We start from the raw sequence: 243,793 nt of genomic DNA, 5'->3' as shown, positions 1-243,793 counted from the left end.
AATAATAGCTGGGTGACTGGATATGATGGTCAGCCACTATATTGTATTGATTATGACCCAGGGAGGGTATAAATAACTTTAACGTGGCCATGAAGTGTACAAAGTGTCATTGAACCTATAATCTTCGGGGTATGGGTCAAAGGTGACGGGTATTGTATAGTCATAAAGTGTTAAAGTGTAAGGTAATACTAGCTAAATTATTATATATATGAATTATTCATATGTTCATGAATAGTGCGAATATTAATAAGGCCAATATTCAATGATTCATATTCATATTCGCGAACATTCATGGATATTCAGGAATATCAATATTACTTACGGAGCTCCTGATTCTTCTGGGCACAATGAGTCTTAAATTACAAGACCTGTGAAAATACCTACAGTAAAGTAGCCTACTTGAACCTGACTGACGGATGCGTCATTAATGTTGAGGCTTCTCTGAGTCTAGACTACTCGACCAAAAACTATGCATACATTTGGCAGACTTTTCTTAGAATTATATCTTAACAATTAATATCAAATATATGCTATGGCAAATACAAACAGCAGATAAGATACCTAGCCTATACCTCTTACTACCTCCTATTTTGCAGGCTCGCCCATGATAATACTAAACTGTCCCCCAGCAGCTGCTGAAACCAATTTCTTTCCATCTATATGTTTGCTCTTAACAGGCGTAGGCGGCTTGATCTCGTCCGCATCAGGATGTCCTGCCTGACCTTCGACATTGAAGCCCCAGCTATATGCCTGACCTTGCGCCGTGAGAGCAAAGGAAGTATCAGTCCCTGCGGTTGCAAAAACCACGTTCTCTAAAGAGGGAATGACCTGCGGCTCTAATAGAATCCGTGGTCTACCACGTATATCGGAGATAGTAACCCACGAGGGAAGACTCTGAGGATCATCGAAACCAAGTGCGAGATTTTCAATACGACCCCAGGTTAAACACTGGCCTTGTTGACTGACCGCAATGCTGTGATCTTTCCCGCCTTGGATAGCGGTGATCTGCGGATGTTTTCGAAACCCTAAAATCTGAGTAGGATAGACCACGACGGCATCGCTCTCGCCGGCGTTTGTTGGGATACCTGTTTGGCCGAAGTTATTTGAGCCCCATCCATACACGTCACCATTTTTGTGAATCGCAAAGGAATGATACAACCCGGCTCCAATGGCGGTAATACCGCGAGGGATCGCACTTTGATCGGGGAGAAGAGGATGGACCCCGCGTGAGCGACTTGCTCGTCGTCGTCCAAGCTGGTACTGCTCATTGTTACCCCAGCTGAAGACACTGCCTGTGGATGTTAGCGCGAGGACGTGTTGCGCGCCAGCGGCAAGTTTGGTAACGTTATTAAGGCCGGGAATTAATATCGGTGTTTTTTGGATTTTCTTTTCAGTATCAGGGAAGAATTTAATCGATCCAGAGGTGCCCTTATCATTAGTTAATATGTGGTTAGTCAAGCAGGTGAGCTAATGGAGAAACATGTACCCTGAAGGTCCCCCAGCCGTACACCCGTCCGTCCTTTGTAAGAGCAAATGTAGCACTGTCCGTAGCTACCAGTTGAGTGAAGACCGTCCCGTGGGGGAATAACGAGGATTCTATAGGTAAAGGAGTCGCTTCTTTTATATTGAGCGTGACCTCGTCATCGTCATCATCATCATCATCATCATCCTCGCTATTAGAGTCTGGTTTTACTTCGTCGACATTGTTATCATCAGTAATCTGATAGTCGCTACTCGGAGCATCGCTCTCCTTCCTGTCTTGCTTGGTATCTCTTGCGAGAGTTCCCTCATCATTGACACCCCAGGTCAAGATCCGATTATCATGCGTAAGAGCGGCTGAATGAACCCCTCCCGCAGCAACCTGGACCACTCCCACCGTTCCCGCCGGCAGATGCGTGTTCAAGATGGGGCGTGAGAATCCCGATTTCCTCGTTGAGTTTCCCAGACCCAGCTCACCGTAGGAGTTGGTCCCACACACGTAGACATCTAAGCGCTGGGTCGGGACATTGTTTTCAGCTAACGTAATCGGTAAGCGAGCGCCGCATGAAAGCGAGCGCCGCACCTTTGTATTCCATATAAAATGACACTTTTTGAGAGTCTAATATCTCAACAATAAAGCACCTAGGGGACATAAAATTAAATATACAGTATAATATAATACAGTGTATATATATATTAAGCAGAGAAATTTCCAGAATGAATATTTCTCCAGGTAAGATAAATTACAGCTGTATTTTTTATACTTTCAGTTGTCCTAGTATTTAAAGCCAAGAAAACTACCTAAAAACATGAAAATATAAAAACACCCTTTTAGAGTTCATATATATGTTACTATCTTATCAAGATGTTTCTATATCTACTGGTGGTTGAGATATTAAGGTTTCAAAGAGTGCCATTTTATATGGAGTACAGAAGTGCGGCGCTCGCCTTCAATGCGGCGCTCGCTTACCGATTACGTTATTGACGATCTCTCTCTTAGTTACATAATCACGAAAATAAAATAAATAAATAAAAGGGTGGTATCACCACTCACTACATTTCTGCCATTTAAGACCCTTTGTAGTTGTGTCTGACGTTCGTGCAGCCTTTCTTTTCCGCCCCGTGGATGCGCTTGTAGACTTGGGATTGGACAGCTTGGCATGCAAAACCTGTTGCTGCTGACCACGATCTGTGGTTCTAGAACAACGTTTGGGAGTCATCTGGTTGAAACCACTTTGCTGAGAATAAATAATCAAGTTAGTGGTAAAATACAAGAGAGAGTCAGCTTTGTGTTGGATTGGAATTAATTCAAGTCCCTGTATGGACGCAGATGGTGGGGAGAATATACAACATACGGCTGAAGTGGGTTTGTCTGCTTCCTTTATACCGTTACAAATCCCACATTCAACAAAGTTTTTCTTTTTTGTTTGGTGGCTTATGTATGCTCCTTCCTAGCTGTACCTAAAACTTCGATCCTCTATCTATCCAGATAGATCCATATTTTACCATATCATATAAATTTTCATTTTGTCCAGGCAATTTGGCAATTGAGATTTTAACTAGAAGATAGAAAGCCGCCGGAAGGATCTAAGCAGGAAATCTAGTAATATATAAATAAGAGACAAGTGTGACAAGTGAGTTCTAAGATACAAGAGAATAATAAATAATTTAGGAATAGCGCCATTGAGTTTGTCAGTGATTAGAAAATCCTCAACTGGTCCTTTCTGACGACGGCAGTGTATTAGTCTTAGCGGGCAAAGAGCACACAATGCCCTGATTGTAGGTCCTCCCCGAAATGCGCTGCTTCTTGACGCTTGCGTTCACTCTCTTATTCTCCTAATCTTTGGCAAGGTATCACTACCTGCAGTTGTGGACCCTGGTGAGCCCAAATGGGTCGATTCATCATTAACAAGCAACGAGAAGGAGTGGTCGTCTTGCGCAGCAGAGATAAAGTGAAGTAAGACCCTGGTGAAAATAAGGAGTAATTAGTAGTCAGATGTGTTATTACAAGGCCGAAACAAGAAAGTGATAAGCTGTTCTGAATTATTTTTAAAGATCACTTGCCTTAGGAAACGCAACAAACTGAATGAAATGAAGGACCTATCTAACAAATTTAAATGAAGATCATCCGCATATCCGAGGATTTCCCGGCGGTCATCACAAATACGTGCGTACTCCAGGAGCAGTCGGTACATGTACACTTGCATATCCTCCTTCCGTAGAACTTTCTCTGCCCAATGTTTGCCATCCATCGCGACCTTCTTAGCTACAGCGTCGTGCCCGGCATGATTGCCGTATCCGAGGAGATATTCCATAATACCATATATAATGAATGTTGTGTCCATGGGGATGAAATGCGCCCATGGGATTAGGTGCGAGTCGTGCCATTCGTTGTAGATTGTGGCCTTGATAGGAAGCGAGGTCGACTGGAGAAAAGCACGATACCGGCCACTGAATGAGTTACCATCGATATCCGGAAGGTACTTGTTCTGGTATTGGAGCTTCATTGGTACCATAGGGAAAGCTTCAAAATATGGGTCACTGTATGAACAGTGAGAATCCCGGAGTTGGGGTAGCATTGCAACCCAGTGAAGCCGACATCGGTGTATTTGGCGAGTAATTTGGGAAGCTTGCCACTGCGGCCGGATGCCAAATCATAGTACTCAAAATCAGGAAGCCGGAAATCGACAAAATCTAAATTAGCCCTTTCCTGAGCTGTCCAGACCGACGTCGCATTCATCATTGAAAGGAAGCGGTGTTGCTGGAATCCAGTCCAGGATTTTTCTCTGTTCCTCCCCTGATGCTACTCCGCGCCAGAAGAAGATGTCCTACTTATTGGCCCAGTCGCCCCCATGATTATCTTTTCCACCAGAGTACAACTCCTCATCTGCCCAGTACATTGCAGAGGGATGAGGATATCGTTATTAATTGGAAGTTTCGATCCCCAAATAGAGGAAATAGCTTATGAGTCGTCCTAATAGTGGTCGGCTTAATAAAAGAGCCATGCAAAGCCTGGAGCTCAGGCCGGATACAAGGGTCTTTTGACAGTGTCCAGTTCTTGATATATCCATCTTGTGATAAACGAACATAGTTATAGAACTCCGGTGCGGGATTGGCGAAGTCCACGCTTGCAATATCGCTATTGCGAGAAGGGCTGTCAGACGGACACGCGACTTTTACCGAATGCCAGTAAGGCTCCCTGTCTCCATTCGTGAACCCAGGGTCATATGGCTCCTGATCTTCCGTATTCAGGTCGGGAAGGGTCATATATTCCGATACAACACGTTTCGGATTTAGGACGCGTCGGGACGTGTGGTCCTACCTAACGTGTTGGGCAAGATCCTCCCACGGGACAATTATGCGAGCTCATCCATCCCGTTAAGAGGCATATCCAAATCAGGAAGATACTTCTCAATAGTTCTTAAGAGATCAAGCCAAGCTTCCATCCATCCCGCCGGGGTGCCTCCTATTGGCATAGCCGTATGGTTTCGTACTATAATGCGAGGGGTAAAGCCACTGGCTTGTCGGCGGAACTCCCATGGCTCGATCCCCAATATGGACTGACATCATGATAGATCTGATCGAAGAGTTCCTCTATCATTAAAGCTCCTCTGTCTTTTGCGAACCGGTGCCATTCCGCGAATCCAGGCGGAGGGTGTCGACCGCGGCGGCGACGGTACAGCTCGGCCGCATTCTCAAGCGAGTCGGCTTCTCGGCCAAGTAGAGTCCGCCATTGCCTGTCGGCCGCGACAATCAAGTGATCGATCGGATGTACGGGGCAGGATTACGATGAAATCCCCATGCTGGCGGTGAGGGGTCCCTAGACATGTAGAGGTAGATGGCACTGAGAGTGATGTATAGAATGACGAGCAGTCTAGTCAGGACGTTGAGTCGAGATTTGACAGCCGTCAAATGAAACTTCCGAGGCCGCAAAGGCAACATCTTTCGGCGAGCGGCGTGGCAGAAAGGCCAGAAGACCGCGATATTGATTAGTTAGCGTCAATTTACATTAGATAATTCGTAGCCGTTCTATCAGAAGAACAAAGGAAATATAAAGCAAAAAACTAAAAAAAAATAAAAATAAAAAAAACTGAGCAGAAAATATTTAGAAGAAATCTGTAAGTGGGTTGTTTTGTAGAGATGCGCACTTAACAGAGAATAAACGCAGAGGATGGGATGGGGTGAGATATCAAGGGAACAAATCTTTCGCAGCAGATTAATACATAGCAGGAATTGGTTCACAACCTCGTGGGCCTGCCACTGTGGATCTCCCAGGGTCCCATATCCTGTAGTACCTGGCAGGCTACCAGGGCTCCCTAGGTACGTACGCTGTACCAGTACCAACCGGGATGAGATAAATAGGAGTGAAGTGGGCCACTCACCCTAAGTGAACGTGCTCCGCGCCAATCTAATTTTATTGCCTACCTACCAGTCACCTGCTATATGTACCTAATATTACGAAAGACACCAACTAGGTACTAGGTACCTAGGGAGTAGACAGCTTAAAGCCGCCTAGATCCCAGTCACATTCTTACCCATATGAACTTTTACTACAGAAAAGGGGAGCGAAATAATAATATTCAACCGATATCTTGAGGTAACCGTTGTAGAAGGAGATTCCATATCTTGTTTGGACTTCGCAACGCAAGTGCATGGATCGATAGACTAAGATCTCGGGAGGAAAATGGAAGCACCATGATAAATAATACGGCGTACTGGTCCGTAAGCGTGGGTGTTATTAGGTGGAAAATCACTGGGAAGGCAATCAGAGATTTTCAAGCTACAAGGCTAGCGTCCATAAGTGAATACTATCTTACCCACGCTAAACTACCAAACTAATATGTAGTTAGTGACTTATTTATTGCTTCAAGCCCGTCCATCATCAAGGTTAGCTAGCAGCGTCACCTTCGCGATACATACCTAAACTTTGCTGGGGTTGCATAACATTACAATCTAGAAGATCCACCGTGAACTGGACAGGACCGACGTGTAGGCCACGACGTTCGGTGGACCCAGTTGGTTTTACTGTAGTGATGTCATATGCTTTGTGCAATATGGAGTATGTCTTCGGAGAAATGCCACACCAGAAAATGTACAATACTATGTATACAGGCATGTGTACTTTGGCTGGGCAACTGTACATACTTTTCTGCACCTATTCTTGGCTGGTTGTCTCTCTACAAATTGCTTCCTTTTATTAACTTCCCCAGAAAACACCACTACTATTTCACATAAAAGATCCAAAAGAAAAGAGAGATAAAGGAAATATAACAGACCCTTAATTAGCTTTCCCATCCAGATGGTTAATATTGGCCACAGCTTTTGTATTTGGTAGAAACGGCATATGTGTCCCAAGAGTCGACGGATCAGGATTCTTCACAGACAACGGCGTTGATATAGGTGTGAATAATGTAGGGTCTATGTTCGCTAGACCTGTCAGCATTGACACTATCAAGAAATCATGAAATAAGCCGTATGTCTGAAAGCATACCAAAAGACTTAAAGGGAATGTTCTGGTATAGAGGCATCACGCTAAGTGCAGGCGGATGCGCTCTTCTAGGTGCGTGATGAGCCATTGAAGTTTTTCCTTTCCTCAGCCATATATGCTCCGTGCCTTTTTTGTCGGAGGCAATGTCCTGGTGCGCTTTGTCGAGGCTAGCCTGAATCTTGGAGACTGCTCTGACCAGCGCAGAGGTCATCTTCTGGGTCTCCTGAGTTGTGTCTTGGAGTTGATTCTGGGTCTTATAAAGGTCCCTGGTCCCAGAATCACCTTTCTGCTTCATGTCTTGAATGTCTGCGCCGAGAGACCATATCATGTCCTTCAGGTCCTCCAGTGTCTCCTTTTGCCGGGCACGGGGTTGACGCTGGGACTGCTTGTTGTCTTCTGTCTGCCGATCTATTGCCTATATTAGGGCATCCACCGATTAGATTACTTATTAGCAGACTATGGGTACTGTATCCTTACAGTATCTTTTGGAGACATCTTCTCTGGGTCTGGTGATGGGGAGCTAATTCAAGTCAATGCTTGTTTCACTCCTGCCGTACGATATGGATGGAAGACTCACAGCTCCAGATTCGGAAGCTCCATTGCCAATCAAAAGGCGCCTCAACGTTCAAAATGGTGTGTAAAATTAAGTGGCTTGTTCTTGCTCTCTGGGGGATCTAAGTTGGTAATTAAACAAACATATCATATTAAGACGGCAGTACTGTAATGTGTAGCGCAGAAATTAATCTTTCTTCTGCACATTGACGGAATACCTGGGTGCAATGGTCAATTTATACGTAAGAAAGACACCCAGGAAAGTGGCTCAGGAAACTATTTCCCAACCGCATTTACTGTACCATACCAAGCTTATGATTGCACATTGAGATCAACAATCAGTTGCTAACCACATTTTCTAAGATGGCTGGCTTTGTCCATTGCAGGGTGATGCGTCAACATCCTCGAGGCAATACTCCAACTGAGGGATGTGTATTTTTGTAAAAACTTGCAGTCACAAAATAATACAGAAAGTAGCAAAGCGCATTCACCGGCCATAAATATTGCAATAGTATGATTGTATGTACTCTACAGTTTCATTTTCCAGTTTCCTTCTTCGTTCCTTAATTTTATTCAATACTGTTGAATAACACGGTCACACAGTACGTCCAAAGGATGCCATTTTCCTACCATGCTGTAAATTGAAGATCCAACCCGATGCCCACCTTTTGCTCCATGTCCCATCTTAAAGTTGAGCAAACTGCTGCTGGATTTGTAAGGTGCGTTTACTGTAACTTTTTGTTTTACGGCAATTCTGCTGGTGCTGCACAGCCGTGTTCGTGTAAAGCCGTCCGGTAAGTCTCCATTTGCCATTCTAGTTTGGCAATATCGTAACGACATTTTCGAAGTTCTTCTGGCAACCACCTGTTCATTGGATACACGCAGTTAGTCCAATTCTGCCCTAGGTCAGGACCTCCCTTGTGGGCGTCTACTTCCAATGTAAAATGAGTGACTTCATGGAGCTCAAGCAACCGTTCTGTGGATAGTAGTAATAGAAGGTGTGATGTAGGTCGTTGCAGCTGTGGGATTGTCTTTGTTGATGTCTTTGGATACATAGGCCGGTCCGATTGGGTAGGACAGAAATTTTTCGGTAAGCGCCCAGAGGCGGCATTCGCAGGATTCAGTAGGGCAAACTTATTCATATAGGACAATTAAACCACATAATAATAGTCGGGGTAGTTAGGACAACACGCAGGCTTGGGCTATATTTTTTCTCTCCTTGAAGATGCTGACCGTCTCCTAAAAGACTGTCGTTATCTCATTTGCCTGCATATTGCTTTCTAGATATATATATTTCCAACATGGGCGAGCTCCTAATCCTCCAGTCGGCCAGGTTCTCTCTAACAGAGAATTGGCAAGCCCGTGTAATAAAAGGAAAAGCTAAAAAAGCTGATGTCCAACTCTAGGTCTATTTTAACACTATGAAGCCTACAGTAATCATACACATAGACTGCGGTACAAAATATCGTGATTCAGTTCTCCAAGATTATGTTTTAGGAGCCAAGAATATGATAATAGTGGGTGTATGTAGTAAAAGGGTGTCTGTTCACGCAGCTTCCAGTGACCGGTAAGCGCAATGGCGTGGATGGAATTACCTTGGGGTATCCTAATCCCGCGGCCATCTGATATATCACATTCAGGGGCTAAGGAACACGTAGACATAAGGAAGCGTTTGTCTACGTTCTGTCTCCTGGATAGAAGAATATACTCACCAAGCGATCGCACGATAGTTTCAATATACTATCCAGTCACCGCTATCCTAGCACCTCACGACATAGCTTCTTCCCCGAGATTCTCAACAGTTTCATTCAATTTAGGTTTAGGACCGTGACACCTGCTGGCATTTTTCTTTTTTTTTTTCTTTTTTTTTTTTTTTTTTTTTTTTTTTTTTTTTTTTTTTTTTTTTTTTTTTTTTTTTTTTTTTTTTTTTTTTTTTTTTTTTTTTTTTTTTTTTTTTTTCTTTTTTTTTTTTTTTTTTTTTTTTTTTTTTTTCTTTTTTTTTTTTTTTTTTTTTTTTTTTCTTTTCTTTCTTTCTTTCTTTCTTTCTTTCTTTCTTTTTTTTTTTTTTTTTTGGTTGCCCTCCGTTTCACTAGAGGGACAGAGAGATTGTCCCACAGTAAGGGAGCGTCTCATCCATTTAAACAATTGCAGGCAAAAAGGGGTAGCGTTTTTCGTCCCTATCGAAGTGAACTCCTATAGTACTTCAGAATGAGATAGGCTATGTTCTGGAGAAGAGCGAAAAGGAATTAAGAAAAACTGAGGGAGGTAAAGTGACACGTTTGGAAGGATCAAGCTTGATATTTCTCCCATCCACTATGAGCCCTGTGTAAGTAATACGTAAACGTTGCATATACATGCAGTTATGACTTTCGACAAACCACTTCATACTTCATTCCATTAATTTATACATAATGTTGGAAGTCAGGATGCCTAAGGCACCTTCGGATATCCTGTGATCTGACACTCAGGGGCTAACGGACACGTAGACATAAGGAAGCGTTTTGTCTACGCTCTCTCTCGAAGATTGAATATACTTACCATGTGATACATACTACTGTAGATGGCACGATAGTTCCAATATAGTATCCAGTCTCCGCAATCCTAGCACCTCACATAATACCTATATTGTGATTCCCAACCTGCACCTGTATCCTAAATTAAAATTCACTGCTTACTGTAACCCGTAGAACACATGATGGAACGCTAATTTAGGGAGGAGGTATTACTTTACTGTAAATCACTTTGTTCCTGTTCGTTTCGGGACTTGTTATCGTCGACAAACTAATCCTACGATACGAGGGTCACCTGCAAATTCTAGTGAGGACTGTACATCTACTTTGTCAAGAATAGGTCCGTAGCCTTTTCGCCCGCCATGGGCCCGACCTTAAATGTTTATACCACAGTACAAAAATTCGTATTCAATGCGAATTGTTGTGGAATTCAGGGGAAGTGATGCGCAGGGAGCTATTCTATCAGCTACAGGCCAACTAGCCTAACTAGGAAGTAGATGTCATTGAGTGGAAACACTGGGAATCGCAGTATCTCAACCAACTGAGTCTCTTGCATTCCTATCTGGGTGCTCAACTATCTAAGTTAAAGGATTCAGAGGTTGAATCAGCGTCAGATACTCCGCACCGCCAAGTCGGGCGGATTATAGTGTTTCCGTAACAGGAATATATTCGTCACCTTTACCAACCCCCAACGCGCTAAAAGATTTGATTTAATACTCCATATCGAAGTCATCCAGTTCCCTACCATCTCCACTATACCCGATATTGTCCCGATTGTCATCTATGATTCGCCCGTACTCGATCAGTAGAAGGAGTATGTAGATTTCAATATCTTCGTCGCGCAGCACTGGTCGCGGCTCTCCGACGCGATCATCTTTGCTTCAAAGTCATGGCTGCGGATGTATGGCTCTTGCTGATCATTATGCATGCCCTTCCCTACAGGTGAACCCATGCCAATGAAGTAGGTCATAAGGGAGTAGAGTTCGTCGTATCGATTGTCCAGCGGAACGAAATGCCGCCATGCAAAGAGCCGCGAATCATGCCACTCTCTGAAGATTGTCGCTTTGAGGCTCAACGACTTACTAAAATGGAATGCACGCCATCGACCTGAGAAGCTATGACCATCCACATTGACCAGATACTTCGACTTGAACTGCTCACTCAGTTGGGTAGAATTTCTCACCCCTAACACCCAGTTGTAAAATGGACATTCTTCGGGGATGCAGCCCCAAAATTCCGTGAAACCAACATCAAAGTGCTTCTGCGTGAAATCAGAAGAATTGAAGTAACGATTTGTTTCGTAGGCGTGTTGTGCGTTCTCGGACAAGATCGAGACTTGTCCATTGTGGTTTAAAGTTCCGTTGGAGAGAAGAACCAATCGCTGGCGGTGCAGACGGTGCCAACTATCTGCCGCTGCAATCCCCCCCCCCCCGGAAGAAGCTCCGCGCCAGAGGAGAGAATCTGCCTTGTCTTCCCACTCGAAGTCGAATTTTGGGTCATAAAGATACCGTGGGTCTGTCATGGTGTACACGTTCGCAGGGAAAAGAATGTCATTATTGACGCTGACCTTACATTCGCTGAACACTGGCAATAGTTTCTGAGAAACAACTAGAGTTGTCGGTGAGAAGAGAAAGCTATGCTGGTCCTCGATCGCTGGTCCCACGGTGCAAAGGTCGGTGGAAAGATTGAAGTTGCTCACAAAGGCCCCAAACTGCGTTTCGTATAATCGTGAATTGTCATGCCTGAGGCACCACCCGGGGATTCGGGCGGACAAGCCGTTTTGGCGATCTCCATGAACTTGTGATCTGGGGGCGAGAACTACTGGAGGTCCGTCTGCTCATCCCAACTGTCCTGCACCAGCGTGAATTTAAGCACATGGTCCATACCTTCCGTAAAACGATCCGCAGCGGCAGGAATCATCTGCCTCGACTTCTGCTCCGCCTCAGGATGTTTTTGGATGATTCCAAAAGGAACCACGATCCGGGGTTGGTCATGGATGTTCACTACAATATCCATGTCGGGCAAATATTCGACAGATTTGGAAATCAAGGCTGCTAGCTGGAGGCGGATGCCGTCCATATCGTTGCCCGTATTTAGCGACAGTCTTGCGGAAGGTTTTGGAGCGATCGTCTTCGTACTGTTCCCACCGTTTATTTGCATCCCGTACTAAATCAGAAATAGGGTGCGTATCGTACGCATAGAAGCCAGGAAGCTATGGGCGGTTGAGAATCAGCAAGACACCATGGCGTGATGGCAGCGGCAAAAACAGACCGTGGCTTGGATTGGAAATATAGCTATTGTAGAGCTATTAACATTGTAAAAGAGGAGTGCACCAATGCAAACGGCAACAATGATCAGATAGAACGCTAAAAGTATGGCGGAGCTCTGGTATTGACAGATTTCAGGCAGCCTATTAAAGGCACAAGAATTCATGGTAGTATCACAAGATATGAGGAGTAACAGTGGTCCTAGACACACTACTCAAGGAAATAGTGAGAAGTCCCTTGATATATAGCGACACTGGTAGGGGTTGGCCATAGCTCAGTGAATCGCAGCTCAATGATGAACAATTTTTCGATACTCACCAGAAATTTATGAAATCGAATATTACTTAATAAATACATCTTATCTATCTATATATATAATTAATAATTACCTTTTAGCATACAGGTATTTCGCACGGCAACATGAAAAAGTAGATTTTTATGTAGCAATAAACTTTGTGCTTATTAGGGCTTTATAAATACTACTATATAGTGATTTGTTCCACATTAAAATTCTTATTTTGTATGGAAGAATGGTTTACCATTGAATCCCTCCTTGGGAGACTGTCTGCCTACACAGTGATTTGATTTCAGAGTGATCCCCTCCTCCCCGAACCAAAAAAAAAAAAAAAAGGTTAGCGGCCTAAGCATTTCGCAAGGGAGGGAGAAAAGAATAAATTTCAAGCACTAGATCTATTGCTGAACATCAGTTCTTAATCACATGGGGAAAAGAGCTGCCAGATTTTAAAGGAAGTAAGTAGGCTTCTTATTCCGTGGTCACCAGAATTTTGCCGAAGTGTAGCAATTTGTAGTGGGACTAGCGAACAAACCACACTCAATTCATGCCTTCCACAGTTACTCCAGTATCTTCTGGGGGATATCGTCCCGGAGACACCGATCTCAAGCTAATAGCTGATAACTAAGTGAAGTTGGCCCTACATTAAACGGGAGATTGGGCCAATGGCACAGCTCACTTGAGGGACGGGAGGATATAATTACACTGACTGCGGGTAGATCGCGGTTAGGCAGCTGGGCGTTACGACAATTAACACTGATGTGATTCCTTGGTCACACAGCTATCCACTGTGCCGTTTGCGGACTCAGCTTTTTTCTTTTTCTTTTTCTTTTTTATTCTTGCTAGCAAATCCACGCGCTAGCCTGGGTGTTAAGATGGATGCGGCGGCAATACAATAAGCATCGTATGTTCGTTAGGTGGCAGGTTGTAGATCCATTATTTCATCCCCGAAAATTATCTGCTGTGCTTTGTATTCAAATAACCTCGGTTTCCCTAAAAAAGGAAAAAGAAGCGGACAGGCAGAATATTCCTTGTTTTAAATTTCTCATTTCGAGGTTGACTATGTTAGGCTAAGAACTCTGTCGGACACGGAATACAGAAAAATTGCCATCTCGATATAGCTGGGCAATAAGCTAATAGTAGGAGGGCCAACAACTACCAGCTCACATAAAAACTTTTTATCGGTCGTTTCTCTTGAAGTTTAGAGGGCGCTAAACACCCCTTTAATGTCCTTAACAACTATATAGGAGAGGCTGTATAGAAGACACCTGTAGAGATGTGTCTAGCATACCGTGCAAAAATCCTGTTGTTTTCGTATACGTATAATATGGTACATAAGACGGGTGCCAGCTCGGCGTGGGCTAAAAAAACCTCGGCGTGGGCTAAAATTCTGCCACCTCCGCCACCGCCTTTTTAGACCACGGTGAGCCTTTTCTTGGCGTATGCTCAGCGTGGTCTACTCCGTAAAAACAGCGGTGAGTCTCGGGGCAGAATTTTAGCCCACGCCGAGCTAATACGTACAAGCCCTATGGTAAGAGTCGGTCATTCTTTGGGCAAGTTATTATTGATATCTAAGCCCCACCAAACCAACGCGAGTAGGGTGGCTGTGGAGAATTGGTATTGAACTTAGGCAATCAGCTAACTTGGTTTAGCATCTCGGTATCAGGAGTGCGGCTACATGGCATAATATAGCATCTTTCTATAGACAGCACGTATCCCGCGAGACCATGGTTAAGGGCATGTAGTGTATCAGCAAGCTTACCATGCATATAGGAGAAAATAGAAGACATTATTAAAGCGAACTTAGACTGTGAACCTGTGCATCCAGAACCCAATGCACTAGGCCTGTTCATCATTCGTTATTATTAGACAAATAAGCCACGGAGGCAATACATAGCTGTTAGAGGGACATACTCCTATATCATCGACCCATCTTTCGCCTGATATATTAGTTGATCACGACTTAAAAGGTTACAACGCTAACAAAATTTCTGCCAGTACAAATATATCTGAGAATGTTGGATGGATTGCGATTAGCGATAGTAGGAAATCAGCCTGACATATACCTGCACCATACAGCATTTTGCTCAACACATGTATATACTGTAAAAACGAGATAATTAGGTATATGTTTTCAGCACCGCCAACCGCCACTAAGGACCTAAGCAGCCAGTACTACTTTACGGCTGTGCCTTTGTGCCGAGGCTAATCTAGACTTTAGAGTTACACCAACTATCCTCAATCGAGCTTGTTCCATTCAACAGAGTGATGTAACAATGAGCAGCTAAGGCAAATAAGTTACCAATTGGCTTAACGAAATGGAGGCCCTCCGTGGTTCTTTTTTTTTTTTTTTTTTTTTTGTTATGTTTTTGTCCTTCTCTGGCTGGGAGTTTACGTTGAAGTAGACCAGTTCTCTAAACGTACTTAATTATAATGCGGGTTAATATAGAGAGCCTTAGTGTGAATAGGTCATTTTCGCTATAGATTTACAGTATACATCATAACATTTAAGTATTGTACATGTATGGTGATCTCTCATCGGCTTAAACATTCACTCACATCGGATGTAAACTAGGAAATAAAGCAAGTACCTTTCAATATAAGCTCTCGATCTCGCTCTCTTTCTCGCTGTTCTCGCTGAAATTGCCGCTGCTCAATTCGATCCTCTCGTCGCTCCTGTTTTTGCTTTATTAGCTCTCTGTTCCATTATACGCCTCTGTATTAAATATTCCTGCACCTGGTGCTACATCTCAATCATTCGGTCCATACTCGTACGGTTCTCCTGCGCCGCCGAATGTTTAATTAGTGTAGTGGAGGAACTAGAGGGATTGGCAGGTGACATCTGTATGGATAACTATTACCCTAAGTCCTGGTTCGAAGAGATAATAGACAATCAACAACCTTCTTGCAGACCATGGAGCGCAGTTGAGTGCAGGGAATGTTGTCTTCTCTCCTGCCAGGAACTCGTGGGCTCAGGGCCCACAACTTTCTAATTGTCTAAGAGTGTCGCCTTGACCTACTCCTTAGGAGTCTACCATTTTCCTCTCATTCATTAGTTGTCGAGATAACCACAATATCGCGCCTTGCTGGCTGTGAAAATATAATATTAATGAAGGTGGGGTGCTTAGTAGTGTTGCCTCTCCTCGTGATATCGCGTTGGCCCAAGTCTCATGTTGAGCGTGAGTACATAATATTAAAATGCTTCGTCCGATCCGCTGGGATAATCCAGCAGTAATTATTTCGGTTCGTACAGTTCTCCTCGTGGCACCGCCATCTCTCTATAAGCTCCAATTGAAAATGTCCTGCAGTGCGAATACCTTCAACTTGGTGCTTTATTGCTCCTGCAACCAAACTGTACGCAAGCTCTGAGGCGTCTGGGCGGCTGTTTTGGTGTAGAAGGCGTACTCTGCGGCGGGGCTTAACGGTATAAATCCTTCTTTTCTTTTGTGTGTTGAACTCGCTGTTAGCGCTTGCCTAGACAGCAATTTAAGAGTTATCTCAAATAAAAGAACCATCTGACCCTTGCGAAAATTGGTCCGCTGCCTCTCTAGCAGTATCATCACCTCCGCTGCGGCTGCAATTGAGAAGTTTCAAAATTATGTTGTTTCGATCCTCCCCGGCCACCATCATGCTTTATAACAGCCATACGCGTGACGACTTCAAATTCCAAGCCATTAACAGCTTTATCGATCTGCTCCATCAAATGCTCTTCAAAATTCCTAATATCAAAAGTTCTACGTGAAGTGACGTGCAGGATCTTCCTTAGTGCAAGCTTACCGTTAATATGGACTGTAACCCAAAACTGTATGTAAAAATCCCCGTTTACCACGGCGTCACCAATCTCCTCTCCCAGCTCTGGGGTTGTAATAGAATCGCCGTAGTGAGCCTTCGCCTCTGCGTATGGACGAGGGGTTAGTAGGGACGGTTCACGAGAAACTAGGCGGGATCCTGAGCGAGATTAGTTACCCACTATAGGGTTTGATGATCCTGGCCCTGCATCGCGTGGAGGGGGTCCTGGTTTCCTCCTTTCGATGGGATGGCCCCTTTTCCAGGATTTATTTCTAATCCTAGCGATCTCTGCAGCTGCACTGTCGGGTGTATACTTATCATACAGTATCGAGCGAGTTGTCAGCCCCTCGCCAGTATTGGAGTGTTTAGGAGGCATTTCCGACGTTTGAATAGCCTCAATTCCGACGAATTTGGCATTTAAAATGCGTATTCCATGGTCAACAGGTATGAATTTCGAATATCAAAGCTCGGGGGGAGTTGTTCCGAACTTGCGCGAATCTAAGCGTTCGCGCTACAGTAACTGTAACTCGACTTTCCCAACTTGTGAATACGGCAAATAGTTTAAACTCCAGACAGGAGGGCGAACCAGCCGCTTCTGAATATTACTGTTGTAACACAGTCGAGATGGAGCACAAGCGAGCCGCAGCCCACACATCCTCAGTTCGTTATCTACGCCCTTCAATTACAAAGAGCAATTTATAAATCGACCATACTATTGTACCAAAGTCATTCCAAAATGTCGAATCTTCATCGCGCAAAGAGGATCTTATTGGCAATATAACCACATAATAATTTTCAGTTTTACGAATGGTGCACTTACTATATTTTGTGCATCATGGACTTGTGACCGAGGATCGTGGGAAGATTGTCTAGCTAGCACAGACATGTATTTCAACCTATGATGACACTAATGAGAGAGCTATATTAATGAAAAATATACAACTAAAGCGAGATACAGTACCCAGCTTCAGAAGAAGTGGATTCCGTTATCTTCATACTATAGCAACAACCACCAACTACATAGTTCCTACCACGTAGAGCGACAGGACCAAGAACATCACGATGGCTAGGCAGAGTATTGTATTAATCACATTGAATAAAGCAGTATGGTTTTTCTGTTGCATAAAATACACAAATTTGATAAAGACACTCACGGAAGGAGTACTGCTAGACGACAAGAAATTAAGCTCTTTATGCAGCAACATATATATCCCTTTAGTGTCACCCCCACGGACTACAGCTTAGTATGCTCTCTCCCAAAATCATAAGAACAGACATCCCCCAGATTGTCCAAACCATTATTTACTCTGAAATTGTTTCGCGAGTATATCGCCAGTATGGTATTAAATCACTACCCTTGTTTTAAAGTCATGTAAGCTAACCTTGAGCTTCAATAGTCCCAAGCGAAAATGATTAAGAACCAATTTTACATAGACTGGGACACCCCGATCAAGCAGGGCGGTTCAAGTGAGATCTTCCAAGGTAAATCTACCAGAACGGCTGCTGGAAGTTCTTTGCTGAGAGCAAACCAAAAAGGCACGGACATATTCACGGACAAACCCGTCCTCATCAAACGGGAGAGGCCGAAGCAAGGCTATACACAAGAATGCAATTCACCCCTGACAAGAGAGTTCCACGTTTATCAGTCATTGCGGAATCGACATGGCTTCCCACGGGTATACTGGTTCCTGGAGATTACCGGCTACCGGCTTCTGGCTATGGAGCGTCTGGGGCCTAACTTGGAGGATTTTCTAAACAAACATGGGCGCCGACTGAGCCCAATAATTGTCTCCTGGATCGCATGTAAACTTTTGAGGAGGGTTGAATGCCTCCATGAGCAGTCATTTGTCCACTGCGACGTCAAGCCCCAAAATTTTGTTTTGGATTCCATTGACAGTCCCCGGCAGATCTACATGATTGACTTGGGTCTGGCAAGACGGTATCGTGACTCTAAGATGCTTTACGCCTTCTGGCCCACACAGAGTCCGCTTGGGACCCCCCAGTTTATGAGTGTTCGCAGCCACTATGGTTATCCGCCCTCCCGTCGGGACGATTTGGAGTCTCTGGGATATCTCCTGGTGTACCTTTTCCGAGGGACCTTGCCATGGCAGGCTCTCGATGCCTTGACTGAGGAGGAAAGGTTAGGGCAGATACTCGAGTAAAAACCAGGACCACGCCTTGGCAACTTTGTCAAGGCCTTCCTGAGGAGCTCCGGCGATTCTTCAAACATGTCAACGGTTTGGGATTGGATGATAATCCGGACTATGATGGGCTTTGGCAGATGTTCCGAGGCTTGTATAGCCGTTTTCTCCAGCTGTAATCTGCTGTCTAATGATGGCTCTGCCTACACGATAGTGTGACGACCTTGTCACCTGGGTCATGTGAACTGCTGGTTTTCCCGCAACAATGTTGTCATTCAGATCCATTCCTTCTTTAATATTCTCGTTGGAAAGCTACCTAGTTAGTGGGAATAGATTTGTTTGTTATATGACGATATCCTGTCCTAGATTGAGCCGTGACAGACAGAGCCACTGGCTGAGAATTGCGTGGTGTGCGGCTGGATCTTTCTACCCTACAATCCTTTCGGATGTACGTTGGAATAACGCTTCTACAGTACCTGAGCTGTACTCCGTATGCTTATAGCAAAATTTAGGGCCCCGGCTGAACTTGTCACCATTATTCCTACTGTTGTCAGCCGCCCTTAGAAACTAGTCAATATTTACGTGATCTCTAGAGCACATAGGAGTGCTTATTATGCCATCTCTCTCAGGTACACAACAGTTGCATGACGAAAGCTTATTGTACGTAAGGAGTAACCTCATATTGTTAAGAAGAGAATCTACTAGGGATGGTAGCCAAAAAAACATGTGCATACATGGAAGCATGCGATTATACAAAGAGTCGCAAAATCTTCCAGAGATAATCGTTATGCGCATACAGTATGCTACCTTGTAGGGTAATGATCATCTCTCGTTTTCGGGGTCAAACGGGTCGCCCGCTTCTCAGATCTTTCCCTTCCCGTTTCTACAACCACTTCGCGCTGTTGTTGTCCACTGAATAACGTAACCGGACACCCAATGGCAAAGTTTTTCACGTCTCCTCCCAAACTCCATTATCTCAATTTTCCAAGCCTTTTTTCATTATTATTAAAATGAAAGAATCAAAATGGCTATCGAAGCATGGAATACTGTAGTAATTGTCAGAGCTTATAGATATGAGCGATATTCGGCTTCATGGATCCTCGATCAAATTAATTGACTTTCTTGACTAATTTACATGAAGTCATCCGTGTGAGAGGGTCGCTTACTAGGGCGTTAGGCCTATTTGATAGCCTAAGGCATTTTTGTACCTCCACTGGCTTTCTATCATCGACTTCAAGAGTTGACTGCACACAAAGAAATACTTGCTAATGGCCGAAAATTATCTATTCTTGAAGATGACCCCTTAAAGAAACGAAGTATTAATATGGCTGAGTGCGGTTGTGCCTCTACAAATCTTCCAAGTTTGATATCTTGCTGGTCTTTTAATATCTGTTCGTCAAAAGTCTTCGTCTTCATCCCAGGCCTCCATCTTAAATCTAGTCAGTGATAAATGGGTTACTCGATTTATTTCACGCCACGATGATATTAAATCAAGATAGAATCGTTGAGGCTAAGTGTGAAGATCCACAGATTATTCAGGGCTAGCTTCAAATTAGTTCGAAATACTATACAAAATTATGATATCTTAGGACAAGATACCTACAACATGGATGAAACTGGCTTCCAAATGGGTGTGATATCAACTAAAGCTGTCTGCGGTGCGGAAACATGCAATTCTGATATTAAATCAAACCAACCAAGCAAATAGATGGATTGCATCAATTGTGGCTGTTGGAGCTGTTACGGCTCTGTACAGCCTGTGTAACGACCGACCCAGCGTTGGTTTGCGATGTCGGTTTCCGAAGCTCGTTGTTTGTTCTATCTACTATGCCTGGTCGAAGGGGAACAATGGAGCGTTGTAGAGTAGTATATAGCCGGTGCGGTAGCGTAGTGGTAACGCACCGAGGCAACCTTTGAAGAGCAGGATTGGTCTCCCTCGCCTTTTAGAGGTGATGGGTTCGATTCCCGTCGCCGGCACCACAATTACCACCTCAGCGTCTCTATGGAGAGACACCATAACACGGGGTAATGGAGTACCTCAGCCTTTTCACAGGTTAAAGTGGAAACAATCACAGGCCCATCAGGCGAGGCACAAAGTTCGCCCTCAGGAAGTTTGGAACATCATAATGGAACTACCATCATGTATCTAGAATAGTCACCTGCATATCGCCCAAGGCGAGGGGTCAGCGTATGAATACTACTACCACTGTAGTATATAAGGATATCCACCCCACTGCTCACGTCGATCCTCTTCCTTTCCTCTCTCCATGCTTTAGTATTCTCGTTGCAGGTACCGAATAAGTCGACTTGGTTTTATTTCCATCTCTGTTTCGTAGGTCATAATAACCTGGCTATATAAAGCGAGGCCGTGACATATACCCAGGTTTTCGAAAATGTGATCTGGCTCATGATGTCCCATGCGACTTGGAAACATTCAACATCATCAAGAAACCCCGGATGAGAGTTTCTGGAAACCGCTTACAGTACTTGATATAGTCACTCATCTCGCAGCTTATCCAATGAGGCAGGTCTGTCTTGCATCTCATCCAGGAATCGAAGCCCCTGGACTTCTACCCACCAAAAACAAAGCCACGCCATCAGTTCTGACAAACTCTGTTTTCACCAAAGTCAATAATAGTCTGCGAACATATTTCCAATCTGGGCAGCCAGAACACACTATACAGAATGGGTGTCCTGCGCTACAGGAGAGATGCAGAGGTCCAAGCCAAATCCCAGACTCTAAAAACATAAGCATCGGCAATGCATTCGCACGCAGCAGGTCAGCCCAAGTGATTCCATCTGGTGTACGTGCTTTTCCTCTAGGGATAGATGGTACGTGCTATAACTAGTGTTGTTATACGTTTCTGGTGAACTTGGAGCCTGCTATATTTGCCAGAATTAGCTCCATGTATAGTACCTTTTATCGGCTTCAGATACAGACAGCGGGACACGGATACATTATGCTTGTTATGGTGATGAAAATTATCCGTTTGGTCGTATTTACCGCTCGGCCGTGGAATACGTTAATTGTCGACAAAAAAAAACTTCCGTGCAGAATCAATTTTTGAAAGCACATCCCCAAACACGTTCAAAAGCTCTCAAATTTAGGCAAGTTTCTCTTTGCGTCGGCGACTATCGTTTGATACCAATCTCTTTGGTATCGCGATGTCGTTGCGAGCAGGTGGAAACCTGCGTGGCGGGCCCCTTGGGGTTGCGAGAACACGTCACGTCACGTCAGCACCACGAAAGCGCTCTGTCTCTATACTATAACGGCTTGCGCCTTTGGAATATGCAAAAGAGCAGAATGTGAGGGTCCGGAGCCCCATTATCTATCACTTCTGGGTTGCCGTTTCGGTGGGCAATGACATGCTGCAACAACTCAAGGACGACTGGCGCAGGGCCAGGGAGACCCTGCAGGAAAGTGTCCTTGCCACGCAAAAAGACTTACACGCCATGCACACGGCGACGCAATCATTTACCATGCCAAATACACAGTCTGCTGCACGTGTCTGGCCCATATCGCCGTCGGGGCACCGCCAACGACGCAAATGCAATGGACCACGGCTCGACAACCAGTCCGGCGGCCACCGCGATGGACCTCTCCAAGGACCATGAAGTTGGCCTGAAACTAGGTGAGCCAGCTGCCGTGCAGAGTTTCCGCCGCTGCACCACCATAGAGATCAAAAACCGCGCCGAAAAGGCACAGATTAAGGCAGTGCGCCTTCCCTCGATTCCCAAGCTTGCCTCGATCAAAATTCGTTGCCGCTCGGCAGTGTTTGGGACCTACCGTATTCCGTATGATCACATGGCCTCTCTCAGTCACCCTTCTAGATAACCAGTCAGCTCGCCTGAGCCCCCTCTTGAATTGAAGAGAATTGTGCCTCGCGAACAGGCAGCTCAAGTCAGGTGATCTCTGAGCCTGCGGTCCGCCAAGGAAGCCGAACTTGCGCGATGTCATCGCGACCGGGTAATAGACCTCTGGAAGACAGCTACTCTGCGCGTCCCGACGTTGGGGGTGGTGGTCCACGAGGTCCCCGTCAAGGCCATGGGTGACCTGACCATGACCCCTGACCGGGATCGCGTGGCCAAACAACTGCTATCTGAAAACGCGTTCAGCTGGAGCAACGAGGCGGAGGTTAACAGCATCGGCTGGCTCACCAACCCCCAGATTGGCAAGAAACACTCCGCCATCATGACGTTCACCTCGCCACACGCGGCCAACCGAGAGATCGGCACCAACACGATCTGGACTAGACGGTGCTTACAACGGTCCTGTACGACCGATCTGCACGCATACATCAATGCTACAACTGCCAACAATATGGTCACATAAGAAGCGTCTGTTCCAACAAGATGGCCTGCGCACACTGCGCGGACAACCACTAGACCTACGAACCAAGCAACAACCAGTATGCCAAGGGGGGGCACACATGCCGCGTGGTCCAAACGCTGTCCCGAACACCCCGAGCAAGTCGAAATGGTGCAGCCGATGGTCGCGGTACCCCAGCGATACCACCGGATCTCCCCGTGGCTGAGTATGGAGAAATCATCCCAGGCGGGGTCCCAGGATGTCTCCTGAATGACGGAGAGCCCCGGGAGTAACGGCCTGGAGCCCATCACCAATGGAGCAGCAAGCCCCGTAGCGAACATCCTCGCTCGTCTTTAAGAAGCACCAGCCCTGCCACAACCACCAGATTAGTGGCAGGTTTATCCAACTTTCAGGGGGTTAAGGCGACTACCGGAGAAGCTGCACAAAGAGAGGGACAGGCCACGACCCAGCCCCCAGAGGAGACAGAGATAGAAATAGATAACACCCGGTGAGCCACGCAGACTTGCGGGGGGCCACACAAAACGCCGTATGTAACGCTTATTTTTAATCTCCCACAAGAAACAGGCCCAACGCCGATACAGTACGCCACGGAGCCAGAAATTGGTGTAAAAACACCAGTTGCCTTTACTAGCCAAAGCAGTAAAGCCAGCGACGTTACAGCAAGCACAATTACCAAACGACGATCTGCACGACTCACGAAACAAATACTGGAGAGCACCGATGATAACCGGCCCTCTAAGCAACCACGAAACGACTTCAACTCCAGAACCCGTAGGATTCAAACTCCAAGGAAGTGGGAGTCAAGACAATCATATGTCTTAATGCCTTGGGAAGGCACTACTGCACTGCGTGATCGAGCCGCACGAGACAGCTCTTCAGGGCCACGAAACCATTTGCTGCACAAGCCCACACGATCACTACATTGCATACACCGACTGCAGCGGCCACAGTGCCCAGGGAGGTGCCGCGGCAGTCACTCTGAGAGGCAATGAGGTGCGAGGACGCTACCTGGGCACCAAGAAAGATAACACTGTGTACGCAGCCGAACTAGGTGGTATTCGAATGGCCTTGTCTGCACTGCCGAACCGACTCATTACATCGGTGACTGTATTTGCTGACAGTCAGGCCGCGATTCAGGCGGTGGCCAACCCGGGACGCCTCGGCCGAGGCCATCTATAGCCACGTCCGCACGATCCGCCAACGGGACTATGTCCCGAGGGTGATCATCCGGTGGATCCCCGCGCACGTTGGCGTGCCGGGCAATGAGGCAGCGGACGAGGCAGCGAAAGATGTAGCTATAGAGGTCAATACAAGGTTCGGAGGCACTATTACCCGACTCGCTGCCGCCACCAAACGCGCGGTTCGCCAACGGATCCGAGCCCGGTGGGAGAAGCAGTGGGAGAGAGAAAGGGGTGGCGAAGCCGACACGGCGGCTGATCAAGTCTCCAAAAAGGAGACCATTGAGCTCCATAAAGGGCCCCCAATGGTATATTCCCCATAATTGTGCAGATGCGCACCATGCGGATTGGACTAGCGCACTTTCTGTATAGGATCAGGGCATCCAAAGGCGAGCGGTGTGGCTCCGGGGAGGGCTCGCAGACCCCAAAGCTCGACCCCCGGCTGGAAACGACCCAGAAGACCATGACCGGATAGGCCTCGTGGCCATGGAATTAGACGCTGAAGACGATGGGTAGGAGGTCCCAAACAAACCGCGTAGGAGTCAACCCGGCAAAATATCAGAAACAGGAAGCAACACAACAGCATGGTGAAGCAGGGGACGAGAGGTCATAACGCAGAGCTACGACGCATTGTGGCAGGATGGGAAATGGAGACATTCCTTTTCGCTTAGTTGCCTTTTTTTACATTTAGCGATCTGCCGACTTTCCGTTGTACGCGTTTAGGCAAGCGCTCGCTACTGTCTTTCTTATGTGGGATTTTTATATGGCGTTTAGGACCTCAGGTTCTTGCTTCAAAGCAGCTGCATAGCTAGACGCTTCAATAGTCGGGCTGCAACAGGTTAATACTGTAGAACTTTGAATTGGATTGAATTGAATTGAACCTTAGCAGAAGCCCATCAGACATACCAAATGAGCCCACTATTGCACCTGATATGTTACGTACACAACAAGGAGATTGAGTAGCAAATTATTATTCAGGCAGAAATTTACGCTATTGTAAGGCAAGTTCAGGCTCAATTTGAATTCGTACTCTTTGGTCATACTGGATAGAAGGCTGGCTTGGCAACATAGTATCATATTATCTCGTACAACAAGTAGTTGAAAGAAAAAAAGGAAAGGAAAGAAGAAAACAGAATAAGGCGCACAGTACAGAATAAAGGCCATTTCCGTCAATTTGCACTTTCCTTGTCGTCCGGCCAATGGCAGATGTAGTCTATGGAGGCAACCGCCAGTGGAAGGATAGAAAGTCATGTCCGGAGCCAACACTGAGAAATCCTAGGTGGCGAAAATTCCCATGGGGACTGGGCATCCGTAGTTTTTTTTTATAACTCAACCGAAATGGCCCAAATGTACTATACATATTTAGTAAATCTCCATCTCGATAACTCTGCAAATTCAACCAGGCATGTGCCGTCACTGTACACCTACTCAATAGCATAAAATCCCCAGTCTACTCTGGTCCCTTATACCCTTATGTGCCAATACACGAAAAAATCTGTCAAAAGCACTCCGGGACGCGACCGCCGAGTATTCCACCCAAGTCTATTACTATATCGCCAGTGCGCCTAGCCAAGCTGAACGGGCACAACAGGCAGCAACACTGGCCAGGGCTGAATTCATCTACGTGTCACAAGCTGAACCTGTAACATACTATATAGGGCGCTAGATGCGACTGATCGAAGATCAGTCGTCTTGTACCTTTTTATATGGTCAAGTGGTTTTATCTCTACTAGCGCAGAGACAACCAAACCATCACACTAAGCTCGGGATCATTCGTGATATTGAGCAGGACCTGGCGGTCCAGCAAGTAGGTTCGCCTCGGTGGCAGCACTTGGCATGCTTCCTGATCCAGACTAGGAGCCATTGTTAGCATGTTCTGGGATAAATTATCTCTACGCATGTTCAATTAATCTATCTGATCTAGACAAAACTTATAACGGCTGTCTAATTTGGGAAGACATTTATATCCGGCCATCGAGATTTATTCCGGAAGGACAGTAAAGGGTCAGCAATAAGCGAAATAGAATTCATCTTAATAATAATTGCTCCATATCACAACTATGTTTAGATATTCTGGAAACACGTGAATCAGCGATGGGACTCAAGGCTGTCGACGATTGCTCTGCTGAAATACATAGGCTTCCGAAAATATCCTAATTTTAGATAGATTAGAACAAAACCAAAAATAGATTGCCATAGCCCAAGCAAATTATATATTTCCGTACATTCACAAAATTAAAGCAGTCTTACACTTTTCTAATGGTCAGTTTCAGTCCCAGTGCTAGTGGCCGGGATAAGTTCATTGATACGTATATCCAAAATATGAAAGAAAAAATAGAATGTGAACTACGAAATGGAATGGATCTAATCTTGCAAAACCTGACAAATTTTGCAAATGATGAACTCTCAAAACTCGCCAGGAGAATAGAGAACGAATTTCTAGGTACAAAAGCGGTTGAGAGGAGGGCCAACATGGACAGTATCATTGGTGCTCAAGAAAACCAAAGTGCCCCTAAGAAGGGATCAAAGCGCCAGCCTCCCAATGGGGGGCAAGTAACATTGAGAGATGCATCTTACCAAGCTCATAACCAATCACCCCCGACAGTGTCTCCCGTTCGAAAGCCTGCTGACAAGTATTTAGAACCCGCTGGAACCCACAGTAGCATTGAACCCCACGAGTCCGGAACAAAAAAAGGGCAACTACCCACAGGCAAAGGAACCAGAAAGGGCGGGCCGCCTAGGGGGGCTTTGACTCGGACCAAGGATACAAGTCCGCCCAACAGCCGGGGAGGGTATCAAGGTGAAGCTCATGAAGGTCTTTCCCGCTCGCTTCTCAGAGTTTTCATTAGCATCTTAAAGACTGAGGGGAAGCGGCCGGATGGGCACAGCAACACAATACATAAGTATATACTTGTGGTGCTGCCTAAAGTTTTATCGAAGTGCAAAACCAAGAAAGAGGAATCGGAACAGATGCAAAAGTTTATAGCAGAAAAGTTACCGGAAGACCGCAGTTCGAATCAATTGTCGCAGATACGGGACGATAAATCTGTGCAAGAGGTCCTTCAGTGTTGCATCAGTATGATTGACGAGTTGGCTACTACTGAGAAAAATTGGTACATTAGAAACAGCTGCGTGGTCATTGGTAAATGGCTAAACAAATTGTGATACATGTATAAGTACTGTCTAGTTTAGTGTGTTGTTTTTTTTAACAATCGTCATAAATCCAACTGCTTTATTTGCTCTAAGGTAGCAACACGCTCCACTAAGCTACTATTCTGGAAAGCTCCATGACGGTGTTTTCCCGCATGTTTGCAAACTGCTGCAACCCAGCAGCACTGTAGTAATATTAATTATTCAGCACCTTTCTGGGTTATTAAGTTAAATGTTATTGATGATATAACATCATCGAATGACTTATATTTCCTATATTAGTTAGTTTACATTCTTCATTTGTTTACCTCGCCTTTATAAACGCGAGTTGTATTGGTAGTTTCGTTGAATCAGATATTTCTATGGAGGATCGAAATTTTATGGTTGACAGAGCTAAACTTGGTGTGATGTATTTCCCATCACCAATCGTGTTTGGCTGGTCAAAACAGACGGGCGGAAAAATATATGAAGGGCTGCCTGCATACGTAAGTACCGATTTTGCATTGTCAGCTTCACACCACCCAATAATCGTACCTGTTTAAATTTCTGAGCAGCGGGAGCCAAAGCTGTTACTAATCAAAATTTCATCAAATGAAGCTAGCCTCGCTTAGTTTAGTGTGAAAATTGAGAAAATCAATGAACGAGCTGTTTGTGAATCTGATACTGCAAACTTCTATACCTGATCCGAGGGGTCTGTTTCAGGCCGTGAAGCGATCGTTGCAGACGGCAGACGTATGTATATATCCTTCTGTCGACTAAAGTGGGCCAATATACTGTACCCAATCACTCACCGCCCGATATCACTCAACGCCCAATTTTCAGGTCAACCAGGAGAGTAGAAATGAAGCTATACTGCCACAACGAAACGATCAAATGATTAGATATTTTGGCGGAGCAGAATGTAATATACACAGAAGTATATAGCTAATTTTTGGTGTTGCGGAATCGCTGGGGAAGCCGTGTTTGCCTTCCACTTCTTCCACATTTTTATTAATTAATATCTTCCTTTTCCTTTGCTGTAGCAGGTCCTGTAGCCTTCTTCTGATCTTTACTGGCCTGTTTGATGTCATTTTGAAGTTGTATATCAGCTTGTTTTGCGGCCTTCTCCTCTTCTTTCCGGCTTCTCTTTTCCTCTGCTTCCCGTATCTACGCACTTTTATTAAAAGCCCTTATTCTCTTCGTTCTTCAATCAAGCGTTGTTTCTCTTCCTTCTCCTGCTGCCGACGTATCTTATCCTCCTCTTTAGCAGCTTTAGCGAGCCGTGTATCTTCTTCCTTCTCAGCTTGAAGGTTGCGTGCCTGTTGAATCTTTTTTGGGCTATAAACGACTGCATTACCATCTTCTGGAGCCTGAAGTTGAAGCTGTAAAGGCTTTCCACGCTGTCGCTTCTTCTGCTCATTCTATAGAGCTTTTTTCAGCCCTAAATTCTGCAATTTGAGAAGAATATTCTCTGTAGAAAGATGCAGTATTGAATCATTTAGTTTCTGGACATCTTTGGGGTAAATATCAGAAACAAACTTTCTTAAGAAGCTTCTCAACGCGACGCCAGTCTTCTGCCTTTAAAATAGATTGTGAGGACTCGCTAGAAGAAGGTATTTCTTCTTCTTTCCTGGTAAAGCGTGTCAAAACAATCTCCGGATCTCAAGGATGTAAACCAACGATTTCCATGCACTGTTGATATTTTTGATTGAAAAAGCCTTATTCCAGCTTGACCAAAACAGTCTGAAGAAATCCCGCTTTGTAATATGGCTTAATCCTTGACATTCGTGCATAAATTGCTCCAGTTCATCATTATATGCATAAGAAAGAGGACTAAAAAGGCTGACATCAAGAGGCCGCAAACTGTGTGTTGAATGAGGTGGGTAAATAGCTAGAAGGATCCTATTTGCATCACAGAAGTTAATAAACTTCATGGAAATATGGGAGCCGTGGCCATCAAGAATTAGAAGTCATCAACGCCTTCGTGGCTTTACTTTTGTTTCGCGATCAAATAAAGTAGTAAGTCATGCATATCCCAGCCCATCACTTGTCCAGCGACTAGGTGATGATGTGAAGAAGCAGTGGTGGTTATTAGGATTAAAATCCTGCAGCGATGTACAGTATCTTGGATTTTCCCGATCCGCACAAATACAAGCAATTGTAGTAATCCACTCTCTATTTCCATCCTGCAGGCGTTGTTTGAGCACTCCCTGCTCATATAATTGTCGTGAAAAATTCTTTTTACCTTTTGATAGTACACCGATAAGAAATCCTTTCTCATCCATATTGTACATATCTTCAGGTTGAATCTTATATTCCTCAATCTTTCTGACCATAAGTTCGAAATATAGTGCATATTTATATGCAGAATCAGCCCGCTTGTGTGAAGAATCAATCCCAGTAGTGTAGCAAGAAATAAGCTGATCTTTATATCTTTTAAGAAGCGGTTTGGCCAGCATACTCCAGGCTTATTTCCAGTGATTTCCTTGGCAAAGTTTTGCAACATTGATGAAGATGGTGGTAGGCACACTCAGCGAGAGTATTAATCGATTTAATAAGCTCTTTGGCTGCTGGTTGTTGAGAACTTGCCGATTTTCACACTCTACTTTGCGAGAGCTCTGTATACCGCGGTGATGTCTTGATAGAGTTGACCGGTCAACAACATGCTTTTTCGCAAATTTTGTATAATTGATCTTCTGGGCCCAGGGATTCTATATATGCAATTGCTTCTTCAATTGAGCCTATTTTGAAGGTGTTGTGGTCTATCTAAAACGTCGGTGTGTAGATGAATATTGGGCATTGAGACCAAGGCCGAAGCAGGCAGGCGCTGGAGGATTCTAATCTTAGATGGCTACGGTTCTCATGTTACCATGAAGTTCTTGAACTATTGTGAAGCTAGTATGACTCTTGTGGCCACTTATCCGCCTTATTCTGCTCATTCCTTGCAACCACTAGATGTTGGTATCTTGGGCCGCTTGTAACTGCTTATAGCAAGATTTTGGAGGCTTATCTGAAAGAATGCCAGGGCCTAAGCTCTATTACGAAGTGGGACTTCTTTAGGCTATTCTCGCCTGCCTGGAAGAAGGCCTTATCTGCAAGAAATATTGAAAATGCATGGAGATCGGTTGGCTTATGGGGTTTTAATCCTGAAGTTGTATCTACCCGTTTTAAAAAAAGTAGAGGACCAACGGCCCTCTTCCAGTGGCTCTTCTAGGTCTTTTTACATGCAGAAGATTGGAGAAAGATCGAGCGGCTTATTAGAGAGATTTTGCAGATATTAGAGATGAAAACACTAAGCTGTTAAGCTGTACCATGCACCACCTCTCTACAGAGAATATCTTTCTTAAAATGGAGAATGCAGGCCTCAGAAAGACATGTGAGTGTGAGAAGAAGCGCCGCCAGCATGGAAGACCTGCAATTTGAAATCCAGGCCCCTGAGGGTGGTGGTACAGTCTTTTACTCTCCAGGGAAGGTCCATCAGGTTCGGCAGCTTCACCAGGAGAAGGCTCTACAAATACAGCTTGCTAAGGCCTCAAAAAAAAGGAAGTGAAGCTACGCCATCAACAGGCAAAGGAAGGGAAACAACGAAAGTTGCAAGAACGGAAGGATATAAGGGCCTCTGCACGAGAAGCCCGCCTCCGGAGGCAAAGGAAAAAAAGCGCCAAAAGGAGGAGTGCCTGGCCAAGGAAGCATCTGTACAGCTTCAAAATGACTTCAAAACGACCAGAATAGGCAAGAAGAAGTCCCCAGTAACATCAAAATCGAAGAACCAAGAAGTTGTTGCTGCCCCAGCGCCTGAAGTTGTTGATGAGGCCCCTCCTACTAGAAACTGTCGAGGTGAGCAGATCCGGCTACTACAGCGCTTTCGGAACTAAATAAATAGTTGTATAGGCATATTAGGTGTTCAATTTTATTACTTTAAAAGATCTCTGTATAATTCTAATTGTATGTGGCTCTAAATCTTCATTTTCAACGTGGTATTTCGGGTGGAAGGTGTATTGGGTGGTAGGCGGCAAAGTACGTTTGTACGTTATTATTCAGCATCCGCTTGGTCCGACTACAGATAGAGACCTGTTAGATTTTCTGGGGAATCTGAAGTCGTTCTATTCAGAAGGATTGTCCGCCCAACCCCTCTATGAGGAGTATTGGGTATATATGTTCACATGATGTCCCAATCTGGACTAGTTATTCTGACAAGACCTTAAGAGATCTTATTCTTTTCAATCCAGATCCATATTCTTATATGATCGGTGATACTAGCTTATACGCGTATTCAGCTGACCGATACTTCCCTACTTCTTGTCTGTATTCGAAAAGCTGGACGGAGGTGTAAAATTGGCGCCGAACAGAACACTAAGCGCTTTCTGCTGCTCACCCGTGAGGAGCTAAATTTGTCGACGGTCACCGTGAGCTACAGTGCAGCTGTCAGCGTTCAAAGTATCGCAGTTTGTCATCTGAGCTTCGTAACCGGGGTTTTGAAGAAGAGCTCCGGCCACCGGTCGTTCCAGTTACCGAGCTTGCAGCCGTTTGCTTCGCCACCGAAAGTGCAGATCCGGTGCGTCTCGTCCGTGAGCGACACTATGAACTGATCCACCTTGATACTGATCGTGGCGAACTTGCCCCTATACTCCTGAGGGTAGACGTGGTGTAGCTGCGTGCGCTCCCAGGTAACGGCCAACAGGTTGCGCATTGTCGTTTCGCCTTCGGCGGCGCCGCCTCCGTAGCTGGGATAGGCGGCGTTCCAGCCAAGTCGGCTCGGATGTTTTTGATCCTGGTATGGCGGAGCTTCATCCGGTGCTCACTCTGTTCCTTCAGCGTCTTCTGGATCGTCTTGGTGACCCCAAGCCTGCTGTTTTGTCCACATATCCCATTTGGTTCTTGACTTTCACGAGACCAGATGGATCGGAATACCCTGTGGGTTTGCAGCTCATCCAGCTACCGAGCCAGGGCGCGTAATATCGTGCACCCAAGTAATAAAGCCCGCCCTCTTTGTCTCGCTCTTGCTTGCCCAGCGGAACCGCTTTGGCCTCTGCGGGTCCTGCATCTGAAAGGTGTGCTGCCGTAGGGAGAGTATTCCTCGTACGAGACCAAGACTCCGTCCTTGTCCACTTCGACAGCGACCGCATCGAGGTGGGTCGCTAATCTGATACCGGGCAGGCCGGTAGAGATGATCACCACCAGTCCAATCTTTAACTAGTGCGATCCGGCCGTTTGACCCGTGAACGTGGAATGTCTCTCTTTGTGAAGATATCGCCACTCTGTCGCCGGCGTACTTGCGGAACAGTTCGTAGTCCCCCAGATAGACCCACTCCTTGAACTTCCTCGGGGACGTTGCCGTAGCGCCTTCGCTCTCCTGTCGCTCGGTTATCTTACGAATCCTCGTCCCGCGGCTATCGTAGACGCACCACGTACGCTCCGGCGTCGCGCCGACGTCATCCCTCACGACTTGCCGGCTGGTTGTCTGGAGCTGCTGCAGCGCGTTCCAGTCCATGCGCGCGAGGTGCGGCATCGACGTCAGACCTAAACTCGCCGCCCTCCCAGTCGTAGCCGTAGTTTTCAGTCAAGGAACCCACCCGGGCGCTGTTGAGCTCACACAGTACGCCCTGGTCCAGGATTGGCCCCGTCGTCGGCGGTGCGGTTCTGGACGGAGAGAAAGTTGTGGGCGGAGTCGTACTTTTAAGTCTCGACGTAGCGGCTTACGGCGATACCCTCCCTCGGCGCATCTGATGCAGCTTTAAACATCTGGAAGGCTCCTAAAGCGTTCGGACCGCTGCTCCCGCCCTGCAGATCGTTTCCCTTGCCTAGCTGTTCGCGGCCTGAAGATTCGATGAGGCGGTACGTGGGATTGTAGGTATACTCGACATCCGGGTTGACCACGCTGTTGCGAAGAAGACGTTCTGTTGCCGGATGGGTCGTATGCATACTCGGGACGCTGGACTTTAGAAGAGGCCCTTTGGTTTGGTGAGACAGAGTCCGGCGGATTGTCAACTGCAGTGTAACAGCATCGAATTCGTTTATCGTACGGTGGCCGTTGCCGAAGTAGACTGTCGTTGCATACGAGAGCTCGTTATAGTCTACGCCGGCGACATACGTTTCCCACAAGAGATCTCCGGCTGCCCTCTTCTCGCCTCTGACATTTGCCTCGATCGTCTCCGGAAGTCCGGCGTCGTTGTAAGTATAGCGCAAGATATACTTCTGTCCGGACTCCGGGAGCAGGTGACCTGGCCGAGAGCATTTTTGCGTCCCCTCAGTGTCTAATGTCCGGGTCCAGCACGATGCGTCCCGCGTCGTTCCAGTCCAGAGTTGAACTGTACGCGAACGCAAGCTGCCTCTGTGGGTGACTAGGGCACTTGTGAAGTCGTAGTCGAAATTCGTTTCAGTACCTGCCTGGTCGTATATTTGGAAGAGCTGACCTCTCCAGTTCCACTTCTCCGGCTCTGATTCGCTCTCTCCGTAGGTCCGCAACTCGAACAAAACCTCGCTCTTTGTACCCTCGAGCAAGAACTTCTTCGTCTCTCGACCTAAAGCGTCGTACTCCTTTCGCCACTGCTGTCCTGGCTATGCTAAAATAGCACCAAGCTACCCGTGATATCGTAAAGCGTCCAAGAGCTCGAGGTGTTCATAGTCTCCTCTAGAGCGTCATTGCCGCTTTGTCGTACCTTTTCCGCTCAACTAGGCGACCCTTTGCGCCTCGCGTCTCTCGTGATAGCCCTTTCGCATCCATCGAACACGCGGTACGCGGTAAACTCTTCATCACCATCCTTGGTCAAGAGGAACACATTCCCATCGCTCTGCCGCTTCTCTAATCGTTCTATGGGTAGATATTCGCTGTCTGCCAGCCTCGAAAAGTAGCCGCCCACATCCGTGTCATGCTTCGGGTCCATGAGCATTGTATCGTTGGCGTCAAATGTTTTCGTCGCCCATGAACTGTACATCACTTTGGACCACGTGTTGTTCGGCATCGCTGACGCCGGCTCTATGGTCGACCTGGAAAGCGTGCGTGCCGTCGAAAAAGGGGTTGAAGACGAGCAGGGCATTTTGCCCTTGTTGTTGAGCACTTTTCAAGCGCTACCGACCCAACGGGGGTCAGCGGCGTCTCCGGTTACACTCAGCGATGGCCTTGGTTTGGATGGCACGGCCAAGACCGTCAAAGTGGCTGAAGAAGATTATAATCTTTGTCTTGGACCCCTCGGCGATTTTGTGCACGTGTGTGACCCTGCTGAGTGATGTAGCGTAGATCGGTGTGATGCCCCTTTTCCCTTGGAATACTACTCTAGATCGTAGATGTAACGGACCGTAGCGCCCTTGAGCAGATCTGCAGAGTGTTCTAGGGGTCCACGGCAAAATCTGCTCTTTCGTGCTCTGCCAGCTCTGGTGGATGTCTTGTAGTGAGTCGCTAATTTGCTCGTTCGCTTTTTCCGTGACTGAGCTGGCGATCAGTCGCTTGAGACAGCCGTACTTGTAAGCCGAGCGGTTCCCATTCGGGTCCGTCTCGAGCACCAGCTTCATGATGTGGTAGCTGTGCACATAACTTGGGACATTCCCAAGCGCATCGGTGCTGCTCTTGAAGGTCAGGAGGTGACTGTCGAGCTCAATTCGTGCAAACGAGAACCCATAAGGATCGGTGATCCGGAGCGGTGTGAGGAAGTGGCTTGGGCAGATCCGGGTGCGGCGGACGGCGTCGCAGTTGGGTCGGCATAGAAGTGTATCTGTTGCTAAACAGCTCCCTGTAGCTCTACAGAAGCTGTATTGCCTTTGTAATCGATCTTTCCCCAGTCAATAGAAAGACACTGGCGTTGGAAAAATTGCAACTCGTCCAGGCTCGACTTGAAGCCAGTAGATAGATTGATAGTCTAGGAGAGCAATCGCAGGGCATTCTGCGCAAGGACAATGGTACCGTGCGCAAGCAAAGCGCTGAGTGGGAAAAGTTGGCAGGGACTCTGTTGAGTCGAATAGGAGCGCTCTGCTAACCCGCCGCTGTCGGAGCGCGCAAGCTGTACACCTGTCCGTTCTGGAGACGGAGCTGGTTTGACGTCCAGCCACCTGCGCCTTTGTCGAAAATGAGGGCGCTGCGTCTAAGGTCACCTTGGTGCTGAATGCCAAGGCCGTGTCTGGCAGTAGAAGCGGTACAAGTCTGCAGACGTGAGACTGAAGAATACATCTGACGAGTCTTTCCCGAGAGCAATCTCGTTGGAAGCTGCGAGGACCCTCAGGATATCCAGTAGATATCCAGTATGGGCTTTCGGGTTGGAGACTTGTCCTGCGACTCAGGTCCACGGACGGTCCTCAGCAAGGGCTCAGCACAGCAATATTCAAGTCTGGGAAAAGGGGCGTGAGGGATTCTAGAACAGTATCACTGGCTAGCCGAGTTTGAAGTGGCCCTATGATGTGTTGCAAGAAGAACACGCGCCGGGCATTCAGCGTCTCTTCGTGTGCACTATCCCTCTCCTTGTTCTGGTACACGGTTGAGTCCTCGGTCAAGGGTGTCCCGGGAAGCACGAAGGATATAAGTTCAGAAAGGCGTGAGCAACTTCGTCATTGCGTGAAGGCTGCAATCTGGTAAACTTCCTCTCGATAAATGCTGTGGTTAGCCGTGCGGCCAGAGGATCGAATAGTTCAGCCAAAGCGGCTGCGGCGTCAGATGGCGAAGGCGTTGTATTGTCCTTATCGACTGCTGGCAACGCCTCCTTGCTGCTTTGATGTTGACCATGATTTCCGACGCGGCGCATGCCGCTTGCTGGGGCGAGAGCTCCGAGTCTACATCCTCGCACGCAAGGCTTCTTCGTTGCCGGTGAGGAAACGCAAGCTAGTCTAAGCTTAGGGCGGCATACGCACACTGCTGGAACCGTTTGATGATGTCGAGTGCAGTCTGGGGGCTCACAAAAGCGGAATTGTTCGGATCCACAACGCCTGGAACGCTTCAAAGTGGGCCAATTCCATCGCGGGTATGTGACAGAAGACGGATATGTGGTACATAGCAGTCACCTTGGCCAGGTCAAGCTTGTTGTTGTCAATCTTCACAGCAGCGACCGTCGCCGAGAAGCCCTCCTCAGTCGGCCTGCATATCATTAGCAGTGGTGTATGGTTCGCCTTCAGGCTTGCGTCGGCGCCGGTTTTGCCTTTCAGGAAGAGCCGTGCGCAGCGCGACTTGTCCCTATTCGTGTCCATGAGGCCCTAGAGCGGCATCAGCTTGAGGATCTCAATGCCCGTGAGAGTCGATATGCACTGCACTGCCGCCATTGTAGTGACGGTCTGCGCTACGACACTCATGCCGTTCATTGCGTCGCCAGCGCCAAAGAATGACAATGCAGTCGAGATCTTGCAACGTCCCACCAGGTCTTGCGCCAGAGCCGGATGCACGACTGCAAAAGCCTATAATCCGGCTCCGTCAGCGGAGCGCCTACTTTGTCCTTAGTCAGGTAACGCAGTCTCAGGTCCTCGAGCTTTCCAGAAAAGGTGGGCGACCAGTCCGGGCCTCGAGCACGAGCCGGCCCTGGAGAGTCTCGCCCCCTGAGAAGCTCCAGTGCTCGACCGTCATGCACGCCTGGCGGAGCAACTGGGCCTTTACGAACGGCCGCCTCTCCTCTTTCTCCTTGGACAGCATAAGCTGGTCTGCCGTCTGTCCGTCAGCCGTCTCGTAGCACCAGTACTGCCCCGTGCCTAACCGTTCTATCTTTTGTATGTACGCCTCGTCTTACATGCTCAGGTCGTATATCGCCTTAAAGAAATTGGGAGGGACGATGGAGGAGCTTGGGGTTGTACGTAAGTTGCGGGGACAGCCTAAAATACTCTGCCGCACACGCGCTCTCCAACACGCTTTTGGCTATTCTGAGAAAATAAGGGTCAGGAGGTGTGACTCTATCCTTTGCTGCCAGAAACAGCCGAGACTCTGAATCAAACAGCGCCCACCACCTCTGAGAGCCATGTGTTGAGAGGTGCGAAGAAGAGGCACTGGAGATCGAGCGCCTGGCTGTAAGGAACACGGTGAGAGGAAACGTCTGGGCGGCAATCTGATCATGGTAGATGCCTTGGTCTGTCATACTGAACCCCTGGATCGGTACTGGCGATGGCGGGACAAGGCTGCCGACGTTTTTGACGAAGGACTCCATCACCCCATTGGCGAGGTCGATGTACGGGATCAAGGACAGCTGCAGAGTCCACAGGCCCGGTCGTGCAGCAAGCTTGTCAAAGAGACTTGGAGAGGTTGGCTTGGTGGAATTTCTAGGGGTGTTTTAAGCATCCGGAGGTCAACGTAATAGGCCGCCGGACTGGTGACAGAGTTGCTGTCGTCACAGGCTTCAATCGTGACATCGCCAAAGATCTTCGAGTAGCTCGTCACCTGCTTCGAGGGAGCTACAGCCGGTGCCGCCAAAGAAGTTGACGGAGCTGGATCTCAAGGCGTCGAGCGAGACGTCGTTTCTAGACGCCAGGAGCGCCGTCCATCCTGCTTGCTCGTTGCGCATGTCCACGAGCGTGGCGTGCTCGTGGACGAAGGCCTTGAGCGCTCGATGTCGGTGTTCTCCCCAGCACTCGGTACTTCAGCCATGGCGAGCAACTGTCTGTCGAGTCCTGACCTATGTTGAACCCTTTCGGAACGGCCGTATCGAGCAGCTTGACCACCGCCGTCTTGATTTCCGCCGGTGTTACGCTGACCTGTCCAGCCGACACCAAGCTGTGTAGATGGTCGCTGTCGGCTACTCGGCAAACAGCCTTACCTGGAACTCCTGAACGCCGGCTCCAGCGCGACTGAGAAGAATGCTGTAACACCGTGCAACATGTGAGATGGACAAGACCTCTTTCTGTTCCCAGAACAGGCTGGCTAGCTCAACATGACCAGCAGTAGCTCTGTCCAATGCTGCGATGAGGGCGAGTCAGCTTTGCGACTTGGAGGAGTTGCCGGCACTTGTGCCAATAGCATCAATGGCCTGAGAAATACTTCTGGTGCCGTAGAGAGCGGCGAAGAGTCTGATGTCGTCCTGTACGAGACCTTGCAGGAGCTTCTTGGCCTCCTTCGGCTGTTGTGGGACTATTGTCTGTGACCGAGTCATCAGAGGCTGTGAGCACCGTCGAGGCGAGAGACGCTTCTAGGGCTCTCAAGGGCTCTTTTACGCGAGGAGGAGTATGCCACGGACGGCACTGCCGCCACTCACCGTGCATATTAGATCAAAGATTATGGTGTCAGCGTCAAGATTCTCCAACAGCATGGCATCAGCGACGTCGCCTTATGCCAGATGTACCAGCGAGAGCAGATTGCGTACCTCTCGGAGGGGCCTCTGGATGACCAGCGTATCCAGCAGACATCACCCTCAAGATGGATGACTACGACAACATTCTCAGTTCGGTTCAAATATACGGGCGATCGGCGGGGAAGTCACCGCTCGATGGAGAGCCTGAGAAATTGCAGGAGACCATGCGCATAGCGCTTGACATGTTGTACACCAGCGCTGTGGAGGACAGTCTTGAGTACCATACGCCGCTGCAAAATTCTGCGGCCAAGTTTGAGCTTTTGGTATCGCCATCAAGGACGGCCAAGTGATGTACCAGCCCGACGATTTCATTCTTCGCCAGTTCAGCGAGGTGCCTTCCGAAGGTCCAATCGCCGACGATGCCCTTACAAAGCGCGTCATGGCCAAAAGCCTCGCCTTGTTCCCGCAAGAACGATCCGACCGGCATGTTGGACCAAGACGAGCTAGACTTCAGGGCATTGGAGGGCATATCGTACACGCTCTCTCTGACGCCGGAACTCCTTGCAAAGTATCAGCGCGCTGGCAAAGCCTTGATCCCAGACAAAGCAAATATCCTGGGCAAAACTTACAAGTACGAGAACCTGCATGGTGACGGGAGCCGGTGGCTACCGACAGCCTGCATTTATGCTGGGCTTCCTGAAATGGCGCGTTGCGCTGGTGAACTACCTCCTATAGGGTCGATACATTTCGGGCAGAGGCATCACAGACGCGGACGGGATATTCGAGTTCCTCCTCATCGACGTGCAGATTGGGGTGTGTCTGCAGGAGTCACGCATCAGGCAGGCCGTCTCCACGGTGCAGCTCTACTTGCGAAGGTGCACCCTCAGGCTGGGGAAGGTGGAGCAGGTCGCGAGAAATACGGTCAACATGGACCGTTACAGGCTGTGGGAGGTGAACCGCAGGGTCTTCCTCCACCTGACTGGCACAACCATGCGCGACGACAAGACCGAGGTGTTCAGGCTGCTCTCGTCAGACATCCTGCAGAACGACCTCAACAGCGCCAAAGTGGTCGGTTTAGTCAAAGGCTACGTGTATGGCATCGACACGATAACCGACCTTGACGTGCAGGTCTACCTGTGGAAGAATGTCGAGAACTGGAGCGGCATGTTCCACTTCTTCACCCGTACGAGGGCCGCACCGTACATCGACTACTATCACACGCTCGACATTGTGCCGAGTCCCATGGGCAGGGGATCAAGATGTACTGGCAGCCCTGGACCAAGATTGATGTCGAGCTCCCGGTGCACGAGGTCGGCGCCGACGACAACCCCCGCCCAAGTCGGGATCGCACCTGATTCCCGCGTTATACAGAGAATGTGTGTTTCTCTTCTTCACCCAGATCACCCTCAAGACAGCTCCCAACGGCGCAACCAAGGACAAGGCGATCAATGATATTAGCAACGAGAAGCCAGACGCCTCCATGGCGTCAAAGTACTGGCAAGTTCAGATCGGCTAGACCGAGCACCGCAATGGCCACCAAAGCAGATATTGCAGACCACTCTAGATGTCAGAAGTGCCCAGAGCACCGACTTCCTAATTCAGGGGCACGCTTCCGGCGAAGGCTGTCTAGGTCGAGACAGAGAATCTCCCAGACGTATTCTCGCTCAAATTCTGGATCCGGTCTACGCCAAGCTCCTCGCCCCTCCTGCTGGATCAAGCAGGGCGGCGGCGCCTTCGCCATTGCCAAGCAATGTTCCCGCACCGAGTACCAGTATTTTTGTCATCGATGTGGAGCGCTGGATCAATGCAGGGGAAGGCCAGCAGCCTCGGTACCTCAACTATCCGCTAGGAGGTGGTAAGTCTGTCTGCCTAGTGGACAAAAATACAGTACTACGTCGTAACAATACATCGGTCATGTTCGACACGACAATTAAATAAGAAACTGATTGGTATTCCGTCCCCCGTTTACCACCAGGGGAGGCCTACGACAAATAATTATATGCAGCATAAACAACGAGGACTAAAATCGAGTAAACCAATTTACCGGTCCATTATATTCGTTTACAAACCCCTATTCTGTCGCATGCACAAATCCTATAATGACCAAGAGCTAAGAAGCTGCGTCTCGCCTGCAGGAGTTGTCCAGGAATCTTCAAAATCGCATATTTTTTCCCCTCCACAACAATCCCATACCCTAGTAAAGCCTGACAACAGTTTGATACCAGTGTTTGACTAATCATTATGGAGCTTGTCTAGAGCTGGTCGTATCACTTGTCCTCTCGCAGAACATTTAAGGAGAGCCTAGCATGCATTATGGTCATTTTGATCCAATCATGGAGAGGGATTGCCGCAATTCTGACTACGACTGTGAGTGTCGCTCATACCGTGAATTTACGTGTCTCACACGCATATATAGGAGCTAGGGTCTCCCATGCGTTTCAAATAGATTCGAATGCTTTAGGGAGAGCTACTCTGTAATTCGAGAAAGAGATCCAGCACGGGTATATTATCCTGCTAAAAACACCTACTTCCTGTTTTGAGGTTCTTACTTGCACTAAAATCATGAAATATAACGATATCATGAAGATTAATACGAAAATAGTATTTTGGGTGGCATGCGAGGGCATAGGCTAGCTTCCAACTTCTCACTCACCGTAGCCTTTCTCCAAAATTGAATTATCATCACACGCTAGCCACAACCTAACTGGAGATCAAAGTTGGTGACGACAATGTCACGTAATGATGGGAACAGATTAATGTAAGATACACTCGTAGTAGTAGTAGTAGTATTCATACGCTAAACCCTCGCCTTCGGCGTTATGCAGGTAAACTAACTATAGTTATCTCTGTACTGTATGTATCTAGTTATAGGACTATTACTTAACACGAACTTAGCCTCAAGGCCTGTGGTGGCCCTTTTGCCTTGGTGTTATGCTATGCGGCCCCTCTAGACCGCGGCTTCACAATTCCCTTTAAAGAAACAAAGAGAAACAGAACAAAACCAAACCAAAACACAAAAGAAGGAAAAATAGGAAAGCCTCAGAGGCATTTCCAGCAACCTTTTTGGCCCCATTCCTAGGGAGTAATTCGTAATTGCTATTGAAATAAGACACATTATAGTGACTGGTTTAGCTGTAGGTCACTCAAGACCTAGTGTAGATGTCGCGATAGACCCAGACAGCGGAGGTCTAGTCATCTCCCACTAACGATTATAGTGATAATCATTGAGTTGATCTTAGCGAGATAAGGCAACCAGGTAAGCCTTAGTTATTCTTCATTGTCGCTGGTACGGTTGGGTGGAGGCAAAAGCGCATCCGTTAAATTCAAGCCTGTGGACTATCGGCAACAGGGTAAGCCACAGAACAGATCTATTCGCCGTATAGGCAAAAGACCAGCAGACTTCTTCAGTTCACCAATTGTAGCGAGGCAAGATGGGAACACAGCATCTTGGCTATTCATCTTTGTTTGTTGTTGGCTGCTTGTCAGGACTTTCACGAACGCGTCGGGTTCGCGTTCAGCCATCTCAGACCACCACTTGGTTTCCTCAAGCGGCACCACCATGAATTGCTTGAGTACTGTACTCGTCCCCAGCACCACAAAGAGGTGTTTGCCCATCGCTGGGGCTGTACATACATAGTAATAGTCTGCTCCCCCAGTCTTAACTTCTCCCACTCACTCAGCTAAAATCATTTTCCTGCGCAATCCGATTTCCGTACCTATTCATGTTCCATCTTTAAATGCCAGTTGCTACACCTTCGTTTGTTTCCACGACACCGGAGTTAAGATCGTATTTTGAAAATGAGAATTATCTCACAAAGGGGAAGTCGAAACCTAACAGTCGCTCACAGACTTTGATCTACCATAAATGGTGGATTAAAGTGACATTCAATGGCGCAGTTTTCCATGTGAGTAATTCCCAAGTCAAAACGCGAACGACGCGAAGAATACCAAGGTTTTACCAGATGAAAGATTTTAAATCACTCCCTCTACTCGATGATACCGTGACAGAATGAATTTTGGAAGAATCTCCGGAGTTAGTGGGCCTTATCAAGGCGAAGAGTGAACCAACGAATGCAACAACAGGTTTATAATAATCGCCAGCAAGATGCGATACACGATTCAGGAAGACCCACCAATGGTCATGTATGCATTATGCCTCGACTTTCATTCCTTCCGGGCAGTCCACTCGGAACTGATGTGTACGATGTAGAGATTACTGATGGAGTGTTCAAAGTTTCCCTTGACAGCGAAAAGATTCCATACATACTAAAGGTCATTAATCGACCTCGTTATCAACCTCAGGACATGGACTTCATACGAAAGGAGCTGGAAAATTTCGAACCTTTCAGGGTATTCCCAGCATTGTACAGTACAAGCCTGCAATCGATGGCTAATAATAGGAAACGCCGAGTGAGGTTGTATTTAGCGGACAGCACACTTCACTTATGACCATGGGGGGTCTCTTTTATTATCAACTTTATCCGGGACCAGTATACTTAAACCCGCGTTAATAATGCCCGCATCAAACTCACAATGTCTAAACCTCTGCGGCTTCGATGCCAGCAAGAAAGTCGCACTATCTTCTCTTCCTGCCGAGATTCTCCTCATGTTCATCAGGCTGCTATCCCCACGGGATATTCGCAGCCTATCATTGTGCAGTAAGAGGTGGCGGATTTTCACTCTACCAAGTGTATATTGCCATATTACGCTGTACTTCTCGAGTAAAAGTCTGAACAATTTTCAGTCACTAATAGCTTCGTCGCACGGGCAACACATTCGGCATATCACCTACGTCGCCCCCTTCCTCACCAAGCCAAAAACTAGCGTGAACTCAATTTTTCCGCATCCACGTGAGTGGAATTTCAACTTGTAGATAGTTGCCCGCTAATATTTCTAGGGACGTTATGGTCCCAATGCCCAAGTTATCTTCACCTCACAGAGCAGCACCAAGCCCAACTGTCTGCTGGTATTGAGGTTGCTTTACAAAAGGCGGCTCTGTCATTCCCCAGCATAGACTCATTTTCAATGAGGCTGGAGCTATTGTATATCCCGTTTTGCCGTCGGTTTGACACTGATATCTTGTTTTCAGAATCCATCGCGCAGCATCTACGGTCGGTCCTGCCTATGCTGAGTAGTCGCAATCCCCCATTTGGAGAACTTGATTTGGACGTATTCCTCTCCGATAATACCAAGATTGACTCAGTCGATCCTTATGACACAATATTTCAAGGATTGGAAAATATTTTCAACCAAACTAAAACACTTCGACTGCGGGGCCAAAGTCGATTTTGGGAACCCATACTGGATCGTGTCAGCTTGCGGTCGGTGACTTTGCTTGAATTGAATGATTGCACATTTACCTTTCGAGCACTGATAGACTTCCTAAACCGTATCAAGCAGCGGCCGATGACAGTCAAGCTAGACGCAGTTCATGTTCTTTCAATTGTAAACCTGGGCAGTGAGAAGATATTGGGTTCACCATCTGAGGTTCACAGAAAATTGCATCTAGATCTTCAACAAGTACTAATGTCGAAAAATCAGAAAGAAGAGTACGTCTCACTCTAACTAGCATACGCACTAAGTTACAGGTGATACAGATATCTTTGTTGTCCCCCCAGGTCCCAGGCCGTGTCCAATATTGTCCGACGTATTCTTGTGTAAGACAGGGCATCGAAATGATATGTTTTTACGCACATGTACCGTATGTATAGACTGATTCCGGCTCTCTGCATGAAGAGTTCATATTTTCCCCGTGTGTGAATAGTCAAAAATAGGCCCATTGATCTTGAGAATTATGTGGTCCTTACTCTCTTGGGTGTAGCATCACACGCAGTACAATGTCGTGTGACAGAATCACAGAATATATAGAGAGTTGCCGTGGGGGGGATTCTGAAAACAATGCATTCTTATATGTTGTAACCAGATGAAGATTGCACTATTGTTATTCTGATCTGAAAATTTCATAGTCTGTACACAAGTTAATCATGTTGGCTTCGAGTCATTCTGATCCTATACGGAATTTATTCTGTGCACGTGTTAGCTCAGGATCTGAATTATACCAGTAGACCATAAAGGCCGCTATGTATGTCTGATCCCCATGGGGTCAGACGGTCCTGAGCGACTTATATAGTAGCACACTGCAACGTTAGGCCGCACCCACACGCACCTAACAGTACGATACTCTACGGTGGTTGGTTGGTTTGTTGTTTCATTTACCCTGATCTTCGAAATTAAATAATATGCAGGCTTCCACAGCAAAAACTATCCATTTATTACGGGCGAACTTCATGCCTCGCCTAGGGTCCTGTGGTGGCCATTGTTTTTGATTGTGGTGTTGCGGTCTCCTTCGGTCCAGGGTTTTTACTTTAATTTACCTCCAGAAATTAGCAAAGAGTGGCCGATAACGCCCTCGAATTCTTGCTGTGAGTCCATGCGGATAAACAAGTGACGGCTAGCTTCACATTTAATATCTGGCAAAATCCCCATAAACACTGGTAGTGCCGAGAGTAGAGATTTGATAGCGTGATTCTTGCTGCGGGGGTTAGTGGATGCTGTGGTGTAATCAGGAATTGATTAGGATTATTGCCTCAAACGGAGAGGGTTTGCTATGAAAATGACTGTTTGTCTATAATGAGAGTGCGTGGTGCAATAGGAGGGTCACAGCGTGCTGCACAGCCGGTGTTTTGGTACGGGTGGTGAGGATGATTTTGATCCTAGTCACAGCTGAGTTCGGGGAGGAGTCTTTACAGTAGAACCGTGGTGTACGATGATTTGGTTGGGAGGCAGTCACGTTTGATGTCTCGGGGGGGGGTTGTCCGGGTTAAGGGCCTTCCCTGGTCTCAGTGCTCCAGAAAGTGTCTTCGAGAAATTAAGCGTCTCGAAGCATGTCCTCCCATAGACAGTCCCCTTTGTGGTACTCAAGAAGTTCTTGGGCGGAGAAAGACTCCACTGGTCAAGCTTAGACACCTCAACTCTGCTGGCAAAACAGTGTATATTGTCATAATCTTCATTAGCTGGGTCGTGGTAGAATCCACACTTTCTCAGTTGCTGCAGTAATTTAGAACGTATCGGAAACGAAGCCAGGTATCAAGCACCCACCATTCAGTGATATGCGCCGCGTCACGCAGCCAGATTAGGACATCCTCCCCATAGTCCTTCTCAGGTGCTATGGTCAGTTTATCCAAGCCTAAGAGCTGTTACGCCGCCATCATGGGAAGGGACAAACCACTACTAGAAGGTGCCGAGTAAATTCCGTGCTTATGTTAATCATTTAATACACAAACATGGATCACACACTGGTCTCTCGACAACAAGCATTGTTTTATTCGAGCTGATCGTAGCGGTTGGTCACGGATGGCATTTAGACGGAATTCCAGGTGGTGAGGCCAGTGGTGTCGTTGGTGTCGTACACATGGCTCAGAGCTTTGGAGAAATGTGGCAAGCGGGGCTGACAAATCAGGTTTTCATGCTCGCAGTTGAAATCTACCATAAGGGGACACGCCGCACAAGGTGCCGACTATGCTTTTCCACGAGTAAGAGTACCGGTGGACAATTGCTTCCTTCGCTGTGATCCCGTCATATGACTTCTGCGATTTGCTACCAGTAGAACTCTCGAATCCAAAGAATGAGCCAGTTAAAATCTCCGCAGTACGAGTCAAGTTCGCTGTCTGTTCCTCGACGCTGTCAGTGATCTGTTGGATATAGTGTAACGCGGCACTGGATAACGGAGTCCTTCTGCAGCGAGAACACGTTTGTCTGTGTTCTCTCGAGTTTCATCAGAACAACATGCTTGATATTGACGCTACAACTTGCTATAATCTGGCGAGTCGAGTCAAGAAGGGACATTCTGAAGGTTGGATATATGTAATATGTCTATGTTCGGTCGAAACTAGAAAATCGCAGGAGGAGGAAGTGCGGGACAAAGCGCTGGAGTATTCTATCTGACTATTTCTCAGTAGCAGCATGTACTGTAGCATCGGGGCTCTGGTAGAACAGTAGACTCCCTATCCTCGCTTGTATTTTCTGAGTATTTTCTGAGTAGTATTCAAAGCCTATTCGCTCGTACGGCAGGGGCTTCCACGGTATTTTATAGTATACGTAGAGAATAGAGCCGCATTATTGCTACTCTATATGTGCATCTGTTTATAGTAAACTATTATTTGGCCGATGCCTGGTGTTCTGTTCTGCGGAAATGGTGGCGCGCGACTTCGAAATCTCTCACATACCTCTGCAAATTCCAGCACTTAAGATGCTACTATCTACACAACATCTTTTAATCTACCCACTTTACCTTACCCTACTCCTCCCAGCATAAAATATTATTAAACACTTTTCCAATATTTCCCCGTAGTTCTTGTTGCAGCCCACTAGCCGCGGGCAATCAATCAGTACTGTAGATCACTACCTTCCCCCAATTTCAACATACCCCGACCGTGTCAAAAGTGAAGCTTTTGAACCACATACAATTTGAATTATACAGAGATCTTTTCAGACACTGAAACTGAGGTCCTAAAAAAGTTATGCACGAATTTTAATCACTCCGAAAGCGATGTGGTGACCGGATCTGCCTTCCTCGGCGATTTACCGTGGCACAAGCCTCTCCAGCACCTGAAGTTGCTGGAACAACAATATTTTCCTAATTCTTTGCTTCTGGGGTTGCTGGAGGATTCTTCTTGCATTTTTTGGACTGTCTGAAGTTATTTTGGAGCTATATATTGGCCTCTTTGGCCAACCGATCCTCTTTCTTCAGGCGTGTCTTTTCCTCAGTTGCTTGGGCACATATCTCTTGACTAGATGCTCTGACTCTCTTCCTTTCTTCAATTAATTGTAGCTTCTCTTCCTTTCTTTTAAAGCCTTTGAAAGCTGTGTCTACTTCTCTTTTTTCTGAATGAAGATCCCGAGCTTGCTGGATTTTATTAGGAGAATAGAATACTGCATTGCCATCTTCAGGAGACCGTAATTCAAACCGTAAAGGCTTTGCACGTTGGCGTTTCTTTTAATCATTCTGGAGAGCCTTCTGCAGGCCCCTATTCTGCAGCTTAAGCAGGATATCCTCTGTGGAAAGATAATGCATCATTCGGCTCAACATTTAATGTTTTGTTCCCGGAAGTCTGCAAAAAGTTCTCTAAGAAGCTGTTCAATATTTCTCCAATCCTCTGCCTGTATAATAGGTCGAGAGAAACTGCTAGAGTAAGGTCTTTCGTCCTCTATCTTGCTAAATCATGCCAATACAACTTCAGGATTAGAAGGCCATAAACCAACAGTTCTCCACACGCTTTCAATATTTCTTGCAGATAAGGTCTTAGTCCAGCTTGTCCAGCATAGCCTAAAAAAATCCCGTTTGGTAACACAGCTTAGGCCTTGGGATTCATGAAAAAAATGCTTCCAGTTGACCTAAATAGGCTGCTGAAAGGGTCCAAAGTCACTAACATCAAGCGGCTGCAAGGAGTGCGTAGAATGAGGTGGGCAGGTACCCACAAAAGTTTTATTAGCTTTACAGTAACTTAAAAGCTTCATGGTAACGTGGGATCCGCAGCCATCAAGAATTAAAACCCTCCAACACCTTCTAGCTTTGGCCTTTGTTCCCCGGTCAAATATCTGCTGAAGCCATGCAAATCCTCGCTCATGGTTGGTCCAGTCAGAAAGTAAAGATGCAAAGAATCATTGCTGGATTGTAGCATCAAAATCTTAAATCCAGGAGTCTTGTAGTTTACCAGATACCTTTGATATATCAAACCAGGAGAAACTAAGGTCTGGTCTGCACAAATACATGCAAGTGTAGTAATCCGCTGATTACTGTCCTGTAGGCATTGTTTGAGACCTCCTTGCTCATATAATTGCCTAGAAAAGATTCTCTTACCCTTAGGAAGCAACCCAGTAAGAACTCCCTTCTCATCCATATTATATATATCCTCGTGCAGTCGTGCTGTATATTGGTTCCATGATTTTTCGGCCCAGATACTTAAAGTATAAGCATATTTAAATTTAGAATTAGCCCTCTTGTGTGCAGAATCAATACCAGTTGTATAGCAAGATATAAGGTCCTTTTTATGCCTTTCTAACGAGCGGCCAGGCCAGTTCTTTCTTGGCTTCGTTCCAGCAATTTCCTTTGCAAAATTCTGTAGCATCTCATGCGTATAAATAAAGGTCTCGCTCCTATTGCTTATCTGTAAAGACACAAACTTTGTGGCCTGCTGGTTGTTGAGGAATCACTGGTCTTCATATTGCTCCTCCCTCGACTGCTGAACTCCGCGGTGAGTCGGTGACACCTTGATAGCGTTGATCAATCAACACCTAACCGTTTTGCAATTTAAGTATAGTTAATCCGTTCTCCTGGTCCCAACTAATTGACTGCAGCTAACGTAGCTTCCATTAAAGCCATATTAAATAAGATATGGTGAATTAAACATCTGCGTTTGTAAAGTCGGTGAGTAAAGATTTTAGGCGGCAGGCGGTTCCGGGCGGCAGTTGGTGATCCACAGTAAGTCAACCACAACCACAATGACGTCAGCCTAAGGTACTGTCAAGGTATCAATCCTCAAAATGCCATGACACCTAGAGTCCTGGGAGTGCCGTGCGTAGTAGAAAGTTTACCACATCGCAAATTGCGAGGTGCGTAGATGATGCTCTGTGTTGTGAATCTACAGTAGGTCAGAGGAATTGGCATTGAATAGAGTGAACTAAGCCATTGAATTGGATGAGCGAACTTAGTATACAGGAATTTCGTCTGTGGGAAGACATACTATATAAGCGAGTACTTCGCCGATCGTGCGGGTAATCCGATCCCATATTCATAACACTCTGTGACAACTATCTGCAAGAAACCTCAGTTCCCGGATCCCCTCCAAGCCTTGTCTACATTGTCTAGTAGCATATAGAGAGATAAACTAGTGAAACAACATCGAGAGCATTCCAACATAATATTGTCAATCAGATCTATACTACACTTCTTCAGCTGAAGCAAACAACAAAGACATGGGCAGCCATATGACGAAGACTAAGTCCAAGAGCGTGATATGCCGGCTCCATTCGTTTCTCCAATTCCAGCAGGTCTCCATATCGGCTTGGTTTCTCTTCGCACCATGGGTGGTTGGTCCCATGCCGTTACAGGCGTCCGGATATTGTCATCTTTATTATGCATCACTGTAGTGGATGGCAGCTCGACGATATCAATCGAAGACGGTGGGTATCCCGCGTCTTTCAGTTGACGCATTAGGGAACGTAAACTCTCCGGGCTGTCCGGATGGATATGGATGTGGTAGTTATAATTGCAGATTTTAGTTGATTGCCTCTTTCGGTGTCGTCTGCAGGTGCCGTCCGGACCTAGATGCCGACTCCTGTGGCCGCATCGGCTGCAATTTGGGATCAGGTCCGATGGCAATGGCTTGTGAGACTTGAAAAGCATTATCTAAAACAGATTGGAAAGCCGCGGGTTTCTAGAGTCATACCCGGACACCGGTGTGTGGTATGGTACGGACAATTATATCTTCGCAGACTGCCTACGTGTGTATAAGATCGGCAGACTCTTACTTTAACAGCCGGCTTTTGGCTGCAGCTTATCACATCATAGATGAATTAAGCCATGCCATAAGCCTTGAAAACGTGTACAATAAAGTGTATTACATACATACAGTACACAGAGGGAGGGCGAGGATGCCTGCAGCAGCACTGAGTTACTCAGGACTCTATCCTTGAAACACTTTCCCGTACATAGCAATGATTTCCCCTAAGGTATGGAATATGCGTGAGCGAGCAAGCGGTGAGAGACAGAAAAAAGGAGAACCTATTGACTACAATTTCTTTCTTGGCTGTGAGGCGATATTCTTCGGCGATTCATTCGATGACCAATGTATCCGCGACCACTTCATGCGCACGCTGGAAGTCTAAAACAAGACAGTTTAACGCCCTTCGCCGTCGAAGAGCCTACAACGAAGGGCCTCCAGTTAGTAACCGAGCCCTTTACTGTGCCCTTGAACAGCGCTGCATTTCGGTTATTCTAGTGCATATTGATCAATTTTCTCACCCTAGCCCCGAGGAGTGGGAAGCTTTCATATCCAAGAACATGTGAATATCCTCCGAAGAATCGGGGTCATCATACTGTATCGTCTGGTTATATAAACAGAAAAGAGATTTACGCCCCACGAATCCGATCAGCCGCTACCAGGGTCGGCTGGCTACTCTGTGAGGCGGCTTGTACTGTCGGTAGGATCCGGTCAGATACCCAACATTGTTACAGATTCTGCGGTCCGGAGGGTAAGTCACGAGGAATTTTCAATAGATCTGGGACCTTATCATGAACACCTCATAGTAATGATGCTGATTTCTTCATTCACCTTGCCCAAAGTGCCTCCGGCTCTTTCTTTCCAACGCCACGCTTTCTCTCATGATTCATTGATACCTGATGAAGTAGTACAAGAAACGACGAATTGTTTCCCTCTAATTGTGTGAAAGCAACAAAATCATTGGAACAATATGGTGCTCAGCAAAGACAAAGGCTAGTTACTTGCATTAATTTTTGAGAACACACTGACCCTCGGAAAAACATGTGGATATGTATATTTCTCTTTCTGTATATATCCGCCATAAATTAAGCTAGAATATGGGCTGTTGAGAGCGTTCCAACACTAGACATCAATAAAATTGCCGAACGAAAATACACTAGGGACCCTTGTGGGGGAAATTTCCGTCTTCAGGATAATTTTCACCTACTGTACAAACCCTCCCGGAAGAACCTTCTTTCAGGTCTGTAATGTATCGCCTGTCGTACCCAAATATGCTACACAACCCATGGCTTTCCAGCACGCCAGCTCCGGCCCCGCAAGTGGATTGATAAGCTGACTAGCCAGTAATTATAATGGTTCGCCTTATAATCTAGGAGAATAAAGGTACGGCATACATGCAGTACCCCAGCGGACCCTTTACATAACGGTGCTGCGCCTGATGCCTCCACCCCGACAAAGCAGACTCCCGTGTGTTTGATGAACGGGTAGAACGCGCTCACCCCTCCGCCTCCCGTTCCAACCGTCGCCACGACTGCATTTTGTAGGATACTCCGGTTGATTCGGCAAATTAGGTCATCGTCTCCCTCCCTAGAATAGACTGAAACGTGCAGGTAATCATCAATACGGGGTGTGGACAGATCAGCCAGCACATAACGTGGTAAACTGACTCGACCCGGGAGATGGCGTATCTCGTGTCTTCACTAATAACATCCCTCAAAGTGCCACGGCCAGCACCAGTTTCGGCGAGAATTACGGATGTTCCTAGTAATTGTATCTTTCGGATGCCCGCGGGTTAGCAAGATGCGTCTCTAGCTCCCATGAAGACCATTTTCAGCAATTAGCACAGCTCCGCGCATACCACCCCATGACTCGCAGATCAACACTCTACCTATTGCAGATTCGGACTTTCCTGCTTGTTGGGCGAAGAAAATTTGACCAACGATGCACCATGCATTAATGCTGCCATAAGTCTCCATCTCTTCCCGCTTTAGCCAGATTTTAATTAGCGCCTCCAGCAATGCGAGCCGGGCCCCAAGCTAGCTGGAGTGGGCTCGCTCGTAGCTTAACGTAGATTACTAGCTGCCGCCGGACCCCAAACGATAAAATTGAAAATGAAGCTTTTCGACCACACACAATTCGAATTAGATAAATTATTTTTGGCGGAATAATATGAAGCTGCTAAACATGCTATATACAAATTTTAAGCATCCCGGAAGCGTTGTGGGAGGCGGATTTGCCTGCCTCGACGACTTGTGGTGGGAGGGACCTCATCAACTACATTAAGAGGTCTGTACAACCGCAACCTTATTATTTTGAGCTGTACAAGGCGTAGACGTCTTCTTGCCTTTCTTGCCCGATTTGAAGTCATTTTGAAGCTGCAGAGAGGCGGCCTTTGCTAGCTGCTCTTCCTCCTTTTGGCGGTTCTTTGCCGCTGCTTCCTGACGGCATATTTCTTTATTATATTCTTTTATTTTTCGTCTCTTTTCAAGCTTCCGTTGCTTTTCCTCCATCTATTGCTGCTGAAGAAGCTTTTCCTCTAGCTTTAAGGTCTTAGCAAGCTGTAGTTCTTCATCCTTTTGTGCTGAATATCCCGCGCTTGCTGTACACGCGCAGGAGAAAAGAATATTGCATCACCATGTTCTAGCTCGCGGAAATCAACTACAAGAGCCTTCCCACGTTGTCGCCTTCTCTTCTCATTCTGGAGGGCGAAGTCTAGATCTTCGCACTTGATTTTTGGCAAGATATTCTCTATAGAGAGTGCATACATCGTTTCATTCAACTTTCTGACCTTTTAATCAAGAATGTCATCAACAACATAGTTTACAAGCGCTCTAACCCTTTACCATTGTTCTACGCGTAGAACAGAGTGAGCTGAACCGCCTGAGGTAGGTCTTTTCTCCTCTTTCTTTATAAAACGCGCCAGAAAAATGTCAGGATTAAAAGGATATAAACCAACTGCTTTCCAAGCGCCTGTAATGAAGGACTAAAAGCCTGTACATATCCCCGCCCCGCTTTAGCCTTCGTCCTTTTATCAAAAATATCCCGAAGCCATGCAAATCCTAGCTCATCGTTGGTCCAGCCAGAAGAGGAGGTAATATAAGCGTCATGCATTGCTAGATTAAAGTGTTGCAGCCAGGTATCTTGTACTTTGCCAGATACTGCTTAATATATTAAACCTGGTGGTAGAGCAGTTCCGTCGGCGCAGACACAGGCAATTGTAGTTATCCACTCTTTATTACCATCTTGCAGGCGGTGCCTGAAGCCTTCTTTCTCATATACTTGCTTTGAAAAGATTCTTTTGCCTTTAGAGAGTATTCCAATAAGAAATCCCTTCTCATCCATATTGTATATATTCTCCGGCTGTACATCCCATTTCTCCAGCTTAAGACGTAGATAGTCAAAGTATAAGGCATACTTTGATAAGGAATCAGCTCGTTTGAGTGCAGCATCAATGGCAGTTGTATAGCGAGAAAGAAGGCTATCAGGATGACTCTGTATAAAGCGGCCAGGCCACTGAATTCCTGGCTTTTTCCCAGTAATCTCTTTGGCAAAATTCCGAAGCATTTCATGTGTAGGATACAGGCCTCTCTCTGTTAACTTATTTATGTACTTTATAAGCTCTGTAGCCTAGGCGGTTGTTAAGTACTCGCTGGTTCTCATATTGCTGTGTCCTGGAGCCTTGAATGCCACGGTGATGCCGTGATAATGTCCTGGGTCAACACCAAACTCTTTCGCAGTTTTGCATAGCTAGATGATGCATCTGGGACCGCTGATTCGATTGCTACTAACGCTGGTTCAAGAGGATTCATATTGAATGAGATATGAAGTCGTGGCTTGGTGGATGCAAATTGCGGTGAGGGCCCAAATCCGGCGGCAGCTGGTAATCTACGTTATGGCAGTGTGCACAGGGCTCCAAGAATATCTCACTCCGGATAACGCTTCTGAATGCGACTGCGAGATCTTGAATAACATCCATGTAGGGCTGGACACGAACAGAGATTTTGTTTATACGTACTCACGTCCAGCCCTACATAGTCACCAAAGTGCAGGCAAGGATTGGACGAGAAACAAGCTTTCCGCGTACAAATCTTGGAATATTTCGGGAGGTGTCTCTAGTGTTGGTAGCCTAATAGGCTCCCTGACAATATGTCTTATATAATTGACGACTGCAGGTCCAGAAGGTGCTGACGGTACTGATGCGAGGCTTGTTCAGATCTAGATCTCCTTGCGCACTATATTTTGTCAGCACTGGCATTGGGAGCACGCTATCCGATTGTGTCTGCCTCACGTTAGTAAGAAAGTGGGTGGTTTCCTAAAGCTATACAGTTCGCTCTACCTCCCTTCCCTATTTCTCTTTCAGGTGTTTTTTTCTTTTTCTCCCTTTTTTTCGTCCTTTACAGGGAATTCTCAATAGCAGGTGTTACGGAAACACTATAATCCGCCCGACTTGGCGGTGCGGAGTATTTGACGACCGATTCTGTTGTGGAACTCAGGGGAAATGGGCGTAGGGAGCTATTCCATCAGCTACAGGCCAACTAGCCACATTAGGAAGTAGATGTCATTCAGTGGAAACACCGGGAATCACAGTATCTCAACCAACTGAGTCTCTTGCATTCCTATCTAGGTGCTCAACTATCTAAAGGATTCAGGGGTTGAATCGATCGCCAGATACTCCGCACCGCCAAGTCGGGCGGATTATAGTGTTTCCGTAACAGATTCAACCTGAATCCTTTAGATAGTTGAGCACCTAGATAGGAATGCAAGAGACTCAGTTGGTTGAGATACTGTGATTCCCGGTGTTTCCACTGAATGACATCTACTTCCTAGTTAGGCTAGTTGACCTGTAGCTGATAGAATAGCTCCCTGCGCATCACTTCTCCTGAATTCCACAAAAGTAGAAACCAGTTAATGTAATGCACCGAAACGAAACAAGTGGACTCGAAAGTCGGCTGTAGTTTGATGGGTGAAGTTAGCGAGTTACATGCCCTGACCAGTTGCACAAAACATAATCAACTACCAAAATGGACCTCTGTAAATAATGATTCCCAATGTTTCTGCACCCCCTCACATATTCCCGACTTGCCTTTCCATGTCTCAAACGCATGCTCCAGAGTGCACGCCACTGTCTTTGCTTCCTCCCATACCACCTTCTCTGCATCATATCCTATTCTTTGCAATGCGTTAATACTAGCTGTCCAGAGCCGACTTGGCTGTCCTTTCGCATCTTGCGCCTTCTCTCCCAGGAGATCTCCTCCCGGATTAAACTTTGGATTATATGAGTGGATAAAGAATCCCCGGGCCGCCTCCGCCACCGATGGATCCTTTACACGCCATTTCCCCCGGCTGGTAAGCGCATAGTCTTCCATGGGATCTGCCTGCAACATTGCGGCACCGAGGACCCCTTTGCCGGAACTATCTGGGTGGCCCAGATCGGCTACAGCCTCACTGACAGCGTAGTATTCTTCACCGACGGCTGTCGCCGCCTGGAGGAAGGTGTCCTTGTCACCTTCGCCGGGGGCGCCTTGTCCCAGAAGCCGGTAATAGAACGAGGGCCCGTAGTAGTTGTAGTAGGCGGCCAGGAGCAAAGTCATCCAATGGCTTTTCTTAGAGATCAGCAACATACCAGCCTCGGTTGCTTGGCGTGCAGTGGTGGGCGGCTCAGGTTGACGAGATATCTGGAAGTACAGCGGCGAGGCCGTATTAGTCCAGAAATCCGGCCAGGTAACCAGACCAGTTGAGATAAAAGGCTCCGAAGATAGCAACGGAGAGGGGTTGTACAGTGGAATGCAGTCCGCATCCATCCACAGAACACTTTCAAACGATGAAAAGAGTATTGCAAATGATTTAATCTGATAATGCTCGATGGTGTAACGGGGATCGCCGAACCCGCCCAGCACAATCTCCGAGAGAATAATGCATTGGGCCTGGAGAGGCGGGAGAACTACCTCGCAAATATATGGCTCATACTCAAGATAATCCCGCATAAAGAGTTCCACGGGTAAAGTGGATCCAGTTCGTCGCAGCATCCGTAGGGTAACCACAAAGGCAGGCAGGTAGGGTCCTCCAGCTGCGGATACAATCCCCTTAGATCCAGCGTAATAAGCTCGTTCGCTGTCAAGTGTACGCATGTCCTGAGTAAAGCCGTCATGTGCAACCCGTAGGGGCTCTCGGATCTCGTCGGCATTGTTAATATAGTTTAGCCGATGAGACTTCTTAATAGCATTAAATCGCGGCAGTCCCACAGAGTCCCGCAGGGTTGGCGAAGGGCAGTGTGGTTCATGTTCCGTAAAAAGTGCATGTAGCTGATGCCAGAGCCGAACCTGGCAATTAGGCAGGGGATCTGGAGACGTCCTCAAGACCCCAATTAGGCAGACACAAAGAATGTACGAGCTGACAAGAAACACAGTAGCCACCAGGGTCACAGGAATTTTCCGGCGTGAGCGATATTGTATTTTTGACATGGTGAGGTATTAGAAAGTGGTATCGATATGCTTGTGGTTTTCTGTAAATAAGATATCTTTGCATGATAGCTCTGGAATATCAGGATCTATAAGGTCAAGAGGATGCTCTAATCTTAAGTATCTATTAGAGTAACCCGGTCTATGGCTGAGAGGTAAAATTTTGGGGGGATAATGGAAAGGCTCTTGGTCCAATTGGAGGGGCTCTTGGGAGTCCATGTAGCCGTCAAACTCATGTCAGAGTGCTGAAGAGTCAGCCCTCTATTTCCCCACCGCTCCTGGAAACAAAGGTAGGGCCAAGGAGGGGGCACTTGTAAATGAAGATGATAGTATAATCATATAGGAAATATTTGACATATTAATATTTTTTTTTCTTGTGGAATTAAAACACAGTCATTTCTCTTCACTCCTATATATTTTGACATTTTTTAAATGGAGAGTATCTAGATTGAAGTAGGAATGAAAATTTCAACAATTATTGACATACTCTGGAGCAGTACGTGCTTACCCTGTCTAGAAAAATTTCCGTGTCTATTCCTCCAACCTTCGGTTTTTCCCCCATGGCGGGCTGGTCTTTCAAAGAAATTGATTGTGTTGATACCCACATCTATAGGATCTTGTCAAAATAAATATTCGACGCTTTACTATTTACTATACACAGTAATGTATAGGTACGTATACTGTAGCCACGCTTCCCCTATTCTTTTTTTTTTTTATTTTTTGAGGTCGCAGGTCGGATAAGCATTCGGGCAACCCAAACATGGAGAACGAAAATGACTGTATCGTTCTATCATACCATGCTAATAGAGTACACCGATCTAGTGCTCTTGAAATCCTGAAAAACATTTAACACTAAATATTATGTATACATAGTATGACTGAGAGAAATACTGAGGCCTTTGGCCTGTACCCTTATTTTCTTGCAGACTATGTCAATTCCATCGAAAGCTATTTCGAAGGGAACAATCACACACCTTCAATAGTGCAAATCCATCTAAATACTAGTCCGCGAACTAATTTCAAGACTACAGGTATGGTACAGTACATATTAATCTAGGAGATTGCCGATTTTGTATGCATATGGTTTTACCCTGGTATCTAGATTAGGTAGTTAATCCGTAGAATCTAGTTATTACTAGTTGGATATGTTCGAAGCTTAATATTCTTGGAAACCCTATCATTGTTGCACGTCACCAATGGTGATACATTATCGTATGATGGCATGCCGTGTCTGGGAGACGTCTGGATTCCAGAACCTGTTTTTAGGGACCGTGATCTGACGTTAGCTCTAGCAGTAGCATAACATCTCCAGTTAGTTATGTAAAATCTAACCTTGCCCAGGTCCAAGTCACTCTCTGAGTATGGTTGGATTGGACAATTATATTAACATCCATCTTATAAATGCAACCATCATGTTTGTGTTGCTTCATCTCATGTAATGTTAGTTACGAATGCTAAAATTAGCTACATGACTGCTTCCCCCATCCCCGTCAACCTTATCTACCTTCCTCGCCTTCCTCGCCTTCCACAGCTTTGCTCCCCAGTCTCGTTATGACACAATCCAAACCTAGAACGTGGTCCCAAATCTACAGACTGAGGGAGGAAATAACTGTCAGTCAGAGAATCGTTGCAGATGGTGAAGATTTGGACATCATTGGACAGCGCTTGTCTGTCACATGCGTACCGTTACCCGAACGCGTCACTCACGATCCGACAAACATTAAAAAAAGGACAAAACAAAGAAAAGCTCACATGACCTATCAAAGAGTGCTATATTCAGATCCTTATATATTTATTCCGTTTATTCGTGCCATCTCAGAAAATGCCTGCCAGAGGTTCAAAGTAGGTGAATTTCTCGAAAAGCATACCGAAAATAGGCGCGGATTTAGGCTTTCAGACAAAGCCCAAGTAGATCTCGAGAATTTAGCCAACAGACATAACATCCTTCAGACTGTAAATTATCAATTCCTGAAGGGTGAAATATTCTCACCCCAACTGTCAGACGAACCCCAACTGCCAGACGAACCCCAACTGCTAGACGAACCCCTACTGCCAGACGAACCCCTACTGCCAGACGAACCCCAACTGCCAGACGAAAGGGTCGGTTACTTCACATACAATGCAGCTCACTTAGATGCTGTGCATGAGTTATTTAGCGACACCATTGTTAAAGCCATTGAAAATGCCCCCAACTACAGTCACCATCCAATAACAGAATGCGTCAAAATGGAAGTTCCGAAAGAAAGTTTTGAGGACGTTAATATTATACTGCAGGTTGGCCTGGATCATAAACTAATAAAAGAATTGTTCCCACGAGCCAGTGAGAGACTAAAATCACTCCTTCAAGAGCAGTATTCAGATGGTTCAAAGCGGTCGCACGCAGATACAATTTCAGAGTCTCTAGGTGAGTAGGGGCCTATTCCCAGAGCCCGAAATAAAAGCTCATATATGCTAAAGACAATGCGGTCTTTACCCTTCGAGGGGCATGTAATTCGGTTGTATCCTCATTATTTGGTCACAGAATTAGTGGCGCTATAGATAGGAGTGAATTAAGAGTATTGGAGAAGGGCTATTTCCTTTTAGAGACAACGGATTGTGTTACTATGAGGATTTCTCGCAGTCGTCCTCATGAATGCACTATCTGCCTGACAATAGGATTTTTCCAATGCTTCGACATTCTCAACGAGCTGTTTGCCAAGGCTGAAATTGTGGCTCATGGCGACAGAAGTACTCTGCAGCTTCACTCTCCTCCCTTCCTCCCTCCACCTTCGGGGATAATTTATCAGTTAAATCCTGCCAGTGCCAGTAGCCAATGTATGCATGTCTTGTGGTAGCTGAAATTAGCTGCAGGCACGCTGCAGCTGCATCTTCTTCACTTTCTTCCCCCAGTGTAGTCTCGGATCGCATGATTTAACATGAAACGTCGATATTACAGTCTGGATTGCAAAAATGATAAGTTCAGTAGGTATTCTTTAATATTGTGGGTCCGCTAGTACAAGAATGGTTAAATACAATTCGCGAATAAGGTGTTGTCAGATATACGGCTAATCCCGAAGAGGAAATAGAGTACGATTGGTGAAAAGGTCTTATTTGAATGAATTGAGCTGGTTGGGCTCTTCTTGATTATTCTTCTTGGTTATTCTTGATTGATTATTTTGTTGTGTGCTCCGCGGGGGTTTTACCCCGATTCAGTCACATGATTCTGGTCCACCAACGGCCATATTATTTGACAGGTGTTAATTTACTATAGCCAATCCTAACTACTTGTGACCCGCAAAAATAAAAGATAGGAGTACAGAACCCAGCCACCGTTTTTGCAATCCATGTATGTATCCTGGTTCTATCCCCCAGAAAGCTGATAAATGACTACAGTACATATTGTTGTGAATCAAGGCTCGACTGACTCATGCCGTACAATACGATAATGGATAGTTTCTAGCGAGAGCCTCTGGGATTGTACGCAGACAGTCCCAGAGTTTTTGTTTAGAGACAGTTGAGAGGGGCAGTGTCAGGGCCTAGGTCTAACGCTGCCTGAGGCACCAAGTCTGCTTATTCACTGTTGATCCGACAATGTAGAGATTTCCCACATTTCCTGTACGATAGAATTCTTTTTCCTTCCTTCCTTCTCTCCAATTGATGTTTCGTTAGATCGCCACCTCAGATAGAATCATCCATTTTACCAAGGTGTATAGGATCATCACAGACGGATGTAACGCGGAATCTCCCTTTTCTTATTATACCGATCGGGTTAACCTCAGCATCTCCTGTTTACAATAAAGACTAAATGCGCTAGCTAGCGTTTCGATTTTAATTTAGTATTTCCCCCATATAAAATCTTAAAAAAAAATTCATCATCGTCACAATTGATTTTTTATGGTCTATAGGTGCCGTTCCTATTTTTTCTATTTTCACCCCCGCATAGCACGAATGAGAACTCAGAGAGGTCTTGAAATGACTATCAGCCACCTGCCCTACCTATCTCATATATGGTTCGCTTGTAGTCTACTTAATATCTATCTTAGGCGTCATCTTCCTATATTTTCTTATCTTTCTCTGTCTCTTTCCTTTATCCGATTAGAAAAATCATAATACCTATTTCTCTTCCGGCACCTACATCATGGATCTCGCGAAACTCATCAACCCGGAACCGGATCCCCTCCTTCCTTGCAAGTCAAGAGTATCATACCGCCCTTCTCCCGCCGGCTCATACTCCCCTTCGGCCGCAGTATCATACCCGCATGTGCCACAGCCTCCTCTTTCTCACCCTGTGGAGCTTCCGTCTATTCGCTCGCTTCTAGAAGGTGCAAATAGTGCATCGGTGCTCGCAGAAGGTATGGATTTCAAACCCACAGAACTCAACTATTGCAATTGAATATCTACTAACGATATCTCCCCTTCAGAGTGCCAAAGCCCTATCCAACCAGTCCATAGGAAGGTAGGGATCCCAACTCAATCCAAGATCCGGGAGGGGGTCATGCCAACCAGATATCAGGCCAATATGCTGCCGACGCAACCACTGCGTCCTGGTTCGGCATTCCGTAGCAAAGGTCACTCTTCCTCAACTTCCCCGACCTTCACCGTTACCAACAGCATTGCGGTCAACGTTAAACTATATGCACGGCCACAAACGATGTTTCCTATTCTTAGGGGTAGGTTTGTCTGTCAGGCCTTCTTCCAACGTGTACCCAGTTCTCCTTACCTGCCCCTTGCCCCAAGTGTCTCCTCATATTCCTTTCCTGCCGACCCACCAAGCACTTTCGCTATGTATTGTGAAACGTCCGACACCCCCTACCAGAACACGGGAAATATGCCCGCGCATGCGGCTCCCCGGTCGCCGCCTTCCTCCACTCCGAAATTGATCACCACCCCCATTACCATCTCCCGGCAGCATCACCATTCCTTCCCCCCTTCCAGCGCAACACCGTTCCAACAGAACCATGATTGCAACGTTTGTGACAAGTGTCACAAGGCCTTTTCTCGCCCTTCAAGCCTCCGCATCCATTCCCGCAGCCACACGGGCGAGAAGCCATTCCGCTGCAGTCAGATAGGATGCCGCAAAGCATTTAGTGTGAGAAGTAACTTGAAGCGTCATGAACGATGTTGCCACACTGGCCGAGCGGTTGCCACAGTTATGGTATAACTAGTGGCCTATTACTCCAGTTCTTCATATAGAATATTGTATAGATGGAAGGGAACAAGGATGTACTTTGCTGATGGAGTCTGATCTTTTCCTGTCTTCGGAGGTCGGTACAGTATAACCATCGGTCAATGAAAATAGGGATTGACCACGGGTGGAGAAATACAGAGACACAAAGAAAAGGACAAGAGTTACAGGCATGATCTATAGCGGTACATACAGAAAGGGCATATGGTTGAGAGGAGAATAACCCTAGAGTGTTTGTATTCCAATGCCGATTTCCACTATTATTCGCTCAAGACAATGCCCTCACACTGGCGATAGTCTAGAGGACTACTAGAGATCCCCATTTCAAGTTATTTATGGAAGGGACGAACAGAAAGGGTCTCCATGTATTACAGTTTCTGCTAGGAAGAAGGTACGGGTCATAAATTCAACCAACGTTCTCGAACAGCCCCACTAGCAGTAAAGCTGTGACCCCTAACGCTCTGGCTTGCAAACCGATTTTTCCCATCCATTACCACATCATGTTGGCCAGAACAGCGGATACACGTACTGTATAAGGAGAGGGATCCCTTTTCCTCCCCTAATGTGTGGAGACCCCACAAGAACACTCTAGATGGTAGCAGGCATTAGCTAAACAAATATAAGACAAATTTCTATCATATCTCTAATGGACTATGGTGGAATGTTGCCGACGGCACGGGGGTATTTCGAGCTGATTCTGAGGATGAACTCATCATCGCCTCTGGAAACCCCGGCCGGATGCAGGGAGACCGTATGCTTCACAAGCATCGATTATTGTGTTTCGATGGAAGCTGCGTAGGAAAGTTGGGAGCTATCTTGGGGAGCGGCGCCCTCGGGGGTGAGACGGAGCTATGGTTGGTATGCTTACTCTCTGGGCTGCGTGGATGGATGGATAGTAGGTGAGATTTGTAACACCTTTGTTGATAAAGTAGGTGGACACCGAGCGGCGCGCCGCTCACCGCTCTTCCTGGAAATATTCAAACATCTCAGTATTCGAAGCCTTTTTATCTTGACTTTCATCAATATTTTATTAATATACCAAAATGAGTGCCATACCAATGGATGAGAGAATGAAAATGGCTGTTGATGCATGGGAATAATAACCAATTTTCATCCAAAGCTGCCTGTGCCAAGGGCTGGCCGTTGGGAGGGATTCGGGATCCCGAGGGAGGTCTGGTCCCGTCCCATATTCCCATAAGGATCCCGGGGGTGGTCCCGAATCCCGTCTCAAGAAAATGGGAAGGGATTCCCATCCCATGCCAAGAAATATGGGAGGGAAATCCCATCCCTAAATTATAAAAATACTCTTCCCATTTCCTGTCCCATTTCCTAATTAGGTTTAGTATATTTTTAAAGTAGCAGTTTTTAGTACATAGTAACTATGCAGTATATACAGTAATTATTAATTATGTGATTTAGTATAGGAAGTTCCCATCTAATCCCAAGGGAATTTCCCAAATTCCCATTCCCTTCCCATTAGTAAGTGTGATCCCATTTCTTACCCCAGTAGCCCCGAGCCGGCTGGGTCCCGGTGAGCTAATTTTGGGTCTCGCTCAGCTGGAACCCGAGCGGCGCGCCGCTCGGTGTCCAACTACTTTAACTTACTGCCGAAGGGCGGTGTACGTCGTCTCTGCTACGGATAAGAGCTAGCTTACATAGATGATGACTAAGCGAGGTCGAAACCGGGGGCAGGCGCCCATGCTTGGCGATATGCTCCAACTATCCGATATTCGGCTAGTACCGAATAGGAAAGTAGACACTATTCTTGAAAAGGTGCTTAAATGATTGCTTTAGATGGTTTCTTGACTATATTGATCAACATATGATCATTCTTGTGATTATTATTATGGATCATTAGGTTGCTTCTTCTGCTAGATGTAGGGGAGTTCGTTTTACCCCTCTTTTATGACCTTGTTTACGTCACTATTACCACCAACTTATTTGACACCAACAGTGACAAGGTCACATGGTTTAAAGCTGTGCGTAGTTTATTGGGGATAGTATTGGTAGCGCTGTTGAAAGTTCCACCAGCCACAAGTATGAAATTCACCATCGAACAATCAAAACGTCAAATTGGAGGTTCCAAAGAAAATTTTCAAGACCTTAATATTACGCTGCAAGTTGGCCTGAATCGGGCTTATCAGACAGTTGTTCCCACGAACCAGTGAGAAATTATTATCATTCGCCTAGGAGCAGAATTATTATACGCTGCTGCGGTTTCGGAGTCTCCAGGTGAGTGGGGTTCCATTCCCAAAGCCCGAAAACAAGCTCGCGAAAAAAAAGCTCACCTATGCTATAGACAATGTAGTCTTTACCCTCCGAGAGTGCCTTCAGTTCCCAACTTGTGATATATTAAGAACAGGAGAGAATGATTATTTCCTTTTGGAGGCAACGAATTGTGTTTTATGAGTACTTCCGGAAGTTGCTTTTATGAATGTACTATCTGCCTGACAACAGGATTTTCCCAAAGCTTCGACATAGGGAACAAATTGTTTGCCGAGCTTAAATAGTTTTCATCATGAAGCGCCCTTTGTGAATATAGACGCCGACGTAAGCCGGAATGTCTATCTCTCCTTGTTCGCCCTTAAAATCACATATTTTTTCACCCGTTTTGCCATTTTTAAACATGACTAGCTCACATTCACCGCAACAAAGCGTCCACTTCTTGTCTAAACAAATGTATTCGGCTTCGACATATTTGAGTTGATCCTTCGGTACCATACATATGCGCCAGTGCCAGTTTGATGCCTGCGTTCTTAGGCTATAAGTCTGTGCTAGGGTATTCTGTTGGAGACGGTAAAACAAACCGATTTATTTGTGTCATTCATATCGAACGGGGTGCGTGTTTGCGGCGCGATACTGACAAAATGGTAAAAGGGGTTCAATAATGATATTCCATGCAGTTTTATACGTCGCGCAGCTTGGTAGAGTATAAAGGTGTTTGAGGCACACAGGGTTGTGGCAGGGTTGGCTCTCGATCCACAAATGTTGCTGTCTGAGCTGGATGTTTATAGCCGTAGCACACCTACCCACAACATCTGAGGATTCTCAATGTTGTGGGTAGGTGTGCTACGGCTATTCCTACTGTCTTCGGCCCCTTACAATGCTAGGTAATATTTGCAAAATAATTCCAAAAGCTGCGTTTGCCTACAGGACTAATTGTGTGATTTCCAGAGTACATATGAGTGCTTAATGCGCATACTCAAGCGCTCATTGTACCATGTGTTGATCCTTATGTCAGAACCTCCCATTTGTGCCATCACGACAGTACACATCACCGAAACTTATTGTACGTAAGACGTGACCTTATACTCTATTGCCAAGGATAGAATCTACTATGGACGGCAATCAAAAAAAACATGTATACACATCAAAGCATGCGTTCCTACAAAGAGTGGCAAAAGTGGGCCCACAGATACTCCGTAATGGTTACATGTACAGCGTCGTACCTTGTAGGGCAATGATCATCCCTCATTTTCGGGGTGAAACGGGTCACCCATCAAATCTTTTCTTCCCATTTTTACAACCACTTCGCAGTATCTAAGTTTGCAGTGTAATGAACTGAGCATTAAGATTATAAATAATATATATATACTGTACGTCCCGTTTTGGTCCTATAAGATAGGGAATATTTCCTCTCTGAATATCAGGATGCGCAGTAAGTGGCTTTTCGACAATTATTAACTATATGGTTCTATTTTGCAAAAATTACTTTTAGCACGAAGTCTTCGCAGTCCTAGGAGTGTACCCACCCTAGTCAGGAAATTTATACAGGTTGCAGTGACCGAAGGCTAGAGCGCGTTAGGCTCTCGCGGACGGAACGGGCTGTTCCGAGGTTTAGCCTCAGGCTGACAGCTTTTACAGTAACGATGGTATAACGGGACATTACCACTTGGACATTTCAACAACCTGCCCATCCTTAGGGCATCTAGTGTATCATCTAGAGTATTATTAGTATGTCCTTTGTTGCCACCAAGGATCTAATAGATGTTCCATTGGGTAGGAAAGCACCCGGCAAAGTCTAAAGTAATTAGTTTTCGTACAGAAGACGGCAGGTAAAGCTGGCTCTCTTCCAGGCCGGTACAGTGTCCACACGTGGTGTTTCCTTGCACGACATGCTAGGTGTCCAAAACGTTGGCACCGGAAGCATCTCTTTTTCTTTATTTCCGGCGTTCCACACTGTCAATGTACCTCTGGCCGACTAGGAGGCCATTATTCAAGATATATTCGGCTCCTTCAGCAGGTCGAACCAGATACCGAGTGATGCAAATTTCCCTAACCTTATCCTTCGTTAAGCCATGCCACTCTCGATCTGGAAGCCTGTTCCACCAGATTGTTTTCTTCTATAATTTTCTCAATGCCCGAGCGTTTGCTTCTCAAGTCGAAGTCCTCTGTCGAGTGCGGTGACAACAACGCCGAACCGTGGTTCCACTATTTTCGTGCTGTTCCCTAGTTCGTTCAGCCATCCCGTATTGTTGCGGGCCGCTTCAGCCGATTCTGGGTCTTTGAAGCGAATAACATAGCCTGTTTTGGTCGTCCCAATGCCGGCGACCTCGGCGTCTTGCTTGGCGGCGGTGTTTAGCAGAGCAGTGCGGATGTGGGTGTTAGCAGCATCAGTGGGGAGGTATCGCCCGAAGGTGTTTCCGTCACTATTATCGTTGTCTCTTGGGTCTACAAAGGATCTTTGGGTGCTGATTCGGACGCAATTCTGTTCTTTCTCGGGTCGTTGATGGCTTGGCTGGAGAGAGCCATTGTTGGTGGTGGCCGCCACCTCAGCCCATGACCTAGTTAGGGCCACCGGTGTCAAGGTTTCGATTCGCTCTCTCAGAGTTCTGATTTTGTCGTGGAGCTTTCCATTTTGATCGAGGAGAATGTTCTGGTCGTGCTTGACTTCTAGGATCTCTGCCTTGGTGGATTCAATGAGTCTGGATTGGTGATTGATAATATCTTTCAAGGTGCTGACGAGCCTCCACACCTCTCAGGTAGTAACCCGACCCGTGCTTTCAGATGGTGTGAAGGCCTCCCCGCTCCGCGTTCTTTTGCGGGACTCAGGAAGTGGTTCGATTGGGACTCGAGGCTGGAAGTCCTCGACTGAGAAGCTGGCGTTGGAATCTTGGGTGTTTGTGGGATGGGGTTCGGGCCCTCCCGTGGGTAGGTCCGCCATCGGTCCGGGGTTGGTCCCGCTCGGTACACAACCTCGTCAATTTTATATCGCAGGGAATATCGATAGCCACCAGAGTCAATGACAGAGAGTCCCACCCGAATTTTTTGTCGATACAGTACTGTATACTATTTTGACGCACACTCGATTCTATCTGCCGTAACTAATGGTTCATAATGTCCATTACGGAAGAAAGCGCCGCTTGAGCCAAAATCCTTTGGAAGTTCACGTCATAGAAAGCTACAGTATATCTACTTTAGCATGTGTCTCATGGATAATGTGGCATTTTTGACACTAAGGAAGTAAACTATTCTCCCATATACATATACGTATCGATTTTCTCAGCAACTTTGCCCGAGCACTGAGGTATGCCAGCCACAGCAAAGATATTAAGGAGGCCAAGGTGAGATCGGATCATGTTGCGTTTTGCCTTTCCATATTTACAGAGACAGTGCTAAGTTGTTCTTCCAGAGTCCACAAAATGCCTCCCTATGTAGGTACTCCCAACTCGATTCCGATTGCTGAGGGCAACAGCGTTCAGGGAACTTCGGCCGAAGGTACAGACACTTTGCTGGTTAAATACTTCTGTACTGTCTTCCTTCTAATCTGTTAGACATAGCATCGAAGTCTTCCCGGGACTGTCAGCGGACACCATCCCTCACTCTACCAGAAAACGAGCAGAATGGAATGCCGTCAGGGCAACTTCTTAGATCTTCGCCTGACAGTTTTACGGCTGGAGCCAACAAAACCAATTTGGGTTTTGGCGCATATCAAAATGAACCAACCCATAGAAAGTCAAGGTTGGGGAAGTTTAATCCAACAGATATGACAAGAGCAGAGATCGAAAACTGGCTTCGTGCTTCTCTTTCGGCTTCCCCCTTAGAAAAGAAGAGCGAAAAATGGGATTGAAAATGGGGGTGGAATACTGTACATCCTCACAGACCTTAAATAATACTTTACTACAATATACATTCAGCACATTTTTGTTGATATTGTGTCAGGAAAAATGGCCCGCCTTATACCACTTCCTAAGGTCCCCCAATCACGAAGCCACAGCCTACATTACAGTAAAGCATATTTGGAGTAATAAAAACTTTGAATTTGTTAATATAGGCAGGGGTGCTCTATGGTGCTAGTGGCTTTGGGTTAATTACCTCCAGTCAATTCGGTCGCTCCACGTTATAAGCTTCATTGTCTCAGCCAGCGGAAAACGTGATTGCATTCCTGCAATGTGTTGTGTGAGCAACTATGCTAGCTGCATAGTGCAAGGTATATGCAATGTTGATATCCATTCCGACACTCTCAAAGATACTTGTACAGGATTGCATAAATGCAGGTACCGGTGGCCAATGAAATCCTTTTTTTTTTTTTTTTTTTTGCCATCGCTGGCCTGGACTTTGCATTGAAGTAGGTCTAATAGACCAGTTTTCTAAACATTCTTATACTGTAATTTGGAAGTGTGCACCGGCCATTGTCACTACAGGCTTATAGAGCGTCACAACTTGTAAGTACCGGACATGTACATAAATAAGGCAATCTCTTATTGACGTAAACATGACCCACACCAGACGTAAACCAGAAATAGAGCAAGCACTTTGCAGCTGAGGGCATTGGGGAAAAAAACCACCGCGACAATTCAAAGTGTATTTATTCGGCCGTCCCAATAAATAGTTTCGTAAAATATCCCATTTAGTTATTCTACATATCACTGCTGTTAAAAGTAGGTTCATCAAGTCTCACACCGTAGTATGGAATCCCAACCCCGTTATAAGCTATTAAGGAATATGTACCTGATCGATGCCTTATATGCACTGGTCCTTACTTTAGTACTCTTGCTACTGCGCACTATTGTATGTCGTTGAGCTTTCGTTAGCAAGTAGGAGTTGCACTTACAGTGAAAATTGCTTCGCACACGGCTGGCCTGAAATAAAAGCTTATCTGAACTTGTTCTACTTCGGGTACTAGATACTTGATGTCTGGGGGATATGGTGCAGTTGTTGACGGAACTTCCCAGGGCATGTACAGTATGGCTGGGCCGACTGAAGAATGTTGCAACTGTTCATCCCACAAATGTTACAGTACTGAGCATTGGTGTGATAGAAATGGTAGTAGAGATAATACTGTACACGTAAGGTTGGTACGATGATTGTTCAAGGGTACTGGACCGAGAAGATCAAAACAGGCAGATCCTGCGAGACTTGGCACATAGACTCCCCCTTCCTGAAATCTGGCATTCTCTAGGCAAAGATCGCGATCCAGAGCCGGTCTCTGTTCAATATATCCGCCCATTGCCAGCGTCTGTATCAAATGTGCCATGGTGGGAGTGTCTCCCCCTGGTTGAAGTATTGACCATCTACTAAGACTGGTCGAAAAGCCGTTCCTACTGCGGCATCGTATTGCTCTCCACTAAGGCGGGTGGTTAGTACTGCAGTGCATACCAGCATTTGAGCCGTCCGTACAGCCTCTGTTACACTTGTTTGCAAAACCTATGTCGGTCGTCTTATGCTCTTTTACTTGTTTTTCAACATATGCTAGGCCAGAACCGGTTAGGTTCCTTAAGTTTTACCAATCAATCATAATTTGCCAAGCCGGAATCATCTGAAGCGTAACCATATTTGGATACGTTTAAGGTTCAGGAAAGCATAAAAGAGGATGAGATACCGGCATAGGTTTTGCAAACAACTGTAACCCAGCACCAGGGTCGTCTGTCTTCCGTGAGTCGTTGGCTAAATGACCTGTTCACCTTCTCCGCGCCATTAGCTCCACCGGCCAATTCGTTCATTTCCAAGGTCAGGCGAATAGGGTCATGGAGGGCCGCATCTACCATCGTTTGCTCGATGTGGCAGAACCTAGCAATAGCATGCATTTATCCCTATGTATAAGTTGCGGTGGCGTATCTGTTCTTCCTACTGTTCTTTTGTCCTATCTCTATGAACAAAAAGAACTGAAAGATATTAAAATATAGAGAGTTTTGGGATCACTTTTGGGGCAAGTCTGTCCGAGGAAGAACTACAGTTAGAGACACCAGCTACACCTATATTTGGTCTCTTGGGGTGCGAGAATTTTAGAGCATTGGACCGAGAATTGCCCTCTTTTTTTTTTTTTTTTTTTTTTTTTTTTTTTTTTTTTTTCCTTTTTTGCTTTTTGCTGTAGATTTACATATTTAGGTCCATCAGCAAATATTGCCCCCAAAGTTAGGTCTACATCTCAAATAGATCATTGCCGACCACCTATGCCAGCGGCCATTTGAAAGGAAAGCTGCTCAAACTTCTAGTCACAGTGCAATACTTTACAGTACTGCACATAATTCTCTTTTGTTCCACAGTCATGCTTCCACTACTTTTTACAGCGACCGTACTCGGTGTCTTCATGACATCTGCCGCCTTAAGAACCCCTATGCATCCCTCTAGTTCTGCCTCCGGTGGCAAGCTTGTTATTTATAATAAATGTAATGTTGATGTATTCCTTTGGTCTGTGGCTGACATTCAAGGTCCGATGCATTCGATCGCCCCGGAAAAATCATATATCGAAAACTACCGCGCAAAGCAAAACGGTGGTGGGATCTCTATTAAACTGTCAACCAAGCCAAGCCTCCGCAACGTGACGCAGATCGAATATACTAAAAACATTACAACTAAACAAATCTACTATGACCTCTCCTTTATCGATGAATTGGATGATTATACCCCTTTTCAACAATGGGGTATAGCCATCCACCCTTTTCTTAAACGATCGAATCAGCAGCCAATTGGTTGCCTCGACAACTGTTGTTCCGTTGTCTGTCCTCCTGGGGTGAACATCTGTCACGCTGCGTATAATAAGCCTGATGACGACTATGCCACTCATGCCTGCCCTTTAGACACAGATTTGAAAGCATACCTCTGTAGTTCATCTTTTTAACCCAGATCCTCGTTGGCAAATTGAAATATATTTTAGATTTGTTAGTTAGCGTCCATTTCATCTATTCTACTGTACCTCAATGTGATAGACTATATTTTTCTAGGGACTAGAGCCTGTATCTAAAATTTTAGTACTCATGAGACGGGCTGTTTATATATATATACAGTGATGGTGGTGGTGAATTCATTTACACTGGCCCCTCGCCATAAGCGATATGCAGGCTATCACAAACTCTATCTTTATCAAATATATTATGGCGGAGAGCTTCATTTATCCAACATGTCTACTTGAGTAGCAAATCATCCAGGCTGTCGACCATCATACCCGCACGTGGTGGTCGTAGTGGTGGGTAACGACTCGAATGAGTCTCTACGGAGCGGTCCGAGTAGTCGTCTGCCTAATAGCAATATGCCGTTGTCCTCGACGCCAGTGGTCATACAGAATTTTGCATTTTCAGCTTCACACCCAATGAACAATCGAACCAGTTTAAATTTCTTAGCAGCGGGCGCCAAAGCAGTTACTAATCAGAATATTCGCATGTTAATGGTTCTCATATAAATGTCAGATATACGGCTAATCCCGAAGAGGAAATAGAGTACGATTGGTAAAAAGGTCTTATTTTGAATGAATTGAGCTGGTTGGGCTCTCCTTGATTATTCTTCTTGGTTATTCTTGATTGATTATTTTGTTGTGTGCTCCACGGGGGTTTTACCCCGATCCAGTCACATGATTCTGGTCCACCAACGGCCATATTATTTGACAATAAATAAACTAGCCTTGTTTAGTTTAATGTGGAAATTGAGAAAATTAAATGAGCCAAGACGTTTGTGAATCTAATACTGCAAACTTCTGTATAATTCTGCCGGTTCCCACACTAACACACAGTCGCCACCTCGGCGATGATATTCAAGCAGACGAGGATATCTGCGGTGAGAAAATTAGCCGACTGTCTTATGCTAGAGGTATCGAGCTAGCGTGACGCTGCGTCCATAAAATGCACTAGCTCTTGCCTGGCTCACGGACAGTTGTCCAGTGACGGTAGCCCCTTCCTCAGCAATAAGTTCGAACGAATCTTGGTAGATGAGGACAATAGCACGTTGTTAGCAGCGCGCTTAGCCATGATATCGTAGAACTATAAAGTATCGGTACAGTGAAGCTTTGCACTTGACTCTCGGTGCTTACCTTAACGGCCTTCTTGTAATATTTGATGTTGTCACGATTTTGATGAGAATGGATTGGGTTCCTTCAATTCGGGTCTGACGTGGCCCGGCCCCTCAGTGGCACAAAAGCGGACCAATATAAAAGCCAGCGACTGCTCTCCAACAAGCAGGCCAAAGAGCTTATAAAATATATCAATAAACTGTCAGAACGTGGCCTTTATCTTACGCATGAGATGCTTCGTAATTTTACAGAGGAGATCTGTGGAACAAGGCCAGGATACTAGTGGCCTGGCCGCTTTATTCACGCTTATGAGAAAGAGCTTACCTGTCGCTATACAGTACAACCGGTATCGACCGCGACTGCAAGGCAGCAGATTCGGCATGGAAATACACGCTGTACTTCCAAAAATTGGCCAGAAATATGGAGGAATACAAGATCCAACCAGAAAATATGTATAATATGGATGAGAAAGGATTTCTTATTATAATTGTTTCTAAAAGCAAGAGAATCTTTTCAAAGCTAAAATATAAAAGAGATCGCTCCGTACAACATATCCAGGATGGGAACAGGGACTAGATTACCGTGATCGCCTGTATTTGCGCTGATCAGACCTCGCTGCCTCCAGGTCTAATATATCAAGCCGTTTCGGGAGATTTACAGGACTCATGGCTTCAAGATTATAATCCTCGCAAGCAGGATTGTTTTTTTACCTCTTCACCAACCGGTTGACTAATAACGACGTGGGTTTTGCATGGCTTCGAGATATCTTTAATCCTAAAACCAAGGCTAAAGCAGGGAGGTCTTGGAGGCTTCTCCTGCTTAATGGCCACGGATCTCATGTCACAAGGAGGTTTCTTAATTTTTGTGAAGCTAATAAAATCCTTGTGGTAATATATCCTCTTTATTTAACGTATTCTCTACAGCCGCTTGACATTAGTATCTTTAGACCGTTGGCCAAGGCATATAGCAACAAACTGGACGAGTATTTGTTTACCGCGCAGGGCCTGACCTCTATTACGAAGAGGGTATTTTTTCCGCTTTTTTTTGGAATGCCTGGGGGACCACTTTATCCAAGCAAAATATCGAATCGGCATGGAGGAGTGTTGGTATATGGCCATGGGATCTAGCACAGGTTTTAAAGCGCTTTACGTGCGGGGTTAGCTCTAGGCCTTTATCTAGTGGCTCTACGCACTCTATACTGACGCCTAGAGATTGGCAACGGATAGAGAGGCTTTTTAAAACTATAGTTGCTGATATTTATGACAGGAGAACCAGAATTATTCTTGGATACCTTCAGCAGCTCACCACGAGAACTCCTTGCTTAAAATCCATGCCCAGGGCCTTGAAGATACCTTGGTAAATGAGAAAAGGAAGCGCCAGCATGGAAAAGGCATGCAATTAAACAACTTATTTTTTTTAAAGGATGGTGGTGCTATATTCTACTCTCCAACAAACATCCAGAGGTCTCGAGACCTCCAGGCAGAGAAGGAGGCAGCTGAGGCAGCTAATAAAGCTTCAAAAGAGCAGGCAAAACTTCTTCGACAACAGGCCAAAGAAGAGAAACAGCGCCAGAAGGAAGAGAACAAGAGAATAAAGGTATTCGAGAGGCAACAGCGCCTGGAGAAGGAGGAGCGGAAAAAGCGTGAGAAAAAAGAGGCTTGCCTGGCCAAGAAGGCGGAGCAGCAGCTTTAAAATAATATTAAAAATGTTAAGAAGGGTCGGAAGAAGCGAAATACCGCTTTAAATCCTTAAATCCAGGAAGATACTAGTGGTAAGGCTGCTAAAGTTGTTGAAGAGGCCTCTACAGTAACAAGCTGTAGTGGGAGGTTGGTACGCCTCCCACACCGCTTCCGGGATGCTTTAATTTTGTATATAGCTTTACCAGGACCTCACCTTTAATACACCAAAAAAGCTAAGTATGATTTTATTTGTACGTGGTGTTGTGGCTTCGTTTCTGTGGTGGATTTCGATCGAAAACTGGATCGTCAGGCGGTAAAGTACGTTAACAGTCTTGGCACGTTCTCCTTGCTGTCTCCCGGTCCGACTCGACCTCAATTTCCGCGAGAGGTTCGGCTCGCCACGGTGGCAGCGGTGTTGGGTCGATCGTCTTTAACTCGTTAAGTCTTTCTAGGTTCGTGGTCTTCAGCGCTTCTGCTAGTGGGAAGCGAGCGTATTACCCGGTGTTATTCCTGCGTTTCTGGGCCCGGGATATCGCGCTCCAAATAGGGTGGTCGCGTGGTAGAGTGTGAAGTCTTGCGATAGTGTTCTGGGCTCGTTGGCGCAGACAGAGGTGCGTGGGAAGGACGTGTGCTTCCACCTCTAAAGTTGTGGTGGCCACCGTCCTGAATGCTAACAGGGTGCGGATCAATGAGGTCATCTGGGCTGTGCTCAGGTGTCGAAGGTGGGTTTTGTCCCGGAGTGGGTCATGCCAGACTGTCGACGCAAGTTCACGGCCGGCGTGAGACAAACTTGGTAGACCTGTCGCATCTGCTCTGGGCGCAGATGCCGTAGCCCGCTTAACGCGATGTCACTTTGGTTGCCCGTTTGATAGCTTGCTGGACGTGTTCATTCCACCGTAGCTCCTGGTCGAAGATCACGCCTAGCAGCTTAGCTTTGGGTGAGGGTTGAATAACTTTCCCACTCATGACTACCTGTCCCTGGAGCTGTTCGCCTCTTTTCCTAGTGAGGTGGATCAGTTCGGTCTTCTCAGCTGCGAAGCAGGACCCAGTTCGTCGGGCCCATGTTTCAATGCGGGGGGGGGTTGTCTTCCGACTGGATCTTGGCTAGGTTCTCTTCGGCTGTGTGGCCTACTCGTCAGCGGAAGTAATCGTCAATAAAGGCTGATGCACCATCGTGGAATGTGACGGGTCGGTCATTCACGTCGTTTTTGTTGCATCCCTTGAAAGAGGGTCGCTGAGCGTGCATGTTCTCGCCCGAGCTCTGCACAGCTCTCTTGCCACTTCCGGCGTAACTGATTAATCTTTGTCTGTTGGATTTTGAGATCTGGCGTGAACCAGCGCTTGGAATATGGTGTTGGTCGTAGGTTAGGAGTGTGTCTGTCCACTGCCGCTGGAGTTGCTTCCTTGAAGCTTTCCACTACCTTGACTAGCGCCGGTCTGGCTTTCACCTCTTTCCACGGTCCCATCTATTGAAGCACCTCTCTAGCGATACTGTCCCAGTCTGCGCGGTCAAAGGCCTTCTTCACCTTTACAGTAGGCTTACGCTGGGCTCTCAGGTTCCATTCCGAATACGTGGCACGGTGATCTGATCCGTAATTGTAGTGGTAGAGATGGCACTTGATGAGTAGATCTGGGCGGTTTGTTACAGTCTGGTCGATGGTGGAGTTCCTCTCTGTGTCGCTGAGAGACCAGAGGGTTGCCGTTCCTCGGGGGGGGGAGGCAGCCGTGTAGGCTATTCGCCTGGAAGAAATTGATCAACTCGCTTGCGTCCTCAATAAGGCTATTGCACTACAGTAGGCTTACACCCTGGTTACTTTCTATTCTAAGATCTTTGCCGGTAAAATTTGCAGTGGATGAAGCTTTGATATAATTTAGGGTAGATTTTGATTTAGCCCGGATTTTATAATGAGAAAGGTAGGAAAGTGGTTATAGTTATATATTTCTGTGTTACAGTACTTCCAAGATACCGTGTAAGCTCATATTTGTTTTCGGCTGTAGAAATGCGGCAGGCACTACAAGCATATCAATATCAGAGATGTCGTTCTTGTACATAGAGCAACACACAAGCTTTATTTTTGTGTACACAATAAGCAGGAACCTTTTGCGGGAGCAAAAAACAATCCAACGCCATCAACTTCCCTTTCAGTCTCCTCAATCACCTGCTCCTAGCACTTACTGAGATTGTTGTACCGCATTTGACGTGCTGTACCAATATACTGTACAAAATGGAGAAGCAATGTAACGAAAGAGAGGGCTGGGTTTTTTACCGCTACGCTAACTGGCCAAAATGGCACAATGTTTGGACGAGAATATGTAAGTGTCATATTCTTTTGTCCGCTCATATCTACCCATTAGATATGCACTGCTCCAGAGTTCTTCAAGTCTCGAACTGACTTCTTCTTGTTGAACATTTTTCTTGATGTACTGTAAAATAGGCTTAGTCCCGAAATTATAATGAGTTACCAAACGTACATATGGCATCCGTGGCTCAACGTTTCCCAGGCCAGCGTTTGCCCCTATCCGGGCAACATCCATCAAGACCTTACTTTTATTCGCCAAAAGAGTTCTGGGGTCGCAGTAGGCTCACCTGAGGATGCTAATAGCTTGGATAGCCTGGGCGTAGTTAGGGTGCTTGACAACATTTTGGAAGAGGGAATTGGTGGAGCTCAGGTCCGAGTGCTCGATTTCCCGTCTCAAGTTGCGTTGAACGATGAAAAATTGATTTTTGAGAAATTTCAGACTTTTATGACGTATATAACGATAAAGCCGATGTCTAGCCGTAACCGTATGTCGTGATAAGTACATGTTCTTTGACTGGACTAGCTGAAGTAAGTGTTGTTGTGTTATCCACAGAGCCGTTCGACTCAGGCTCGTGCAAATACTAGCTCCTTGGCAGACGTTTGGCCTGAGAAAGTAGGAGAAGTAACTCGATGCCAAACTGATCCACTCCTACCTCCGCTAGTGATACTTCTTCTCGCCACCCAATTAACTTAGTTCCGTGCGTTGAATCACTGGACATTTGATTCTGCAGCTCGCGGAGCATTTGGAATACTTTCAGCTCATCTGCTCCACAATTAGCGCTGCAATACCAATACAGTTGCAAGAGTCCAACCTAGATCTGTGGGGACAAGTGCCTCTATCATAGCCGTAGGTAAAATTAGGCCGTAGTTTAAACAGCAGTTATCTTATTTATCCCAGTAATTCTAAAGAAACAAGGCATGATCTATACTAGTAAAGAATAGAGTTCTAGGAATCAAATTTTCTCTCGCTTTCAGAACGCTTGCGTTGAATATGGAGTGGTCTAATTTTGTGGTATAGAAATTGGCTTTGGCGGAAGGAGAATTTGGGAGAAGTATTTATGTGCAACCATATGCTATAAATGGATAAAGGCAGGATGACTTTATGTGGAGCAGACAAATTGCTGCCTTCGTTTCTTGGTTGAATTACTCTATATGCCAACATTTTACCCTGTTGCTTCAGCGACTATACAGGGGCACCCGAAATTGCCTTCCACCATAAATACAAAGAAACTGTTTCGATCCCCAACGCCAAGAACAACTTTGTATATAATCAACTTGTCTCTTGATAAAGACGACCAATTATACCATAATATACTAAAACTAGCCTTCTATAGACTAGCGTTCGTCTTAGCATTAGGGATCGAAAACAGTCTCCCCTTGTTTCTTATGGAAGGAAATTTCGGGTGCCCCTGTAAAATGCAGGCTGAATTGTTCTGACTGCTATACATATACAATCTAGGCTGAGTTTAGAAGAAGATGGTGCAACTTTGTGATGCATAAAATTTATGCGCGTGCGCTTGCCAGTGGATGCAGATTTTCCTGTAGAATTACTGGGATGAAGAAGATTGGTTGATCAATGTTCTTGTCGACATTAAAAAGGCCCATGGCGTTTCTCCGTTTCCCCCCTTTACAAGCCAGGTTGAGCGCGGCCATGAAGTCCCGATTTTCAATTTCATGGTGTGAGGCCAGTTTCTCTGCGGCGCGCCACAGCCGAGAACTCTTTCCACACATTGAGGAAACTCATGCTTGCATTTCGAGAACACCGGCGCAAAAATGGAGCCATGGAGTGGCCTTCGCCAATTGAGACGCCCATTTCAATGACCACTGGCGCCCAGAATCCAAATCCATACAACATGCATGTCTACATGTCACTGAAGGGCACTACATTCTCGGTGACCTTATCATTCAGTTGCATCAACGGGATTTTGATCCCCATGAAGTGTCTGACCTTACTAAACACAATGGACTGAAGCCATTCCATCCTGGCCAGGCTGAAATCGATTTGCAGTCGGGCCAACGCAGCCTATCATTGTAGGGGAGCGAACGTTCCTGCTCAACCTTATAAGGCGCTGTGCCTTCTGGATAAATTGCTGCAGAGGATGATTTTGCGGAAGTAACTCGGCGATCTACGTACCGACCCTTCCTTGCGTGGGAACAATTCAGAGCCCTATGGTTTGATAGCGACGTGGTATCACCCCCCCCCAAATCTAACCTTCTCTTTCACCTAAATTACATGTCTTTACAGCAAATTTTCTTACAGTATCTTGTCATTACGTCAACAGTGTTTAAAGTCTCTCTACCGAGACCTTTGCGATATTCACTAACCAGAGAAAATTCGCTTCTTATCGTTGGTCTTCTCGAGTTTACCTACGAGCATATACAGGACGAAGTTAGCTGGGCAGAAGATCCCCACTTTGAAACTTAGTCATCCATTATATTACTTATGAAGTACGGTCTTTGGCGGACGATACAGTAGATCTGTTGCAGTAATTAATATTGGATTTCGTACAATTGCAGACCTTCTCGAAGTTGGTTTCACCAACTCGACATACTTATTTAACCCACACTAATTATTCGAAGGCAATTTAAGGCCCTGCATTGTAATATTTACTTGATAAGACCAAATTTTGAGAAAGCCCATGTTATGTTAAATACGTTACAGTAGATAGAAGCACCGCCCCTGAATTTCCGAGGAATATTATTTCGATGGATCTCCTCACGTCTACTGTAACCCTGGCGCCAATGATACCGCATCTGACCAAAGTACGAGTAGCACAGGCAGACACAATGTTTTTGACTCAGTGATTCGTATAGGACATACTAATTTTGTAAAACCGCCCTGCTTAGTACAGTACCTTCTAGGTAGAAATATATTTATTTTGTATGTATGTCTTTCCCTTGAGTTACTGTAGCAAGGCACTGAAATCCAAGATGAGACTCTTATTAATGGTCATCTTTTTAGATGGAATTTTAGCTAAGAGGAATTACGGAATTGAGAGCAAAGGCTATACTAGTGTCAGTAACTGGACATATACACCCTAAAATCTCTTATTTAGTGACTGACACATAACAGAGTCCATACGGTCGGATAGGACTGGAAGCATGGAACGAAGCAAATTGTCAAGGACGCACAGCCTTTACAGACTTTGATACGATTAGCTTCGGAGGAAATATCTCAAATGGATTCCCCTCACTGAGCTTTAGACTCTCTCGTCCGCTTCGAGGGCAAGAACAGCTGGGCATTTCTGTTACAAGAAATTTTGACACATGGTACCCGAACAAAAGACCAGCTGTTGCCAAACAGCTCATCATGCAATCATTTCATACAAAGATATATTATGATCAATGGGAGTACAGACTGCCACAACACTCCTCTGTTTACTTGCCACAGATTATGGGTAAATAGTGGCCTATCTGAGAGCTAGGTCTTATAGGTGGAGGATAAAGAGTTGTTAATATCCACATGTTGCTGTCTCTTTCTCAATATCTAAAATTATACAGTACACATCATTCCATAGCTTGTCACATTAGCGGTACCGATGAGGCGAAGCAATAGCCCAAGCTAAACAATGAATAATTAGCTACATACATATCGGGAACGTTCCATTAAATTTGATTGTATCCCCTGGGTTTACATAGTCAATCACGGTCGGAGTAATAAAGTGTTTCTTGGTCATAGGGCAAATTCACGGTATAAATTGCACCAGATGTAAAAAAGGCCAGGATCTGATTTGGCTGCAATGGTATATACAAATAATTGTGACTACTGAGAACTCCAGAGTAGTTCTGAGACATGCTCTATGAAAACCTGGCATTGTGGAATCCGCAAAAGCGAACGTTGCTACCTTTAACATAACAGAATTAAACAGATTAACTCCACATGGGTTTCTGTATGTATGAGAGATTGCTTGTTAACAAAAGTTGTCATAAACTGGCCTTTTATATTATATTGTGGAGGCATGTTACTCTTGTAAATTATATAAAAACACCATGTGCAGAAGAATAGTATAGATGTTGTATCTGTCCGATATTGATCTGTAGTTCAAAATACAGGTGATTTTATAAATCGGCTTTACGTATCTAATTTAAGAATAACTCTTGCGTTCTCGGAACCCGAGAACTTTCTTTGGGCCTAGCCCATTGATAGTCCAGTCTTCTATGCGCATAACAGATTAATTCCCCCGTTTTGGGACACCCATAAAATATTCCACTGACCCGCTCAATCCCACTCTTTTCAAACCTCATAATTCTAATAATCTGCTCTTCACGCTAAGGAGACGTATCTTAGGACAAGCTTCCATACATTTTTCTCTTTTCAAGCCCAAAAATTCCCGAATCTTCATTCTCTCCATAAAGATGCCCTTGGTTAATTTGCCTACAGAATTGCTGCTCTCGGTGGCAAATTGTCTGTCTCCAGGCTCCATTAACATGCTGACACAAACAAACCTACAGCTCTACTATCTCCTAAATTCATATCTATATCAACATAATTCGCGAAACTTCAAAAGTTCTGCTCTAGTGTGGGCCGCTGAAAGAGGAAGTATAGCGACGGCTCAAATTAGCATTTCAAATGGTGCTGATGTTGAGGTGGTCGACCTCAAGGGTGCCACACCACTTTCAACAGCAGCGTTAAATGGCCACGAGGGTGTGGTGAAGCTTTTGCTCGATATTGGACGTGTGAACGTGAACGCAGATGATAACTTCGGTGCCACCCCACTGTTGAAAGCTGCACAATATGGCCACGAGGGTGTGGTGAAGCTACTTCTCCGAACTAAAAAGGTAAATGTGGACTCAAAGGATAGAAACGGTGCCACTCCACTGTCCAAGGCTGCGTTTAATGGCCACGAGGCTGTGGTGAAACTGTTACTCGAGACTGGACAGGTTGACGTAGACTCAAGGAATTACTCCGGTGCCACCCCACTTTCAAATGCTGCGCTCTATGGCCACGAGGCTGTGGTGAAATTGTTGCTCGAGACAGGACAGGTGGACGTGGACTCAAAGAATAATGTCGATGCCACGCCATTATCGAAGGCTGCATGTAGTGGCCACGAGGCTGTGGTGAAACTGTTACTCGACACTAGACGGGTGGACGTGAACTCAAAGGATAGCTCCGGTGCCACACCACTGTCGACAGCTGCATGGTATGGTCATGAGGCCGTGGTAAAACTGTTGCTCAGCATTAAAGAGGTAGACGTGGACTCAAGGGATAAAGTTGGTGCCACTCCATTGTCAAAAGCAGCATTGTTTGGCCACAAGACAGTTGTGAAGCTATTTCTCGGGACAAAACAGGTGAACGTGGACTCAGAGGATAAATTCGGTGCCACACCACTATCGAAGGCAGCGTTGTGTGATCATGAGGCAGTTTCGAAGCTATTACTCGGAGCTAAACAGATGAACAGGGACTCAGACGATAACATCGGCACCACAGCATCCAAGGCAGCGTTGTGTGGCAATGAGAACATAGTAAATCTGTTTAGGGGGCGGACGTGGTTTAGATTTCTTTGAAGAAATGGAAGAAGCAGCGCTTCACTCTAGGATATGAGCTCTTGCAAAACAAAAAAAAGCATTAGAGGTACTTGATACAGTATAATGTAGAACTAGATAAAGAAATAACACACCATCAAATGTACCCTTATAGTTCTACTGCGAAAGTATTCTTTCAATATAAAGTATATAATTATATGTAAATATCTGTCTGACTTGTAGTTATATATGATGGTCATATTGCGATAGGCGTAGCTTGGAACCCACTAAAAGTTGATAGACTTGAGTAGAGTTTTGGTCGCTTAGACTCGAAATTTTGGTTGATTACGCTTATCACTAGATTTTTATTCTCAATTAGAGACTCTGACTTAGCTATGCTTGTCTTAGGGGAAGAAAGATTACATATTGCAAGAAGACTTTCCACGATGAAATACATGCCAACGTGATTTTGAGTAGAATAAGAAATAGTGCATATATATACCCAATACTCCTCATAGAGGGGTCGGGCAGACAATCCTTCTGAATACAATCACTTCAGACCCCCCAGAAAATCTAACAATTTCCAACATTGTTCTTATTTCTTTGCGAGGCTTCTAATTACTTGCAGCGCGGACATGTTATTACGGAGAGTACTTACTTATCCCTAATACTTATCTCGGTTCTAGTTTAATACACCAGGCTGATGGCATAAAATATGTAACTAGGTTTCACATGGACGTATGCCCCACACAGTACAATCTTCATTCCGTACATAAGTTACACCCGCTTTCCATGCAACATCATTGGGTTTGGGGTTTGAAGTATCGCCTGTTCAAAGTCTTGGTTAACAACCGTCCAACCAGACTAGCGCTAGGGAGTGTTATTCCTCACATTTGGTATCAATAAATTGATAAAAAAAGTTCATACACTCATACGTCTTTGCCATTGGACTATATCCGTAGTCTGGTGGGTTTTCTGTGCATCCAGCAAACATGACACTCGCGCACATCTTCGGCTCCCCTGGCCACTCAGAAGAGGTCTTCAGTTCCTTATTCCGTTCTTTGCTCCAATCGACTATACCACTGGCAAGAAACGCGCAGTGATTGCGCCATGTTTCTTCCATATGTGCGCGACTAACAAAGTGCTTGGGGTCATTGGGTTTTAATTTGTAAGTGTCTGAGTCGCATAGAACAGTATCTCCACCAGCCTCTTTGCTTTTCTCCGGCTGTGCAGTACTGGCTGCACTGTGAACTGGTGTTACATGAACGGAGCTAGAGACAACACTTTGCCCTGTACCACTTGTATCTTAGCTGCACCATAGATACAAGGTTGTGTAATAGAAGTTCAGTTAAATGAATATCCTTACCAGCAAGAGCAGCGCATAACATGGATAGCAAATACGTAAATATAAAACAATACTGACTTGTTCGCATCTTTCGAAGTACAATCATGTGAGACGGCATCTGGTGGAGTGTAGATAGAGTCAGGTCTATATACTGCAGGAGACAGTATCCAGTCTGGGAGGCGATGTTTCCTCTACCATGCTATTCATAGCAATCCCGGGAGTCTGCCTATGGAGGCGATAATAAGCCTAGAGACATTCTGTTCCATATATACTCCGCCTATTTTAAGTCGGCTTTGTATTTAACGCTCAAGTGTCGGACTACTTATAGTATTTCGCCACCAAGCAGGACACCCCACCAAACCAAACACCTCTGCATAGACCTCACCAAGACCCACAAAATGATTCTAAATCAAGGACCAAAAACCCAAATATAGAGAGAGAAAGAGAGAGAGAGAGCGAGATTGCATTATATCCTATGTAGCTACTGTCCAGATGCTCTTCAAGAGTCACCAACGGTTGAACGGTCAGGTAAATAGTAAAAGACTTAAGGCTTTGCGCCATGGGGAATTGGCACTGGCATGTTAACCTTTGTATCCTCTTGTCGAGAATTGTCGATTTGACAGTGGTGGTCTTGCTTACATCATATCCAGGTCCACCAACGGCCCCCCTCAAGTCGAAGCTTTCCTTTTCGCTCTTCATGAAGCTATTCAGGTGGCTTTTCATCATTCCTTTTATCCCAGAAATATCCCGGAGGCCTAACTGATCCACAAATGGCTTAAATTTCTGCTGTGGAAGCGCTTTGGTGAGTCCGTCTGCCAGCATCTTATTTGTTGGCGTGCAGATGACATGAATCCTTCCTTCTAGAACTTCCTGCATGAGTCAGTGATTATGGATATGCACATGTCAAAGCCGTGTTTAAAGTTGGTTTATATCTTTCTGCACCAGCCTGATTGTTTGAAGATTATCGCAGAATATTTGAATCCGCTAGCGCTGATCCTTCTTTCTCTTATCCAGCTGAATTCCAAGCTCTTTAAACAGTCTGCTGAAGAATATTCCTTCTCCAGCAGCATGAGATAATGCTAAAAGCTCTGCCTCAGTCATTAAGATAGTCACCGTTGCGTTCCTATCAGCTCTCCATCCTATTACTTCAAACAACTATAGTATAGACCCCTGCGAGCTTTTCCGATCCTCTGTTATCCGCAAACGAGGCATCGCTGTACAGGATGAAGTAGTCTCCACCCCCCAGCTGGGTTTTTCGTTCGTTTAAAGTATAAAAGGACCTCGGTCAGCGGCAATATGGTGTTTAGCGCTTGGATTGGTGAGGAAGCGGGATAATCTGGACACTGCAAAGGCTATCTCTGGTCGCGTGATGATGCTGCGTACATTAATGAGCCATTCTTCATCTGATATGTCCGAATGCTTTGGCGTGTTACTTGTCTGGAATAAGCAAGTAGCTTATATCTGGCCGTTGGTCATCTAATGCTACTGTAGCCAAGTTCAAAGAGTTTATTATAAAGAAACATTCGCACCAACAATCCGCATTGACTCCCTGCGAATTATGCTAGCAATTATCGCACTTGAAGACCTTGAAGCGCATCAGGTTGATATTACCAATGCTTTTACCGAAGCAACGCAGCAAGAGTGAATATATATGCGTCCGCCAGCTGGCGCTGAGCTGTCCGATGGACGCATACTCGAGTTAAAACAGAGCTTGTAGTTTGTGTGAAATTGGTTATATTCAAAAAACACTTAAATGGAATTCGAACAGATTCCAAGTGACCCATGTGTATTTCGCAACCACACCACAGGTGTCCTTATCGGAATATACGTGGACGACCGGCTCATTGCTGCGAAGAACGTGCTAGAAATTCACAAGCTTAAAGCGAAATTCGCGGAATACTTCAATATCAAGGATCCGGGGGGTTCAAAAATCCTCGGTATCCGTATAACCCGCGAACTCTCAAACCGCACGATCTACCTGCACCAGTCAGCATATAATAAGCAAATGTTGCCACAGTACGATATGGATCATGAAGCGATTGCACCAACCCGCGCACCGATGGCAAGTTACAATGTTCGCAATGGTCTATTCGCGACCTGAATTGTGTATGTAGCAAGCAAGCTCGCTCAGTTCATGGACAAGCCAACCAAAGAGCATGCTCAGTGCACTAAGACCCGCCTATGCTACCTGCGATCAACAATTAATCTGAAGATTCGCTACGTGTAAAGGGGGCGGAATGCCTTGCTATCTAAGGACTAGATATACACAAAGAGGAATCGCCGGGAGGAAGGAAGTAAAAAGTAAAGAGGAAGACCCCTATTTTAGCCGTAACTTATGTTGTTGTTAAGATATTATGATGATAAAAAGTATACTTTATATGCTATACAGGTACGCAGCTGGTTTACCGGTTACGTTACAGGTAACCCAGTCTCGATTGCCTGGCTGTACAAGAAATGGCTTTTCATGCATATTATCCGATATTCGGCTAATACCGAATAGGAAAGTAGACACTATTCTTGAAAGGTGCTTAAATGATTGTTTTAGATGGGTTCTTGATTATATTGATCAACATATGATCATTCTTGTGATTATTATTATGGATCATTAGGTTGCTTCTTCTGCTAGATGTAGGGGAGTTCGTTTTACCCCTCTTTTATGACCTTGTTTACGTCACTATTACCACCAACTTATTTGACACATATTAGTGGCGGACCACCTGACCACCCACCGCCTTTTAATACTAGCTCTTTAACTACTTTAGCAGTAATACCAAGCCCATTGCAAACCAGTTTCGTCAAATTATAGATATCTTGTGCAATTCCATGTTGCATTATAGTGATTTGTACGGGATCAAACCACTCTCTAAGAATTTTAGGATCCTCACATTTAGCACACTAATCATTATAGCATCTGGAATATCTTGATTTAAGCTCATCACGCCGTTTAATAAAGTTGTATACACATTTATCACGAACAATTTGAATAGCCTTGACAAGAAGAATATTGGCCATTTCTTGCACATGGGATGGCCATTGAGCAGCTCCACGTCGATCCAATGAAAATATCCACCTTACAAGCGATCCTCTTCATTTTGAGTCATTTTATGACTATTGGCGCGTAATTCATGGCGAAGTACACTGCCTTTGAATCGGTCATAAAATATTGAGTGCGGAACGTTATACACCCCAGCAGCTTCGCGAATATTGCAGATTTCTTTCTTTTTCAAAGCTGATAATGCTAATAAGATCCTACCTCCTGCTCAACTAAATTTATTGAATTTTGACGAGCTTTTGGAGGCATAGTAGGTGTTTGAATTGATTGATTATTTTGAAGACAGCCGAAACGGAAGACGTGTCCGGGTCGCTTAACTAGTTACCGGTTACGTTAGCAGGCAAGGCCCGCAAAGTGCTCAAGCCCACACCAAATTCTTGCCAATCCTTCTCTCCACGCTCTCCAAGCTCTCCTCTGATTGCTGTACAAATGTTTCCTTCTTAGGTTTAGTATTTATTGTTATCTGGCCTATCTTTATGGAATATTCATGGAATACTGGTACTATGATTCCTTAGTGCTTTTGAAGGCCAGAAGGCCAAATTTACGTAATAAACGGAAGTAATTTTTAAGTGGACATCGCATTGCACGAGTCGCAGGGGAGGGGCGGTGATTGGCCCACGTAGGTGGGTTGAAAGGATTGAGGGAGGGATAGAAAAATATAAGATAGGGATTTTTCCGGGGGAGTGGGAGGGGCAAAAGGATTTGACTCTCCGGTACCCCTACGGGATCTCAAAAGGTACAGTATGTGGCGTGGAAGGCCAGTGGATTTATGGAATATAGTAGTCGCTAATAATGTATGGAGTAGTTGGTGAAATATTTTTGTTAATTTTTTAGCGTGAAACATTATACGGAGGAATTAATTGAACGAACGGAGGTGAGTATTGTATTTGCTGGAAAATATATTGGGAGAAGGCTAAGAATTGTTAGTGGGATTTAAAGGTTGCGATGATGTTAATGGTTGAAAAAATTGGGTTTATAGTATCGAAGATGGGGGATGAGGAGCGGGGAAGGTTATTAGAAGAGTTTCAAGGATACTTAAAGGAGTGTGTTGATATGAAGAGGAGAGTGTTTTTGCCGACGATTTGCATGAGGAGTTGGGCTAAGAGTGGCATTGGAAGAATGGTGAATCAGATTTGGAGTACAACGGAGGTGCTTGATGTTTTGGATAGACTGGTTGAGAAAGGCAGGGACGGTGGGGACAAGATGTATGAAGTTAGTGTTGAGCCGTTGGAGGAGGCGGTTATTATAGGGGAGAAGGTTGAGATTGTGAAGAGCATGGGAGTGACAAATGTGATAGAGTGGAGTGGATATCAAGTGGCGGAGTATTATGGAAAAGTGTTTTTAATGTTGGGGAGTAGTTTGAGAGGGGAATTGGATAGGTTGAAAGGAGAGTTGTAGAGATGTTGTTGGTTGTGGCTGTTATTGATTGTTATTGTTTGTATAGTGTGGTGAAAATATACAGTACAGTATATATTTATGGAAGTATGTTGTAAGGTGGATTTTGTGGAGTATGAGACTAGAGGGTTACGTTATGGAAAGGGGAAGTGATTTTGAAATTTGGAGGGTTTAATTTTATGTCAATCTTTCAATTTTAGCACACCTGAAAATATGCTATCTCCCCTAATAATAGATATGCAAGATATATACAAGCATCAGTGTCCTATGCCTGATGTATAGCCCTGGTAGAGCACTATCTACCATGTTTCACCGCTTCCCCTGCATTTTTAATGTCCTCTGGGGCGTACTTATTTTCCTACTATGGTGTGTATGGCTTAGTGTATCTGATTGGTTGAAAAGGCGTCATAGGATAAGATGGGCTAAGTCATCTCCCCTACCGAATACTGACTGTGATTTCTAGACGCTCTAGGTTTATAGGAGGAATCTCTGACCGATATTCGATTGCATAGCTAGTTCCTATTGGAGGGTAGTGTATCTAATGTAGCGGAATTATTTTTTGCTGGCTATATTACGACGTGCGTAGTGCAGTGTTTTTGTAGATATAATAACAGCACGAAAACTTCCTGCGGCAGGTGCAATCCCTAGGCAATTTCACACTTTTTCGTAAAAATTTTTTCCTGATAATATACTGTACAATATACAGGCTGCCGCTAAATCAGTCTGACACTCTTTGCTTTTGTTCCAATAAATGCCAAGTGAATCCGCGGCGATGGACCTGACAATCTATAATAGAGGCGCTGAGTAGTGCAGTGGGACATTGGACGAAGCAATGGGAGAGGGTAAGCAACGGCTACATACGTCTAAGGACGTCTAATATCCATGGCCGCACAGGGCCGGGCCCGTTATAAAGGCCTTCAAACCTCATGCCTTGTGCTTCGGGCTAAAACTCCCATGACCGGGCGATACATGCTTGTGCGTCCTCTGGGCTGGTATGCAGCCAGTTTCGCTCGCGTCCGCCGGTGGAAACGGCCATCATATTCTGATGGGGCCGTTCCCGAAGCTCGTTCAGAAAATCTGAGACGTACCGGCCGCCGCCATATCCATCTAGATCCGCACCTACTCCGCAAGCGAGCTTGAGTAGGGCTCGTCGCGGTGGACCGAAGTGCCTCGGTAACGGGTGGTAATAACGACACTGCGGCTGCATGTCGGCCTGGAAGGGTAGAGACTCCAGCGGGTTCCAGCTGAGCGTGGTTCGACATCGGAACCGGAAAAATAGTCATCGTGGTCCAACTCCACCCACCTGTCTAAAAGTCATCTGCACATTTACATCTACCACTCCTACCACCACTACCCCTACCACTTCCTGGTAGTCGCCATACCAGCCCTAGTGTTTATGTATTCAAGCGCCCTCGAGCGCAGAGGGGTCGGGTCCCCTCGATTTCCCCGAAGGGGATTGAGAAGCGAGTGGAACGAGCGGGGGTACCCCCCAGAGCGACGGGCAAGATGATCTATGTAGTAGTATACGTACTTGGTATTGGTTTATAGTTAGTGGCCACTGTATTACTAAATGTTGAAAATATTGCGCTGGAAAAACCTCATCGTGGTTCGGGAGCGCTGGAGGAATTTTAGCGTATTTTTCGAACCACGCTGAGCTGTACGCCCCGAATCTATCTAAAGTCGGACCGAGCGGATGCTGAACAATAGGTAATGTATTGGCCCACTTTGGTCGACACTAAGGAAGTGTTACGGAAACGCTAATTATAATCCGCCCGACTTTGGCGGCGCGGAAATATCTAACGATCCATTCTACCCCTCAATCCTTTAGATAGATGAGCACCCAGATAGGAATGCAAGAGACTCAGTTGGTTGAGATACTGTGATTCCTGGTGTTTCTACTGAATGACATCTACTTCCTAATTAAGCTAGTTGGCCTGTAGCTGATAGAATAGCTCCCTGCGCATCACTTCCCCTGAATTCCACAACAAGAAGCTATATAGCCTTTTTAATCGTCCCAAATCGTTGTGGAAGCCGAATCTACCTGTCTCGGCGATTTACTCTTGTAGAGGGCTGACGAACTTCACTGTAGGTCACCACGTGACGATCGGCTCCATCTGGCGACCGATTTCTAGGTACACCGACATTTGAACCGTGGGTTTTAAACCACCATAGCTCAGTCAATATGGATCCTATCAAGGCAGCTTTAGCTGAGATAGAATCCTTAAAGCCAAGGGAATCGATTAACTACACCAAAATTGCGAAAACTCACAATGTGAGCCGAATAATACTGTTAAGATATCACCGCGGTGCACAGCGCTCTAGAGAAGAACAGTATGAAAACCAACAAAATCTCAACTACCAACAGACAAAAGAGCTTATAAAATGGATAAATAAACCATCCAGCCGTGGCCTATATCCACTGGCCCACCGACCTTGATTTCTGGAAAGCCAGCCTTGGCCAGAAGATTGCGGGCGGACTGGACTTTTTGAGACGCTTTACTAAGGAGTAGTACCAAAGGCCCTCCTCTAGCGAATCCTCACACTCAATTCTACAAACAGAAGACTGGCGGGAGATTGAAAGGCTTCTTAGATGTGTTGTTTCTGATATTTATAATAAAAAAACCAAAAAATTGAGTTCTACAATGTACCGCCTCTTTACAGAGAGTATTTTGCTTAAACTGCGCTGTGAAGGCCTCGAAAATGCCCTCCAGAATAAGCAAAGCGTGGAAAGCCTCTTATATTTAATCTACATACCCCAGAAGATAGCTATGCAGTATTCTATTCTCTAGAAAAATCCAGCAAGCTCGGGATGTTCAAACAGAAAAGGAGAAGGGAATACAGCTTACTAAGGCTTATAAAGGGGAAGAAAAGCTCCGCAGGCAGCAGGAAAAGGAAGAGAAACAACGCTTAGTGAAGAGAGGAAGAGAATCAGGGCATCTACAGTAATAGGGAATTGCGTATCCAGGAGCAGAGCAAAAGAGACGTCAAATGGCAGAAGCACCTGGCTAAATAGGCAGATTTACAGCCTCAAATTACTTCAAACGGGTTAAAAAAGGCAAGAAGAAACTGTCCAGGCCCTTACAGATAAATATCAGGAGGATGTTGTTGAACCAGTTGTTGATGTTACAGTATTAAAGAGGCCCATCCTACAGTAAATCGTCGAGGAAGGCAAATCCGGCTACCACAACCCCTTTGGGACGATTAAAAACATTTTGATAGCTTCTTTAAGGCCCCAATTTCAATACCTTAATATATCTCTGTGTAATTTGAATTGTATGTGGCCCTAACGATTCAATTCTTGACATGGTCGTTGGTGTGAAATCGGCGCCAATGCCGATCGTCACGTGGTGACCTACGTAACGCTCAGCCAAAAAGTGTCGACTCCAATTCAAACTGATGGCTATGTTGTGGAATTCAGGGGAAGTGATGCACAGGGAACTATTCTATCAGCTACAGGCCAACTAGCCTAACTGGGAAGTAGATGTCCTTCAGAGACCTTACCTTCAATATAGATGGATCCCTATCCATAGATCAGTGATACTAGCTCATACGCGTATTCAGCTGGCCGACATCTACTCTACCTGACTACATACTCCGTATGTAGGTGGCAAGGGCAACAGAAGTGGGTCTGCATCGACTGATTCATGACATTTGCTAGTATTTATGTACCAAGAATATACTGCATAGTACATATCTAAGGAAACCATTCACTAATAAAGTCGACAGTCCTACCACAATAACACTCTCACTTTGCTTTCTTCATCGCTGCAGGCTCTTCGAATGTCTGATGTTGTGGAGCTGGTCCATCAACTTGAAGGGAGTCTGGAGGCCAGATCTTGAGGGCCACGACATCCGGGTGGTTGCAGTGTATTTGTCGATGCGACAATGTAGAGATCCTCCTGATCACAGAGAGGAGGCTGCGCAGCCGAGTTGATCCATCGGCGTCGGTAATGTATTAGTTGAAACCATTACGAAAACCGCGCCTAAGGTTAATAACCCAACTCCGATCCCTCGTACGTACGAAGAGGCCATTAACAACCCTGTCTACGACCTAAGTGGAAGAAGGCTATTTCGGTCGCTTATAGGCAGGCGATCGGCTATCACGGGCTGTACTAGGCTTTTTAGACAAGAAGCTCGGCGTGTGGACTCCGTCTGCGGATCTCCCTACATCATCCCGCCTAGCATAGTGAGCAGAGCAATACGTCTGCCACCTTCTCCACTACTGTAACTTGTCTCATCTAGCTCCCAGCCCACAGAAATGTGGAAACTAGTAAGTCCGCTGAAATCGGACCAGCCGACAAATGCCTTATTAAATTGGGCCTTGGTCGGATGTAAACTAAATTAGGAGCCTAGATTTTGGGTTTGGGGGTTACGGGCCTGTATCGGGTACGACTGGATCTGATGGTAATGGCTTGTCGGCTTGAACACATGATTTAAGAGAGGTAGAAAGCTGTGAATTTCTGTAGTCATACTTGGGCACTGGTGTGTGACACTGACATTATAACTTTGCGGACTGCCTACGTGTGTATAAGCTTGGTGGGCTCTCGACAGTGGGCTTATGGGCTTTTCTAATTGCTGACTATCATCTAAATACACCAAGCCCCAAACTCTGCACCATAAAATCGTGCACAAGAAGGGAACAAAAGAAAATGAAAATAAAAAAGAAAAGAGAAAGTAAGAGAAATGATATATACATACTGTAGGCAGAAGAGCTATTGCTACCAAGCTTAACACCGTTGCTAGCATAACTACATATAAAGCCTGTTTCTTGTGCATATTCAAAGTTATATCCGGCGCTTCAAAGGTACAGTATCACCGTGGATAGCAAGCTCCCCTGAAGCCTCTATTCCTCCATCAGGGGCGAACTCCTCCAACTAACAACTTTGCCACCGTAGTTACATAGACTGTGTCCAGACCCTATAAACCATAACCGCGTAATTACGTCACTAGTGATAGGAACATGTTTTAGTTGATACATAGCACGGGCTTATATAACTGGTTTGTGGATCAGGACGATTCAACAACGCTGTCGACCAAAGTCGGAGTAGACTGGATGTATTCTTGGATGACAATGGAGTGATTTGGCATGAGATTTACCTTATTACTCACCAGTGATCTTAACAATGTTGTCATTATTGCAGAACCCTCCAGTGTTTGCAGCGTCTGTATCTTTCGTTTGGCTGAATGCGCAGTGTGTAAGGTGTTGTCAATCTGCCTACGAAGGTGCTGTGGCAAAGTGGGGAGATCGCGCTGTTTATTGAAATGGCTCCGCAAACGGTCTCTATGCCGCAGAATAAACGACTTGCGATTCTTGTAGCAGATACTAGTTCTCCGGTAGTTTGACACTAGGACCAGAGAAATGATCTCCAAGATCCGATTGATGTCTCCTTCGGGCAGTCGATTGTGCAAATGCGGGATTAACGGAGGTTTGCGTTGGATGGACATCGGCTTGGTATTGATACCCTGGGACAGCTGCTTAGTGGGAACGCCCAGAATGTGATTCCTTTCACTGTCAGCTGTTCTTTCTTGCTCCTTTGCACATGTATAGGCTCCTTCGCCTGTCACCCAGGGATGCCGTAGCGCCTCGTGGGCCGTGATACGTCTGTTTGGATCGAATACAAAGATCTGTTGAAGGAGGTCAAGAAATAGCTGGTCAAACATGGTCTCATTTGGAATGAGATGCTGTGGAGCAAGAGACCTGAGTCAGCAAAACTCGAAACCGGAAATAATCGGGTTGGAGTCTTACACCGAGCATCTCTGTTTTTGTCACACGGCTCATCGCTGTGGGTGGGATAGGCATGTAGCCCCGGATATACCTGAAGATGCTTGTCAGGGTCCAGAAATGCGTTGGTTAGATGGTAGTCTCCCACCTACCGAGAGAGATTATCCGGTAAATTCGATGACTGTTTTGCCTTTTCGATGAGATGGGAATCGATGGGACGGCCGAGCACATGCTCCATCGCCACGAGGTGCTCTATGCTGCTTCGTGGATTAAAGGCGGGCTTTCCGGTACAGAGCTCAAAGAGTATACAGCCAATGCTCCAAATGTCACAGGGAAAGCTCCACCCTAGATGCAAGACAACCTCAGGAGCGCGGAATGCTGGAGTTGTGACCTCTGGGTGATGGTATTCATCGCCGAATGTCGCCATGCCAAAATCAACTAGGCGGATTTGGGTGTCGCACAATTCTCGCCGTCGACCCCTGACATGGTAGGGAACCCCATCTGTGGACAGCACGCGATGCTGAAAGAACTGGACGCGGAAAGCCGGGTTCACCAGAAGGATGTTCTCCAACTTGAGGTCGGCGTGTGTGAGATTTAAGCTATGGATGTCTTTGGGAGTCAGAGGCAAAATACAGTATTCTTGAGGGGCAGAAAGGGGCATTACAGGCGATGTTCTGAAAAAGCTGCTGTGCAATATTCTGAACGTGGCTGCCGGGGAAGGGCTTGAAGCTATTCTGTTCTAAGAAGTCAAACAGGCTTTCTCCCAACAAGTCTGTGACAAGGCAGACATAATCTCGAAAGATAAATTTATCATGTAGACGGACATATTGGCCGCAATCAGCTCCTGCATTAGATAGTTTTGACAGTGCCCGGAATTCACGGCCCGCTACATGTCGAGAGTGAAAGATTTTGACCGCACGTCTACACCCTTCTTCACGATCTTCAACCTCGACCACTCTGCCAGAAGCTCCGCTTCCTAGGTTTCTGATTACGACATCTAGCACTAACGGTCAATGATGATGATTAGAAAGAGGAGAATGATAGAAAACTTACATCGGCTGGATAGCGCTGTCTGAGCTCCAATAGGCCTGGACCAATCATCTTTGTCGCTCATGTTTCAAACACTTCTCACGGCGAGGATCTGGTCAGCAAAGGCCAACGCCTCTGGAAGGATTAGTTATATATCCCCAAAATTCTGTGGGGCTGGGAAATATCGGCATAGTGACGTGAAGCCTCTAGTATTTCCCTCCATCTTGGGCCTAATGGTTATGCATATGATCTCTCTCCGACATGCATACTGCAGGTGGGATTTGAGGACCTATGGTAACTTACTTTGTGGAGGAAGCAATACATCTGGCTAATTTGGGCATGTCCAGCTCGTGCGAGACATAAACATAACTTGCTGACTTCTTTTCTTGGTCCTCGGGGATAAGAAGGGTTGGCTGTAAGAATAGAGTGGTGCTGACATACGTATAGTATAGAAAAGTGTAGATAACATGAATATGTTTGGTAAGCCTTGGATTTACCAGATTATCCTCAATATCACGTATTGACTGTGCTATGCAATCTCATTTTTTAGGGCTGTATCTGGCTCCATCGTTCTGCCCGCCTTGTTGGATGTGAAAATACGGTAGATAGTAAATTCACTAGTCTATACTGTGGCATTCCTATTGCTGTCCTTCATAAAACAAGGTTGTCCCTTTGTTTTGGGTACAGTAAGCGGTTTGGGTTATGGATGAATGATTGACTTTGGCTCCCTTTTGCGACAACTTACTTTTGTAGACGCCGTCGGATGTTCCTTACGGTGCTCATTATCTGATGTATTTAACTCGCTCGAATACACAAGGGCCCGACGCTGTTGGTCAAGAATCCATATCAACATCCTTAGCTTCTCTTGATAACTGTCCATATCCATTTTGGCGCACGGCAGGAACAAAGTCAAACAGAATAAATACGAGAAGGAATCTAAAGAAATTTGACCAAAGTCACTGGCGCACTCGTCAGAGTCAAGGGAGATGGGGAGATTTTACTATTAGCAAGTTACGTCACAGGACAGACTGAGGAGGAGTGGTTTATGTCAGGCTATTTGCGTTCTGCGATGGGTTGGAACGTGTGGACAACGGGCGGTAATTACCTCAGATTAATGGGACCGTTTCTTGTTTTCTCTAATATCGGTGAAGAATGTATAAATATCCGGTGATCACCATCCACAAGTGAGTCACTATTTTAAGGTTTCGTTTGACGACCATCCTCATTACTGATGGTGCTAATAGATTCGTTAAAGCAACCACGTATAGGTATAGCACGACTGCACTTGGATTAATTTTACAAGGGTTAACTACAATGTGGCGAGATACATCGCTCGACGTCCACCCCAGAAAATCTACTCTTTACTACTTGTGTGTCAATTCCTGCGCTTTTCCGTCGTGGCGGAACTATCGGGTTGTACTGGACGGCAAACCACACGTTGACTCATTTTTGCCGGATGAAGATATACTAGAAGCCTGTGATAATCCTGGCAAACCCAAGGGAGAATCCAAAACGCCTCGGGCACAATGCAGGCCCCTTAAAGTACGGTCCCGACAGCGACAGAGGGCCGGTACTCGCGTGAAGTTCCGGATGCCGAATCTCAGCGGCCATAGTGTGGCGGCTCGCACCATTGAAATACACACACATATGGGACAAGGCATTTCTGGTTAAAAAGGTTGATTCGTTCTGGGTGAAGGGTGTGGTGCGTTTTTCCAAAACTCGATCGACCTTCATTAAGGACTGATGTGAATATGGCTCGGACCTCGGTACAGGATAACCCCGTTAATAGCGCGGGGATTCACTTGGTTACTGTATCTATGTAGACAACTGAGTCGCTCATTCAATTTCAACTTACTCAGTTCCTCTATTCTAATGCCAATTCCTCTGACCTACTATAGACTCGCTACAAGTACCATCAGTCAGCACACAGAAGCTGTGATCCTGCAGGGACAATTTGCCTTTCACGATCAGCTTAGTGGGTGCAAGTTAATTGGAGATTTGTCGTTTTGGTAATGTACAGTATATTGTGTCACCAATTCTGAGTTATGTCAGATGCCCTCCTACAGTAAATCTACTCTTTGGACTTGCACAGATTTTTTTTTTTTTTTTTTTTTTTTTTTTTTTTTGGATAATGACAAAGCAGCGAGCAAAGCTTTGAGTTTGACGTAATGCAAGCTTCTCAGTAGCCATCACACCCTCACTAAAGCCTCGAAACACGCTTCAAATTTCATATACATACCGTATCTGTTTACATAACTGCCACTCTCCTTGCTTAAAGAACTAATATTCCTGCTGTAAGTGGCCATTGAGCTTGTAATATAACCTAAGCATACACCCAGATAAACAAGATCGTGAGCTGACAGCAAGAATGTTGGCTTCCAATTCCTAATATACCCAGTCCTGGAGCTAACTACACATTAATTATGTAGTAAATCCTGACTTAGCAGACCAAATGGTACAGTCAGAAGTGTCGGTTAGTCTGGACAGAGCTAAGGTTGCTGGGTCTGTAACACGCATGGAAGGATTCGGTGTCACTGCCCAAGGTTGTTTTCCAAACACTCCAAGATGGAAACACGACCCTGAACGGAGAAGCCAGCAATGTTATTTTGGATCGGAAAAATTGTATTTCCGAGATGAGAGCTGGGTGCCATATTTGGATTTGGTGGATCAAAGCATCTCCGACAATGTGGTATTGTACCGTACAGTCTCAGTCCATGTCAGTACTATGACCTCTTACATAACTCGTAAAATAAATTGCAATAAGTACCGGCAGATTTCCAGAGATTTTTATATAGTAAACTATTACTTCCTGATGAACTTGGAGCCTTGTCAAGGCCTGTGCTTGCCGATGCCTGGTGTTCTGTTCTGGCCCTCATGACGTGTGACTTTGAGATCTCTTAGATGCGTCTGCAAAGGTAGAATGTGATATGCTCTCTTTGGCCTGGACTATATAACTTGTCCAGGCCGTAGGTTCCGTTCCGAGTACGTCCCGCGGTGGTCCGATCCATAGTAGTGGTCATGGTAAGTTGGCATTTGCTGAGCAAGCGTGAGGTTTGGACAGATGTCTTTTGGGATCATTGAGGGACCAAAACGTGAGCAAGCCTCGAGACAATCACCGTTGTAGTTCATGGGCGTGAACGAAATTAATCAGCTCTTCTGCATGTTTCGCGAAACGGTGATGCACCGGGCAATGACTCCATGCCGGATGGTGACGGTGAAGTCACCCGCTAAGTGCTTTACTTTGGAAGGGCCGCCTCTCTCCCTGCAGTTGGGGAAGAGAGGATGCTTCTATGGTTCCACCCCGCCCATGGCGTCCACCCTTCCAGGGCAGAGGCTTTGCTCTAGTTGTGCACGTCCCTGGCAGTCCTCTCACTGACGAACTTCCGATCGGTGCTGCGACAACAACCGTGCTAGCCGGATCATATCGCTGCCATCGCTACCCGCGATGGTTCCTCCCCGAGAACCGGCAGCAATATCTCCCCCTCGCCCTACTGTATTAGGAATAGTGCCGTAGTCTGGCTAACGCATCCTCTGCTCCAACTGCGCGCGGCCCTGGCAGTCTACTCAGCACACGACCTGCGACAGTTGCCGCGAAAAAGAACCGGGGGTAGCACCGGCGATTGCACCTGCGGGGCGTCTCTACTGTATCCGTCTACTTTGACAAGCACAGATCGTCGCACGCTTCCTTATATTGGAATATAGCTGCTTGCTCTAACCAGTTGGGATTGAGAAAGCCTTGAGGCCAAGAGCTCGGAGGATAGCGCGCAGCGCGAAACTGGTCGCTGCACGGTTTTGGTCATGGAGAGATTAATGCACTATCGGTCAGCTGAATACGCGTATGAGCTAGTGTCACCGATCATATAATAATATGGATCTGCATGGAAAAGGATAAAGTCCCTTAGGTCTCTAACTATCTGAATCTATCTGGGAGAATCGAATAAAAAGGTGACAACGAAGGAACAAAGTCGGACCGAGCGTATGCTGAATAATGCGTAATATAGGCTCACTTTGGTTGACATAAATATCAACCGGGTTTCTGTGGAGTAGAGATGCACAAGACTTTGTAGTATAACTAACCAAGAGCCACTCGAAATGCTTCTTGGATGATTTGCTGCAGGTGTTTTTGGATATGTCTCCAGTGTATGTTGCATCCACCGACTTGTCAGCATCAAGTTTTTTAGGTAGATGGAGGGGAGGGTGGTTTAAAAATCTTGATCAAGATAACAAGCGTATCATGAAATTAAGCCCCTGAGTCGTTGCTGAATATTTTTTGTAAGACCTTGGCACGAACAATGGTCTCGCGTCAAAGTTCTGGTTGCGTTTGTCATTAACAACTGCTTTGGCCGAGACAAGGAGCGGGCCTTGAGGTACAATCGTAGATCTGGTGGTTATACTGCATAGAGCGGGGGCCTCTGATATACAATTAAACCGTTACATATTGAATGATAAAGTATCAAATAACCCAGCTAGAGCTTTTATTGTGCAGTGAATCTTTATAGGTAGCCGGGTGATTAGCGTATACTAAGCACAATTAGTCTGCCAATATCTTGGTATATACTGTATAAGAGTTAGCTCTACCATATGAAGTTAAATAGTCAAAATTGACAAGAATCAGCTTCCATCATGTCAGAAGAGTACATGTAATAATTTCTCTGTGTCCTGTACGTGTTTCTTTTCAGTGGCATTTGCCTCTATTGTCAGTTTATTAACCAGGCTTGGCAAGAATAAATTTTAATTCGAATTAGCGGATGAATAATCACTATTCGAATAATTGGCAGAACCTCACCGCCTATAATGACTTAGCACACAAGCTATTTTATTTATGTTTTTACCCCACTGTTTTGCCCCGCTATTGCACAAATATGGATTCCGAGGCAAATTCATCCTATCTCCTCCCTTTACCTACCACTGATTCGGTTGAAACTGAGTCAAAAAGGGGAAGGACACCATCAGCTTAAATGACATGGGCTCATACCCGTCCTGCTCAAGATAATGAAGCTCAATTTTATAAAGATCGATCAATCCAGTACTGTGTACATTGTGAAGAATCACCGTACGGCACCTCTATTACAACAAATATGCGAAATCATTTAAAGTCAAAGCATAAATTTATATTGATCTTGCTCCAAGCACTCTGCAACAAGCAACCATAGCTCAATTACAGCAACTGTATGTCAAGGCGGAGTCTGCAGGTAAACTCAAGAAATCGACAGCCGAGCATTTCAAAGAATTTTAAACCAGGATCTTATTGATGAGGCATTAGTCTTATTAATTGCTGTACGAAATCTTATTCTTTTTGTTAATGGCCTGAGTTTCATACTTTTTGCCGGCTTCTTAATCCGAATAGAGACGTATATTATTACAGCACACAATTCAGTCCCTAAAAAAATCGAACAATCATGGCAGACTCAGAAGGATATTGTACGAAAAAAAGTTTAGTTATTATTATCAAGTATCCATTTTTCGCTTGGTATCTGGACCTCTCCAAATCGGCTTCTTTTTCTCGGAATCTGTGCTCATTTTGTTGATCAAAACCAAGAAAAACTATCCAAGGCTCTTCTTGCTCTTCGCACTGTGGGAAATCACAGTGGTGATGAACAGTTTACTACACTTCTTCCTGTTTTAAAAGACTTTGGGATTGGACACAAACTTGGGGCTGTGGTTAGCGATAATCATACAGCAAATGACAAGCTTTGTCGTACAATTGCTAAGTATCTTAAGGAAGAAAAAGGGATTGAGTGGGATTCTACATATCGACGAATCTTTTATATTGGCCATGTTATTAACTTGGCTGTACAAGCCTTCCTATTTTAGAATGTTGTTGATATTGAGCAACTTACTGTACTGGAAGTTTGAACCTTGCTTATGACTCTTTAGAAGTCGAAAGGCACGGAAAGTCCCAAGTGGAATGACTTTGCTATTACATATGGGAAATGTAAACTGGTTTTCGGGGGGTCAAATGATCTGCACGTTTTATTGTTGCCTAGGGTGGGGTTCGCTCTCCCAGTACTTAACCCCTTTCCCGTAGCTAGAAGTGTTGGCAACGCAGCAAGAAGAGGAAGGTGTGGTAGTTACAGTATCGTGGTCTAGGATATCAATAATATATCGTTCGCTATCTTACAGTAGAACAACTGGTTGTGTGTAGCTCCTCGATGAGCTTAATCTTCCCCCGAGTCGCATCAGAATAAAGGGCATTACGGTCAGCCGCCATCTATATTTGGAACCGCGGATCAGTATCTCCGAAATAGCTGTACTGTCAGATACCCAACAGACTTTACCTGAAATACTGTACTCCCAATGCAAAAGAGATTACACCGATGTACCTTTGGCAAGGTGAAGAACGTACATTTCCACATAAATATTATAGTATTTTTTTTTTTTGGACTAGGGAAGCTTATACTGCCACTATTATATATCATATGAGCGGATAGTAATCAGATGTCTACAGTTTGAACTTGACTGGGTTTGGCTCAGTCGTGATATATCGGTGCGAGATTTCAACCTTGTGGCATCTACCATAATTATTCGTTGTATTTGGGGTCGACATTTTACTCCGCCACGGAATGAAATGTAAAAAAAAACTGGTAAACCTGCTAAAGTGTTAGTGTGGTGAGTATCTCGACATCGTGCACAGTACTACCTTGTTGATATTTCAGCACGGTTCTTTTATCGCTACGGTGTGTGTACGTTACAGTTACTGCGACATTTTAACACACCCTCTCAGATTCGAACCTTTCCTTCCATTTTCAGCAGTCTTGGAGCTATTCAGGGTCGAATCTGACATTCAGCTGTATCCATTCAGTGTTTCTATCAGTCCCTTTGATTCCAGAGATGTCCCGAAGACCTAGCTGGTCCACAAACGGCTCAGGTCTCTGCCGTGGGAGCGCTTTGGTGAGTCCGTCTGCATCTTCTCCGTTGGTGTGTAGCTGACTTGGATTCTTCCTTCCAGAGCTTCCTGCCTGAGCCAATGAATTGTATATCCACGTGTCGAAAAGCCGTGTCTGGAGTCGACTTATATTCTTATGCACAAGCCGGATTGTTTGGAGATTATCGCAAAAGATTTGAATCCGTTGGTCCTTCTTTCTCTCATCCAGTTGAATTACAAACAAGTGCATCCCGAGATCTTGCAAGAAGATGTCTTTCAGATGCCACCAAGATACCGAAAGCCAGGTAGAATCCTGAAGCTTAAAAGGGCCTTGTTTGGACTGAAGCGATCACCAAAGCACAATTAGAACGATTACTTCGACGACCTGGAAAGAATATACACCGCAGAGATTTGCCACCTGAGCCTGTCTGCCACAGAGACCTTACTAACCATCCTCGTGGCGAACAGTTCAAGCAGGCTGAAAAAGATCATCTTAGGGGACATAAGGATATATGTGTACATGGCAAGAAATAAGCCGGTATAATCCTAAATGCAAAGGCAGGCAAATCCTGGATTGCAATTCGACTAGGCCAACCTCCAAGCAATACAGGGTCCAGGCACTGAGACAAATTTAGCTATTCATCGCCTCTGCTCCTCTTGGAGTGAGACTGTGAAACTAGGTTGGTGCGGCAGGGCAGTTCCAGCCATAGATTAATCACTACAGTAACAGGGAGGGTTACTGGTAAATCCGGTTCGATACAAAGCCACGTGCCGAAATACCTCGGCTCACTTAATTAGCAAGGAGCCCTTGAGGCATGTCACAGTACCCCAACCTCACAGTAGGTCCGTTTTAAATTAATACTACAAACTCCTAGACCGATCAGCAGCTGGGCAGAAAATTAGAACGTACACTATGAAGAAATGGAATTATGGAAGTGGAAAAAATTATAGGGCTCAAGGGTTTGTTAAACCAAAAGCCACCCACAGAATCTTGAGACCCACTCGTACCCTGAGAATGCCATGTTGTCAAATTATCTTCTATTCTGTTAAGGTGGCCACTTCTTTCTCCGTTTGTATGTATTCTAATTGCGAGGTGTTGTTTATCAGATAATGTACTGCTAGATTGCAAGACAATCTTCCAAACAATCTTACCCTTAGGTATTTAACATGTTATTAGGTCCCCATTGATAGATGGAGTCGCTGGTTGAAAATCCCTAATTATCAAATTGAATTTGGATACTAGTGATTTAGGTCATGGTAGTTAACCTCGTTATTAAAGTTCCAGTTTGTCAATCCATGCAAGTAAACCTAACAGCTGAACTAAGGTCATCCAGGTTCCAAATGACGAGGCGACGCCACTTATCTGACTAGAAGATGAGAAGGTATGGTGTTATTATATTTGTCCTTAGTTTTGGACTGATCAGTTTTTTTTTTTTTTTTTTTTTTTTTTTCTAGTTTGCACGTGAGCTAGTGAAAAAATGCTACATGACTATCTGAGCTTCCTCATGTTCAATGTGATGTTCCTCATGGACTTGCTGGCTATGTATTCTTTATCCACCCCGCTAAATTTTACAGATTGTGCAGAGCAGTCGCCTCTAGTCTTCTCAGCAGCCCACAGAGCAATATTTGCCAACGCCACGTAGCAACGACTATAGACGTTCTGACACACCTTCCTAGGATAACTTTCAGGATATTTCTAACTTGCTTATTTCAATATAGAGAAGGTCCTGATGCATCTCCCCAGACCAATTCTTCCGTACCAAGGTTTCGCACTACATCGCTTAACGCGGAAAGCTAAGAAGCCCGCAGTAATGAGGTGTTAGATATACGGCTGGTCCCGAAGAGGAAATAGAGTACAATTGGTACGGAGTAAAAGGGTCTTATTTGGATGAATTGAGCTGGTTGGGCTCTTCTTGATTATTTTTGGTTATTCTTTGGTTATTCTTTTGTGTGCTCCGCCGGGGGGGTTACCCCGTTCTAGTCACATGATTCTGGTCCACCAATAAAGGTGTAGTAGATCCCGGATTCATTCCTCATTTAAAATACCACGAATAAAGCTAGTCAGATCATCATCGGAAACCACGGGAAGAGAGGACAAAAGACACTAGACTCCTCCGGTTCCTCTTTTATTTTCTCGCATCTAGCTGCAATGAACCCCAAATCGATCTGGCCAACCATTCTGTGAACCTGAGTCCTTTACGACATATTACCAGGATACCCTCACTGAAGTACCGAGCCAACTCACGCCTTGTACCAACCTTCTTCTCGGGTCGACAATACTGACGTTTTAGTTTTTCGTTCGCAATTCCACGATCTTCAAAGAAATACTCAAGAAAGTAATTAATTGCCTTAGTCCGTATATCAATTCCGCGTTCAAGTTCTGTAGACAATGAAATTTCCCATAGTTTTATCTTTGCTTCTTCGTAGAAATAATATAATTTTATTCATCTAATTCGGAGCTGCATGGCTTTGGCTTCTGGATCAGGTTCATCTTCCATCATACCTATAGAACATTTCTCTCTAATATCATTTTGCCCACTGGTTGGTTGGTGGGTTAATCACCTAAAATCCTTGTTGGGCCCACTTGAAAAGGCGAAGTTTGCTAGATCTGGTCCAAAGCACTGCATTACCAGCTCTGATGGCGACAGAGATATTGTTATACTCAATCGGTGCCCCGTCTAATCTTTACATTTAGTTCATAGGATTTCCATGCTTTCGTGATATTTAGGATCTGTGGCTTTCTTTGCCTCTTCCAAGCACTGGCGATCCTGGGCCGCACCGTCGAGAGAGACCACCTCATCAAGGCAATGCTGACCGCCCTCATGTGAAATAATATGGCCGTTGGTGTCAAATAAGTTGGTGGTAATAGTGACGTAAACAATGTCATAAAAGAGGGGTAAAACGAACTCCCCTACACCTAGCAGAAGAAGCAACCTAATAATCCATAATAATAATCACAAGAATGATCATATGTTGATCAATATAATCAAAAAACCATCTAAAACAATCATTTTAAGCACCTTTCAAAAATAGCGTCTACTTTCCTATTCGGTATTAGCCGAATATTGAACAGAGCTACCCAAATTGCCTGCCCATTCACCACTATCATTGACAGGGACTATGGTTTCCACATAATAGGCCTCCATCCCTCGGTAACTGGATCAACCCAGGCTGACAGGCCTTCCCAGCTAGTAAGGGACTGATGAAGAGACGTTCCATCAAACATCCCACCAGCCAGTTCTCCATTGAATGGATTGTGGTTGACAAAATGCCACCTCTCAAGGTCATGTCTGCGGATATCCATCTCCGGCGGAGAAACTAATAGAACTGTTTCTGGCTCTCCAATATTTCCTATCACATGTGAAAGTGCGCAGGACGACATTTCCGCCGGAGGAAACGGATCGTGGAGATGTTCTTCCGCAATAAAAAGAGAATTACTACTCGATATCGCCAGTGCCCGATGAGTTCAGGTACATCCGCATCTATGGTCCCCGACTCAAGTTGAAACGGAACCTTTTCTCCCCTACAGTGTATAACGTCTTGCCTGCGCACATGTGATCACCGTCATAAAGAGAACAGAAATTTAATGAACAATGCAGGAAGAAGGGCAAAAATTTGGGTTCGTAGGCCAGCAGCTTGAAAATGAATGCTTAACGCGGGTGCATACTGCCTCCAAGACTAGGTATTAAGTGTTGCAGAGTGGGATAAATTTGGCTTCTACATGATGTACGATACATAGTTTCTTAATTTCCACTCTGTATACTGTAACTATGAACACATCTTTGTAAAGTAAACTAAATTCGCTGATAGTAAAGATCAATCCACCGTACCAGCTATCACACCACCCGGATGGGGGAACTTAAGATCAGTTAAGAAATTGACAAGTTTCAGGGCGTCTTCCTGAGATTCCCCACGGCCTCTGAACTCAATCTTTGGCCACCCTCCATCATCATAGAATCGTACGGTGCTGACCCCGTCAAGGTGGAGAAATTCTATGTCCCAAGGCTTAGAGCCACCAATCAATAGTTGCACGTAGATGGCAACGCGGTAGAAAAGAAGCTGTGAAGATATATAGTCGTCGAATAAATGTAAAGGTAGAGGGTCTTCTTCATTAGGGGGGGCATGCCAACACTCTTCACAAAGCTCAAACTGGGACTTGTCATTCAGGTGAAGTTTGCCATCATCCCAACTTTCCTCTCCAGATGGCCGTGCGCGTCCTGAGCCTCGATCTTTCGGTAATTTCCATTTCTGTTGCAAATCTTTCCGTTGAAGCTCGGCCTCTCGCTCCTCATCTTTAGTTAGAAGATTCCCTCCTTGACCATCAGGAAGTTGACAAATCTTCAAGTCAAGATAAGAACATCTCTGGGGGTAAGTCTCCAAAGCTTTCACCATATCATTATAGTATCTCTCCCGCTCTGCACTGTCGAGTGTACTAAATTCATTATATGTACGGAATCGGGGGGTGGGGTCTTCAGAATCTGCAGACTTCGATTGAGTATGGTCAATCAGTGTTTGAATGTAATCATAGCCCGGTGGGAGACGTCGGACATTAGACGGCTGGGGGTCGGTAGAGTCAGAAGGGTGGCTCTTGGTGGCCATATTGTGGTCCTTTGCTTGTTATAATAATATTGGAAAAGTGAAGTTGTTAGGTTTCAGCTTGGGACCGGTACATGCCTTCGTTTATATACACCAGTTCCCCGAGGTGCCTCAGGCTCCAACTATTTGCGCTTCCTGCCGGTGGATCTTCATTTCGAATTGGAATATCTTGTTTGACGATCATCGTGCACGCCATGCAAAGAAGTGTACACGTAGTCTTCCCGTTTGCTGTTTATTTTAGCTACACAACTGCCGCACCTTCCACACTTACTTTGCTCACTTTCTCCACACATCCCTCACCTTCTTCACCTGCTTACTCATTTGGAAATCTATCAAGTCAGATTGTTTCCGGGTGATATCCCGAAGTGGTTACTCCTGTTCGTCTGGCAAATCATTTTCTGCCCCTGGGCCGCCTGCATGGAATGGAGGCTGTGGAGGTTATCGTTTGCCCAACTAAAGTGCTAGTTTGGCATCTGATAGGCTTAGACATTAGAGGAAAATGAGGAAGGTGAGGAAAGTGGGGAAAGTAAGGAAGCGCCCTGAGCCAGTCCACTCCAAATTGTTATCCTTGGTCAGATATAGCGTAGCAGGGGCCTATAGCGATATTTTTTGTACATATAATGGGAGCCCTCGCAGTGAATATTGTCACAGAAAGCAGCGCGACAAAATTAAGGCTTGCATTTAACCATGTCTAATACTATCACTCCGAGCACTACTACTATTACTGTGGAAACGACTGGAACATTTTCGATGCAAGGTTTGTTAGGAAATTTCTGCTATACGGACCTCTTGTTAATTATTTCAGTCTACAAGGATGACGAAGGAGCGAAGATTGTTGTTCTTATAGATAAAGAAAAGTCAGACGTCTACGTCAATTGTACCGAAGACGGGTCGACCCTGACGGAGCGCGACAATTGGGGTATGTGGTCAAAGTGTGTCATGGTTATTTGCTTATTTATTTTAGATCTCCTAAATCAAACGTTTTACGGGGAGCCACCTAAGTTGAATACAATGGCTAGGGGGCGAACAACTGAAGGGAGAATGAAAACATATTGTTCCATCATGCTGTGCCAATAGAGAACACCGATCTGCAGCAGTTTCCTAAGCGCTGATGTACATCTTCCAAAATCTGCCTCCGCAAAGTCTATCCTCTTCTGATCCCATGTGGTGACGCCTTATTGCCGGTGTATATAAACATAGCAGATATTCCGTCTAACAATGGCTTCCATTCTAGCCTACCACATAGCTGTTATGTATTCTCGAGTCTTAGCGATATATCAAACGTAGAGAAGAAAGGAAGGAAGAAAGAATTCTATCGTACAAGAAATGTGGGAGAATCTCTACGTTGTAGTCAACCGTAAATAAAGCAGTCTTGGTTCCTCAGGCAGGGTTCGACCTAGGCCCTGGCAGAGAGAAACAAAAAAGATACAGGGAAAGATTGGTCGAAGGGAGATCCTCCTCCCTCCAAATTACGTCACGGCTTTTGGTGTGTGCAAGAAGTTCACAGATGCAATCGAGGAACTTCCGTCGGAGCACTTCGTTGTTAGTTGTCCAGGGCTCAGCATCTATGCTTGTGGGATCTTGGTCTGAGTCGTCGTCAAAGTCCGCTTTGTCATCATCATTGACTTCCTGGTTGGGTTGCAAAGGCTCGTCTGGTGCGGTAATGATGTAGGGATTCAGGAGCGATAGGATATGTGATGCCCGGACAACGTGGACCAACTCATCTGAGGCTTTGAGGCTTGAGGCCATGGCTATACATCAATAAAGAGGGTACTGTAAAGGAATAACTGCGATTGTTTAAACAACTTGTGACAGTTCCATCTCATGTAGGCGTTACGAGATTCAAAGCTCATGGAACCGGGAAAAAGGGCACGGTGAAGACTATCCCGGCTACACGGACGTAGCCTACTAGTCGCAGGAGGCGTCATTGGTTGCCGTACATCTCGTGTTTTTGAATAGAATATAAAAAAGGGTGTAGCCATATTGCTTGCTTGGCTGCTTCCGCAGCTGCGATATATTCCACTTTAGATGATGTCGCAGTAATTGGCTGTTTGCGACTTGACCAACTAACTGGTCCTCCAGCTACAATGGGCATGCAGATAGGAATAATATTATTCGCACGACATATCCGGTAAATCGAGGAGTTAAATGACTTCCATGGCCGTTAAGAATCAGCGGGCGATATTGTCCAGTTGTACGATTAGTTGTTGCAGGAATAAAGAGCTTTTCAAGCCAGCGTAGTCCAATCTTATCTGTTGTCCGGTCATTCTCACTAAGTTCAATTCCATGCAGGTGGTAAGTCCTTAAACCGCTCCATATAACGTTTTCCCCCGAAGATAATACAAGGTGGAAGTGTCCATCCGGTAGAGTTAACACGCTCAACAGAGGTAACCCATTCTCGATTACCTGGCTGTAAGAATGGTTTTCTATACATATCAGCCCTAGTAGCTACTTTAGTAGTAGCTATCAGGCCCGTTGCAAAGCCAGTTTCATCAAAATTATAAATATTTTCTTGTGTAATTCCATGCTGCATTATAGTGATTTGTATGCGATCAATCCACTCCCTAGGAAGCTTTCGATCACATTTGGTATGCATAAAATAGTATTGTCAAGATATTTTTCCGTTTGACAAAGTTGTGTGCCCATTTCTCACCAACGGTTTGAATAGGTGTAGTACCACGCTTAGCTGCTTCACACTATTGTGGTCTGGGGATTTTCAGTGGTAATACATAGTATGCCGTAAGAAAATGTCGGAGCTCATAGAAATGAGTGATATTCAGCTTCACGGATTCTTGATCTTATTGATTGGCTCTCTTTACTTTATCTGTGTGGGAGGTCGCTTACGAGGGCGCCTAGGCCTGTTTGGCAAGCGGTGGCTTCGACAGAAAATATACGAAAAAAGAGTTGCAGATGGCCCTACATCTACTGGTATAGTATTTTCAGCTTCTTGGACCTCATTCCGAAGCCATATACACTCGTGGGCCTCTTCTGTAGAAAGCCCTCTGCAGTAGCTATTTGTCGCTTAGACTGCTTATCCTTTTGGTTCTTGCTTCATTTGCAGCTCATGTTCCCCCACTTCTTGACGTGCAAGAATAGCTCTTTTAGAGCCATTTCATGCCCTTTGATGATCTTGTTTAATCGCGTTTTTAAAGAAGCTTGGGGGCTTTGTATACGTGCTTTAAGCCGCCTTTTTATTGCAGATGCTTGCTTCTTCAATTTCTGAGAATTATATGGTGTTTTGGGTGCTGAATTGGTTGATTGACTGCCTGGTGGTGTAGGAGTTTTCAGTTGAATATTAAGCCGTTTTTAAAGCTCTTTCTGGGTTAAATGGAACCAAGCCAGTTCCTGAAAAGCCACTTTTAATATTCTCCTCGTTTAAAGCCTCTGTACGGGCTTTGGATAGGCGTCAAGAAAGTCAAGTTTGTTAATATGGTTAAAGCCAAGCCGTGCCTTGTTCTCAACCAGACGTCCGTACGCGCGTTTTAATGGCCCAAAGCAACAATCATCAAGTGGTTGAAGAAGATGTGATGAATGTGCTGGCATACAGATTGGTATAATATTATTTCACTGCAGATCTGATCAAACTGAGGAGTTAAACGACTTCCATGGCTATCAAGAACCGGCAAGGGATATCGTCCAGTTGTAGCAGGAATAAAAAGCTTCTGAAGCCAGCGCAGTCCAATTTTATCAGTAGTCCATCCATTCTCAATTCTCCAGTTACTTGGTAAGTTCTTACTGTATGCCAACCCTCTAACGTAATCGGTAAGCGAGCGCCGCACGTAAGCGAGCGCCGCACTTCTCCCGATCAGTGAAAAGGAAGCCATTCAAAACACCCAAAAATCTGCATTTCTATATAAAACCTAATTACTATTGCGATTAGGACATGTATTGATTTTATGACCCCGAATACCACAGCCAGAACACTGTGGTGGCGCTCGTACATGTCGCTGAACTGTAGATGGCTCTCCTTCTACTGGTATAGTATCTTGAGCTTTTTGGACCTTATTCCGCTGCTGTACATACTCCTGGGCCTCTTCTGTAGAAAAGCCCTCTGCACCAGGTATCTGTCGCTTAGATTCCTTTTTCTTTTGACGGTCCGTTTCATTTGCAGCTCGCAGATCCCCCGCTTCTTGACGTGCAAGAATAGCTTCATTTAGAGCCATTTCATGCCCTTTGATAAGCTTGTCTAATCGTGCTTCCAAAGAAGATTGGGGGCTTTGTGTACGCGCTTTCAGCCGTCTTTTTATTGCAGATGCTTGCTTTTTTAATTGCCGAGAATTATAAGGTGTTTTAGGCGCTGAATTGGTTGAACGACTGCCTGGAGGTGTAGGAGTTTTTAGTTGAATATTAAGCTTCATAAGAGCTCTTTCCGGGTTGAATGGAACCAAGCCAGTTCCTGAAAAGCCACTTTTAATATTCTCCTCCTTTAAAGCCTCTGTACGGGCTCTGGGATAGGCTTCAAGAAAATCAAGCTTATCAATATGGTTAAAGCCAAGCCGTGCCTTGTTCTCAACCAGATGTCCATACGCGCGTTTCAGTGGTCCAAAGCAACCAACATCAAGCGGTTAAGATATGTGATGAGTGTGCGGGCATGCAAATTGTATAATATTATTCTACTGCAGCCTATAAATTAGGAGTCAAATGGCTTCCATACCATCAAGAACCAGCAGGCGATATTGTCCAGTTGTACGGCCAGTTGTAGCTAGAATAAATTGCTTTTTAAGCCAGCGTAGTCTAATCTTATCTGTTGTCTATCCATTCTTACTAACTTCAATCCTCCAGCGATCTGGCAGTCTCCTATACCAACTTTCCATATGGACCTTTCCCTTGAAGATAATAGAAGGAGGAAGTGCCCAACCAGTAGAATTAACACACTCAATAGTGGTAACCCATTCTCGATTACCTGGCTGCACTAGAAATGGCTTTCCCTGTATATTAGCTCTAGTAACTACTTTAGCAGTAGCTACCAGGCCCATTGCAAAGCCAGTTTCATAGAGATATCTTCTTGTGCAATTCCATGTTGCATTATATAATTTGTACACGATAAACCACTCCCTAATAAGCTTAGGATCCTCACATTTAGCACGCTGGTGATTGATCTCGAAAATATCTTGATTTAAGCTCATCACGCCGTTTGACAAGTTGTATACCCATTTATCACCAACGTTTAATAGGTGTGGTGCCACGCTTTGCAAGAAGAATATTGGCCATTTCTTGCACATGAGACGGTCGGGGAGGAGCTCCACGTCGGTCCAATGATAATATCCATTGTGCAAGCGATTCCTCCTCATTTGATGTTAATTTATGACTGTTGGCGCGCTTTTTAGACCGTGGAGTTACTCCATGAAGCCGTCGTCGCAGTGTTCTTTCAGATATTTGAAACACCTGTGCTGCTTGTCGTACAGACCGAATTTGTGATTTTTCAAATGCAGAAATAGCTAGAGTAATTCTTTCTTCTTGATCCTCCGAATCTTTTGTCTTCGGAGGCCTTTTTGGTGGCATGGTGGTGGTTAAATCACTTGATTAAAAAGGGACGCGTAGATATACAGGAGGTGCGGCGCTCGCTTACGTGCGGCGCTCGCTTACCGATTACGTTATATGGACCTTTTCCTTGAAGATAATACAAGGTGGAAGTGCCCATCCGGCAGATTTAACACACTTATAGAGGTAGCTCATTCTCGATTACCTGGCTGTAAGAAATGGTTTTCTATACATATCAGCTCTAGTAACTACCTTAGTAGTAGCTATCAGGCCCATTGCAAAGCCAGTTTCATTAAAATTGTAGATATCTTCTTGTGCAATTCCATGTTGCATTATAGTGATTTGTACACGATTAAACCACTCCCTAATAAGCTTAGGATCCTCACATTGGCACGCTAGTAATTGTATTGTCGAGAATATCTTGACTTAAGCTTATCACGCCGTTTAATAAAGTTGTATACCCACTTATTGCCAACAGTCTGAATAGGTGTGGTACCACGCTTACCGTAGCAAAAAGAATATTGACCTTTTCTTAAACTCCACGTCGCTCCATAAATAGTATCCATTGCGCAGGTGATTCCTCTTCATTTTCTGTCAATTTTCGAGTGTTTGCGTGTGATTCTTTACGGTAAGTTTTACACCGTTGTCGGTCTTGTAGAGTAGAACGAGGCACATTATAACAACAAGCTACTTCACGAACATTGGAGATTTGCTTGTTTTTTTAAAGAGATAATGCAGGTATGGTCCTATCCTCCTGCTCCGCTGACTTATTTGATTTTTTACGCGTTCTTGGTGGCATGGTGGTGGTTTGAAATGTGTCAATATAATAAAACGCCGTGAGGCGGAAGAGAGGGCCGACTTGTATCCTTGACCACGATAACTACCTTACTTCCTTGGATGGTTGACTCGCGCCCTTCTAGAATACAGGAAAGGGGTTAAGTACTTGGGGTGCGAACCCCGCAGCGCACATTAGGCAACCACTCAAGATGCAGATCATTACTTTATCAGTTTCCTTATTACTTGTCTTGTGCGTTGTAAACTGTCTCATAAAGTACGCTACGCCGCATTTGGAGAATTTTACTTCAATATCATCTAGCCAATAATAAATAGAATGAATAATACACCCAGCCTCAGATCTTTATTGCTAGCCTCAATTGTTCCCCTTGTTAGTTCCAAAATATTAACATAGATATGGGATGTGAGCTAACTGATGCTCTCCTAGCTGACACAGATAGTCATAGCTGTCGTTTTGAAGCTGTAAGAATGCGTACTTATATCTCCAGGTGGTACATCGAGGCAGTGGAGAAGGCGCACTGATAATGCTCCATTTCCGCATAGTGGCCGGAGCAATCTGGAATCTACTGCCGATATCCAGCCCTCCCCATCGGATTGTGTATCTACATTCAGTTGTCCTCTTGTCATGCATCTTCACCTGCACATTGTAGATCCAGAAGAAGAGAGTGTCCTTTGATTCCCATCTGTAAATACTCGACATGTTGTCTTGTTTGGTACATGTCCTTGTCTCGATACCCTGGCCCAGAAGCCTGTGGGATAAGTATATCAAGACCTTGGAGTTCTCTTTTGTTGTATGTTCCAATTTCGGAAGTGCTACCTGGATCTTTCCAATCCACTCATACGTGCGTGTTTCACAGTCGTAAAGAATGTTTATAAACTCTACCCATGGTCCTGCATAAGATGGCCTAACAGCATCCAGGCCAGCACCACACCAGTTGACCACTTTTTGATTTGGAAGCGAGTTCTCGAATTGTTCGACCGGACTAAGGTTCGTGCTTTGATCTTCATCGGCCTTCATTAAACACGCAAACAGTTCGCTGCAGCATTCCTGCCAAAATATTTCAGCTAAGGAAGCAGGGTCATACTCATGCAAGGCCATATCCCGACGGTTAGACACTCGGAGGATTTGCATTCGGATTAATCTAATAGAATAATTAACGTGTGGCACTATTTTTGTATCAATCCGTTTACATTCGACTATCCATGATGTATTATTAGCTACCATGCGCCCCAGGATGCACTCTAGGGAGACCAATACGTGAGTCTTATAGTTTCAATGCTCATAGTGACATTTTGAGAAACAGCTTTGGTTTTTTTAATTCTATTTTGATTTATTTATTAAATACGTTAATCTTAGCCACACTCTTCTGCTTCGTCGTAGATATTATTTGCGATACCATTAACCTATTGCTTGCAGCGTCGAACATTTGCCCTGTTCGTCCACTGACCCACCATCTCCGCCCACCATTCTGGTACCTGCGCGAAAAAAAAAAATATACCAGAGTGATATTCTCAGTTATCCTTGTTATGGAAACATTATAATCCGCGTGAGTATCTGACGATCGATTCAACCCCTGAATCCTTTACATAGTTGAACACCTCAATGAGAACATAGTGCACCGCTTAGTAGGCTCAGTTGGTTGAGATACTGTGATTCCTGGTGTTTCCACTGAATGACATCTACTTTCCTAGTTAGGCTAGTTGGTCTGCCTGTGCATCACTTCCCCTGAATTCCACAACAATCCTGAAGCTGAAACTACCCGCTTTTGTTTTGTCAGAAGTAAGTAACCTCCTGTGCAATTTTCAAAAGAGCTGCGAAAGGTACTTGCCCGTGAGTAATGCTTGTCATGTTTTTATTTTTCTAATTTTTGTCAGATAAGTTGGTGGTAATAGTGACGTAAACAAGGTCATAAAAGAGGGGTAAAAAACGAACTCCCCTACACCTAGCAGAAGAAGCAACCTAATAATCAATAATAATCACAAGAATGATCATATGTTGATCAATATAATCAAGAAACCATCTAAAACAATCATTTTAAGCACCTTTCAAGAATAGTGTCTACTTTCCTATTCGGTATTAGCCGAATATCGGATAATTTTAGAGAACTATGGTCACGTGCATTCCACCGTCCTGGCCGTCGCCCACCCGGAAGAACTTTTATTTTCCCTCTCAGAACCGGTAACAAACCCCCATAACTGAGTATACTGACTTCGCTTCTTCTGTCCTTGCTAAAAATAGGTAGTCCGAACAGCCCGAAAACTATGCAGCTTCGTCAAAATCTAGTGGTGTCCCACCCTCCACCTTACGCGTCCGTGATCCCGGCTGCTTTCGCGAAAGAAGTTCGCTGACCCCAAACAGTACCTGAGCCCACAGGAAGAAATAGTCCTCGCGAAACGGTTGTTGCGATTGTCCAAGAATGGTGTCCCGGCTCCAATCAAGTTTCTGCGCCCTCTCTCGCATGGGAAATCGTTCGTCGGTGCTTATCGACCTCTGCAAGACCTGCCCCTTGATGACACTCCGCCTTCCGGGTAAGAATTGGCCTCAATAGTTCCACAAACGCCACCCGGAGATGAAAGCGAGGAAGCTGAAAGCGATCAACTGGAAGAGGCTGATTATAGTATCTATGGTACGGTTGAGGAGTGGCTTGCGGTTATCAAATCGGAACTGGATAACCTAACCATCCCCGCTGAGAATGTCTACAACATGGATGAGATAGGCGTTCTCCTAAGCGCTCTCACCTCTCTCAAAGTGCTAGTGGGCAAAGATGAACTTAGTAAACATCGAGAAACAGCCGTAAAGCGTACGGTAATCACCGCACTGGAATGCATCTCTGCCCGGTTGGTCTCTTGAATCCCCTCATCATCTGGCCGGCCGCCACCCATCGTAATGACTGGACAGCCCACGCCACTCCTGGTTGGCTTTTGCCTGCTCAAAAAGGGATATACCAACATGTCAGTCAGCCTGTATTGGATTCAGACGGTATTCGACCCGCAAACTAGGGACCGTGCCGGTAGCAGGCCACACGTTTTGATCAACGACGGGCTCGATTGTAAACTCTTGCTTGGAGAATAATATTACTCTCTGCCGCCTCCCGTCGCATACATCTCGCAAGCCTCAACCCTGCGATGTAGTTGTTTATATAAACCACCATACACTAGATTAGGTACGGATTCGTATTTTGGCCTAGCCGTGCCTTAGTCAGCGCACCAAGGGAGTTTCCCCTTTGTCGCTGGATTCAAGCAAGTCCCTCTCGCAGCTCTTTTGAAAAATGCACAGGAAGTTAATTGTCGCTAATAAAAGCAAAAGGAGGCCATTTTAGCTTCGAGATGACTCGGGATCGTCGGCAGAATGGCGAAAACCATGGAACGAGACGGGCCATTCCATGGACATTAAACAGGTAATTCTGGAGGATCTACTTCAAATCCGATTCAAAAAGGCCTATAGAATGAACCTTCAAACAGATAACCAAAATTAATGAAGCATTGGTAGATTCAGGCTGGCGCAAGCTTGGAGTACAAGCATGGTGGGCGGAGATGGTGGTCAAACGGATGAGCAGAGAGAGAGATGTAGTAAATCATCAAATTTACATGTTATGACTTTTTCTATATCCGGTCGTTGAGTATATCCACACTGCCTTCGAGAAGCGAAAATCGGCTATGGAGCAGGTACACATGGAAGTTCTGTAAATAGAACGCATGCTACTGTCTTCAATACAGCACTGAAGTTGGCTTTTGCCTTTACTATTTTCGAAAAAAGCCATACCTGTTGGAAATCTAGATATAGCACAGTAACAGGTCGTACATAGTGACAAGAATATCTGCTTCTACAGTATAATTTATAGAGCTCCCAATTTTCGTTTTCAAAGTGCTTATTTTTAGACCGTCGTAGATTAGTCAGAACTCACTAAGGGTATAAAAAAGGTATCGATGAACCGAGTTAAAATCTAAAATATTGTTCAGTTTATAATGGTACAACAGGGTGAGACATTACAATATATCTTCAATCTACTTAGCCCCATTGAGCTGGAAAATGGCAGCTTTGTATCCGAAAAGATCTGGGTACCAGAACCCTTCACCCCAGAGAAGGTACAAGAGCAAATAGAAAAATTGAGTAAGTGCTGCTTGCGTTGTCTATACATGGTCTAACCCTGCCAAATAGAAAAGGACTGGGACACAGAAAAAATTTCTAAGCAATTGGTCGACCTCGACCTCCAGAAGCTCGACTTGCCTGAAGCAAGTCCACTGGCCATTCTTCTTCACAGTAGTAATAAACATACCCTACAAGAAAAACAGCACCTGGCAAAACAAATGTGTACCAACTGGCATACAGAGGCTAAACTAGCCCGAGCTAATCTCAGAAACGAGAAAGATTGCAAGGACTTTTTAGAAAAGGCCAGCCGAAAGGGAGTCGAACTAATTATGACAAAGGACAGGATTATCGGTGAACTAATCAAACATCCCGAGGATGGGCCATTGGAGCAGGTATCGACAACTCAGGAGTCTAGTCCAAGAAAACCAAGGAAATGTGGCATCTGTGGCATGAACGGTCATAATCAAAGGACTTGTAGTAGTGCTAATCTGTGAGCCGTTGGGAGAATAATATACGTTCTCGATAAATTAATTATAGTGATGCTATCTACGTATACAATCTAGTGTTCTCTTAAATTTCATTGGTTTTAAATAAGAAACTTCGATCCCGCTAGGCAGCTCTAAGATATCTTGGATTTTATCCATAAAGCGCCGGATGGCAGTATAAGTGTAGTAGAGATTGGGAATTTTAGCCTGCATGCTGTGGCAGGATATACCATCTGAAAGGGACAGCTGTCGAATGGCAGTGCTCAAGGAATCAGCTGTCGAAGCTTCTCCAGAATAGAGCGAGATTCCTGGCCCACGTATTCATATAGACCAATGCATGAGGTATTTGAATCATATAGGCATGGCATGTACACATAATCTGGTACCTGCAGAAAGCGCAAGCTCTTTACCTTATTCCTCAGACCCAATAACTTCTCACCGTGCAAAACACCAACGAGTAGGTCCTTACTCTGCTTTTGGGTTTCAATATTTAGCAACCCATTTATCTTCTTTAGATCTCTTTTTGACAGACAATGTACAGGCACCCGACAGAATGTCAGTCCCAACCAAAGCTCATGAGCTCGATTCCATAATAGGGACCTGCGGATAATAAATGGATATAGAAAGCTTTCGTTTTCTTCTCCATTTCTAATGAGATGATCGAGGACAATAAAGCGTAGCGTTAGGAGCTCGGAGTGTCTTCTATCTGTTAGGTTTAGCGGATGCTGTAAGCGAAGACGTGCTTTCTCTAATACTTGACGCGAGAGGTGAAGGTCAGAATCTATGTCTTCCAGGGCCTTGTTATATCTTCTTATTAGCTTAGAACGCCCCACCTCTTCTGATTCCATGTCTGAGGTCGCTGGGCGAGAGTTATTTTCAAGCCATTTCACACCATGTCCTTTTCCCGGCCACAAAAGGGCCCAAATGAGAGCAATGGTACATTCTCTATCCAAGGCGTGGATAAGAATATTGGTATAGTCTTTTTCCTTTAACCTTTCATCTGTTTCACAGACAATGAGCCTCTGGAGAAGCATCCACTCTTGTCCCCCTTGGGAAAATTTGTTGATGAGATCGCGAATGTACTCGCCACTCGTGAATCCCAGTGGTACAATATTCTTTCGAAAATAGGCATCATAGGCTACATTAAATCGACCCGCCCCATCCTTGAAGCTCACGAACGCAGTTTCTACGTCCTTTTCCGGCAAAGCGCTTAGATCGATAGGACAGATCTTCCAGGTCGGTCCTTTTAGATTTGACTCCCCTTCACGGACAAGTTCGCTGATCCGCTTTTTAATAGTGTCCGTAATGTAGGGAATATTCGAATACTCTGCCTCCAGCTCATCGTATCGTCTCACGACCACGTCAGTTCGAGCAAGTAGCTGTTCGATGGCTATAATGTTTCCATCTTTGATCAATCTTTGAAGTAGGCTTCCTTGCCAGAACTGGCCGTCACCACTGTATTGTATCCAAACGTTTACGTTGTCAATAGTTTTTATGAGGTCAAAGAATTCTATCCCGAGATATTTAAATGACAGTGTGCCCTCTGGGTGAGGCATTGTATTTTGTTTCGCTCAAAAACACTCGCAGTAACAGGTGAGCTCGCATAATAATGCTGGGCATTGTTATACGCGTCATTATTCAACCAAAGGGTGTAAATAGGATTAGCTTTCTATAATTAGCACCCAAAAAAATAGCCTACAGGTATGAGTAACGGTGGGTGACGACGGAAAGGCCACAGTTGTGCGTGGCCTTTGGATGGAAGAAGCGCTGGTTCTCTGGAAATTCAGGAGGGTACGACCTATAGTCCCATCCTTATTAATAGTGTCAGTCTACGAGCCCACACCGGTGACACCATTCCGGAGACATTGTCCAATCCCTCACAGAGCCCCGTCTCTGCCGTCACGTATGTAGGGCAGGAGTTTTGTCACGGTCTTACGGAAGATCAGCATCACACCAACCAAACCCGCGGCCTTTCACCTTGGGAGACATCTAAGAGCCCTGCACAGAATATACATCCAGGCAAGTAATTCCGAAAGCTTTATTTATAATGCGATGTGCTAACTGCTGTTAGGTTGCACTACCAAGGGTTGTACGCAAGCCTCCACTGTACATGTCCATGAGGTCTGAGCGGCATCACTAAGCAAAAGTCCAGAGTTGCAGTGTGCTCGTATGTACTGTATCTGGAACGTAGGCTTCCCATAAGATTTTCCACTTTTCGAAGCAGAGCGCAGAGTATGATATGAACTGACCAGGAGGCTACAGCTTGTGTGTGTGTGTGTGTATTCATACGCTGACCCCTCGCCGTCGGCGATATGCAGGACCCCCTCACCTATCTCGCTATATATTTCCTTATATACATACTTGCCAGACGAATTTGGAGCCTCGTCGAGGCCTATGTTGGCCTACTTGCCTGGTGTTCTGTTCTGCGGCCCCGTGGCGCGACTTCGAAATCCCTGGGACGCGTCCGCAAAGTCCAGTACAGCCCCTAGGATGCTGCTGTCTTGTCGGCGTCCTGTGCCTTACCTTCCTTACCTTGATATCCTCCTAGCATGCTTGAAATGTTGCTGAATGCAGCTCCGATCTTCCTCCGTAATTGTTGTCCCAAGTCTCTGAGTTTCGGGCAGTCCACCAGTACGTGGACTACCGTCTCCCGAGCTCCACAGACACATCTGTCATCGTCGCGGAACCCGTGTTGTTTCTTGTACGTTGCCAACCAAGAGTGGCCCGTCCAAAGTTGCGTGAGTACTGTACACACACACACACACACACACACAAAATTCATTTACGCCCGGCGGCTAAGCCGAAAGGGCAACTATTACTCAATACAGGTCCTAATGTGCATATGCCGTGTCTCCTTCGAGCCCATACATAGAACCTTGCAGTATATGTCCTCTCAGCTGTCAATTTCGTAGGAATCCTTGTGGGTTAGTAATTTGGTTAGTAGACTGGCTTGAAGGCGCTTCTTCAAGTGCTCAACATCCTATCCTCGGCAGTTGAAGCGCGTCCACCATTTTTGGCACAAGGCGGTTGGTGTCGGTTAGTTAGCGGAAGGGTGTCATTGTGTTAGACGATATGGTTAGGCGGCGTCGAGTCGACCCGTGGCGATTGCGAATCGTATTGAGGCTCGCACGGCTTCTAAGTTCGTCGTCCAACTCTGGTCGTCCGAGGGCGATTTTCCGCCCAGGAAAAAGGATATGTTGCCTCGGTGAATATGGGTACATTGCAGCATTTCCGTCCGGTGTGTGGTCCACTTCCAACATCGAAAGACGAAGTGTTCCACAGTCTCTCTTGCTTGTCCACATGCACACTGATCCGTCTCTGCAACTTTGATCCGATAGAGATAGCCATTGAGTCTAACCATGCCAGTCCGGAGTTGGGCCAGCACGCTCGCTTCTTTCCACGATAGTCGATCATATAGCTGTCGTGTGTGTTTCCCTGGAAGTGCTGCATCCACCCGCTTCACGTGTCTCCCTACGTTCTCTGGCAAGTCATTGCTGGCAACTGCTTGGGACCGAGCGATATTCAGTGTTGTTGACTTCATCCTGGAAACCGATTCTTGCTGGGTAGAGTCTTCTTGGGTCGCGGCCCTGGCCTGCTCTTTCGCCAGGCCCAGTAGTTGATTATCCTCGCTGCTTGGGGCCCACCGAAGGTTGATTTCGTTCCCGTGTCTCCGTAGTCTCTTGATCAGCTTGTATATCTGGCAGATGTATTCTTGGCCATACTGGGATGCGAAAGCACAATTCTGTGGCATATTCCATACGAGAAATACAGCGGCCCCCTGTTTAAAACGGGCACCCCAATAATAAATTTACGCTGTGGACTTGGTAGTGGGTCCTGAAAATAATAATCAAATGTTTGTTGGTCAAGCCGATTTCGAGAACGTCTGTATATGCATAGCACGCAGTGGTTCAACCTCGAATCGTCTGTGGGTCGGAGATCTGCATTGTGTCATATCCTGGCACTTGTCTCGTGGCATTATGAGCAGAATGCGATGGATTCGGACGATTAATTTGATTCTGAGGATGACGACGATCTCATGAATGAGAGTGGATAGCGCTTCGTGTAGATAAGTCAGCGTACATATGAAAACTATCATTATCATCCCTGTATGCTAGTCATTTATATTGCCATTGCTACCTGCATTTCCGATTAGGCATGACCTGTGTAAGTGAATATACTAAAGGTACAGTATCCGGCCTTAAGCACTCATGCGTTGTCCATGCTCACAGGTCGTCGAACATAAAATCATCGGCGAGCACCACTCAGAACGTAACTGTTCCCAGTTCATTTTGAATAGTCTTGTTGACCCAGCCATAGGTATAAAGATCATTCCGCCGGCAGGCGTCCGATATGTCTTGAGCAGGCTGTATAAGATCACCGCATTTTGTGTGTATAGAATGAGCGTCCTGTTATATACACTGTATTAGATTCTCATATCCAGATATATTCAATCGGATTCACTTACAAAATTGCAGGAAATGATTGACGATCTGCCGTCGTGGGATACACGCGCACATGAGGCAGCTGGTACGTTGCAGGCGTCGTTTTTAACATCGGAAAGATGGCCAATGTTGTTCGCCGTCTCCGTTAGACTTGCCCTTCCATACTTGTCAGAGCACACAGGTCCAGGAGCCCGTTAGCTCATCAGCGGGAGCTTTGTACATAAGATTTTGTGAGTTACAACCTCTCTTCTTAGCAGGCGTTTGTTAAACCCGTGAGGTATGGCAGGAAAGGTGGATGTATTGAGGACCTCCAATGGTGTTATTGATCTCTGCGATGCATTCGTCGGCATTGCCTCTTGCTTACCAGATCTCCAATAGTTGGGTCAAAGTGAATTTTCTCTCCCATCTGGTCTGCCGCAACCTGATCCAGTATTAGTTATCAAGAATTAATAAAATAATATGATAGTTGTCTTCATAATGCTGTAGGTGGCAAGGTCCATCTTCTGCTGCCTAGATTGAGGAGATTGCAAGATTTAAATATAGAAGAACTTTTTGAACGTACGTACAGTATCTTGGGCACCTAGATCTTCTTTCACACGGGCCATTGGGTGCATTATACACGAGCACGTCTCGAATGTATAACTGCCAGAATACAGGTGCGGTACCGCTATGCACCACCCGCGTTTCCACCTTCCTGCTCCGTGAAATACAGCGATAGGTTCCCGCACCCAAGACGATAAGGCTGACCGTCTGGTCCAACCTCGTCCAACAGGACGCTCAATCCGTGTTTAACGTACGCCGGTTTGTCTGATAGATGCATAGCTGCCGCGATAGTCAACGAATCTAGCCAAGTGCCGGGGCGCAGTTGCTGAAACATGTCACAGGTGATTTCCACACTTCCATTTACCGAGATACTCTCGTTGCCCCTTATTGTTGTTTGTTGAAATACATTCTCCTTAACACTTCGGATCAAATCGTCCAAAGCGGCGTCAAGTGTACCTTCGGGCAGTGCTTTCTAGAGTGGCGTCAATCACTGTTAAAGCAACTCTAAGAGAGCTAACTACTTCGTCCACGGGATAGAGGACTTCCAACTCACGAATCTCGTTCTCGGGAAGTAAACTGTCGTTTTTCAGATCCTCGTAGAATTCAGACATCCGAGGTCTATCATGGACTAGATATTCCAATTGTTGATTAAGGATCCGAAGAAGTCGCATATGCGTAGGTTCAGCTTCGATCGCCTCGACAACCTTGCTTAGCCGTTCAATGCTCATTTTTGTATAGTCCCTACTATGGTTAGCTTGGGAGAATTGGGTGGTCGGGACTAAGCTACCAGATACTTGGACTGAATAAGATGTCTAGCCCCAGCTTGCCCACAAGCATGAGACTCAGCTTTCGGTATCTGCTAAACTGCATGTTCAGCTGTCCTCTCCAATTTCGCTGTCGGAGAGATTGGTATGCGCCGGACTAGTTATCTCATCCTGTTCGGGGATGACTCTTCCGATTCCACTTATCCACTTTCCCCGCGGTGTTATACGGTCTAGCACCTTGATCGCTGCACCTCGACGGCCTGCGGGCTGGCCCTGTGCGGTAGCTTGGGCATTTTGCATAGATCTTACCTGGGCATCGTACCATTCCCAGGCTCCCATGTACTCCAGCATATTGAGGATAGTCACCCTGCTCCTGTGGGAATAACCCCTCATAAGGATTTGCACCCACATTGAGCCATCAGACCACTGATCGCAGGGCAATGAGGCTAGCGCCTCCGGGTTCTCACCCTGTAAAGTAAGAACGATCCTCTTGTGAATGTTCGCTGGCACTCCATCTTGATATTTGGCAAGCCTATGGAGGGTCCGGGTTGTATGGAGGATCAGGTCTCGCACGGAGGGGATCGCCATGAATAAATGGTCCGGTGCCGATAACTGGGCAGCAAGGTCTTGGCCCCGAACTTCATGTTGGGTCGATTGCATCGGGTCCGTAGAGGCCTCCGCCGGGGATCCAATGGGCGCTGGAGTCCCTGTTGGTGAGTTGGCAAGTCCCTCGTCGGCGGAGGAGTCGGAAGACTTGACATTCTCGCTCCTTGGGTTCTCGTCCACACTTTCTGCATCTAGACTATCTGGCTCGGCGTCACACACGGCTGATTCGCGTTTAACAAACTTGGATGGACGGTACGACGGGTCTTGATTTCGGAGTGGCCTCCGTTTCGATAACGGCGAGTCCGGGCAGGTTCTTGATCTTACTCTCTCCTGGATGACTCTAGCAATGGCCTCCGCAACGCTGGGTGCCTTGTCACAGAGGTCATGGATTACCGCACAGAACTAGAAAGCTATTAGTGTACGGTTTTCTTAGCTGCATACGGCTTTTTAGCATTCCTCTGGTTCTTCACGCAGAACTATGTTAGGGTAGCAAGCGACCTTGTCGACAAATTGCCGTAAGGATGCAAGTATTTCTGTTCGTGGTGTGAGGCTGTCGGCTGAGCCCAATCGGCTGGGTAACATGGTATCACCTGATAAGAAGGCTTCAATATCCTGGGAAACTGGTGAGTACCCAAGGTCTGTCTTGGGAATGCGGCATTTTTAAAGCTTCCATCTTCTAACCAGGCTGCACGATGGACAGGACAGAGGCAATACGTCTGTGCGCAATCGCCTTGTTCGACCGCCTGCTCCTGGCTCAGTATGTGGATGGGTCATTCAAATGATATGGTTATTCTTTCGGGCATGCCATCGTGGCTGCGGCGGAGAAATGACTCTTTGGTAAAGAGCCACTGTGTTCCGGGCGTTCTTGTAGCATACACTATATAACCTTACGAACGGTGCAGCTGACCAACATGCGACTTCTGCAATACTGCAGCATAGTCTCCCAAAGAGCCACTTTGCTGTGCATACTATTTTGAAGCACTCGGGACTATTGCTACGCTGTTTCTCGGCACTATTGAACATGCACGGCATGGAATGTACAGAAATGTGGCTATATCGCCCCGAAGTATATTTATACTGGTGTATTGAGGCATCCATTATTTGTAGGTATTTGGGGCTGTGGAGCTTTGGAAGCAATTGTGCGTTGTAAAGCTTTTCGGCTTCTTCAATGTCTCCGGTTTCGTTAAATGGACAGTTTCCTGTGTATCTCATATACCAAGCAGCCCTGAAGTTAGGGTTCAGGACGGCAACATGTCCAAAATCGTGCTTCGATCTTCCCGAAGCCTTACGTTCGGTAGAGATGTCAGTCGGGCAAGGGCACCTGAATCTTGTCTATCTAATATTATTGGCCAATCGGTATCGAAAAAGATATCATCATGCATAAGGTTGAGGGTGATCGGAAGCTTCCGTAATACTGAAATCGGCGACGATAAATGGCGTGGGAGATCGTAACGAAAGTCCCAGGGCCCAGATTAAGGTTGATCTGGGACAAGACCGGCAATCCGATATCGAAAAGAGCAAGACAGCCCAGGGAGTTTTCCAGTTCGAGGGTCTTTAAACGTGGGAAATTCAGCTCTGTGGCCGGACGGTTACTTTCCGTTGAAGTTCGAAGTCGTATTTCTTCAAGGCTCTCATTCATACATTTCCAAGTATCCCACAATATCCAGTCGACCATGAATTTTGTGCGTAACGATTTAGTGACACCACGAAAAATTAGACGGTCGCGAAGGCCTTCATCAATGACCCCTTCAATTTCGAGGGCTGAGAGACTGGGCAGACGAGACAAATCCACGAAGACATGGAATTCTTTATGGCTTGGCAATGCGGTTTCTCTGCCAAAGGCCGTTCTAAGGTCTAAAAGAGCTGGAAAGCTTGGAAGATTCAAAGTTCCTCGCTCACACCCAAGGCCTTTAATCGCCAGATAACGAAGGTTCTGAAAGTTCCAATCGTTTCTCCAGACAACGGGTTGACTACACCACACTTTCAACCCTTGGAGAGCTGGGCGGTCTGTGGCCTTTTGAAGGACTTGACGGAGGCTTTCCTTGTCGAGAGGGTTTCCAATACTATTCACTGTTAGACTGGACGGTCGATTGCCGTGCGTCCTGGCCGAAAGAAAGACGTTAAAGCTCTTAGCGTACTTGAAGTACTTCATGTTCACCAAAGGGGCAACAGTTCGATCATTTGCAACGTGACGTCAAATTTGTACTTTAGAATCTGTACACTTGAGGCCCATGCCGTCAAAATATCATGTGCGACAACCAGATGCAACGCCCTTCCATTCAGAGATACCCTGTCAGATAATTCCGATCTTTGCTTTCCGAAACAGCGTCGGGCCAACGCAGAAACGAAGGCTCTTGGATGTCCCGAAGAGACACCATAGGCTGGTTTTATATCTCTGGATATGCGCGCCTGAAGAACGACTCCATGTGACTTCCAGATGGGTGTCATCTCTCAACACCTATCGCACCCCATCGCACCATCGCACCTGTTCGCACCCATAGGACCATTTAACCCTCAGTCTGGTACATTGTGCGCTTCTTTCACGTTCGATTCTGATAAATCCCAGGTATCCACTCGATCCGGAGTCCGCAGTGAAAGAATCTGGATTGTATACAATGGCAGAGGAACAAAGACCATCCGCACACGCCACTCCAAGAGCCTCGAGTTGATACGCCAAAAACAGGCTCGCCGAAGGAACAGTCTCCTCTGGAAGTCTTTCGAGTACTGTCGAGAATGCGATGCCCACGTCTTCATGATGACAAGACTCAGGCACAACGGGCAGGTTGTATTTTCCAATTCCAATGCCCAATGGCCTCTATCACGGAGCAGCTTGTAAGTGTTAGTCACCAGCTGGTAGCAATCTGCTGACCGATACAGGCCTCACCCAACGCCGAGGGAAATAACATGGCACGATATGGCTACCAAATTCGCCGGTGGAGGCGGAGTCTCCGCTGGGGAGCCAACTGCGTAATGGCAAGAAGGGAGATGGGCCCCACACATGGAGAGTTTATGAACATAACCCTCGTATCGTCTTATCGGCGGTGGTCAAGACTTGCTAGTTAATGGATGCGTCAAGAGAAATGAGCGTTCATGTATAGTTCGTCTCAACTACCGCAGAGAAACTGTCATTGGGTCATGGGTAGGCCATCCGTAGCGCCTGTTGACTCTCTGCGTTGTCATAGGACACCAGTTCCGGCTCCGCTGACATCCGCTCACACCACACGCAATCTTTTAGATTCACATTCCTTGGGTCCACACCGTAATCGTTTGAGAGCACCAGGTCGTTTGTGCAGCGGTCGACGGTCCAAGGTGCACAGATGGAAGTCGATGATCAGGGCTCGCTGGAGCTCAGCATTCCATAAGATGTTTTCCGGACGCAGGTCATTGTGGAAAATGCCGAGACAACGGATCTCCTTCACCGACCGAGATATCGCGCGCTGGATGGTCTTGTTCAAAGTAGTATGGCCCACGCTCTCGCCACCCCAGCCGATAAGAAGCATATGACGGATCCTCCCCGCGCCGTGAAGGAAGTAGATTTGGGCCAAACTGATCGCCCCGAGAAAGACGGGAACGGCCGATCCTTGGGCACGCTGAAGGACCCCGTAGACCTCAGCTTCGCGTGAGACCTTAGGCCAGCGTTTCGAAGTCGTCCCTTTCCCGACAACAGTATATCCGAAGGTGGAACATGTGATCTTGAACGGTGCGCCAGAGGACCCACAAGACCCACAAGGGCCCATGGGAGTGCAGTTATGATCTAGATCTTGATCGAGCTGCGCGTTAAGCTTCTTCACCAAGTCGGCTGCGCTGATCGGATGGCGGTCCTCCCTTCTGCCAAGTATATGTAGGTCCGTGTTGGGGCACGCAGGGTCAAGCGCGCCGCCTTGCTGTAGCCCGAGAAGGCACCTTTGTGTGCAAAATGGAGCATCATGGGAGCGAGATTGCCCGCTTTGGTTTCCTTGGCGATCTGCTCGCCGTGCAGACCGTTGGGTTGGAGGGGACGATGTGACCTGGCTAAACCCCCGCTTCCGTCTTGCAGATACGGTTGGGTCGGTCTCGGAATCCGAAGAACTCTCGTGATGATACGGATCGGATGGTGGCGCACAGCTAGCGGCCGCTCGTGTGGTCACTCGAGGCCCGGAGGTGACGGGAGACGATGATGTGAGGTATTCAGAGGTCGTCTGCTCAGGACTAGCGAAATCGGAGCTAGCATCGTCCGGTAGTAAATCTATCACAACGATCTGGGAGCGATCGCTATCAAGGATGGAATGCCATTTCGGTAGCTCGTCGTTGGCAGCATTCCGCCACGCCTGATCACGAAGAGGAGCGCGAAAACTCATCAAACAGAGGCATAGCGACCTCTCAATTCGAGTCCTGGGAATTACAGGCCCTCCGACACCCGCCATCCCGTATATACCGGGATCACCCAGGTGGTAATAAAGGGCACGTGGGTTGTCGTACGGCACCCAGAGCTGCACATCCATGAGGCCGTTCGTTAAATATGAATACTCCAGACCCTCTTGAATCATTACGTGAAATTCTTGGACGATGGCGGATCCGACCAGCCACGCTGCATTATATCTTGATTTCTCCGGCTCTTCCGTTGGCACACGATCAGATTTGACGACTTCTTGCCAGAAATCCATCGGTCGGAGTCCCTCCCGCAGGCTCGCAACAGAGAGCTTGTGTGGGGGTTTATATTCGACCGTGGTGAGCAAGGTACTCCTGTTACCGTCCATTCGATGGATGCAAAATTGATCTGGCTTCGAAGGGTTTGTGGTTGATGGCTCGCTAGCATCGACTTCATCGTCTTCGTCCAGAGCATTGGCGTGATTATCGAACCACACTCCGTTGCCTAACCGGAACTCCTCGCGAGCCTCTGGTATTTTGCACAACTCGGCGACGATGTCGTGCACATGGTCTTCGACGGCGAGTCGCTCGTAGGTCTCGAGATCTTGTTCGCTGCTAATCGGTCGACGTGCGAATCGTCGACCATGGTCTTCCAACGCAACAAGTGACGTGAATAACTGCGGTGCATCTTCTCCTGCTGGCTGCAGGTAACGGCAAACAGATTCGTAAATTTCCCGCTGTCTAGCCTCACAGTCAGTCCACGGAAGCAGTTGTATGGGACAGTGTTTTCCGATAGGGGCCGGAATTTTGCCTGTCGTGGAGCGAGACGGTGTTTGCGCTCGGAGTGGCCTCCAAAGGAGATCGTGGCAATGTCGGATGAACTCCGGAAAAGTCGTCGGTCGGTTGCGTTCCATCTGTTGCCTCTCCCGTTCCTCTGCCTGCCTTTCCCGTTCCTCTGCCTGCCTCTCCCGTTCCTCTGCCTGCCGTCTCAGCTCGGCTTCTTGCCTTTCGCGTTCCTCTGCCTGTCTCTCCCTTTCCACGGCCCGCTTCCTTTCCTCCTCTGCCTTGAGGAAAAGCGCCTTGTAGTCTGGGGAGCTGTTCCCACTCATTTGTATCGTAAATAAGGGAAGATACAGGTGGGAAACCCCATGGCGATGTTGTTGGTTAGACTCCCTGTCATCAAAGCGGAAGGGGCATACTCGGTAAAAGTATTTTTCCGCTGATACGTGATCCGTGGAGAGCCCCTTTCCACTTAGTCAGCCCCGAATGTGTCAATAGGTTATATAACTTACACACCACTAGAGCCCCTCAGTCAGATGGCGCAGGATAGCATTGGCCCTTCACATCTGCTACATTAATAGACCCTGCTCCTAATGTCCTCCCTCCCTCGCTCGATGGTGATATCCTTTGCTTCTTTTTGCTGTTTGGACGAATTTTCTGGTCCCTTTTTGTTTAGGTCCCAATTGTCGAAAGGGTAAATAGTTACAGAGAGAACTGAAGGGTATACGACCTGTCCGTTACTCTCGCTGAACACTCGCAATATCAGGTTACAAGCTGCGGCTTTTTTTCAGTCTGTCAACGTGTGATGCTTAACAGTGGGCCAGCCGTTACTCTGCGTGATTGGCACCATCAACTAATTGAGTGTGTCGAAACCTGTCCTTCAGGTCGTCCGCCGACGACCTCAATGGGCTGAGGCCCTCAGCTACTGGACACATATGTCTAACGGAGGCATGATAAATCCTCACGCAGATTTTACAACTCCTACGGACTACATCGATACTGAATGCTCCGCTGAAGAGACATTACGTTACTAGGATAGTCACCAAAAGCATGCCTGACGGGGTCGCTGATGCATCTACTCTGAAAAGTACGAGCTGTTCGGAGGTCGAGTTTGGCCGCAGTCAACGAGCGCTTTATGGCAAGAAATGAAATTCTCTGAAGCCAATCTACTGAAATTCGCGTGCAAGTGGATGCGTGGGTACAACGTGATGCCGATTCTGGTATAGGGACGACCGAACGAATTGATTCACCAAGTTCGTAGTCAACGAATGGCTTGGCATAAAGCCAGATCCCATGGGGCAGAGAGAACTCGCTTGAACCGGAAGCCCCTCTGGTAACGCAGCGCGGACCCCCCGGAGCTCATTTTGGCTGCCATAGCCGTGAGTGCCGGAATCCATTGGAAGGGTTCAGTTTCAGCGTGGCCGTAGTTGTCCAAGTCCGCGGTCACGGTTCAGTAGTATATGTTCTCAGGCCTGGGTTAGCCCTCAGAGCTACCTTGGTCAGGAAATGATGGCGGTCGATACCCATTGTTCCCCAAGTGCGTTGAGCATCCTTCCATGGTCAAAGCAATCGGCGTGACTGAAGTTGGGGTCTGCTGGGCTGTGATAAGCAGGCTAGGGGTTCCTCGATAGGCCCGCTTATGCTTTCAGTGGCATCGCCGTACGTAACTTTCACCAGTGTCCTCCCATCTGTTGCCATATGAACTAAGGCTCTACATTTGCAGGCTAGGGATACCAATTTTACCCTGCTCATGTTGCTCCTCCATCTGTCGTACGTTGTAGATCTCATTAAGGATTTCGATCGTAGTGTTGGACAGTGATGTATTAGAGTTGGCAATTTTCTGAAGCTCCTCAAATCTCCCGAGACGGTAAATAATATGGATAAGGAGCTGGGTGCAGCCTGTGGACATCAGCTGTTGTGTTAACGATAGCCGTGCTGTGCAGCTGCCTTACCATCTTTTCCAAGTTGATCCGGCGCCTCAGTTGAGTTCGGAAGGCCACCATCGCGGCTTGTTCTCACCCTTGTAAGGATATAATTTGGATCTGTGGGGTTGGATGAGCTTGATCAAAGCCCTGGTCAATGTGCGAATGTCAGGCCGTATGAAACAACCTAGAGCACATTTGTAGTAGTCGAAAACCTTTTGGGCGTCCCCAATCATCAGGCCGCCCATTTGGCTTGGAGGGGTGCAGGGGTAGGATGTTGAAGAGGCCAGGCTGTTATTGTCGGTCAGATCATCAGGCGTGGGCCGAATTGCGTCTGTGATGAACAAGACGAGAGGCCTTCGGGTTGTCTCATCCCTTCAAGGTCCGCAATATTTACCAAGGTAGTGCCTTCTGCTGGCTGTGTGAGTTGAGGGTCTGTTTTAAAGTGTAGGGATGTCTACCGATCACTCCTGCATTGTACTGCTCTTCTTTCCTCCGAAGTGCCAATATATTATAGAGGATGTCGAGTTTATCGGCTGGCTCTATCTGGTCCTTGGACTGGTCAATGATTTGTTCAAGGTCATCAGGGCCGATGCTAGGGTTATGAATAAGGTGAATCAAGAGAGGAATACCCTCTTAAAGGTGTCAGCGCCTGCACTGAGAGGGGGAATCAACTCACCATTCTGATTGAGACGGCTGGGTGCTTTATAATGCAACTCTTGAGGCCACCACTCTGGCTTGGAAGGTTCACCCACGTTGTATGGGTACAGCGTTCTTACATAAGGTTCAAGGTGCATGATAAGAGCGCCGGCCAGAATGCGGCAGTTACCGACACGGAGAAGCTTGAAACCAACTTCATAGTATCTGTTAACTGCTTCCTTGTCACTGATCTTGAAAGGGTACTCCGCAGAAGCATTAGAGTCTTGGGCAGGAAGACCCTCAGAGAGTCCATAGCCGTGAGAGGACTCAACTCTGGAAGCCCCTATCATACAACGTTAGTATAGGGCTGGGATGGCGGAGATTGTCACGGTGTACAAACCAGGAAAGACAGGCTTGAGATTTCCAATCTCGGACTCGAGTATTCCCCCGGACACATTATGTACATGAGGGGTAACGAGAGTATTGTTCTGCTCGCGAATGGAAGACGACTCAGAGATCTGAACATTTCCCATATTATGGGCATGAAGGGTGCGGACCGGCCAGAGCATGGACTGCCCACTTGAACCAGCTTCCAGTGGTGACGCCACGGACGGACCGACGACAGTCGGATAAGACAGAGTGATATCCTCGCTGTTCGGAATAGGGTTGAGGTGTGTCATCGGTGAAGGGAGTCGAGAGGGGCAGAGCTCCTCTCCGGTCACAGCTTTGCCACACGGACTTGCTGAACTTGAGCCCGAATCACGGGGGCGAAGGGTGGAAGTTCTCCAACAAAGGTCAAATTAGCGTGATTTCATATCATATTAAGCTAGAAACTCTGTCTGGCCGGCCTACCGAAATGAGTCGATGAACCTTTCTAAAGCCCCGATTTCTCCCTCGTACCATTGTGTCAAAGCCTCGTCGGTCTGCCGTAACTTACGCGCCTCTATATATCGCCAAATGACATGATTATAGCCAAAGAATTTCTTCATGTGGGGGTCGTTACCCGGTTGCATCCGGATCACCGGGTCATCGTCACCAAACCTCTGGCATTTGAGTAGCTCACAGACCTGGCCAACTCGTTGAACACCACGGTGGTCAACGGCAAGGTCGACTTGGGCCCATTCTTGAGAGTTTATATGTTCTTCCAGGCTCAAAGGAATTGCTTCTCTGACAACATTTCCGAGGCCGCGCTCTAGAATAACCTCCCAAGGATGGCGGTCTTAAAGAGTTAGCAGATGTAATAAGAAACGAGGGAGTCTTCCTACCACCAGGGGATTCGGCTGGAGAACCGAGAGTTGATTCTCAATTCCAGCTAGCCTCTCAGTAGCCCAGACCTTAGCCATTGGGTCAAGGCGAGGGCATTCTTCACGAAGGTAACGAGAATACCTTGCTGCCAAATCTTTATAAGCAGCAACCCGTTTGACATTCATATCCTCGGCTTGTTGGGCGAGGACCACGGGATCTTTATCACTCATTGGATCAAAATCGACAGGGCCGTATTTGAGAAGAACCCTAGGTCCACCACCCACACGAACGGCTAGTTCAACAAGGATAGCACCCTCTGGATGGACGGTCTTGTCGCCGGCAACCCGTTAGTAGGTAGGTTCTTGAAGAGGGATTGCTGCTATAACCGCATCGTGAAGGCCTTTCAATCGAACATCGGTCATGGGATGCTCTTGATGATTGCGACACCATACAAGTTTGGTCTGCGACATCAGCAGTTGTAGGACAAGATTCAGCATAATCTTACCTCACAACCATGGGTTCCTTTAACCTAACCTTCAATTTTCTCTATGCACTTACTGAAGCAGTAGCTGATAAGGTCGTGATTCTCCTTGCGTCCCTGTTCCTGGGCCTGGGACTGTCGGATCCCGTGTACTCTACGATATCTGAAAAGGACTTCGCTCAAGGCCAGAGCTCTTTTCGTGCTATTATCTCCACATGGGTATGAGAAGACTAAGGGATCGCCGTCGCTGAAGGGAGAGAATTTCACCGGCGGATATGCGGAGCAAACAGCTGCAAAGTCGCTCCGTTGAATGACCAAGTCGACTTGGATAGCACCATCCAGGCGATGACTGGGAGGCGCTAGAGCGTACGCATTGCAAGGATCTTCAAGATAAACCGCTGCTAGGATCAGATCTTCCACACCCTTATTTTTGGCATCTCGCATCAGGGGTCCCTGGTAAATGGTCTTCCATACCCGCACGGTCTTAGATTATACGTTAGTAGTCGGTGCAGGAGTGGGGGACGGGACATACCTGGATATTATCTAGAAGCGTACCTAGCTCCTCGGATACCCATTTGAGTCGTCGGTGAAACCAGGCGCGGGCTTGGTCGTCGAGGTTGCCTTTCGCCTGACAAGCAAGATATGTCTCACGAAGCTTTTGACCTGCCTCGAATCTTTGGAGAGCTAAGATTTCTGGCTTCTGAGAGAGGACCATGGGGTCTCTACTGCCTAACGGCAGAGACGTTTCAATGTTGAATTGACGGCGAACCCTTTGCGCATCAGACTCGGGCACGACAAGTTCTGCTAGCTCTTCGTTTCCACGCTGGCATGGCAGAGATACTATGATTTTGACGACGTCGTCAAAGCTGTGGTGCCAGACGACATCCTCTGGTGGGTAATCGGGATTGATAGTGAACCAAGCACGGACAACCTATAACGTTAGCTAATACCAGAGATAATTAGATAAAGACTTACTTCCAGGTCATCCATGGTGGTATTCTCTTGCTCGACTGCGTGGTCCACGTCAAACCACTCTGACTCGCGGCGGGAAGCTCGTGATGTAGGAAAGCACTGTAGCACGTTCGAAAACAACTCAGTGGGCCAGCTCAGGAGAGCAGCAAATATTGACCGGCTGGAGAAGACCATGACATAGTTTGCGATCGGTTTGATGGCAGAGAAGGGTCAAGGTCTGAGGGAGCATCCAGGACTCTTTATATGCCCATTATTCCACATACTTGGGATTCGCCGACCTTTAATCCTACCATCTGCTTCAGAATCTACCTCTTCTTTTCGTTCATAAAGACAATATCACATTATCACACTCGCTATCGTTTCTCATTACGTATACTTTCTGACGCCATACTTAGGGGTATAATTCGGCTGCACAAAAAAAGAAAAATGAAGCAACGGTACTAGGAAAGCATCGTCGAATGAGAGTGGGAGATGGCCCGCTGTTGTTTAGCTAGCTGTGCGCTGAGATTGTCTCACCACCCCTGGCCGACCGAAAAAGTCTCACCTATAGTTGGAGGACCTCGTCCGTCGCGCATGTCACAACCCACGACCTACCAAAAGCATGAACGTCATACTCACAGACAATCACACAGACAATCGTGGAGAAATAGAATGCCTCGTATCTAGTAAAAAGCGTGTTGTCGAAGACGACGGGTTGAGAAAATTGAGCCCAATTTACTCCTGATTTACTCCGTAGTGTAAAATAAAGGATGGTAATATATACAGTATTACAGGTAAGTTCACTAGTAACTCTGTGATGTATGTAATGGCCATTGGGTTCTTGGCGTGGAATTTTTGGTTCCCAAAAAAGCAACAAATGAGGGATTCCTTTATGTGCAAGAGGTCGGGGTGTGCTGTGCCACAATGATCGACAAGAAAATTGACAGGTCTGTTAATTGCCGTTCCTGCTGCGACCTTCAAACAGAGCATGTAAAAGGTTATTCCTGTTTGGCTAAAGTACAGATACTGTTGGCCGCCTACCTGCAAGGAGAAACGTTTCAGCACCACGAGGGCTCGGACGAACTCCAAGGGATCGGTTATTATTTTGACGAGGATCAGTCAACCATCGCCTATACAATGTATTTTGGCAGAGCCTCCAGACGGTTTTTTGTTGGTCCAACATTCTATTGAGGGAAACGTGATATTTTAGCATTTCAACACACCGCCCTCCCTCCTTTCTTCCTAGCCGCAAACCGTGTGCTTCCTCCATTACAGCGCACGGAACTGAACGGTAGTATCAACAGAAAATACGAAGTTAGAAGGGTTCTTATAATAATTGGAACACAGCCTTCCTTCTTTACGCGACTAGACGGGAAAATCTTGAGTTTGTGTGCCTATTGCTTAAGCTTGGAGCGGCTAAATACTGATAATTAACTGTCAAATAATATGGGGTAAAACCCGCGCGGAGCACAACAAAATAATAAATCCAAGAATAACCAAGAAGAATAATCAAGAAGAGTCCAACCAGCTCAATTCATTTAAATAAGACTTTTTTTACCAATCGTACTCTATTTCCTCTTCGGGACTAGCCGTATATCCGACATTAACAAACCTTTGTGACGACACACCACTATCAACTGCGGCGCTCTTGGGGCACCGTAGAATATTCGAAAGGTACCGGCTCAAATCGATACGAAACGAAGATACCGAAATAGATTTACACTCCATTCCAGCATACGGTGGAGTTTAGAAATCGTTAGTCAAGTGATCAGCCGTGGTCATCCTCTAAACCTAACGGATGCAGAGGGTGGTACTCCTCTCTCAACCGCTGCATCTATCTGTGGTGGTCCGACCCAGATAATTCCTATCCTAGTGCACTCACTGCTAGTCAGCCTGAAACGCCACTTGATGTTGCAGCTAACCGGCGCAATTTTGAATGTGCACACATTCTTACTCACCACAGGGTAGAGCTGGATTCGAAAGACGCCAGCGGGGATACAACATTACATAATGCAGTCTATGGCGGCAACCTGCAGGTAGTTAAGGAGCTGCTTCTACCTGGCTCTGATGAACCAGAAGTGCATAAGTTGACGGACTCCTCTGCATGCTGCTTCCAGTCATGGGTATAGTGCAATAACTAGGGAACTTATTTGCTCTGTCGCCGATATTAATGCCAGACATGGTCGCGGGCGAACAGCTTTATCCGAAGCCCCAATAGGCAAATTCGAATTAGTCCAGCACTTACTTCAACATGCGACTGATCCGACACTTGGTGATGCTCATCGCCAGACGCCTTTGCACCTTGCTGCAGCAAATGGAGAATCTGACCTGACTGACTTGGCTAAACCGGTATATCAACCCCGTGTGATCCCATTTCGACCAGTGGGGCGTGTTGGAGTATATTGAAGGCATACTGATAAATGCCAGGTGAATGAACAGGTGGTAAGAATTTCATCTCAACAGATACCAGATTAGGGCAGTCCCGGACTGCACTGCATATAGTGTATCAAGGCCGTGTGTTCACTCAGGCCCATCACCGGTATGGTTAGTAAACCGGAGTATAAACAGAGTTGTAGGATCGATCCTGTTACTAGGCCGCGTGCAGGATGGACCAGCTAAACCGCTATCCAGCATGTGAGAGACACTTTGATCCCTTGCGAAAAATGGAACTGTATACAAGAGTTTCCTCACGTAGATTGCATATAGTGATCGACAAATGCTCCAGCCTCTCCTGGAGAAACTGATCGAATATGCTGGACTATGTTTGCAATAATTAATTCCCGTAATCCTCCGTTTAACAAAGGATAATACACAGATGTCTTCTTCAGTCAGATAATCTAGGACCCCTGAAATTAATTAAGTTAATTCTAACTACGCACTGGCCACTCATGGTTAGCAACATACGAGAATGCGGGGCTCTCGGAATGCGAATGTGGAATGCCGTTGTGGCGCGAACAAACAGCAGTTCACGTTCTACGTAGTTGTCTGCCCAAAGCCAAAAGAGCTGCGCCAGAAATTGTGAAAGAAAGTGGGGGACGCATCTAATAACGTCTCATGCATGCTAGGGGGACGAGGAGACGGCCAAGGTAAGGAAGGTAGGTTAAGTAGCTCTGCCCAGGAGAGCACGATCAGTGCTCTACTGGATTTCGTAGAGGTATCCAAAGGGTTACAAAGCCGCACGCCAAGAGGGCCGCAAAACAGAGCACTAGGCACATAGGCCACCACAGGCCTTGACGAGGCACTTCGTCTGGATGTAATGGAAAACTGTAACTAGAGATGGAAGGATAGATAGAGTTGTTGTAGCCTGTATATCGCTTACGGCGAGCGGTTAAGCTAAATGAATTCACCATCACCAACCACCGTGTTTAATTCTAGACTGGGACAATTGGGATTACTGACGTTAGGGCGAGGTGAGGTGGCGAAAATCGGGCTGACCATGGAGAACCAAAAATATGTGTAAATATTCTCAATAAATACAAAACGGTGGGTCGATAGATCGCCGAGGAGCTAACCTTACATCGTGAAGCAATCATCTGGACCGCAAGGCAAGGGCAAGGGCAAACAGGGACCCTGGAAATTTTGTTTGAAAGATGCATCCGAACCGGGGATTATGCAATTGGAGTTAGCTCTGGCGAAGGCCGCTTTATATGGTCGTTTACCTATTACTGTTTCTCTTTTATACGACTTTCCTTTGTTCTCGATGCGTGCAATGGAAGAAGCCTGTAAAAAAAATGGAATGCTTCAGGTCTTTTGTTTCCTGGTCGAAAACCATACCTCGCGCTACCTTGACTACCTGGACCGCATCGGTGGACACTTGGACCTAGCAACTTCGTCTTGGAGATTGCAAAATCCGAATTAACAAAAGGTGCCTGACGAAAATATCAAACAATTACTCTTGAACCGTGCCAAGACGAATCTGGCGGCCCCGGTCAGACAACTATCCATTGTCACCTTGTTCGAATAGGAATAAGGACAAGGTGAAAACCCCGCGCCAACTCGGAATTTCGCCAAGTATAGAGGACATATTTGGTAACTGTCCGCTTTCGATTGCTGTTTCAAACGGGGATGTGGATATAAATGCTGGTGGGTTTGTCACAGGCTGAACCTGTAACATACTATATAGGGCGCTAGATGGGACTGATCGAAGATCAGTCGTCATGTACCTTTTTATATGGTCAAGTGGTTTTATCTCTACTAGCGCAGAGACAACCAAACCATCACAGGGTTACGGGGGGGTCCGTTGAAGTCAAATGCCTTGCTAGAACACTGTTAGCCCAGATATCAACCACAACGGACTCAACAATTACCAGAAAAAGTCTGGAAACACTTAGGCTGGAAACTAGAGCTCCAAATCAAGGAGGCATGGCCACTGCTGCTCCGTTTAACGTGTCTAAACTATTACAGATTCTACTCGACTACAGGGCAGTCATTGATGAGAAAGCACGACATGGCCGAACTGCCTTGCATGTCACTGTCAGAAAGGGACATAATGATTCGGTGAGAATGCTACTGAATACTGGTACAAAGATACTGGCCGACGACTTGGGCTTGACTCCAGTGGCCTACGCCATCAGATGTCGACATACAGAAACGACGAGGTTGTTTGAAAGTCGCCAGGCTGAGCGAAAGGGAGGACAACTGCGAGGTGCTAGAATTTATTTACAATAAAGATCCGCGTACAATCACTACAATTTGCTTGACGAGGATCCTCCAGGATATGAAAGAAGTGTCTCGGTGCCCGCTACACTACGCTGAACACAGCATCGTGATTTTCCCTTCGGCCCTGAGAGGAAGATGGTATGCACGGCTCCTCGGCGATCTATTAATCCACAGTATTTACAGCTTTAAAATGACTTGATGGGTCAAAAGAGGCAAGAAGAAACCTTCCAGTCCTCTACAGCTAAAGATCAGGATATTGTTGGGTCAGCTACTGATGTTATTAAAGAAGCCCATCCTATAGTAAATCGTCCGAGGAAGGCAAATCCGGCTACCACAATGCTTTCGGGACAATTAAGGAACCTTGATAGCTTCTTTAGGACCCCAATTTCAAAAGATCTCTGTATAATTCGAATTGTATGTGGCTGTAAATAGATCCCACACCCACAACGGCATACTCAATATATCAGCGGATTTGAGAGTTAGGTTTACCTGTATTTAAATTTTCCACCAGTAAATCTGCCTCTTTAGCCAGGCGCTCCTCTGCCAGCTGGCGGCTTTTTGGCTCTGTTTCCTGAATAACGCAACTCCCTATTAGATGCCCTGATTCTCTTCCTCTCTTCAACTAAGCGTTGTTTCTCTTCCTTTCCTTGCTGCCGGTGGTGCTTTTCTTCCTCTTTTGAAGCCTTAGCAAGCTGTATTGACTTCCCGTTTATTTTGTCGTATCTGTTCCGGTCGGAGATGTCTTAGTCCTCCCAGTGCTATATTAACCTTGGTTGCTCGATTAACTGCCTGTTGTACATGGTCTTTCCATCGCATCTCCTTGTCAAAGATAGCTCCCAGGAGTTTCGCTGTGTTGGCGGGTTTGATAAACTTGCCATTCATAATAATCTGTCCTACACTATGTTCTTTCTTGTTCCTGGTCAGGTGAATCAGCTCTGTCTTTTCCGTGGCAAAGGAGGAGCCCGTTTGCCGAGCCCATGCTTCAATCCGGGGGATATCTTCATTCTGGATCTTCTTTAAATTCGCCTCTGCCGATGGGCCAGCTCGCCACCGGAAGCAGTCATCGATAAATGCAGATGCTCCACCGTTGAAGTCAACCGGTTGATCTACCAAGTCTGAGTTGAAGAAACCGAAGAGAATGGGTGACAGCGGAGATCCATGTGCTAGACCTGCATTCTCTAATGGCAGGATCGCTGTTTCAAAGTCATCAGATGTGATACTGGCTTCTCGGCTGTCCATAAAACTTTGAATCCATTGTCGAACTTTTGATGGGATGCCTTTGGCTCGCAGCCGCGCGTCTCTCAAGACTAATCTCGTTTACCCCGTTAAATGCGTTTTTAGATCAAATGCGACTAGCGTGACCAACTTTGATCGCAGCCATGCTCGATCAATAGCGTTGGCGAGCACCAGCAAGGCTTGTTCTGTGTAGCGTCCCGGTCTGCCTCCAAACTGTGTGTCTGGGAGTTCGCCAACTATTCCTAATGGCTTAACTCCACCGAGTAAGGGAGCGAATGGTTGACCTAATCAAACAAAGTGCCAAGGAGTATAGTGCTCTGTACTGGATGGAGGCCTGGTCAAGCCTTGATACATAAATCATGTTAAGTACATGTTTAATCCAGCCGCAGTAAAAAGCTTAACTAGATCATCGTCTCCGGAAAAATCTTTTGAATGCCCATCATTTGCCGCCCATGACAGGTTTGGAGTCTGATTTCATCTGCTTGGGAGGATGATTGTGGATAGGCAAGCCAGGAGAGGCTTCGGATGAAGTTTGCTGTGTTGGCTTCTTTGATAGGGAATTCAGTTCCATTTCCCATTCGCTAAGAGCGTTAGAGGAGGATATGGCATGTGGGTGATCTGGACCTAACAAGTTGCGGCGGAGCTCTACACACTTTCCCATCAGAGCTAAGGCATCTTGAACCTTTCCTAGTAGTTTCTATGTATAGCCTAGGTTGTTCATGCTGGTGAGAGTGCCTGGATGCTCAGGCCAGTACTTGCTTGCGGAGATTCATCACCTGGTTGGCCATGCTGGTGAGAGTAGTACTTGCTTTTGGAGCTGCATCACCTGCACCCCCAGCTCTTCTGCTTCCTTCCATCTGCCGTCACTAGATAGACACCCCGTAATATTCACAATAAAATTAATGTATTTCTCCTGCTCCTTTTGGAAGTCAGCCTCTGCTATTAGTGAAAATGCATGCGGTAGATATTCCCGCCACAACTTCCGATTGGTGTGGTCATTGTTCGGGAAAAGCTTCGTTCAATCGGTCTGCAGTTTTCAATATTTGCAGGCTAAACTGTTGGCTCTTTCTCATCCAGTTCCGAGTTGCAAGATGGACTAGTCGGTGTAGATTTAGAGAATGGTCCCCACCCTCCTCGCTAACAAAGGAGAACGCTTTTAGGAGGCCGATGGCATCAATTCTCTTCTTGGTCGAGTTCGGCTGAGGAAGTATGGACTGTGGAATATCGCGGGGATTGATGCAGGCCATGAATGATAAATAGTCTGCTGTGAGTTCATTTAATCGTTGAATTTGCTGAAAGGAGATGAATTAGGTCAAAGCCACAGGATTCTGGGTGTCTTTGTATCGCCTTTCATCTCCGAAGTCTTCACTCAGTAATTCAATCACATCTGGTTCCTGGTCCTGTAAAAGTATAATATACTCAGAGAGGCCAATATTATTTTCATTAATATACGCTGCCGCCTGGGTGATTGCCAACGGAGAAAGGCCAGCTGCTCAAGAAGAGTAATGGTATATCACGATCATTAAGTTTTTTTCAAGTAGTGAGTTTTCTAAAATTTTGACAGCAGTCTCTGTGTCCGGCTCAGAGATCATTATCACATAAGAAGACACTAATTTCACAGCTACCTTCCAGCTGCGTGTGGTAAAGAGAATATGACCCTGCTTATATTGAGGCAGAAAGTCCGTCAGTACTGGAGTATTAGTGTTATTCTTGCTCCACATCCCCATATCATCTGCGTTATCAAAAAGAAGAAGCCACTTCCCAGCACTCTCCTGGCTGAGATAAGCCTTGACTTTTTCTTTTACCTCTGCCGGCTTGATGTCAGTCATTCCTAGGGTTGAGGCGATGCTCATGTAGGCTTGTTCCACGCTCTTATAGCTGGTATATGTGATCCAGAAAATCGAGCACTCAGGGTCTCGATTTTGCATGCGGTATGCCAGTTCAACTCTACCTAGTCCGCAGATAGCAACTTTGCCAGGTCCATTCTGTTGCATAATCAATCCTTCAGTTCTGGTGATTTCTTCTTCCCGACCTACGAATCGCGGGTTCTTTCAAAGGAACCATCCAAACTGTCCCTTGATTATGTGATTCCTTCTTGTAGCAGTAAATGGGAAACACTGACAGGAGAGCCTTTGCATAGGCAGCAGCAGCAAGGGCGGCATACCCTTGCCACTGCTTATTTTTGTGGGAATCACAGTAGTCACAGATGCCTCGAATAGCAAGTGATGGAAGTTCGTCTATGAGCCCAGCAGCCTCCATTTCAAAACAGAGTATGTCTAGATCTTTAGCAATGGAATCTCGAGTCTTGGCATTTTTATAACCTGATCTCCAGAAGCGATCAAGCCATAATGAAAATAAGGGTCATCAGTTATCCGCTCGGGACGGTTCACCAACTGGGTCTGATCGCATGCCGAACAGTTATATTCGCTATCCTCATGATTGTATGTTGGTCGGAATAGCCAGTCATTTTTGGTCACGAAAACTGTTCTCTTATCTCTTCATATTTGTGCAGTACATCAATCAATATTTTGCTAATCAGCCTTTTTCCTGTCATATAATCACTCTCTAATTGAGACACAGCCTTCAACAACACTGGAGGAGGTTTATTAAGCGACCCGGTGTGCTGGAATCGTCCGTCGCGAAGTGTCTTTCCGTAGTCATATTGGATAACACCACTTAAAGTGGCAGTTGGCTTGCTGATTACAACATCACCAAGGCGAATGTCAGCACTTTGGCTCGGGACTCCGCCTCCAATACCCACCATCAATCCGAACTGGATACTTCGAAATGTAGAGACCATATGTGACGCGACAGCTGTAGCAGATATTGTCCCATAGACACCGCCAAGCAGACAGGCCACCACCACATTGTGGCCGCTGACACTCCCAAGTGTGTAGACATTATGGTCGGTTTGTGGCTGGGGGAGCGGAGGGTGAACCTCGTCCAGCATGACCTTCGCGGCCGCCATTTCCAGCGGCAGGGCGCAGATCCATGCGACCGTATAGTCGTCCCGTGTGAAGATCATTTTATATGTCATGCACAATAACAAGGTGAAACTTAGCGAGAAGGGATTAGGTACTCTATGGTTAGAAAAATAAGCATTCATTACAATAGGTACATGTATCAAAATTGCAGGATAAAAATTCTTTAAGGGCATGTCCAAATTCGAGGTTGGTAGTTGAGGGATCATCTGATATGTGTCGCTGTGAGGCTGTCGCAGTTCAAAGCCAATCATGGTCTTGAGAATATGTAAATAAGCAAAAAGCAAACGTAGAAAGTGATGTGTATCAACAGCACCCAAGCAACAATCTCAAGATGACCTCCCAAGCTTCCATCAACAGGCCGAGACAGGCAAGTTGCTATTTATAGTAATTAAAATAAAATTAGAAGTCTAAGGTGCTGTATAATTGTTTTAAGAGTTTTCGAGAGGGCTACCGACTCTATGGCCTCTTCCGAATCGGAATAAATGCCTCCGACGCCTTGACACGCAGAGGTTTATCATGATCAACAAATCGGCGCATTGGCCACTGTGGCCGAACCCGTCAACCACAGAGGCAGTTTCGATTGTTTGCTTGTGGGAAACTATATTTCTTCAAGAGTAATTCCAGCACGACGAAAATGACCCTCTGCACTCTGCATTCTTGCGTCCACAATGTCAATGCACCATTCTAAAAATACATCAAACCCTTGCTCTGGGTCCTCTTTATATACAGTAAAACCCCTATACGTATAAGCAAAGAATCCGGGCCCGCTAAAAGTTTGCTTATACCGCATTTTTGCTTATAACGAACAAGGTAATAAATTATACATTCTACTATATAACAGAACCATAATGGATCCACCGCAGTCACGAGTGTGCGAGTAGAATCAGAAATACAGCCTACATTCGCAAGACGGGCCCGTAGGGGCCGTCTTTTTGCCCGACTCGTGGTTCCATCCCGCCCCTTTCCGGCCGTAAACGTGGAGTCGGTTGTTGTTTATTGTTACGGAAACAATATAATCCGCCCGACTTGGCGGTGCGGAGTATCTGACGATCGATTCAACCCCTGAATCCTTTAGATAGTTGAACACCTCAATGAGAATGTAGGGAACCGCTTAGTAGGCTCAGTTGGTTGAGATACTGCGATTCCTGGTGTTTCCACTGAATGACATCTACTTCCTAATTAGGCTAGTTGGCCTGTAGTTGATAGAATAGCTCCCTACGCCCCATTCCCCCTGAGTTCCACAACATTTATAATTCTGCTATATATATAGTCTGCGCTTACATCCATGCCTAGACGCAAGCGGTCCGTCATTGAACCTGTTCCTGACGGTTACCAATATTGCTCTCGCTGTAAAACAATCTGTAAGGTCCTTAACTTTTCACGCGTTGCTCCTTCAGGGGCGCGAGCTTCTAAATAGTTCGCAATATACCTTACTTGCCGTGTAGGTTGTCTACGTAGTCTTTAAAAACATTTCTAACCCTTTTACGGTTACTCGACTTCGCTAACATACCGCTTCGGTCGCTCCAACAGCTTCACACCCAGTACCCCCTACTACCTCCGTTGCTCCTGCGGCCTCTGAGTTGCCTCCTCCTGATCTACGGTCTAAAGAAGTGTCTGCTGCTCTTCCTAGGCCTTGCTGCTGTTATGTTATAGCCTGCGCTTATATCCATGCCTAGACGCAAGCGGCCAGTTATTAAACCTGTTCCTATACTAATATTGTTCTTGCTGTAAAATAATTTATATGCTCCTTCACTTTTCACGCAAAGTGTTACTTTTATGGTGAGGTACAACCTCCTCCTGTCTATAAGCCACTATATAAACTAAGCTGCTTATACACTGAAAACACCCCTAAGGCCTGGGAAATTTACTGTAATATTTGCCACTACAATAGCGTGCTGTGTTTCACGTTTATAAATATAAAATCTGGCAACCGTACCGCTGAAGAGTTTACTACTATCTTTCCCTGTCCTGATTTGGGCCCGAACGACAGTAATTTAAACTTTCGGGATGTACAGTTGTATTTTTACTATTAAGTACCAGAAGCATGGCCTCCCACATATGTATTTTGTTCTCTTTCTAGCAGGCCGTGTCGTTTTCTACAGGCGCTTTATATTAATTGTGTTGGTGGTGGATATGATCCGAATTAATGTCACTATTACCGCCAACTTATTTGACAAGAAATAGCTTCTTGCAGACTTCAAGCCACCGAGCGAAGCGAGGGTTTAAGGCTTGTATTTATATAGTTTTATATAGATCTACTGCATCATACTGAATTGAAGAACGCATATAATAATTATTATGGTCATTCTATAAAATATAAGCTATATTCTGCATGTTTTTGGCAACCAGGAGGCCCCGAAGCTTAATAAGGTGGAGGTAGGTGGTCAGGCAAAGAATGACTGGACATCTGTCTGACGCTGAGCTTGAGCTCTTCTCTCCAGGAGCCTTTCTTGATGTGTAAGAAGCCGAATAAGGGCCTTATCTCCATCAAGCTGCTGTTCCTGATAGAGGCGTAGTTTATATAAGCCGTCTAATGCGTCTGTAGGTGTAATCATTGGTAGAGGCTGTAGATCTTCCTCATCACTATCTGAAGCTGGAGCCGGCGCAATTTCAGACAGAACTGCAGAGTCAATATCTATAAGACTATCATCAACCTGTTCCTCTGTGGGATTCAAAAACTGATTAATATCCATAATGTCCCGGATACTATTTGAGAGGTTTAGGCGTTGAAGTCCTTGCTTTATATCGTCAATAAGTTGCTCATCATTAAGCTCATTGACATATTCAATTGAAAGGGCCTTTTGAAAACAGTTTCTGACTGTATCTCTAGACAAATCAAATTCCCAGGCAGAAATTGCCCATCGAATTGCTTGTAAGATTGTCATAGTAGATAGCGGATCAAAACCACGGTCGTACTCAGCCATCATATATAAAACCCACTGTTTTTCCAACATGATTTCCAAGTGCGTATAATCCCTTGATCAAGTGGCTGATACCGTGACGTTGAGCAGGATGGAAGCCATATAACCAGCGTATTCTTTAGCTGCGGGTTTACTTCTTTATATACAGCTTCATGTGCAGAAAAATTGTCCATTAAAAGAGCAACTTTTCGGCCTTGCATTCTTCTATCAAACCAGAGCAGCCATTCTTTAAAGATATCACCAGTCATCCATGCCTTCTTATTTGAGCACCAAGTGCAGTTAAGATTCTCAATATTAATACCAGCTGCAGTAAAGGCTCTAGGTCGTTTAGCTGTCCCAATAAACCAGATAGGAAGGAGTTCTGAAGCGTCTGAATTACAACAGAAATGCGCAGTTATTCGAGCTTTTTCTTTCTTGCGGCCAGGAAGCGAATGTGTAGATAAACTCCGGTCAGGGATTATCCTCCAGTATAGACCTGACTCATCGCAGTTAAAGATATCCTGAGGCGCATATATACTAAGAGCGTGGCGGATTATAACCATTTCAGTAGCTGCATCTTATGCATTTCCAGCTTCACCGTGCTGACTCCTCCACTTAATATTTCTGCGTGATTGAAAGCGTCGAAGACTGCCGTTGCTAAACTGCGGCATCTCCCTTTCTGGATAGACCTCCGGCCAGAAATCCCTTGCTTTTTGCCGAATAATCTCCTGAGATATTGTTGTTTGTCCTCAGCCCTCCGTATCCAGTTGTAGAGTGCCTTTTCTAGCTCCGGCCAGGATTCTGTACGGCGTCGTTTATCTTCGGATTGATGCGCTTGAATGTCGTCAAGGAAGGCAAATCAAGAGGAGAGGATTCGGCTAATCGAGGAGCGGTCAATTGGCTGTTTATGTCTCTTCAAACCACCTAAAAAGAGTTGCCAGAGAAAGATAAGGCTTTAAATGGTGTTGAGCGCGTAGGGCAGCCTTCTGGCTATTTGAAATAGCGCGACGCGTCCTCTTAACCATCTTTAAAGCAAAGTGTGATGTCAATAAGCAATTTTGTGACTTCGATATAGGCAAATTATATAGGAAAGGGCGAAAAACTAAGCAAAGATCTTGTATCGGGGGGTTAAGCATATTAATATGGAAAATCAAATTAGACACCGTGTTCTTTGCTTATACCGGAGTTTTGCTTAAATCAGGTGCTGCTTATATAGGGGTTTTACTGTACCTTCCAGTTGCGCTTAATAAAGGCTTTTAACTCCGCAAACGTCTCTTGAATGGGATTGAGGTCTGGTGAGTATGGGGGCAGGTATATCAACTTCACCCCAACATCGCTGCACATCATTGTCCATTATCAGCACAGACTTGGGCTCCGGCCACCTCCTGCAGTGATAAAGCAACTGCTCCACAAAATCTTTAAATATTAATGCATCAGTGGATCCCTAGAAGACACGCGCAAGAACAACGCCGTCCTTGCATATGCAGGCAGGATTTGATATCGTTGTTCGCGATGAAACCGAGAGATTTGCACCGGTGTTACTCCAACGGGGGACCAAGCTCTGCGCCTAAATCCAATCCGCCTGTCGCATCCCGACTCATCAACATAAACAAGGTGATACGAACGAAAATCGGACAGGTTGTGGAGATAGCAGTCCCGCAAATCCGCAAATCCGCATTACGTTCTTGGGCAATCCGACGAGCTGCTTTTTTAGACCATCCCACTGATATAAGTGCCCTCCTAATACTGGCGGTTGTCACTAAAGTATTCGGGGCCATTTGGAACACATGAACAGCTTATTTGCGAGCCAGATTGTGGAAGAGGAAGTGAGGGCAGGAGTTCTGCAGGAGATTTTATTTTGTTGCTTAGAGATGGTTCTCTGGCCTCTAGAAAGCACTCCAATCAGGAATCCTTTCTCATCCATATTATACATATTCTCTGACGGTATCTTATGTTCTTGGATCTTTCTGGCCAATAACTCAAAGTTGCATTTGTATACAAAATCCACCCCCTTACGTGAAGAATCTATGGCAGTAGTATAGCGATAAAGGGGCTCCTCCTGATGCCCCTTTAGAAGGTGGCTTGGCCAGTTGTTTCCAGGCTTAACTCCAGTGATTTCCTTTACAAAATTTTGAAGCATCTCACATTAAGTATACAGGCCAAGGCTAGATAGCTTATTTATATGATTTCTGGCCTGTGAGACTTTGTTGGATTTTATATGCTCTTCTCTAGAGCACTGTCAGCCATTCCATCCTTGATAATGTTATTCGGCTCATATTGTGAGTTGTTGTTCGATTTATTGGGGGCGTCTGAATTGATTGCATTCGGAAGGATGATCTGCCCAACCCCTCTATGAGAGATATTGGGTATACATATTCCATATAATGTCCTGCTCTGGATTAGTTTATTCTAACACACTCCCTCAAGTTCCAAAATATCCTTTGAACCTGAACTTGTAGCTTTTCCATATTCATTCTGCACACAAAATATCATCAGCTTCAACAAAATCTCGATGATTTTCATCCTCCCCTTTAGTCCTCTGCCTAGATATGTCAACTAGACCAAGTTGCTTCACAAATAGCTCGAATTTCTCCCTAGGAAGCGCCTCGGTGAGTCCATCTGCCAACATCTTGGTGGGGCAATATTTAATTCGGATCCTTCTTGATTCTCCCTCTTGCCTTAGCCAATGATTATGAATGCCCCCATGACGAAGTCTTGTTTGTAATCGACTAATATCATCGTAGACCAGTCGAATTGTCTGCATATTGTCATAGAATGTGCACACGTTGGTTGCCGTCCTGGTGTAGTTGCAGATCCTGTAGAAATCTTTCCATAAACATCTCTTTCCTAGCTGCTTGAGACAATGCTAATAGCTCTGCTTCGGTTGTAGATGTTGTCACAGTTGCCTGCTTATGTACTCTCCATCCCACGGTGCCTCCGAAGAGCTGAATAATATATCCCTGCGAGCTAATTATCTCCACCCCCTAGCTGCAGAGCTAGATTACGAGTCCGCTTTAGGTATTGGAGAACCTGATCTGCGTTCTGGGCTTGAATTGTTAAGGAATCGGGAAAGCTTTGAGGTTGCAAAGCTATATCTGGACGGGTCACAACTGCAATATACATCAAGGAACCAATCTTCCGCTGATATATCTAAATGCTTTGATAGCTTGCTGTGTCTGAATATGCGGATAATTTCTCTAGAGTCATCGGGATAAGAACTTGACCTTCATCTCTGACTCTGAAAGGTTAGCAATCTTAACTAAGAGGACTGACTTAGCCACGTTAGATACTTATTTCTACCCAGGATTATCTCTATCCCTAGGAACCATTTTAATTCGTCAGTGGTTACTTCCAGTCATCTTACACTGGTTTTGAAGCCTTTGGATAGTTCTTCCATTCTCTTCTTGCTTTCCTTTCTGAAAGCGCAGACAATGTCGTCCACATAGAAGAATATAAGGGTATCTCCATTGGCTAGGCAACATGGCTCATGCGGGATATGTTCAAATCCTAGATCTTGAACGCTTTTTGTGAACAATCTTTGCTATAGAACTGGGGACTGCTTTAGTCCACATAGGGCCTTCTTTAGCCTTAGCAGTCTTCCAGGCAATCTATGTCCAGGAGGCATCTGCATATAAACATCCTCATCCACATCTGCATTCACAAATGCATTTGTGATATCATACTGAAGCAATTCAAGGTCAAAACGGCCCGATCAAATAGCTAATGTCGCTGTATATCGATCATCTGCGCGGTTCTTTTGTTGATCTCCAAGGACAACTAGCCAAGCCTTAAACTCTGAAATCTGCCATGTTTGTCAAACTTGTACACATACACCCATTTGCAATCTAGAACTTGTTTGCCTAAACAGGTGGATTTTTGTATCTCTTCCCAGGTCTGCATCGCTTTATGACTTTGACGATGATCCTTTCTGCCTGTTTTAATAGAGATCCTAGAGGGTGATCTTCCAGGTCTCTATGCCATGCTGGCTCTGGGGGCTGATTCCGTCGCCGCACGTTGACTTTGGATAGTCCTCCTGATTGCTTTATAAGGCGTTCGAGAGTTGCTTTACTGATGATTTGATCTCCGAGCTTCCGAATAGGTTGTGTAAGCCTTCCAGCATGATGCCTTCCCGAGATACTTTGATATAGCTTGATTCTTTGGGATTATTGCCCGTTGCCGATGCGAACAATGAAGCTGGATTGAGAGAAGCTTCTGGTGTTTCCGGAGGTGTTGGATATGCACCTTGCTCCTTTTCTTGCTGGTTTGATTCTGCAATATCCGCCAGATAATCGATTGAGCCGAAGTGTCCAATACATAAAAATCCTCTGCTATCTCCATTGGCAATTTTTGAAGCTCAACATTCTTCACAGCTTGATTAAACTCCTTTATAGAAACCTGCCGAAATTCATCCTGCATACTGGCTAGGGTTGTTGCCATGTCTCCAGAGAAATTTTCTTCTGCATTGATCTTATCCGGATGGCTTTATTTAACCGAGGCAACCAGATTCGATAGATATTAGTAGTAGTCATATCCAACTAGATATCCTACCAATGTCTTTGGATTAAATCTCTGCAGTCTTTTCCCTTTTTCTGAGCTTCAGGGTCATTGCAAAGGCCTTGCACCATAAACTTTTAGTGTGCTTGCTGAGGTTTCATCCTCCCCACAACTTCACTTGTGAAATAGGTATGGAACCTATCAACAGGAGTTTTCCAATTGGCTTGAAATGCGGTGTCGGTTAAAAGAAACTGCTCTCTACACTTCGGCCATAGAAGCAGGATTTAGCACCTTCCCGCATGCTCTAGCCTATCCTTTATTACACCCTGAGCGTTCTGCACCTCCATTTTGTGATTGTGTATTAGGTGCAGAAGGCTCAACCTTGATGCCTTTAGAAAGGATATAGTGGTAGACTTGGAGCTTTCTGGTGACTATCTCACTATCACACTCAGTTACCTTTGGCATGATGTTGTACTGACGTTTTGGAGTCTTGATTAGATCCTCTAAAGCCTTGATAATTGCCTCTGTGGTGCGATTTTGAAAATAATAGTCCCAGATAATGCCAGACCATCTATCTGTCACCAACATAAGGCTTTTGAAGTCTTGATATCCATGTTCAAAGTCATGAAAGCCAATCCTCTCGGGAAACGTTCAATCTGACGCTTTATTTTAGCTATTCCGCAAGCATCACATTCCACTGTCGTCAGACCCCGGATCCTTGCACCTTTTGAAGCAGTAACTAGATGCTCTATTGCTTGCGGACCTGGATGCCCCAGACGGAGATGCCATTTTTGAGCATCTGCTCGCACAGACTTCCAAACTGGGTATGCAGACCTAGCTCTGCTAGTAGCGACATTGCATGTGTTAGTACCGGGTTATATTCAATAACATATTGATCATGTCAATCTCCAGGTAGGCGATCGGAAACCCTCTATAGTGCGAACTATATCCTGACCAGGTTGGGTATCCCACCATAGATTCATTCGATGGAGTTGCGTTAGGGACACTAGGTTACATCTCATATTGGGACGGTAAGCAACATCATAAAGGCGTAATTTTACCCTCCTTTCTTTTGAGTAAATATTAATTCTGACGTTGCCGTATTCTTTAATAGAAACCTTTGAATCTCCTGCCCTCACAAAATCTCCGGGTACCGCTGGTTAATATCTATCGAATCGAGAGAACTGGTTGAATGTATGGATAGTCGTGCCGGAGTCAAGGATTGCAGAGTTCTTGAGAGGATATGTGGACGAAAGCAAGACAAAAGAAACAAATATTCTTCACCTAATCTTCTAGCCATTCTTGAACTTTTCTCCTTTCCTCTTGTTCTTTGCAAAGTTTTGATCATCCTTTAGTGATAGATTTACTAACCTTCTAACTTCAGAACGCTCCTGATATCATTCTGAGGCCTTCCTAGGGAATAAATAAAAACAATCTTTCCAATCATGCCATTGCCCACAAGCTCTGCAGGCCTTTGCCCGTCTTGATGATCCCGGATTCTTCCTCTTGAACTCCTTCGGTGATCTACGGCTTTCGGTCCTCTGCTTCCGCTTTAGGGACCTCCTAGTATCTGATGTGTGTGCCTTATCTTCGTCACTATCTCTCATGAGTTCCAAAGGTAGGACCAAATAATCCCTTGACAATCTTGCTTGAGGTATTCCCATTCGATTCATGCTATCACGGAAGTCCTGCGCAACTATTCTAAAGGGTAGGCTTTCTGTTTGACTATCTTGCTTTTTATTCATCCAATAAGATTCTACCCAGTGAGGGCTCAACGATCGCGCTGCATTTAGAAAGACTTCAATCTAATCAATTGAGGAAGTAGCAACTGCAATCTTTGCTTTTATACCCTTCTGCATGGCTAAGTCCCAATTGTTTATCCAGAAGTTGATTTCCCTGGACATTGGAGTCTTGGTAGCCCTTTGGTAAGTTTCTAGCCAGTTCTTTGTCTCCAAACTCATCAATTCCAACTTTCTTTATTAGGTTATCATACCATTCCTTCAAAGAATCGAAACGAATACAACAAAATTCATAGATTTATGGTGATACAGTCTTTTGAATCCATTCCCTGATCTTATTTAACTCCGTTCTCTGTTGTTGTATGCCTCCAGTTTGGTTCGATAAATTGTCCAGGCCAATGGATATTCCGCATGGGACCCTGTGGAGGCATTTTGGGTGCTATTAGCAGGTGGAGGAAGATAATCCTCTTCGTTAGGCACTCTAGGCCTTGGTAACTCCTCTCCACCACCTGTAATAAGATCCCAAATATCCTTGCCTCTAGCTAGGCCTTCAAACTGCGTCTGCCACTGCATCCAGTCCTTCTGGGTGTTGAGGCGAATGGTGCTATCTTGAATGATTAACATAGGATTAATATAGAGATATATTTATATAAAAATGCTCTGTATAACAAGTAAGACTCTTAATTGTTCGATTTATTGTGGGGGTGCCTGAATGATTGCATTCGGAAGGATGATCTGCCCAACCCCTCTGAGAGATATTGGGTACATATATTTCATATGATGTCCCGGTCTGGATTAGTTTATTCCGACAGTTGTCAACAACTTTGGTTAGTTATTCGATTCCCCTGGCTTTAAGGGTCCTATACGCATGGTATCGCTATTTGCCAAGCGTGGCATATGGAAGCGCAACGTACTGACATATTATGTCACGACAACTGTTTGCTAGGACGTCTTACAAAATTGAGACTGGAATTTGAAACGGTGTAGGAATAAGTTTTGGTTCTAGCCACCTTGCACCGTGCCATTTCGTAAAAAAAAAATTCTGTGACTTCTAATGGTGTTGTGAAAACCTCGATACGGTCCACAGTGCACAGGGGAAAAGGGGAATAGAGCAGGAGAAGCTATACCAGCTACACGCACGTAGCCTACTAAGGAGCGTATTATATTCAACTAGATATATATCCAAAGTCTCATCTAGATGCCACACTCTTCCCTTATATTAACTGGGATAAAGGATTCGGGGGTTGACACCGTTGTCCGTAGCCAAGGCGCTAGGAAGGAATCGGTCCGAATACTACTTCTTCAACAAATGGCACGCAGCAGGACTTCAAGTGTTGTGGAATTTAGGGGAAGTGATGCGCAGGGAGCTATTCTATCAGCTACAGGCCAACTAGCCTAATTAGGAAGTCGATGTCATTCAGTAGAAACACCAGGAATCGCAGTATCTCAACCAACTGAGTCTCTTGCATTCCTATCTGGGTACTCGACTAACTAAAGGATTGAGGGGTATTAGAATGGATCGATGCGGACCAAAAAGGGAGAGATCAATAAGGGAAAGTGTATTAGAGATATAGGATGGAGCACAGCTGCTCTAGTCCCTAAGACTTAATCCCCTGCTGTTCAGTTATTGTCTTGCTACTACGCAACTACTTTTTGTCACGTTCCGAAGACGACGGTTACTTGCATTTCAAACCCCAGCGACTTCATGCGTTCTTATGATACCCTCGTAAGTCATAATTTTTGCGTGGCCTACCACTGTGGCTCGTTCCGACTTTCGGGTAGCCTTTCGTTGTTCTGCTCAGATACTGCTCCGTTCTCTTCTCGTAGAAGGTTGCGTTCCGCAAACGCTTTTTCGGTTGCATTAAGGATCTTCTGAAGCCGGAGCCTTGGTACGTCACCTAATCCGTGAAGGTTGTCTTCGAACTTGCTGCGGGGTAAGGCGAAACCCACCCTCACAGCTAGTTGGTGATATGATAGATTCGGTATGTAGTATCCGGCTGTCTTCCTGAGCTACTTCTTCCGTCCCCAAAATGGAAGCTTTGGGTGGCCTTTGTGTATTTCCAAGTGTCTTGTTTGGGTTAAAGGGGAACAACCAGATCTTAGCCCAGCCTACCAAAGTCTTTCTACGACTGAAGGCTTGTCTTCGTGGCCCGCTGTACAGATAAGTCAAATGTTGCTTGCCCACGGTATTAGAGGCGCCTCGGTATAACTTCTCAGCCTGTTTGCAATAGGCCGCCTTTAGTGGACCGATTATACCGACGTCGCATGGCTGGAGTTTGTGAGAAATATGCGACGGTGGCCGGCAGGGGATGGTATTATTACAATAGCGAAATTCCAGGACCTCAGGGGACTTATGGATGCTGAAGCCGTCACTGATCAGAATGCGTGGTTTACCACCGGTACGGTTAGGGATCTGGGGCTCGAACACGTTTCGAACCCAATATAGGCTAATAGCAGTGCCTGTATACCCAGATTTGGAACAAACAAAATGCCATCCAGGAGTGGGGTGAGTAGTCCATGTGCTGCGGTGGCGGCAGGCCAGATAATAAGCGAGTTAAGATGTCTACCGTCAACAGAGACGCATTCAATTGCGGTAATCATCGTCCGATTACCGCATGCTCCCCCAGAATTTCTAAGATCATTCCTATCCACTAGTACCTCCAAGGAGCCTAACACGCCGAGCATGACGCCGGTTTCATCCATGTTGTAGACATTCGCGGAATCGACCTCCTGACCCTGGAGCTCCGGCACAATCACTTCAAACCACTCTACAACTTTATCGTGACCATATCGTTTCCAATCTAGAGCTTTAGTCCTTCTCGCTTTAACTTCGGCGTGCTGCTTCAGGAAGCCTTGGTACCAACTATGTCCCGTATTCCATCATCGGTTGGAGGGCGCTGGAGGATCGACGAACACTGGCGCACGATGAGCCAAGCCAGTGACTGTAAAAACTTCGCCGGAATAGGGTAGCTATTTCTGGCCATAAGAAGGACGTATGCGGGCAGAGCATCTTCTTAGGTGGAATGAGATATTGCTGACTCGCCGCTTTGTCCTCTTAGGACCGACGCCTATTCGCGCGATGCCATAGCGTAGAGGGTGGAACATTGCTGGAATCTGATTTGGCCGCGTAAGTCTTGAATGTGGTTGGATCACTGAAATCCACAAGCGCAAGTGTGGCTGGGTCGGTGGTATATCTCATGGGAATTAGAGGTGCATCCCGTCTGGCCCGGAATTGTCTAAAGTAAATGCCCCATACGCATTTCATACCATAGCCACATGGTTGTTTGGTTTGGAAAATTACTGATCACGATCCTAAGTATCCTAACGACTCACTACAAAGATTAAGCCTCACGAAATGTGATAGCACGCCTTATCTGTACCTCTAACGGCTTTACAAGGCTCCTTAATATATCTCTACGACTTATGACTTCTTCCAGAGAGGATAAAGAATGTCAGCGATGAATCTTTCTTGGAAGATGCTTGGGAAAGGCGACCAGTAAGAAGCCCTCTCCAGCAGCTTGTAACCCCTTTCTACCATATTTATTGGTGAAAATAATTTTATATGGAATTCTGATCCTCAGGTTCATATTAAAATTGACAAGATATCTACCCGAGATGTGGCATTAGCGAGGATGGCGAAAGTTTCGGGACGGCCCGTCCCGATGTTAGTCTCCGTGCCACCAAATGGTTCTAAACTTGTGCCAATACCCAGCCAAATGGTCTACTAAAATCATAGGTAGCTTTGCCATTCAAAAGCATTGTAAAGGATCCATGTTGAATTTTAGAAGATTGATTGTCATATTCTTAAGATGACTCAGCTGCGTTCCGCCCACCGCGTAAATTGTTGTCTTCTCCCAACACCCCACCACCAACCAACCAATTCTTATTCAAAATGGATACACGTGAGAGAACCACTCAAGCAGCTCTTGAAGCCCTTGAAACTAATAAAATTGTCTCTGTGAGGACTGCAGCAAAGCTATACGGATTGCGTATAACCACCATTCGCAGTCGTATTGGTGGTGCCAAAGACAAGAGCATAGCACATCAATTTTCACAGAGATTGACTCCTTCTCAAGAGTCCTTTATAGCTGACTGGATTATAAACCAAAAGAAGCATGGATTTTCTCCTACTATTGCAAGAACGCGAGAAATCACCCTCCGAATCTTTCACATAAATAATGATCTCGCACCACTTGGCAAAGATTGGATCTCAGGCTTTAAAAGACGAAATCCACGCGTTCAAAGCTGTATAGAACAAAAGATACCATCAAGCCGTATTTAGGGAACAAGACCGGAATATATTTGCATGTTTTACCAGTTTTTTCAAGATATTACCACCAAATTCCGCATATCACCAGAGAACATGTGGAATATGGATGAGCATGGGTTGGTTTTGGGATCTGTACTAACTCTACAGTAATGACAGTGAGTGGAAAGAAACGTACCCTTATTCGAGAGCCAGAAAACAGAGAATGTGTACTGGTTTACATCCGTTTAATAAAGAAAAAGGACTTAATAATCAATTCGTACGATTTGATCCTCCAAGACCATTAACACCTCCCTATTTCCAGCCAGTTTCTGAAGCTCAATTGTTTCTTTCTACGCCTAGGAACAAACATTATATTTGTCTAGTAATTCAGCAGCTTCAGACCCAAAAAACTACCTAGAGATACACGGGATTTTCTTCAGAAAACAGGTAAGCAGATTGGCCGGTCGAATACGACCCAAGACTTTCAAGGGATAGCATTTCCCTCTTGCAATTCAAAGTCAAGGTCCTAGAGAAGCTAAAAACTTAGAAGCGGGGTTGAAAAGGACCCAGATACTAAGTTTAGCAACATAGAACGGATAATAAAGGCCAGACTACCAGGGATCGAGATGAGCGCATCAAGGCTAAGGAACCTGAATTAATGGCTAAAAAACTGGGTTAGATGCTACGTGGATTGAATGGCAAGCATATTTGATAGTGGTTAAGGAATTAATCTTTTAATTGTGTCACGGGCTAGTAGCCGATTTAACCTATATAATAGATTTGGACTAAAAGAACTCGCTGAGGAGCTTCTATCTGCGGCCGCGACGGCCGAACAGGTAAATGTGTGAGAGGTAAACGAGATCACGTGGTCGAGAGAGTTCTACACGACCTCGCGAGTACCGGTATAGGGCTCGAGCATTTTGCGGGCCCTGCCCGCTACAAATTGCTTCATTTTCTACACGGTGGACGGTATGTACCCGTCGCACCGCCTCCCCCCACTCTTTGCAGTAGGGGGTCGGCTACCTACAACGCAAAACACACTTCAACGCAAAAATCAATTTTTTACTACTTTTGAAGCTATTCCCACCACCACAATATCAACATAAAAAGCAGAGGAGAATATTATTCAGAAGGCCGTACATGAATACAATGAAAAAAACGCGAAAATTCGCGCGTTAATATGTCAGAAATTGCGCGTCAATATGGTGTATCCTATCATCGCCTTCGTGCTCGAATCGGTGGTAGAGCAAGCAAAACAACACGGAAACCGACTCAGCAACCTCTTGATCCTGCTCAGTTTGATGATTTATATAATCATATTAATCGGTTTGATGACCTAGGTGCTCCGTTACGAGTAGTGGCGATGTCAAAAGGCTGCTAATACAATTCTTAAACGAGGCCATACTGATCCTTTAAACACCACCAAGAGTCTCCAAAAACGGGGATATCGCTTCCTACGACGGAATCCACAGTATACCAAAGGGAAGCGGCGTGTAATTGAGATGGATCGGCGCGAGGCAGAGAATATTGAAGATATTCTGCAGTGGTACAATCAGTTGCAGCATCAAATTGAGGCGTTTAATATTGCGGATAAAGATATCTGGGATTTTGATGAAACTGGCTTCCGTGTTGGCCAGGGACGCATTGAATCAGTTATTACTAAGTATCCAAAGCGCAATAACGCTATTGCAAGCGCGTCATCACGGATACTGGTCAGCGCAATTGAGTGTGTCAGTTCTACCGGTAATTAATTCCACCGTTGTTGATTATGCCAGGCAAGGTTCGGCTAGAGGACTGGTATACACAAACCAATCTTCCAGATGATTATATTCTTGAAACCTCTGAATCAGGCTATATAAATGATGAAATTGCATACCTTTGGATTCATCATTTTAACCAGAATACTGCCGGATGCAGGACGACAAAAAGAGAGATATCGCCTTCTTCTTATGGATAACCATGAGTCCCATCTTACTATGGATTTTGTGCGATTCTGTCAAGATCATAAATTTATTTTGTTACCTTTTCCACCGCATTTAACACACCGGTTGCAACCGCTTGATTCAGTTCCCTTTCAACAGCTTAAAGCTTGCCACGCCGATGCAGTTAACGCTGTTTCCCGTATAAATGGCAAGCAATATGACAAATCAGAATTCCTATATGATGTTGATAAAATCCGGAAGCAAGCTTTAAAGCCCCGTACAATCCGCGCCGGCTGGCGGGAGGTAGGGATCCGGCCATGGAATCCCATGCATGTCTTGCAACAGATTGGATATACAACAGATATAGAGGAGGAACCTTTGAAAATATATGACGGGGACCATATAATTGAGAATTTTGACCAGCTGGATCCGTTAACTACCGAGGATACTGCAGTAGTGACAACAACTACCACTATGCCTACCACTACCGTAGAGAGAACTCCAACGCCACCACTGCAGAATAAAGTGGAAACACCTAAAACACTGCATTCAATTCGTCATCAAATTACTTTACTACGACCCACTAAAAAGGAGCTTTCTCCTACAATTGATCGTATCCTGCGTGGTGCTTTATCCAACGCAGAGAAAGGAGCCATGTCCGCGGCGGTATTGGATGAAACCTTAAGAGGCGCAAAAACGACCATCTAATTCAACCACACGATCCCGCCGGCAGGTCAAACCAGGTCCTATATATAATTGGCAAGTTCGGCGTCAAATTGACGAGAGAAAAGCAAAGGAAATACGGTCTCGTTATAGAGCTATGCAGAAAGAAAATCGCAAGGGTGCGGAAGCTCTTTTGAAGCAAATTGGTCAAGATATTGATAAATCACCCACACAATCTTCTGTAGAGCCAGAAAATGAGTCATCTGAATCGCTGTTCTTCATGGATACGCAAGGGGATCGTGGTATACCTTCATCATTTTTATATTAAGCAATATTCGTTGATTTTTTCAATATATATTTTTTTTTGGCGTTGAAGTGTAGCCGACCCCCTACTGCAAAAAGTGGGGGGAGGCGGTGCGACGGGTAAGTCGGTCATGTTATCTGAAAAATATCCAAGGACCAAGGCGAACACAAGATTGATCGAAATATTTTCAGTATTGTGGGTCAGACCGACGCGTCACCTTCAATGGATCCCCAAAGTGATTACACAAGTCCGCCACCCTCTCTTCTAGTTAATCTCCGAAGCCATTGGTGGGTTCCTGTTTTGCCGTAAATATACTGTATTGTATTGTATCATACCACGCGTATCCGTTTTAACCTGTTGTTCTGTCACTTTTGGACAGGAGCACGGAGTTCTGTACAGTGGCTGCAAGTTTGTCATATGTTAATGTAAGAGTCGGACATACCAGAGTACGAGAACTAGTTTCCTGTCGGTTTGGAAGGCATTTTGGTCTTGATATCGGCAGTTGCATAACAAAGATATTTTTACAATGAATGGCGCTGTTCGCAAATATCACCACCATTTTATTAGCACGTTTGAGGCAATTAAGCTCATCTTGATTATTCTGATAATTATGTTGGTTCCATGTACATGATATCAAGTAAAGGTAAACAATAGATCTTTATATATGGAATAAATTCCCTATGCCTAGTTGCATTTATTTCTAATTACTTGGTGTCTGTCTACGGCGGACGGATATGGCCAAATGATCAAACTAAAATTCTACTGCTTGAATCTCCAATCAACTTGGATCCGGATAAAGGGGGTGCCGGGAATCCAATTAACTTGGACCCGGAGGAGGGAGAGGGGGTTGAGAACCCGATTATTCTTTAAGTGATTTTTTTGTACATGTTTCCATGCACCAGAACCGGCACCAGCATGTCCCAGCCGTACGGGCCCTGTGTACGGCACCTAAGCATGGCTTGCACCTCTATGCGGTGCTTAGGACTAGTAACCGGAAGGTGAAACCAAGCAAGCCACCTGATATGCCAAAATTTCTCACCTAGATGTGGTGGTAGATTCTGCCAGCAATATAATAAGAATTTTAGTTTTGATCATTTGGCCATATCCGTCCGCCGTACGCTTCAGGCTTTGTAGCTGCGGGTTTAGTTCCTCATAAACCTGAAAGAGCGCTAGACAAGCTGCAGCTTCTAACACTGCAACTTCTAACACTGCAACATCATCGCCACCACCAAGCAGAAGCAGTAGAGGAGCACGGCCTACCCCCCACTTTTTGCAGTCAGGGGGTTGGCTACAATTCAACGCATTTTTTATATTTCAACACCAAAAAAAAAAATCAATTATACTGTATTTGAAGCTATTCCTACCAACACAACAAATTCAATAATAAAGCCGAAGAGGCTATTATTCAGAAGGCTGTACACGAATATAATTTGGGGGAAAAAAAGGCGACGAATCGTTCGTCAATATTGCAGACCTTGCGCGTCAGTATGGTATTTCCTATGACCGTCTCCGAGCTCCAATCAATGGTAGAGCAAGCAAATCAACGCGGAAACCGACCATGCAGCGCCTGGAACCTGCTCCGTATGATGCTTTATATGAGTATATTGATCGTTTTGATGACCGAGGCGCCCGTTGAATATTAGCGACGTTCGAAGGGCTACAGATGCAGTCTTATACAAAGCCATACCGATCCTTCAAAACCACCCCCAACAGTCTCTAAAAACTGCGCATATCGCTTTCTGAAGTGCAATCCTCAATATACTAAAGGGCAAAGGCGCGTAATTGAGGTGGAACGACGCGAAGCAGAGGATATTGAGAAGATTACACTCTTTAATAGTTAGCTGCGGCATACAATTGAGGCATATAAAATTGATGATCAAAACGTCTGGAATTTTGATGAAACTGGCTTCTGAAATTGGTCAAGGTCGAATCGACTCGATTATTGCTAGGTATCCCCAACGAAATAATTCAATTGCAAGGGCGTCAACCCGTACGCTCGTGGGTGCGATTGAATGCGTCAATTCTATCGGAGATTCAATTCCACCATTGTTTATTATTCCAGGCAAGGTGCGCCTAGAGGATTGGTATATACAGACCAATTTGTCAACGGATTATATTATTGAAACCTCTGAGTCATGCTACACACTGATGTGATTGCATTTTGATAGTTATACTAAAAGGCGATACAGAAGCATAGATACCGGTTGGTTCCTATGGATAACCATGTCTCAATTTACTGTTAAATTCGTCCAACACTGTCAAGATCGCCAAATTATACTGTTGCCTTTCCCACTGCATTTAACGCATTATTTGCAACCACTCGATTCAATTCCCTTCCAGCAGCTTATAAAAGCGCACGCCACTGCAGTCAACGCTGTTTTATCCATGGCCGGTAATATGACAAATTGGAGTTTTTATATGATATTGACAGTATAGGGGGGCAGGCTTCGACCTCTCGAGTAAGCCGCGCGGGTTGGCGAAAGGATCCAGCCATAGAATCCGCCCAGATCGGGCCAGCTTACGCATTCATTGTTGACGCCATTCATAATAATAAAGAGCCGGGCACACCAGCAGCCGTGGGAAACCGTCTCGCAATGCCGAGCGGACCGTGTGAGGAAAGGATCCGGCAGCCTCCCCATCAAGAGCGTCGGCCACCTTAATTAATGCAATAATCACACCCGCCAAGAAATGCAAGACTCAAAAGAAATGGTCATGGCCAGTCCAGATGTTAAACATTTGAGGCCGCAGAGGGACTGTTTTGCCAAAGCAGACAGCGCACCCAGTGATTCAGGCTATTCATCAAGCCAGGAGGAAGCACGGCAAGGCCCGCCAACTTCCAAGAGACAGAGGATCAGTATCGTGAGGGCGAGGGTGACGACGTTTTATACGAAATTAATTATATACAAAAAAAAGCCCCAGCACCACAACCAAAGTACGCAACCGTTTGAATTTTATGTTAAATTACACTTAACATATCAAATAACCTCGTGATCATCCTTAAAACGAGCCTACCTCCCGCTCCCCGTCGTCATTGTTGGCGCCATTGCGCCCGGAAAGGCTACGTGGCCTTCAAATCCTCAAGGCCGATTGAGCAAGCAACGCCACGAAAACATATACCATATACGAACGCCTTCTTAACTGTTGCCTTAGAGCTGGAAGCAGTCCAGGATGGAGCAGGCTCACACGGCCCGCCAAAGGGCGTGTCCCAGCCCTTCCTGGATGCGGTAATTGAACTGGTCAGACAGGTACAAGAGGCTCCCTCCGTTGAGGACCTCACCAAAGACATCGCGGAACTAAAGTCCCTAGTGACGAAGCAGACAAGAAACTAGTTACAGCTGGTCAAATCCGTTAATGTGCTTGGGACCCTGCGGACCGCACCAACAACAACCTCAGGATAGTACGTATCTAATTGGCTGAGCGCCGCCCATACCAAAGGGTCTACGGCACCCAGCACAATCACGAGGACGTCGGGATCCCCGGCACCAGTGCTGCCGCTGGTAGACGACCTACAACTGCATGTCCGCAGGACCACCCCATTGGAAGTCAACCCCTTTCGGTATAACTACCAGAAGCTGGTCGACGAGGTGAACCGATCTATCGCCAGGAGCGGCGACAAGATGACCAGCCACCGTAAAGTGGTTGCCAGCCGCGTCTTTGCCCAGCGGGGATGTGGTCCTTACAGTTGACAACATGGAAGAAGACGCCGAAAGACTACAGCGCACCACGTCCACCTGGCCAAAGGGTCTTTTTGCTTAAACGCCGCGGATATCCAGTGGCTGTCCACCAGGTTGACGTTGCTTACAGCTTCGCCATGAGATCGGTCCTCCTAGCATGAAGAGCATGCCGGATCTTGATTTTCGATCGGAACGATCTCCTGCATAATAAGTGTCTGAATAGCCGATAACTTGATTCGCATGCCTAGCACCTGGTCCATAGTGAATCTTTACATTGACTGTTGATCGCAGGTAGTAGCGTAAGAGGGTTTTTATGTCTTGAGCGTGCTCTCTGGTTGGCTTGTCCATAACGTATTTTACAAGCGAGCGTTCCATACGACATGTCAGGTCGCGAATAGACCATTGCGAACATTGTACTACTTGCTGACAATCTCTTTTGGGTGCGAGTTCGTCATCTTGTCGTGCTTTCAACAATATTTTGCCACTTGCCATTGGTGCGCGGGTTGGTGCAATCGCTTTGTGATCGTACTGTCGCAGCATTTTGCTTAATATATGCTGGCTGGTCCAGGTAGATCGTGCGGTTTGAGCGTTCGCGGGTTATACGGATACCGAGGATTTTCGAAATCCCCCCCAGATCCTTGATATTGAAGTATCCGCAAATTTCGCCTTAAACTTGTGAATTTCTTGCATGTTCTTCGCAGCAATGAGCAGGTCGTCCACGTATATTCCGATAAGAACACCTGTGATGTGGTTGCGAAATACGCATGGGTCACTTGGAATCGGCTCGAATCCCATTTCTTTAAGCGTTTTTGAACATAGGTTGTACTAATCTCGCGCAGCTTGTTTCAAACCGTACAAGTTTAACTCAAGTACGCGTCCATTAGACAGCTCAGCGCCAGCTGGCGGAAGCATATATATTTGCAGAACTCGCAGGGAGTCAATGCGGATTGTTGGCGCGAAGGTTTGTTTTATATTCAACTCCTTGAACCTGGCTAAGACCTCTTGCGACTAGTCGCTCGCGCTTTAAATCGCTCAACTCCCTTATTCTATTTGGCGCATACCCGACTGCAAAAACCCATTTCGCGGTGACACTATTAACGCCGTCGGGCGCGTGGGTCTCGCGAAAGGAGCCGTTAATAAGAAGCGACCAAAATTCTGATCGGATAGCCTTCTTCCACTCAGGTCCATAGACCGGGTCGTTAATGGCCTCTTCGTACGTACGAGGGATCGGATTTGGGTTACCAACCTTAGGCGCGGTTTTCGTGATATTTTCAACTAATAATGCGAAGTGGGATATTTCATCGACCTTATCTCGCCACTTCTGCTCTTTTAGTTTCAACCTCTTCGATCGGCGGGGATTCGCACTTTGCACTGATTCATCGTCGGTGCGTTCTCTCTTCTTAGTCGGTTTCTAGCATTTCTTACTTTTTCGCAGGAATCGGTTCTTCGTAGCTAGCTCCCACTGAGTCTCGATGCTTTCGATGGCGATTCTCATGATGTTTAGAGTGATTGTGATTGAAACCCTCAGCTGCTGTCTCGTACTTTTCGTTATTATCGGCTGGTTCTGGCAGGCTATCTGGTGAAGCTAGTGATATTTTATCCTGCTTCTTTGGTCGACCTACAGGATTCCTATCTGGTAACGCTGTGGAGGTGGGCTTAATTCGCAGCTTTAGATCGATTGTACCGCCAGGCGTATCTTCATCGACATTAACTGTTGATGCCCTAATAACACGATGGGAATCTGGCGCGTAGATGTGGTACTACTTAGTGATTTCTTTATTATATCCAACAAAGACTCCACTCGTCCGCGATGTAAGTTTATTACTACCAGGAACCGATCGAGGATCAACCGTGAATAACACTCGCTCCCCCAAACCTTCACATGCGTAATCTTAGGGCCAGACCCTGTCCATAGCTCTTCAGGTGTTATGGCATACTTCGTCGTTCATTGCAGACTGCGCTATTGCCACCCGATTGTGATTATATGCGTGCGCTTTCGCAGCCTCATCCCAGAACTCCATTGGTAGTAAGGCCTGCTTAAGCATAACTCGCACGTCTTTCTTCGGTCGCTCTTATCGCGCGTTCAGCCGGACCGTTTTGGTGCGAGGTGTACGGAACTGTTAGTTGAATCTTTAGTCCGTTGCTTTCGTTTTATGCTTTGCATTCCTTTATAAGTTCTCCTGCGTCGTCGACAAGCGCAGCCTTTAACCCGCAATCAGATTCCAATTGAACCCGCTTTCTCCATTCTTCCAGTGCTGCGGGCGCTGCCACACTGTCTGAAATTGGTAGTACCCAGTGTTTGCGGGTGCAGCTATCCACAATCATAATAAACCAGCGATTGCCGTTAATTGTTGTTGCTAGGGGGCCGCAGATGTCTATACTCGTTCCAGTGGTTTAGACTTCGCTTCGCTCTTGGCCCTTGCGTTTATTTTTGCCCCTGCGCAGCATCGTATTTTTAGGTTCTGCTCGGTAAGGAATTGGTTTCTTAAAGATTTGTGATTTCATGAAGATTTCGCAGCTTGCTTTTGCGAAGATGGCCCATTCGTCGATGCCATAAGTTGTACATCTCTTTCTCCTTGTCGCAATACGCGTGGGGTCCCAGTTCCACTAGATCGCTGATCTCTTGTGTCGTATAGGCGTATTTTGCGATATTTGATGAGAACCATTTAATAATGTACGATTTGTTCTCGATAATCGCCTGCAATGCCAACGTTCGATTGCGGTAGAATATGGAAGAATAATAATAAATAATAGTAATAATAACATTTCCTCTAAGCTAACTCTAAATAGGAATAGTCCATGGCTATTCCTATCCTGGCTAGTCTGCTGGTCCACCATCCTCTGACACTTTCTTTATATAAAATACTTTTATTATATTAGTAGTTGTACGGCTTTAATTTAAATCTATTAAGGTTGTGATAAAAGTGGACAGCTTAGCCGTGGAGTATGTTATATTTTTCTGGATTAGTTAATTTTAAGCTTAAAGATAAAAATATTTATTAGTATACATATTTTACTATTAAAAAACTCTACTTTTAATTTTATAAAGCAACTAACTACCTTTATATTTTTATATAACAGCTTTAATTTCTAATTTCTTATGGGGCTAAGCCTGTATACTGCTCAAATCTCGCTGTGTTATATATATATATATATATATAGAGTTAGCTGTCGGAGCCCCGGAGGAAGGCGGCAGGGGAAGTAAGGTATAGTAAATATTAGTAATATCTTTAATAGATCCTTATATTCTTATAATAATATACTGAAGAATAAATAGATTAAATTACTTGTTTTATAATTATAAAAATTGCTTTTAAAGACTTGCTTTTATATTCGCATTTTGTGTTCCTTTTTGGCTAATTAAATCTGTATTTAATTTCAGGTCAGACTTGCTTTGAAATTAACAGAGATACATAGCTAATTAATTTCTCATAGAATCCTCTAGAAATAGATTAAAATATTTTATAGTTTTTTGTGACTTATATATTATAATTTATAAACTTATAATTTTTCCATAGTTTTGCTAATATTTTATAGTAGTAAGTAGTGCCTAATATATTAGGCTTCTATTTCTAACACACCCCAGATTTTAATATATATGGGCATATTAAAGCTGATAAAATACGTATATTAAATAATCCCTTTATTTTTTAATAATTTTTAATGAAATGTCTTGTATATTAAAGGCTTCAGTAAATTTTTTATAGTTCTGACTTGGTAATAATTTAGACTGTTTGCAGGCATTTTTTGACCTAATATCTATTAGATATCTAGGTTTTTATTTTAAATCTAAAGCTAATAATTCTAGATATTAATTTCGTTTTAAATATTAAATTTTCTTTGGTTAAGAGATTAATTGTTTGATAGTTTAAATCCTAGTGATTTTGAATAGTCGCTTTCATTAATATAATTATTTGGTTCCATTTAAAATAGCTAATATTTTAGCTTTAGTGGTAGAAGTAATAACTGTTTTCTGCTTTTTTACTGCCTAATTAATAGGTTTATTAAATAATAGGCATATACGTATATAGCCTTTAAAGCTTTTATAATTTAGGTTATCTGCATATGCAGCACTACTGGCTAATATAAATATTTAATAAATCTAAATTATTGATTTTTGGATATCCTAAAAATTTTATAGCTAGATACTTTAAGTCATATTAAAAAAAAAATTGCATGATTTATTATATATGTTTTAATTCAGGATCTAACAGAAATTTGGATAGTATTTGTATTGATTTTGCTGTGTCAGGTCTAGAAATTATAGTAGTATATAAGGCAAACCCAACCTTTTAATAATATTTATTAATATATTAATCTGAAGCTTTGTAATTATTATTAATTTATAAGATTTAAATATAATTTTTTTAATATAGGTATCTTAACATATCTATAATTTTTATTAGGTCTGTCCCTAATAATTTTTATATTAAGAAACTTGGTTATTTACCAAGATTATTATGAGAATAAGGTATTTATTTTAAAATAGGTATAGGTTTTTAGGGACTGGTTTTAGACCTAATTTTTAAAAATTTACCTATTTCTTTTTGCTATAATAGTAGCCATCTTAATTTATATAGTACTTAATTTTAAAGCCTTATTCTTTTAACCAAAGCCAGGTAAAAATTAAATATAAACAGTTTTATCTAGAGCACTATTTAAAAAGGTGTTAGCTATGTTAAATTATATAGATCTAAGGTTAAAAGCTATTATTAAGGTATATAAAGTTCTTAGGGTTTTTAAAACTAGGGTAATTAATAACCCCTTATATTATTTTTTAATATAGTGGTCCAGGTATTTATATTATTGTGGGTGAAAAGTGGACCACTAGACTAACCAGGATAGGAATAGCCTTGGGCTATTCCTATTTAGAATTAGCTTAGGGGAAATGGATTGTGAATACTATTCTATAATAGTATGGTAAAAGAATAATGGTATATAGGGATAAGATATATTGAACGAAGGTAAGATATAGTGGGCATATAATATAATAATAAAGAATAGCTTATACTTTCCTATTTTGGAAGGTATAGTCTTGAAGAATATAAAAGAATGAATGTTCCATCCACATTTCAAGCAGGGGTTTGAGCTGCTTTTATACCTTTTAACATTCCTAGGGGTCTCCTTCCAAATTAATCTCGGGATTAAAATCCGTGTCATATACTTTCGGAAGTTCGGAACGGGCCGCCGAGATTTCTGTTTCTTAATTAAGTAATTTTCAAATTAAGTAATTAATTAATTAGGTAATTAGAATATCCCAATATTCTGACAATTATTTAATTATTAAAATTTAATATTTGCAGCTTGAATAAACTTTGTTTTTAAAAGAATAGTCTAATATATAGTTCTAACTAATTTTTTGGTAGGTTTAGTAGATCTTAATAAATTTTCTTTTCTTTATATAAAGCTGCAGAAAAGGCTTTAAAAATAATTTATACCTTTTTAATAAAGAGTTAGGTAATAGGGTTTTATTATACTTAAAACCTAATACCTAATTTATATTAGTATATTAATAATTATCCTAAAATTTAATATTTTGATTATTATTTTTTAGAGTTTTCTTAATATAATTAGTAATTTTAAAAATACCTATTATTAATTTGTAATCTCAGTAGTCCGAAAAGGGTAAGACTAGGTTACAGGGTACACCTAATTGCCACGCCACTGCAAAAGGTCAACTAGACTTGGTAATACCAAGTCTGGCTCCCAATTCACTTATCTACCGTCTCCGCAGTCACACTAAATTAGCTGTGATTACAAATTAATACTGTCATTAGTAGTGTATAAAATAGTGATATAGGTTAGTTACTAAAAATTTAGGTTCTTAAGGTTTCCTATTTTTAGTATGTTAATTATAAAAATAATTTTTATTAAGATCCATGGGTTTATTGTTATTAGTTTAATTATTTAGTATAATAACTTGCTAAAATTTGTCTGTAGAGAAACTTTCTAGAGGTTCTTTAGTTTTGTTAATTAAATTATTAGAATGTTCTAAGTTATAAAATTAATTTTTATTAAAAATATAATCTCTAGCTAAAATAATCCTATTTTAGCTAAGAATCTGTATTCTCTATGTTAGAGGTAATATAGCCTACTAGAAACCCTATATATACCCTAGGACTAAGTTTTTTAAATCTAGGTATATATAAAATTTGGGTATAGGCTTTATAACTATAAATCTTTAAATTTAAAATAGATGGTTTATAAGTTATATACCCGGGTTTTTAGGTAATTTTTTTATATAAGGTTTTATATGGGGTTTTCTACCCTAATTATTTAATTAGAGTCCAATTTAAGATATATATAGCTAATTTAATTATTTCTAGTTATAAGGCTTTAGGTAAATTTTAGAATTTATTAATAATCTTTTATTAATAATCAAAGCACTAGCTCTTTCTGTATATAGATTTTATTTAGGTGTTTAGGTAGTAACTCTTTATAAATTATACCTTTTGTCTTAATAAAATTTACTAAAAATTAATACAAGATTTCTTTTACTAAATAGATTTTTTTAAATTTTAAATTGGGTTTATATATAAATCCCCGTTATATACTTAATTTATATATATTTTATATAGGTAATTTTTAAAATTATTATATTTTACAACCTTTTCACTAGGGTGCCCAAGATTGTAAATATGGATATTTAAAGCAGTATTAAAAGTTTATAAGCTTTTTAATAAATTTTCTAGGCTATTTTTTATAGTTATTATAGCTATTTTTAGTTCAAGGTTCTAATTTGCTAATTTTACCTTTAATAAAGCCTTTTAAAGGAGGTTTTAAACTTTTTACTTTTATTACAAGTATTATCAAATTATTTTTAAATCTTTAGGTTAATATTTTGGTCTTAAGCTAATTACTGAATATGTTTGCATTTACTAAAATAATAGTATTTATTATTTAGCTTTAAATTACACGGACAAGGCCTTTGTATAGTATAATTATTACCTTTAAATATTACCTAAGTAATATTTATCTCTTTTCAAAAGCTTTGGTTAGTTTAGTTTAATCGAATCCCTAAACCTTTTAGTTATTTAGAAAAATAAAGGTGTTTTTTTAATTATATATTTTTTTTTTTCTATTAGCTAGCTTATCCTTCCATAATTCTGCAAAATTCGGTGAAATAATTAAAGTAGCTTTAATAAAATTATATAAAGGTCTTGCAAGCAGCACTTTGTTGAATTTTACCTATATTTAGCTTTACTGCTTCGGTATAGATATTTTCCCATTGGGAAATCTGTGATTTAATAGAGCGAACTCTTAAGGTGCTTTTTAAATTATATAATATTTTTAAATAATATACCTTTTTTCAGGATTTATTGAAAAATACTATTTTAGAATTTAATATTAATAATATATTTAAGGCCGAATTATTTCCTATAATAGCTTGCTTATTATTATAGGTTATTAAATTGGTAATAATTTATTATAGTATATAAGAAATACTATTAATTATTTAATTATATTCCTTAGATCTTATATTATATTCACGAATAGTATCATGCCATGGGGTCATATTAGTATTAAGTTAGAATCTAGTATTAAACTAGCCCGTTTATTAATATTTAAAACATTAGGGTACTAAGGCTTAGTATATTTAGTTTAATACCTGGGATCTATATAATCCCAAACACCCTTATTTTAGGTAATAATCCTGATATTATTAAACTATAATAGCTAATTATCTTAGATAGAATTGTTGACACCTTAGTTAAATCTATATAGCATTAATGATGTCATGTCTAACTGGCTTTCATATTAACCTGCTTGATATGAATAATAATAAATATAATAAGGTTTGTCGTATATATAGAACACCTTTATAAATTTAAAATAGTAAAGAAATTCGAGAAGGTATATTAAATAAATATAAGTACTTAAATAATTGTTGGAAATAGGAGCCTAATATATCAGGCACCAATTACTACACCAATTACTACTGCAAAATATCAGCAAAACCATGGAAAAATTATGAGTCATAATTTATGAGTCACAGAAAACTATAAAATATTTCAATCTATTTCTGAGATTCTATAAAAATTACTATACCTTACTTCCCCTACTGCCTTCCTCTAATAGTTATAAGCCTAGCATAGCTATAAATATTTTTTTTTTATTTTGTTCTTATTTTCTTATAGCTTATTATTTAACTTGCTAAATACCTATATTATTTAATATACCTTCTCGAATTTCTTTACTATTTTAAATTTATAAAGGTGTTCTATATATAGGACAAACCTTATTATACTCATTATTATTAATATTAAGCAGGTTAATATTAATACTATATAGATTTAAGGTGTCAACAATTCTATCAAGCTAAGACAACTGGTTATTATAGTTTTTAAGTTAGCAGGTTTAAAATATAACTAAACTCCGTCACCTGACTTAGCATATAAAAAACATAAATTATTTTGTAAAGCTTTCTTAGCAGCTTTATATAAAATAACAAGAAAATTTATTAAAAGGATTTACCTAGCCCACCAAAAAATTAGCGTAAATTATTAAATTATTTTTTTAAGGATAACTTTATTCAAGCTGCAAATATTAAATTTAACAGCTTGAAAATAAAACACTTGGTTATTAATATTAAAAAAAAATATAAAACATAACAAATACTACTATTAAAATAGGTATTTATATATAAAATTAATAACCAAGGATATCTAGCTAAATTTAAAGCTAGAATATACGTTAAAGGTGACCTGTAAGTTTTAACTAATTTAGATACTAGGGCAGTTACCCTAGCATCTAAGATATTAAAAACTTTATTAGCCCACTTAGTATCCACCGATATAGCCAGAAAGGCAAAGTTTTAAAATTAAATAAAGCCTTATATGGTTTAAAGCGTTCGCCTTTACTGTGGCAAAAGGAAATAGGAAAAACACTAATAGAATTAGGTCTAAAACCTGTTTCTAAGGATCTATGCCTATTTCTAAATAATATATTAATAATCTTCGTTAATAATATAATTATATTATATTATTCGGAAAATCATAAAAAAGCGCAGGAATTTAAACATAAATTCTTGCAGAAATATAATATAAAACATCTTGGTAAATAACCAAATTTCTAAATATAAGAATTATTAGGGACAGACCTAATAGGAAATTATAGATCTACCAAGATATATATATTAAAAAAGTTGCAAATTATTTTTACCTAACTAATTTAAAAACACCTAAAACACCTCTGCCGTTAGAAAACTTATTAAAACAAGGACCTGACCCTAATTATAAAGCGACTGCAGCTTTTATTAAAAATATTAGCAGAAAAATGGGTCTAGCATATGTGCAACAACGATATCTAGGCCTAATACTGCTAAGGCAGTCCAAATTCTTTTAGAATTTTTACTAAATCCTGAACCAAAATATATGCATGCTGCAAACTATTCAGCTCTTGCTTGTATCCCATAACTAAATAGAATACAACAAAATACAGCTATATTCACGGCTTGGAGTAGTAGTACGTATAATTTAAAGTAGGAAACTAAAAATTTTAGTATATTTAGTATAAGGTCCGTCCTTTTACTAAAGACAAAATAATAATAATGCTATGTCTAAAGGTAATCAAGCTCACTAAGTTACTAGGCTTATAAAGTAGGGTTAAACACATTAAAAATAAGGCCTCCTAAAGGTATAAAAATATTAAAATTTTTAGAAAGAAATATGCTAGAAAATGAGCAATTGAATTATTATTTTATTTCCCTCTATTTTTTCATCTAAGATCCTCCGACGACTTGTATGCTTCCAACACTATCTATACGTTATAGTTTCCTGTAAAATTAATAAAATATATTTTTTTTTTGCAGTATAAAAATAAGCTTGCCATTTAAAAGATTTAAGTAGGTATGGTATTAGTATATAAGTATTTTATTATTACTTAGTTTAAATAAATTAAGATTTAAGCAGCTAAATATACTATAAATAGCTATTTTAATTGTATTTCGTATACCTTTTATATATTCTACACGTCTATTTCAGGATTTCAATGAGGTGGTAGGATTAGTTTATTTAGGCTTTAAAGGTAAAAAGCTTTACTATTACCGAGGGTTAACTAAATAGTTATATATCCAATTCCTTTACCTGTTTTAGCTATAAAGGTTTATTATAGTAATAAACATTATAATTAGTTAGATCCTGGTAGTCGGACAGATTGGATTTGTTAGCTAACTAGGTATTATTAACACTAGATTATATACCTATAAAATATTTAATAGTGTAAGGGAGGTGAAATGCCCTACTACCTAATAACTAGATAGTGTTTTTTTTTATACTGGAAGGGGTTATATAACTATAATAAGTGGGCTAATTATTATTTTTTTAATTAAACGTTAGTTATTAACCTATTTTAAACACCCTGCCTCCGGTTGGTTAAGATATCTACTTTAAGCAAGTTATAATAAATAAAAAATTAGGAACAGGGATAACCTTATCTCTTAGTTTAGCGGATAAATAAAAAAGGCTTTTAAGGGTAGCGGCGGGAGATAAAAAACACTTCCAGTTTTTGCCTGGTAAACAGTAAACTATTTAACTATTTAACTGTTCACGAAGCAGGTGGTGTCTGAGGTTCGGAGATTATCAAAAGCAATGGATTATTATCCCAGTGAATATAAAGGTATTATTTATTAACCATAGGTTAGTATGTTAACTAGTTAGTAAATAGTTAGAATAATATATAAACTTTACACACGTAATAAATAGTAAAATAATTAATACCCTAGTTAGGTAGGCAAGTGCGTGCTGATGGTAGTAATTTAAGCGGTAAAAATAACATAATAAAGTTAGTAAATAATATTAGGATCTACTATTCTGCTTGGAGCAAAATCAGGTAGATAAAATAATAATAATAATATAGAAATAACAATAAATAATAAAGTACAGTAAAAGCAGCAAAACAAGCACTAATGCTTTAACCCATTTAAATACTTTAGTACCTAAATAGGTATATTAAATAATCCCTTTATTAAGGGTTTTAGTAAAATTTTTATGGTTTTAACTTGATAATAATTTAGACCGTCTGCAGGTAGGTATTTTTTAACTTAATATTTATTTTAATATCTAGGTTTTTATTTTAAATCTCCTGCCAAAGCTAATAATTTTGGATGTTAATATGCTTTACTTTTGTTTTAAATATTAATTTTTTATTTTGGTCAAGAGATTAATTATTTAATAGTTATTATAGAAAATTTGAAATTTTTAATTTAATTTAAATTCTAGTGATTTAAATAGTCGCTTCCACTAATATAATTGTTGGTTGGATTTAAAATAGCTAATAATTTAGCTTTAGTAGTAAAAGTAGTAACTGTTTTCTGCTTTTTTCCTACCTAATTAATAGGTCCATTAAATAATAGGCATATATAGCCTTTAGAGCTTTTTTTATATACAGCATCACTGGCTAATATAAATATTAGTTTAGATAATTCTAAATTATTGATTTTTGGATATCCTGAATATTCTATGGCTAGATACCTTAAGCTATATAAAAAAGAAATTGCATGATTTATCACATTTATATGTTTTAATTTAGGATTTAGCTGAAATTAGATAGTATTGTATTGATTTTGCAGTGTTAGGCCTAGAAATTATAATAGTATATAAGGCAGACCCAACCTTTTACTAATATTTATTAATATATTAATGTGAAGCTTTGTAATTATTATTATTGGTGTTTTTAAATATGTTTTTGGATAGTAAAGGGGTTTTAGACGATTTTTAGTCTGTAGGATAAAATTTAAATATAATTTTTTTTAATATAGGTATTTTCATATATCTATAATTTTCTATTAGTTCTGTCCCTAATAATTCTTATATTAAGAAGCTTGGTTATTTTACCAAGATCTTTTATTTTATATATCTTTAAAAACTTAGTTTTAAATTCTTAAAAAGGTGTTATCCATATTAAATTATATAAATTTTTAAGGTTAAAAGCTGCTATTAAGGTAAATAAAATCCTTAGGGTTCTTAAAGCTAGGGTAATTGCCCTAGTATCTAGATTATTTACAATTTAAAGATCACCTCTGACATATATTCTAGCTTTAAATTTAGCTAGATATCCTTGGTTTTTAAACTTATATAAAGACATATTTTAAAGGTAAAATTTAATCACCCTTGATATTATTTAATATAGTGGTCCACGTATTTATATTATTTATTTGTTAAAATTTAATACTTGCAGCTTAAATAAACCTGTTTTTAAAAGGATAGTCTAATAGTTCTAACTAATTTTTTAGTAGGTTTCGTATGTCTTTTTAATAAATTTTTTGGTCTTTTTTATATAAAGCCATAAAAAGGCTTTAAAAAATAATTTATACCTTTTTAATAACCTAATACCTGATTTATATTAGTATATTAATAATTATCCTATAACATTTTAATTATTATGTAGCTCGTCCTTAATGGGAAAAAAATAGATTGCATTATATAACAAGCCTACTCAGCTTACTAATTAGTATTTAGTATTATTTTTAGCGTAAACTGGACACCGTGTATTTAAACTAGGACCCTAGAATTGAGTAAGCTCTGGGCTATGTATATAATGAAAAGGACTTCAATAGGGCACTAGATGCGACGTCGTGTCGACAGTTCACTTATTACAAGGGAGGCGTAGAAATATAGGTGTAGTGCTTGCTTACATGCAGCGCTTGCTTACCAATTACTTTATATTTTTTGCTAGTAGTTATTAAATTATTAAGTCCTTTTTAGTAAACACAACTATTACGGCTTTATTATTATATTATATTAAGTACAAAGTATCTAACCCAATCTTCTCGGTTAAATTTATAATAACACTAAAAATATGTTTATAATTGAACATAATATTATAATAAATAAAAATAAAATACTATGTCTAAAAAGTTATAAACAGGATCATCTCGCCCTGAAATTAAAGATTTAAGGGAGCAAGTATTATTTAGATATTAATTTTTAACCCCTAGTAATAATAAATTTACTAATAATTATGTTAGAATTATTATTAAATATAACATTACTACTAAATAATATTTATGATAGTTACACGCTGGACTCCTATTGTACTATTTAAGTATTATTAGTTAACGTAGTCAACTACCGAGATCCTTAATATTAAAGTATTTTGTAAAATTTATTTTAAACATTAATTTCGCGCATGTTCTTTGCAGTTACAGTAATAAATTTGGAAACATGGAGTTTTAAAAACCAAAATTGCAGTGATAGACTTGTTTGTAATGCCAAGAACTATTAACGATTATCTGTATTATCGAGAACCAGCGTACAAAATAATGCCAAGCATTGCGGTCGTGTATGGATGGAAATGGGGGTGTATTAGTGTATGGAAAACCAGCCTGATTTAAAAGGTTTTTTTTTTTTTTTTAACTATAAAAAATTGTGATATACTAACTAATAATTTATTTAATCATTTAAAACTATAATTTAATTTATAGTTACAGCGTAAAATAATATTTTTAATTACTTTAAATATTTTATATAAACTATAGATCTAGTATATAAATTCTTTATAAACATTTTTAAATTATAAAGTTCCCAGTTTTTATAATTAGCTCTCTCTACCTTTTAATTTTTGGGAAGGCTGTTATGTTAATCTTGTCTAGTAGAGTTTAAGAATAATTTATTTTAGCATTAAAATTATTAATATTATTTATTTCTGGGTTTATTATTAAAGATACTATCATACCCCGTATTCCCTCCCATGGAATCCCCTGATTCTAATAATCCTACAGGTCTAGTATTATTTAATTTATTTTTGTCAGAATATTGAGATATTCTAATTACTTAATTAGGAAACAGAAATCTCGGCGGCCCGTTCCGAACTTCCGAAAGTACAGTATATGACACGGATTTTAATCCCGAGATTAATTTGGAAGGAGACCCCTAGGAATGTTAAAGGTATAAAAGCAGCTCAAACCCCTGCTTGAAATGTGGATGGAACATTCATTCTTTTATATTCTTCAAGACTATACCTTCCAAAATAGGAAAGTATAAGCTATTCTTTATTATTATATTATATGCCCACTATATCTTACCTTCGTTCAATATATCTTATCCCTATATACCATTATTCTTTTACCATACTATTATAGAATAGTATTCACAATCCATTTCCCCTAAGCTAATTCTAAATAGGAATAGCCCAAGGCTATTCCTATCCTGGTTAGTCTAGTGGTCCACTTTCCTCCGACAATTTTATTTTATTTTATGGGTTGTGTTGGCACTTTTATTAAAGGTAGCCGTATATGGGTATAAGTTATACCAAGCAGGGATGAATAATAGTAGGCATATAATATAATAACAAAGAATGGCTTATACTTTCCTATTTAGGAAGGTATATTCTTGAGGGGTGTTAAAGAGTGATTGATTATCCATATTCCAAGCAGGGGTTTGAGCTGCTTTTATACCTTTAGCATCCTGGTGCTTTCCTTCCAAATTAATCTCGGGATTAAAATCCGTGCCATATAGTTTCGGAAGTTCGGAACGGGCCACCAAGATTTCTATTCAGCAATTTCTTAATTAAATAATTAGAATATCTGAATATTCTGACAAATACGGTTGTATTTAAGTTAAATCTGTATTGTAGGCTAGGAATGATTTATAAAATTTAAATAAAAGAAAAGGAAACCTGTACTATGTACATAATATATAGGACTTAGCTTCAGTACTATATTTCTAATAGTGGTTGAGATATGAGGGTCCTAAAAAACACGAATTAGTATTGCATACAGTGGTGTCCGGCTGGCTTACATGTCCGGCTCGCTTACCAGTTACGTTAGTAAAAATAAACAGATTAAATCACTTGCTCTATTTCTATAAAAATTACGTGCTTTTATTATATTTTAATTTCCTTTTTAGGCAGATCGGTATTCAGATCTAGTCTAGACTTGCTACTTATTTTTTTATAGAATTTTCCGTGGCTCTGCTAGTATTTTGTAGAAGCAACTGGTGCCTATTAGGCTCCTTTTCCAACAAAATTATATCTATATATAACCCAATGTAAGTGTAAGGTATATTAATAGGTATATAATATAATAAGGGAAAATAACTTATACTATTTAGGAATATTTCCTATTTCGGAAGGTGTATGATTAAAGAGTACTAAGGAATAATTGTCCATCTCCTTTCAGAGGCTTGAGCTGCTTTTATACCTTAAAATCCTCGGGATGCTTTTCCTGAATTAATTAATTCGGGATCGGAACCCGCACCATAGAGAGTTGCCTAAAATACCTGGAAATTATGAAGCACCCTAAAAACCCTAATCTATTAAAATAATTTCCAAAATAATTTTGCAAGTCCTTCAAAGCCCCTATTTAAAAAGGCTATTGTATTTTTATGGCATAAATGCCTCGGGCACCCGTAGACGAATAATTTAAATAATTTTTTAAAGACAAAAAATTGTGAAACGTGCAATATATTAAATCTTTAAATTTTAAAAGGTAGATATTAAGACACCCAATATATAAAGATCCAGATACCTTTTAAAACTATTTGCTGGGACCTAATTTATATAAATTAGGTCTCTAGTAATAATTAGTATATTTGACATATATAATTTAAAATATTAGCTGAAATTATTATAATTGTTGGAAATCAGGATGCCTGAGGCACCTTCGTATATCCTAGTCCCGCAGCGATCTGATATATCACATTCAGGGGCTAAGGGACACGTAGACATAAGGAAGCGTTTGTCTACGCTCTCTCTCCTAGATAGTTGAACATACTCACCAAGCAATACTAGATCGCACGATAGTTTTAATATACTATCTAGTCACCGCTATATTAAAAATTTATTATTACTTTTAAAGGGAAGAGATAGTTCGAGCTAATTTACAAGCTAGTAATGATTTCTTTAGTAAAACCTTATCTTTTATAATTAAAACTTAGTAAATAGGTTTAAGTAATTATATGAACCACAATTATTCCATAACTAATCATAATTAGCAGAGTTCGCCGGCTTGTTAGCTATTTATAGTTAATAGCTTTACTAATTATAAATATACAGTTCGTCTGCTGACTACATGTGGAATTATTATCTAAGAGCTTAACTAAACTAGTTAGGATGTTAATATGTTAATATATGTTCCTATTATATAAGTATGTAGTAGCCAAGTGGATAGGAATTTTTAGTATCTAAATATTTAAGGCTAAAGAGGGTACAAAGTAAAAAATATAACTATTCCTTTAAAGGGTCTTTGGTTATAATAGGCCTAATTACTACTGGTTTTGCTGTGTAATTAGGCCTCCAGATTATTATTTTTATAAAACTAAAGTTAATAGCAAAAATCCTTATATTAATATGTCCATAGTGCTAATGTATCTATGTATTTTAACGTAATCGGTCAGCGAGTCGGACACGCAACCGAGTTGGACACCACTACCACTGTATTGCATATAAAATGACACTTTTTATGACCTCAATATTTGAGTTCAACAACATGTTAAGAGGACCTAAACTCTAGAAAATAGAATTACATAGTGCATATATAGATACTAACTAAGCCCCTAGTAGGACCTCGCAGAACTTCTAACTCTCTATATTACAGAGAACGGGCTTAAAATACAGCACTATTTAAGAATACACTGTAAAATATACAGGCTTTCTGTAGTTTGTATTTAATAGGCGGGATTTACTATCAGCAGCATAAACTACAAGATAGGTTGAGATATTAGGGTCTTTAAAAGTGCTGTTTTATATGCAATACAGGGGTGTCCGACTCGTTACCGGTTACGTCAAAAGGGAGATTATGAAAACAATATGCAAGTAAACATTATGCTGTATAACTAATTACTTGTCTATAGGGATCATTATTAGTATAGTAAATTTTATAAGTTATTTAATATATAATATAGTAAATAAAGATTGTATAATAGAACGCAATATATAGTGGTTTTTTTTTTAAAAAAAAGTGATCGCCCTTGGTCGCATTATATATATAAATGGGAAATATGGGATTATGCAAACTTTTGCCGGGGACTGTATATAAAAGGTACATTAAATCTACAATATATTAGAAAGGAAGTATACTTTATAACCATTAACAATAACGCAATAAATCTATATTGTTTAAGATATTCAGGGACTGGACTGTTTTATATAGATTATAGAATACAGAGTGCAAACACTCACTTACTAGTCCAAAGACGTAGACAATATCAGTCCTAAGGGATCGTTATTAATTTGTATTATACCACAAAATGTAGCTGAAGTATAAAACTACGCATATTATTAGATTATTGTACTATTGTTTAGTAACTATATTTTGTAGTAAAAAATTTTTTTATTATACTATTAAATATATCTAGTATAATAAGTAGTAAAAAGTGAAAACTTCTAGATTTTGAAATTTTAATTACAAAATCCAAAAAATACATATGCAAAAATATTTAAACATTAACTATTAAATGTAATTTGTTTATATTAAAATTACTATATCGTAATGTAACTTTGTTGTGTTGTATTTGAAAAAATCTGCACAAATATAAAATATAAGATGGGACACCCAGAAGCGGACCACCCCCCGAATCGGACCACCTTTCGAAACCACACACTTTTCGATAATTTTTTATTCCACCAAATAATGCGTTAATTTCTATGTGAATGGTAATTTATATTTAAAATATAGTTATGTATAAAATAAAAAATAAAATCATCCTATTATCTAATTTATTAAATAATGTAATGTTACTTTAAAATTTTTAAAAAAAACCTATACAAAATTATATGCTGTTTTCGAAATACAGGTATTAAGAACTTCACAAATAGTAAAGATATAGTAGTAATACTTTAATAAAAGATATATAAAATATATATCTTCTAGCTAAATATTAGTTAAATTTATCGAGTTTTAAATTTTTTTATACAAGTTTAATATTTTTCCACATTAAGCGTAAGATATATAGAAATTTAGTGTAATACTTAATAGGATTTTATAAAAATTTAAAATTAAATGTCTATTGGTATAATATATGATATATATATATATTTTTATATGCACAATATTTCAAAAATATTTTGCATGTTAATTTCAAATTAAACATCACTATTTCCACTTTTATAAAAAAATCTTAGGAATAATTTTATCTCATAAATATAAATTACACTATTTTGGTGGAATAAAAAATCATCGAAAAGTGCTAGTTTGTATGGGAAAGGTGGTCCGATTCGGGGGGGTGGTCCGCTTCTAGGTGTCCCATCTTATGTATATATTCACTTGTATAAAATCTATAATACAAAAATTTACAGCTTGTATTACTAGCAATAATGATACGTAATATAATAAGTAAATTTTTTATAAAACATAAGCTAACTTTCTAACCTTTTTGTATATAAAAGTTTCTTATTACTATTTGTTTAATTTGTTACAGTAGATACTAATAAGCCTAAGGTGAGCTTTTACGCTTCAAACTGGATACTAGACTGTAAGAGTAATAAATAAAAGAAAAATTAAATTTCTGCTTCTTTGTTGCATATTTTTGCCATTTATATTGCCTGTAATATAACTGTTTTAATATAAACCATCTTGTGTTGCTAGATATATATGATATATTTTATGCATGGTAGTATGAACCATGGTTGCATTGAGCGGCAACCGGATTAATAATTTATAGCGGTGTAGGTTTTGCTATTATCGGTATTTTTTTTATGACTTCGGTTGTATACGTCTATTTAAAGGTAAAGGCAAGGGCTATTTTAATATTTACACTAGATTAGAAATCTTAGTGCCTAAGGTATCAATGTCCACGGCCGGTGTAGGTCTATACTAAATAGTAGCTAATACAGCATTTTGTCAAGACATTTACTATTCTATTAATAGTAGAAATAAACAAAATGTAGAATGTTGAAAACCAGGATGCCTAAGGCACCTTCGGGTATCCTAGTCCTGAAGCCATCTGACATATCACACGCAAGGGGCTAAGGGGCTAAAGGACACGTAGACATAAGGAAGCGTTTATCTACGCTCTCTCTCCTAGATAGAACAAGATACTCACCATGCGATACTAGATCGCCCAGATAGTTTTAATATACTATCCAGTCACCGCTATCCTAGCACCTCACGACATAGCTTGTTCCCCGAGATTCTCAACAATAATAAGGTTTTTCATTCTTGCAAGTGTTAAACTAGTTAGTAAAATTAAAATAGTGCTTAACTAACAAGGTTTTTAAAAAATACAAAACACTACTACATTTAATAACTTATTTTATTTTTAGCCTTTAAAGTATATAAAAACAGAGTTAATAACTTTTATACATTTTAAATATTATTTATATACAATTTTGCATGTGGTATATTCTTTAAATTAATAAGCCTTATTAACATAACTTAAAAAAAAAAGATTCCCTATTTTCTACATAAATTTTTATTGGCTTTAACTAGCGGTAGTAAAAAATTATATTCGTGGAAGCGCCTATTCAATTCATTAGAATTAGGGCTAAACCAAAAATTTCAGATTCACTGCGATAATCAGCAAACTATTAATCTTTTGGCCAAAGAAATTCAATATTCAAAACAAAATTGAAACATTGATATCCAAAATCACTGGCTCAGGCAAGAAATTCAAAATAATAAATTAGATATCAAATGGATATCTACCAATATTATGCCTGCCGATGGATTTACGAAACTGTTCTCAAGCCAAAATCGTCAAAAATTTATAAAAATTAGTAGTGTTCAGGCTTAGCTTTTTTAAAAAAATTAAAAATATAGCTATTATATAAAAATGTCTATAAAACTAAAAATAAAAAATTTCTAGTAGTAAAATATCTATACTAGTAAGTAATTTAAATACTAGAAATCAAACATGTATATAAATAATACTGATATATAAAACTCGTATTTTTATTTTTAAAGCTTAAAATTAACCAATCTAGGATAATATATTATAGAATATAATTATTTTCCTTACAAACAGTGCTAATAATATTAATAGTAATTAAGGTTTTTATTTTTAATAACTGTGTTTTTAATAGTTTTTGTAAAGGCTTCATTAATAATTATAAAGTATCCTGAATTAATGTGAAGATTTTTGTAGATTTTTAATTACTAGTACTTAATTATTTAGTAAAAGGGCCTTGTTCCTGTTCAATTTAATAATCTTAACTAAATACGCTTTAGCTATAGGCACTAAACAGCCCGGTCAATATGTTTTTAAGAATTAATTTTACGAAGGTAAGCATGTAGATTGTTATTTAATTTAAAAAAAAAAATTAAAAACTTATAATAGTTATATCATAACAATACTTGAATTGCTTGGAGTTTTTTGTAAATGATATTTTAATATTATACATATATTAAAGAAATAAAGTGCTATCTATAGTTTAACTACGATATAAGATTGTCTGTTTCTGTTTTCCCCTTGAGCTAAACGTGCTACATTTTACTACTAAAGTTAAACTACTTTGACTAGTAGTAGTAAATTTCATTGGTGGGAACACCTATTTGAATTAGGACTAAACATTTCTGAACACTAAACTCAATGCAACAACCAAATATTTTAATACAACCTTAAGGATGTCGACCACCGGCTTAGAAGATACAAGAAAAATAATTAGATAATGGCTTTTAAAACGTAATTTTAAATATTTTATTATAATTTTAGATTAACTAACCTTCTAGGTCTATATTAACTAAGCTTATATATATTATTATTTTAAGTATCGAATTCGGCCGATAATAATTTTAAAGGCTAAATAATTATAAAGCAAAGTTTCAATTGAAGACAAAATAGCCTTTGTCTAGAGGCCTTTTTAATTACAAGGTGAAAATAACCTTTAAAATAGGGAATAAAGTAATAGTGCTATAATGAAAAATGCTAACAACGTTTGTTAATTTTATAATGTGCTGGTTTACAATAGTTATTAATGGTGAATTATAATTAATAAATATTTGTAATTTGTCTTTTAATTTTTAGCATTCCTTAAGGGCCATGTAGGGATTTTATAACAAAGTAGATTTAATTAATTATTTTAGGCATTTTTTATAGATCCCTTTTGCAAATGTTTGCAAGCAGACCTGGTCAACCATTATCCAGCTAAAGCAAGGGCATGGCTAGTTCGAACACCTATGATAGTGATATATGCACATCGTGCCACAGCAATAAACCCCAAACTCCACACCACCTTCTCCTTCAATGCCCTGTATTTAGGGACATCTGAAAAGAGCCTATAGAGACCCTATGCAAAAAAACCGAAGTTGCCTTTTCTTAGAGGAAACCGGGATCGCCACTAGAATGCTCTTGAACCTCTAGGGAAAAAGAAAAGCAAAAACAATCTGTAATTTAGCATGTTTCAACCCCTTCTTTAAGGTCCCCCACTCCTAGACCCCCCCATTCCTAGAATGTCATATTGCTTAGTTATAGTTCTTGGCCAAAAGTCTGCATAACACATTTCTTGACCACCCCAATTACAACATTTTATTATTTTGTATTATACCATAAAATGTACCTGAAGCATAAAACTACGCATATTATTAGCTTATTGTACTATTGTTTAGTATGTAACTATATTTTTTAGTAAAATTTTTCTTTCTTGTACTATTAAATATATCTACTATAATAAGTAACACTAAAAAAATTGAAAACTTCTAGATTTGAAAATTTAATTACAAAATCCAAAAATATATATGCAAAAAATAATTTTTAAATATTAACTATTATATGTAACTTGTTTATATTAAAATTACTATACCTTACTATATCTTAATGTAACTTTGTTGCGTTATATTTGAAAAAAATTGCACATAAATATAAAAACAGGTATATTTCACTTGTACAGAATCTATAATACAAAAATTTACAGCTTGTATTACTAGCAATAATGATACATAATATAATAAGTAAATTTTTTATAAAACATAAGCTAATTTTCTAACCTTTTTGTATATAAAAGTTTCTTATTACTATTTTGTTTAATTTGTTACAGTAGATACTAATAAGCCTAAGGTGACTTTTACGCTTCAAACTGGATACTAGACTGTAAGAGTAATAAAAGAAAATCTAAATTTCTGCTTCTTTTTGCACATTTTTGCATATTTTTGCCATTTATATTGCATGTTAATTATAGATATAAAGGTAGTATTATGTTATATAACCAGGGCTGTAAAATATCCTATTTTAAGAGCTAGAAGCCCACATGTAAAGGTCGGGCCTAAGTAAAATAAATAAAAATAAACATATCTTAAAGACATACTACTCCAGATAATAAAAAACTTACCTGTATGTGTATTACTACCAGGAATGGGACATGCTAATAATATATATTAAATATGTAGTATATTATATAATAGCTATTTATAAAATTAATAATACTAAGCTTAGTAAAGATAAACTAGAGTATATGTCAGAATATTCAGATTTTCTAATTAAGTAATTACTTAATTAAGAAACTACTGAATAGAAATCTCGGCGGCCTGTTCCGAACTTCCGAAACTATCCTAATACCGAGATTAATTTGGAAAGAGAACCCTAGGATGTTAAAAGTATAACGTGATCGATCACCGAGCTGCGCGGATCACCGAGCTGCGCACCCACACAAAGCAGCCCTATAAATTGACTAATATCTCAACGAAATAAAGCGATTTTATTATATAATTAAGACAGCATTATTTACTAGGGCACTTGAGTCTATTATGACCTTTAATTTGAAAATCTACGTGGTAAACACGCAGTTTGGTGGGGACCGCGCAGCTCGGTGATCGATCACGTTAAAAGCAACTCAAACCCCCCTGCTTGGAATATGAATGAACAATCATTCTTTAATATCCCTCGAGAATATACCTTCCTAAATAGGAAAGTACAGGCCATTCTTTGTTATTATATTATATGTCTACAATGTTGAGAATCTCGGGGAAGAAGCTATGTTGTGAGGTGCTAGGATAGCGGTGACTGGATAGTATATTGAAACTATCGGTGCGATCTAGTATCGCATGGTGAGTATGTTGTTCTATCTAGGAGAGAGAGCGTAGACAAACGCTTCCTTATGTCTACGTGTCCTTTAGCCCCTTAGCCCCTTGCGTGTGATATATCAGATCGCTACGGGACTAGGATATACGAAGGTGCCTTAGGCATCCTGATTTCCAACATACAATATCTTATATATCTATACCTCGCCAACGAGCTTTACTATGCTGTAGTAGCTGTGGGACTATTTAAACGTACAATACGAAGTTATCCTAGTAAATAGCTATTTATTTCATACTTTGAATAGCCTATTTATTTTAGAATTAATAAAGCGCTATTATTAACTTAATTGTATTTTTTTGGCTGTATAAAATAAAAAGGTTACATATTAATGTTTTTTAACATAAATTCTTTAAAAATAGTAAAAGGCTAATTATAAGCTTATTATTTTATTAATTTTGAATACGCCGGTTATCTATCTATTTGTTGAAAGCTATGCAACATCATTTTTTATTCTTCATCTAGCTTATTATATAAATAATCTGGCATGCAGGATAAGCTAGTATAACTAATATTTTTTTATCGGTTTATGCTCTAAAATTATATGTTAACTTACTGGTTTTTGTATAATCAGTATATTCAGGTTGTATATATATAAAATGTTCTATAACTTATATTTTTAAAATATTTTTTTACTCGTAAAAAAAAACCCCCACTTGGTGTCTTAGTACTGGACTAGACTTACCAGGATAGGAATAGCCATGGCCTACTCCTATTTAGAGGAAATGGGTTGTATAATGGTATATGGGTATAAGTTATACCAAGTAAGTAGCCTTATTAACCTGCCTATTAAGCTGTATATTAAGCTGCTCCACACGATTCTTACGTTCCTGTACTGGTAAAAGAGTATTATTACCCATAGTAACATGTGTTTTTGCTTTTTTCTTAGTTTCTGCTTATTCTGTCCCTGTATACTTTTTATTTCTTGTTAAAATAGGAGGGTTGTATTTATTGCCGTCTGCGCTGCTTTTCAAGATGTTAAATATAAGATATAGGACTACAAGAAAAAGTTCTTTTTTTAAGGCCTTTTTATAGTTTGCGGACCTTGTGATCACTGATGGCTGACGAGTATTTAAGGTGTTTAAATAGCAAAGGGAGACTAAGCCTCCTAGTGGTGGTGGTGTTGGTGTACGTACATATTTAAAAGGTTATCCTTTTTAAAAACCTGGTCCTTATTAAGTAGAAAACCAGCCCCTGCAAAGACATTGCATATATGCTTTCGAGTAAAGACTGCTTCGCGTGCAGAAGGATATATAAATGTAAATAATTTTTCTTAATATAGTTGCTTCCAGATATTATTATACCATTAACTCGCCATATCCATGCTTAAGTGGCACAAAAACATCAATATTAAGTGGTTATAGAAATGAAACGTACATAAAGGCATATAAAAATTTGTTAAAAAGTATTAAATTTTGCCTTCTGGTATCTAAATTAGCTAAAAATAAGCAGCCGATTTGCACTAGTTAAATACTGCCTGGAATATAGTTCAAACACCACTCTTAGCCTGCGAAGGCCTATTTCTGTCCCCATCTTTAAGAAGTGCAGGTTTCTTGATACCAAGCAGTTTAATACTGTCTTGTGTTTAAAATAACCACAGGTAGAATAAAATCTCCATTAAAGCTTGCATATTCAGTAACTGTAACCTATTCGCGGTTTTCCTGGGTGACTGTACGAGGTCTCTCACTGCACTTAGCTGCAGTAATAACTTTAAAAGTTTGTACAAAGTCCCATAGGAAAGCTAGTTTTATCAAAATTCCAAATATTATCGGATTATCCTTATGCATGCTATATTCTTAGATAGCTTTAGATATAGTTAAATAGTTTAGGAGGTCGTTTGGTAAAGGAATAGGCCCACTTATCTCCTAGACTTGCACATATCTGCATCCAGTATTTTGCTTTAGAAGAGTTTCTTTAAAATCTGTTAATTTAACTATAGCTATTGGCGCGTGTTTCCAACCGTGGATTAACTTTTGAGTAAATTTAGGTACTTGAAATACCACCACAGCCATTGGTAAAAAATAACATCCTAAAAAATAATTATATGGAAGTGGACAGCTCGGCTAAAGTATGTTATTATTGAAAGTAATTATTTTTTAATTAATATTTTGTAGCACAATTAAAGGCTTTATATTTTTAATAACCATGTTTTTAAGCCGGCTTTTAACTAAATGGGTTTTACTAATACGCTGTTTTACAGCTCTGTAGGCACTAAATAGTTGGGGTTAATATTTTTTAAATAATTAATTTTATAAGGGTGCCCATGTAACTATTTAATAAAAAAATAAAATTATAATAGTTAAATAATATAACTACTTTGTTATTACCCTCAGATATAGTAAATTACTTAGTTTTAATAATATTTTAGTAAATATTATAGATATTATAAATATTAAATAACTTGCTATAAAATTTACTGTACAAATAATTATCCCAGTAAAGTCATTATTATAGCTACTACTAAAAGGATTATTAATCATCTAGCTAGGTAATTAGTTATACAACTAGTTATTTATAAATTATTTAGTATTTACTACATTTATTATATTATTTACTATTTTCCTCTTTAGGATCCTTAGATACCTTAGCACTTTTTAGTTTTAGTTTTATAACTAATAAACTAGTTAGTAAATAGGTTTAAGTAATTATATAAACCATGATTATTCCAGGACTAATAATTAGCGGGGTTTACTAGCTTATTACCTATTTATAACTACTAACTTTAAATATATAATTAGTTCTGCTAACTATAAGACTTTTACCTAAAGCTTAACTAAAGTAGTTAGGATACTAATACATATTTTTATTTATCTATTACAACTATATAGTGGCCAGGCAAATCGGAATTTCTAGTATCTAAATATTTACGGGTAAAATTGGTGTATATCCTTTTACTAATTAGTATAAATAATCAAAATAATCAAAATAATCTAAATAATCTAAATAATCTAAATAATCTAAAATATTAGTACCTAGCTTTTAGTAACTATTTTTTTTAAAGGGGTTTCTGGTTATAATAAGCCTGGTTAGGATTAGTTTTACTATGTTTACTATGTAATTAGGCCTTGGGATTGTTTTTTTAGCAGGAAATAAAACTTCACTAAAAAAAATTACTACTATTCCAGTTCTTGCAGGAACTCAGTCTTAGATGTATTTAACTGGGGTTAAAAAAATATATTATTAAAAAGCAGGATTGATATTTTACACCATTAGTAATTTATTAAAAGACTAATATAATAAATCTTAGCTGCTTGTACTAGACATATACCTTTTTAAATACAGAGTTTTTCCAGCAGAAATATTGGTATAGGCATATATTAAAGGGCCTGTATTTTTATAAATGCTTTAAATAAATTAGGTTAAATTATTTAGCTAGACAATATAGTTAACTATTTATAACTATTACTACTCTTATTTTTATTCTAGTTAATAAGCGGTAGAGTACCTATGGTGCTCTTCTTTTCTAGTTTATTTAAATATAAGTTAAATCAGGGCTGCTGTCATTTAGCCTATTTTTACCTTAACCAGGTCCAGAAGGTGGTCAAATTATTCACCACAAGTCTTAAGTTATTCTAATTAGTTATTTATTAAATCGGTACCTGAGTTACTTTCATGGTAACTAATATTCAGGCAGGAATATTATAAGCAACCGGAGGCAGGGTATTTAAAATAGGCTAATAATAACTAAAGTTTAATAGGAAAAATATACTAGTTTTTTAGGAGTAAGCCAACACAGGTATTAAATTATAAAAAAATTATTTCCAAAAAATTTTTAGCTTGTATTTTAGTTTATTTTTTTAACATAACTATAGTAAAATGAGGGCCAGGAATAATTTTATTTTCTAGTTTAGCGGATAAATAAAAAAGCCTTTTAAAATAACTAAAGGCAGATAAAAACTCCCAATTTTTGTTTAGCGAACAGTTAACTGTTTAACTATTTAGGAAACAGGTCTGGTGTCCAAGATTTGGGAAAGAATTATTATTTTAAAAAAAAATATAAAGTATCTATTTAACTAGTAGGTTAGTATATTAACCAGTTATTAGTTAAGTGCATACACGTAATTATTTAATATAAAAAAATTAATAGTAAAATAAAATAGGTAAATACGTGCCTATGGTGGTGCATAAGCAAAGCAAGAGATATTAAGGGTAATAGGTCGAGTATAACACGGAAACAAACAAATATAGATACTAAAAGTATAGTGGAAATTAGTCAAATAATATACTTTAGTAGCTAAATAAATAATCAAAAACAAATAAAATACAACGATATGTCACTATTTCTAGCACGTTTGAAAAACCGAATTAGATAATTTTATTAATATTGGTGTAGCTCGTTAGTTTATTTAATAGTAAAAAAGCCTTAAGATTATAGTTTAAATACCGAGTTAGACAAGTCCACTCCACTAGTTAATTTTAAATTTTAAACATGAAAAATTAATGCTATGGTTTATTTTACTTTTTTACTAAAATAAGGCATACTACAGAATATTAATAAGAGTCTATTAAAATACTGTTAATAAGAAATATTAATTACTTATAAAATACTATTAGTATCGCTAGACTTTAAAGCCCCAGCAAGCATGAATATCTCAGCGTTAAATTTTAAATTAAAATATATTATTTTTAATTATAAAACCATTCAAATTACTGTCCTATAGCAAGCATATAATTCTTTATATTATAGTTTAACAAGACAGCTATCTTATTGCACCAAAGACTATAATGTTTTCTACTGGCCTGGGGAGGAGCCCGTCAATGGAAGATGTCCAGTGGGGGGTTGTTGCTTAAATGGGTAAGTTAGCCCCTGAATCACGGTTTATACTCTTCTATACCCCGATTTCTGATATATTATTAGCCTCACTCGCCCGCAGCGGTCTAATCATGTTCAAGATTGCCAAATCAAGGAACGCTGCCGGGCCTTATGTTGTAAAAAGAACCAGCTGAATTACTGCTACGAATGTTTCGATAATATTTACTATGGAAGAGTGGGAAGAGCACTGCAACGCCCATCTCATACGCGATGTTTCCAGGCGATGCAAAATAGTTACATACTGCTATACCCTTATACGACCGGGGTATTGTCCTTTATGCCTCGGCAATAAGAGCCTTCTCCCTTCGCAGCGCATGAATGCCTGGAAACGGAGCAACGAATTTCAGACACCTAATGTCTATAACAATATAATATTGATAATTATTATCACGCAGACTTTACTCATACTAGTTGATAAAATATTATAAACTACCTAGTTAATCCTACCTGTGTGATATAAAGTACTGTTTTTATAAGCTACCAAAGCCCTGAACTCTAAAAGGTTAAAATAAAAAAGTTTAGAAAGGGGTATTAAGAAAATTATCCTAATTATATACTAAATACTCAGGAGATTAATATAATAACCTTAAGTTATTTAAACCTAGGCAAGTTCGCTTAGCCAGCAAGCCAAAAATAAATGTATAAATATTATAATACAAGGTCTTTATAAAGATACAAGCTTTATAAGTGCTCTCTAACATGGTGTTTGCATATTACACTTTTTACAAAACTCAGGACTGTATTCCCGGTTCTTAGTATTCCTGGTTATTAGTAGTCACTGTACCTCATCCATACTTTATATATTTTGACCATGCTAGCCTTTAATTTTCAACTTTGTACAGATTAAAGGAATTCTATATGTTCTTCCTACGAGTTGACTGCTTTTTACATAATATTAATCATTAAAATTGTTGACCAAGGTTGCTATATATAGTAAATAAAATCCTACTAATTCTTGTAAATAGTAAGCTAAAATATGTTTTTTTAGGAGCCCGCTATACAGTTTTATATGAAAAACTTTAAATTATTAGCAAAAAAAAGATACCACTTGAATAGAACATTAGAACCGAAATTTTAACTGTAATACCAAGAAATCAATAGTAATTTATTAATGTTCATTACTATTACTTATCAATAATAATAGATTAATTAATAACAAGCCTGGGTGGGGCTTTTATTTGTGATAATTATAGTATAAATAATGGGCTTTGTTATATAAAGCCAGTATTCTAAAGAAAAAAAAATTATATAGGATCCTAACAAAATGATTCGCTAATATCATACCAAAAAATTAAAGAGCAAGGAGATAAATATATAATAGGCCCTTTGGGAAGCTTGTAATATTATTATATATATTTTGTGGATCGGCAGTTCGTACAAAAAAGGGTTTAAAATATGGCAGGAAGATTAATTAAAATATTAGAAAATAATTATTCCTACCCTCTTTCAAACAGAAATTTGAGCTGATTTAGTATTACATAAAATAAGTGTATTTATTCTAGGCTATTAGTAGTATTAATTTTTATATTTAAAAATACTAAGCTATTTATAAAGTAGCTTATTAGAGCTTAAATACTTAGTTTTACTAGCTGATTTAAACCGTATATTCTAATACATTATTACTCAACCCTTGGAAGAATAAAAAAACCTTGTCATTAAAAGTTTAAAAATAAGCAGCTAAAAAGCATGCACAACGTAATTGTTGTTTAATGTAACTAAAAGTAAGCTGCTTTTAAGTACTTACATAAGACGGCACCCCTACAAGCGGGCCACCCCCCCAAACGGGCCACCTTTCCCATACAAAATAGACATTTTTTGATGATTTTTTATTTCACCAACTATAAAGTAATTCTTAATATAAATGGTAATTTATATTTATTATATCTAAAAAAATATATAGAATTTTTTTAACTTAATTATTTAATATAGAGAAAATGCAATGGTGTATTAAAGTTTTTAAAAAATCCCATATAAAAATATATGGTGTTATCTAAATACAGGTATTAAGAAATTGGTAAATAATAAAATTAAAAATAATATTTTAAATTATAGTAAATTTAAATAAGTTGTGGCTAAATTTAAAATATAAAATTATTTTATTAAAAATTAAATTTTTTAATTTTTTATTACCTCCCCATATAAAATTTTTATATGGGAAGATCTTAAAAGTTATCTAAAAAATTCAAACCTTTTTAAACCCCTTTAAAAATTTAATATAAATTATATATCATAGTAATGTATGCTATATATAAAAATAGAATATAAATATTTATTATTGGTTGAGATATTAAACATAGAATTTTTTATTAAATTTTATATATATTTTGTGTGCGCAGATATATATTTCAAGTATAAGAATATTTAAAACACTTTTACAATACACACAATATAAAAACCTTTAAAATAAAAATATACATAGGTATTTAACAGTAACCTTAACATAAAATACCATTTATATAAAAAATTACACAGTAGATTGTAGACTTATAAGCCTCCAAAAATGTCTATTTTGTATGGGAAAGGTGGCCCGTTTGGGGGGGTGGCCCGCTTGTAGGGGTGCCATCAATTATTTTATGAACTAGAATCCACAATTTTTTTCATTATTTTGCCCCTAAGAGGCAGCTTTATATTAATCTACACTTTTTTACTAAAAATATGGAGCTATAGTTTTACCATAAAAGAAGTTATCTTAACTATCCCACTCTTAAGGATGTTAGTTGAACTAATTATATTTCTAAGCTATTTATTAAGCCCCGCAGAAATATAGTATTAGCTAACTAAAACTATTTTACTTTATATAAATTTGTACAAAATATATTTGTATAGTTATCTAAGTTAATACTGGTTATTATACTAACTATACCTTAACTATTAAACTAGTAACCCAAAGCTTGTTAGTAATTATTGTATAAGTTATTTAAATTTATAGTTTGTGTAGGGAAACACTTATATTTAGTAGTTTTAATTGCAGGTTTTTACTAATTAAGGAAAGGTCATATAATAGTAAATATCCTATCCTGCTTAAATACTGTAAAATATTAATCTAGATTTAGTGCACCTAACTTCTATGGTTAACTATGTAATTTTTTAAAAAAAATAAAATATAGGAAGCCTACTTGGATAGTTATTGATTATATTACCAAGATTATTAAATATAAAAGCACGGACAACCCAGTTATACTCTAAGAATACATTCTAAGACTTTTTTAGTAAAAAAACATTCAATTTAATTTCTGCTATTAATAGAACAGTAAATACCTTAATAAGGGCCTTGCTGCATCGGCTACTAATTAGTATGTATTTGTGCCGGCTATAATATAGTTAAAAAATACCTTAGATACTAATATTTCTTATTAGGGTGAATACCACGGAAGCCTTTGCCTTTGCCCTACTCAAAATAAGAGATATACAACTAAAGATATAAAAATCTTGTAATAAGATTTACTAGTAATACATCTCTAAGGGCTATTTTATCCCAGCTATAAAATTAGGTGTTTTTAACGTAGAATGCCTCGGCACCTTTTAAGTACTTCTACTTTGTTTTAATACCCTTTAAAAGTCTAGAAAGCTTAGGTCTGGTGAGCAAAATAAATATTTCATTAAGTTGCAACTTCTATTGTGGTCTTCGTAGTGGTACTTGTATTTTACTTCTAATACTAAATATATATTATAATAGTTTGGCTTTCTTTGTCAGTCGAGACGGTCTTCTTATACTGTTACAAGGGTGCTGAAGATATTATTATTAGATAAGGTTTACCAGTCCTTCCTAGGATCGGGGACATCTTTAAGGTATTCTGTTAACAAAGGGTAGAAAAATAATTGCTTAGTCCGAAGTAATAATTATCGGAGGAAGGCGGTAGGGGAAGTAAAGTAATAGTAAATATTAGTAATATCTTTAATATAACTAACTTATTCTTGTTTTTTTACATAATATAATATATGGAAGAATAATGTATTCGGTAAGTGAGCCGGCCATGAAAGCAAGTCGGCTACCTCCTCGTATTGCATATAATATAGGGCTAAATATACATATAGTGGACTGGGAAGCCTATATTTTTTCTCGTTCTTTATATTTGAATACATTTAATTGTATTTATCATATTTCCGTATTATAAAGTGGGAAAAAATAAAATTATAAAATATATATATAGTTTAAAACGATATTTATTCTGCGGGACTTAGGATTTTTATGTGTACTAATAATATCTGTGGAGTTATTAAGAATAATCAAAAAGTCATATTTTATATGCAACAAGGTGGCCCGGCTGGCTTTCATGGCCGGCTCGCTTACCGAATACGTTATGGATTTTTTTAAAAGCCTTTTTTTACAGCTTTATTAAAAAAAATCTACCAAACCCACTAAAAAATTAGAACTATTAGACTATCTTTTTAAAAAACAGGTTTATGTAGGCTGCAAATATTAAATTTTAATAATTAAATAATATAAATACCTGGACCACTATATTAAAAAAATAATATAAAGGTTATTAAATTTTACCTTTAAAATAGGTCTTTATATATGTTTAATAACCAAGGATATCTAGCTAAATTTAAGGCTAGAATATATGTTAGAGGTGAACTTTATAAATAATCTAGATACTAGGGCAATTACCCTATCTTTAAAAACCCTAAGAACTTTATTTCCCTTAATAGCAGCTTTTAACCTTAAATTTATATAATTTAACACCTTAATTTCCACCTGGCTTTGGTTAAAAAAAAATAGAGCTCTAAATTAAATTAAGTACTATATAAATTAAAAAGATCACTATTATAGCAAAAAAGAAATAGGTAAAACTAAAATAATTAGGTTTATAACCAGTCCCTAAAAATCTATACCTATTTCAAAATAAATACCTTATTCTAATAATATTTGTAAATAAATATTTAAGGATTTAAAACTAAGTTTTTAAAAACATATAAAAATAAAAAATCTTGGAAAATAACTGAGTTTCTTAATATAAGAATTATTAAAGACAGACCTAATAGAAAATTATGGATATATTAAGATACCTATATTGAAAAAATTATATTTAAATTTTACCTTAAATCTCTCCTAAAGCCCCTTTACTAAAAACTTATTTAAAAATACTAATAATAATAATTACAAAGCTTTAGATTAATATAATAAATATTAGTAAAAGGTTGGGTCTGCGTTATATACTACTATAATTTCTAGACCTAACACTACAAAATTAATACAAGTACTATCTAAATTTTTACTAAATCCAAAATTAAAATATATAAATATAATATTAGGACACACTAGTTTATAGGATTCTAAGCATATTAATAGATTTAACTAGCTATAACTAGTCTTTTATACACTAGGGACTTTAGTTCCATAATATCTTTAGTAAGGTCCTTAACTAAAAAAGCCTTTTAAAACTATTTAACTAGTTTAATAGCTATATCCAGGAAGGGCTAGAACATGCCCCTTGGCAGGCCATGCGAGCCTGCTTTATCCTAGATTACTTTTAGCTCTAAGGTAACAGCTAAAAAGGTATTTATATGTGTATATATATTTTTATGGTATTACTTATTTAATTAGCGTTATGGTGCTGGGGCTTCCGCGACTTTTTCTAGCTACTAGGAGAGCTAGTAGTAATAGGAGAGAGAACCTGTGTATTTCTTTATAGGTTTACTAGGGATTTCTAAAACTAGTTAATTCAGGCGCTATATATATATTTATTACTTAATAAATATAGAAATATTTATTTTATAAAGCAATAATTAGATAAAATAAACACCCTTTACTGGAGCTATATCTATTTAAAAATAGTATATATATAATATACAAGGTCTATATACTTATTTATATTAAGGAATAGTGCAGTGTAATCTCTGCTTGAAGGTAAATATAAATATATATAATCTAACCCTAAGACAAGACTAGTTAAGGTTAATAAATCTAGTAATAGATTAGTAAATAAAATATATAAATATACAACAAAAAGGAGCACTCCTAATAAAGCTTGTATTTAAATATATCTATACAAGAACTATCGCAGGATCTAAACTAAATATAACATTAGGAAAGCAAGCACAATGCAAGATATATAAAAAGGGCACAAAAGTATAATTATATATAATCTAACTAATAAATAAAAAAACAAAGGCACCTATATGTAAATTAAAAAATGATTTGAAATATTTTAAAATAGTATTAATTACTTAGTACTCTAAAAAGGAGTTAGTACCTAGACTATTACTAAAAAAAAACAAGTAACTTATAAAATAATATTAATAAACAATATCCTAAAAGATTTCGAATTTATTGTGGTTAATATTTTAATCTTCTCGGATACAAAAGAAAAGCATGCAGAATATGTATAAGTTTTTAAAAGGTTAGTAAAATATAAACTTTATACAAAAGGTTTAAATATTAGTTTAAATAATAGTTAAAATTCTGCGGCTATATAATTAGTAATAGTAAAATTCGACCAGTACTTGTAAAAATAGATACTATTAAAGACTGGTTTATTCCAACAAATATTTATGAGGTATAATAGTTCCTAGGTCTAGCTACCTATTACTACTAGACTAGTTTATAAAGGGATTTGCATAGATACACGTAAACTATTTAAGGAATTAGATAAAACCTTAAAAGAAAAAAAAGGTTAACCTATTTAATAAATAGTACCTTGTTAACTTATATTTAATAATTTAAAGCTATATAAAATTAAAACTAATATATTAAATAAAGCAATTAGTATAGTGCTATTCTAGTAAGATAAAAATTATATATAATAGCTAAAAACTACTTAGAGCAGAACGAAACTATCCAACAGAAAAAGGAATTACTCGTAATTAAGGAAGTGCCTTATTAATAGGATTATTATATTAATAATAGGCAACTAATAACTATAGTTATAAACCACGAAAACTTGCAGTACCTTATAAATATAAAAAATGTCTTGCGCGATGGGTGAAAAAGTTCTAGATACACAAAATTTAATATTAAAAAGGATTTAAAGTAGTTATATTAAATACTATTAGCTACTAGCCTGACCTGGTTAAGGATATATTAGTAAAAATAGCTAAGTAACCTAAACCTTTTCTTAACACACCGTGGGAGACGCAGAGCTAAACAAGAATTTGTAGTATTAGAAATATTTTTTAAAAAAAAAAGTACCTGATAATAGTTATATATTTATAAAACAATGGTAACACGCTATATATATATATATATTTTCAAAGGACTTTATAAAATACACTGTGATTACAGATATTTTAAATATCCAGCCTTACTAGGAGCCATAGGCAATCGTGCCTGGTGGCTAATAATATAAAAAAATATTTAAAAAGCTCTAAAGCATTACCTAAACTGCCAGACTTTAAATAATTTTTATAAATTAGGTCTGGAGAGAGAATGCCCACAGTATCTTGTGCAGGAAAGAGTGCAACTGTTTAAGTAATAGAATATAAACCTTATTAAATAGTTTTAACAACTTTAAATAGGAATTAATAAATTATAACAGCAGTTAATTATATAATAGGATGGGCAGTTACAAAGGCCCTGCTGGATATAAAAGATAAGGGTTTTACACAAGGAGATTTTTACTAATTATAGAGTATTTAAAAAGCTCCTATTAAATAACAGATTAAACTTTTTTTAAAAGATTGTTAAGATATTATATATTGTGATCTTAAAAAATATTAAATAATAACACTTTATTATCCACGAACAAATGGAAAAAACAAGAATATAAATAGTTTTTTAGGCCGGATATTAATAAAGTAATAGGTAAGCTAATATACTTATAATTACTTAGCTATTATAGTATTTATAGCACGCATATATATATATAAAAGTAGATAGAAAAAATTTTTTTTACCTTTTTTATAGGCTAGAGCCACGTCTTCCAGAAAACAGCAACTTAATAAAAATATTAAATAGTAAAGGATTATATACATGTTATACACGCATGTGCATAAACAAAAAATATTTAATATATATAATTTGTTAAAACTTAATCTAGAATATACTAGTCACGAAGAAATATTTAAATGAAAAAAAAGTTTAGTATAAAACAAAACACTATAAAGTTCTAGAGTAAATAGTTTAAACTATATAAAATTATTAAAAAACACTGGTGGATACTAAAGAAAAAGGCTTACCAACCTAATATAAGGAAGCCTTAAAAAAAAAAGGGCGTGTTAGTAAACAGTAATAAAAGTTAACTACTTTATATAATATAAAACAAAGCCTACTATAAAAAAGCTGTTAAAAAAATACAGACTACTTTGGATAGTAAGACTAGGCCTCGGACCCACCCGCGGGTGACCCTCAACGGGTGACCCTCCCACCTGCATTTTGAGGGTGGAGGGTCCAAGGTGCCCACCCTCAGTGAGCCCCCCGAGGGTCACCCGTGCGGGTGGACAAATAGGACAAACAGCACAAACAGCCCGAACACGTGACTTATGCTCATATTACTTTATTTTTATCCATCCTAATAAGGTTAGTATCTAGTCTTGGCGGGCGAGGAGGGTGACCCTCAGTGGGTGGAGGGTCTAAGATAGCTCACCCGCTGAGGGTGGAGGTTCCAGATTTGCTCACCCGCGGAGGGTAAGTCCGAGGCGAGGCCTAAGTAAGACTCGGGAAGATATACCAGGTAAAGGTACAAAAGCCCCAGCACCACAACCAAAGTACGCAACTGTTTAAATTTTATGTTAAAGTTACCCTTAACTTTTAAATAACCTCGTAATCATCCTTAAAACAAGCCTTCCTCCTGTTCCCTGTTGTTATTGTGGCTGCAATAACACCAAACGCGGGCGGAAAGGCTATATATGGTGTTTAACTCTATAAGGCTAATTAAGTAAATAATACCATAAAAATATATACATATATATAAATGCCTTTTTAGCTGTTACCTTAGAGCTTAAAATAATCCAGGATAGAGCAGGCTCCTATAGTTTGTTAAAGGGCGTGCTGCCTAGCAGGGATATAATTTTTATAATTAATAATATAAAAAACACTAAAAAACTATAATAAAATATATTTATATAGCTAAAAAAAAGTCTTAAAATCTAATACTATATTTAAACACTAAGAATATTTTATAGCAGTCCACCAGGTGGATATTAAAATAATTAGCAAAAAAAACCTGGTAAATTTTTAAAAAGTATTAATTAAGTACCTAATAATAGCTAATATTAATTAATTAACTACTACACCAAAGATTACCAACATGGGATAGGTACAGCTATAAAAAATAGTAATATAAAAGGGATACCTAGCTATACTAGTAGTAAAATTTAATAATAACTATACAGCTAATATAGTAATTTATTAAAAACTTATCGTAAATAAAAAGTAATATAATACTAGTATTTATAACTACAAGTAGTACTTATTATAATATTTTAGATATTAAAAATATAAATATATTATTTAATACTATAAGGAAGGCACACCTGTATATACTGCAGCTAGGAATATTTTATATAAAACTATATATATAAAAATTATAATAACTATAAAAAATATACCTATTATATTTTTTTATAAAGGTAAATACTATATCTTTAAAAACCCTGTTAAATAGTATTAAATTAAAATAATTTATTAAAAAAAGGCTACATGCCTACCCTTTTCCCTAAGATACTATTGTTTAGCCACTAATATCCTAATATAAAAGCTAAAGCTAAAACTAACTAGCTTAAATAGCTTCTAATATATACCTGCCTAGGAGCAAGTATACTTAACTATAAAGTCACTGCTATAATATTATATAATAAAAGCTAGACCTGGGATAAAAATAAATATATCTAATATAACACTCTAAACAGCAAGGATAATAATAATATTATAGCTATAGGTAACTAAAGTAATAAAAAGCTTATAAGTATATATTACTAGCAGGAATTAAATAAACTAATAATATTAAACTAGTAATACACAGGCACAGCACACCACAGCCACCCCTAAATAAAAATAATAATAATAAGTTTAGTAAAGACATGCTAGAGTATATAGCCTTTTTTTTTTTTTTTTTATAATATAGGTAAATTGCAAAAAACATGTTACTATTATATAGTATTTTTTTAGTAAAAAAAAATATATAAAATATTATAAATATTATATTTTAATTATACAGATTTCTATGCACTTAGTATATTTTAAAGGTTAATTTTATATAGTAATTTAACTAATACTAAGTTATACTAATAATACTAAAACCACCACTGCCACAAGTGGTATTCTTTATAAGAAAATCTAAATAAAATATAAATTATAAAATATTATATATATAATCTAAGCATGCTAATCATATAAAAACTAGCTAAAAAGCCAGTATATATATATAATATATATAATCCTAGGTTATAAAGCTATAAAAATAATAGTAAAAAAAAATATTTTAATAAAAAATATTAACTATATTAGTCTATTCTATATACAGACTATCTAAGGGCTAAAATCTATATATATAAAAAAAAAAAAAATATCTAATATTTAAAATTTTTAATTTATACTGCCTTATATAGGCTGCCACTGGCTATAACTACTAGAATCCTAAAGCTAAATAATTAACCTGGTTACTAAACCACTAAAGGTGGTAAGATAGGACTAGGATATTACTAATTAAATCCTTTAATAAAAGATCCTAGCTAAATATTTAATACTATATATAATATAAACTTATATCTATATTAAACTACTATATAGGATATAATTAATAATATAACTAGCTACTTAGTTACTGCACTAACTATAGTAATTAAATATTATAACCAAAGTAATCATGCAATTTTTTTTATATAGCTTCAAGGTATCTATAGAATATATAGGATATCCAAATTTTAATAATATAGATTTATCTAAATTAATATTTATATTAGCCAGTGATACTGTATATGCAGATAACCTAAATTAAAAAAGCTTTAAAGGCTATATATGCCTATTATTTAATAGGCCTATTAATTAGGCAGTAAAAAAAAAAAAAAAGTTACTACTTTTACGACTAAAGCTAAATTATTAGCTATCTTAAATGCAACTAAACAATTATATTAGTAGAAGCGAGTATTTAAATTACTAGAATTTAAACTAAATTAAAATTTTCAAATTCTATATAACCATTAAACAATTAATCTCTTAACCAAAGAAAATTTAATATTTAAAACAAGATTAAAGTATATTAACGTCTAAAATTATTAGCTTTAACAGGAGATTTAAAATAAAAACCTAGATATCTAATCTAATAGATAAGTACAAAAAATAGCCTGCAGACAGTCTAAATTATTATCAAGTCAGAACTATAAAAAATTAAAGCCCTAAATATGCAAGACATTTTATTAAAAATTATTAAAATATAAAGGGATTGTTTAATAGCCCTACTTTATTAGTTTTAAATATATTAAAAGCTAAGGGGGGTGTGTTAGAAATAGGAGCATAGTATATTAGACACTAATTACTACTACAAAATACTAGCAAAACTATAGAAAAATTATATGTTATAATTTAGGTCACAGAAAACCGTAAAATATTTTAATCTATTTTTATAAAACGGCTGAAAATGATCTAGAAAAATAAAAAAGTTTATACAAAAACCTGCTAACTTATACCTAAATATTAAAATTACAATAGTTTTAAGGTTTAAGTATACCTATAAAATATTAAGGAAATTTTTTTATATTAGTAATAACTAGTGTTAAAGTTAAGGGTATAAAATAATTTACTAATAAATAATAAAACAATAAAAACACCTGGAAATATAAACTATACAGGTAAGGTTTTTTTTTAAAAAAAAGGGGTATAAATTAGCTACCTAAAAATAAAAATTTTAAAATAATATATATAGAACAGTTATTACCATATGAAAAATATTTTTAACTACTTTAGAGATTAATTCAGTTATATATTGTGAAGGGCTAAAGCCAAAATTGATTCATTACTGACTAGGCCGACATGCTGTTTACAAAAAGCTTGGAGAAGAGAAGGAGTGGAACAAGCGGAACAACAATTAAAGTAAACATGCAAGGCGGTGGCAGAAAAGCTATATGGCAGGGCCATGTAGTGAGAAGCGGGTCTAACCCGTGACATTACCCCCCTCCTCTCCTAGTAATGCGGCCGTCGCTATGGACGACGAGCGGATAATCGAGGTCTACGTGGTTGTCGGTTGGGGTGTTAATGCGGGCTGGGGTGGCCTTGATCCGCCTTTTCGGGGGCGATTCGGCGTCAGAAAGGGACGATGTCGATGACGATGTGAGCGATGACCGGCGATAACGATACTGCGGGTTCCACGTGGGGTCGTTGCATTGGTTAATATAGTGATCAGGGCTACCACAGTACCGGCAGAGGCCCTCCTGTTGACGTTGTCTCTGGCGAGCCTCGCGGCCAATTTTGGTGCGATTCACTGATAGATCCATTGGTTCTGGGGCTAGTTGGCGCTGACGTTGTTGAGGTGAAGATTGGCGTTGAAAGGGTCGCGGCTGGCGACGGTCGTATCGCTGTAGAATCTCTAGATATTCCTCGTAGGATAGCTCAAAAGCGTATCGCTAGCTTGTTCTAGGGCCTCGCGAGAGGACGGCGAAGACCCCGATGCAGTGTGTTGTGGCGAAAATCTGTTGGCCTGAGTTAATCTGCTTCATGCGCTAGGCGCTCAAATCTGCAAGGTATGCTATAAGACTTTCATCGTCTTTTTGGCGAACGTTGGCGAATTGGAGGATACTCTCCTGCTTTCGCGTGGGTTGTGACAAATTCGTTGGAAGTATTGGAAAATTTGGTTTGGGTCGTTGGTTTCTTTAAGGTGTAACACTGATGCTTGCTGAGGTGTCTCGAGCCGGTTATAGACATAATCGAATGCTTGCTGGCCAGTAAGGCCGTCCGCGGTAAGCTTTGCTTGTATTGATGGGAGCCATGTGCGAAGTGAGAACGGTTTGCCGTCGAATCGGGGCGGATCAGGGAGGCGGAAACGGGTCTGATCAGGCTGCTGACTCTGGCGTGACGCGAGGGAAAGAAGCTGGCTTTGCTGGTCGGCAAGTTGCTGTTGCATCTGTTGCATAAGCGCTAGGAGCGCGCCGTTGTCTAGTTGCTGGTTCATCGTTGCGTTGACGTTGCGTTGACGTTGTGTTGACGTTGCGTTGACGTTGCGTTGGCGTTGCGTTGTGGTATCGTTGAATCTTCTATACGACTCGGTAACGAGAAGGAAGCTTTTTGTATGTGAAGGGCTAAAGCCAAAATTGATTCATTACTGACTAGGCCGACATGCTGTTTACAAAAAGCTTGGAGAAGAGAAGGAGTGGAACAAGCGGAACAACAATTAAAGTAAACATGCAAGGCGGTGGCAGAAAAGCTATATGGCAGGGCCATGTAGTGAGAAGCGGGTCTAACCCGTGACATATATCCTTATATGCTATAAAAAAGCTTGCTAAATAAAAACGCGGCCTTCTTAGGACTAAAAATAAAAATAAAAAAATACCTTAGTTATTGACAAAGTAATTACGGGCTATTTCTGCGATACTTATAAAAAACTACTGAGCCATAAAAAGGTATCAAAACGGTTATCTATTACAAAATCTGTACTATAATTAGGTAATTAGAATATCTCAATATTCTGACAGATTTTATTTGAAATTAAAAGGCAACCAAAATGTAAATATAAGAGCAAGTCCTTAAAACGCAGTTTACATAATACTAAGGTGGGCAATTTAATCTATCTAACGTATTCGGTAAGCGAGCCGGGCCACCTTGTTGCATATAAAATATGACTTTTCGATTCTTAATAACTCCACAGATATTATTAGTACACATAAAATCCTAAGTCCCGCGGAATAAATATCGTTTTACACTGTATATATATTTTATAATTTTATTATTTTTTTCCCACACTATAATACGGATGTATGATAAATACAATTAAATGTATTCAATATAAAGAACCAGAAAAAATATAGGCTTCCCAGTCCACTATATGTATATTTAGTATAATAATGGTGTATATCATTTAAGACCCTCGCGATACAGTTCCGCCATTTAGTTTGCATAATTTGGTTGCCCCGCAACCCAAACATGGTTCATCTACATGTACAAAATATATTTACCCCGCCACATAAGATGCTTAAAATTAAAATAATTATATTATACGCAATATAAGCGGTAAAAATTTATAAAAATATGTAAAAAAAAGCGGTAAAATTACTTGATGTTTTACATACCGCTTATTTAATTTTACCCCTAATTTTCGGCCGATTATATAATACATTATCATTAGCACCTACAATAAATGATATTAAAAAAATAATAATAAAAAATTTTTATATATAAAAGTTATACTAAATTAATCTATAATTTATATAAAACTATTTAATTATAATATTATAATATAAAGATTGCTTAAAATACACTCTGTAATATCTTGTAATAATAGGATTTTAGGTGGAACGGAGATATATATGTATATATAATTATTATTAAGGTATAACACAACGAAATTATATATATATACAGTATTTTTAATATAAAGTATTAAAATAATTACCTAGTAATATATATATATTTTTTATATATATACTTTTTATTTTTTAAAAATTAAAACTTAAAAACTATAAGTTTTTCTTTGTATGACTGTTTGCTATATATTATATATCTAGTACCATAGTAACTTTTTTTTAAAAAAAACTATAATTATATAATTAATAATTGTATATTAAACTAATTATATAGTTTTTATTATTTTTAAAACCTGTTGGGTGGTATAATACAGAAATATAAAATATTGAAATAAGGGTAGTAGACTAAGAACTATATGTTGTGGTTGAGATATTAGGCCCCTATATTATATGCAATACGTGGTGGCCGACTCGCTTTCATGGCCGGCTCGCTATTATACTTAGAACCTAATACCTGATTTATATTAAAATATTAATAATTATCCTATATTTTAATATTGTAATTGTTATTTTCAGAGTTTTCTTAATATAATTAATAATCTTAAAAAACATAAACAAGTTAATTAGCAAGAATTTGGTTATTTTAAGTATATTTAGGTTTTTAAGGCTTATTATTTTTAATTATAAAAATAATTTTTATTAAGATCCATGGGTTTATTGTTATTAATTTAATTATTTAATACAATAATATTATTAATACTAAATTTTGTCTCTAGAATAACTTTCTAGAGGTTCTTAAGTATTTTCGTTAATTGAATTATTAAAATATTCTAAGTTATAAAATTAATTTTTATTAAAAATACAATCTCTGGCTAAAAGAATCCTATTTTAGCTAGGAATCCATATTCTCTATATATTAGACGTTTTTTATAAATTATATCTTTGTTTTAATAAAATTTACTAAAAATTAATACAAGATTTAAATGGTAATTAGCCTATAATATACTTTTTAATATATTATATATAGGACAGTTCTTAAAGTTATTATATTCTGCAGGTTTAATAGAAATATTATTTACCGTATCTTTTAGATAACTTATAACCTTTTTACTAGGGTGCCCAAGACATTGGTGCTATTTATATGCAGAAGCTACTTCTAATATTAATTAGAGATTCTATGAGTTATAAATCATTAATTATTTTAATTATTCCGGGTTAAAGTATCCTATTTAATTAAAAAAAATTCTAATTGGTTTTTAACATGCAGATAGGTTTTTAATTATAATTTTTAAGCCAATTATTTCGAGCATTATAATATAGTCCTGCAGCCTTTGCTTTTAATATAAAGACTAAATTAATATAAAAGTTAGGAATATATATGTTGAAAACCAGGATGCCTAAGGCACCTTCGGGTATCCTAGTCCTGAAGCCATCTGACATATCACACGCAAGGGGCTAAGGGGCTAAGGGACACGTAGACATAAGGAAGCGTTTATCTACGCTCTCTCCCTAGATAGACGAACACACTCACCATGCGATACTAGATCGCACCGATAGTTTCAATATACTATCCAGTCACCGCTATCCTAGCACCTCACGACATAGCTTCTTCCCCGAGATTCTCAACAATATATAGTATTTAAAAGCTTAAAATATTTTTTTAATAACTTTAAAAGGGAAATATATACTGTACTAGTGCCTTTAATTTCTGTAAAATTATTCCTAATTTTAATCTAAAATTACAAATATGGACATTTAAAGCAGTATTAAAAGTTTATAAGCTTTTTAATAAATTTTCTAGACTATTTTTTGTAGTTATTATAGCTATTTTTGGCTTAGGATTTTAATTTACTAATTTTACTTTTAATAAAGCCCCTTTTAAAGGCAGTTTTGTTTTTTAAACCTCTGGGTTAATATCTTGGTCTTGAGCTAATTGCTGGATATATTTGTATTAGTTAAAATAGTGGTAACTATTATTTGACTTTAAATTACACAGACAAGGCCTTTGTATAGTATAATTAATACCTTTAAATATTACTTAAGTAATATTCATCTGCTTTAAAGGTTTTGGTTGGTTTAGTTTAATTAAATCCTTAAACCTCTTAGTTATTTAAAAAATAAAAGGTATTTTTTAATTATTTTTCCCTTTTTTTATTAACTTATCCTTCCATGATTCTGCAAAATTCGGTAAAATAATTAAAGTAGCTTTAATAAAATTATATAAAGGTCTTGCACTTTGCTAAATTTTACCTATATTTAGCTCTACTGCTTTGGTATAAATATTTTCCTATTAGGAAATCTATAATTTAATAAAGCTAACTAAGGGTTTTAAATTATATAATATTTTTAAATAATATATCTTTTTCGGGATTTATTAAAAGGTGCTATTTCAGATTTTAATATTAATAATATATTTAAGGCCGAATTATTTTCTATAATAGCTTGCTTGTTATTATGGGATATACTATTAATTATTTAGTTATATTCCTTAGATTTTATATTATATTTATAAATAGCATTACACTATAGGTCATGCTTTTTGGCATTAAGGTCTAGTATTAAACTAGCCCTTTTATTAATATTTAAAACATCAGGGTACTAAGGCTTCAGTAGTATATTTGGTTTAATACCTATATCAGGATCTATATAATCCTAAACACCCTTATTTTATGTAATAATCCTGATATTATTAAACCATAATAGCCAGTCGTCTTGGCTTGATAGAATTGTTAACACCTTCGTTAAATCCATATGGTATTGACATTAACCTGCTTGATATTAAGAATAATATAATAAGGTTTGCACTAAACCTTATGACCTTTATGAATTCGAAATAGTGAAGCAATTCGGGAAGGTATATTAAGTAATATAGGTATTCGGCAGGTTAAATAATAAGATATAAGAAGATATGAATAAGATAGAATAATGAAAACATATAGATGCCTAGGGCTAGTATAGGTTTTCTAGTAGGCTATAATATTTGGAGAATATGGATTCCTCGCTAACATTATATTATTTTAGCTCGAGACTGTATTTTTAATAAAATTTATTAAATACATTACTAACTCTAATTAATAAACAGGTCAACTAATTAAAGCTTTATCCAAAGCCGAATTTAATAAAATTACTTAAAATATATCAGCCACAAGCAATAAATACAATCTAAATTAAATTGATTTAGACTATATAAGCATTAAAAATCAACAAAATATTAAAACAAATAATAAAATTTCAGGTAATTAACCTATATTAATCTAACTTTATTTATTTTAGTCGATAATACGTTTTAATCAGAATAATTATTTTAACTAAAATAACCAAAATCATAACATGTATAGAATTTATAAAACTTAAGGCATTGATAAATACTTTGAAACCACTTAATACTATTGGTTTAAAACATAACCTGACTTAGACAGTGTATATAAAAAACATGAAATATTTACCTGACCTAAAAAATCGGCATAAATTATTAAATTATCCTTTTGATACACTTGGTTATTAGTATTAAAGAAAATATAAAAAACTAATAGATACTACTATTAAAATGGGTAGTTACATATAAAATTAATAACCATAAATATGTAGCTAAATTTAAAGCTAGAATACATGTTAGAGGTGACCTGCAAGTTTTAACTAAAGCTTTACTTTATTAGCCCTAATAGCCATATTTAACCTTAAATCTATGTAATTTAACATAGTTAATACATTTTTAAGTAGTCCTCTAAATAAGACTATTCATAGTATCCGCCTGGATATGGCTAGAAAGGCAAAGCTTTAAAATTAAGTAAAGCCTTATATAGTTTAAAGTATTCGCCTTTACTATGGTAAAAGGAAATAGGAAAAACACTAACAGAATTAGGTCTAAAACCTATTTCTAAAGATCCATGCCTATTTCTAAATAATATGCTTATATTAATAATCTTTATTAATAATATAATTAATTATATTATATTATTCGAAAAATCATAAAAAAGCGTGGGAATTTAAATATAAGTTTTTGCAGAAATAGACCTAATAGAAATTCATAGGTCTGCCAAGATATATATATTAAAAAAATTGCGAATTGTTTTTACCTAATTTAAAGACACCCAAAATGCCTCCGCCATTAGAAAAAAGGGCCTGACCCTAATTATAAAGCGACTACAGCATTTTTTGAAAAATATTAGCAGAAAAATAGGTCTAGCATATATGCAACTATAATATCTAGGCCTAATACTGCTAAGGCAGTCCAAGTTCTTTTAGAATTTTTACTAAATCCTATACCAATATATATATATTATAAACTATTTAATTGCATATTTATATAGTATATAATACTTAGCCATTAAATGCTCTGCTGAAAATAGTCACAAAGTAAAGAATTGAGGTTAAACCCTTTTATATTTACAGCACATGCCGCATATGCAGATAATAAAGACCGAAAAAGCTTTAAAGGTTTTATAGCTTTATTATAGACTAATTAACTGGGCTGCAAGAAAACAAAAAACTATTACTATTTCTACTACTAAAGCTAAATTACTTGCTTTAACTAGCAGTAGTAAACAATTATACTGGAAGCGCTATTTGATTTATTAGAATTAGGGCTTAACCAAAAATTTCAGATTTACTGCAATAATTAGCAAACTATTAATCTTTTAACTGAAGAAAATATAATATTTAAAATTAAAATATATTAATATCTAAAATCACTGGCTGAGGCAAGAAATTCAAGACAATAAATTAAATATTAAATAAATAAATATCTACTAATATTATTAGTAAAAATAATAATAATCTCAGCTTAAAAATATATATTAATTAATATATATATATATATAAGCTGGGGGGGGGGGAATATTTAGATATATTTTAATTATTTAATTAACTACTTAATTACTTAACTAGGAAACAGAAATCTCGGTGGCCTGTTCCGCTGTTCCGAACTTCGAAAACTATATATAGGATGGATCCTAATCCCGAGATTAATTTGGAAAACACCAGGATGTTAAAGGTATAAAAGCAGCTTAAACCCTGCTCGGAATATAAATAAACATATAGAAAAGTTACGTACTTGCTTATATTATAGTATAGGCTTATAAATAATTAATATACTTATTAATATATTACAAGGGCCCTATTAAAGTGCTTTATAATACATCTATTACAAGAAGCATATATTAATATTGCATCTTAATTTTTTTAAAGTTGATTAAATAAATTTAGGAATTTGCTTCTTGTACGAAGCTTCCCCCAATTTTCTGATATAGCTATTAAAGGTAGTAGTATTAAAGAGCTATAAGAAGTATATAATAACAGCTGTTCTATCTGTACAATTATTAAGTGGAATTAACCTCCCAGATAGGCCTTTAAACTCCTTTGTACGGCCAGCTGAACTAGAAATATATGTCACAATACATTGTGAAGCTTTCGTAAGTAGTTTAATTGTATAAAAAGGAGCTTGTTTTTATATATTATCCCCTCCATCTTCTAATAATTTATTATCCGAGCTAAGTTAATATTCACTACATTTTAAAATGGGAATTCTGGCTTGTACCCCAAGTTAATAATATCTAATATAAAAGATTGGCCGATATTTGGGTTCAAAAAATATTTAGTAACTATACAACATAGCTTGTTATTTACAGTATAATTATTATAATTAATAACTTCAAGCTTTCATACAATTTCATAGTTTTTAAAACTGGATATAGTAATAAACTGCGCCTTTCAACTATAGTTTGTTACTATATATAAAGTAAGAAAAGTCTTTAATAACTTTTAACTTTGCTTAATAAGATGCGCACAAATACCAAAAAACCGGATTTGAAGAGGCACAGATAGTTAATAAAAAGCTTTTTTCTATAATATACTTTTGAGTTTGCTGTAATTTTAGTCTTTTTTGGAGCCGAGGAATGTGCTATAATAATATAGGCTTTTAATTCTAGATTAAGCGCCTAACAAAATGTATGAAATTCAGGCTATTTAGCAAGGTAAAATAAAAGTTTTTGTATAACAATTAAAAATACCAATACCTTATCAATAATAGTTTTATTCAAGACTTTTTTAAAAAGGCCTTAGTATTAATTTCTTGTGTTTAACCCGAGCTCTCGGCTTTCTTATATAACTGCTGTAATTGGTAAAATATAGTAAGGAAAACATTGCCATATCGTGACATATATTGTGTAACTGTTGGAAATAGGAGCCTAATATACCAGGCACCAATTACTACTGCAAAATACCAGCAGAACCACGGAAAAATTAAAAGTTATAATTTGTCACAGCAAATCTACTAAATTATTTTAATCTATTTCTATAAGCTTCTATAAAAAATTGATTGGCTATATAACTTTACTAATTTATAATATTAATCCATTTATTCTCTTATATATTATCATTGTTATTAGAAAATAAGAACATCAAAGATATTACTAATATTTACTACACCTTGCTTCCTCTACTACCTTAATATTATTCTATCTTATATTTTATAACTTAACCTGCTAAATACCTATATTATTTAATATGCATTCCCCAATTGCTTCACTTTCAAATTTCTAAAGGTGTTCTATATATAGAACAAACTTTATAATTTATTAATATTTGTTGAGAATCTCGGGGAAGAAGCTATGTCGTGAGGTGCTAGGATAGCGGTGACTGGATAGTATATTGAAACTATCGGTGCGATCTAGTATCGCATGGTGAGTGTGTTCGTCTATCTAGGAGAGAGAGCGTAGATAAACGCTTCCTTATGTCTACGTGTCCCTTAGCCCCTTAGCCCCTTGCGTGTGATATGTCAGATGGCTTCAGGACTAGGATACCCGAAGGTGCCTTAGGCATCCTATTTTTAACTGATTAAATAGCCGCACTCCACGAGTTGGTTTAACACTAAATAGTAAAAAATTAATACCTATACAGGAAGATGGCTTAGAAAATATATTTGTAATATTAATTAACATGGGCTTTATCCTATAATCAAGGCTATATAAAATATAGCCAGTATTCTTAGAACCTTAATTAGAAAACTAAGTCCCCTGCTTTATTAAATATTATTGCTTGTATATATTATATTTAAAATTACTTTATATAACTATAGTTATAAAAATTATAATAAACATATTTCTGATAAAGGTATATACTATCATTTATATAAATACACTATTAAATAGCAGTAAATTAGGTTAAGTATTAAAAAACTACTTACCTACTTTCTCCTAAAATATTATATAGTCTAGGATCCTAGTCCCTGCTATTAATATAAGAGATAGAGTTAAAATTAATTTCATCTGTCCGTGGTACAGGTTTTTCTCTGGCACCTGCCATCTTTGGGAAGAAATTAAGAATAATTCCACGAGGACTCTTGCTTTGTCTTTGTTGTCTATGAACCCCTTCGAGCCCATATTTAGTGGTGGGATGGTTGTAAGCTATCCCGGGGTTTTTATATGTTGCTGCTTTCCAAAGGAGCCCTTCCCTAGCCTTGTCTAGAAATTCCTTCCAATGTGCTAGCTTTGTCTTTTCTACAGTTCTGGTCCGGTTATGGCGCTTCAGGCGCAGGTCCTGGAACAGATATATAGTTACAGGATGGGTAACTACTTGCGACGTTGCTTGGTCAACTTCGAGCCGCTGAGATTTAAGTTCCGGAGTGAGCCATCGTTTCGGAGTATGGCGAGGGTCTTTGATTTGGTATATATAGGTCGAGGGCTGTAATTGTTACTTAAACAAGCTTCTCGACAGTAACGTCCAGCTCTATTTTGGAGCCAATACTAATCTCTGGCTCCATGGCCTCCCGTACTTGTTGGCCAATATTACTCCAGTTCGCAAGGTCGTATGCTCTTCTTGGTTTCGGGTCCGCATTGCGCGGGTTCAGATTCCATTCGGAGTATGTTGCCTAATGGTCTGACCTGCGGTGACTGTGGTACAGTTGGCGTTTAATAAGTGATGCGGGACGATTTGTAACAGTGCGATCGATAGTGGATGTCTTTCCAGGTTGGTTTAGGGACCAGAAAGTTGGGATGCCTCGGGGTAGGCGCCGTTGTAACTGGTGTTCATAAAAGTGAAACTGCCCTTTAGCGTGCTCGGCGAATATATGGCGGATCTGTCTGTGGGACCATGCATGATGTGTGGTACTGGTTATAGTCCCCGGACAGAATAATACGTGTTGGTCTGTCTACTTTGTTGGTGTTCTGTATTATCGTACGGCGGATCTGGTCTAGTACAGCTAGCGGTGGGCTTTCTCTTCTGACCTCGAATAGAGGACTGGTGGGATGTACACTGAGAGCAGAAGAAACTGGAGTTCAGGGGCCACCACATTCCGGGTGGTTGCAGCGAATCTGGCGGTGTGATGATGATGAGATTTTCCTGTTTATATAAAGAAGGCCACGGTATCGCGCTGACTCTTCTGCGTATGTTGGTCGGTAGAGCTCCCATGCACTGTGGCTAATATAAGTGTGTAAGCAGTAACTAGGGGTCTTGGATTAGTAGGGCGTTGAGGGTCTGGGTATGATGATCGTTGATAAAAGTTTCCATTCCTGGTTTTGATTTCATAATATTCAATTGTAGGAGGCGAAGTTTTGGCGATGTTATTGCGGGATATTAGTCTCCATTGAAGTCTGAACATCTTGCTCTAACTCCCGACGGGCCGCTGAGCGGGTCTGCACCTTGCACGACCATGCTAGGTATGGCCGTGTTGCTGACAGAGGTAATATCTTTTCCGCTTGATTTGATAGGCTTCAATACTGCCAATATATGTGTCCCACAAGAAGTCCGTTGTTTGTAATCCGCATGGCTGTTTCTGTTAAATCGGGCCGGATACCGGGCGATTAAAACCAGCCTTCAAAGCTTCATCTGCAGCCTTTTTAGCCATTAATTCGGGCTCTTTGGCCCTGATACGCTCAGTTTCTTCCTTCGCCTCTTGTATAGTCTTCATAATCTGCTTTATATTGCTAAACCTAGTATTTGGGTCATTTTCAATTCGCTTCTTAATCTTTGGCTTCCCAAAGGTCTTAACTTGCATTGCAGCGAGAAATATAGTCCTCCTGCAAGGCTTGGGCCGTATTCAGCTGGCCAATATGCTTGCTCACTTTCTGTAGAAAAATCCGGGTATCTCGGGGTAGTTTTTGAGTTTTGAAGAGTTGATTACTTGAGACTGGCGTTCGTTCCAGGAGTGGATGAAGAATTCAGCCTCGGAAACTAGCTGAGTAGAGGGAGGATTGAAGGTCTGGGAGGATCAAAGCGTACAAAGCGGTTATTAAGCCCTTGTCTGCATTAAAAGGATATAAACCAGCTCCTTTCCAGCCACTTTGCAGTATAGATTTGTTAAATACTATACTGCGAGTCTTCTGGTAGCATTGAATAAAACGCTCTTTCTTAATTGAGGCTGTGTCGTCCAAAAAGGCTAGAGGTATTTCCTTCCGATAGTGAGCTTTAACACTCGAAAACATACCAATATCAAAGAGGCTGAAGAACATGGGTTGTATAAGGTGGAAGAAATAAGAATTGAATATTATTTTTATGGCATTCCCATAAAAATTCAATGTGCTCATGGCTTCCGTGGCCATCTAATAGCAATAATCTGGTTTGACCGTCTGGTGGAGCTGTTTCCGGTAAAAAAATAGTTTTCAACTAGTTAAGAGCAATAGAATTTAATGTCCAGCCATTCTCTGATGTTGCATATAGCCAGTCTGGTATGGAGTTTGGTTGAAACCAGGTTGTTTGAAGAGACTTACCTTTAAAAATAACCAACGGCCGAAGATACCGGCCGAGTGGATTAATGGTCTCTTGACACCCACTCTTTATTTTCCGGCCCTTGAATAAGTGTATGCTTTTTTCCACTCTCTGCCACTACTGTAGAGTTTGTACAGATCCCAAGACCAATTCGATGCTCATCTATATTCGACATATTTTCTGGTTGTATGTAGTATTTGGTTGTTATCTCTTGGAAAAGCTTATAAAAAGTACGGATATGTTCTGGTCTGGTTCCTGTATGCGGCTTGATAGTATCCTTCGGCCTATATAGCTTTGAACGCGCGGATTCAGTTTTTTAAAGCTAGAGAGCCAGTCTTTTCCTAACGGTGCAGTGTCGCCATTGATGCGGAGGATTCGGAGGGCAATTTCACGCATACGGGTGATGCTAGGAGGAAATCCTTGTTTGTCCTAGCTTATAATCCAATCAGCAAGAAAGCTCTCTTGAACTGGAGTCGAACACTGCGAAGCTTGATGAGCAATGGTCTTGTGAAGTACACCCTCATCCGGCCATGAAGGCTGGAGAGGGGTAGGTTATATATAGCCTTGAAGCGGCTCGTAGAGATGGAGTTCTTTTATATCTGAAATCTTCAATAGCTGCTTGAATAGTTCTCTCGCGATCGTCCATATTAAGGCGTTTGGTGGTGTGGTAGGTGGTTGTTTTGAAAAAGTGGGATGCGACGCGGTGTTCGGGATCTACAGGTGATCGGGATGTAGGTGGCCGAACTTATCCCTTGGCTGTAAGAATAAGGAACGGCGTTCGTGGGGACAGTTGCTTTCGGCGAGCTTATGCTGGACAGTTGGGATGGCGGTATCCAGGGGGCCAAAAGGTGTATGCGCCCCCGGATGTGCTGGGGAATCCTCAAGGCCGTTGCCAATACGTAAATGGCGCCCGCAGAGTGGGAAGAGTGGAGAACTTCTTTACTTTCAGATAATTGCATAGAATGGCAACATCGTCTACCGAGTATCAGTACTCTTGCCTCTGCATATATGGATTGACAGTCATGGAATTGTGCTTACCAGGCCAGCTGAGAGGAGTATTTCCTCCATAATTTTGTCTATATTTTGTGCCTTGTTTCCTTCTAGGTTGAAGTCTTCAGTAGGAGTGCTGTGGACTACGATCCTAAACTGCGGGGGCTTTAAGAACTACTATACACCTCAGTGGCGCCTTGACTTGGTTGTTCAGCTAATTCCATATTTTTTGGTAATTTTCGTGTAATTTTCCTTTTCGCCTGCCTCCAGGCTTTCTATGTCTTCAAGAGCCGCTTCAATTTGACTTCATTTTGGTGGAGTTATAAAGATTTAAATCCCTATGTCAAAAAGTTCGTGGGGGCCAAAATCGGGTGTTTGGTGGTCCTGGGTATTTGGTGCGGTATACACAGTAGGTGGACTGTCGAATCTTACAAGATGCCCTTTGAAGGTTACGGTAACTCTTGGTAACAAGCTGTCGACCACATCGCTTTAACGTATTGACTAGTATTCAACTCCATAAGTAAATGACGGTCGGACTCTTTTAGTTATCTAGTGACTAGGATCTGACTAAGATCTAAATTAATCACTAATATCATATGAATTGACACGTAGTCCAGAGTTAGGATATAGTAAAAGGTAAGATCTTTAATCATTTTATCCAACAAGTAATAGATCGTCCACGGTCCATCCGGCTCAATGCCTTCGGAGGTTGGAGGTGCTGGGGGAGATGAGGGTACGCGGAACGACGCGTCCATATCAACGCGTCGGATGTTATCTTTGAAAACGCTGGGTGCACCACCTCGTCGTCAACTTGCCCGCTATGGAGTTAAGCCGGTGCATTATATCCAGGCCTCAAAAATATCCGCTCGAAAAATGGAAACGCGAAAGGAATCGATAGCTCTGGGCTCCATCAAATGATGCTCAGACTAGCTGAGGTTAACAAGATTCGTGAAACACCAGGTAGCCAACCAGCATAGACAAAGGGACATAGAAAGCTGCCGACATGAAGTGGAACCCTAGAAGATGCTCACTCAGCTACAGTCAGAAATAATTAAGGTGAAGCAAGCACTGGCAAGGACTTATGAAGAATCACAAGTCACGAAGACAACATCCAGCGATGACAACGCGAATAGGCACAACCTGGACGAAGAAGTCCGGCATGGCTTGGAAACGATGCGCAAGGATATTACTGAGCGCAAGGAAAGCATTAGCCTTCAGCCACCCAACACTCTATTCAATCATGAGCAACCGCACGAGGCCAACCCTGGCGCAAGCTGGGCATCAATAGTTGATACTACCAAGGCGACTCCAAACCCTAAGAATACAACACGGGCAAAACCTGATCTACCTATAATTACTTTGGATACCCATCATGTCGATCATCAGCTGAAGGAGTCTTTCCGGGAGTCTTTCCGAGAGCCGGTGGAGCTCCGAGGACTGAAGTCACATAGTCAGAGAGAATGTTAAAATCCGAGGTATAAAACTAGTGCCTGGGGATGCAGTCAAGGTTTTTTTAAGCGAAACTGAAGAGGTGGTGCGCCTGAGAGAAACATTATAACTGGCTGGAAGCCCTACAATGCGGGACGAACAATGGTTTCCTGTTGAGATACATGATGTCAGGAAAGCAGATGTTTTCGACGAGCAAGGGCAGCTACAAGTTGACTTTACCAGAACATTCAGCCAAGTGAATGAAGGTGCGCCGGTGAAGATAATCAGATGGCTAGGCAGGTGCAAACAACACAGCTCTGTGGTAGCTTTTCTTACTAAAGAAAGGGATGACTCGGCGCTGCTAATGCGCAAAATTATACAAATCCGCGGTGAAGTGGCACTCACGGATAATATATGTTATCGACGAGAAAGGCCACTGCGATGCCATAACTGCCAGCAGTATGGGCACAAAACAGCCAGGTGCATAAATTATACTTTTTGTGTGTGTGTGTGTGGAAGATGCTCAGCAGCACATACAACAGTCGAATGCGCTTCTAACACTGTAGGGTGCGCCAAGACAGATAAACACACCGCCACCAGTTCCTCCTGTGACAAATGGAAAGAAGAGATGGCCGAGATAAGTAACCATGGTTGAACAAAATCTCCAACCGCGTGCAGCTTGAGTATGAACTTTAAGCCAGTCCAAATACTCCAGGCCAACCTCCGAAAAGGGCGCGAGTTACAACTGAGCCTCCTAAAATGCCAGCTCTTCAAGAAACTACCACATACTAATAATATCCGAACTAACTAATGGAATTCAGAAGTTCCTATCCATAAGGAAGACATCAGTACTCCCAACATCAGACCACAAACCAGGCGGCAGCATGAGCGGATATTGAAGTATGGCCTGGGTAAACCGAACTGGACCAGAAACAACACAGATTACAGCAGTGCTAGTGCACTCAGAGCACCCTATTCTCGCTGTTTCGGTGTACATGCCACCACGTACTGGGAGTGAAGACATGCTTTATCTGACAGGAATATTTCAACTCGTCACAACTGTAATTCTTAATCTAAAGAGATAATATAATCACTAACTAGAGCTAATAGTAGTGGGCAACTTTAACCGGCACCATCGACCATGGGGTGGCAATGTTGCAATACCCCAAAGCCGCCATCGAGGCAAAAATGGGCCCAATTATACACTTCATGGCAGACATTGGCCTGGAGTGACTTTTACAACGAGGGACAATAACATTCGAAGCACGCACCGGGAGCTTAACTGTTAACTTGGTGCTAGCATCATTCAATGCCACGTCCACCCTGTGGAACAAGGGTCAGATCACCGGGCCATCCAGTCAATATTTAGAACCACTAATCCGGTTCTCCCAGCTTTGCAACCTCGGTGTCTCTTTCGCCTAACTAACTGGGACGAAGTCCAACAGGCACTGGCCCGTATCAGCGATACAATGGGCGATATTCAAAGTCATAGGGAGCTCGACATTCAACTTTAAACCTTGATCAGTGCGGTTACACGGGTGCTAAACTGTCTAGCTACTATGCCCAAGCCATTACATTACTGCAAGAGACGGTGGACAGCTGAGCTGAGGGAGCTACGCCACGAATAATCCCTGACTCGGAACCAGAGTACACGGGCTAGAAACTACGGCCTCCCCTGGCAGGACCTAGAGGAGCGGGCAATGGTCCTGCGTTAACAGCTCCACACGGCAACCCGAGACCAAAAGAGAAAATACTGGCAAAATTCCTTCAGGAGACAGACAATACCCGTCACCTCTGACCCATACTCCGCGGTATGGGGCATCCCGGGCTCACGGTTTTATGTGCTCAATCACACTTTACCCTCCATGGCCACGTTGAAGCTATTTATACCCTCCCTGGGCCATAATCAATACAATATAGTGGTTGACCATCATCTCCAGTCACCCAGCTACTATTTTCATCCGACCACTATTCTCTAGGCCCTCTGTTGTGGCCCTCTGTGCTACAGCGCCTTGCAGGTTCGGCTTTACCTGATTTACACTCTTCAACTCTTTCTAAGCGCCACTCCCGCGGCCTAATCTATCCTAGGTTTAGACCTGAATTGGAGTAATTTATGGCCTGTATGGAACGTAACATTACCGGAATTTCCGATGCTAGAACATGGTTTTGTACAGTACATACGCAAATTTAATGACCCAGTTCGTCAAAGAAGTGGTTCGACTTAAGCTAACTAGTAAATTTTTCAACATAAATCCAGTATAACATGTACAGAATATTGTAAAGTATCCTTGCATGGAAGGAGAAAGTGGCTACTAAACTTTGAAAGAGCCAACCTTCAATTTATGAATCACCTATTCAAGCGAGTTAACTGCTTAGTTAGGATCACTAGGTGGTTAACCACTAATCTACTCCTCCAGCTCAATTCGTCCGTTGCCAGCTTAATGGCGCAGACTACGGTGGCGCCAAATTAATCAATGTCTTGTAAGTCTTGACCTCCTGGCGTGGGGGAGGGTGTTCTGGAAGCGATAAGAAGGGGGTGATTTCCAATAAGTAAGTTTGCAGCTGACAGTCTCTGGGTGTAAGGTAGATTGATGAGCTCTTCACGGGGCGACTGAGCGATCATTATACCTGTAGGCCCCGGTGAAATTTCCTGCATATGTTGCAAACGTTCTATTTCAGTGGGCGCTGCTGGGGGTGTATGGTTTGGGGATGAATTATACTTATCCATCCAGTCGCTAAGAGCACAAGAGGAGGATCTGGTATCTGGGTGATTAGGCCCTAATACTTTGCTGCGCAACTCAGAACATTTTTCCATTAGAGCCAAAGCATATTGAAGCTTCCCTTGGGATTCCAAGGTATAGGCGAGGTTATTCATGCTGGTCAGAGTGTCAGGATGCTCAGCTCCCAGACTGTCTTCCTTGTCTCCATACTTGACCCCAGCTTCTCAGCTTATTCCATCGTCCCTGATTCCAGGTTGATGCCAGGTTCGCCATGCTGGTCAGAGTGTCAGGATGCTCAGCTCCCAGCACTGTCTTGCTTGTCTCCATGACTTGCACCTCCAGCTTCTCAGCTTTATTCCATCGTCCCTGATTCCAAAGGTTGATGCCAGGTTCGCCATGCTGGTTAGAGTGTCAGGATGCTTAGCTCCCAGCGCTGTTTTCCTTGTCTCCATGACTTTTACCTCCAGCTTCTCAGCTTCATTCCATCGTCCCTGATCCCAAAAGGTATAGGCGAGGTTATTCATGCTGGTCAGAGTGTCAGGATGCTCAGCTCCCAGTACTGTCTTCCTTGTCTCCATGACTTGCACCTCCAGCTTCTCAGCTTCATTCCATCGTCCCTGATTCCGGTAGGTTGATGCCAGGTTCGCCATGCTGGTCAGAGTGTCAGGATGCTTAGCTCCCAGCACTGTCTTGCTTGTCTCCATAACTTGCACCTCCAGCTTCTCAGCTTCATTCCATCGTCCCTGCTTCCGGTAGGTTGATGCCAGGTTTGCCATGCTGGTTAGAGTGGCAGGATGCTCAGCTCCCAGCACTGTCTTCCTTGTCTCCATGACTTGTACCGCCAGCTTCTCAGCTTCATTCCATCGTCCCTGATCCCAAAAGGTTGATGCCAGGTTCGCCATGCTGGTCAGAGTAGAGGGATGCTCAGCTCCCAGTACTGTCTTCCTTGTCTCCATGACTTGCACCTCCAGCTTCTCAGCTTCATTCCATCGTCCCTGATTCCGGTAGGTTGATGCCAGGTTTGCCATGCTGGTCAGAGTGTCAGGATGCTTAGCTCCCAGCACTGTCTTGCTTGTCTCCATGACTTTTACCTCCAGCTTCTCAGCTTCATTCCATCGTCCCTGATTCCAAAAGGTTGATGCCAGGTTCGCCATGCTGGTCAGAGTGTCAGGATGCTCAGCTCCCAGCCCTGTCTTGCTTGTCTCCATGACTTGCACCTCCAGCTTCTCAGCTTCATTCCATCGTCCCTGATTCCGGTAGGTTGATGCCAGGTTCGCCATGTTGGTCAGAGTGGCAGGGTGCTCAGCTCCCAGCACTGTCTTGCTTGTCTCCATGACTTGCACCTCCAGCTTCTCAGCTTCATTCCATCGTCCCTGATTCCGGTAGGTTGATGCCAGGTTCGCCATGCTGGTCAGAGTGTCAGGATGCTTAGCTCCCAGCACTGTGTTGCTTGTCTCCATAACTTGCACCTCCAGCTTCTCAGCTTCATTCCATCGTCCCTGATTCCGGTAGGTTGATGCCAGGTTTGCCATGCTGGTCAGAGTGTCAGGATGCTTAGCTCCCAGCACTGTTTTCCTTGTCTCCATAACTTGCACCTCCAGCTTCTCAGCTTCATTCCATCGTCCCTGATTCCGGTAGGTTGATGCCAGGTTTGCCATGCTGGTTAGAGTGGAAGGGTGTTCTGGACCATCTTTCTCCTGATTAATCCTCATCAGCTCGTTGTATAGTGCCTCTGATTCTTGGTATCTTCCATCACTAGCAAGGCAATCTGCAATCTTTTTAACCAAATCGATGTATTGTTCCTGTTGTATAATAAATTCATTTTCATGCACAAGTGCCAAAGCATGAGGAAGGTATTCTCGCCAAAGTCCTCGATTAGTATAGTGATTATGTGGAAATATCTTCTGTATACGATCAGCCACTCTTTGGATCCAGTGACTAAACAGTCCATTCTTTCTAAGCCAGTTCCGGGTTGCAATATGCACAAGTCTGTGCATATTTATATCCATGTTCTGGCTGTTGGTGAATGAGTACGCATTCAGAAGCCCCAAAGCGTCAAGTCTTTGTTTCCTGGATGCTTGGAGAGGAAGAAGGGACTGGGGAATATTTTTTGATCAATACAGGCCATAAAAGATAGATAGTCTGCTGCTAATTGATCTTGATGCTGAATCTGTCTAAATGATACTAACCAGGTACTGATCACAGGGTTCTGGATATCCTTATAGCGTCCTGGATCCCTAAAGTCTTCACTAAGGAGTTCCACAGTATCTTGTTCCTGCTCTTGGAGAAGTGCAAGGTAGGTAGACAAATTTATACCGTTTTCGATAATATATGCTGCTGCCTGTGTAATTGCCAAAGGTAGAAAGGCTAGTTGCTCTAAAAGAGTAGCTGATATCGTACTATCTTTAAGCAAGTCTTTATTTTCCAATGTTCTTTCTAGAATTTTTAGTGCGGTTTCTCTATCCACGTCTGGAATTGGAACAGTGTTGAAAGGTGCCAGCTTCATGGCGAGTTTTCGGTTTCGGGTAGTGAATAGAATACGGCCTTGTCCACCCTCAGGTAGAAGATCCTCAAGGGCCAGAGCTGTGTCACTAGCTGTTAACCACATCTCGGTATCATCCGCATTATCAAAAATTAAAAGCCACTTTCCTGCACGCTTGGAGGTGAGGTATATCTTGATCTGTTCTTTAACCTCTGATGCCTTCACGTCACCAAGTTCGAGTGTCTGTGCAATGTTTAAGAATGTCTGCTCAATAATTGCATGGCTTGTACATGGAATCCAGAAAATTAAGCACTCCTTATCTTGGTCACGTATGCGGTGTGCTATCTCTAGGGCCACTTGTGTCTTTCCGACCCCTCCTAAACCAGTGATTGCAATCCTTCTGGGCCCATCTTGCATTGTGATTAATCCTTCTAGCTTCCTAATTTCATTCTGGCGACCAACAAAGTTCGGGTTCCTTCCTAGCGTAACCACCCAGTGCCGCACTCTACTGCACTTTAGCAGGCCGCAGTCTGTGCGGGGGACAGGCACGACTGATAACAACATTTTTGTATATGCAGCGGCTGTCAAAGCTGCATATCCTTGCCACTGTTTTTGCTTATGGGAGTCGCAATAGTCGCATATCCCTCGGATTACAAGCGTCGGAAGCCCGTCCATAAGGCCTGCTGCCTCCATCTCAAAGCAGAGTATCCCATGCTGTTGAGCTAGATAGTCTCGTGTTTCCGAGTCCTTTATTACTTGATCTCCCGATGCAATCAGCCCATAATGGATATAAGGTGACCTGGTACCACGCATTTGTCGTTTAACTAATTGTTCTTTATCACACTTTTCACAGCTATCTTCATTGTCTGCATGGTGGTAGGAGGAATGGAAAAGAAAATCTGTCTGCTCTTGTGGAGGCGAAAATCTTTCCTTTAAATTAGGGTTTTGTTCCAGTACTTCTTGCACTATCATTAAATAGTATCCTCTCTTCTCGTATTCGGGTTGCTTCAAGTTGAGCCATATGCGTTAAGAGGGTCTGTGGGGTTTGTTTAAGGCCGTTGGCTAAATTGCCACCTTGAATCGCCTTGCCATAATCATATGTACACCCCACTATACTTTCCATCCGGCTTGCTGATCACCACATCACCTAACCGAATGTCATTGCTTGTGCTTGGGACACCTCCTCCAATTCCTACCATCAGTCCAAATTGGATCCGCGGAAAAGTTGAAACCACATGAGACACGACAGTTGCAGCCGATATTGTTCCATATACACCTGTTGGTAGGCAAGCAACGACAATATAATGGCCGTTCAATTCACCAAGCACATACGCGTTCGGATCAGTGGGCAGTTTAGGTAAGGGATTATGGATTCTATCCAGCATGACCCTCGCTGCCGCCATCTCCAGCGGCAAGGCGCATATCCACGCGATTGCGTAGTCATCGTTCGTTAAAGAGGTCATGGTGAATCAAAAAAAGCAACATGATAAAACAAGTCAAGCCCAGGTATCCCGATAATGACTTTTCAAATGTGAAAACAATTTTATTGTGGGCAGGAGAATGCAAAGCACTGATTATCAGGCTGGGGAAAGAGGGGTAACAGCTACGTGTTCCTGCAAGGCTGCGAACTCAACCCACAGTCGCCTAGCTACGGGCATACACGTTATTATTAATTGGAGTCAATAGGAATCCATACCGGGAGTATACCTATATATTTTTTGGACATACAACTTTATTCAGAACTTGATTTCTTATTCCAACAAATCTTTCTTGGGGAGAATGTCTGGTATTAATTCCTGACTCACGTGCCGTAACAGGAATTACTATTATCCGAAGGTTGCCTATTCCTGCCAGCTGGCTTGCTAATTCCATGGATTCTCATCCAACATCTGGCCCGCCAGGCAACCATTCCCCGCGAGTGTTAGGGCCTCTGAGGATTATCTATTCTTCTACTGTTCCTATGGCACCAAATCTTCCACCATGGAAACGAAAACTTATTCAGGATATGATAAATAATACGTCACTGACCACGAATGAGATAGCATATGAAGCCAAATGCACCAGGCAAACTGTGAGTAGCATTCGCTCGAATTTAGAATGCTTTAGCGAAGTTGAAGCCCCGCCAAAACAGGTAGGCCCGCAGCGAAGCATCACCCCTTTGATGCTAGAATATCTCTGTAGACACCTGCGCGAACGACCCCACCTCTATTTGGATGAAATGGCATCCTTTCTTCAGCAACATTTTAATGTATCTGTCTCCCGAGCACCATCAGCAGAGCGCTTACTGAGAAAGGCTGGTCAAAAAAGGTAATTCGACAGATATCAAACCGACGCAATGCGGATTTGCGAGATTTCTACCTCTATAAATTGTCTCAATTTCAGTCGTATCACCTTGTATATGTGGACGAGTCTGGATGTGACAAGCGGGCGGACGTCGGCGGACTGGTTGGTCTCCACTTGGGGTAACACCGGTCCAACTCTCCGAGTTCCAGCGAGGGCAACGGTATCATATCTTACCGGCATATGCTCAGGATGGCATTGTCCTCTCCAGGATCTACCAGGGGTCAACCGATGCCGCCGTGTTCGAGGACTTTATCGAACAACTGCTCCATCATTGTGGTAGATGGCCAGCTGCAAAGTCTGTCTTAGTAATGGATAATGCCTCTTTTCATCATTCTGAGAGGATCAGACAATTGTGTCGGGATGCAGGAGTAAAGTTGTGTACCTGCCACCCTACTCGCCTGATTTAAACCCGATTGAGGAGTTTTTCTTGAGCTCAAGAGCTTTATTAAGCGAAGCTGGCAGCTCTACGTGGACAGCCCTGGCCGAAATTTCCAGGGCTTTCTTCAGTGGTGTGTTGGCGTTGTAGGTGCACGGGAGCAAAGTGCCGCAGGCATTTCCGGCATGCTGGCTTAACAATTAACGAGATGCAATCATCTGCTATAGCTGTCTAGTTGGCTTAGTGACGAAAGACGCACTCATGTGGCATAGGAGGCATGCTCAACTGAAGTACAACTTATAATAGAAATAGATTTATAACGAGAAGACGCAACTTTGATTCGAATCCAAATAAGATAAATTTGAACGTAAAACCAGCCAAATAATAAACCTAGCAAGAAAGAAAATGATGCTTGGAATGTACAGTATTATATAAGCCGGCGATATCAATCGAACTCGGAGTAATCCATCTGCTCTTTACAAATTTCAGCCCATTCAATAATGTCATCAACGAAACGATGGGCCGTGCCTATTTTCACCTCTCTCTCTATGAAAAAAAGTTTGGATCTGGGCGATTAAGGATCTGTTGCAAATCAAGGCCATTCTTGAGTGCCACTTGACACGCTTTCCGGTAATCATTCTTAAGGTCATAGTCATCCACTTTTGACGCATGCCACTCGCTGTAGTTCCTGACCGCTACATCTCGAGGCCCAGCAATATCAAGACGTTTGCACCGTGATGTGCTTGAAGGTGGTGTATCTGGAACTGCAGCCTGCGTCGTGGCTGGAATGGATGATAGCGCTTGCGCAGGCAAAACAATGTTAATTGGAGAGCAAGTGCCCCCATGTGCTAACGAACCTTTATCCTTAGATTTTGTCTTCAAGACCTTTTCCTCTGCCTTCAGCTGTTCATGGAACCAATCAGGAATGTCATTTTCGGTACGCAAGATACCACCACCATTAACAAAATCAATGAGACTTGAGAGGTGATGCTGAGTCAGCGGGAAGTGCTTTTGGGACACAGGGTCCTCAAAGCAGTGCACTCCTTGCTTACAGGCCTTATCACGACAACGCATTAGTTGATAGACCTGCCGCCAAGAACTAGACAAGCCAGAGGTGCGTTCGGCATTTAGCTGGTCCTCCTTCTCCACTTGCATCCTTTGGGTCGCTGATGATCCTCTTTTATCTCCCTTTTTTTGACATGATCGACTGTCCCCAAGATAATAGAATGTAATAATCAGCCTAAGTTTCTTCCCAGCACGGAACAAATCGCCCCAGTCCAGCAGCTGATCCTCTACGAGGGACCAATTAATATTGGTCTTCTCAAACCGCTTAGTAAGATTATGTTCAGAACGGTCGTTGATTGCAACAGTTATTGCAGTGTCATCAGGACGAACACGCTGGTCACGAGAAAATTTCTGCCCAACAACCCTTTCTAGTTTTGGGTTGAGGAATTTGTCCCAGTAGGCACTGGGAGCTAACACCAAGTTTTGCTCCGTATCGCTTACTACAACCCGCTTATTTAATGCAAGCTTCCACTCAATAGAGTAGTGAATACAGATGGGTGGCTGCTCATCATATGCTCTTTCCTCCTCCCAGTCATCCAGCCCTAGCAAGGGAAGCCTAGCCTGTATTTGGGATGGGGTGGAGTAGCGCACATATGGGCCGCCGTGGTGAGAGCTAATATACTAAAGTTCGAAGGTGAGGTTGGTGTTCCGTGGAAACCCCGGGGGTGGGGGCATCCCATGTTGGAACGTTCATATGGAGAAGCTTCTCGGGGGAGAAGGGATTGGCCATGATCGCCTGCGAACCACGGTACGCTATTGAGCCTCATCATATTAGCATCTCCATATTCTTTCGGGTGGCACCAGCAACCAGTTACATTACGAGGATTGCCAGTAGGGTGTAGGATCTCGGTGTATATGCAGGCTAAGCGCCTTGTACGACGGAACATTCAGCCAACGGAATGCACTAGACAAGCAAGCCTAATATCGTATTTATCAAGGCAGCAATTCCTTCCAAAATGAATACGAGAAAAATCAAGAAAATCAGTTCCTCTTGAAGGTGCCAAAGTCTTGGTTATCACACCTATTCCAGAGGTGTTTGAAGAGACAAGAAGATGACACCTGGCCAGTCTGTGCGGGCACACTCTTTGTCTCTTTGTTGATGTTTTGTCTGGTTTGCAGGGAACATTCTAGATAGGGAAGGCAAAATGTAATTTCAAAAATTGAAATTTCATGAAATCTGGCCTCCTGAAATGAAATCAAAATCTGTGAAATTGAAATTGAAATTAAGCTAATCCAAAATAGGCAATATTAAAGGTCATGTGCTTTGTTACCAGAAGCTCCGATCCTCTGCTGTTGAGTAGGTTGTTGATAATGGTCCGCCACCCCATGAGACCATTCAGACTGACGCTTTACTCCGCTACCAGTACCACTACTTATTTCAATACCATGGATTTCGCCCGTTCTGATAGAAGCTGAAGGCCTGGGACATGTTAAAAGGGGATTTGGTACAGATTTTGTCTCAGTATGCGAATTCGAAAGCTGGGGGGACTTGAGGCTGAATTTAACACGGAATTCAGTCTTGAATTTAATGCAGAAACAAGTGCCGGGTTTGTTGCAGTTGAAGCTGAATTTAATGCAGAACTTAATACTGCAATAAGTGCTGGATTCGACGCTGGTTCTGGTGCTGGATTTGGTACTGGGTTCGGCACAGGGTCCGGTGGAATATCCTCCTCAGAGTCTGAAGTATCAAGCACCTCTAATAGATAGTCCTGCACCTGCTTACGCTGCAGTATTCTTTCTATCTCCTGATCTTCCTCCTCAAGAAGCATCTCTTGGGTAACGGTAGGTGGCGAGTCTGCACGAAATTGTCGTTTGTTAATCTGTATATAAAGTAGCTTCTCAACTCGGTGAGATTCAAGCCGATTCCGGATCTTTGTATGCTGCAGATTCATCTGTGAAAATGCTCTCTCAGCTGCAGCAGAATTAGCAACAGTATTACACAGACGGCGAGCAAAAGGAGCAAGAGTAGGAGCAAATTCTGCCTAAATTAATATAGGTAAGTATCTTGCTTAATAGCATATAGCTTTAACTTACTGCCTCAAGCCAAAAGAGAGCTGGTGTTCTTGCTTCCCAACAAGAGGAATTATAAAAGCACCTGTTCTTTGCCGGAATGCCAGAAATTCATGCCATGCAGTAGATCTTCCATCTTCGCTTTGAAGTGGTCGTAAAGCACCTTCAATATGGCGTCGTGCGCTCTCATCAAGTTTGCCAGGAACTCTTGCTGGATCAAGATGATACGCTACCCAGTGAAGTGGCTCTAGTTGACGTAGCATTCGAGTCTGCCAACCAGTGCCATCTAGATAAGAATAAAAATCATCTTTAAAGGATGTCTGAGCAGCAAGCGTCCGCAGAGTCTCATGGAGGGTTAACCACCGCTGCGTTACCTCCATGATTGATGAATTTTGGGCCTCAGATTCCTTCTGAGCAATATGCAGAGGCTTAAGGATTTTTATTAACTCCTTTAGCTCCCACCAAAAGGCATGAGATTTAGTTGTTCTAATCACCTCTTTCCCTTTTATGGTAGAAGCAGCAGGAGTAATAAGAGCCCACTCACAAACTGCTTCCTGGCAATCATAAAGAGAAGTAAGCATGCCATATTGAGTACCCCATCGGGTAATAACTGCTGCAATTAAAGCCTTTCGATGGCCCCATTTCTCAATCTGCTTTGCTTGCAGCCTTGCATATTCAAGAGGAGATTGGTGAAAGAACACCACAACTTCAAGAGCTGATTTAAAACCCCTTTTACTTTAGGGATCTTAGAAGCATTAGGATCAAGAATATCCTTCATAATCAGCTGTAGACCATGAGAGTCACAGGGAATCATAAAGGCATGCTTAAGCTCTGGTTTCTCTGACAAAATTTGCCATACTGCCTTCATAACACAGCAGGTATCCGTTGAAATGGAATTAATCCTCTTCCAGTCAACAACTTTATCAAGCTCCAAGAGAATATTATGGAGCCTTTCCAAAATCCATTCACTAATTGTAGCAGCATCAAGCGTCTTATCTTCCATGTCATGTAGATGAAGAAACCATGATTTTGTGGGTGTTGTAATAGTCATAGCAATAACCCGTTGAGAACGTATATTTGTTGTCTCATCTACAGAGATATTTAGAAACTGACTTCTCTGTAGCTCCTTCCGAACTTTCCCTTGTATCTCGATATATGATTCCTCCAGTAAGTCATCAGCGATTCGATGGCGGGATGGGATTTGGTATACGGGATTTAGAGCATGAATAAGATCTTGCATCTCTTGTTGCTCGAAAAGGCTAAAGGGCCTGCCTCCTGTAAAACACACCTGAGCTAGTAAGCGATCAATACTTCTACTTGGTTTAGAGGTAGGGAAGCTTAATGGTTTCTGTCTCTTTCCAGGAGTATTCTCGGGGTCCATAAGAGCCTGCGCGCTGCTACATTTCTTCACGTGCTCGCACTGGCGTGTAGTGTTTTTCGCTCGAACTTTGAAGCACCCAAGGCATTTTACTTGCGGGACCTAGCCAAAATTAATAAAGCGTACGTGTGGACGTGGGTGTACAGTCACCTTTGTGCTGCCCCTTACTACTTCAAAGCACTTCTGAAGCTCGATCTCGGTGTAATGGATCTTGTCAGGAGAATCTTCAGCCATGCTGATGTTGATAATATTACTAGTTTAAAATCCTCCCCGTCAATATATATATATTGGTAATGGTTGCTACCAGTGACACTAGGCATTTTAGATAAGTGTTAGATTATATGGGGGTATGAAGTTGTTGTATTCAGAAGGATTCTCTGCCCAACCCCTCTATGAGGAGTATTGGGTATATATATTCACATGATGTCCCAATATGGACTAGCTTTATTCTGACACACCCCCCTCAGGTTCCAAAACATCCTTTGAACCTGAACTTGAAGCTATTCCCATATTCATTCTCCACACAGAATATCATCAAATTCATCAAAATGTCGATGATTTTCATCCTCCCCTTTTGTCCTCTGCCTAGATATGTCAACTAGACCAAGCTGCTTCACAAATAGCTCGAATTTCTCCCTTGGAAGCGCCTTGGTGAGTCCATCTGCCAACATCTTGTTGGTGGGGCAATATTCAATTTGGATCCTTCCTGACTCTGCCTCTTGCCTTAGCCAGTGATTATGGATGTCCACATGACGAAGCCGTGTTTGCAGTCGGTTGATGTCCTCATTAACAAGTCGGATTGTCTGCATATTATCACATAGAATGTGAACTTGATGATTATCCAGGTGAAGTTGCAGATCCCTTAGAAGTCTCTCCATAAACATCCCTTCCCTCGCTGCTTGCGATAATGCTAATAGCTCTGCTTCAGTTGACATGTTGTCACAGTTGCCTGCTTATTCGCTCTCCATCCCACGGTCCCTCCGAATAGTTGAATAATATACCCTTGCGAACTTCTTCTGTCCTTGTTGTCTGCGAAGGATGCATCACTATATAGGATATAATTATCTCCACCCCCAGCTGCAGAGCTAGATCTTGAGTCCTTTTTTTAGGTACTTAAGCACCTGATCTGCTGCTTTGTGGTGTTCCGGACTTGGGTTGGTGAGGAATTGGGATAGCTTTGATACTGCAAAAGCTATATCTGGACGAGTCACAACTGCAGCATACATTAAGGAACCAATCTTTCGTTGATATCGGTGGATGCTTTGATAGCTTGCTGCACTCGAATATAGAGATAACTTCTCTTGAGTCATTGGAATAAGGATATAACCTTTTGGCTCTGACTCTGAAAGGTTAGCAATCTTATCTATATATGAGGACTGACTTAGCCATATTAGATGCCTCTTTCTATCCCGGATTATTTCTATCCCTAGAAACCATTTCAGTTTATCGCCTCCAGTCATCTTATACTGGTTTTGAAGCCTTTGGATAATTTCTTCCATTTTCTTCTTGCTTTCCTTTCTAAAAGCGCAGACAATATCATCCACATAGAAGAATATAAGGATATCTCCTTTGGCTAGGCAACATGGCTCATGTGGGATAGATTTAAATCCTAGATCTTGAAGGCTCTTTGTGAACAATCTTTGCCACAGAACTGGGGACTGCTTTAGTCCAAAGAGGGCTTTCTTTAGCTTTAGCAGTCTTCCAGGCACTCTATAACCAGGAGGCATCCGCATAAAGACATCCTCATCCACATCTGCATTAACAAATGCATTTGTGATATCATATTGAATTAATTCAAGATCAAAACGGGCCGCAAGAGACATCAAAGTCCTAAATGATCGAATAGCTAATGTCGCTGCATATAGATCATCTGTACGGTCCTTTTGTTGATCTCCACGGACAACTAGTCGAGCCTTGCACTTTTGAAATCTGCCGTGCTTGTCGAATTTATACACATACACCCATTTGCAATCTAGGACTTGTTTGCCTAAGCAGGTGGATCTTCGTATCTCTTCCCAGGTCCTCATATCTCTATGACCTTTGAGATGATCCTCTTCTGCTTGTTTAAACAGAGATCCTAGTGGATGATCTTCCAGGTCTCTATGCCATACTGGTTCTGGAGGCAAATTCCGACGGTGTATTTTGGATAGGCCACCTGGGCATCTCTGGAGTCGTTCCAATGTTGCTTTGCTGATCGTCTTTTCTTTATGTCTTCGAACAGGTTGAATAAGTCGTCCTGCTAGGAATGTTGCCTTCCACGTCCGCAGATGTCTTGATAATTTCGGAGTTGCTGGTGGGCTAGTGGATTCACTGCAAAATGCCGATGCAAATAATGACGCTGGATTGAATGAAGCTTCTGGTGTTTCCGGAGGTGTTGGATAAGTATCTTGCTCCTTTTCTTGCTGGTTTGATTCTGGAATATCTGCAAGATAATCAATTGAATCAAAGTGTCCATTAGACAAAGAATCCTCTGCCATCTCCATTGGCAAGCTTTGAAGCTCAATATTCTCCACCATTTGATTAAACTCCTTTAAGGGAACTTGTCGAAATTCATCCTGCATGGTGGCTAAGGTCTTAGCTATGTCACCAGAGAATTGTTCTTCTTCATTGAAAATTACATCCCTTGTCCGAATAACCTTATTCAACCGAGGCAACCAGATTCGATAGATATTAGTGGAGTCATATCCAACTAGATATCCTATCCATGCCTTTGGATTAAATCTCTGCAGTCTTTTCTCCTTTTTCTGAGCTTCAGGAGTCATTGCAAAGGCCTTGCATCCATAAACTTTAGATGCGCTTGCTAGGCTTTCTATCCTCCACTACAACACCTTCGCTGTGTGCAATATAGGTATGGAACCTATCAACAGGAGTTTTCCAATTGGCTTGATAATAAGGTGTTCGGTTGAATAGGTAAACTGCTGCTCGTACCACTTCTGGCCATAGAAACGCAGGCAATTTAGCACCTTCCCGCATAGCTCTAGCCTTATCCTTTATTACACCCCCTGAGCGTTCTGCACCTCCATTTTGTGATTGCGTATTAGGCGCAGAAGGCTCAACCTTGATGCCTTTCGAAAGGATATAGTGGTAGACTTGGAGTTTTCTGGTAACTATCTCATTATCACACTCAATTACCTTAGGCATGATGTTGTACTGATGTTTTAGAGTCCTAAATAGGTCCTCTAATGCCTTGATAATTGCCTCCGCGGTGCGATTTTGAAAATAATAGTCCCAGATAATGCCAGACCACCTGTCTGTCACCAACATAAGGCTTTTAAAGTCTTGATATCCTTGTTCAAAGTCATGAAAGTCAATTGCCAGTTGCAATCCAGGTCCTTCTTTTATTCCTCGGGGAAAACGTTGAATCTGACGCTTTATTTTGGCTATTCCGCAAGCATCACATTCTACTGTCGTCGGACCCCGGATCCTAGCACCTTTTGAAGCATTAACTAGGTGCTCTATTGCTTGCGGTCCTGGGTGCCCCAGGCGGAGATGCCATTTCTTAGCATCTGCTCGCACTGACTTCGAACTCTGATGTGAAGATCTGGTAGCGAATGTTGCATGTGTTGATACCGGGATATATTCAAGGACAAATTGATCATGTCGATCCTCCAGGTAAGCGATTGGAAACCCCTTTATAGTGCGAATAACATTCTGACCAGGTTGATTGTCCCACCATAGATTCATTCGATGGAGTTGCCTCAAAGACACTAGGTTACACGCCATATTAGGACAGTAAGCAAACATATACAGGCGTAGTTTTGTTTTCCGTTCCTTCGAGTTAATATTAATGCTGACATTGCCGTATCCTTTAATAGAGACTTTTGAATCTCCTGCCCATACAAAATCTCCGGGTGCCGCTGGCTGGTATCGATCGAATCGAGAGAACTGGTTGAATATATGGATAGTCGTGCCGGAGTCAAGGATTGCAGAGTTCTTGAGAGGATATGTGGACGGAAGCAAGATAAAAGAAGTAGGTATTCTCCCTACTTCTTTACTAGAAAGGAAGGAGATGCTGGTTCCTTTTCTAGTCATTCTTGAGCCTTTTGCTTTATTTCTTCTTCCACCTGCTTGGCAAAGCTTTGATCATCCTTTAGTGACAGATTTACCAACCTTCTAACTTCAGAACGCTCCTGATATCCTTCTGGGGCCTTCCTAGGGAATAAATAAAAGCAATCCTTCCAATTATGCCATTGTCCGCAAGCTCTGCAGGCCTTTGCCGGTCTTGATGATCCCGGATTGTTCCTCTTGAACTCCTTCGGTGATCCACGGCTTTCGGTCCTCTGCTTCCGCTTTCGGGACCTCCTAGTATCTGGTGCGGGTGCCTTATCTTCGTCACTATCTCTGCCATGAGTTCCAGAGATAGAGGCATCACTACCTTCGTCTTGAGTTCCAAAGGTAGGACCGAATGATCCCTTGGCAATCTTGCCTTGAGGTAATCCCATTCGATTCATGCTATCACGGAAGTCCTGCGCGACCATTCTAAAGGAGAGGCTTTCTTCTTGAATGTCTTGCTTCTTATTTATCCAATAAGATTCTACCCAGTGAGGATTCAAAGATCGCACTGCATTTAGAAAGTCTTTAATCCAATCAGTTAAGGAAGTAGCAACTGCAATCTTTGCCTTTATCCCCTTCTGCATGGCTAACTCCCAATTGTTTATCCAGGTGTTGATGTCCCTGGGCTTTGGAGTCTTGATGGCCTTTTGATAAGCTTCTCGAGCCAGTTCTTTGACTCTAAACTCATCAACTCCAACATTCTTCTTTAGGTTGTCATACCAGTCGTTCAAGGAATCAGAAGGAATGCAGCAGAATTCATAGACTTGTGGTGATACAGTCTTTTGAATCCATTCTCTAATCTTATTTAACTCCGCTTTCTGTTTGTTGTACTCCTCCAGTTTGGTTCGATAAATTGTCCAAGCCAACTGATATTCCGCATGGGACCCTGTGGAGGCATTTCGGGTGCTATTAGCAGGTGGAGGAAGATAATCCTCTTCGTTAGGCATTCTAGGCTTTGGTAAGATCCTCTCCGTCACCTGAAATAATATCCCAAATATCCTTGCCTCTAGCTAGGCCTTCAAACTGCGTCTGCCACTGCATCCAGTCCTCCTGTGTGTTGAGGCGAATGGTGCTGTCTTGAATGGTTGACATAGCGAAATAGGGTTAATATAGATATAGATATATATCTATCTATATATGAGTGCTCTTTTAACAAATGAGACTCTTAATTGTTAGATTATATGGGGGGTATGAAGTTGTTGTATTCAGAAGGATTCTCTGCCCAACCCCTCTATGAGGAGTATTGGGTATATATATTCACATGATGTCCCAATATGGACTAGCTTTATTCTGACAATAAGATAAAGAATTGGGCAGAATCTGGGCTGGATAGGCTCTTATTGGCTGCAATACTCTCACCGCATATAATGACTAATCAAAATAAGCCCCTTGAAATGTAATTGAAATCGATAAAAAAGTTGAAATTTCAAGATTTCGTAATGAGCTCGCCGGTATTGTCATTACACCAACACTAATTCTAGAAACATCTGCATATTTACAATACAAGAAGCAACACCTGGTTTCGTATACTTACGTTTAATACTAATCATAAATTACTAAATTAACATACCAAACCTAATCTGGATTAGATTGCGGGAATGGCGCTGAGAAGGAGTCAAAGAGTTGTAGACCATGTAAAGCCGAACTTGCAAGGCTCTGTAGTATATTCGCAGCACTCTTAGCCTTCCGTTTCCACCTTCATCTTTCATTCTCTGACTCTTCTATTTCAGGAGACCGAATGAGGCTAAATTTGCATCTTTGAAGATAAAGAACCTCCAGATCAAACCTGGCGACGGGTTTTTCGAGCTGCAGATGCTCCTGGTTGGCAAGAATACGGGTTATATCAGCTTCACGCTGGGCACCAAGTTTTGCATTGGTGAGACTACCCTGCCAAATATGCTCAAAGCGAGCAGCATACTAAATTGCTATATTTCTTAGCTGTATTAGCTTGTGCTTGAAGTATATCTTTCTGTGCCTTAGCAATGCTCCGCCGCATCCTGGTAACTGTTGTTGGTGGAGAGTTTGTTGTAGAGCTTGAAGGTGGTGGAGTTTCTGGCTGACCTCCTAGTTGAGCATCTAGTTGAGCATCTAGTTGAGCATCTAGTTGAGCATCTAGTTGAGCATCTAGTTGAGCATCTAGTTGAGCATCTAGTTGAGCATCTAGTTGAGCTTCTTCTTGAGTCTTTTCTTGAGCCTCTTCGCCCCAAACTAGTAGTTCTGTTGTCTTATAGCCATCATAGACAACTACGTTAGGAACTGGGGATTCAACATCTCGAAGAGGATAGAGAAGCTTTAATGGATAAATCCCTCAGTTTCTTAAATGCATGCCATATGGTTGAAACTTAAAAAGTCTGCGTCCGAATACTTGGATAATATGGAGAAAATCTGACTTTTCTTACCCGATCCACCCCACTGTACAATAGCATTATTAGCCTCCGATAATACTGCTTATACGCCTGAAATGGATATCCATCTAGAGGCTGAAGCAGATGTGTAAGATCTGGTGGAAAGCACCATGGACTAATATGATTGCTGGTGGCAAAATTGAGCAAAATCCTCTGTAAGGTGGGACTGGTGGTTGCCCATTAGGATCAGGCTGTAGGATCCACGTTGAACACGATGCTTTGTCCGTTCATGGAAAAATAGAAACCATTGATAGGCAATAATATTATTTGTCTAGCCATTTGCAGCTGGAGCAATATAATAAATGACTGGAAGACTTGGCTGGTTCTTATACCAATGCCCCATATGATACTGGCCCTTGAAGAGAAAAAATGGTGGCATTATCCAACCATCTGCAGCAATACCCTTAAATGCTGTAATTGATTCTCTCGGTCCCCTCCAGTTTCAACATATGCTGCAGTATACTTGATTTTTGTAATAACTTTCTGACATTTCCCTGGCCAAGCTGGAAGCTGAATTCGCCAAAATTTTAGATATTTCCAGGTCCACTATGATCGCGTTCGAACTGCATTCCTAGTCGGTCGGTTAAACTAGGTTGAAATAGTAGACATATTCTCTGCTGCTATTCTTTGCTTCTCCTTTGGCTTTTGCTTTATAAATTTGTAGATTTCTCGAAGGCGTTTGATGAAGCTGTAGACCTAGTTTTTACCAACTCGTCGATCTTTACCATTCAGTGCCAGCTTCTCATTTGCACAGCTTGTAATTATTGCAGGTGTCGGTGGAGCACATGCATTATCAAGAAGAGATATCCATTTAATTAATGCCCGTTATTGAGCATTATCTAGGACTTTATTGGTAGCAGGGCGTGTCGAGCCAGATCTATGGCCATGAACGCGTCGAAGTAGCCGCCTATAAGAAATATTAAATTCCAGCGCTAGTGCTTTGATTTGGGGCTTCTCACGCTCTGAATACGCGCAGAGTGCATTGGAGATTTGATTTTCTACTTCATGATAGTTTTCACGCATTGTGGTAGTGAGTAAATCCATGAAGCATTTGGTGTAGTGGTAAAAAGTGTCATTGAGCCTATAATACCGTTTGAGGGGTATGGGTCAGAGGTGACGGGTATATGGAAAGTGGATGGATATTTAAAGCCAACTCGCAGAGGGAGAATCTCAGTCCCTGCACTTCAGATCGCAGACCAGCTTACTGAACAGTATAAACAAAAGGCTGAATTCTTGCTTAACACACTCTTCCCACCAATTCTCCCACTGCAAGAAAACCTAACAGGATTCAACCAATCACGTCTATTAGAATTTGCTCCGCTAGCATACCATGAGGTAGAAGCTGCCGTTATGACAGCACATCCATGGAAAACCCCAGGGCAAGACGGTCTTCCTATACGGTATTGCAAAAGATATGACTGGTAGTGGGGCAACTAGTAGTCAAGATCTTCGAGGCATCACTCCGACTGGGATACGTACCAGCAGAATGGAAAATCAACTAAGATTATCGTGCTACACAAGCAAAATAAAGATCCATCCCAGCCAATTGCATATCGTCCGATCTGACTACTCTCTACACTGGGAAAAGCACTATGGTTATTGCCACTAGGGCTCTCTCTCTCTCTTACCTGGGGGAAGACAGCAGTTACTCCTGACCAACAAACTTTGGAGGCAGCGATCCTGTGAATAAGCACCTTGGTGGAGAGCAGACGTGTGGAGAGCAAGAAAGGTCGTCAGCCTAGTCAGCTTCGCTGTCAAGGGAGCATATAACGGCGTAACATATGAAGTGCTACTCTGGCGACTACTGGCGACTACGAGGGAGCCAGATTCCGGAAGTAATAGCTAGGTGGATTTCTTCTTTTGGTTCCAATTGCCGAGCAAGCATAGTGGTGAACACATCTGCTTAGATGAAATGGATATCCAGCACGCGTGTCTCTCGCATGCCTATCCACTCTGTATCTTTTCATGAATGTGTCAGAATAAACTAGTCCAGATTGGGATATTATGTGAAACATATACCCAATATCTCCTATTAAATTTATGGTGGGCGGGATACAACTCCTTGTTGCTGTCAATCAAGTGACGCTTTACATTAATACATTACCGCGCAACATTGGGCTCCCTATAAATCCAAACTCGGTCACCAGCATAGTCTTCCCCAAAAAGAATCTTGGCCAAGATTTAGGATACAATACAATGGCAGCAATATACTGCAGCTCGGATTTCCATGCTACCTTTTTTCTCTGAATGTCACAGGCACAGAGAGCTGGATGACGTCCTACAAGAATATCTCTGCTTTGTTATAATGATAATGATGATTCATGCCCAGACCCTTCGCCCATGTCTGAAATATTATTAAACGCTCTTCCAATCTTCTCTCGTAGTTCTTGTCGCAGCCCACTTAGCCGCGGGCACAGTTTCCAGTGCACCACATTCACACCGTTCGTCGTCTCGGAAGCCGTGCCGTATACGATGCGTCGCAAGCCATAAGTGGTCTGTTCAGAGTTGCGTAAGCAATAGGCTCAATTCTGGGGGAGCGAGCTATAGAGCCGGCGAGTGCGGAATGAAGCTACGTAGGGCTGCGTCAATACGGCGGAGGTGCCCCCTTTCTTTGAGGCGCTCCATTATCGTTACCACTCCTAAGTGATTCTGTCTCGGATATGCGCTTTTTCGCGTGATAAGAGGCGCTGAAAAGGGTGCCTTATATCTAGACCAACTGCTTTCTTCGCCAGGCGGTCCGCTGCATCATTTCCGGGGTTGTCACAGTGTCCCGGAACCCATTGGAACCGTAGTTGGTTTTCACGTGCTTTTAGCTTACCAGTAGGCTGATGAATAGCCTGGATGACTCGCTGGCCGGACTTGTTCCATGCGTTTGCTATCACCTGTGATGCAGAGTCTAGGTCCATCGTCTGCATGGTTTCTGCCAAGGGGAGCCGGGTGTCAGGATTCCTATGTCCACTTCGTATCCTAGCCCGTGCTACCACACCATGGATTGGGTGGCTTTCCGGCAGCCTACTAAGGCGGGTAATCACAATCTGTGCACGTCACTTTAATCGCAAGTGGTTGGGAAGTGTATAGGATTCCACCTCTAGTGCTGCTGTTGAGGTTGTCCTGAAGGCTGAGAGCACCCGGATAAGAGCGGTCCTTTGGACTATACCCAGAGGTCGCAGGTGCATTTTGTCCCTGAGTGGGTTGTGCCAGACTGTGGATGCGTAGTCTACTGCTGGTATCACGCATTCTTGGTAGAGTTGCCGCATCTGTTCCGGCCGAAGATGTCTTAGTCCTCCCAGTGCTATAATAACCTTGGTTGCTCGTTTAACTGCCTGTCGAACATGGTCTTTCCATCCTATCTCCTTGTCAAAGATAACTTCCAGAAGTTTCGCTGTGTCGGGAGGTGTGATAACCTTGCCATTTATAATAATCTGTCCTACACCATGTTCTTTCTTGTCCCGGGTCAGGTGAATCAGCTCTGTCTTGTCCTCAGCAAAGGAGGAACCCGTTCGCCGAGCCCATACTTCAATCTGGGGATGTCTTCATCTTGGATCTTCATTAAATTCGCCTCTGCCGATGGGCCGGCTCGCCACCGGAAGTAGTCATCGATAAACACAGATGCTTCACCATTTAATCAACCGGTTGATCTACCAAGTCTAAGTTGAAGAAACCGAAGAGAATGAGTGACAGCGGAGATCCTTGTGCTAGAATTATATTCTCTAATGGTAGGACCGCTGTCTCAAAGTCATCAAATGTGATACTAGCTTCTCAGCTGGTTGTTCCTCCTCAACGTCTGCCATTTTAAGAAAGAAGGTTTCCAGGAATACTTCAACCTTTTCTTGATTATCCGTTACTTCTTCGGTGCCCACCTTGAGCGTTGGGACACTCAAGTAGGCGTCTCGCAGGCACCTGTAAGTTGCTGTCTTCCACAGGTGGCCTTCGCCAGCCTTGTCAAGAAACTCCCTCCAATGAGTTGCCTTTGCTTTTTCAGTAGTTCTTGTTTACTCTTGTCTATTCTGTCGCATGTTGTAGAAGAGGATCTTGGTTGTTGGGTGGCTAGGTCCCAGTGTAGCGCATCCATCTTGCCATCTCCGGCGAATCTGGTTCACCGCAATCTGTTGGATTTTAAGCTCTGCTGTAAAGCAGAGTTTGGAGTATGGTGATGGTCTTAGTATTAGGACCTGTTGGTCGAGGACAGTGATTGTTGATTGAATCAAGTTTGTTTACGGCGTGAACTAGGTCTCGAGGCGATGGAATCTGTGATGTGCTAATCAGGGAGAGTATGCTCTGGACCACCTTCGTCCAGTTAGCTCGGTCGTATGCTCTCTTAGGCCTGGACTTTATAGCTTGTTCAGGTTGTAGGCTCCATTCCGAGTATGTTCCACGGTGGTCGGATCTATAGTGGTTATGGTGAAGTTGGCATTTAATCAGCCTTGTTGTGTTATTAATGAGCGTGAGGTCTAGGATAGATGTCGTCTTGGGATCACTGAGGGATCAAAATGTGGGCAAGCCTCGAGATAGATACCATTGTAGTTCATGAGTTTGAAAGAAATTAATCAGTTCTTCCGCATATTCCGCGAAACGGCGATGTATCGGGCGGTGGCTCCCTGCCGGATGGTGACGGTTGAAGTCATTGGGGTGTCGCTAGATGGTCGCTTGGATTTCATCTAGAGCTTTTTGGGCGCTGGTGGCTTCGACCGCTTGGTAAACTTTTACTGATTGGGTATATATTGAAAAAATGAGGTATTGGATTTCTGGAGTCCATTTCTCGAGTTGAGTCTTCGGCGAATGTTGGCCGATAGAGTCGACATGCGCTGCGGTTGACATGGGTGTGATAGCCCAGTCCCCCGTAGGGTGTTCTCCATTGCAGTCTGAGCATCTAGGTCTTAATCCTAGGAAACAATGGCGCTGGTCATGTTGGCCCGCACAATGTCCACGCTTCACTCGTTCCTTGCACGACCAGGCTGAGTGTCCGAATTGTTGGCAAGTTCGACTTGGAATAGTTCAACACTCCCAATATATCTTTGGCGTACTAAGAGCCCACTGTTAATTAATAGTCCATTCCGCTACCCCCCAAATACACATAGCAGATCTGCCCAGAGGCCTATCTTTCTTCTTCAGCCATGCAATATTCTCGACCTGGAAACTTCTTCCAGTGAGTTAATTTTCTTCCGTGGTTTTCTCCATTACTTGTTCCTTTTTCCCTTCCAGATCAAAGTCTGCTGTCGGGGCTCCGTGAACCACAATACCAAATCGAGTTCTATTTTAGTGTCATTTTCCAATTCTTCTAACCAATCGGTAGCGTGCTACCTGTCAAGTTGTTATTATCCTAGCTTCTGGAAAAACACAAGAAAGTTTTATCGAGCTCAAGGATACTATAGGGTTAGCGATGCAATATGCAGATGTGGTACATGGTATAGGAAGTCAAAGTTTCTTGGCACAGCTGTTAAGCACACGGAGCCAATTTCCGGATCAAGTTTACAAAATAGGGTGAATTGTGTGATTCAAATCAATTCCTTAATAGTATGGCTGCTTGCTCCAATGCCATTCTTCTGTAAAACATTTATCAAACGGATATCAAACGGACGTATATTTTGGGACACAATTATGCGCTAAGTGACCCTCCTCACCGCAACTACTGCATATGATTCGCCGACGACTTAAACGGCGAGAACCCTTACCTTGCTTGGACTGTAGTCCGTCTGGAAAAAACCCCGGTATATCCCCAACAGTAAGGGTGGCATCCGACAAGGCTCTGATGGCCGCGGGCGAAATGTCCGACTCGTCGAATACGAAAGGAGGTTCTAAAAAATATGAACTATGCGCACCTCGTTCAAAGTTCCCGAGTGTAAGATTAGGGCTGAGTTCGGCGTTAGAACAGCATAACACTCTTAATCCGAGCAAGGAAAGCATATTCATTACCTTGATTGCGAGGTCTGGCGGTGATTGTTGGATATAGGCAATAAAGGGTTTTCAGGGTCTGGTGCCGACTGGCCTATTTGACCACAATACGTCAGTGAAGAGGGCAGCAACATAGGAAGTTTGAGCTGGTGAAACTCCGATTACCTTTACAAAGAGCCGCAGCAATACTCATTGTATTCTCTTGGGGCCCATTAGCGGTAACAACCTCCACACTAGGTAAAGGGCGGTGGATCAACTTCTTGGGATTCCGTGACTGCTTGCTCAATGTTTGTAGTGCGGGTCTTTTTCCAGTTCCGCTCAACGGTTCATATGTATCCGGTCCCAGCAATGGGTCGGCGCATTGCGTCTCCGATGGCTCTTTAAAGCACGCAGCAGCAATAAATTGCTCTTTTATGCGATGTCGTTCCTCATCTCTAACATAATGAACATTAAAGTCCAGTAACTGACCAGTTAGTGGTGCTACCGTTGCAGAAAATTCAAAATAAGCATCCACCGCAGTCGCCCCTTCTCTACCGCTAGGGAAGAGTTTTTCCATGGGAATCTCTGCTTCCACAGCGCCGAGCAGTCGAATGTTGGCCTTGATCTTGGAGGTCAGTGGATATGTGATGTCACAGCGCAGATCATTCCAGTCCTTCTTCCGCTCCATCCACTCAGGCTTGAACCCATCTGTTGCCTGATACACCTCAGTCCGGATCACCCTGTTGGAAGGGCCTCCTTTGCGAAACACGGTTTTGTAGAGGGTAACTACAGGAAGATTGGTCGGTGTTTGGCCCTGGAGAATGCATTAGAATCTCGACATCGAGCTTGCCGAACTCCAACTTGCCGCCTTGATAATCCAAGCCAAAGCGGGATTCGTCATGTCCCGCTTCATTGGCTTCCCGCCTGGAGTCCAATCTTCCCGGTACATCAATCCGATATGTGAGTCTGCTACGTATGGGTCGAGAAGCGGGTTTTCGGCTGCCAAGAGCGCGCCTTCCGTGATAGTTGTTGTTCTACATGAGGATTAGTAGGCACGTATGGGACCCACGTGGGGACTTTCGGAGTTGGAAGAGACTGTCCGAACTTACTCGGTAATCGCTAGGGGCACCGCCTCTTGATGATGGTCTTCCTCGAGACGAGTTGCAAAATTGTCGAAGATCTGTTTCGTGAAAAATGTATTCCAGCATGGTCCACCGCAAAGGACCAGATAACCCGGCATATAGCCAGCCTCTATTGCGCGCGAATATTGTTCTAGCGCAAGGTCAACAACCGCCTTGATCAGAGGATTAAAAAAGCCCAGCATAACTGTTCTAACAAAGTCCGTGAGAGAAGCATACAAAAATATCAAAGGGGCACATACGGGGGAATCGGAATCGGAACTCGACACCCAACCACCTTTAGGACGAGGCTTTCATCACCGCGGGCGAATGTTTTTTTGAGGAGTTCAAAATCCTGCGAAACAGAATCCCAATCGGGGTTATATGGCAGGTTCAAAATAGCCTGTTGCGATTTCAACCACTTGACGGCGTTATCATTAATTGATTGGCCACCTTGAAGAATGCCTGCTTATTGTGAGACAGAGCGGCTGGAAGGGGAATAGCCAGCAGATCTTACCAGTTGGGGGGCAGATTTGAACGATACGCTCGCTTCCAGCACTGTCGTCTTGTGTAATGTGAAGGGCCGCTGCATCCTAAAAGACATGTGAGAATAGTTGACGAGCAGTCAAGTGAGGTACTCGGATTCCATACGCAACTCAATCCACCACAGTCCAGAACTACCAATGTTGCAGGGCGTTCAGTAATCTTGCGGCTATTTACCACGCTGTGACCAGCCGCAAAGGGTTCTGTAAGTGTCCCTACCATGCCAAAGCCAGCACCATGAGCACCGCCCACGAAGGATAGTCTGAGGCTGTTACTGTGTTGAACCGGGTATGTGACCAAACATTCCTTCTCAATATCCGCAAAGGTCCAACCCCCGAGTCTCTTCTCGCATTCTTCGTCTTCCAAAACCGTCCGTTCTACAGTATCCAGGATATATCGAAAGAGCTCCCTGTACAAATCCGTGGTATTCTCGTACACGCCCCATCTCTGGTAAATCTGATCGAAGCCAGCTTGTAGGGTCGCTACAGAGTCCGGTGACATGCGGGTTATGCTGCGCTTGACGTCCCGAAATACCACACTATTATCGATGACGTTTGCGCGTTCCCCAAACTCCCATCCATGTTCTGAGCGCGCGGCGATAGCTGGCAGCTCATCGCTAACTTTTCTCAATTGATCGGCTCCGCTGAAGAGAAGAGTGCGCCGAAGAGGACGATTACTGTCAGAATCCGTAATCAAAAATGCAGCGCCAATCTTGGTGCTTCCGATGTCGACCCCGACGGTGATTTTTGGTTTTGTCGAAGAGGGGTTCATACTGATAGAAGGATGGTGAACAGGATTTCCCTCAGCCAACGATATCAAGCTAAGCAGGGGTGGAAAGAACCGCATCACGTGCCGCTACCCACACGGGCAATTCTTTGGCGGCGCCGAACCCCGCCCGTTGCTAAATACACAAGCAACTAGTTCCACTTGTTACTATACCGTATTAGGGCTAGCGTTAAATAAAATTCTTGGCATTCCTACTTAAGTTAAACAGGTGCCTTAGTCATGTCCTAAATAGGAAATATATAGACTATCTGAGAGGTTAAATCTAAGGATAATCCTAACCACAACAGCCGTATTAAAACGGACTATTTGCCTGACGAAGACCCCATTAAATTTAACTCCTCTGAGTCTATTCCTTCTCCTGAGTGGTGTACAATATAATACTGATTATGAGGCACAAATTGCTGCTAAATCCCATGGGATACTACATGGATATGCAGTTGTTATTGAGCGAAGAAATAAAGATAAAGCGCCCTATCTTTGCTGTGACAGACGTGGAAAGCGTTTATCTCGATACAACGGTGCCAGACAAGCCAAAGCTCGACGGATTAGCTGTCCTTTTAGTATCCTAACTAGCTATTCAAAGCAAACAAAATGGACACTTACAGTATGAAATGGATGCCACAATCATGAAGTCTCTCCTCCCAGCACCCATCCAATATACAGAAGGAATGAGATGGCCCAGAAAAAGAAACAAATTATACCATTGATTAATCAATGAAGGAAACCCTTCGAATACTTCGCCAAGAGAATGAGAAAAGTCTTCTTCAACGGTCTGATTTATATACGTTGTGGAATTCAGGGGAAGTGATGCGCAGGGAGCTATTCTATCAGCTACAGGCCAACTAGCCTAACTAGGAAGTAAATGTCATTCAGTGGAAACACCAGGAGTCGCAGTATCTCAACCAA

General features: G+C 42.3%; 41 protein-coding genes across 41 annotated transcripts; 13 read left to right on the top strand and 28 right to left on the bottom strand.

The window, feature by feature from the left end:
• Nucleotides 1-585: 585 nt before the first annotated feature.
• On the bottom strand, nt 586-4,219 carry RCC1 (Regulator of chromosome condensation; the record flags this gene model as incomplete). The annotated part of the gene is made up of 5 exons (XM_033576301.1): nt 586-1,428; nt 1,487-2,016; nt 2,534-2,676; nt 3,589-3,968; nt 4,031-4,219. The coding sequence occupies 5 exons, from the start codon at nt 4,217-4,219 to the stop codon at nt 586-588; spliced, it is 2,085 nt and encodes a 694-aa protein (XP_033420965.1).
• Nucleotides 4,220-5,079: 860 nt separating this feature from the next.
• Nucleotides 5,080-5,421, bottom strand: ATNIH1004_011738 (uncharacterized protein; the record flags this gene model as incomplete). Its single annotated transcript, XM_033576300.1, has 2 exons — nt 5,080-5,216; nt 5,268-5,421. 2 exons carry the CDS (start codon nt 5,419-5,421, stop codon nt 5,080-5,082), a joined length of 291 nt encoding a protein of 96 aa, XP_033420964.1.
• Nucleotides 5,422-6,757: 1,336 nt separating this feature from the next.
• On the bottom strand, nt 6,758-7,567 carry ATNIH1004_011737 (uncharacterized protein; the record flags this gene model as incomplete). Its single annotated transcript, XM_033576299.1, has 4 exons — nt 6,758-6,906; nt 6,971-7,382; nt 7,445-7,487; nt 7,545-7,567. The coding sequence occupies 4 exons, from the start codon at nt 7,565-7,567 to the stop codon at nt 6,758-6,760; spliced, it is 627 nt and encodes a 208-aa protein (XP_033420963.1).
• A 3,264-nt stretch (nt 7,568-10,831) lies between these two features.
• On the bottom strand, nt 10,832-12,045 carry ATNIH1004_011736 (uncharacterized protein; the record flags this gene model as incomplete). Its single annotated transcript, XM_033576298.1, has 2 exons — nt 10,832-11,850; nt 11,916-12,045. The coding sequence occupies 2 exons, from the start codon at nt 12,043-12,045 to the stop codon at nt 10,832-10,834; spliced, it is 1,149 nt and encodes a 382-aa protein (XP_033420962.1).
• Nucleotides 12,046-16,147: 4,102 nt separating this feature from the next.
• ATNIH1004_011735 (uncharacterized protein) lies at nt 16,148-16,753 on the bottom strand (the record flags this gene model as incomplete). The annotated part of the gene is made up of 2 exons (XM_033576297.1): nt 16,148-16,482; nt 16,555-16,753. 2 exons carry the CDS (start codon nt 16,751-16,753, stop codon nt 16,148-16,150), a joined length of 534 nt encoding a protein of 177 aa, XP_033420961.1.
• Nucleotides 16,754-17,714: 961 nt separating this feature from the next.
• On the top strand, nt 17,715-18,539 carry CSNK1D (Casein kinase I isoform delta; the record flags this gene model as incomplete). The annotated part of the gene is made up of 2 exons (XM_033576296.1): nt 17,715-17,717; nt 17,775-18,539. The coding sequence occupies 2 exons, from the start codon at nt 17,715-17,717 to the stop codon at nt 18,537-18,539; spliced, it is 768 nt and encodes a 255-aa protein (XP_033420960.1).
• Nucleotides 18,540-26,498: 7,959 nt separating this feature from the next.
• On the top strand, nt 26,499-27,191 carry ATNIH1004_011733 (uncharacterized protein; the record flags this gene model as incomplete). The annotated part of the gene is made up of 1 exon (XM_033576295.1): nt 26,499-27,191. The coding sequence occupies one exon, from the start codon at nt 26,499-26,501 to the stop codon at nt 27,189-27,191; it is 693 nt and encodes a 230-aa protein (XP_033420959.1).
• Nucleotides 27,192-32,831: 5,640 nt separating this feature from the next.
• Nucleotides 32,832-33,778, bottom strand: ATNIH1004_011732 (uncharacterized protein; the record flags this gene model as incomplete). Its single annotated transcript, XM_033576294.1, has 2 exons — nt 32,832-33,676; nt 33,739-33,778. The coding sequence occupies 2 exons, from the start codon at nt 33,776-33,778 to the stop codon at nt 32,832-32,834; spliced, it is 885 nt and encodes a 294-aa protein (XP_033420958.1).
• Nucleotides 33,779-33,823: 45 nt separating this feature from the next.
• Nucleotides 33,824-38,359, bottom strand: ATNIH1004_011731 (uncharacterized protein; the record flags this gene model as incomplete). The annotated part of the gene is made up of 17 exons (XM_033576293.1): nt 33,824-34,212; nt 34,262-34,864; nt 35,127-35,224; nt 35,286-35,415; nt 35,513-35,609; nt 35,687-35,966; nt 36,037-36,329; nt 36,387-36,527; nt 36,560-36,767; nt 36,854-36,904; nt 36,957-37,376; nt 37,432-37,438; nt 37,495-37,674; nt 37,730-37,808; nt 37,871-37,970; nt 38,040-38,188; nt 38,306-38,359. The coding sequence occupies 17 exons, from the start codon at nt 38,357-38,359 to the stop codon at nt 33,824-33,826; spliced, it is 3,279 nt and encodes a 1,092-aa protein (XP_033420957.1).
• A 107-nt stretch (nt 38,360-38,466) lies between these two features.
• Nucleotides 38,467-40,336, top strand: ATNIH1004_011730 (uncharacterized protein; the record flags this gene model as incomplete). The annotated part of the gene is made up of 6 exons (XM_033576292.1): nt 38,467-38,687; nt 38,775-39,058; nt 39,108-39,651; nt 39,713-39,842; nt 39,896-40,196; nt 40,317-40,336. 6 exons carry the CDS (start codon nt 38,467-38,469, stop codon nt 40,334-40,336), a joined length of 1,500 nt encoding a protein of 499 aa, XP_033420956.1.
• Nucleotides 40,337-42,854: 2,518 nt separating this feature from the next.
• ATNIH1004_011729 (F-box protein) lies at nt 42,855-43,906 on the top strand (the record flags this gene model as incomplete). The annotated part of the gene is made up of 2 exons (XM_033576291.1): nt 42,855-43,191; nt 43,239-43,906. 2 exons carry the CDS (start codon nt 42,855-42,857, stop codon nt 43,904-43,906), a joined length of 1,005 nt encoding a protein of 334 aa, XP_033420955.1.
• A 1,898-nt stretch (nt 43,907-45,804) lies between these two features.
• Nucleotides 45,805-46,186, bottom strand: ATNIH1004_011728 (uncharacterized protein; the record flags this gene model as incomplete). Its single annotated transcript, XM_033576290.1, has 2 exons — nt 45,805-46,008; nt 46,067-46,186. The coding sequence occupies 2 exons, from the start codon at nt 46,184-46,186 to the stop codon at nt 45,805-45,807; spliced, it is 324 nt and encodes a 107-aa protein (XP_033420954.1).
• Nucleotides 46,187-54,851: 8,665 nt separating this feature from the next.
• ATNIH1004_011727 (alpha-mannosyltransferase) lies at nt 54,852-56,303 on the bottom strand (the record flags this gene model as incomplete). The annotated part of the gene is made up of 1 exon (XM_033576289.1): nt 54,852-56,303. One exon carries the CDS (start codon nt 56,301-56,303, stop codon nt 54,852-54,854), a length of 1,452 nt encoding a protein of 483 aa, XP_033420953.1.
• A 4,114-nt stretch (nt 56,304-60,417) lies between these two features.
• Nucleotides 60,418-61,440, top strand: ZNF14 (Zinc finger, C2H2 type; the record flags this gene model as incomplete). The annotated part of the gene is made up of 2 exons (XM_033576288.1): nt 60,418-60,631; nt 60,701-61,440. 2 exons carry the CDS (start codon nt 60,418-60,420, stop codon nt 61,438-61,440), a joined length of 954 nt encoding a protein of 317 aa, XP_033420952.1.
• Nucleotides 61,441-67,106: 5,666 nt separating this feature from the next.
• Nucleotides 67,107-67,534, top strand: ATNIH1004_011725 (uncharacterized protein; the record flags this gene model as incomplete). Its single annotated transcript, XM_033576287.1, has 2 exons — nt 67,107-67,182; nt 67,245-67,534. 2 exons carry the CDS (start codon nt 67,107-67,109, stop codon nt 67,532-67,534), a joined length of 366 nt encoding a protein of 121 aa, XP_033420951.1.
• A 5,244-nt stretch (nt 67,535-72,778) lies between these two features.
• On the top strand, nt 72,779-73,378 carry ATNIH1004_011724 (uncharacterized protein; the record flags this gene model as incomplete). The annotated part of the gene is made up of 3 exons (XM_033576286.1): nt 72,779-72,835; nt 72,953-73,042; nt 73,109-73,378. 3 exons carry the CDS (start codon nt 72,779-72,781, stop codon nt 73,376-73,378), a joined length of 417 nt encoding a protein of 138 aa, XP_033420950.1.
• A 6,643-nt stretch (nt 73,379-80,021) lies between these two features.
• Nucleotides 80,022-81,170, top strand: ATNIH1004_011723 (ankyrin repeat domain-containing protein; the record flags this gene model as incomplete). Its single annotated transcript, XM_033576285.1, has 1 exon — nt 80,022-81,170. One exon carries the CDS (start codon nt 80,022-80,024, stop codon nt 81,168-81,170), a length of 1,149 nt encoding a protein of 382 aa, XP_033420949.1.
• A 6,693-nt stretch (nt 81,171-87,863) lies between these two features.
• Nucleotides 87,864-88,203, bottom strand: ATNIH1004_011722 (uncharacterized protein; the record flags this gene model as incomplete). Its single annotated transcript, XM_033576284.1, has 2 exons — nt 87,864-87,997; nt 88,044-88,203. The coding sequence occupies 2 exons, from the start codon at nt 88,201-88,203 to the stop codon at nt 87,864-87,866; spliced, it is 294 nt and encodes a 97-aa protein (XP_033420948.1).
• Nucleotides 88,204-91,927: 3,724 nt separating this feature from the next.
• Nucleotides 91,928-93,756, bottom strand: CLK3 (Dual specificity protein kinase clk3; the record flags this gene model as incomplete). The annotated part of the gene is made up of 5 exons (XM_033576283.1): nt 91,928-92,602; nt 92,667-92,736; nt 92,795-93,251; nt 93,307-93,639; nt 93,696-93,756. 5 exons carry the CDS (start codon nt 93,754-93,756, stop codon nt 91,928-91,930), a joined length of 1,596 nt encoding a protein of 531 aa, XP_033420947.1.
• A 1,229-nt stretch (nt 93,757-94,985) lies between these two features.
• Nucleotides 94,986-95,342, top strand: ATNIH1004_011720 (uncharacterized protein; the record flags this gene model as incomplete). The annotated part of the gene is made up of 1 exon (XM_033576282.1): nt 94,986-95,342. The coding sequence occupies one exon, from the start codon at nt 94,986-94,988 to the stop codon at nt 95,340-95,342; it is 357 nt and encodes a 118-aa protein (XP_033420946.1).
• Nucleotides 95,343-104,352: 9,010 nt separating this feature from the next.
• Nucleotides 104,353-105,135, bottom strand: ATNIH1004_011719 (uncharacterized protein; the record flags this gene model as incomplete). Its single annotated transcript, XM_033576281.1, has 1 exon — nt 104,353-105,135. The coding sequence occupies one exon, from the start codon at nt 105,133-105,135 to the stop codon at nt 104,353-104,355; it is 783 nt and encodes a 260-aa protein (XP_033420945.1).
• Nucleotides 105,136-105,819: 684 nt separating this feature from the next.
• ATNIH1004_011718 (uncharacterized protein) lies at nt 105,820-106,133 on the top strand (the record flags this gene model as incomplete). Its single annotated transcript, XM_033576280.1, has 3 exons — nt 105,820-105,889; nt 105,938-106,051; nt 106,126-106,133. The coding sequence occupies 3 exons, from the start codon at nt 105,820-105,822 to the stop codon at nt 106,131-106,133; spliced, it is 192 nt and encodes a 63-aa protein (XP_033420944.1).
• Nucleotides 106,134-106,512: 379 nt separating this feature from the next.
• Nucleotides 106,513-106,881, bottom strand: ATNIH1004_011717 (uncharacterized protein; the record flags this gene model as incomplete). Its single annotated transcript, XM_033576279.1, has 1 exon — nt 106,513-106,881. One exon carries the CDS (start codon nt 106,879-106,881, stop codon nt 106,513-106,515), a length of 369 nt encoding a protein of 122 aa, XP_033420943.1.
• Nucleotides 106,882-111,793: 4,912 nt separating this feature from the next.
• On the bottom strand, nt 111,794-112,540 carry ATNIH1004_011716 (uncharacterized protein; the record flags this gene model as incomplete). The annotated part of the gene is made up of 1 exon (XM_033576278.1): nt 111,794-112,540. The coding sequence occupies one exon, from the start codon at nt 112,538-112,540 to the stop codon at nt 111,794-111,796; it is 747 nt and encodes a 248-aa protein (XP_033420942.1).
• Nucleotides 112,541-113,670: 1,130 nt separating this feature from the next.
• On the top strand, nt 113,671-114,259 carry ATNIH1004_011715 (uncharacterized protein; the record flags this gene model as incomplete). Its single annotated transcript, XM_033576277.1, has 3 exons — nt 113,671-113,721; nt 113,768-113,937; nt 114,028-114,259. 3 exons carry the CDS (start codon nt 113,671-113,673, stop codon nt 114,257-114,259), a joined length of 453 nt encoding a protein of 150 aa, XP_033420941.1.
• Nucleotides 114,260-116,698: 2,439 nt separating this feature from the next.
• Nucleotides 116,699-117,539, bottom strand: ATNIH1004_011714 (uncharacterized protein; the record flags this gene model as incomplete). Its single annotated transcript, XM_033576276.1, has 2 exons — nt 116,699-116,731; nt 116,817-117,539. The coding sequence occupies 2 exons, from the start codon at nt 117,537-117,539 to the stop codon at nt 116,699-116,701; spliced, it is 756 nt and encodes a 251-aa protein (XP_033420940.1).
• Nucleotides 117,540-121,092: 3,553 nt separating this feature from the next.
• On the bottom strand, nt 121,093-121,696 carry ATNIH1004_011713 (uncharacterized protein; the record flags this gene model as incomplete). The annotated part of the gene is made up of 2 exons (XM_033576275.1): nt 121,093-121,436; nt 121,522-121,696. 2 exons carry the CDS (start codon nt 121,694-121,696, stop codon nt 121,093-121,095), a joined length of 519 nt encoding a protein of 172 aa, XP_033420939.1.
• Nucleotides 121,697-121,840: 144 nt separating this feature from the next.
• On the bottom strand, nt 121,841-122,920 carry ATNIH1004_011712 (uncharacterized protein; the record flags this gene model as incomplete). Its single annotated transcript, XM_033576274.1, has 2 exons — nt 121,841-122,740; nt 122,837-122,920. 2 exons carry the CDS (start codon nt 122,918-122,920, stop codon nt 121,841-121,843), a joined length of 984 nt encoding a protein of 327 aa, XP_033420938.1.
• Nucleotides 122,921-123,680: 760 nt separating this feature from the next.
• On the bottom strand, nt 123,681-124,490 carry ATNIH1004_011711 (uncharacterized protein; the record flags this gene model as incomplete). The annotated part of the gene is made up of 1 exon (XM_033576273.1): nt 123,681-124,490. The coding sequence occupies one exon, from the start codon at nt 124,488-124,490 to the stop codon at nt 123,681-123,683; it is 810 nt and encodes a 269-aa protein (XP_033420937.1).
• Nucleotides 124,491-124,775: 285 nt separating this feature from the next.
• ATNIH1004_011710 (uncharacterized protein) lies at nt 124,776-125,309 on the top strand (the record flags this gene model as incomplete). Its single annotated transcript, XM_033576272.1, has 2 exons — nt 124,776-125,170; nt 125,216-125,309. 2 exons carry the CDS (start codon nt 124,776-124,778, stop codon nt 125,307-125,309), a joined length of 489 nt encoding a protein of 162 aa, XP_033420936.1.
• A 241-nt stretch (nt 125,310-125,550) lies between these two features.
• On the bottom strand, nt 125,551-127,794 carry ATNIH1004_011709 (uncharacterized protein; the record flags this gene model as incomplete). Its single annotated transcript, XM_033576271.1, has 1 exon — nt 125,551-127,794. One exon carries the CDS (start codon nt 127,792-127,794, stop codon nt 125,551-125,553), a length of 2,244 nt encoding a protein of 747 aa, XP_033420935.1.
• Nucleotides 127,795-129,176: 1,382 nt separating this feature from the next.
• On the bottom strand, nt 129,177-133,017 carry ATNIH1004_011708 (uncharacterized protein; the record flags this gene model as incomplete). The annotated part of the gene is made up of 12 exons (XM_033576270.1): nt 129,177-129,364; nt 129,418-129,507; nt 129,575-129,678; nt 129,785-130,020; nt 130,167-130,369; nt 130,427-130,809; nt 130,879-131,193; nt 131,413-131,587; nt 131,830-132,217; nt 132,285-132,683; nt 132,728-132,823; nt 132,988-133,017. 12 exons carry the CDS (start codon nt 133,015-133,017, stop codon nt 129,177-129,179), a joined length of 2,607 nt encoding a protein of 868 aa, XP_033420934.1.
• Nucleotides 133,018-161,032: 28,015 nt separating this feature from the next.
• On the bottom strand, nt 161,033-163,022 carry ATNIH1004_011707 (uncharacterized protein; the record flags this gene model as incomplete). Its single annotated transcript, XM_033576269.1, has 4 exons — nt 161,033-161,146; nt 161,227-161,359; nt 162,589-162,898; nt 162,953-163,022. The coding sequence occupies 4 exons, from the start codon at nt 163,020-163,022 to the stop codon at nt 161,033-161,035; spliced, it is 627 nt and encodes a 208-aa protein (XP_033420933.1).
• A 38,306-nt stretch (nt 163,023-201,328) lies between these two features.
• Nucleotides 201,329-202,329, bottom strand: ATNIH1004_011706 (uncharacterized protein; the record flags this gene model as incomplete). The annotated part of the gene is made up of 2 exons (XM_033576268.1): nt 201,329-201,784; nt 201,916-202,329. The coding sequence occupies 2 exons, from the start codon at nt 202,327-202,329 to the stop codon at nt 201,329-201,331; spliced, it is 870 nt and encodes a 289-aa protein (XP_033420932.1).
• An 8,981-nt stretch (nt 202,330-211,310) lies between these two features.
• Nucleotides 211,311-212,609, bottom strand: ATNIH1004_011705 (uncharacterized protein; the record flags this gene model as incomplete). Its single annotated transcript, XM_033576267.1, has 2 exons — nt 211,311-211,484; nt 212,409-212,609. The coding sequence occupies 2 exons, from the start codon at nt 212,607-212,609 to the stop codon at nt 211,311-211,313; spliced, it is 375 nt and encodes a 124-aa protein (XP_033420931.1).
• Nucleotides 212,610-215,005: 2,396 nt separating this feature from the next.
• On the top strand, nt 215,006-215,776 carry ATNIH1004_011704 (uncharacterized protein; the record flags this gene model as incomplete). Its single annotated transcript, XM_033576266.1, has 2 exons — nt 215,006-215,143; nt 215,351-215,776. 2 exons carry the CDS (start codon nt 215,006-215,008, stop codon nt 215,774-215,776), a joined length of 564 nt encoding a protein of 187 aa, XP_033420930.1.
• Nucleotides 215,777-218,604: 2,828 nt separating this feature from the next.
• ATNIH1004_011703 (uncharacterized protein) lies at nt 218,605-220,115 on the bottom strand (the record flags this gene model as incomplete). The annotated part of the gene is made up of 3 exons (XM_033576265.1): nt 218,605-218,613; nt 218,668-218,856; nt 218,919-220,115. 3 exons carry the CDS (start codon nt 220,113-220,115, stop codon nt 218,605-218,607), a joined length of 1,395 nt encoding a protein of 464 aa, XP_033420929.1.
• A 380-nt stretch (nt 220,116-220,495) lies between these two features.
• On the bottom strand, nt 220,496-221,356 carry ATNIH1004_011702 (uncharacterized protein; the record flags this gene model as incomplete). The annotated part of the gene is made up of 1 exon (XM_033576264.1): nt 220,496-221,356. One exon carries the CDS (start codon nt 221,354-221,356, stop codon nt 220,496-220,498), a length of 861 nt encoding a protein of 286 aa, XP_033420928.1.
• Nucleotides 221,357-222,033: 677 nt separating this feature from the next.
• ATNIH1004_011701 (uncharacterized protein) lies at nt 222,034-222,402 on the bottom strand (the record flags this gene model as incomplete). Its single annotated transcript, XM_033576263.1, has 1 exon — nt 222,034-222,402. One exon carries the CDS (start codon nt 222,400-222,402, stop codon nt 222,034-222,036), a length of 369 nt encoding a protein of 122 aa, XP_033420927.1.
• A 1,802-nt stretch (nt 222,403-224,204) lies between these two features.
• ATNIH1004_011700 (uncharacterized protein) lies at nt 224,205-227,113 on the bottom strand (the record flags this gene model as incomplete). The annotated part of the gene is made up of 4 exons (XM_033576262.1): nt 224,205-225,284; nt 225,346-225,476; nt 226,306-226,635; nt 226,819-227,113. 4 exons carry the CDS (start codon nt 227,111-227,113, stop codon nt 224,205-224,207), a joined length of 1,836 nt encoding a protein of 611 aa, XP_033420926.1.
• A 5,026-nt stretch (nt 227,114-232,139) lies between these two features.
• On the bottom strand, nt 232,140-233,256 carry ATNIH1004_011699 (uncharacterized protein; the record flags this gene model as incomplete). The annotated part of the gene is made up of 2 exons (XM_033576261.1): nt 232,140-233,050; nt 233,142-233,256. 2 exons carry the CDS (start codon nt 233,254-233,256, stop codon nt 232,140-232,142), a joined length of 1,026 nt encoding a protein of 341 aa, XP_033420925.1.
• Between the last annotated feature and the right edge of the window lie 10,537 nt (nt 233,257-243,793).

Source organism: Aspergillus tanneri, assembly GCF_003426965.1.
Source record: "Aspergillus tanneri strain NIH1004 chromosome Unknown AapTan_9_pilon_pilon_pilon, whole genome shotgun sequence".
NCBI lineage: Eukaryota > Fungi > Ascomycota > Eurotiomycetes > Eurotiales > Aspergillaceae > Aspergillus > Aspergillus tanneri.
This window is presented reverse-complemented; position numbering and strand designations above follow the sequence as displayed.